The sequence below is a fragment of the Sus scrofa genome, chromosome 13 (genome assembly GCF_054392235.1).
Source record: "Sus scrofa isolate SSC_HxYL_T2T_F1_AM1 chromosome 13, Sscrofa_HxYL_maternal_Yorkshire_Landrace_v2.0, whole genome shotgun sequence".
NCBI classification, from domain to species: domain Eukaryota; kingdom Metazoa; phylum Chordata; class Mammalia; order Artiodactyla; family Suidae; genus Sus; species Sus scrofa.
The window spans coordinates 161,226,020-161,449,712 of NC_139395.1; the positions used below are offsets into that span (position 1 = coordinate 161,226,020).

Here is a 223,693-nt window from a genome sequence, read left to right on the forward strand (position 1 = left end):
CAAAATCATTTGGATTAGCAGAATTTAATAGTAGTTTACGATTTGCTACGTGCCAGGCACTGTTTTAGCCACATGACTTCATAAGCTTTTTTGAGGTAAGTGCTATTATTCTTGTTTTGCAGATGAGGAAATGAGGTGCAGGGAGGTAAGTACTCTCTCAAGTCACATGACCAGAGAGTGGTGGCACTAGGATGGGAACACAAGCAGTCTTTCTCTAAAGCCTGTGCTGTGCTGTGCTCTTACAGTGTGTGTGATATGAATGCATCAGAATGCTGATGGCTGTCCTTTACTGAGCCATGCCTGTGGCAGGTACTGTGCCAAGCTGCAGTGGTCCCTTATCTCACAGTTTAAATCTCATGGTACCTATGAGTTAGACGTGTTTAAATGCCACCTAACCTCCTTTACAGATAAGGAAATTGCCCTTTGAAAGTGGATTAAGTTACTTAATGTTAGAATGCTTGTAAAATGTAAAGCCAGGACTTGAAGCTCTTTTTTAAAACAATGATTGGGCTTCCACTAACTTAAATGGCTCATATAGCATAGTGGCCAGTCACCATTATGGTAGTGTTGCTATCAGAAAGCTTGGATTCATCTCTGTTACTTGGGCTGTATCCCTTGGGCAAATTAACCTCATTTTTCCCATTTGAAAGTTAGAAATGTTTTGATCCCTGGCCTCGCTCAGTGCATTAAGGATCTGGCGTTACTGTGAGCTGTGGTGTAGGCCAGCAGCTACAGCTCTAATTCGACCCCTAGCCTGGGAACCTCCATATGCCACGGGTACGGCCCTAAAAAGGAAAAAAAAAAAAAAAGATATGTCAGAGATTATATATATATATATATATATTTTTTTTTTTTTTTTTTAGGTTAGTGAAATGTTTCTACCATTGGCCAAGTCAATGATAGGCTGGCATTGTAGTTCCTATGTATGTGAAATGAGGAAATCACCAGAGCACACTTCAGTGGCATGATAGTAGGGAGTACAAAGGCAGACCTAGTTTTTTGGTTTTTTTTTTTTGTCTTTTTGCCATTTCTTGGGCCGCTCCTGTGGCATATGGGAGGTTCCCAGGCTAGGGGTCGAATTGGAGCTGTAGCCGCCAGCCTACACCGGAGCCACAGCAACTTGGGATCCGAGCCGAATCTTCGACCCATACCACAGTTCACGGCAATGCCAGATCCTCAACGCACTGAGCAAGGACAGGGATTGAACCCGCAACCTCATGGTTCCTAGTCGGATTCATTAACCACTGAGCCACGATGGGAACTCCCAGAAATAATATTTTTTATAGGGTTGTAAAGATTAATTGAGTTTAATATAAGTAAATGTGCTGAGAACAGGACCTGACTCACAAGCATTCAGTAATGATGACTGCCAATTTTTTGGTGTACAAATAAATACACTATTCCTTCTGTGTTTCCAGATTTTTTTTTTTTTTTCTCTTTTCCAGCCATATCCATGGCATATGGAAGTTCCCGAGCCAGGGGCTGAATCTGAGCTGGAGCTGTGAACTAGGCCACAGCTGCAGCAATGCTGGATCCTTAACCTGCTGCACTGGGCTAGGGCTCGAACCCGTGCTGCCACAGACATGAAACAGATCATTAACTTGGTGGGAAGTCCAAGATTTTTAAAGGCATTCTGTAGTGAATTTGTGTTTTTCTCAAATTAATAACTGGACCCAGTGCTTTAAATTTAGAGGTATTTCACCTGAAAAGATGTTTGGAGGTTGAAATAAAACATATTGAGCATATTATTTGAAAATATAACCAACATGCTGTTTAAAAATGAGTTTATCCTATGCTTTCTGACTTTTTGACATCCTGCACATAGTAACAGCAAGGATAATAGTCTTATTTTTTAATCCTGGAGAATACGTGACTAAAGAGAACATTTCAGTGTCATAAACAAATGTATGGTATAAAGTTTTGGAAAATCATTATGGAAACTAGTAGACAAAATGTAATATAGCCATTTTTTTCTTATCAACTTTATTGAGAAATAATTTATATACAGTAAACTACCTCCATTTAAAGAGAATAGTTTATTGACTTTTATATACACACAAGTATATACACACAAAAGTACCACCATCACAATTAAGTACCATTTCTTATCATCTCCAAAAGATTCCTCCTGTCTCTTTGCAGTGCATCTCTTCCTTTGCTCCAGGCCTAGGCAACCACTGATATTCTTTTGGTCATTGTAGATTTGTTTACATTTTATATTCAAGGAATCACACATACTATTGTATTTTGTTCCTGGCTTCTTTCACTCATCGTAGTTGAGATTCATCTGTGTTGTGTGTATCAGTTCACTCTTTTTTACTTCTGGGTAGTATTCCACTGTGTAGGTATTTATCCATTTATCTGTCAATGGCCATTTGGGTGGTTTCTAGTTTTCCACTATTGTGAATATGGCTGTTCACAAGGCTTTGTAGGGACAAGTTTTTGATTCTCTTGGGTAAATACCTTGAATATGGAACAGCGTGGTATATGTTTAACTTATAAAGAGAATGCCAAATGTTTTTCTGAAGTGGTCATACTACTTTACATTCTCAACAGCAGTATATGTGAGTTCCAGTTGCTCCACAACCTTCTCCATTTGGTGCGGTCAGTTTTGAAAATTTTACTTGTTCCAGTGTCTGTGTAATGTGTGTTGTGGTGTGGAACTCCCTGTGGCCTAGAGTTATGCATCTTTCCAAGTGTTTATTGACTGCTCATACAGCTGATGTGATGAAGTATGCAGTCTTTTGCCATTTAGAAACTTAGGTGATTAGTTTTTGTCTTATTAAATGATGAGTCCTTCACATATTCTAGGTACAAAGTCCTTTGACATATATTGTGAGGTTGTAGCCATTTAAAAACAATGTTTTGTAACCAGTAAGGTACTTAAAAATAAGTATGATGGTGGCTGTGCCACAGAGCAATTAGAGGGCAAACTGCTAAACCTAGAAATCCGTCAAGCTAGGCCTATTATTTCGTGCACCTAGAGTCCTGAGACCAAAAATCCCATATCATAAAATATTTATTGCTAAAGACCCAAAGAGATAACAGCAACAAATAAATAAATTAAACAAAAATAGCTCCGCAACGTTTATTTGCTGATGATAGTGTGCGATCAGGGCCCCTTTGAATTGTTTTAGATTATTGGGCATATCTTTGATAGTGTTCAAGTCATTTCATTTAAAACAGCCTTACAATAATAATAACGTAGACTAGACGTAAACATTAAACTGGTATAATAAATTGGTAGAATGCTGGACTTCGTATTTGGGTTTGAACCAGGGACCAGACAGCAAGTGAGTGAAGGTCTCACTGGCACCGCTCGAGGATTCTCTGAAAGCCGCCTTTGGGCTGCGCATGCGCCTCTCGTCTGCCCGTCTCCGCCCTCTGGGAGGCGGGGTGGTGTTGCGGTGGTAACCGCAGTAAACGGAGACCTTGGGCTGATGTGACCAGGGACGCTCCGCGAAGATCAGTGCCTTCGGTAAGTTTTGACCCCAGCAGCTTGACGGTTCCCATAACCTCCCCCTCAAATCTGTTAGCGAGCCAGGGAGCAGTGAAACCCACTTGGACCTTTCTTATGCTGAACCACTGTTCTCCAGACTTTGCTGAGACATTCCTCTCCTTTCTACGGATCAGTTCCACAAACGTTTGAAGTGATAGCATTCGCAGGCATGTAGCCACACTCTGCAGTTACAAAGTGGACAAGAGTGGTTCTGCCAGCAAGGAGCTTGTAATCTGCGGGGGAGCAAGACAGCCGACAGTGGGAGTCCGAATTGGACCTGGCTGCACCAGAAGCAGGGAGTCCGTGGGGGAAGTGTCTGAGTTCTGTGCTCTGTGGTCAAGCAAGCCGCACCATCCCACACTAATTGTGTGACACTAGGCAAGTTGACCTGAACTTTAGTTTCCTCATCTCTGAAAGGGAGGGTGGTGGTGCTTTCCTCAGGGGGTTCTTGTTACAATTAAATTGGGTAACGCAGGTAAAGTGCATAGCACATGCAAAACGTGACAGTCTACCTAATGAGTTGTTTAACAGAATTAGCCACAGGCTGGACCAATGAGCCTGAGTCAAATGAAAATAAATTTAAGATCGTTCTGCAAATAGACTCCCAAACCTAGCTAGCTCAGTTGTATAAACAGGACATGGTTAGGAACACACAAATAAGGTTTAGTCATTCTAGTTGGTTACGAAAGGATTATGATGAGTCAGTATATGATGAGCTTGCTGCCCCCCCCCCCCCGATAATGTAATATTAGGCTGCCTTGAAGGAATACAGTGTCCCCAACAGGTAAAGTTATCGTTCATATCTTCTGGAAAGTGTCCAGATCCTTCAAAGGACGTACAACATTGGGAGAGATGTATGATGCATTGGGAATTAATTTCTTGAGCTATCCAGATGTTAAAAGGAGTTGAAGACACGTTAGTGAGGAATAATTGAAAGAACTGAGATGCTTTAGCTGGGAAAAGAGAGAATTTGGGGAGGAAAGTAAACCAGCTACAATTATTTGAATGGCTATAGTAAACAGAGAATATATCTTCCCAGAAGAATTAAGGGCTGAATAGATCCAAGCTGCAGGGAGGAAGTCTTCATTTAATATAAAATGAATTTACTAAGAACTAGAGCTGAGAACATTAACAGCTCACCCTCTTACCTGAAATGTGTACATGGAAGCTGATTAATCATCTCTTGAAGCGTTCCTTCATCTGTCCATTTGTTCAGGAATTAATACATTCATTCCTTCAGCTATTTTATGTACCAAGTACCACACACTGTTCTTTGAAAGCTTTACTGTATTAACTCTTTGAGATCTCAGAACGACCTTGTGAAGTAGGTACTGCACTTTACAGATGACAAACAGAGAGAGGTTAAACACTCAACACCTCACAACTAGTAAGAGGGAAGAGCTGGGCGTTGAGCCCAGTCAGCGTGATTCTAGTTGTTATTCTCAGCCTGACCAACATACTAGACAGCTCTTCTAGTGGTGCTGGTGCTGGGCTCCAGTTGTAGATGTGGGATTGTATGCAGGTGGGAGGTTGGACCAGATTAAACTTCTTTCAACTCTGAAGTTTCCATGATCATATTTATTGAGCCCTAAATGTATTAAAGAGAGTGAGTGTTAATTATAGTAAAAACCACCATTATTTTCCAGTATCTATGAGGAGTTTTATATAAACCCCCAGTCCTTAACTCTAGTTCCTATCCCTGGCTGCACAAAAGAATTACACAGGAAGTGAGAGCCTGAGAAAAGTAGGTTGTAAAAAGTTTTCTAAGTGATTCTAAAGTGCAGCTGGAGTTGAAAAGTGTGGATAAAAGATTTCATTTAATACTTAAAATAACTCTGCCAGACAACCTTACATCCTCATTTTACATATTAAAGGACTAGCAGGTTAAGGGATGCTAGTGGCATGGCCCTTGGCCAAGTTTACCTTTTCCCTTGGCCAAACTTGGATGTTAACCCAAGTGTCTCTGGCATCAAAACTTTACCAGCTTATAATGCAATTTCTCAGTCCTTTCATCCTAAAAAACAGAAAGAAAAAAAAAAAAAACTAAAGGAAAATAAGGTTTGGAATAAAGCAAACCTCATCCCATCTCATCTGTTATACTGCTGGTCTCCAGGAGACCAGGAGCCCTCCTACCTGACCTGTTCACCCACTTTTCGCAGGTTCTTCAGTCACCTTTTGTGACCCCCAAAGCTAAGAAAGGATCTCAGTATTTTCTGTCCCGTATCACTAGTTCAAAAGAAAATAGGGCAAATTCCTTGGGTTCTACTTCCTTGCATTCTTCCATACCGTACACAACCCAGCATTACCTGGCCTGGTGACAGTAATGTTTATTGAATAGTAGTATTAACCACTTGAGGATTTTATTGTCTATGATAGCACAGAATAAAGTGGGATGCTTTTTTGTCTTGAAAACATTTTACTTTTTGCTGTGGTTCAAATCCTTTGTTTACAGAGTGCTTCAGTTACTATAATTGTTTCTTTCCCACTTGAGGATGAATTTATGAGTAAATTTATTAGGTCTTATGGGCTCTTCATTAGAAACTATACCCTGTTAAGGTTCGGGTATAGAGTGTTAAATGTATTCAGACAAGAAATGTTTCATGAAGCTTGTATTGGTGGGAAGCAGGAAAGAAACTATGAGATTGAAATTATTGAGAGATTAAAACTGAGATTAAATTTCTGACGTACTATTGCCAGTTTTGGAAGGGGGACAGGGCATGCAGGCAGCCTCTGTAAGCTTAGAACAACTGAACTAGAGCCGGAAAGAAAGCAGGGACTTCAGACCTACAGCCACATGGACCAGAATTCTGCCAGCAACCTAAGTGAGCCTTTGGATGTGAATAGAGCTCTGCCAACACTGATTTCCACCTTGTGAGACTCCAATTAGAGAACCAGCTGAGTCACAACTGTGCCTGGGTGTTTGACCCATAGAACCGGGAGATAATGAAAGAGTATTATTTTAAGCTACTAACTTTGTATATGTCAGCAATAGGAAACTGAAACCATACCTGTTTATAGACTAAAGTGTTACTCAAACTTGCAGATTAAAAATTTTCGTTTTTAGTTCTTAATTGATTAACAATAATAAAAATAACAGTTTGGTCTTGTTGGCAAACCACTGACTGCCTTTCCTTCACCGATGTGGGGCACACATCAAGGCAACTTAGATAGTAGTTTAGTTTCCTTCCAATACCTTAAATATTGACTTTTATCAAGAAAATCTTTGAGTCTCGCTTTAATCATGACTATCAGGCCATCTAGTTCTGGTCAGCCTCACACTGATCTGAATCAGTGATTTAAAAGAGAAGTTATTCGGAGACTATATTTTAAAGAACTGAAATTACTCTTCTTAGACTGTAAACTATTTGGAATAGGGGGCTCTGTAGTGATTACCTGTGCATCTGCTGCAGTGCCAGCCTAGTACCATCTGTGTATAAAGATGCTCAATTGAAGTTCTCGTTGTGGCTCAGCACTAAGGAACTTGACTAGTATTCATGAGGATTCAGGTTCGATCCCTGGCCTTGCTCAGTGGGTTAAAGGATCTGGCATTGCTGCAAGCTGTGGTGTAGGTTGCATACACGGAAACTGTGTTGCTGTGACTGTGGTATAGGCCAACAGCTGCAGCTCTGATTTGATCCCTAGTCTGGGAACTTCCATATGCTGCAGGTGCTGCCCTAAAAAGAGAAAAGACAAAAAATAAAAAAAGATGCTTAATAGTGTTAGGAATTGAACTGATTTAAATTATGAAGAACCTTGAAAGCAATGGAGAAAATGGCCTTTAGTTATGTTTGTGGCCATCTGAACATGTTTACCCACACTATGTGATAATCTGCAACCAACCTGCAACAACTGACATTGCCATATGATGTCAATTATATTTTTAATTTAATTACTGAAATTAATTATTTTAAACTGAGTCACTTGTATGAACATAGAAAGCAAGGCGATGTATCCAAATTGGAAGGAATAGGAAATGTGCTGGATGATAGAATTTTCATTTTAAAAAACACATATGCCCACAAACCCTGGTGTATTTTTCTGCAGTCAGGTGAGAGAAAGGAAGGAAGGAGGGAGGGGGAGAGGGAGAAAAAAAGGCAGGAGAGAACAACCCAAAAATAAAAAAGAAAAGAAAAAATACCACACACACACACACACACACACACAAAACACACAAATTTTAAAAGGTAAAACATCATCTTGGTAACCCGGAAAAATGGCTCCAAAGTACTAAACATGAAATTTAATGAGTATCGTCTTGGGACATATCTTTCTTCACAATCTTTTATAGGAGAAACATTTGGTCAACGTACTGTTGTCCCCAAAATCAAGAGACAGTATCATTATGATGTTACTGAAAGAAAACGAATGGAATAAACTAATGTCCAGATGAAGGCAGGTAGTAGATGTACTGCACTCTCCTGAACTGATGATGTTTTGTGTCTCATGTCTGCTTTTGGAATCCTCCTCTTTCTTGAGAGACCAGAAAGTTGTAATAATGCATTAACTGAATTAATTCTTACAGCAGTCTTATAAGTAGTTTTTTCTTCACTTCTATTTTACAACTGAGGAATTCATGTAATGTTTAATTAGCTGCTTTTGTGGCAAAACTGGGATTCAAACCTGAATCTAACCACAGATCTGATCCAGATAGAATCATTTTTCTATTCTGCCTGCCAGCCTTGCCACAGAAGAATGTTGAGAAATGTGTGATGTTTAGTGTAAAGAAATGCAGTCTTAGAAGGAAGACATAGCTGGTGTTCTCAAAGATAAGCTGCAATGGAGAGAGAGGACAGAGAAAACCTGCTGTGTCATCCCCCTCCTTAAAATACTTCAATGGCTTTTTGTTGTTGTTGTTGTTGTTTTGCTTTTTATTTGCTCACCCATGGCATATGGAGGTTCCCAGGCTAGGGGTCGAATTGGAGCTAAAGCTGCCGGGCTACATCATAGCCACAGCAATGCCAGATCCTTAACCCACTGGGCGAGGCCAGGGATCAAACCTGCACAACCTCATGGTTCCTAGTCAGTTTGTTTCCATTGTGCCATGATGGGAACTCCTTCAATTGCCATAGGAATAAGTTCTAAACTTCTTAGCAAAGCTTGGAGACAAGTTTATGATCTGCTACCTGCCTCCTCTTCCATATCCATTTCACTCTCCTGCTCTGGCCAAGAGACTGCCTTCAGCCCTTCAAGGACACAAGCCTCTCTCTGAAGCACCTTCTGCCTAATACATTCTTTCCCATTCCATGCCTGGATAACCTTACTCATCACCTGTGTCTCCCTCTCAATCTCTCTCTCTCTTTTTTTTTTTTTTTTTTTTGCATTTTAGGGCCACATCTGTGACATATGGAAGTTCCCAGGCCCTTGGTCATATTGGAGCTGTGTCTGCCAACTACATCACAGCTCAGAGCAATGCTGGATCCTTAACCCACTGAGTGAGGCTAGGCATTGAACCCTCGTCCTCATGGATACTAGTTGGGTTCGTTATTGCTGAGCCACAATGGGAACTCCCTCATCTGTGTCTCAAATGCCTCTTTTTGACCCCAGACATGGTTTCATCTTCTTGCTCTATGTGCCCACAGCATCCTATTTTTTTTTTTTTGTAGCACTCATTCGATTTCAATTGCTTGTTTAATACCTATCTTTCTAAACCACCTCCACAAAGTTAGAGACCATATTGTTCTGATACTGTAATTTAGTGCCTAGCATGAGATTTGAAGTGTAGAAAGTGTCCTCAACTAATATTTAAAACTTGAAATTGATTAGTAACACCAGAGAAGTTTGATGATGGGAAGGAGGGAGAGAAGGGGATGAACCAAAGGAAGGGTGTTGGAGGGTTCATCTTCATGGTGGAACATTTAGGGAAAAAACAAGCTTAAATGGTGTTTCATGGTGGACCCCTGGAAAACCAGAGGGCACCACAATGACAAGTTTGCCTGGAGGAAGGGAATAGCTGACTGCATTTTGTCATTCTACAGAGGTCTGATGGCAGCTGTATTCTCCTGCTGGTGAAGTCCTTTTGGATACTGTGCAAACATATGATTGTCAACACACGTGGTGTTTGGTACTTATGGAAATCGTTTAGGGGGAAAGAATCTGTTAATGATGTTTATTTTACAGCTCTATCCCTTTCTCTGTCTCAATTTTGTGCTTACAGAGAAAATGAGGGAACCAGATGATCAGGATTCTGGTGGGAGGAAATCAGATAGATTGAAGGGTGATGGAAGGCAGACTCATTCCTCTCGATCTACCTCAAGAGGTAAGTAAAGATTAGAATATATACTTAAGGTATTTATTATTAAATTTAGGTAAAATAATTTTTAAAGAGTACATATCTAAGTTTATACAATAGAATGATTTACTTGTTTAATTCCCTTACTCTAAGTTAAGAGCCATCTGTGTTTTAATCATTTATCTCTAGCTCCTGGAACATAGAAGTTACCATGATCTCAATGATGATAATGACCTATCTTCACATCTGGTCTGGTTCTCCCTGCAGGGTACATAGAGTCTTCCATGGACTCTAATACAGTGCAGTGGAAAGAGAGCTGAACTTAAGTATTGAGTCCTGGGTGGTAGACCCAATACTAAGACTAAATACTAAGTGGTAACTTAGAGATGCTCGATCTTGGATAAATTATTTCACATTTCTGAGCCTCAATTTGTTTCACCCATTAAGATGATAACTGTGAGCTGCTTGAGGAACAAATTGGATAACATACGTGGAAGGATATCATAGATAGCAGATAGAAGGGAAAGTGAAGAATTTTGTAACAGGATTTTTAAGAAGGCTGGCTCTTTCTGACTGGGCACCATGGTGTTAAGTAGCTTAGTGGAATCTTGACTTTTTAGTTCTAATCCTAAATATAGTTTCAGGAATATAATTTTCACTATTTACCTAGAAGAGATCAGGTCCTGGGGAAATCACTTCATTTACAAGATCTACGTTAGAGTCTTTCAGTCTATCTGAGGCATTCCTGGTTAATCCATGTTTTCTCCATATCATATTTTATGTTAGATGTGTCTCTTATCTTGCTTGGGCTCTTTCAATGAGGACTTCTACTCAGTTCTTTGTTTTTTTTCAGGGCCGCCCCCATGGCATATGGAGGTTCCCAGGCTAGGGGTTGAATTGGAGCTGTAGCTGCTGGCCTACACTACAGCCACAGCAATGCCAGATCCAAGCTGCATATGCGACCTACACCACAGCTCAGGGACTGAACCTATATCCTTAAGGATACTAGTCAGATTTGCTTCTGCTGAGTCATGACAGCAACTCCTTTACTCACTTTTTTCTATCCACACCACTACTAGAGTTATCTTTCTAAAAAAAATATGATTATATCACTCTTCTAAAGAGCTTTAGTTTGCTTCTCTTTAGTTTTTACATTTCCACTTTTCTACTTTCTATATTTCTGACACAGGATTGTCCATTTTTAGTTTTCAGTCCTTTGCAGCATTTTCCTGGGTGTCTGGGTTTAATGACAATGATCCTTTGTCTAGCACTGCCTGAGTCTCCCTTTCTTATGTTCGACCTACTTAGGGGTAGGTCTTACCAGGTGTAGCCTGGCCCTGTGCTCAGCTCATAAATTAATTCATACGTCATGGGTTTTAGGATCCTGAATGTTAATATGAAATAGTTTGCTGGCACCCTGAAACCTTCTATCTTGGTGCTGTGAGAAGTCTTTATCCTGGTTCAGCCGTATACCTGAGGCTTCTTTTTTCCCTCCCCCTGGAGATCTTACCTTGTTCTTAGTTTTGCCAAAGTATCTGCACAACATCTTACCCTTTAGAACTTTCAAGCAGAGGGAATCTATTTCCTGTTTTCTATGGAGGTAGAGAGATTAAGGTAGACACCTCCCCATACCCAACAAGGGATTTCTGCTATAACGGAATCCTATTAGGAAACTTAGGGAGTTCCCACTGTGGTGCAATGAGATCAACAGTGTCTCTGCAGTGGCAGGGACAGTTTCGATCCCCAGCCCAGCACAGGGGGTGGTGTAGATTGCAACTCCAGCTCAGATTCAGTCCCTGGCCTGGGAACTTCCATATGCAAAGAAACTTGGGCCCATAGTTCCGGCCAAACCATCCAGCATTTCTCACAAGAGTGAAGGACTGTTAGTTACTAAGACACTGACTTCTGATTCTTATCAAAGTATTAAATTATTGCTGGCCCCATACCATAAATTGGGAAATATTTTGGTCTTGTCTATTTTCAGAAATATTTTGTGTAGAATCAGTATTATTTCTTCCCTAAATGTATGGTAGAATGCACCAGCGAAGTATCCAGGCATATAATTTCCTTAGTGGGAAAAATTTTAACTGTGAATTCAATTTCTTTAATAAATAGAGGCTGTACTGTTTCTTCCTTGGGATGTTTCATAAATTCATATCTTTCATAGAATTTGTACATTTCTTCTAAATTGTAAAGTTTGTTGGCACAATTCTGTAGGATCTATTTTCATTCTTCATATTGGAGATTTCTGTTTTTTCTCTCTTCTTTCTTGGTTGGCCTAGCTAGGGGCTTATCTGTCTTGTTGATATTTTCAAAGAATAAGATTTTGGCTTTGCTAATTTTTTCTAGTCTTTGGTGGTTTTTAATTTCATTGATTCTTTCATTTTTATTATTTATATTATTCTATTTTTATTATTTTATTAATAGTTTTAATATTTTAATATTTCTATAATTTATTGTTTTATTTGTTAGTTTTATTATTTTCCTTCTACTTACTCTGGGTTTTTTTTCTTTTCTTTTTCTAGTTTCTTGAGGTGGAACTTTATGTCATTAATTTTTTTTTTTTTTTTTTTTTTTTTTGCTTTTTTAGGGCCATACCCATGGCATATGAAGGTTACCAGGCTAGGGGTCTAATCGGAGCTACAGCTGCCAGTCTGTGCCACAGCCACAGCAATGTGGGATCTGAGCCACGTCTGCAATCTACACCACAGCTCACGGCAACAGTGGATCCTTAACCCACTGAACAAGGACAGGGATCAAACCCGCAACCTCATGGTTCCTAGTTGGATTTGTTTTGCTGCACCACAGTGGGAACTCCTATATCATTAATTTTTAGCTTTTTTTCTTTTATGTGTGCTGAAAGCTATAAATCCCCCTCTAAGCATTTTCTTAGCTGCATTCCATAAATTTTGATATATTTTAATTATCACTTACTGTAAATGTTTTCTCATTTCCTTAATTTTAATTTAATTTTAACTTCTTGACCCATACATTATTTTTTTTTTTTTTTTGTCTTTTTAGGGCTGCACCCATGACACATGGAATTCCCCAGGCTAGGGATTGAATTGGAGCTGTAGTCATTGGCCTGCACCACAGCCACCGCAATGCCAGATCCATGTTGCGTCTGCAAACTACACCACAGCTCATGGCAAATGTCAGATCCTTAACCCACTGAGCAAGGCCAGGGATCAAACCTGCATCCTCATGGATACCAGTCAGATTCTTTTCTGCTGAGCCATGATGGGAACTCTGACCAATACATTATTTTTAAGTGTGTTTTTAATTTCCACATGTTTGTAGCTTTTCCAGATATATTACTGTAATTTATTTTTAATCTGCTTCTGTTATAATCAGAGAATATGCATACTCTGTATTATTTCAGTCTTTTAAAATCTATTATAACTTTTCTTATGTTCCAGCAAGTGATCTATCTTGGTATATACACTTGAGTGTGTATTTTATATTGGCAGCTATATTGCTTTATAAATATCAGGTTGGGATGTTTGGTAGTATTGTTTAGATGATCTATATCTTACTGAGTTTTTGACTAGGTGTCTAATAATTGATGAAAGATGTATATATATAGTATTAACCAAATAGACTGAAAAGTTAAGGATATGCATTATAATCTCTGAAGCAATTATTAAAAAAGAAAACAAAGAAAAATAGCTAAAAAGCCAATGGAAATTATAATGGAATTTTGAAGAATAACTAATCTAAAAGAATAAGGATAAACAATCTAACAGAAAATAGAAAAGGAGAAATAGAGGGGACATGGAAGAGTAGGAGGGGTTCAAACAAATAATGAAATGTTAGACAAAAATCTAACTATACAAATAATTATATTAAATGTTAATGGACTGATCATTTAGGTAAAAAGGCAGAGGTGATCAGAATGGCTAATAAAAGCAAGAACTCACTGTGATGTTTACGGGAGACACACTTTAAATATAATGGTACAAATAGATTGAAAGTAAATGAATGAAAAAAGATATGCAAACAGTAAGCATAAGAAAGTTGGAATGACTATATTAATACCAGATAAAATAGATTTCAAAAGAGTACTACCTATGGCAAAGAAGGATATTTCATAATGATAAAAGGAGCAATACATTAGGAAGACATAACTATCATAAAATATCATAAAATATTATGTGTATAAATAACATCATCAGAATGCATGAAGCAAAAATGGAATTAAAGGGAGAACTAAATAATTCCAAAATTGGGAGTTTCCCTTGTGGCTCAGCCAGTTAAGAATCTGACAAGTATCCATGAAAATGTGAGTTCAATCCCTGGCCTTGCTCAGTGGGTTAAGGATCCCACTTTGCTGCAAGTGCCATAGGTCATGGATGTGTTTGGATCCCTTGTTGCTGTGGCTATAGCTGTGGCTGTAGTGTAGGCCATCAGCTGCAACTATGATTCGACCCCTAGCTCAGAAACTTCCATATGCCACAGGTGCAGCCCTAAAAAGGGGGGAATAAAAGAAAAAAAAATTCCAAAATTGTAGTAGGAAAATAGTCGGGTACTCCATCTAGTTACTTCATCATAACCAAAATAAGAGTTCCAATGATTAAGTTTTGTGTATTGTTTTTGTAGGTACTAACCATGCATAACTCTTAAAATTTATAATAATTGTAGGTAGTTCTTATGGATGTTCTGTGTGTACAATCACACAATTTGCAGGCTTCCATATTGTGTTTCCAATCTCACAGAGAAGGTGAGGGTAAACAAGGACCAGAGAGGCAAGCTGTATTTGCAAGAGGCAGTCTGTTTCATCTGGAGAGGAGAGGTACCACAGCTTCCTACTTCCATTGGCAAGAAAGAAGAAAAAGCTGAGGAAACTCACATATAAAACCCTGGGTTGTCAAACAAAACTTTCAGCTGGCTCTTTTTGAGGTCTCCGGCTGGCATATCTCCTTGCTTGGTCACCTCCCCTTGCTTCCTCCTGCACTCATCCTTGTTCGATTTCTACTCATTTTGCCAGCCCTTCCACCAGCCAGCCCTGCCATTCATTTCTGTTTTGAGGTTTTAATGGCTTCTAACTCTACAAAAAATGGAGTTTGTAATTCTGGCTTTCATTTTCAATGTTGATTTTCAATCATTTACAGGAACAGCAAGGCAAATTCTGATCTATATGTCAAACCATAAGCCTTCCACCAGTCTATTTTTGGATTATAAAAATTACAGAAACCTTAGGTCATTGCCAAGTTGCTTAGATATGCTCCTTTGCCAGTCTTATTTAATGTGTCTACTTTCCACATAGTTTTTCTCCCCAAACTCCACTTTTTCTATCTGTGGTACAACCTTTCAACAAGGCTCAGAAAATTCATTAAAAAAATGATGTACTCTCCTTCATCTATAGTCACTTTAAGTTCCTTTATCAATGATTCCTTCATTCTAATGCTGGAAAACCTTAATTCATCTAATGGCAGCTTGAATTTTGTTCCCAGGGAGAGGCCAGCAGATAGAGTGTAAAGTTTTTAATATCCTAATTTTTGATTGTGGGGAATAATCTTTGGGGAAATAATCTTTGATTGTGACAGTTACAAGAAAGAGATAAATATCTGTTAAATAGTATTATTGGAGAGTAGTTACCCAGGGCTCGCTTTTGGGGGAATCCAAACAGTGGTGCCCATTGGTGTCCAGTATTATTTTCTTTCCATCCAAATGCATGAATCCTACAGAACCCTGTCCTGTTGGCCCACCTTTCTCATCTCATCCATATTAGTCTTGGGCTTTGTTCCTCATCTTTTAACCTTGTCTCAGATCTGCTAGGTGGTTCTACTCTGTTTCTGGCATAATTTCCCATTTCTACTTTTTTTTTTTTTTTTTTTTTTTTTTGCTATTTCTTGGGCCGCTCCCGCGGCATATGGAGGTTCCCAGGCTAGGGGTCCAATCGGAGCTGTAGCCACCGGCCTAAGCCAGAGCCACAGCAACGCGGGATCCGAGCCAAGTCTGCAACCTACACCACAGTTCACGGCAACCCCCGGATCGTCAACCCACTGAGCAAGGGCAGGGATCGAACCCGCAACCTCATGGTTCCTAGTCGGATTCGTTAACCACTGCGCCACGGCGGGAACTCCCCATTTCTACTTTTTATGCTGAAAGTTCACCCAGCCCTTTCACCTGCTGGACATGGTATATTGGAACCATATCCATGTTTGAACTTGATCTGACTGTTGGCTTATACCTAGGTCTATTCCACCCCCATTCCAATTCTTTTTCTCTTCAGCTTGTTCTGAAGCAAATAGTCTAACTCATTCCTGGGTTTATATCATCCAGGGATAAATAATTGACCCAGAGTTTACTCTTTTTTTTTTTTAATTTTTTTTTTCAATTTTTTTTTTTCTTTTTTTGTCTTTTTGCTATTTCTTGGGCCGTTCCCACGGCATATGGAGGTTCCCAGGCTAGGGGTCTAACCTACGCCAGAGGCACAGCAACGCGGGATCCGAGCCGCGTCTGCGACCTACACCACAGCTCAGGGCAATGCTGGATCGTTAACCCACTGAGCAAGGGCAGGGACCGAACCCACAGCCTCATGGTTCCTAGTCGGATTCGTTAACCACTGCGCCACGACGGGAACTCCCAGAGTTTACTCTTGAATTTACATTATTTATACTTGACATAAAAAGTCCTTAAAATAATAAGTGTTGATCAAATAAGAAATAATATCAGTGTACTAGCCAATCTTTTTTTTTCTTTATCTTTTACTTTTCCATAGATGTGCATTGATAGGAAATAGATTGGAAATGAAATTAAAATGGAGATTAACTCACAGGAAATCTTTTAAAAATTTTTTTGTAAAGTTAAAGGAGAGACCAAATAAAATGATTTTTCTAGTGACTACCTCTTGGGTTTAAAACTCATTCAATTTAGAGCACAAATTAACTGCAAGTATTAGCTACTTTGGAAATAAGAAAATATTTAATTCAAATTTAGAAATGATTAAATTATTTTTAACAGCTGCTATGAAAGAGGATAACAAATCTGTTGAAGATACCACTGGGGGAACATTTACTGAAGGGGAAGAGCCATATTTAGATGATGATGAATCCTATGTGGAACCTTTGGAAGGAAGTTCAAGTTCATTTCAAGATGATTATGCAGAAAGTATTGGAGGTAAGTATTATTCGTTTTCTATCAGTAATTATCCCTGTTTTAAAGACAAACTGCCCAAACCAAATGGTTGTAAATCCATAAAAGAAATATTTGCAGGATATGTGGGGGTGATAAAAGAAAGCATCAACCATATTCTGAGTTTAGCAATTCTGGAGTTGTGTGTTCTCTTTCTGAGGCTCACATACTCTGGGGAGTGAATTTTCTGGGGAGCCAGATGGCCTAAGGGGTGATATATCCCAGATTAGTGAGAATAACTCTCCCTTGGAACTGACTGGGAGCTGTTCTTTGAGACAATCAGAACCATGGCCAGGGCTCAGCCCTCACACCAATGCACGCCGTCTCCTCCCATGCTCCTTAGTGGGTGGCATCCTATGTTCGGGCCAGGAGTTGTGGTTACTGCCAGACTATAATAGGCCAGGTACATTCCTCCTATCTTTGCAAAATGTGATTTTAGGATTGACTAGATACTCTTCTTAGATGAAATATTTTAACATTTTTTAGAATCTCGGTATATGGAAACTCCTGTCCCAGCAGCAGAAGAGGCAGAAGAGAAAGTTAAGAAGAAGATATCAGAGAGCTTCTTCTACGATGAGATGGAGCTTGTTTCGATGCCTTTTGTGACTCCAGATTCAAACATACCACTGGATCTTCTCACACTTGTGTATCCACTCCAGCTACATATGTATAATCTTGGAATTTTGGCTTCTTAGGCCAGGGGTTGGCGAATTACATGAATCAAATCTGGCTCCTGGCCTTTGTTCCTAAATAAAGTTTTATTGGATCACAGCCACTCTTATTGATTTACATTTTGTCTGTGGCTGCCATCACACTACAAGGGCAGGTTCAAGTTGTTATAACAGAGACCATCTGGCCCAGCAAGGCCTAAAATATTTACTACCTGGCCCTTTAACAGAAAAAGTTTGTCAACCCCTGTCTTAAGTAATCCTTAGAAGCTGGGCCCTTAGAGAAGCTGATATAGAAATGCCAGATCTTAATTGAAACTAAGCTTTTGTTTGATGCTAAATAACCACAAAGAGAAATGATGCTTTTCTGGCTGTCCTTTCAGGAGATGTGGTGTGAAGGAGACCAGCAGGCTTTTTATCCCCAATTGCCCCTTCTATCAGCCTGGCACCCCTTTTTCAATGCCTGTCAAGTTAAATCATTCTTGAAACACTGACGTGGCCATTGTCAGACATTAGTGCTTTCACATTTTTATCCGATGGGTTACAGAGAAGACAACTCTAGGAAGTAGCATACAAAATAACATGTTTTAATTGGACAAGAAGTGTCTGTGAAAAAAATGTAAAGGTGGGATGATTAACAAGGAGATTAAGGGTTTGCCATGACTTTATGATATTAGGCTTTTTTTTTTTTTTTTGTGGTCTTTTCTAGGGCTGCCCGCATGGCAAATGGAGGTTCCCAGGCTAAGGGTCTAATTGACACTGTAGCCGCCGGCCTACACCAGAGCCACAGCAACGCAGGATCCGAGCCGCGTCTGCAGCCTAAACCACAGCTCACGGCAATGCCGGATCCTTAACCCACTGAGCAAGGCCAGGGATCGAACCTGAAACCTCCTGGCTCCTAGTCAGATTCGTTAACCACTGAGCTACGATGGGAACTCCTGATACTAGGTTTTTAAGGCACTCATTAGGAGACCATTTCTTTTAAGGCCCTGGGCTAGCAATTTAATTTGCCTACTTTCAGATGGGCAGTGGTTATGACTGCTCACATGGCCTAAACTCTGACTGGCCCCTTGCAAAATAGGTAAGGCAGTGTACTTCCTGACTCTGTTTTGCTTTTTATGTAAGAATAGAACATGTTTTTATTCTAGCTTCTAACTCTGTTTCCATTCCAGGTGTAACTAAAACTAGTTCACCCTGAGTCTTGTTATGCTGTTGGCCTTCTTCTAATCTATTTTTTTCAAATGAGGTGGTTTCTTAGTCACCCAGAAATGCACATGCTTTTCCTGAAATGCACATGCTCTGATAAGCTTCCCGAACCTGCTGCATTATTTCCATGTGGAGAGGGGCTTGGGCATAGTCCTCTGAAGATGCTTTGTGGCTAATTTTGATTTGGCTGCTTTCTGCTGGCCCCTGACCCTGGGCTTTTGCTGGTTCAGGATAAAGGTATCTCTATATTAGAGACTTATGCCTATTTTGTAAATAATAGAGGCAGGGGGACCTTGACTTCCGATTCAGTGCATGAATCCTTTCTACTCATGCTGGATGAGTAGCTGCATAAGCTGTAAACTTTTCTTGAACACTTTCAAAACCAGGGCAATCACAAAGTAGCTTATCCCACTTTTGAATAACTTACATTATTAGGGAGCTCATCCAAAATCTCCCTCTCTGGAATGTCCTGCATTAGAATCAGTCCTACTTTCTAGAGATGAAACAAATATAAACTCTATTTCTTGTGAGAAGCTCTAAGAAGTCAGCTGTCATATACCCTCCTGTGTACACTTTTACTATTTATCTAGTTCAGTTTTAACATTTTGTGTCTTTTTGATTTGTGTCTTCTAAATCAATCGAGAAAGGTGTAATTTATAAAATATTGCCTAAACCACAGCATAAGTTATAAAAGACACTAAACAGAACTTAAGACAGTGTTTAAACAGACTTTAAAAAAAAAAAAATTTATGCCCACACTGTGGCATATGGTATTTCCCAGGCCAGAAATTGAATATGAGCCACAGCTGTGCAACCCCAGTTCCTTTAACCCCCTGTGCCGGTGGGGTGGGGTTCAAACCTGCATCTCTGCATTGACCTGAGCCACTGGAGTTGGATTCTGTGGCTCAGTGGGAACTCCTTAAACACCTTTTTGTTTTGTTTTGTTTTTTTGTGTGTTGTTTTTTAGGGCCACACTCACACTATATGGAAGTTCCCAGGCTAGGGGTCCAATAGAAGCTACAGCTGCCGGCCTACACCACAGCCACAGCAACACCAGACCTACATCTTAGCTCATGACAACACCAAATCTTTAACCCACTGAGTGAGGTTAGGAATCGAACCCACATCCTCATGGATACTAGTTGGCTTTGTTTCTGCTGAGCCACGATGAGAATTCCCTTTAAACATCATTTTTAAATGGAGTTCCTAGATGGCCATGGACAAACAGCGAAGGCCCTGGGCCTCTGATAGGAAGTTAAGCGGCCTGCCAGAAGAAAGGGTAAGATAGAAGAGAAGACGACTGAAGATATAACAGAACACATTTTATCATTTTCAGAGCTCTGCTTAGAGATTGCCTTGTCCTCTGCAGTTAAAAGGGAAAGATCAACCTCTAGTTAGGCCTTCATTCATTTATTCATTCATGCAACCTAATAGGCTCGAGACACTGTGGTCTGTATTCCAGGAAAGGGTGTGAGAAACAGTCTGCCCTCAAGCAGGCTATGAATTAGATGGAGGGTGTTTGGAAGTTCAGTCTCACCCATTCTGCATTTGAAAGGGACATTAGTCAAACTAACAGCAAGTAAGAGGGAGCTTCTCTCCAGAAATTAGAGCTGATGAGATTAGATAAACCATCACATTTCCATTCACTCCTGTCCTCCAGGTTAGTAAAGAGATAGTAGCCTATGCCTCTTCTCATAGTTAAGACATACTTCTAGTGCACTAAAGTAGTTCGCTGGTGTCTGAGAAAAGGGAAGAAAGGAGAGAAGGAAGGAGGGACAGTGAGAGCAGTCGTTGAGGAGGAGGAAAGAGGGTAGGCAAAGCTTCCTGCCCCGTACAGCCTCTGGAAAGGTAGGGGGCTATAGATTCTATTCTACTCTTTATTTGTAAAGTGGCCCCAGATATTTTCCATGAGGCCAGAAGAGCTTCATCTAGATTTTGCATCATATATTCATTTGCATTTCTATAAAGTTTCAATTTTAGGCATTTATGTCTTTAAACTTTCAAAAATTCTTTTTTTTTTTTTTAGGGCCACCCTTGTGGCATATGGAAGTTTACGGGCTAGGCCATAGCCACAGCAATACCAGATCTGAGACGTGTCTGCGACCTACACTGCGTTGCTCAAGGCAATGCCAGATCCTTAACCCACTGAGTCACAACAGGAACTCCCTAAAATTCCTTTTTCTTGTACAGATTAAATGCCCTGAAATGTTCTCTTTTTTCAGTTTAACCATTAGGCAATGAAATAGGTATAGTCATTTGCAGTTAGTTATAATTTGTATATCGTTCATAATTCAAATCACATTAATTAAATTTTTCTCTTCTATTTTACAGTCTACATATCCTTCTTATTAAAAGTTCGATATGATTTCTTTCTCTGAAAATACTTACTTACAAATAAAGAAATTCTCTAAAATCAGATAAAAAGAAAAGTGCTGAAGAAATAAAGATTTCTCCAATCATTCTTCAGTTTTTGTGTTCAGCAAGAATTCTTAATCTATTAAGATACACTGTAATATATTTCTTTGGAAAACTATGATTTTTTAAGAGATTGCTCTCGTTTAATTATTACATTTATATCTTGAGTTATATTAATTTGAAGTTGTAATAACAATGTACATTTAAAAGATGTTTTATAATTCAGTTTTTTAAACCTCTATTTTGAATTAATCCAGTTTTAGTCTATGGCATACATTCACGCACACACACAATCATCTACATAACCATACAGAGCAATGATCTCAGAAAGGAAATGTTAGCATATTTATTTTATCTACTTATATACTATATATTATATAGTCACTTTATATAATTTGTCATATGATTACATTTCAGTTATATTTATGTGAATTTATTATGGTAATCACTTTATCACTGGTACATTTGAATTTCACAAACACGTCAGGATTTTAAACATCTTGTCTTTCAGCATTAAGGAAGAGGCCTGCACCATCCTTTCACTGTGTTCAGTCAACAAACTGAACAGGCTTTGGGACAAAGCCAGACAGACTTTCTCCTACCTTATAATGTGACTTAGTTTTAGCAGAAGAGAGGAAAATGAAATTATTTAGGGGACAACTCTGTTCTCTATAGCACCCAAATTGAAAGTTTAACTTTATTTTTTATTGCAAACAAAATTAATGTGCTTTGAAGATTTTCCTAGGAAAATTAAAATATTGATCAGGGAGTTCCCCTCGTGGCTCAGGGGAAACGAATCCAACTAGGAAACTCAAGTTTGTGGGTTCGATCCCTGGCCTCGCTTAGTGGGTTAAGGCTCTGGCGTTGCCGTGAGCTGTGGTGTAGGTCGCAGTTGTGGCTCAGTCTGATGTGGCTGTGGCTGTGGCGTAGTCTGGTGGCTACAGCTCCAATTTGACCCCTAACCTGGGAACATCCATATGCTGTGCGGGTGCAGCCCTAAAAATAAATAAATAAATTAATTAATTAAAAAATATATATATGTACTAAATCAGAGTATGAGAACTTTCATCCAATTTAAGAACAAGATGGCATTAGTAAAGCATTAAAAAACTATGTTTCAGCATAAAATTCAGTCACTTTAACCCTGAATCTTTTTTTTTTATTGAAAAATTATTTATTTCACTCTACACATTAAACTAAAACAACATTGTAAGGTACCTATATTTCTAATTAATTAATTATTATTATTATTATTATTTTTATTTTATTTTCCCACTGTACAGCAAGGGGGTCAGGTTATCCTTACATGTATACATTACAATTACAGTTTTTCCCCCACCATTTCTTCTGTTGCAACATGAGTATCTAGACATAGTTCTCAATGCTATTCAGCGGGATCTCTGAGAATGTGTTTTAAAAATACATTCATTTCATTGCTTTTCCTGTCTCTAGGTTGGTTACTTTGCATCACTTCTTTTCCTTAGCAACTTTCCCTCAGACATTCCTTTGGTTATGACTGTAGAAAGCGGGCCAACCTACAACTTCTGGACAGCAATACCATGATGTACATAGCTGGGAACCAGCTGATCCTTCTGGATTTGAAAACCAAGGAACAGATGTACCTGCGAAGTAGCAGTGGCGGAGGCATTGGTGTCATTGGGGTATGCCTTTACTAACTTAGAAAAAAATTCATCTTTTTAGTACTGTTTTGTTTTTTAATTTTTTTAGTTTTATTGCACTAGCGTTGATTTATAATGTTGTGATAATTTCTGCTATACAACAAAGTAATTCAGATATACATATATGCATCCAAAGAATTCATTTTTGTGTTTGGTCTGTGGACCAGCCAGGTTGTGAGGAGCCAAAAGTACACACAGTCTTGTGGGGTCTGCTTGAGATGCACAGCACTCTTTATTCTAAGGCATTTTCAATTCAGTGGTGACAACCACTCACTGACATTATCTCCATGCAGTGTTACAATATTAATAATATTGTCATCTCATTTTGCAGACAAGGAAATTGGGACTAATAGAGGTGAGGTAATGTCTCCATAGTCATGCAGGTTTTTCACATTGAAAGTTATGTTGCTATTCTGCAAATATACCAAGATGAATAACATTAAAGAGAATTCACATAATAATTAGAGCTAAATGCCAGATAAGATGTAAGTATTGGAGTTCCCTGGTGGCTCAGCAGATTAAGGATCTGGCATTGTTACTACTATGGCGTGGGTTCTAACCCTGGCCCAGGAACTTCTGTATGCCGTGGCCAAAAAAAATACATAAATATACAAATATAGAGTTGAACATTAGGTGTTGAAGTATGGCTTGTTGGTTCAGTAGTTTCAAGCTGTCAACAAAAGGATCTGTGTGTGGTTTGGAGTCTGTCACATCCTCCCTCCTCAGGTGTCTGTCTCCATCAATCATCCTTCCTTCTTGTATCTTCAGCCTCTACTTCCTTAGGCATCCTCTGCATGAAAGCATATAAAATCAACTTGTTCTCACTTTAAAAGGCCCTCTCTAGCTACACATTCTCTTTACCCACTGACTTTTTTCTGCAACCTACACCACAACTCATGGCAATGCCGGATCTTCGACCCCTAGAGCAAGGCCAGGGATTTAGACTGCATTCTCATGGATGCTAGTCAGATTCGTTTCCACTGAGCCACAACAAGAACTCCACACCCATTGACCTTTGATCTTGCCTTTAAAGCCAAACTTCTGCTGTTTTTTTTCCCCATCATCTCATTAAGTTGACCAATGGACCACTTAGTAGCCAAGTCAGAGGAGTGCCTTTCTAAGTGGATCCTACCTTATCTGCCTAGATCAATGGTCCCATGATTGAGCTTTTCCCTTGGCTGTCTTTCTACTCTGTGCTATTTAAAATAGGCATCCCCAGATCTGCTCTCACGGTAGCAGACAGCCTGAGGGATGCCCTTTGGTGTCATTGGCCGCATGAGAGGGGCATCAGATTATGCTGTGAGAGAGAGTGAGCAAAAGAAGGAGAAATATGCAGGATTTGGGGCTCACACAAGCTGCAGTTTCATATGAGATGCTCAAGAGGGTTTCTAGGGAGATCTCAATCCAAATAGACAATTCCTGCTCTTGCCCTTCCTGCAAAGTGTGAGCAGACCAGACAGAACTTGTGCAGTGCCCACTTCCTCCCATTGCCGAGGCCAGGACTTTGGGCAGAGAGGCTGATATGGCTCCAACAGAGAGAATGGGCCAAGCTGGCAGGGAGCAGTGGGAAATGCTTTGATCAGATCAGATGGGGCCTGATAGGGCATTTAGGTTAGAAGTAGAGGGTGAGAGAGGAGGTTTTGTAGACTTGATTTGAAGAGAGAACCAGGAACTTGGCAATGGGAATGGAGAAGGTGAGGAAAATCTGAGAACCCCAAGTAGAACTTGGATTGGCTAAGGGTAGGGTGAGATGGAAGAGGGAAAGATAATCACATGTTTGTTTCTTTCTTGATCATCAATCTATAGATGGCACATGTACACAACAAAGTCTCTGTCCTCAGGGAGTTTGTTATAAAAAGAATGATTTCAGCAAGAATTTATTATATAATATTGTGTGTCTAACACTACACAGAACATGCAGGGTTTTAGATGAAGAAGGGTTCATGATCTCTATGAATTCAAAGAGTTTAAAATCCATCTAAAGAGACAAGATCCATATTAAAATCAAAATGCATATATCCACATACACAAGTATGTGCTATTTTGGCACCAGCTGTTGCAAATGTTTATGGACCCAATGTCAGGGTCATAGGCTCTGTGGAGGGAAGTTAGTCTCAGGGTCATCTCGAGGTACCTTGAGCCCTGAGGTCCACACCTCGTGCAGAGGACTGAGAAACATCTAACTCACGTATTTTTCTATCACTTCGTGGCCAACAATGGTTTTGAAATGTTTATTCTGTTTTGTGGTACAATGATTTGGTTTGAGGTCAGTAGTTAGGGATGTGAATGGTCAAGAATGCTAACCCTAAGCCTCAACCCCCCTGGACCCTGAGCACTGGTATGTCCATGGGGTTTTTCTCTGTGTGTGCTGGGGCTGCTGGTGCCCAGATAGACACAGGAGCCTTCCTCCACTGCCCATGCCACTTCATTTTTTCTGGGACAGTTATCCATTTATGAATGAGAAATTCTTTTGTTAGGCTATGAGAAACCCATGAGAAATGTGTTTGGGGGCATATAATCTATGTTCCAGAAAAGATAGTGTGAATCTCTGTGTTGAGTGTAAAGTGAATGACTGGCTAGTTCCAGTTTTTCACTAAAAATAAAGCACAACACCAAACTCAACACCACAGCCAGCTTTCTGATCTGAAAGAGGAGAAATTATTTTACTTACTATAGATAAGACCTAGATGGATAAAAGATTCACCTGTATTCCCACTCAGGTTTTCATGACCACAAATCCTACAGCATATTCCTTTGTAAATGAGGATCCAAGAAGAGTCAGTGCATTTCTCCCTATGTACTTGGGATCTACTATTTTTTAAATTAAATTTTATTTTTTTACTTTTTAAATTAAAGCATAGTTGATTTACAGTGTTGTACCAGTTTCTCCTGTATAGCAGAGTGACAGTCATATATGTATTTTCTTTCTTAAATTATCTTCCATCATGGTCTATCCCAAGAGATTGGATATAGTTCCCTGTGCTGTACAGTAGGACCTCATTGTCTACTCATTCTAAATGTAATAGTTTGCATCTACTAACCCCAAACTCCCAGTCCATCCCACTCCCTTCCCCCTTCTCCTTGGAAACCACAAGTCTGTTCTGTATGTCTGTGAGTCATTTCTGTTTAGGGGATCTACTACTTTTTAGTTCCATTTTCTTCTCGGCTCCAACACCTGACTTGAATCCTCTCTCACACTTAGCAGCTGTGTAACTTCAAGCAAGGTACTTAACCTCTCTGTGCTTCAGTTTCCTTATCAATAAGATGGGAATGAAAACGATATCCAAGATCACAAAATTGATGTGACATTAAAGAATTAATTCATATAAAACTTAGTGTCTCGTACATAGCATTCAACAAAGGCTGTCTGTATTCAGCATTATCATTATCTCCCTACATTTCCATCCTGTAATCCAAGCTTTGTTTAAAGCTAAAGTGATGGGTATTTACTTGAATGGAAGAATAAAAAAGGCAACTTGCCAGTAGAAATACAGCTTATTATGGGTCTTAGGGCCCCACGTGTTGGGAAGAAAAAGAGCTACAGCATTACCTTGGATATCAGGATTTCCAGTGTAATCTCTATCCCAGAATACTCCCTTAGGTATATAACCAGGAGATGCAAAATAGGAACTGAAAATAGAATTTTATAAAGTACAATATATGTTTTAAATAGTTTATTCTTATAACAGCCTATCATTATTTTTTTTATTATTATTATTTTTTAATGGCCACACCTGAGGCATATGGAATTCCCAGGCCAGGGATTGTATCCAAGCCACAGCTGCGGCCACACCAGCTCTTTTAACCCACAGCACTGGGCTAGGGATTGAACTTGTACCTCCAAGGTGACCCAAGCCACTGTGGTCAGATTTTTAACCCTCTGCACCACAGCGGGAACTCCAGCCTATCTTTATTTTTAGTTTTTGGCTACCTATTTACTCTTCCTGCATTTCGGGTTACCAGTGAACAAAAATACCTGGAATGAACATATGATTCCATTCAATTTATATGGCTATAATTTGAAATACTGACATAAATAGTTTATTCAGGGCATGTTTACTGTATTTTTCTCTGCATCTGTGTGTGTCTTTTACACTTCTAGTAGTTCCTATGTTTCTGGTGGGTTTGTCCAAGGTGAAATTTTAAAAATTGTGATATACAACCTGCTCTGGAAACATGATGTTTTTCTCTTCAAAAATGTAGATTGATTTAGTTTATATGCAGGGCAAACAATTCATCTTACTTAGTTGCTTTTTTTATTTTTTTTTGTCTTTTTGCTACTTCTTTGGGCCGCTCCTGCGGCATATGGAGGTTCCCAGGCTAGGGGTCGAATCGGAGCTGTAGCCACCGGCTTATGCCAGAGCCACAGCAATGCGGGATCCGAGCCGAGTCTGCAACCTACACCACAGCTCACGGCAACGCCGGATCGTTAACCCACTGAGCAAGGTCAGGGACCGAACCCGAAACCTCATGGTTCCTAGTCGGATTCGTTAACCACTGCGCCACGACGGGAACTCCCCTTAGTTGTTTTTAAAGAGTGGTCCCCAGATTCAGCAGCATCAGCATCATTTGGGAAATTGTTAGAAATGTGAAGGCAGATTCTCAGGTCCCAGCCCCAAAGCAATGAATCAGAAACTCCAGGGTTAAGGCTTGAAGTCTGTGCTTTCATAAGCCCTCCCTGTGACTCTGATGCCTGTTAAGGATTGAGAACCCCTGTTCTAGTGCTTCTGATAGCAATTGTAAAAACTGTAGAGTCAGACATGTCTCCATTAATGAAAGGAAAACTTAAATGAGTATTCTACTAATTTTCAGTTTAAATTGTATCCATTTTCAAGTATTTATCTGATGCCCAATTTTGAGTTTCCATTGGAGTGGATCCTAGTAAACAGATTATAAAGTTAACAGATGCTAAATACTGTATTAGTAGAACTATTTATGTGAAAAATCTCCCTTTTAATGCTTTAGTGAGATTTTTATCTTTTATAGGTTCACCCCTATAAAACTTACTTCACAGTAGCAGAAAAAGGAGTTTTCCCAAAGATTATCATTTATGAATATCCTTCTTTGAGGCCCTACAGAATCCTTCAAGGTGAGTCCAGTGGAATCTTTAAAATAGCCCATGTTTAAGGTCAAAACATTCTGAAGAGGATGTAACATTATTGTAGCAGTACACGATCCTCCAGAAAAACAGAACTGTGGGAGACAGAAGAGAGATTTATTTAACGGAATTGGCTTATGAAATTGTGGGGGGCTGGCAAGTCTGAAGTTTGTAGGGCAAGTTAACACGCTGGAAATTCTTGGGCGGGAATTGATTTTATGTCTTTAGGCAGAATTTCTTTTTCCTCAGGGAAACCTTTGCTCTAAGTGCTTTCAACTGATGGGATGAGGCTCACTCAGGTTATCCAGATAATCTCCTTTACTTAAAGTCCACTGATTATAGATGTTGATCACATCCACACATTACCCTTGCAGCAACATTTAGATTAGTGTTGAATCAAATAACTGGGTACTATAGCCCAACTGAATTGACACATAAAGTTACCATCACAATCATCTTACAAATCATTTTTCCATATCATTAATTTCAGTAGTCAATTTTTAAAAAAGGTTTTATTTTTCAGAGCAGTTTTAGGTTTACAATAAAATTGAGAGGAAGGTTCAGAGATCTCCCATATACTTTCTCCCCTCAGCCATGCATAGCCTCCTCATTATCAACATCACTCATCAGAATGGCACATTTTTTACTAAGGATGAGCCGTCATTAAGAGATAATAATCACTCAAAGCCCATTGTTCTCCTTAGGGATCACTTTTGGTGTTCAGTATTCATTTGGACAAGTGTATAATCACATATATCCATTATTATAATATCACTCAGAGTGTTTTCACTGTCCTAAGTATTGTTTGTGCTCTGCTGATGCATAATTGCCCCACCCCCACGGGTAACTACTGATCTTTTCATTGTCTTCATTTGCCTTTTCCAAAATGTCATGTAGTTGGAATTATACAGTATGTAGCCTTTTCAGATTGATGTCTTTCACTTAGTAATATGCATTTAAGTTTCCTCCATGTCTTTTAATGGCTTGATAACTCATTTCTTTTTAGTGCTGAATAATAAATATTCCATTGTCTAGGTTACTACATTTTATGTATTCATTCATCTATTAAGGGGCATTTTAGTTGCTGTCATTCATTTCACTTACATATAGTTGCTGTCATTAATTTCATATATATAAACATATGTATACACACACATAAGTGTACATAATTAAATACATCATTGCTTTTATTTTGAACACTCTTATCTGTTACATCAATCAAGAATAAGGAAAATAAAAATTTTAATTTTACCTTCATTTACTCTTTTGATGCTCCTCCTTTCTTTATGTAGATCCAAGTTTCTGACCTATGTTAGTTTCCTTCTCTCTAAAGAACTTCTTTTAACATTTCCTACAAGGCAAGTCTCCTGGCAACAGATTCCCTCAGTGTTCATTGGTGTGAGAAAGCCTGTACCTATCACTTTTGAAGAATAATTTTGTAAGGTGGAGAATTCTAGGTTGGTGGGTTTTTTTTTTTTTTTTTTTCTTTCAACACTTTATTTCACTCTACACTTTGTTCTTGCATGGTGTCTGAGAAGTCAGATGTAATTCTTTGTCCTTTGATAAGGAAGATTTCCCATCCCCCGACTTTTTTTTCCCCAATATTTTCCCTTTATCTTTCATTTTCTTTAGTCTTTTTGAGCATTTATCCTGGTTTGTGGTTTCTGAGCTTGCTAAATCTGCAGTCTGGTGACTGATGTTAGTTTGGGGGAAATCTCAGTCATTATTTTAAATATTTATGTTCCTACCTCTCTTCTCTTTGCAGTATTCCCTGCACACATACATTACACCTTTTGTAGTTGTCCCACAGTCTTTGAATATTCTATTCTGTTTTTAATGTCTTTACTCTCTTGCTTTTTGGTTTTTGAAGATTCTATTGTGACTTCCTTTAGCCAAGAGATTTTTTCCTCAGCTGTGTCCAATCTACTAATAAGCCCATCAAAAATATTCATTCCTGTTACAGTGGTTTTTAGTTTTTAATCTCTAGCACTTCTTTTTGGTTCTTTCTTAGGATTTCCATCTCTCTGCTGACATTGCTCATATGTCCTTGCATCTTGTCTACTTTATCTGTTGGAGCCTTTAGTATGTTAATTATAGTCATTTTAAATTCTCAATCTGGAAATTCCAACATCTACGCCATGTCTGGTTGTGATGCATGCTTTATCTCTTCAAACAGTCTGTTTTGCTTTTTGAGATGCCTTGTAAATTTTTCTTGATAGCCAGACAGGAGTACTGGGTAAAAAGAACTGCTATAAATAAGCCTTTAGTAACCTGGTGGTGAGGTGGGGGGAATGGGCAGAAGAGGAAGCATTTTTCAGTCCTGTGATTAGGTCCCAATTTTCTAGTGAGCCTGTGCCTCTCCACTGTGAACTGCACAAATATTGCTCAGCATTTTCCTGCCCTTTAGGTGGGAGAGGATGGCTAGTGTGGGCTGGAGTTAGATGATCCTCCCCCCTCCCCCCGCCTGCCCCAGCTCGGATAACACCCCAGCTGGTCAGGCTGTGGTAAATTAGTTTCCCCTGAGGGCAGCCTTGTTAAAAAGAACCAAGTGCTCCTGGGTATTTCAAGATGGTTCCTTTTTCCCTCCCTCTACTGGAAGCCTGGGGGGATTTTTCTAGATATTTTTACTGTAGGAATCTGGCCAAGCTCCTTGTGAAGGAAAATCTCACAGTATTGTTGGGTCACTTTATGACTGGATCTCCCTGGAGTTTTTAATTCTCAGACTTGTCCACACTGAACCCCCAGCAGTTTGTCAAGAGTTCAGGTTTTACTGCCCCAGCAGTGGTTCCTTGAGCTTTAGCTGTTTCTACCTGGAAGTGTCTGCTCTGGTGAGTTGCAAATCCCTGTATTCACCCTTTGGTCTCTCTAGTCTTGGGCGGCAGCAGTTTGCCTTATATCCTCCCCTCTCTTAAAGATCCAAGAAGAACCGTTGATTTTTCAGTCTGTTCAGCTTTTTACTTATTTGAAATGGTGACTTGTAAGCTCTTCACATACGTAACTGGCAACCTGATGTTATCCATTTTTAGTTTGTGAAATTTTCAGTGGCAAATTTTCTTTTCTTTTTTTCTTTTTTGTCTTTTTATGGCCACTCCTGCAGCATATGGCAGTTCCCAGGCTAGGGGTCAAATTGGAGCTGTAGCTGCTGGCCTACACTACAGCTACTGCAATGCAGGATCTGAGCCACATCTACAACCTTCACCACAGTTCACAGCAAAGGCCGGATCCTTAACCAACTGAGCGAGGAGGCCAGAGGTCAAAACTGCATCCTGATGGATGCTAGTCAAGTTTCATGTCTGCTGAGCCACGATAGGAACTCCTCAGTGGCAAATTTTAAATTACTGATTTCTTTCTGCTCCCTAACATTTTTTATGTCCTTGCTTCCCTACTTCATGAAATGAATATGTTCTCAAAGTGTTTTTCTCATGCAAAATGTAAGATTTTTTCACCCTCTCCCCTCATATCCTAAAGCCAAGGGTGATGAATGATCTTGGAATTGTTTCTTTAGGTGATTCTTGGCATTCTTCCATCAAAGCACATCACCAAGGGTTCTCTCTCTCTCCCTCCCTTTTTTAAAAAATATACTTTTGAAAATTAAAGAAATGCTGCTCCTGTTCAATAACTCTGATTCAACCTTTCATCATTTCAGATGGGACTGAGTTGGCCTATGCTTACGTGGACTTTAACTACAATGGTACCTTGCTGGCCTCTGTTGGTAGCAGCCCTGATCACACACTGACCATCTGGAATTGGAAAGAAGAGCAGCCCCTCCTGAGGACAAAAGCTTTTTCCCAGGAAGTCTTTAAGGTTACTTTCAATCCTGAAGATGACGAGCAGCTTACTACATCAGGATCAGGCCACATCAAGTAGGTTGTGCGACTGATACAGGTGCTAGTCCTTTATCCTAAGATCTTTGCTAAGAGGATCAGCCAGCTGGAGACATTTTTGTGGCTGTGGTTAACATTAGGATGATAGTTATTTATTTTTTCATTTTTTTACTTTTTCTAAATAATGATTTTTATTTTTTTCCATTATAGCTAATTTATAGTGTTCTGTCAATTTTCTACTGCACAGCAAGGTGACCCAGTCACATGTACATGTATACATTCTTTTTTCTCACATTATCATGCTCCATCACAAGTGACCAGACATAGTTCCCAGTGCTATACAGCAGGATCCCATTGCTTATCCATTCCAAAGGCAATAGTTTACATCTATTAGCCCCAAATTCCCAGTCCCTCCCATTCCCTCCCCCTCCCTCTTGGCAACCACAAGTCTGTTCTCCATGTCCATGATTTTCTTTTCTGTGTAAAGGTTCATTTGTGCCATGTATTAGATTCCAGATATAAGTGAAATCATATGGTATTTGTCTTTTTTCTTTCTGACTTCACTTAGTATGAGAGTCTCTAGTTCCATCCATGTTGCTGCAAATGGCATTATTTTTTCGTTTTTATGGCTGAGTAGTATTCCATTGTGTATATATACCACATCTTCCTAATCCAGTCGTCTGTTGATGCACATTTGGGTTGTCTCCATGTCTTGGCTATTGTGGATATAGCTGCAATGAACATGTGGGTGCATATGTCATTTTCAAGGAAAGTTTTGTCTGGACATAAGCCCAAGAGTGTGATTGCTGGGTTATATGGTAGGTCTATATATGGTTTTCTAAGGTACCTCCATACTGTTCTCCATAGTGGTTGTACCAATTTACATTCCCACCAACAGTGTAGCAAGGTTCCCTTTTCTCCACACCCCCTCCAGCATTTGTTATTTGTGGACTTAAAATGATGGCCATCCTGACTGGTGTGAAGTGGTACCTCGTAGTAGTTTTGATTATTTCTCTAATAATCAGGGATGTTGAGCATTTTTTCATGTGCCTGTTGGCCATCAGTATATCTTCTTTGGAGAACCGTCTATTCAGGTCTTTGGCCCATTTTTCCATTGGGTTGTTGGCTTTTTGGCTGTTGAGTTGTATAAGTTGTTTGTATGAGTTGTATAAGTTGTTTGTGTATTTTAGAGATTAAACCCTTGTCAGTTGCATCAGTTGAAATGATTTTCTCCCATTATGTAGGCTGACATTTTGTTTTTTATGGTTTCCTTTGCTGTGCAAAAGCTTGTCAGTTTGTTTAGGTCCCATGGGTTTATTTTTGCTTTTATTTCTGTTGCTTTGGGAGACTGACCTGAGAAAACATTTGTAAGGTTGATGTCAGAGAATGTTTTGCCTATGTTCTCTTTTAGGAGTTTGATGGTGTCTTGTCTTACGTTTAAGTCTTTAAAGCCATTTTGAGTTTATTTTTGTGCGTGGTGTGAGGCTGTGTTCCAGTTTCACTGATTTACACGTGGCTGCCCAGGTTTCCCAGCACCATTTGCTGAAAAGACTGTCTTTTTCCCATTTTATATCCTTGCCTCCTTTGTTGAAGATTAATTGACCATAGGTGTCTGGGTTTATTTCTGGGTTCTCTATTCTGTCCCATTGGTCTGTCTGTCCGTTTTGGTACGAGAATCACACTGTCTTGATGACTGTGGCTTTGTAATATTGCCTGAAGTCTGGGAGAGTTCTGCCTCCTGCTTGGTTTTTGTTCCTCAGGATTGCTTTGGCAATTCTGGGTCTTCTGTGGTTCCATATAAATGTTTGGATGGTTTGTTCTAGTTCTGTGAAAAATGTCATGGGTAATTTGATAAGGATTGCATTGAATCTGTAGATTGCTTTGGGTAGTATGGCCATTTTTGCAGTATTAATTTTTCCAACCCAGGAGCATAGAGTATCTTTCCATTTCTGTACATCTTCTTTACTTTCCTTGATTAGTGTGTTATAGTTCTGAGCATGTAAGTCTTTCACCTCCTTGGTCAGGTGTATTCCCAGGTATTTGATTTTTGGGGGTGCAATTTTAAAAGGTGTTGTGTTTTTGTATTCCTTTTCTAATATTTCACTGTTGGCATACAGGAATGCGACTCATTTCTGTGTGTTAGTCTTATATCCCGCTATTTTGCTGAATTTGTTGATCAGTCCGAGGAGTTTTTGGGTTGTGTCCTTAGGGTTTTCTGTATGTAGTATCATCTGTATGTAGTATCATGTCATCTGCATACAGTGACAATGTCACCTCTTCTCTTCCAGTTAGGATACATTGTATTTCTTTTGTTTGTCAGACTGCTGTGGCTAGGACTTCCAATACCATGTTGAATAACAGTGGTGAGAGTGGGCATCCTTGTCTTGTTCCAGATTTTAGTGGAAAGGCTTTCGGCTTTTCTCTATTGAGTATCAAAACGTTGGCTGTAGGTTTGTCATAAATGGCTTTTATTATGAAGTTATGTTCCCTCTATACCTACTTCGGTAAGAGTTTTTATCATGAATGGATGTTGGACTTCGTCAAATGCTTTTTCTGCATCTATTGAGACGATCGTGTGGTTTTTGACTTTTCTTTTGGTAATGTGGTGTATGATGTTGATTGATTTTCATATGTTGAACCATGCTTGTGAACCTGGGATGAATCCCACCTGGTTGTGGTGTATGGTCTTTTTTATATGTTGTTGGATTCAGTTGGCTAAAATTTTGTTGAAAAGTTTTGGTACCTTTGTCTGATTTTGGTATTAGGGTGATGGTGACATCATAGAATGTCTTTGGGAGTGTTCCTTCTTCAACCTTTTGGAAAAGTTTAAGGAGGATGCGTATAAGTTCCTCTTTGTATATTTGGTAGAATTCAACATGTGAAGCCATCTGGTCCTGGACTTTTGTTTGTAGGGAGTATTTTTATTATATATTCAATTTCATTTCTAGTGATTGGTCTGTTCAGTTTATCTCTTTCTTCTTGATTTCTTCTTTGGCATGCTGTAAGTGTCTAGAAAGTTGTCCATTTCTTCTAGGTTGTCAGATTTGTTGGTATACAATTGTTCATGGTATTCTCTTATGGTTTTTGGTATTTCTTCTGTATCCATTGTGGGTTCTTCTTTTTCATTTCTTATTTTGTTTATTTGGGTTTTTTCTCTCCTCTTCTTGGTGAGTCTGGCCAGAGGTTTGCCAATTTTGTTTACCTTTTCAAAGAACCAGCTCTTGGTTTTATTGCTTTTTTTTCTATTGTTTTTTGGATATCTGTTTTATTGATTTCTTCTCTCATCTTTATGATTTCCTTCCTTCTGCTGACTTTAGGTTTTGTTTTTCTAATTCATTTAGGTGGTGGGTTAATTTGTCGATTTGAGATTTTTCTTCTTCTTTGAGGAAGGCCTATATTGCTATGAATTTCTCTCTGAGCACTGCTTTTGCAGCATTCTGTAGATTTTGAGGGGTTGTGTCTTCATTATTATTTGTCTCTAGGTTTTTTTTTTAATTTCCTTCATTATTTCCTCATTGACCCATTTGTTTTTTTAGTAGCATGTTGTTTAGTCTCCATGTAGTCATTTTTTTTCTCATTTCTTTTCCTGTGGTTGATTTCCACTTTCATGTCATTGTGGTCAGAGAAGATACTTGAAATAATTTCTATACTCTTAAATTTGTTGAGGTTAACTTTGTGCCCCAGTATGTGATTGATCCTTGAGAATGTTCCATGTGCCCTTGAGAAGAAGTATATATTGTGTATTCTGATTTTTTTTGGATGTAATGTCCTGAAAGTGTCAATTAAGTCTAATTTTTCTATTGTGTCATTTAGGATCTCTGTTTCCTTATTGATTTTCTGTGTAGAGGATCTGTCCATTGATGTGAGTGGGGTGTTAGTCTCCTACTATTATTGTATTCCCATCAATTTCTCATTAGGATGATTTTTAAATGTTTAATTTTCAAAACTAACTCTCGTGCAGCTTTTCTGATTAAATATGGGGATTTTATTACTGAAGAAAGCATAGATAAAAGCAAGGCTTATGCATTTAGTCTGCTGCCTCCTTTTAGACTTCACTTCCTAAGAGTTTGGATGTCTTACTAACACGGTGGGCTGTGTCCAAGTTCATAGTGAGCTTTCAGATCTGCTGTTAAATGTGTCATAGCAATATTGTATGATGGATGAGTCATCTCGATGTCTTTAAACTTAATTCTTCATTTGTAAAGTGAGAATTATAACAGAATCATTCCTGATGCAGAACCTGCAGTCCTAAATGGTAGCAGGGGCTACTCTTGATCCCAAGTTTTTGGGTCTTTTTCGCTGTATCCTGGTCTGTGTTCAGGAAGCAATGATCTTGTCCATTTATTTATTTATTTTTAGGGCTGTACCTGCGGCATATGGAAGTTTCCAGGCTAGGGGTCAAATTGGAGCTGTAGCTGCTGCCAACCACAGTCATAGCACTGTCAGATCTGAGCAACTTCTGCAGCCTACACCACAGCTCACAGCAATGCCAGAACCTAACCCACTGAGCAATGCCAAGGATTGAACCTGTGTCCTCATGGATACTAGTCAAATTCATTTCCACTGAGCTATGACGTGAACTCCTTGTCCTTTATTTAACAGCCTTCCAGCTCTCCTCTTGAACTGCCTATAACTTGATTCCTAGTGTCTCTTTATGAGAGAAAGACATTTTTATTTATCCTAAATTCCTTTTATACCAATTAAAACCTGGTCCTTTTGAAATATAGAATAATTGAATAGATTTTTAAATGAATCTTGGGGAAATTTTCAACTAATTCTGCTAGCTATAGTTTAAAAAAATTCTAATTCCTTATGTTTTCTCATTGTTTAGTAAAATGCCTATTTTCTATACACTATATCTTAGGGGAAAGATAGACCTTGAACAAGTTCATGTGTGATGTGCTATGAAAGAAACACAGGGGATGAAAACATATGCTCAGGGGAACCTACCATAACCTTGGAGAAGGGTGTTGGTTTTTTAGGCTCTTGGCTTCATATTATTGGTTTGTTGATACTGTTCATTATCTATTTTACATATAGTTAGTAGGCCAAATTCTTTTTCCTAGGTAGTTATCTTCATTCTGACTATTCATTTGTTTAGAGTATTAATAAGAATATATTGGTAGTTAATGTTTATTGATTGCTTTTATGTCCTAGGTGTTGTTTTAATTTTTAGCAATTTTACACATTTGGTCCTACAAATATTCTCATTCTATGCAGGGGGGAATATGATCAAGAAAATCACTCAAAGTTTCATAGCAAGTAAATTAGAACGGGGGGGAAAACTTTGATGTTCTCTAAAGTTGTACTATGCAGTAGAACCTTCTGCCAGGGTGGGAGTGTTCTGTGCTGGCCAGTCTAGTAGACACAAGTCACATGTAGCTGTTGAATACTTGACACTGGCTGGTCTGAATGAAACACTGATCTTTAAATTTTATTTTTATTAATTAAATCTAATTTAATATAAATTAAAATAGTCAAATGTGTGGCTATTGCATAGGACAACGCAACCATAAAATATAAGATCTAGGTGTTCCCTTTGTGGCTAAGAGGTAACAAACACAACTGCTATCCAGGAGAACTCAGGTTCAATCCCTGGCCTCGCTCAATAGGTTAACAATCTGGTGTTTCCATGAGCCATGGTGTAGGTTGCTGACATGGCTTCAATCCCACATTGCTGCTGTGGCATGGGCTAGCAGCTATAGCTCCAATTCGACCCCTAGCCTGGAAACTTCCATATTGCTGCAAGTTTGGTCCTAAAAAGCAAAAAATAAAAAATAAAAAAGATCTACGAAGACAGGGCATATTTTCTTTTTGGTCTGTTTTGCTCAATGCTAAATTCATATTGCCTAGAATGTTGCCTGACAGGTAGTTGATACTTAATATATATTAACTGAATGAATGAATCAAAGTAACATATGACTATGAAATATGTAAATGTTTGAGTGAAATTGAAATTAAAATAAAACTTCTTTGAGTTATATTCAGTCTGTTTTCTGTTTATAGGTTCTGGGAAATGGCTCTAACATTCACTGGTCTCAAGCTTCAAGGTTCTTTGGGTCGGTTTGGCAAAACAGCCACTACTGATATAGAAGGTTACATGGAGCTCCCAGATGGGAAGGTGAGTACAGCCACTATGCTTCAATAACGAGATTATGTTTTAAAGCGACATACATATATGAGAGCACATTATAGAGTCTAAAACGCAATTGCCAGTACTGGCAATAACAAATACAATAATTGTAAATGTAGTAAGCATTTAATTCTATCTTTCTGATTATCAATTTTAATTCTGTAAAACTGTCATAATCCACATATACATACATTTTTACTGAGTAGTGTACACACATATCAAGTAGGCAAGTATTTTCATATAATAACATAGTGGCATACTTATCACTTTTAATGATGTCATGGAATTGCATGTTTATCTTCCTCTCTTCTTTGCCATGATGTTCCAAAAGGTACTACTGGGTCAAAGGTTATGTACAGTCTTGCGGCTTTTGTTTTCGTCATATTGTTATTCAGGAAGATAGAGCCACTTTATAGTGACATCTGCAACACTGCAGTTTTATCTGTTGGTTTATTCTTTAATATTAATTTCTTCTCTTCTATATAAAATTTATAGACATATTGCCTATAGGATCAGTTCTCCATTAATATTGTATTTGGCTTCCTATTAGGAGGAGTTCCATAGTATTATTTGTGAGCATCTCAGTTGTAAGTAACTAAAGCCACCAAAAGTCCAAGTAAATGCTAGAAAATAAATATTTCTCTGAGGAACTAAATGGTCTAGTCATTGCCTAGTGGGATATTCTCAATTTGAAATCATGGTGTATGGGAGGAAATAAAAAGTCTTGGACGCTGGCTAAATTACGTATCCAGACAGAAAAGATGACCACAAATCATTCTAGCTTCAAATTTTGAATTCTTTGAGAATTAAGCCAAAATAAAGATAATTAAAAACACAGCATGAGACATATCCTTAAAATGTTAAATAGTTGAGTTTGTGGAGTTCCCATCGTGGCTCAGTGGTTAGTGAATCCAACTAGGAGCCATGAGGTTTGGGCTTTGATCCCTGGCCTTGCTCAATGGGTTAAGGATCTCGAGTTGCCGTGAGCTATGGTGTAGGTCACAGACGCGGCTCAGATCCCGCGTTGCTGTGGCTCTGGTGTAGCTGTGGCTACAGCTCTGATTAGACCCCTAGCCGGGGAACCTCCATATGCCATTTCTAGGGCGCGGCCCTAGAAATGGCAAAAAAAGACCAAAAAAAAAAAAAAAAAGTTTAGTTGAGTTTGTGTAGATGTAGGGGAGAAAGGAAGCCATTTTAAATGAGAGATCCAAAAAGCAAGTGTAAATAGCATATATTTTTAGAGAATTCATTGGAATTAAGCTTTCATGTTGGGAAAGAGTGAGAAATTAGATTGAGAAGTATGGTTGGGTCCCAGTGTAGCAGGACCTGAACAGCCAGGCGGAGCTACTAGGCATTGGAAGGGCAGAGCTGTGAGTGAAAGATGGTATAGATTAATTTAGTCATAGAATGCCAAACAAATTAGAATCAGGGAAATCTGGAGTCAAGGAAATGAACTCAGAAGGAAACTGTTGCTTTAATCTAAGGAGAAGTGATGAGGGCCTCAACTTTTCTCAGGACAAATGGAAAAGGAAAGCCAGACATGAGTGACAGAAAGGAATGCTTATAGGCTTTGGTGACTTTTGGTGGCTTTAGTTACTGGGCAGACAAAAAAAAAAAAAAAACAGTCTAAATAAAGAAAAGTGGTCTGAGGCTTAATAACAGGTAAAATTGGTGGAATAGATAACAATAGGTAGACTGAAGAAGCAGAAAAGATTGAGTAAGGTCATAAATTAATCTGGGTGGGAGGGAAATGGGGCTGAGAGTCCTAGAGAAGCAGGTAAAGAGTAGATCAGGAGTTCCTACTGTGGCTCAGCAGGTTAAGAACCTGACTAGTATCCAGGAGGATGCAGGTTTGATCCCTGGCCTCGAAGTTGGTTAAAGATCTGGTGTGGCCAAGAGCTGCGGCGTAGGTCGCAGATGTGGCTCAGATCCAGTGCGGCTGTGTCCATGGCGTAGGCCTGCAACTGCAGCTCCAATTCAACACTTAGCCTGGGAACTTCAATAAAGAGAAAAAAAAAAATGAATTAGATGAGAGTTCCCCAAAGGGCATTTCATGAAACATTTTTCTGCACAGAAGCTGAGAGAAAATGTCTTTCCTGGTCAGATTCCTTTGTGTCTAGGAGTTTCTCATGGTGATTCTCAGTGAACACTTCTGTATTTAATCTTCCAAGGGACTGTAGAGGGAATATATGTGTTTGACTTTGTTTATCCCAGCCTATGTCTTCTGAGGCAGTGCGAGTTGGAATGCGAGAATTGGAGCCACAATGCTTTGGTTAGAACCCTGACCCCTCTGGGTAATTTTGGGTAAGGTACTTAAGTGTTCTGTGCTTCAGTTTTTTTCTTTGTTAAGATGAGAATAATAATAGTCAAGGCTTCCATTGGCCCATATGGCTTCTTTGTGTGAATGAGAAAAACTATTTTCTTCTGGGAAAATAAAGTGCCCAACCTCACAACTGCACATAGTATCCTTGATAAATGTACCCAGTTCATATGGCTTTCAAGATTAAATAACTTTATGTAGGAAAGTGCTCAAGCAGTGCTTGGCAGGAGTCAATACTCAATTAGTATTACTAGTAATACTAGTTAAACATCTTTAAGAACTAGTGTCAGGTGGTAGTACTTTGGGAAGTGTTAGATTAAATGGATTAATGTGAGGTGATTCCAGATGATTATTCACATTTGAGGGTGGATCCTGTTCTGCTGTAATTTGCTAAGTTCAGTAATGGCCTCACAGCTTATCAAACATAACATTTGATGTTATCACTCTTAAAAAGTGGACTCTCATCTATGAAGATCTTTAAAGATGTCTTTAAAATTTGAGCCAACAATTTCACTCCTGGGTTATGTCCCTAAGGGATGTTACAAAGAAATCTCTTCCCATTATGGCTCAGTGGATTACGAACCTGACTAATATCCATGAGGATGCAGGTTTGATCCCAGGCCTTGCTCAGTGGGTTAAGGATCAGGTGTTGCCATGAGTTGTGTTGTAGATGTGGCTTGGATCTGTGGTGTAGGCCAGCAGCTGCAGCTCTGATTCGGTCCCTAACCTGGGAATTTCTATATGCTGTGAATGCAGCCCTAAAAAGAGAGAAAAAAGGGAGGTGTACAAAGAAATATAGATATAAATATATTTGAAAAATTAACCAGCAACATATGGCCTAATCACAATGATTTTAAAACTCTGCATAATATTTGGTGCAAGTACAATATGGTTAGTGGTTGTTTCTGGGATAGTAAGTGTTCATTGCTGTATTTTTCTTTTGCTGTATTTAAAATTCTTTTACTTTCATAATAAGGAAAAACTTTAATAATAATCCTCACCTGCTCTTTGAGGCATATATACACGTCCGTCTGTCTTAATGCACAGTCCTTCCTTTCTGCACACCTGCCAGGTGCTCTCAGGGTCAGAATGGGGCAACATGCTGCTTTGGGAAGGTGGCCACATCAAAGTTGAGCTGTGTCGAGCTGCAGCCAAGCCCTGTCATCAGGGTCCCATTAACCAGATCATGCTGGACGAGGGGGAAGTCATCACTGTCGGGTCAGATGGATGCGTTAGGGTAAGTTTTCTTTACACTTTAGCCCCACATCAAAACATTGCAGATAACTCTATGGGTTTCATCAGGTTTTTACTTCTCACAAAGGTCTCTTAACAAAGGAGATCAGTGGTCATTTACTCCCAGGGTCAACTTATTTTAAATCATGCTTCTCTTGTGGTCAGTATTTAAATTCTAGTCAAAATTCATTAACAGCATCTTAGCCCTGAAATTTTCTGAGGGGACATTTTGTTATTTGGAGTCTGTGATTGAACCAGTAGTTTCAGAAAATGGATACTCATGTTAACACAATATCGACAGCAGACGCCGAAGTCCTTCCAAAATGCCTGGTATGAATGGGTCGTTTTCTAGCAACAACAATGCTAACATCTGTTAGTTATTATTGTTATTATTATTACTTTTTACTGAGTTTATCAATTAAAAATACAAAGGTGAGCAATAGGGTTTTCCTGTGGAAGCTCCCTGCCCATGGCTCCATATACTAGTGGACTTGCTTGTCCTCACCTGTGGACACTGTCCTGCTCATAATGTGGGCTAAGCTGGGACATGGCTCTAGCACCTCCATCCTTCTGGCTGATGTCACACCTCTTCCCCACCCACCTGTGCATATGTATGCTGCTATTGATGTCAAACCTGGAGACTTTTGCTTTGTGTTGTGGTCACCTCCATACATATTTTTACTGGGGCCTTTCATAAGGAAGTATTCCTGGAGTTCCTGTCGTGGCTCAGTGGTTAACGAATCCGGCTAGGAACCATGAGGTTTTGGGTTTGATTCCTGGCCTTGCTCAGTGGGTTAAGGATCCAGTGTTGCTGTGAGTTGTGATGTAGGTCGCAGACGCAGCCTGGATCCTTCGTTGCTGTGGCTGTGGTGTAGGCCGGCAGCTACAGCTCTGATTTGACCCCTAGCCTGGGAACCTCCATGTGCCATGGGAGTGGCCCAAGAAATGGCAAAAAAGACCAAAAAAAAAAAAAAATCCAAAAAAAAAAAAAAAAAGAAAGTATTCCTAAGGTAAGATTCACTAGACATTTCTTAGGAAGTAAGACTGTATTTTTCTAATAGTTTAGTTTTTTCTGACACTTACTGAGCTTACTTATGGCTCAAACAATGTATTAGAGACATGTTACCCACAGTTTTGTCCTCTTACTATTGGCTTTTTGAACCATGTTAAATTTAATTTGTTATATTTTACCCATTGCTCTGAGAATCTTTTATGTCCTTTATTATGTCATACAATGTATTCTCTACCCTTCCGAAGTATATGTCACCCCCAAATAGACCAAAATACCAAGTAGAAGAAAACCTCAAGAGATGAGAAGTTAAGAAGTTCCCATTGTGGCTCAGCAGTAACGAACCCGACTAGTATCCCTGAGGATGCAGGTTTGATCCCTGGCCCCACTCAGTGGATTGGGGATCCTAAATTTCTGTGGCTGTGGCATAGGCCGGCAGCTGCAGCCCTGATTCAGCTTCTAGCCTGGGAACTTCCATATGCCATGGGTGCGTCCCTAAAAAAAGAGAGAGAGGTAAGTTAAATACTCAAGAGGATCCCTTCATGGACGTCGCTGATTTCTCAGGGTGCTTTCCTTTTCAAAGTCCACCCTCCTTTCTTCAGCCCTTTATGTCATAAATCTCTTCCCCTTACCCTTGAGGAAAAATCTGCTCCAACTCCCAGGAGTTAGTCTGATCCTACGATCTGGGACTGTCCTCCACGAGGCTGCTCTGTGGGATGACACCAGTCCTTCCAAAGTCTGAGATGTTGAGTCCAGGAGAATGTGGCTGGGTGTGACAACAGAGCCATCAGCTGGGCTTTGGCACTTGAAGGACAGTCCTTCTGAGCCTCTCCACCACACGAAGTGAAACTGCTCCCCCTCCTCCTTCCTGAGTACCCTTCTGGTCTCCTATCCCAAGAACTGCAATCCTTATCCAAATGGTAGAGTCTAAACCCATGGTAAGGAGCAGGAACATTTTCTCATGTCCCCATGCAGACATTGTCTGATCTGTATTCGTTTTCTCTGCTTATGATGAAGATAGTGCTTAAATCATTAAGCACAAAGTTCTGTGTTCCCTTTCCAGGGGCCCACAGGTCAGGTATATACAAAATAAATGACCAAACCATTTATTCCTTCTCTACTTTCTATGAAGAAAGACCTGACAGAAACCTTGAAATAAAATTTACTTTGGGTGAATTAGAATTCTTATTCAGGGCTGTATTTTTTCATTAATCTCCATAAATACAAAGGAAACTATAATAATTATTATCTCCATTTCAGAGCAAAATCTCAGGGGTCAGGTTTTGTCTGGTGTTTTAATTATACCTACTCATTATTAACTTTCATGACATAAGCAGAAATGACTATTGAAAAAAATTGGGACCCTTTCTGGATTAGAAAATATATATTCAGAAACTGCTGATTGATTAAAATCTTTTTCTATTAATTTTATAAGATATGGGATTTTGAGGCAATAGACACTGCTGATACTGCAGAGGAGGCCGGGTTGTTAGAGATCGAGCCCATTAATGAACTTCAAGTCGACAAGAATGTCAAACTCTTCTCTATGATAAAAATGAATGAAGTTGGAGCCAACTTTTGGTTGGCTCAGGTAAGTTGCATTCTTCTCTCTTGGCTCTTTAAAGTTATCTAGACATGAAATTAAAATAGTGGTATAATTTATTGTCACCATAAGTCCACTGTACTATTAGGGCTATCATTGATGCTACAATGAAGAGTTCCTGAATTTTGATATCTAATTGACTTATATTTTATAGACAGAAAATCGATTAGCATTTTTATTATGCTAGACTGTAAGTTTTATGAGTTTGCTTTGTTATAAGATATATGGAAGTTGCTATTGTTAAATTTCAATCACGCTGTAAAATATATGTAAGCTTTTGGTGTTGTTTGTCCTTTAAGTCATAAACAGAAAATTCTTTTAATTTGATAAAAGTTCAAAATGATCAAACAAAACATTATTAGGTATTTAATTTTTTAGGATGCCAATGGAGCCATTTGGAAGCTTGACCTTAGTTTTTCAAATATTGTAAGTTTGCCTGTTTTTTGTTTCTAATTCTCATGATAAAAACCATTGTCATCCTTCTTTAAAAGATACTTTATCTTTCTCCATACTTGATCATTATTCCTATCAAAAACTTACTCACCAAAGAATTCATATTTCTCTCTTTCTCTCATTATGATTTTACATAAAAAGGATCCATCTCAATAACAAGTTACAAGAAAAGTGTCAATGACAATGCCTAACATTATACAGTTCTTTACAGTTTTCATAAACATGGCACTTTAATTTCTATTATTTTGTATAATCCTCCCAACTACTCTGTTAGGCAGACAGTTGCCATCATCTCATTTTATTGAAATGGAAACTGGCATTTGAGGTGACTTGTGCCAGATCACACAGTCATTAAGTGCAAAGCCAGTACTCTGTTTCTCCAAACTTCAGAGATATTTCTATCTTACTATGCTTTTTTCTCAATTCTATTCAGATAAAGTCACACTTATTATAGGGTTCTATTTGCATTTCTTTAAACTTGACCTTAATTCAGTGCTAACCTATCTTTAAGACCTAATAGGATCTCTTTGTTGTCAGACCCAAGATCCTGAATGCCTCTTCTCCTTCCATTCTGGAGCCATTGAAGCCTTGGCCGTCTCTCCTCTCACTTACCTCATGGCCACTACTGGCTTGGACTGTAAGTAGGAACTCACATCTGGCCTTTTGGGTCTTGTTTTCAATACATTTTTTTTCTGTGTTTGATTAAAGCATTTGATAATTTTTCCAAAAGGTAAGTCTCTGGATGCAAGTGAGGTGAGTTTTTGCAGAGGAGAAAGGGCCCAAAATAAAGCAGTCATGGTTATTGTGAGAGATGAAAATAAAGATAGATTGGTAAGATACTCATGAAAATACTGTTCATCCTTGTATTATCCACATGTGCTTTCCTTTTTCTTTCCATCTCCTTTCTTCCTTCTTGACTTACTGCAAATCTATGTGGACTGTGCAAGGTCAATCATCAGTTGTTTCTTCACTATAGCTGTCCTTGGGTATCCCTGGGGGATGGGTTCTAGCACTTCTGCTAATACCAAAATCCACAGATGCTCAAGTCCCTTACATAAAATGGCATGTATGTTTTCATGTTTATAAATGAACTGACTGAGGGTATGACTGTAAATTTTTGACTAAAGAAAGGCTGTTAGATTATCAGGTGATTGATTGGTTGATCGATTTTGCTTTTTAGGGCCGCACCCATAGTGTATGGAAGTTCCCAGGCGAGGGGCCAAATCAGCCTACTGCTGGTGGGCCTACACCATAGCCACAGTAACTTGGAATCCAAGCTGCATCTGCAACCTACACCACAGCTTATGGCAACACCAGATCCCCTGCCTCAGCGAGGCCAGGGATTGAACCCGAATCTTCATGGATACTAGTCAGATTCGTTTCCATTGTGGCACAGTGGGAACTCCTTATTTAATTTTTAATGAAGTGTCTTATTACAGTGCTAAAATGTAAAGTAAATCAAGGTTATTAAAGATATTGTAAATATATATATTTACAACTTGTTTCTTTTACAACTGTCTTTCTATAGGTTCTGTTAGACTTTATGATTTTGCTAGCAAAACTCCTTTGGTTCAGATGAAATTCAAACAAGGAGGTACTGCCCTTGCTTGGGTACCACGACTGGTAAGCTTGTTATTACAATGAACTTCTACTAGAATCTAGTTGTAAATATGGCATATCAATGCTATTTCTTAGAAACACCAGATATTTTCTGACTCTGGATTTTAGAGAAGAATAAAAAATTTAACTTAGTTTCTTATCATGACTTCACTATTGTGGTTTTGGTTCTGTTTTAATGAATATCTGTTATTATGCTACCTAAAGTTTAAACATAGTTCTATTTTACAAAGTAATTATCCAACAGAAATTTGTGTATTTATCCCCTATATGTCTGATTGCTATTTCATTCATTCTATATATTTCCAGCATGTCTACAATGTGCTTGGCCTTTTACTAGAATCTGGGAATATAGCAATGAACAAAAAGACAAAAATCCTTGCCCTCATGAACCTTATGCTCTAGGGGCAAAGACAGACAATAAACAAAATAAGTGAAGTATGTTGGATAATGATAAGAGCTATGGGAAAAAAATTAGAGTGGTATTATAGTTGTTTATTGCTGTGTAACAAACTATCCTAATGTAGTGGCATAAAACATCAATCATTTTGTTTTTTTTGGCTTGAGAATTTGGACATGTGACAGCAAGGGTGGATTATCTCTGCTTTACAGTTATCTAGGGGCTCAGTTGGGAAGACTTGAATGGTTGGAGCCTAGAGTCATCTAAAGGTTTCTGGGTTGAGGGCTGGACTAAGCTGGGATGTCAAGAGGAGTGCTTACCTGAAGCCCATGCCACATAGAGTGGTCATTACCATAGCACGGGTGGCCTCAGGGAAGTCACACACTTCATCATGGCAGCTCGGGGCTCCAAGATCTATGCTTCCAACAAATAAGGCAGAAGCTTCTGTCCTTTTATGACAGCCTTGGAAGTCACATAATGTACCATACTTGATTGGGTGAAGCAGATACAAGCTTCACCTAGACTTAGGAGGGAGGAACTTAAACCCTGTCACTGCTGGAGAGGCATGTCAAAGAATTTGCAGCCATATTTTTAAAATATCATGGGAATATTTAGGACATATTTTTATCCTTACTGTTTTGGGTTGAAATCAAAGAAAATGTTCCAGCCTAAAGTGGTCATGAAGATGAATGGAGGAATTTCATGATGGGAGCAAGACCAGAAGGAGAACTCAGGCTGGGGGTAAAAGCAGAGCAATGATGAGGCTGGGTTAAGTAGAAACTACAGAGTGTTGAGATTACCAAACGTGGATCACTCTTTATCCTAATCTATTTACACTCTTACTTGAAGTCTTTAAAATACAATCCATGTAACTTAATCATTTATTCTGATGCTCGTGCAATATCCATAGAATGTTTTCTTTTTTAGCCTCACATCCAGGTGTAGATGATATGACTCTTATGCTAGAACTGCCCCTTCTCCATACCCGCTTGCCTTTCTGGAAAACTGCACATCATTCTTTACCAATTAACTCAGGTCAAATATCATCTCCTCTGCATAGCCCTCGGGGCTCCCACCTTCCACTAGAGCTAGGTACTCCTTTCTCTATGATTTCTGTTTAAGACGGTATGTATACCTCTCCTATAGCACTTATCAGTATACTAAGATGATTTACTTTATTAATTGCCTTTCCCACCAAATTGTTCTTTATGGTGACACTGTATCTTAGTCCTCTTTGGACTTCCAGTGCCTCCCAGTTACTGGCACATTTAGACACTTAGTAAATGTTTGAATAAACAGCATTGAATTGGAATTGAATGGAATATAGTTTTGTTATTCCAAAGATTTTCATAATTGCCTACCTCACTCTGCTCTAAAGATTACCTACGGCTCTTGCCCTTCTCCTGAATGCCTCCCAAGACAGCAGATTTTTACATTCAGACATTGCTAGATTTTTATCCCCAGCCCAGGCTTCTCTAAGCTGCAGAACACATATTATCTTCATTTTGTGAGATATCCAGGGGCTTTCAAACGCCACACATCAAAGACTAAATTCATGATCTTCTGCTGACCCCCAGCCAACTGTCCCTTCAAAACAATAATAGCAACAACAAACCACACACACACCCCTGGCTTCTTCAAGTGTTTCCTATCTCAGTAAATGTCTCAGTCATCCTTGACCTCTCCCTCTGCCTCATTCCCCATATCCAGTCAATACCAAAAAAGACCATTATACCTATCTCTAAAAATGTGTCCACATCTCTCATCTCCGCTACACCTCAGACCAAGTGACCACAGTCAGCCTTCAGGATTACAGCAGCCATCTCTTAAAATCTGTCTAAAGATCCCCCTGCATCCTATCGAGGCCATCTCAGGTTGATTTTCCATGCTATACCCAGGATGATTTTTCTGAAATAGCAGATCTGATTATGTCACCTCCCCAACCCACACCCCCACCTGAAAACTGTTCACCTCCTCACTGCTCTTCAGATGAAGACTATCCTTAATGTGACATGTAAGCTACTTTGTGACCTGCTGTATGCTTATGGATGCACTGTTCCCTCCCTCAGTCTTCTCTCATCAAAGTATAACTTTATCTGAGTTATGTAATTTTGTATCCTCTGCCAGAAGTGCTTCTGTACTTAGTTAATTCCTGGGCATCCCTCTAGTATCAGCCCCACCATTTCTTCCTTAAGAAAGCCCTCATTCCAAGTCAGCTTTCTTTGCTATATTCTCTCAGAGAATGTTTCTCTAATACTTAGTGCATAATTCTACCTTCCTTTGTGTGGTTGGTTAATGTATGTCCTCCCACTTGACCATGAATTCATGAAATCACAGGTCGAGACTATGCTCACACTTGTATTGCTCGTGATGGGTGCCCAGAACATGGGAGACAGTCCACCATTTGTTCAGTGACTGTTTGGATGGCCTTTGTTTACCTGTCTTGTGGTCAGCAGCGATAAGGAACTGTTCTAGAATGGATGGAGGTTACCAGAAAGTAGTACAATGAATTACTAATGGACATTTATTTTAGTTAATTATTTAGTTATCTAAATAAAATATAGAAGTTATCTAGGGGAGTTCCCATCGTGGCGCAGCGGTTAACGAATCCGACTAGGAACCATGAGGTTGCGTGTTCGATCTCTGGCCTTGCTCAGTGGGTTAAGGATCCGGCGTTGCTGTGAGCTGTGGTGTAGGTTGCAGACGCGGCTCGGATCCCGCGTTGCTGTGGCTCTGGCGTAGGCCAGTGGCTACAGCTCCGATTCGACCCCTAGCCTGGGAACCTCCATATGCCATGGGAGCAGCCCGAAGAAATAGCAAAAAGACAAAAAAAAAAAAAATTATCTAAAGAAAATACAGAAGTATCTGTTATGTAGTACAACTTTCTTAATCAACTAATTTCGGAAACCTTGCATTTCTTTTTTATCCAATGGGGCACAGGTGAACTTTAAGGGAGCACAATTTATCGTAGGATTCGAAGATGGCATTGTTCGAATTCTTGACCTTTTTGATCCAAAAGGGCTCACAGTTTTTGTGGGACGGAAGAGAATTTTGGATGCAGACATTCGCTTAAAACAGGTTTTCAAACCTCATACTGCTGCTGTCACTGCTTTAGCTTATGATCGTGATGGAGAAGTTCTAGCCACAGGGGTAAGTAATAGTAGATTTCTTTTGGTTTTTTATTGAACTTCTGTGGTTAACCTTGTCTTTAGTCTTTTTTTTTTATTTTTTATTTTCCCACTGTACAGCAAGGGGGTCAGGTTATCCTTACATGTATACATTACAATTACAGATTTTCCCCCCCTTTCTTCTGTTGCAACATGAGTATCTAGACATAGTTCTCAATGCTATTCAGCAGGATCTCCTTGTAAATCTATTCTAAGTTGTGTTTGATAAGCCCAAGCTCCCGATCCCTCCCACTCCCTCCCCCTCCCATCAGGCAGCCACAAGTCTCTTCTCCAAGTCCATGATTTTCTTTTCTGAGGAGATGTTCATTTGTGCTGGATATTAGATTCCAGTTATAAGTGATATCATATGGTATTTGTCTTTGTCTTTCTGCCTCATTTCACTCAGGATGAGATTCTCTAGTTCCATCCATGTTGCTGCAAATGGCATTATGTCATCCTTTTTTATGGCTGAGTAGTATTCCATTGTGTATATATACCAATCTTCTGAATCCAATCATCTGTCAATGACATTTGGATTATTTCCATGTCCTGGCTATTGTGAATAGTGCTGCAATGAACATGCGGGTGCATGTGTCTCTTTTAAGTAGAGTTTTGTCCGGATAGATGCCCAAGAGTGGATTGCAGGGTCATATGGAAGTTCTATGTATAGATTTCTAAGGAATCTCCAAACTGTTCTCCATAGTGGCTGTACCAGTTTACATTCCCACCAACAGTGCAGGAGGGTTCCCTTTTCTCCACAGCCCCTCTAGCACTTGTTATTTGTGGATTTATTAATGATGGCCATTCTGACTGGTGTGAGGTGGTATCTCATGGTAGTTTTGATTTGCATTTCTCTTATAATCAGTGATGTTGAGCATTTTTTCATGTGTTTGTTGGCCATCTGTATATCTTCTTTGGAGAAATGTCTATTCAGGTCTTTTGCCCTTTTTTCCATTGATTGATTGGTTTTTTTGCTGTTGAGTTGTATAAATTGCTTATGTATTCTAGAGATTAAGCCCTTGTCCGTTGCATCATTGGAAACTATTTTCTCCCATTCTGAAAGTTGTCTTTTTGTTTTCTTTTTGGTTTCCTTTGCTGTGCAAAAGCTTTTCAGTTTGATGAGGTCCCATGGGTTTATTTTTGCTCTAATTTCTATTGCTTTGGGAGACTGACCTGAGAAAATATTCATGATGTTGATGTCAGAGAGTGTTTTGCCTATGTTTTCTTCTAGGAGTTTGATGGTGTCCTGTCGTATATTTAAGTCTTTTAGCCATTTGGAGTTGATTTTTGTGCATGGTGTGAGGGTGTGTTCTAGTTTCATTGCTTTGCATGCAGCTGTCCAGGTTTCCCAGCAATGCTTGCTGAATAGACTTTCCTTTTCCCATTTTATGTTCTTGCCTCCCTTGTCAAAGATTAATTGACCATAGGTGTCAGGATTTATTTCCGGATTCTCTATTCTGTTCCATTGGTCTGTCTGTCTGTTTTGATACCAGTACCACACTGTTTTGATGACTGTGGCTTTGTAGTATTTCTTGAAGTCTGGGAGAGTTATGCCTCCTGCTTGGTTTTTGTTTCTCAGGATTGCTTTGGCGATTCTGGGTCTTTTGTGGTTCCATATAAATGTTTGGATTGTTTGTTCTAGTTCTGTGAAAAATGTCATGGGTAATCTGATAGGGATTGCATTGAATCTGTAGATTGCTTTGGGTAGTATGGCCATTTTTACAATATTGATTTTCCCAATCCAGGAACATGGAATATCTTTCCATTTCTTTACATCTTCTTTGATTTCTTTGATTAAAGTTTTATAGTTCTCGGCATATAGGTCCTTTACCTCCTTGGTCAGGTGTATTCCGAGGTATTTGATTTTGTGAGGTACAATTTTAAAAGGTATCGTATTTTTGTATTCCTTTTCTAATGTTTCATTGCTGGTATACAGAAATGCAACTGACTTCTGAATGTTAATCTTATATCCTGCTACTTTGCTGAATTTATGAATCAGTTCGAGTAGTTTTGGGGTTGAGTCCTTCGGGTTTTCTATGTATAGTATCATGTCGTCTGCATACAGTGACAGTTTGATCTCTTTTCTTCCTATATGGATGCCTTTGATTTCTTTTGTTTGTCTAATTGCTGTGGCTAGGACTTCCAAAACGATGTTGAAGAGCAGTGGTGAGAATGGGCATCCCCGTCTTGTTCCAGATTTGAGTGAGAAGGCTTTCAGTTTTTCCCCATTGAGTATTATATTTGCTGTGGGTTTCTCATAAATGGCTTTGATTATATTCAGGAATGTTCCCTCTATACCCACTTTGGCGAGGGTCTTGATCATGAATGGATGTTGAACTTTGTCAAATGCTTTTTCTGCGTCTATTGAGATGATCATATGATTTTTGACTTTTTTTTTGTTAATGTGGTGTATGATGCTGATTGATTTGCTTATGTCGAACCATCCTTGTGAACCTGGGATGAACCCAACCTGGTCATGGTGTATAGTTTTTTTGGTATGTTGTTGGATTCGGTTGGCTAAGATTTTGTTGAGAATTTTTGCATCTATATTCATCAATGATATTGGGCGATAGTTTTCTTTTTTGGTGGTATCTCTGTCTGGTTTTGGAATGAGGGTGATGGTGGCCTCATAGAATGTCCTTGGGAGTATTCCTTCTTCTTCAACCTTTTGAAAGAGTTTAAGGAGGATGGGTACCAATTCCTCTTTATATGTTTGATAAAATTCACCTGTGAAGCCATCTGGTCCTGGACTTTTATTTGTAGGGAGTGATTTTATGACCTCTTCAATTTCATTTCTAGTGATCGGTCTGTTCAGTTGGTCTGTTTCTGCTTGATTCAGTTTTGGCAGGCTGTAAGATTCTAGAAAATTGTCCATTTCTTCCAGATTGTCAAACTTGTTGCCATACAGTTGTTCATAGTATTCTCTTATGGTTTTTTGTATTTCTGCTGTATCCGTTGTGATTTCTCCTTTTTCATTTATAATTTTGGTTATTTGGGTTCTTTCTCTCTTCTTTTTAGTGAGTCTGGCCAGGGGTTTGTCAATTTTGTTCACCTTTTCAAAGAACCAGCTCTTGGTTTTATTAATTTTCTCTATTGTTTTTTGAGTCTCTATTTTATTGATTTCTTCTTTGATCTTTATAATTTCCTTCCTTCTTCTGACTTTAGGACTTTTTTGTTCTTCTTTTTCTAATTCGTTTAGGTGGAGGGTTAAATTGTCAATTTGGGATCTTTCTTCTTTTTTGAGAAAGGCCTGTATTGCTATAAATTTCCCTCTGAGCACTGCTTTCGCAGCATCCCATAGATTTTGAGAGGTTGTGTCTTCATTATCATTTGTTTCAAGGTAGTTTTTAATTTCCTTCTTGATTTCCTCATTGACCCATTGGTTTTTTAGTAGCATGTTGTTTAGTCTCCATGTAGTGGGTTTTTTCTCTTTGCTTTTCCCATGGTTGATTTCTAATTTCATGGCATTGTGGTCAGAGAAGATACTTGAGATAATTTCTATGCTCCTAAATTTATTGAGATTCGCTTTGTGTCCCAATATGTGGTCGATTCTTGAGAATGTTCCATGAGCATTTGAGAAGAATGTGTATTCTGATTTTTTTGGATGTAGTGTCCTGAAGATATCAATTAAGCCTAACTTTTCTATTGTTTCCTTTAGGATCTCTGTTGCTTTATTGGTTTTCTGTCTAGAGGATCTGTCCATTGATGTGAGGGGGGTATTTAGGTCTCCTACTATGATTGTATTCTCATCAATATCTCCCTTTATGTCTGTTAATATTTGTTGTATGTATCTGGGTGCTCCTATATTTGGGGCATATATGTTGATGATAGTAACATCCTCTCCTTGGATGGATCCCTTAATCATTAAATAGTGTCCTTCTTTGTCTTTCTTTATGTCTTTTGTTTTAAAGTCTATTTTGTCTGATATGAGCATTGCGACTCCTGCTTTTCTGTCATGTCTATTGGCGTGAAATATTTTTCCCCACCCTTTCACTTTCAATCTATATGTATCTTTTGTCCTAAGGTGAGTTTCTTGTAGGCAGCATATTGAAGGTTTTTGCCTTTTTATCCACTCAGCCACTCTGTGTCTTTTGATTGGGGCATTCAGTCCATTGACATTTAAGGTGATATTTGATAGATGATTATTTATTGCCATTTGAACCTCGTGTTCCAGTTGATTCTATGGTTCTCCATTCTTCCTTTCTTTTTTTTTTTTTTTTTTTTTTTTTTTTTTTTTTGTTGGCTGGTCTCCTGTTATTATCTGCTTGAGTGTATTTTTTTTTTCATTTTTTGCAAATGCAATATTTGGTTTTGGCTTGTGGTTGCCCTGTTTTTTAAGTATGCTAACCCCTTCCCATAATTGTGTGTTTTAGCCTGATGGTCCTGTAAGTTCAAACACTTCATTACTATATTAAAATTAAGAACAGAGACATATAAACAAACAAAAAGGGTTATTTACTTCCTAACATCCCTTGCCCACATTTTATGGTTTTGATGACTCTTTTTTATTTTTTTCTTTTTAATTTTATTTTGTTTGAAGCATGTTCATGATTAAATCTGTATTCCCCTTATTTGAGTGACTGCTCTCTGATTGCAGTTTCCTCAGTCCTAGTTCTTCCTCTTCTTCTTTTTTTGTTTCTTTTCTTTTTTCTTCTCTTTCCTTCCTTTCTTTTTGGTTTAGAGAAGCCCTTTCAATATTTCCTTTAACCTGGGTTTTGTGTTGCTGTATTCTTTAAGTTTTTGTTTGTTTGGGAAAAATTTTTATTTCCCCTTCTATTTTAAATGATATTCTTGCTGGATAGAGTATTCTAGGTTGCATATTTTTTCCTTTTAGCACTTTAAATATCTCTTGCCATTCCCTCCTGGCCTGTAGTGTTTCTGTAGAGAAATCAACTGATATTCTTATGGGGGTTCCCTTGTAGGTAACATTCTGTTTTTCTCTTGCTGCCTTTAGGATCCTCTTTATCATTAACTTTTGCCATTTTTATTATGATGTGTCTTGGTGTGGGTCTGTTTGGGTTCAGTTTGTTTGGGACCCTCTGTGCTTCTTGTATCTTGAATCCAGTATCCTTTAGATTTGGGAAGTTTCCATCGATAATTTCTTCAAATATATTTTCCATTCCCTTATCTTTTTCTACTCCTTCTGGAATTCCTATTATGCATAGATTGGCCCACTTTATATTATCTCATAGGTCTCTTATATTGCTTTCCAGGTTTTTGATTCGGTTTTCTGTCTGTTGACTGGATTGAGTGATTTCCATTATTCTATCTTCCATATCACTGATTCGTTCTTCTGCATTATTCACTCTGGTTTTTACTGCCCCTAGTTCAGTTTGCATCTCTGCAAATGAATGTTCTAGTTTTTCTTGGCTCCTCCTTATATTTTCTAGTTCCTTTCTGAGGGTATCTGCATTACTGTTCATATCTTCTCTTAATTCCTTCAGTATTTTCACTATTTCTCTTTTGAACTCCAGGTCTGTCTGACTGCAGAGATCTGTTTCATTGCTGACTGTTTGAGGTGAGTTCTCCTGTTGGTTTGACTGGGGGTGGTTTCTCAGCTTCTTCATCTTGCTTGTTGTTTTCTTTCTCCTGAGGGAGTTGTACTCTCCGTGATCGGGCAGTGTTTGCCTTGTCACTGCCGTGGAATATTTCCTGAGGGCTGGCGTTGTTGGTCAATCTTTTTTGAGGCAGTGTGGCTTTTCTGGAGTGTTGATGGGGCTAACAGTGTTTCTTTGAAGCAAAGGAGGACTTCCTGAGGGCAGACAGGACTGGGAGGTCCACACCACGATGGTAGCAGATTTCACTTGGTCATGCAGAGCTTGCTCTGGTGTTTTTAGGCTATGGGGTTCTTGCAGGGGGTTGATGGTGTTGGGCAGCTGCTCCTCAGGAGTGCAGTACCCCCTGGGGGCTGGAGCAGCTATCTGGGTCACTGAGAACCTAAGAGGCTCTTCCCTAGGGAAGCCCAACTCAGAAGGACAGCCTGAGAATGTAGGCGGATCTTTTCACAGTCTGGCCGAGCTTGTTGCAGCTTTTCTGGGCTGCAGGGGCTCTTCCAGGGGGCTGGTGGTGCTGAGCAGTTATTTCACGGGAGTGGGGCACCCCCTGGGGGCTTGGGCGGGTAGCAGGGCCATTGGAGACCCAAGAGGCTCCTCCCCAGGGCAGCCCGACTCAGAAAAACCATCTGAGATCTTTTCCCAATTTGGCCAGGCTTGTTGCAGCTTTTCTGGGCTGCCGGGGGTCCTGCCTGGAGCTGGCAGTCCTATGCAGCTGGTCCACTAGATCTCAGCACCTCCTGGGGGCTTGGGCGGGTAGCAGGGCCATTGGAGACCCTAGAGGCTCCTCCCCGGGGCAGCCCGACTCAGAAAAACCATCTGAGAATTATGCCGATCTATTCACAGCCTGGCTAAGCTTGTTCTAGCTTTTCTGGGCTGCAGGCCTTTTCTCGGGGGCTGGTGGTGTTTGGTGCTGCTCTGCGGAAGTGTAGCCCCTCCAAAGGGCAAGCAGGCCTGTGCAGGGACAGCCCCTGCAGTGGCAGGCTTCAGGCAATTGTTGAGGCCAGCCCTCCTGGATGGCAGGCAGCCCCAGGTCCGGTGAGAGCGTAGGGCATGGCGGGGGTGGGGGGAGGGGATGCACTGGGAAGCACAGTTTTCAGCTAGCTAGCGGGCCTGTAAGCTTGCTGTGGCTGGGGGGTATTCTATGGAGACCCACCCCTTCTTCTCTCCCCTCCCCAGCACGGGCGCAGACCAGGCTCTTCTCCCAGGTTCCCTCTGATGTGGCTTTCCACTTCCCCGCTCCTAGAGTATTGTTCCCTTCCTCTGCGACAGCTTTGTTTTCTAGTCTCCCAGGCAGTCTCTGCCCCGTCAAATGGTTTCTAGACCTCCCAAGCAGTTTCCGCTCTGCCCCGCCCCCCCAGCCCGGGGACTAACCTCTGGAGCCGAGGTCTCCGCGCCCAGCCCCCACCCAGGCGTCGCCCGGCCCTTTCTCGGGGATTAACCTTTGGAGGCGAGGTCTCGGTGCCCAGCCCCCACCCAGGCGTCTCAATTTTTGGTGACTGTGCCTGTAGTTCAGATGGTCAGTTGGGTTCTTGATCGGCTTTTCCGTACTCCAACTTACTGCTACTCTCTTCTCTGCATCTGGAGATTCCTCCGGTTCGTTTGATCTTTCCCCTGGTAGGTGACTTTCCAGGGTGCGGGATCCCTTTCTCCTCCGCAGTTCCCTTTCGAGAGCGCCCGTCCCGCTCGGATTCACCTTCTCTCACTCTCCTCTTTTCTCCCGTTCTGCCCAATAATGTCACGAACTTCTTGCCGTTATTGGAGTTTAGGTTCCTCTGCCAGCGATTGGTTGCTGTTCTGTGCGAGTCATTTATTCTGTAGATGTGCTTTTTTTGTTGTGTTTGTGGGAGAGGGCGAGCGTGTCCCCCTACTCCTCCGCCATCTTGTCCTCTCTGCTAGTCTTCCTACTTAATTATTCCTTATTTGCTTATATATCTTTCTGAGAATATATACATAGTTTGCTTTCTTTGTATTCATGTTCTTTCAGTATAGTCTGTACATAACATTTTAAAATATTCTTAGAGTTCCCGTCGTGGTGCAGCAGAAATGAATCCAACTAAAAACCATGAGGTTGAGGTTTTGATCCCTGGTCTCGCTCAGTGGGTTAAGGATCCGGCGTTGCTGTGAGCTATGGTGTGGGTTGCAGACTCGGCTCGGATCCTGCATTGCTGTGGCTCTGGCGTAGGCTGGCACCCTTAGCTCAGATTTGACCCTTGGCCTGGGAACTCTATATGCCACAGGTGCGGCCCCGAAAAGACAAAAAAAAAAAAAAAAAAAAAAAAAAGAAAAAAGAAAAAAATTCTTGGAGTTCCTGCTATGAGGCAGTGGGTTAAGAATTGGACTGCAGCTTCTTGGGTGGCTGTGGAGGTGCAGCTTCAATCCCCTGCCTGGCACATTGGATTAAAAAATCCAGCATTGCCACAGGTGCAGCATAGGTTTGGTCCCTAACCCAAGAACTTCCATATGCCACACTGTGGCCATAAAATAAAATAAAATAATATAATATAAATTTAAAAATTCTTACAAATTGAGTTATAATGTTTATTTAAATGAATTGAAATTTTCAATTGGGAATCATGTAACATGTTATGTGTATAATCGATATTTTATAACATAGGTATGTGCTTATATAAAATTGTTATAAGTGAAGATAACCATGTAAATTCTTTATGTGTAAATAGCTGAGCGTATGCATTATGGAATTTTTTGTCATTTAATCTTATATACAGGTATGGTGATCATTTTTTTCTTTAAAAAACCTGTATAAGAAAACATGTTTTGTCAAATATTCTTATGGGGAAAATGAAGCAAACATTGGAAATAAGGTTCACAGAATGTTCATGAATAATCTGGGGTATATGATGATTTTAAATATAAGTACACAGTGGGTGTATAGTTATTAAATGCTTCTTTGTGCTCTGGAATAAATTTCACAATAAAATATATTTGATGGGTTTCTCTTTTTTCTTAGAGTAAAGATAAAACTGTCTTCTTCTTCGAAGTGGAAAGGGATTATAAACCAATTGGTTATATCACTACTCCTGGGCCTGTTTGCCAGTTAATGTGGTCTGGAGTCTCTCATGTAAGTAGCTGTTTGTCTTCATGCTTAAACCTCAATTACTACATAGTGAAGTGAGAATAGTAGGTGAAAATGTTAGCCTCATTCCTTCATTCCTGGTCCTGCACTGAGGGGCCAGTGAGCTGTTTGGCTTGACCACTCCCCTACACCCCTCCCACTACCTCCTCTCTCATCCATAAGCTAATTAGTTGCCTATATAGTACCCTCTCCCAACACTGGGTTGTATCAGACTTTGCTTCAGCAATGGTGTTGTTAGCCCAATACACAACATGTCAGAATGTGTTGACTTGGATCTGTCAGTGTTCTGACATGAAGTTCAGTTCACTGGCATATGCACACTTTTGTATATGGAATGGATGGTCAATGGGGACCTGTTGTATAGCACAGGGAACTCTACTCAATATTCTGTGATATCCTATATGGGAATGGATGGTGTTAAGTATAACCGAATCACTTTGCTGAACAGCAGAAATTAACAGAATATTGTACATCAACTATGATGAAAATTTTTTTAAAAGCTCAGTTCTAAGGTCTGAGTGTTCTTGTCCTCATCTTTATTCCTTTCCTTCTCTTCTGCCCTTGTTCCACCTCCTTTTCTCATATAATTGTGCATTGCCTCTTTCCAAACAACAGTTGGTGATTCAATATTGCTTACTAATCTCATTTAATGCCTCTAATTTCCCTAATTTTGAGCATAGGATAATTCAGTCATCTGCACATTGAACACAGGATAATTCAGTCATCTGCATATTGGTTGAATGTCTACACCAGGTGCTAGAATTATTTAGATTCCAGCATAATAAACTGCTTAGAACTGCATAGAAGTACTGTCAGGATTCGAGGGGGGGGGAGGGAAACCATCTGTAATCTATTTTAAGCTCTTCTAGAAGAAAAGGCCTATAAAATATAGTGATATCTTTAAGAATGCTTTTATAATTAATCAACAAATACTCATTGTCTTCAGCTTTGCTAGGCACTGGTGATGGATTCACTAAGCAGGGCAAAACAGTATCTTCTGAGGGAGAAAAATGTACATATGTTTAAGAAGTTGTTCTGTGATGTAATCATTTTAAGGTTTCACAAGGGACTAAAATATCAGTGGTATAGACAATATGAGCTATGACTATAGAGCAGGGGAATATCAAGAAAGAGAGAAGTTAACATGTTATATTACTGTACTTTGTGGAATTGGCAGGATATGAGTCAGTAGAGAGGAGGTGGGTGCAAGTGGTATAGGTGAAGGGAATGAGAGCTGCAACGGATACTCTGTGGTAAAGCATGAACGATGCATCACAACATGTAATATTATGTGCCTCCTTCAATCATTTCCTTAGATAACAAAAGTTTAAAAAACATTTTTTCAGGGTTTAGGAATAATGATGGGTGGGGAAGGGGTGGGCGTTACTATAAAGGGGAGGCTTGAGGAAGATCTTGGAGTTTGTATTTTGATTGCTATGGATGGTTACATGAGTTTACACATGTGATAAAATGACATATAACTGTACACAATTCTATGTTAATGTTGATTCCTAGTTTGATATTGTTGCAGAAGAGGTAACCAATGAAAGAAACTGGGCAAAGGGTATATGATACTTCTTTGTACTGTCTTGCAACTTCCTACGAATCAATAATTATTTCAGAATATGGAATTTAAAAAGTTAAAAGTAGGAGTTCCTGCTGTGGCTCAGCAGAAATGAACCTGACTAGTATCCATGAGAACGCAGATTTGATCTCTGGCCTTGCTCAGTGGGTTAAGAATCCGGCATTGCTGTGAGCTGTGGTGTAGGTTGCAAATGTGGCTCAGATCTGGCATGGCTGTGGCTGGGCTGGCAGCTGAAGCTCTAATTTGACCCCTAGCCTGGAAACTTCCATATTCCTGAAGTGTGGCCCTGGGAAAAAAAAAAATTAAAAGTAGGCAGAAGAGATCTAAGCTGGTGGGGGTGGGGTAGGGAAGAAGTAAATTACCATGTGTAACTAACTGATATGCTGCCTACTTTAGTTATCCAAATAGGAATAGCTGGTAGCTCCCACCAGCTCAATGGTCAGACCTTCTATCTTCTTCTTTTTTTTTTTTCTATCTTCTTGAATGCATTAAGCTTCTGCTTATAATTTTGGTGTCCAATAAATGTGCATCACACACAGAACCGTTCTGCTTGCAGTGGTCACTACCATGATCACTTAGGCCATGATCACATAGGCAGCGGCATGAAGTTACAAAGGGAGCCAGATGAGAGGCAGGTAGATTTACTGGGCAGCTGCATTCCAGATCAGATGTGACCAAGGTGTGAAAGATTGTGTGGATACGTAGAAGGTATGATTAATAGACCTTGGTGATCTTTTGAATTTCTGGGGGGAATTTCGGAGTGTCTAAATGAAATTCATTAGAGTTTCTCTTAAGACATGTTTTTTCTCCTGAATTTTTTCTGGGAGCATTGTTCTCCTTGTTACCTAAACCAGAAAATCTTTAGACTCATTTCTTCCCTACTTCTAACCACCCTGGTTCACCAAGCCCCCCATTGGTTGTATATCCTAAATGTCTGTTAAATCTGTCCTTCCTCTTTGTTCCTCTCTGTTTCATGCATTAAGCTTAGTACTTGATCTCCACTGCCTGAAAACACTTCCCTCTTGTCATCTGGGCAAACATCAACTCGCTATTTTTTTTAACACACGCACAATTTGCTAACATTTTATTAAGGATTTTTGCATCTATGTTCACATCCCCCCCTTTTGTAATGTCTTTGCTAGCTTTGGAATCGAGGTGTTTCTGGCATTATTTTTAAAAACAAATATTTTGTAGTCTCTGGACCTGAGTTGTTTGTAGGAGGATTTTTAATAATGGATTGAATTTCTTCAATAAATAGAGAACTCTACACTGCTACAATAAATTGACTTCCAACCCACAACTTTATATCCAGTGGTAGTATTGCTCAAAACTGAATGTAAGTAGACAATGATGTGACCTTGGGGATGAAATTAGCAACTCTTGTTACCATGCAGCTTAGGACTGTGGAAATGTTTTAAAGGCAAAGGCCCAGTAGAATGTCAGGCTCACTTTTCTGTGTTTCCCTTTTCTCTGGTGTCATGTGCCCTCAAGTCCTAAATTTTTTTGTCACTTTGAACTTCAGCTTGTGTCTTTTCATCTCTGGGAGAGTGCCTAAAGCTCAAGAACAGTGCATTCTATTTGGCTTCTAGGTCCTGTGTAGTAAGTTGGCCAGTGCCCTTCGCGGAAAGGGGTGCAGAGAATACCCAGCTTGCCTCGCCTAGCTTCCCTTCTCCTGGCATCTTGGCCCTTAGAGTTGTGGCTGTACTGGTTTGTCTGTGATGTCTTGACCTAGCTTTTTCAGCAAACTTTTCATGTATTATTGAATTTATTTTGCTAAGATTAGAATTTTCATTTATGTTTATAAATAATATCCAGCTAGTATTTTCTGTCTTCATAGTTCATCATCAGGTTGGTTAGAGTTTGTTTTTTTTTTAATTTCCTAAGAGGAATTGTAAAATATTCCTTCTTTTTTCTATCTGTTGAAGAGTTTGCATTAGAATTTTGAATGTTTGGCAGATGTAGTGGAGCCATCAGAGCACATGAGTGGTTTTTTGTTTTGTTTTGTTGTTTTTTCAGGTGATTTAAAAAATGTTGATTCAAGGTCTTTAATGATTATAGTTCTTTAAAAAATTTTAAAGTGTAATTGATATAACATGAAATTAGTTATAGATGTGCAAATACTTCTGTGCATTGCAAACTGATCAACACGGTAAGTTTGGTTTAAATATTTATCACCATACATAAGATCTTTTGAGATCTACTCCTTGAACATCCAAATATGCAATACAGCATTATTAACTGTTCATCATGCTGAAAATTACATTCCCATGACTTATTTGTAACTGGGAATTTGTACCTTTGAGCTCCTTCACTTTACCCATCCCCAACCTCTATTGCTGGCAACTACCTGTCTAATTTCTGTATCAATGTTTCTTTCCTCCCCTTCCCTTCCATTCCCTTCCCTTCCCTTCCCTTCCCTTTCCTCCTTTCTTCCTTCCTTTCAGACTCTACATATAAGTAAGATCATAAAGTATTTGTCTTTCTTTTCCTGATTTATTTCACTTGGGACAATGCCCTCAAGTTCCATCCACATTGTTGCATTGATAAGATTTCACTCTTTTTTATGGCTTAATAATATTCCATTGACACACACACACACACACACACAATATGTATATATATATATATCTATATAATTTCTTTATCCAGTCATTCTTTTTTATTTTTTTATCTTTTTGCCTTTTCTAGGGCAACTCCCATGGCATATGGAGGTTCCCAGGCTAGGGGTCTAACCCACTGAGCGAGGCCAGGGATTGAACCTGCAACCTCATGGTTCCTAGTCAGATTCGTTAGCCACTGCACCATGACAGGAACTCCTATCCAGTCATTCTTAAACTTAGGTTGTTTCTATATTTTTGGGCTATTGTAAAGAATGTTGCAGTAAACATGAGGGTACATGTACCTTTTTTTTTTTTTTTTTTGAATCTTTTTAGGGCCACACCCATGGCATATGGAGACTCCCGGACTAGGGATCAAATCTGAGCTATAGATGCTGGTCTACACCAAGGGAGCAGCAATGCCAGATCCTAGCCACATCTGTGACCTACACTACAGCTCACAGCAATGCCAGATCCTAACCCACTGAGTGAGGCCAGGGATCAAACCTGAAGCCTCATAGATGCTAGTCAGGTTCGTTTCTGCTGAGCCACAATGGGAACTCCAAGGGTGCATGTATCTTTTTGAGTTAATGTTTTCATTTTCTTCGGTAAATACCCAGCAAATGTGGAATTGCTTGATCATATGGTAGTTCTACTTTTATTTTTTGAGGAATCTCCACACTGTTTTCCATAGTGACTATACTGATCTATGTTCTCACCAGTAGTGCACAAGGGTTCCCTTTTCTCCACATCCTAGCCAACATTTCCTATCTTTTTGGTATCAGCTATTTTAATAGGTGTGAGGTGATATCATTGTGGTTTTGATTTATGATTCCCTGATGATTAGTGATATTGAACATCCTTTCATGTTCCTGTTCTCTGTCTGTATATCTTCTTTCAGAAAATGTCTGTCTATTCAGATCTTTGGCCCACTTTTTAATTAAATTATTTGTACTTTCTATTTTTTGCCATTTTAGTTGTATGAATGTGTATTTTGGATATTAATCCCTTTCAGATAGATTATTTGCAAATAAATATTTTCTGTCATTCATAAAGTTTCCTTTCATGTTGTTGATCTTCTTCACTGTGCAAATCTTTTTAGTTTGATGTAGTCTCACTTGTTCATTTTTGCTTTTGTTTCCTTTGTTTTTGTGTCAGATCCAAAAAATCATCACCAAGATCAATGCCAAGGAACTTACTGCTTATGTTTTATGCAAGAAGTTTTATGTTTTCAGGTCTTACATTCAAGTCTTTAATTCATTTTTAGTTAAATTTTGTGCATGGTGTAAGACAGTATTTCAGTTTCATCCTTTTGCTTGTGGTGGTTCAGTTTTCCCAGCACCATTTATTAAAGAGATTGTCTTGACGCCATTGCATATTCTTGGCTCCTTAGTTATAAATTACTTTATCATATATATGTGGATTTATTTTTGTATTTTCTATTCTGTTCCTATGATCTTATGTGACTGTTGTTAGGCCAATACCATACTGTTTTGATTATTATAGCTTTGCAGTATATTTTGAAATAAGTAGTATGATGCCTCTAGCTTTGTCTCTTTTCTCAAGATTTCTTTGGCTATTCACAGTCTCTTGTGGTTTGAATTAGATGTGTTCTTCATTTTTCCCCCCTTTTTATGCCCACACCTGTGCCATATGAAAATTCCTGGGCTAGGGGCACAAATCAGAGCTGCAACTGCCAGCCTTCACCATAGCTGCAGCAACACCAGATCTGAGCTGTGTCTGCAACCTACACCACAGCTTGTGGCAATGCCATATTCGTAACCTGTATTGTCATGAACACTATGTTGGGTTCTTAACCCACTGAGCCACAATGGGAACTCCCAGATGTGTTCTTCTTGATTTAATTTTGGTAAACACATTTTTTTTCCTAGGGAACTTGTTTATTTCTTTTGAATTTTGAAATGTATTGTCTGTAATTTCCATAATATTCTTTTTTTTTTTTTTTAGGGCCACACTCATGGCATATGGAAGTTCCTGGACTAGGAGTTGAATCAGAGTGGCAGCTGCTGGCCTACACCACAGCCACAGCAATGCTGGATCCTTAGCCCCCTGAGTAAGGCCAGGGATCAAACCCATGTCTTTATGGATTCATTTCTGCTGAGCCACAGTGGGAACTCCATTTCATAATACTCTTAATGTCATGGGATTTGTAGTGATGTTTTCTTGTCTTTTTTTTTTTCATTTTTAAAGTTTTATTGAAATATAGTTGATTTACAATGTGGTGATATAATGTAGCTTTTTTTGTGGGGGAGCCATGCCAATGGCATGTAGAGGTTCTTGGACTAGGTCTGGTCTATTCATGTTTTTGCAAATGCAAAATATATTTTTAAAGGCTGAGTAATATTCCTTTGTGTATACACATACCACATCTTTATCCATTCATTTATTGATGTACACTTAGATCATTTCTATGTTTGGCTATTATAAATAATGCTGCTATGAACATTGGGGGTACATGTATCTTTTCAAATTAGTATTTTGGGTTATTTTTTAATATATATCCAGGAGTAGAATTGCTAGATCATATGGTAGTTCTAGTTTTAGTGTTTTGAGGGATCCTAATACTGTTTTCCATACTGATTTCACCAATTTACAACCCTACCAACAGTGTACCAGCATTCCCTTTTCATCGTATCCTCCTCAAAATTTGTTATTTGTGGGCTTTTGGGTTGATGGGCATTTTGGCGGTTGTGGGATGATATGTCATTGTGAGTTTTGATTTGCAATTCCCTAATGTTTAATGATATTGAGCATCTTTTTGGCCATATGTATGTCTTCATTTAAAAATGTCTGTTTAGGTTTTCTGCCCCATTTTAAAAACTGGGTTGTATTTTGCATATCAAGTTGTATTAGCTGTTTATATATTTTATTTTCTTTTTGTTATTTTTAAAATTATTTTCTTATTGCTCAATGAATTTGATTACATTTATAGTTGTACAATGATCATCACAACCCAATTTTATAGCATTTCCATCTCAAACCCCAAGCACATCCCCTACCCCTCAACCTGTCTCCTTTGGAAACCATAAGTTTTTCAAAGTCTGTGAATCAGTATCTGTTCTGCAGAGAAATTCATTGTGTCCTTTAAGATTCCACTTGTAAGTGATAGCATATGATGTTGGTATTTCACTGTCTAACTTCACTTATCATGATAATTTCTAGGTCCATCCACGTTTCTGCAAATGCCATTATTTCTTTCCTTAAATAGCTGAGTAATATTTCATTGTGTAAATGTACCACATCTTCTTTATCCACTCATCTGTCAATAGACATTTAGGTGGTTTCCATGTTTTGGCTATTGTATGGAGTGCTGCAAAGAACATTGGAGTACATGTATCTTTTTGAAACATGGTTTTCTCTGCATAGATGCCCAGGAGTGGGATTTCTGGATCAAATGGTTGAGTATATCATGCCACTCCCTTCTGGCCTGCACAGTTTCTGCTGAAAAATCTGCTGATAACCTTATTGGGGTTCTCTTGTATGTTATTTGTTTCTTTTCGCTAGCTGCTTTCAATATTTTCTCTTTGTCTTTAATTTTGGTCAGTTTGATTAATATGTGTCTCGGTGTATTCCTCCTTGGGTTTATTTTATATGGTACTCATTGTGCTTCCTGGATTTGAGTGAGTGGTTGCTTTCCCATGTTAGGGAAGGTTTCATCTATTATCTCTTCAAGTATTTTTGCTGTCCCTTTCTTTCTCTCTCCTCCTTCTGGCACCCCTATAATACAGATGTTGTTGCATTTAACGTTGTCCTAGAGTTCTCTGAGACTCTCTTCATTTCTTTTCAATATTTTTTCTTTTTTATGTTCTGCATCCATGATTTCCATTAGTCTGTCCTCCACCTTGCTTATTCATTCTTCTGCCTCCTGTATTCTGCTGTTGGTTGCTTCTAATGATTTTTTTATTTTAGTTATTGTATTTTGCATCTCTGCCTGCTGAAATCTTGTACTTCTTGTATTTCTTTCCTCAATGTTTGCTGTAAAATATCAATCTTTGCCTCCAGTTTATTTCCAATGTCTTGCATCATCTTCACTATCATCAGTGTAAGGGTTTTTTTTGGAGGTTTATAATCTCCAGATCACTTAGCTGCTTTTCTGGGTTTTTTTTTTTTTTCCTTGCTCTCTTATCTGAGGTATAGTTCTCAGCCTTTTCATTTTTATAGGTTTTTGGTGTGGTCTCCTTTTTGCAGACACTAGAGTTGTAGCCTCTCTTACTTCTGATGTCTGCCCCCCTTGTGTCTGAAGTTGGTATGGGGTTTGCTGTAGGCTTCCTAATGGGAGGGACTGGTGCCTGCTCACTGGTAGTTGGGGCTGATTCTTATCTCTCTGATGGTGGGGCTTTGTCTCTGGGTGAGATTAGAGGCAGCTGTGTGCGGGGGGGGGGGGGGCGGGGGGGCTTTAGGCAGCCTGTTTGCTGATGGGTGGGGCTGTGATCCCACCTGGATTATTGTTTGACTTGGGGCTTCTCAGTGCTGGTGGGTGGGGCCAGATTTTCCCAAAATGGCCACCTCTAGAGGAACACACACTGGTGAATATTCCTTAGACTTTTGCCTCCAATGTCCTTCCCCCACAACAAACCACAGTTATCCCCTGTTTTCCCAGGAGAACCTCTAAGAACTGCAGTCAGGTCCGACCCAGATTCCTGTGGAACTTCTGCTTTATCCTAGGACCCAGTGCACATGAAAGCCTATGTGCAGCTTTTAGGAATGTTGTCTTTTTACCCCAGTCCCATGGAGCTCTTGTGCAGAAGCCCCACTGGCCTTCAATGTCAGATGCTCTGGGGGATCTTTCTCCCAAAGCCAAATCCCCAGGCCTGGGGACCTGATATGGGTCTCAGAACTCTCACTCCTGTAAGTAAGTCTATGTGATACAGTGACTTTCCAGTCTGTGGGCTGCCCACCTGGTGGGTATGGGGTTGCTTATATCAGGTAATCACCCCTCCTACCATCTTGATCTGGACTCCTTTTTGTCTTCTGGAGTAGGATATCTTTTTGAAAGTTTCCAGTCCATTTGGTTGAAGGTTGTTCAGCATTTGGTTGTAATTTTGTTGTTTTTATGAGAGAAGCAGAACTCCAGTCCTTCTATTCCACCATGTTAATCCTATCTCCTGTTTATTTATTTTAGATGTGTGTAAGGATACACATCAAATTCTTAGCATTCATTACATATGTTTGGGGTCAAGGAGAGAAGTATAACAGTTAACTTTAATTTCACTTGTGGCAATATTCATGTATTACTTTTATAACTTAACTCATAAAAGAAAAATGTAACCCCCTCTCTCTTTATATTGATGTTGTATTCTGACCATTTAATAAAGCCTGCCTCCTTATTAAATCTTTGAGAATATGTTTATCTTTCTCTTTATCCAAAGTATAAGCAATTATTGTGAACAATATTAACACCATGTGCCTAATTGATAGAACCGAACCACATGGGCCTCTGAGCTTCTTGTTCTCTTCATTTTACATGACTTTTGCCCTTCTTCCTACACACTTTCACAGCCACCCTCCAGGCACTATTACCACCTAACAAAATATCACAGTCTGAGTGGCTTAAATGTCAGAAATTTATTTTCTGCAGTTTTTTAGGCCAGAAGTTTAACAGCAAGGAGCTGCAAGTTTGATTTCTCCTGAGGTATCTCTTCTTGGCTTGCAGGTACTATCTTCTCACTGTGTCTTCTCTTAGTTGTTCCTCTGTGTGCAATCTCCTCTTCTTACAAGGACACCAGTCCTATTGGATTAGGGCCCACTCTAATGACACTACTGTACCATAGTTACCTGTTTGAAGGCCCTCTTCTCCAAATAGTTACATTCTGAGATATCAGAGGTGAGGGCTTCTCTGTAGGAATTTGAGAGCTACAATTCAGACCAAAACTTTTCTCCCATTCTGTGGGTTGTCTTTTCATTTTTTTAATGGTTTCCTTTGCTGTGCAGAAGCTTTTGAGTTTAATTAGGTCTCAATAGCTTATTTTTGTCTTTATCATCTTTATTCTAGGAGGTGGGTCAAAAGAGATGTTGCTGTGATTTATGTCAAAGAGCATTCTGCCTATGTTTTCCTCTAGGAGTTTTGTAGTATCTGGCCTTACATTTAGGTCTTTAATCAATTTTGAGTTTATTTTTGTGTATAGTGTTAGTCAAAGTTCTAATTTCACTCTCTTATGTGCAGTTGTCCAGTTTTCCCAGCACCATTTATTGAAGACACTATCATTCCTCCACTGTATGTTCTTGCCTCCTTTGTCATAGATTAATTGACCATAGCTGCTTGGGTTTATTTCTTCACTTTCTATCCTGTTCCATTGATCTATATTTCTGTTTTTGTGCCAGTACAATACTCTTTTGATGACTGTAGCTTTGTATTAGAGCCTGAAATCAGGGAGCCTGATTCCTCCAGTTCTGCTCTTTTCTTTCTTTTTTTTTTTTTTTCAATATTGCTTTGGCTATTTGAGGTCTTTTGTGTTTCCTTACAAATTTTAAAATATTTTGTTATAATTCTGTAAAGAATGTAGTTTGTAATTTGATAGGATTTCATTGAATCTGTAGATTGCCTTAGGTAGTATTGACCATATTGATTCTTCCAATCCAAGAGCATAGTATTTCTTTCCATGTGTTTGTATCTTCTTTGATTTTTTTTCATCAGCATCTTATAGTTTTCAGGGTAGAAGTGCTTTGTCTCTTTAGGTAGGTTTATTCCTGGGTATTTTACTTTATTTATTTTTTTATTTATTTAAAAATTTTAATTTTTTATTTATTTTATTTTTTATTTTATTTATTTTTTATTTACTTTTTAATTTTTTTATTTATTTTTTAATTTTCTATTTACTTTTTTATTTAATTTATTTTTTATTGCTTTTTAGGGCCTCCTTGTGGCATATGGAGGTTCCTGGGCTAGGGGTTATATTTGAGCTGTAGCTGCCAGCCTACGCCACAGCCAGAGCAAGGCCAGATCTGAGTTGTGTTGGCAACCAACACCACAGCTCAGGGCAATGCTGGATCCCTGGCCCACTGAACTAGGCCAGTGATTGAACCCACATCCTCATGGATACTAGCCAGATTCACTTCCACTGAGCCATGATGGGAACTCCGGTATTTTATTCTTTTTGATGCAATTTCTCTTTCTGATCTTTCATTGTTTACAGAAATGCAATTGATTTCCATGTATTAATTTTGTATCCTGTGACTTTACCAAATTCGCTGATGAGCTCTAATAGTTTTCTGATAGTGTCTTTAGGATTTTCTAGGTATAGAATCCTGTCATCTGCAAACAGCGATAGTTTTACTTCTTTTCCAATTTGGATTTCTTTTGTTTCTTCTTCTTCTTCTATGATTGCCATGGCTAGGACTTCCAAGAGTATGTAATAACATTGGTGAAAGAGGATTTCCTTGTCTTATCCCTGATCTTAGTGGAAATGCTTTCAGTTTTTCACCTTGAGAATGTTAGCTGTGGGTTTGTCATAAATGGATTTTATGTTGAGGTAGTTCCCCTCTATGCCTACTCTCTGGAGAGTTTTTATCAGGAGTGGGTGTTGAATTTTGCCAAAAGCTTTTTCTGCATCTATTGAGATGATCATATGGTTTTTATTTTTCAGTTTGTTGATGTGGTGTATCACATTGATAGATTTGCAGATATTGAAGAATCCTTTCATCCCTGGGATAAATCCTACTTGACCACGGCATCTGATCTTTTTAATCTATATTTGTATGCAGTTTGCTACTATTTTGTTGAGGATTTTTGCATCTATGTTCATCAGTGATATTGGCCTGTAATATTCTTTTTTTGTGGTATCTTTGATTTTGGTATCAGGATAATGGTTTCATAGAATGAGCTTGACAGTGTTCCTTCCTCTGCAGCTTTCTGGAAAAGTTTCAGAAGAAGAGGTGTTAACTCTTTTCTGAATGTTTGGTAGAACTCAGCTGTGAAGCCATCAGGTCCTGGGCTTTTGCTTTTTGGCAGTTTTAAATTACATTTTCAAATTCAGCACTTGTGATTGGTCTATGCATATTTTCTGTTTCTTCCTGATTCAGTCTTTCTACATTATACTTTTGTAAGAATCTGTCCATTTCTTCTAGGTTGTACATTTTATTGGCATACAGTTTGCTCATAGCAGTTTATCATTATCTTTGTATTTCTGTAGTGTCAGTTGTAACTTCTTTTTCATTTCTAATTTTATTGATTTGAACCCTCTCCTTTTTTTTTTCTTGATAAATCTGGCTAACAGCTTATCAATTTTGTTGCTCTTTTCAGAGAACCAACTTTTGGTTTCATTGATCTTCTCAATTGTTTTCTTTGTCTCTGCTATTAATTTCTGTATTAATCTTTATGATTGTTTTCCTTCTACTAATTTTGGTCTTTGTCAGTTCTTCCTTCTCTAGATGTTTTAAGTGTAAGTTTAGGTTGTTTGAATTTTTTCATCTTTCCTGAGATGATAATGTATTGCTATAGACTTCTCTCTCAGAACTGCTTTTGCTGTGTCCCATAGATTTTGTATTGTTGTATCTTCATTGTAATTTTGATTTCCTCTTTGATTTCTTCAATGATCCATTGGATATTTAGTAGCATATTGTTTAACTTCCAAGGGTTTGTGTTTTTTGCTGTTTTTTTTTTCTTGTAGTTTATTTCTAGTCTCATAGCATTGTGATCAGAGAAAATGTTTGAAGTAATTTCAATTTTTTAAATTTACCAGGGCTTGATCTGTGGCCTAAGATGTGATCTATCCTGAAGAATGTTCCATGTGCACTTGAGAAGAAAATATATTCTGCTGTGTTGGTGTGAAAAGTTCTATAGCTATCACTCAAGTCTATTTGGTCTAGTGTATCATTTAAGGCCTGTGTTTCCTTGTTGATTTTCTGTCTGGATGATTCGTCTGTTGCTGTAAGTCAGGTGTTAAAGTCCGCCACTATTATTGTGCTATTGTTAATTCCCCCTTTTATGGCTGTTAGTAATTGCCTTATATATTGTGCTGTTCCTATGTTGGGTGCATATATATTTAAAAGTGTTATCTCTTCTTCTTGTATTGATCCTGTGATCATTATGTAATGCCCTTCTTTGATTCTTGTGACCTTCTTTATTTTAAAATGTATTTTGTCTGATATGTGTATTACTACTCCTGCTTTTCTATAATTTCCTTTTGCACATAATAATTTCTTCTATCCCCTCATTTTAAGTCTGTATGTGTCCTTAGATCTGAAGCGGGTCTCCTGTAGACAGAGTATATATGGGTCTTGCTTTTGAATCCTATCAGCTCGTTTTTTTTTTCTTTTAATTGGAGTGGTTAATCTGTTTATATTCAATGTATCATGCTTATGGATAAGTATGTGCTTATTGTCATTTACTTAAAATTTTTATTAGGGATTATTTGGGATCTTCTTCTCTCCTCTTTTTATTGTCTTCTCTTGTGATTTGCTGACCATGTTTAGTGTTATGTTTGGCTCATTTTTTCTTTTTTATGGGTGTGACCATTATAGTTATTTGATTTGTGGTTCCCCTTATTTTTTGATATATTCATCTATATGTGTGTAGAATTGTTTCTGCTTGCTGGTATCTTAATTTCAAATGCATTTTCAATGTTCTGCATGTGTCCTCTCCTCTTCTCACACTTGCTAGTTTAGATATCGTATTTGTCAATGGGTGATTTCCTACTTTTAAATTATTTTTGCCTTTACCAGTGAGCTTTTTCATTTTTAATATTCTTGTTTCTAATCGTGGCTTTTCTTTTACAGAGGTTTCTATAGTAATTAATGTAGAGCTGGTTTGGAAGTGCTGAATTCTCTTAGCTTTTGCTTGTCTGTGAAGCTTTTGATCTGTCCATCAAATCTGAATGAGAGCTTTGCTGGGTAGAGTATTCTTGGTTCTAGTTTCCTCCTCTTAGCTCAAATATATTTTGCCACTCCCTCTGGCTTGTAGAGTTTCTTCTGAAAGATCAGCTGTTACCTTTGTGGGGATTACCTTACCTGTGATTTGCTGCTTCTCCCTTGTGGCTCTTAATATTTTTTCTTTGAACTTAATTTTTGTCAGTTTGATTAGTATATATATTGCTGTATTTCTTCTGGGGTTTATTTTGTATGGAATTCTCTGTGCTTCTTCCACTTGAGTGAATGTTTCCTTTCCCATATTTGGGAAATTTTTGGTTATAATCTCTTCAAATATTTTCTCTTACCCTTTTTCTCTCTCTTCCCATTCTGGAACCCCTATGATGCAAATATTGGTATATTTAATATTGTCCCAGGTGTCTCTTAGACTCTCCTCAGTTTTTTTCATTCTTTTTTCTTTATTCTTTTCTGTTGCAGTGATTTCCACCACCCTGTTTTCCACCTCACTTATTTGTTCTTCCACCTCTGTTAATCTGCTATTCGTTCCTTCTAGACTATTTTTCATTTCAGCTATTGCGCTATTCATTTTGCTCTTCAAATCCTCTAGCTCTTTGTTAAACATTTCCTTTAAGTTCTCAATCTTTGTCTCCATTCTTTTTCCAAGATCACTCTGAATTCTTTTTCAGGTAAATTTCCTATCTCATCATTTGGTAGTTTTTGTGTTTTCGTCTTGTTCCTTTGTCTGAAAGCTGCTTCTTTGTCATCTCATAGTGTCTACCTTTCTGTTTATCATCCGTTTGACAGCTGGTATGTAGATATTGATGTTGAAACAGGTGCCCAGTCCTGGAGTTCTCAGGGGTGGTAGTGGTTCATGTGTATCCAGAGCATGTGTTGGGAATAATGGTATCACACTTTTGTAGCTGACTGGCTGCTAGGGATAGGGATATGGTGTGTGAGTCAGGTGGCAGTATTTCACTGTTCACAGGATTGCTTTTGTAGCTCACTGGCATAGCAGTGTCTCTTACAGGCCCTCCTGATAGCAGGTAGATTTGAGGGCTATTTTTATGTAGCTTGCAATATCAGCAGTTTATCCTGCTAACTCTCTCTTTGCCAGGTAGGCTTAGGGGTGGCTCTCTGTAGCTATAGGAGCAGGTGCCACTGTTCTGCTGGCACTCCCCTTACTTGGCCACTCTAGGGATCTCTCTCTCTAAAGCCTCAGGGGTGGGGAGCTTTTCCCTAATTGTTACTCACAGGCTCTCTCTGTAGCTGCAGTATGTGTTTCTAGTGTTCCCTCTCCCTGCCTTGCTGCTGGTAGGAGTGCTCTCTGTAGCCCTGAAGGTCAGAATGTGGGTTAATGTGTCTCCCCTGGCTCCCTTGGTATGGAACAAGTGCCACTCACATGAGCCTTCAAAGGGCCACTGGCTGGGGCCCTGTAGCTTTTGCTTTTCTCTGGTTAGGCAGCCCACAGCTCCATCAAGGAGCGGACACCAGTGGCCCTCTGGCGGGAATGGGTACTGCCATCAGCAGCTCTTTGGGCATTGATCAAGCACAGCTGGCATGAGCCTCTGTAGATTCTCTGGGTGGAGCCAAGATGCCTGTGTTTTCCCTGATTGACAGGGAGCAGGCACCAGTGGCCCTCTTGTGGGAGTGGATGCTACCACTGGCAGCTCTTCTGGCACTACCCCATTGGTGGGAGCCTTTGCAGATTCTCTGGGTGGAGCTGAGATGCCTGTGTTTTCCCTGCTCAAGCAGGTCACTCCTTCTGCAAGGAGTGAGCGCTGCCACCAGCAACTTTTTTGGTGCTGCCCCGCTGGCCTGGCTGGAGTCCCTGCAGATTCTCTGGGTGACACTAAGGCCCTGGTGTTTTCCCTGATCTCTCAGGGGATGGGCTCCACCACTGGCAGCTCTTCTGGCACTAGTGCAGGGCTCCCACTGGCAGGAACCAGGAATGTGTGTTATTGCCCCAGGTGGTTACTCCACCTGCTCCAAGAAATCTTTTGACCTACAGATGGGGCTGCTTCCCAGCCATTACTAAGCAGTGGCTACAGCCAAGTAGTTCCCCGAGCTGAGGCAGGCAGTGTTCTGCAGCTTGAGAAAGTGGGTGTAGGCTGTAGTTGTGGATCTTGCCCCTTCCTTCCAGCACCCCCAAACAATGGCATCTAGTCTCTAAGCCTGACTGGGTTGTCTCCACTTAGATACTCTCCATTGAGTCACCCTATACGCTAGTCCCTCCAGGCTGTTTCTGCATGGCCAACCCTGGTTTTTTTCCCCATATAGCTGGCCCCAGCTTCCTCTTTGGGTCTGATCTCTAAGGCCAAAGTTCCAGTTCCCAACACCTGCTGATACCCACCTATGGTTGCCTGTTGCCCTGCAGCACTGACTCCATATTGTCTCGTTTTTAACTGCTTCACACCATTTGTCTAGAGTTCTTCCTCTGTTTGTCAGTGATCTTGTCACTGGTGAGGGGACTTCCCAGGTGCAGGAACTAGTCCTCTTCCCAGCTCCCTTCTGGGAGAGCAGGTCCCCTCTCATTTCAGTTTGCTTCTTTTTCTCTTGTTCTTTTTCTTTCTTATATCCTATCTGGTTTTATAATCTTTTCTTCTTCTATCATAATCTGGAGGTCTTTTTTCAGTTTTTCACATTTTCTGTGTGAACAGTTACACATGTAGTTGTATTTTCAGTGTATTTGTGGGAGTAGGTGAGCCTTACGTCCTGCCACTCCGCCATCTTAGACTTCCTCCTCTCACAGAAATTTAACCTCACTTCCATCAGTATTTAAATATATTCAAGTCTCTTCCACTTATAAAAAATAAATTTCTTGATTTCATGTTCTCCAGTTACTGTCCCATGTCTCTCTTCCCAGTTTTCTCAAAGGGATTGATTATTCCCATCAACTCCATTTCTTTACATTCCACCCCTTCCTTTACACACTCTTACTAGGTTCTTGTCTCATAGTTGTGCCAGATCAGCTCTTCTAAAGACACCAATGGTATTCATTTAGAATTTTTTTTTTTTCTTTTCTAGGGCTGCACCCACGGCATATGGAGCTTCCCAGGCTAGGGGTTGAATCAGAGCTGTAGCTGCTGGCCTATGCCAGAGCCACAGCAACGCCAGATCTGAGCTGTGTCTGTGACCTACACCACAGCTCATGGCAATGCCGGATCCTTAACCCAATGAGCAAGGCCAGGGATTGAACCTGCAACCTCATGGTTCCTAGTCAGATTCTTTAACCACCGCACCATGAGGGGAACTCCACATTCAGCTTTTTTAGCTCTTATCTTTCTTGCTCTCTGAGCCTCAGTTAACCTTGTTGACCTCAGCTCCTCTCTGAAATACCATCTCACTTTGACTTTGGGTACGTTTTTCTGTCATGGTTCATTTTCCTACATCTTGTCTCCCTGTGGTCTCCCTTACATAGCCATTGAGTGTTGTTTCCCCAAGGCTTTGTCCCAGTCTTTCTCTCACTATGTTCTCTAAACCTAGATGATACCACCAAGGCCACAACTTTCCTATGAGTCCAAATGTGCCACAGGATATCTGCACATGGTATTTCCTTTCCACAGCATGTTCCCTCAAGCCCTCTCCTAAGTTATTATGGAATTAGCTACTACTATCATCACCTTGAAGCTTAGGTACCACCTCAGGAAGCCTTGTACAACCTCCTTACTCTGGTGGTACCTCTGCAACACTTGTTGCAGTTATAATTTACGTCTATTTATATGATTTGTTAAGTGACAGGCTCTCCCATTGGAGGTAAGCTCCATAATGGCAGAGACTATACCTATTTTTATTCCTATAATTGTACCTCTAGCACTTTGTAAAATTCTGAGTACAAAGTAGGCACACAATAAGCATAGAATAAAATAACCGAGTGAATAAAAATTTCAATTAATGTATCTATGGAATATCAAGGTGAGGGTTTCCAACACATGGTTAAATGATTTGGGAGCTCAAGAGAGAGGTCTGGATTAGAAAGATTAATTTGGAATCTTTGTGAATGATAATGAAGACTTGGTTGGCTATAAGATTTCCCAGGGAATGTTTATGCAAAGAAGAGGGAAGAGAACAAAAATCTTGGGAACATCCACATTAAATGAACTCAGAGAAAGGATGATCCATCAAACGAAGCTGAGGCTGTATATGCCATCCATGCCATCCACACACCCGCAGATTTACCTTGGCATTCCTAATGTTAATATTCTGCCCTTGGGCTAACATATTTCACAACCACATATTTTGACATCTATAAAGGAAACAAATCTAATTTTAACATTTAGCTTATTAATTAATAATATAATTGTATTAATAATTGTGTATAGTGATTGATAAGATTGACTCTGTTCCTCACTGCAGTTATTACCGGTAAAAAAATATCTTTAAAAAATTTTTTTCTTTTGAGGGCCACACCCACAGAATATGGAAGTTCCCAGGCTGGGGGTCAAATTGGAGTTGCAGCTGCCAGCCTAAACCTCAGCCACAGCAATACCAGATCTGAGCTGCATCTGTGACCTACACCACAGCTCATGGCAACACTGGATCCTAAACCCACTAAATGAGGCCAGGGATGGAACCCACATCCTCATGGATCCTAGTTGTGTTTGATACCACTGAGCCACAGTGGGAATTCCTTAAAAAAGGTTACTATACATAGCAGCCATAGTTTCCCTGGTTTAAAATCTTTTTGAAATGCGGTTCTAAAAATGTGTCTAAATATAAATATATTTAATCTTTTTAGCCAGAAAATACTTTACTGATTATCTGCGAGAATGGCTATGTTCTTGAAGCTCCACTTCCAACTCAAAAGGAGGAAGAAGAGGATCATGATGTAGTTTCCTATGAAATCAAAGACATGTGCATAAAATGTTTCCATTTCTCAAGTGTCAAATCTAAGATTCTGGTATGGGGATATTCTTGAAGTATTTCTTCCTTCCTTTCTTTTCCTTCCTTCCATCCTTCTTGCCTTCCTCCCTTCTTTATCTCTCTTTCTTTGACCCTGCTCATGGCACGTGGAGGTTCCTGAGCCAGCTATCAAGTCCGGGCTAGGGATCAAACTTGAGCCACAGCAGCAACCCAAGCCACTGTAATAACAATGCCATATCCTTAACCAACTGCATCACAAAGAGATTCCTTTTATTCTTTCCTAGGCTATAAAATATCCTGTGTTAAGTGCTAGGGAAATACAAAGAATAAGAAGATACAGACCTTGGCTTTAAGGACCTTGTCTGGTAGGAATCAGCTAGCTATATTAGAAGGCAGTAATGAATAGGTACTAAAGTGCAGTGGAAAGAATTGTAGGGGTGTACAGAGAAAAGATTATATGATTCTGATGAAGGAGTGAGAGGAGGTCAAGAATGGCTTCATGGAGGGGTATTTAGTATTGAAAGAGGGGAAGGATTTTGAAAGGAAAAAAATGGGAGGGAAGGAAGGCAATAAACTCTGGAAGAACATCTTGAGGGAAGGCAGAGTTGCAAGAGTTTTTGGTGTTTTTAGGAAATGAAGAATGGACTGTGAAACAGAGGGATGCGATTTGTGGAGGGATGTGGCAGAAGTCTGTGATCACCTCATGGGGCTTCTTAAATACCAGCCAAGATGTTTTAATTTAATTCTTAGGCCACTGGAATCTATTGCAAGTGTTTGAGGAGAGGATCGATGTGATGAAATCATATAAATTCGGAAGTTAATTCTAAGGGGTAGAGGGAATAAAGAGGTAAAATGTGGGAAGTAGGGATGCCAGTGTTATGTGGCTTTAGCAATAGCTTGTTGATAGAGGTTGAGGGCCTAAAAATAGAAACTACTTCCTTTGTGGACCATTACAGTCCACCTAACTGATGGACTGACAGTGATTGAGAGAAATGTATTTCGCTTCTCTATTAGGGAAAAGAAAGGGCAAAATCATATCTGTAAAACTAGGATCAGTGGGGGGTAATACAGAAAGTCTTTCAAAATGATTTGAAAATTTTAGCAATAAAAATATACACTCAAATTGATTTTTTAAAATTTTCAGTGACATTATTTATTACATTAGAGCTGTGAATTTTTCTAGGACTCTTATCTTCCTTATACTTTCTTTAATAATATTGTGAATGAATGAATGAATGACAGTTGTTTTTATGTCTCAATATCTCCTTTGCAAAAGAGATTAATAGAAATTGAAAAGAGAAAGAAACGAAAGGAGTTGAAGGAGAAAGAAAAGGAAGAAAGGAGGAAGCTGGCCAAAGAGATGGGAGAAGATGGAGAAAAGGAATTCCAGAAGCAAGAAGAGGAGGAGGAAGAGGAAGAGGAACCATTACCTGAAATCTTTATTCCTTTAACACCCTGTCACATCCTCTGTGGATTTTACTCTGAGCCGGGGAAGTTCTGGGTTTCTTTGGTAAGTAATAATGTACTATATTTTATCTCAGCTATAACCCAATATAGTTATAATTTTCTACCACATTCTTACTTCCTTACTTTACAGTAAGGCTTCATTTAGTAACTGTTGTTGAAGGTGTGAATTTTGATGAGTGAATTTGAGTTAGTTTTTATATAATCTTTTTCTTGCTGTTGTTGTTTTGATTTTTTTTTTTTTTTTTTTTTTTTTTTTTTTGCTTTTTAGTTTCATGACATATGGAAGTTCCCAGGCTAGGGGTTGAATGGGAGCTGTAGCTGCCGGCCTACACCACAGCCACAGCAACTTGGGATCTGAGCTGTGTCTGTGACCTACATCACAGCTCATGGCAACACTGGATCCCCAACCCAGTGAGTGAGGCCAGGGATCAAACCTTCATCCTCATGGATACTAGTCAGATCTGCTTCTGCTGCACCACAACAGGAAATCCCAGTTTTTATATCATCTTAATATCTCTTTTATGTGTCCACTTGTTAAATCTGTTATCTGTGACAATCATATACACTTCAGGAGGTCAAAGGAGGAGAAGAATCAAAGGTAGAAGGGCAGAGGGCTAAGGGGTTTTCCAGTTGAGTCTGTTGGTTTACGATTTTGAATGTAACTGCAGCATAATGCAGTAGACTTTAGCTATGCTGTGTGGCCATATGGAAGTCTGAGAAAAGGACTGTTTTTAGATCATCACATTGCCACCTTGAACAAAATTGGCACTTGGCTAATAAGAAAGACAGAAAAATGGATCCTGGGGAGACAAGAACCTGGGACTGTTACAATAATGTGACAACTACATCCCCTAATTATGTATTTTCCACTCTTATGAAATATTTTATTGATCTATTGCAAAGCGAGACTTCCCTCATGATAAATTTGTCACAAATTTCAATTCAATTTATCAAAAAAGTAATAATTTACATAAAAGCATATATGAAAGGTAATCACTAGTTCATTGCTTGTCTCAGATATTTGGCCAAGACAGGGGACTGCCTAGCTAAGAAGTGTTGCTAGAAGGAGTGATTGAGAGTTAACTCTTCAACTTTTCTTAGAAATATATCTTTGATAAAAAAAATAATAAAAAAATATATCTTGGATTATAACTTCTAAGGAGGCAATCAGCAAGAAAGAAAGTAGCAATGGAGGCACCTCAGAATGATTTACAGTGTTCTGTCAGTTTTCTACTGTATAGCAAAGTGACCCAGTCATATATATATATATATATATATATATACACACACACACACACACACATATATATATATACATGCATATATATGTATATATTCTCTTTTTCGTATTATCCTCCATCATATTCCATCACAAGTGACTAGATATAGTTCCCTGTGCTATACAGCAGTATCTCATTGCTTATCTACTCCAAATGCAATAGTTTGCATCTATCAACCCCAAGCTCCCAGTCCATCCCACTCCCCCCGCTCCTCCTTGGCAACCACAAGTCTGTTCTCCAAGTCCATTCTTTTCTATTCTGTCGAAAGTTTCATTTGTAACGTATGTTAGATTCCACATAGAAGTGATATATGATATTTGTCTTTCTCTTTCTGACTTACTTCGCTTAGTATGAGAGTCTCTAGTTCCATCCATGTTGCTGAAAATGGCGTTGTTTTGTTCTTTTTATGGCTGAGTAGTATTCCATTGTGTATATGTACCATATCTTCTTAATCCATTCATCTGTCGATGGACATTTAGGTTGTTTCCGTGTCTTGGCTGTTGTAAGTAGTGCTGCAATGAACATGAGAGTGCATGTGTATTTTTCAAGGAAAGTTTTGTCCAGATATATGTGGGATTTCTGGGTCATACGGTAGTTTTATATTTAATTTTATATTTAATTAAAACCTCCATACTGTTCTCCATAGTGGTTGTACCAATTTACATTCCCACCAACAGTGTAGCAAGGTTCCCTTTTCTCCACACCCCCTCCAGCATTTGTTATTTGTGGTCTTGTTAATGATGACCATTCTCACAGGTATGAGGTGGCACCTCATAGTAGTTTTGGTTTGCATTTCTCTAATAATCAGGGATGTTGAGCATTTTTTCATGTGCCTGTTGGCCGTTAGTATATCTTCTTTGGAGAACCGTCTATTCAGGTCTTTGGCCCATTTTTCCATTGGGTTGTTGGCTTTTTGGCTGTTGAGCTGTATAAGTTGTTTGTATGAGTTGTATAAGTTGTTTGTATATTTTAGAGATTAAACCCCAGTCAGTTGCATCAATTGAAATGATTTTCTCCCATTATGTAGGTTGACATTTTGTTTTTTATGGTTTCCTTTGCTGTGCAAAAGCTTGTCAGTTTGTTTAGGTCCCATGGGTTTATTTTTGCTTTTATTTCTGTTGCTTTGGGAGAGTGACCTGAGAAAACATTTGTAAGGTTGATGTCAGAGAATGTTTTGCCTATGTTCTCTTTTAGGAGTTTGATGGTGTCTCGTCTTACGTTTAAGTCTTTAAAGCCATTTTGAGTTTGTTTTTGTGCGTGGTGTGAGGCTGTGTTCCAGTTTCACTGATTTACACGTGGCTGCCCAGGTTTCCCAGCACCATTTGCTGAAAAGACTGTCTTTTTCCCATTTTATATCCTTGCCTCCTTTGTTGAAGATTAATTGACCATAGGTGTCTGGGTTTATTTCTGGGTTCTCTCTTCTGTCCCATTGGTCTGTCTGTCCGTTTTGGTACAAGAATCACACTGTCTTGATGACTGTGGCTTTGTAATATTGCCTGAAGTCTGGGAGAGTTCTGCCTCCTGCTTGGTTTTTGTTCCTCAGGATTGCTTTGGCAATTCTGGGTCTTCTGTGGTTCCATATAAATGTTTGGATGGTTTGTTCTAGTTCTGTGAAAAATGTCATGGGTAATTTGATAAGGATTGCATTGAATCTGTAGATTGCTTTGGGTAGTATGGCCATTTTTGCAGTATTAATTTTCCCAACCCAGGAGCATAGAGTATCTTTCCATTTCTTTACATCTTCTTTACTTTCCTTGATTAGTGTGTTATAGTTCTGAGCATGTAAGTCTTTCACCTCCTTGGTCAGGTGTATTCCCAGGTATTTGATTTTTGGGGGTGCAGTTTTAAAAGGTGTTGTGTTTTTGTATTCCTTTTCTAATATTTCACTGTTGGCATACAGGAATGCGACTCATTTCTGAGTGTTAGTCTTATATCCTGCTATTTTGCTGAATTTGTTGATCAGTCCGAGTAGTTTTTGGGTTGTGTCCTTAGGGTTTTCTGTATGTAGTATCATCTGTATGTAGTATCATGTCATCTGCATACAGTGACAATGTCACCTCTTCTCTTCCAGTTAGGATACATTGTATTTCTTTTGTTTGTCAGACTGCTGTGGCTAGGACTTCCAATACCATGTTGAATAACAGTGGTGAGAGTGGGCATCCTTGTCTTGTTCCAGATTTTATTGGAAAGGCTTTCGGCTTTTCTCTATTGAGTATCAAAACGTTGGCTGTAGGTTTGTCATAAATGGCTTTTATTATGAAGTTATGTTCCCTCTATACCTACTTCGGTAAGAGTTTTTATCATGAATGGATGTTGGACTTCGTCAAATGCTTTTTCTGCATCTATTGAGACGATCGTGTGGTTTTTGAGTTTTCTTTTGTTAATGTGGTATATGATGTTGATTGATTTTCATATGTTGAACCATGCTTGTGAACCTGGGATGAATCCCACCTGGTTGTGGTGTATGATCTTTTTTATATGTTGTTGGATTCAGTTGGCTAAGATTTTGTTGAGAATTTTTGCGACTATATTCATCAGATATGTTGGCCTATAGTTTTCTTTTCTTTTTTGATTGTATCTTTGTCTGATTTTGGTATTAGGGTGATGGTGACATCATAGAATGTCTTTGGGAGTGTTCCTTCTTCAACCTTTTGGAAAAGTTTAAAGAGTAAGCGTATAAGTTCCTTTTTGTATATTTGGTAGAATTCAACATGTGAAGCCATCTGGTCCTGGACTTTTGTTTGTAGGGAGTATTTTTATTATGTATTCAATTTCATTTCTAGTGATTGGTCTGTTCAGTTTATCTCTTTCTTCTTGATTTCTTCTTTGGCATGCTGTAAGTGTCTAGAAAGTTGTCCATTTCTTCTAGGTTGTCAAATTTGTTGGTATACAATTGTTCATGGTATTCTCTTACGGTTTTTGGTATTTCTTCTGTATCCATTGTGGGTTCTTCTTTTTCATTTCTTATTTTGTTTATTTGGGTTTTTTCTCTCCTCTTCTTGGTGAGTCTGGCCAGAGGTTTGTCAATTTTATTTGTCTTATTAGAGAACCAGCTCTTGGTTTTATTGCTTTTTTTTCTATTGTTTTTTGAGGATTCCATTTCTTTGTGCCTTTCTGCTTTGTCTTCTTTGCTTTATGAGACAATTACTGATGGCTACTATTGTGTGTGGTTCAAGGGGTAAATGGGTAAATAACACATGTTCCTGCCCTCTGGAAGCTTCCTCATATCAAGAGGAACGGAGGAAGGAGTTCCCTGGTTGTTCAGTGGGTTAAGGACCTGGTGTTGTCGCTGTGGCAGCTCAGTTGCTGCTGTGGTGTGGTTTCAGTCCCTGGCCTGGGAACTTCCACATGCTGCAGGTGTGACAAAAAAAAAAAAAGAAAGGAAAAAAAATGGGAGAGAGGCACAGAAACAATTGTAATGTAATAGAGTTGAAATGCATGTACAAAAATTAATTATGTAACAAACGTACTTAGTGCCTATCCTTAGGATGGCCAGATGAATATTTCATGGGATATACTTATACTTAAAACTGTATTTGTTATCTGAAATTCAAACTTAACTGTACGTCCTGCATTTAAAAACTTTTTTTAAAAAAATTGAGATATAATTCACATGCAGGAATTCCCACTGTGGGGCAGTGGAAATGAATCCAATGAGTATCCATGAGGATGTGGGTTTGATGCCTGACCTTGTTCAGTGGGTTGGGGATCCCAGCATTGGTGTGAGCTGTGATTACAGGCTGACAGCTGTAACTTCAATCTGACTCCTAGCCTGGGAAGTTCCATATGCCACTGGTGCCACTCTAATAGGCATAAAATAAAGAAATAAATAAAAATAAAATCCTAAAAAATTGACTTGCAGCTCTATATAAGTTATATAGCATAATGATTTGACTTGCCTGTATTATAATTACCATATTAAGTTTAGTTTATTCTGTACTTTTATTTGCTAAATATGGAAACCTGCTTATTCTATATGAGGCAGCATTCTAAGTGACCACCCTAAAAATAAGGCTCTTAAAATTTGCATTTTACATAAGAAGAAACCAAGATATGGAGAGGCTAATTAAGTTATCCAAGGTCACATAATTGAGAGGTGGAACAAAGACTGGGCTGGGGCAGTTTGGGTCTAGAGGCCATGTTCTTAACCATTAAATGACATCAGGTTGTGATGCTAGCCCTGCTTGACTCAACTTTTTGTGAACTCTGTGCCTGTACCCAAGAAGATGCTGTAGAAAAAACAGTCTCATTTTGAAGCCATGACTACAATTCTCAAATCAGTACTCACATGGCAGGCTGGTTCTACTGCCCAGTGTGTTCACTCTCCCACTTTCCAAATTATCACTTTAATTCTTCTCCCACGTCAATCATTTTGTACCTTCCCTCAGTTTCTAATTATAACTTAATCCCACAGTTCACTGAGAAAATAAAATCAAAACAGTCGGATGGAATTTCCTTATCTTGTCTCAGTCAGATCTAATGTCCTGTGGGAATCCATACAAGTTTGTTTGCTATTAGTACAATTGGTGAATGGGCCCCTGCAACTTTTCAAGAGAGCTGTCCTCTTAATGGCCTCTTAATCCCATCCCCTCTCACTTTCTCAAAGATTTTACATCTGAAATTAACTAGCTGGTCTCCTATACCATCAGCCTCTCTTTTTACTCAGTTCTTATCATCAGCACATACATGCTCCTAGTATTTATCAACTTAAAATTTTTTTTCTTGAACATCTCTTTCCTTCTCATTCACTGCTCCTTTACAGGAAAACTTCTTCAAAGAGTTGTCTGCAGTCATTGGCTTCATTTCTTCACTTCCTGTTTGGTCTGTAGCCCATTCCAGTTGGGTTTCTATCTCCACCACTTCACATCATCAAAGATTTCCATGCTTTTGCCAAGCTCAGTGGTTACTCCTCTGGCCATTTGATCTTTCAGAAACGTTTGATAGAGTTGACCCTCCATCCTGTTTAAAACTTTTTCTTTTCCTGGCTTCTAAGACACCACAGTCTGCTGGCCACCCTATCAGCCTCTTTTGCTGCCTTCTTAATTTGTTGAACAAACTCTGAAATGTGAAGTACTCCAGAATGTGATTTTGGGTGCCCTCTTTCTTGCTAGATAATTTCATCTAGTCACATGGCTTTAAATATCAATTATATGCCAAATCTAATTGTAAACCTCAAATTTTTATGTATGATCGTGACCTCTCCTCTCATATTCAGACTTGTATGCCCAACTTGACATCTCTACTTGGTACCTCAAAATGAACAAGTCCAAAATATAACTTTTCTTTTTCTTTCTTTCTTTTTTTTTTGGGGGGGGGTCTTTTGTCTTTATAGGGCCTCACACACAGCATATGGATGTTCCCAGGCTAGGGGTCGAATCGGAGCTGTTGCTGCCAGCCTACACCACAGCCACAGCAATGCTGGATCCTCAACCTACTGAGTGAGGTCAGGGATTGAACCTGCAACCTCATGGTTCCTAGTCGGATTCGTTTTTGCTGTGCCACGATGGGAACTCCCAAAATATAACTTTTCAACCACTCTTACCCCATGAAACCTGTTCCATCTCCATCTCAGGAAATGGAACAGCCATCCATCCAGTTACTAAGCCAAGACTTTGTAAGAGTTATTAATGATTCTTCCCTTTCCTTTACCTTTGATATTCTTATTTCAAAGTATGTCTCTTGTAAGCAGCACATGGTTAGGCTTTTTAAAACTTTTTAATCCTATAGTATAATCTTTATTTTAATAGAATTCTATGTGCATTTACATTTAATGTAATTACTAATATATTTTAGATTCACCATCTTATTATTTCTAATTATCATACCAATTCTATTTTCCCTTTTTCATCTTCTATCAGGTGATTAGGTAGATTTTCCTTCTCTGTTAGGTTATTAGTTACATTTTTTTTTTTTTACACTGCCTACAGAGAAAAAAGATCATTGAGTATGTTAATGCTATATATCCTCCCCCACAGCTCATATATACAGTTTTTTTTTTTTTTTTGGACTTATAGTGCCTATTTTTCCTTTTTAAAAAATTTTATTTCTGCTATATATTTTCTTTCCAAATCTTTTTCTTTTTATCATCTTTTGTCTTCCGTTCTATCATCTACACATTTTTATTTATTTATTTATTTTTTGTAAACTGGTTCATCTTTTTTCTCTTGTTGCTTTTAATATTTTGTGTTAAAAGGTGTAATTTCTTCATATATCTTATTGTGGTTCATTGCATTTCTTGTACTTCAACACATTTATATTCAGTTTTAGAAAATCCTTCAGGAGTTATTGACCACAATATCGCTTCTGGCCCATCTTTTTAGTCTCTGCTTGTGCGATTCCAGTTTTGTGTGCAGTAATAATATCACTGTGTCCCATATAGATCTTGCACTTCTGTTTTAAAAAGTTTTACATCTTTATTTTCTCCTATCTCCTGCCTTAGTCTTTTTTTTTCTGATTCTGTTCTAGCTTTAGCTATGTCTGATTGCTTTTAAACTAATCTATTGAATTTCTAATTTCTGTCATTTTATTTCTCCTTTATTTTTCAGTTCTAGAATTTTCATTTTTTCCATTATCCCCTTTTTTATAGATCTCTTTGACTTCTAAAATTTTCTATATTCCCCTCAAAGACCTTAAAAATATTAAGCATAGTTATTTCAAGGTCCATTATGAAAACACCTCTATCACTATTTCTTGTAATTTTGTTTCTTTCATCTGTTTTTTAAATTTTAAGTCAACACTTGTTTTTATCTAGTTGTTTTTCTTTTCAATTAAATGCTAAACCTTGTCTGTGAAAAAAAAATTAGTATTAGCTTGAGTCTCTGTATATTGCTATTGTCTCCTGGAGATTTATTTTTGGTTCTGGAAAGCAGCTAGAAATCCTAGATCAGTTTTATCCAATCAGTGTTTGCGATTACCTGAAATTAGGCTTTACTTCCTATGAGGTCCAGTCTGTTTCTAGTTTACCTGTGCATGTGGGGTGTAGTGCTCCAGGGTTGCAGTGGCAGCTGTGTTTACCTTGGCTCCTTCTTGGAGCACCCTGGGAATTCTTTGCCCTTCCCAAAGCCCATGAGACCAAAGAGCGCTCTATTCAGCTTTTTAACCTCTCAGCTGCCACTTTCAGAACTGGCAGTTGTCTCAGGTAGAAAAACTATGTCCTAGAATGAAAATCAGTGTAACTATAATCTACAAAACTCTATTGTTAAATACAGCTTATGCAGAATAATAGTTTAATTCCATTTGAAATAAAATGGAATTCAGTATGTAGATAGAAGCAATTGGGGTTAATAGATGCAGACTGTTGCCTTCTTTATTGTATTTTAAGTGGTAACAAATCATTTTACGGTGTTTTATTTTTATAATTGCATAGTTGCATTTGAATGAATAATGGAGATGCTTATGAATCTGTTATCATATAAATCATATAAAATAGATATTTTAAGGTACTATTTTATGTGTTAAAATTTGAAATAATCATTGGAGTTTCCATTGTGGCTCAGTGCTAATGAACCCGACCAGTATCCATGAGGATGCATGTTAGATCCCTGGTCTCACTCAGTGGGTTAAGTATCCAGCATTGCCATGAGCTGTGGTATAGCATGCAGATGCAGCTCTGATCTGGTGTTGCTGTGACTGTGGCATAGGCTGGCAGCTTCAGCTCTGATTCAACCCCTAGCCTGGGAATTTCCATATGCCACACCTGCAGCCTTAAAAAGCAAAAATAAAATAAAATAAAATTTGAAATAATTAGAAACTCCTCACATGATCATATGTGTCCTCTATTCAAGTATTACCCTCTATGTTATTTATCTATTTTCCAGGGTGGCTATGATTCTGGTTTTCTATATCACTGTGAGTTCCCTCCATATGACAAAAACAGTGATATCACAGAAAAGAAAGATGAGCCTTTTGATTTCCGTCTTCTGGAAGATACAGAGGATAATCCCATCACAACTATCACTTTCAGGTGACCAAAATTTCAGAATGCTTTAAAAAACAATGTCCCCAATTGTCTGCTTTTGTCCATGAATATTGTCAATTTTGAAGAGCTGTCCAAATTGGGAGAGGGGTACTCAAACAGTATTTAGTTAAATACATCATATGAATAAAGTAGAAGCCAAGCTAATCTTGAAACTGTTTCAATCCTTTCTATTAAATCTTTTGTCAGAATTTATCACACAATTGAATTGTATGGATTTTCTTTTTGTTACTTAGAGGGATGCTACTGAATGGTCAGATATCAAAGGTTTGGGATTCCAATGATTCTGGAGAAATCACAAATCGAATCATTAATCCTTTAATAATTTAGAATTAAGCATATATGAAGACCAAATAAAATAGCTCTAAATTTCAAATCGGCTTTTTCTCCTTCTATCCTTTTGTTTGCTAGACCTACCATAATTTGTTAGTGCTTCAGCATGTGAAATTTTGTGGGGACACAATTTAGTCCATAACACCTTTGTTATTAAAAATTTAGTCATTTGTCAATTAAAGTTAAATATTTTCAGATTAATATGAGGAACAATTTACTTTCTTTTTGTTTTGTAGCATTAACAAAAATATGATGTTTTGTGGAATGCAAAATGGAGCAATTCGAGTCTATGTTCTAAATCAGAATGATCCTTCATTGGCCAGTATGGAGGACTACTGGCACTTCAACATGCATGACAATAATTATGGCTGTATTAAAGCCATCTCCACTAGCTTTGATGACCGTTTCTTGCTGTCTGCTGGAGCAGATAGTAATATCTTTGTTTTCAGCTTTTTTTCTGAATTTGAGTTAAAGAAAGACATGAAAGCCAAAGTGCCATCTCCCAGGGTATGTAACTGACAAATAACAACAACATTAATACAGTGATGTTAAAATTCTCATATTCCTTAAAAATGGAACTATTTAGACACAAATACCTTATAGTCAAATGTTCCTACCAATATTACAATTTTGCCATTCAGATACCTCTGTTATAAAATATTAAATATGTTGAACTCATCTTATTACTAAAGGTATTGAAATCCCTCAATTGAAAAGACTCAATTTTTTTTTCTCAATCACTTTCTCAAAGTTTTTTGTTTTTAAATTTTCAGTTGTTTTTGCATAATATTTTTTCAGATATATAGTTTGCTTTTTATTCATCTGCTTATTAAAGAGGCATATGCAGAATATGTACCATAATTTGGTGCCTTTGAAGGGGATTGTAAAAATATTATTGTCTTTAGTATTAGAATATGAAAATGTCATCAAAGATTCAGTTAAATTATTCCATTCTTAGGCAGAATACATACTTAGCTTTGTAGTAAAGATTGAGTGTTTGTATCCCCAAATTATATCCCTTTGCCCTATGATAGGACCTGAATTTTCTATTACCAAAATGGTTCCTTTGGATAAAACCACTAATAACCATTAGAATTGCTCCCAAAGAATAAAATTATATTGGAAAGACCAAAGGTAAAAATGCTGTGAACACACTGGCTTCCTATTTAACAGGTATCCCACTTCAAAAGAACATGCAAAGAATATAGGGAAGATTTGAGCAGGTATTTTCATTTCTATAAATAGCAGCAAAATTTGGAAAATGAATTATTGTCGAAAGAAGTCCAGCTCAGAAGGAGGAATTAGAGAAGGGAAAGTGTATGAACAAGAAGAATATCTTTCTACTTAGTGCCAACTCTCTATATGGAAACCCATATCAGATAGAAAAAATCCATTCCACTCTATATGGAAACCCATATTGGATAGAAAAAATCCATTCCACATTTGTATAATGGTCTTCTTTCATTTACGACTAAAATCAGTATTTCTTAAGTCACTGAAGCAGACTCTGCTTTTTATACAAAGTCAGACAGAATTGAATAAACCAAATAAACTAAGCTCTGAATGGGTCTGAGGTTCTTACCATATTTTAGAATCACTGGGAAACCCTTAAAGCAATAAAATCAGAATCTCTGAAGCTGAGGCCTAGATACTTAAGATATAATGGGGTTGCATGTTGATAAGCCCATCATAAGTTGAAAATAAGTTGAAAATGCATTTAACACACCTACCCTGCCAAACATCACAGCTGAACCTAGCCCACCTTAAATGTGCTCAGAACACTTAAAATAGCCTGAAGTTAGCAGAACCATCTACCAAAAAGCCTACTTTATGATAAAGTCTTAATTGTCTCATATAATTTGTTGGATACTAAACTGAAAGTGAAAAGCAGAATGGTTGTAAGGGTACCAGTTGTTTACCCTCGTGGTAGTGTGGCTGCCTAGGAGATGGGGCTGCAACAGCTGCCCACATCCCCAGCCAGGAAAAGGTCAACGTTCAAAACTTGAAGTATGGTTTCTCTGAAGTGCATATTGCTTTTGCACCATCATAAAGTCAAAAAGTGGTTGAGTTGGCCATCCTAAGTCAGGGACTATCTGTATTTTGTAAAATCTCTCACACACACACCCCAGCCCCCCATGATTCTAGAGTATAGCCAGGATTGAGAACAATTGTGGGGTATTTTGGAACTGTCTGGAAGCATCTTTAACTCAAATTTATTATAAACATCTGAGATCAGGAGATAGCTAGCTGATATCAGTATCAAATCCTGGAAATAGCTACTGATATTAGAGAACCAAAGGGCTTAGCTCTGAGCAATAAAAGAAGTGAAATTCAGTCAAGTTCTGTCCTACATGATTAACAGTAGCTAAAATGTATTAGCCAGCACTGTCTCTTACATTGGTCATGTTTTATGACTTCACTTTATGAAAGTCATAAACCTTATCTCACATAAATATTGATTTACATTTTTATGTGAATAAAGAATAGCACTGTAATGAAACAACTTGATCAAAAGAGATTCTTTATTTCTTTACTTCATATGAACAGACCTATCTGCTATGAATAGAAAATAAGTTCAGTTTTACTTAAGAACTAGTTAGCTAGCAAACTAGGACTTTTTGTTTCATTCACTGGGCTATAATTCCTCTTCTACAATAGCCTAAGACACTTTTCAGCACAACCTCTGACTAAACAAAACGTTTTTAAGTGACTTACTTCATAATATTCCTTACTTTGATTTCCTTTCTAAAGGTTGATTTGTATTTCTGATCTCATCTTTTTATCAAGGAAAGGGATTATACTATTCTGTGTATTTCCCACTGAATGTCTTTGATAAAGTCAAATGAAACACTTAAAATTTTAAAAATGTACATATTTAAAGTTTTTCATAGTATACACATGAGGTATTTTGGGGGAAATCAAAGCATGTTTGAAAGGGTTGTTTTTTTTAAGTATTTTAAAATAAATGACCTAGAAGATTTTTGTGTGTATTTTTTGTTACTAACATATAGATATTAGCAGTTCACATTTTGGAGGAGAATATAGTGATATTAATATTTTTCATACATGTGATTGAGCTTCAAGTCTTTTTCTACCTACCCCTTTAAGTGAAGTAGAAACAAGTAAGTTTTTTCCCTAGTTTATTTTTTGTGAAAATACCTTTTAAGCTTACAATTGCTAGAAATGAGTAGGGAAAACCCTTCAAATGACTACTTATTTGATATTTTAAGGCAAATATGCAGTTTAAAAAGGATGACTTTTTAACTCTCTTTCCCATAGTTTGGAATAGAAACGGAGCCAATTCCAGAAGATATTGAAGATCCTAAAGCTTACAGGTATGGGAAATTTTGATAAATACCCACTAAGCCTAGGCTTTTGCAAAACGGACCAACATTTTACCAAATTTGACCAAGCTAAACAAATTTCCAATTTATTGAGTACTTTCTCTTTGTTGTTTCTGTATCTTTAACCTATTATCCTTTTAAATTTCTGTTTTCAGTATTGAGAATGCCAGAAGAAAAAGAGAACATGACAAGTTAGTGAAGGAAGTGGAAGAAATCAAGGCTGGGAAGAGAGAACGAATCAAAGCTTTGAGAAATGAATTACAGAAACTATTACAGATGAATGAAGCATTACCAAAACATATGCAGTTTAAACGGACAGTAAGCCTAAAATAAATTCAATTTTAATTTTAACATATGCTATTTCTTTTTTTTTTTTTTTTTTTTTTTTTTTGTCTTTTTGTCTTTTAGTTGTTGTTGTTCTTGTTGTTGCTATTTCTTGGGCCGCTCCCACGGCATATGGAGGTTCCCAGGCTAGGGGTCGAATCGGAGCTGTAGCCACCGGCCTACGCCAGAGGCACAGCAACGCAGGATCCGAGCCGCGTCTGCAACCTATACCACAGCTCACGGCAACGCCGGATCGTTAACCCACTGAGCAAGGGCAGGGACCGAACCCGCAACCTCTTGGTTCCTAGTCGGATTCGTTAACCACTGCGCCACGACGGGAACTCCAACATATGCTATTTCTGAATCAACACTGCTATTTTGCCAACATTTAGGAACACTTAAAATCATCTTAAGATTTCCCTTTATCTGGCCGCTCAATGTGTTGGCAGCAATTAAACTACTGTGGAACTTATCACACAACTTGATTTGAATGTAGATAAGTCTATACAAAGTTTATTTCTGGATTTAGCTACTTCCCATTTATTGGGTTAAGTTTGAATCTAGTTATCAGTCCTTATCATACCTAGCTAAGATATCTATTAGGTAGGTACATACTGTATAATTTGATTCTCTGTGGTTCCTTTTCTATAATTCATCAGCTCTATTGAAAAGATGGTACCCACTTCATCAAAGTTTCTAAAAGATGACTCAGCAGAGTTGGAGCTATGGGGCCAATCACCAAATTGTGTAAGCTAATTTTGTATTAAATTTTTTTCTTTTGTGACTTGCTGCACAGCCCCATCTACCTGCTAGTAATGATCCCCTCCCCCATTTTTAACGTTATCTTACATGGAATTACTACCAAGAACTTAATCAAATAAAAGCTCAGAATTTATTATCCTGACTATGCCCATGGTTTACCCAGTCCTATAATTCTAGAAGCACTTAGCCAATTTCATGTATATATTAACAAACTTTGGTGAGATCATAATGATTAACTCCTTATGTCAGATAAAAGTCCAACTTGTAATAGTTAAAAGATGTTTGTTATTTTACCATGAAAAGGGTTGACACTTGCAGAATATGGGAGACATAAATCAAAATAAAGAACACCTGAGGTAAGTTCTATGCCTAAGCATTTTACACATCATTACTTAAAACACCAACACATCTGGAGAGAATAATTGCTTACAATTTAATGTGAATAAAGGCACTGTTATTTTTACAAGAGTGAAGGAAAGATATGTGAGGACCCTAAGTCTCCTCATGGGGGAAACAGCTCCTTTGGTGAAGGACATTCGGCAAGAACCTTGTTATATCATGAGGACACCAAAGACATCACTGTCTTTCCTTAGCTCGCACATGAGCTAAGTTTCCAGCTAAAACTGGCCATTGTGGGTATATTGTTTATTTAGTTGTTAATACGAATGAAATAATATATAGGACCAAATAAGAATATAAACTTTGGGGTGACCGAAATAATCAGAACAGGTGCTGATATAGAATTAGGTCTCCTCCTGTGGGGTCAAAAAAGGTTGTATTTAGGTTTTGGTCTGTTAGTAGTGTGGTAATCTTGGCTGCTAATGATAACAATAACAATAGAGCTGTCGTCAGGACAGATCAAACAAACAGTGGTGTTTGGTGTTGGGATGAAGTAGGTGGTTTTATATTAATAATTGTAATAAACTAGAATTAGGAAACACCTAGAATTGAGGGAACGCCTGCTAAATGAAAGAATGATGAGGTCAACTGAAGTTTCTGCATGAGCTCAGTTTTTAACTAAACCTGAGTATATTTCCTAATGGTCAGCTCCTTCCCTGTGCCCAGCTGGTTATGTAATAGTAGTTGCTTTGGGGTGGGGAGAGTTGCTTTTTTTTCTTTTCTTTTTAACTTTATACAATCTTCAAATATTCTGTTAGCATTCATCATTTTGTTTTTTTCCTACTGTTACTTTTCTTTCCACATTTATTAGCTGGGCTAGCTTGTAAAGAACTTTCTCTCATTAACTAGGTCTGTTAGTTTATCCTGAAACACAGTTGTTTAAATTAAGGCAGGATAAATGTGTATTTTTTTTTCTTCAATGCCAGTTTTTAGAGTAATGAGTTAGAACCTTTGATATATCCGATCTATATTTTTAAAACTTTTTTTTTAAAAGGATGGACAGCTTGTGGTTGAATTTTGAGATGACCCAGTTTGAATATTTGGCTTCTAATAGGGGTCTTGACTGATTCATAATCATCCTATGTTTGTTTCTGTATTTATGTTACATCTGTTTTTGCTGATTTCTATCTTTAGTGTTTGCCGTATATGATTCTCTTTCTAGTGATTTGAAAAGCATATCTTATTTTTCTAATGATTTTTTTGGCCACGCCCAGTGGCATGCAGAAGATCACACCACAGCAGTGACCCAAGCTGCTGTAGTGACAGTTGGATTCTTAACCTGCTACACTGCAAGAGAACTAGCATTCACTGTTTTTATTGTGGGGAAAATCTTTCAATATATAACTTTAATTTCATCATTGTTAATTATTCCCTGAACTCTTCCCATATTGTGTGACAGTAAAATCAAAAGTATGTTATTTCTAGAATGATAAAGTTTATGATATTTAGGAGAGGGATGATGTGGCATGAAATTGAAGACAAATCTTAAAAATATGTATTTATGTATGAAACAGGATTAATAAAGTGTATTGATAAAAGTACTCATTTTGATGAGCAAATCTACTTATCTGCAGGATTTTGATCTAGATTCCAAAATTCGTGCTGAGATTGACAGGAAAACAGCTCATAAAATTCAACGAGTGGAAAAGGAATTAGCGTGGGAAAAAGAGAAACATCAGCTTGCTCTAATGAAGCTAAAGAATAGGTATGATCCACATTTCCTGCAAATTAAGATGCTTCAGAGCATATAATTAACATATATTTGAATAGATTATGGTGGCTTAATTGAAGTGGTCAGATAAGGAGTCTCCTGAAGTACCTACTAACTCCTAAAATCTCAAAGAATCCTCTTGACACTATTAGTATCTTCCTGAGCACACTCCTTCCTACTTTAAATTTGCAAAAATTTTTACAAATTACATCATACATATTTACTTTCTATTTTTGGTAAGTTACCTATTTTTGTATCTAACCCATGAGCATATATATATATTTTTTTAAAAAGGAGATAAAATAGAGCCAAAGGACTTGTAATGAAAGATGATAACTTCCTGTCAGATTCCTCTCATGCATCAGTGTGACTTTCCAGAGGAAACTCTGGGAAAGGCTCTTTGTTTTTGCCTTTTTGAGATATAATTTACATGTAATAAAGTGCATAAATCTTAACTGAATAGCTTGATAACTTTTTATAGATGTATAAGCACATGTATCTACTACCTAGATTAAGAACATTTATAGCACTCCAGAAAGTTCCATTGTGGCCTCCTCCCAGTAAATATTTACTTTCCAAAGATGAATGTTTATCGCTATAGATTAGTTTTGACTATGAATTTCATTTAAATGGAATGCTGCAGTGTGAACTCTTTTGTTTCTGGATTCTCAGTATCATGTGTAAGATTTTCCATGTTGATGCAGGTAGCAGTAGTTCTTCTTTTTCATTGCTTTGTAATATTCTGTGTGGTTAGACCACACTCTTATTAATCCATTTAATTGCTGATGGATATTTGAGTTGTTCCTGTTTTTTGGGTACTACAAATAATGCTGCTATGAACATTCTTGTGCATGTCTTTTGGTGGACATAAGCACTTACTTTTGTTTACTGTATAAGCAGGAGTGGGAGTTGCTAGGCCATAGGTTCTACAAATGTTTAGTTTTATTAGACACTGACAGTTTCCAAAATGGCTCAGTCAATTTATATTCTGATCACCAATGTATGAGTATTCCAACTGACCCCATTTTATTCTTTTCCTAGGGCTTTCTTAGCGAAGTACTACAGACCAGCTGGCTCATAAAAAAGACATTTATTTTTTTTATAATTCTGGAGATTGGAAGTCCAAAATCAGTGTTGGCTAAATTAATTTCTACTGAAAGCTGGGAAGAAGAATCTGTTCCATACCTTTCTCTGAGTTTCTGGTGGTTTTGCCGGCAATCTTTGGTGTTTTTTAGCTCCTAAAGGCATCACTCTTAAGTCTTCTATCTTCACATGGTGTTCTCTCTGTGTCTTTTCATATAAGATTCCCTCTGAGCTTGTACAAATTCCCTCTTTTTTATCAGGACTCCAGTCATGTTGGATTAGGATGTAACCTAAGGATCTCATTTTAACTTGACTACCTCTGTCAAGATCTTATTTCCAGATAAGGTCATATTCTAAGGTACCGAGGGGTTAGGACTTCAATATATCCTTTTGGGGGGACATAATTCAACCTATAAAACTCATACTTGCCATCATTGGCATTGTCAGATCTTTAAAATTCATCTATTCTGACTCAGTGTGATTTAAATGGATATTTCCCTGATAGGTGATGATTTTTGGTACCCTTTTCTATACTTATTGGTTATTTGTATATTCTCTGTTGTTAGGTGGTTGGTCCAAGTATGTTGTTCATTTTAAAAATTGGCTTGTGGGAGTTATATATTCTGGATGAGTCTTCTGTTATATACATGTATATATGACCTAGCTAGTGTGTGCATGTATATAAAGTATCTTTTCTCTACTCTGGCTTGTTGTTTTATTCTCATAGTGTCTTTTTGAGCCAGAGTTTTTAATTTTAATAAAGTTCAACTTATCAACATTTTCTTTTCCATTTATCAGTATTTTCACTAACTTTTATGGTTAATGATTTTATGTTGCGGTTAAGAAATCTTTGCCTATTCACAATTCATGAAATTATTCTATTTTTTTTTTCCTAGAAGCTCTAATTTTTTGGCATTTTCTATTTTGGATAATTTTTTTCTAATTTTTTTGGCATTTTCTATTTTCTATTTTGGATAATTTTTGTGTATAGTTGTAAGATAGAGATCAAGTATCTATTTTTTCTGTATGGATATCCAATTGACCTGCTGTCATTTGCTGAAAAGACCATCCTTTCTTCACTAGATTGCAGTGATGTTTTTGTAAAAAATCAGGCAACCATATATATGTGGGTCTGTTTCTGAACTCTCCATTCTATTCCATTGGCCATCTATTTTTGCACTGGTGTTACACTATCTTAATTATTCTTGACATCTGATACTGTAAATCCTCTGGCTTTGTTCTTCATCTTCAATATTGCTTATGTCCTCTGCACAGAATCAGTTTGTCAATTTTCACAACAAAACCTGCTAAGAGTTTGATTAGAATTACATTGAAGCTATAAATCAATTTAGATATAACAGACATTTTAAAAGAATAATTGTTATATACATAAATTAAATTCTAAAGTTAAAAGATGAAATAATAAAAGATGGGGAAATAACCAGTGCCCAAAATAGTAATTTAATTGATGAAAAACTTTTTAAAAGATAAATCTTTGTGGGTTATAAGAGAAAGGTGAACTGGAGAGTAGTGTGGATTCCTGAGCTTAATGTTTTTTATAGAGGCAAACAGCATAATATGAAATATATCTCAATCCCTTATTATCTATCCTATATATAATATATGTAATATATATTATATATAATATATAGGAAGATGAATTATATTTCCCCAGAGTTTAATATGATCTATTTACCATTAAACTGCAGTCTGCCTGAAGAAAATTTGACGCTTCTATGTATAGGCAAAACAATGATATTATTCTGTTGTTAATGAGATGTTTTGTATTTTCATCAGAAAGAAAATTCTCCTTGCTCTTAACCACGTCCTATTCAACTTCTACTACATCCTTGTTGGTATATGCATGGCTAAATTTTGCACAATATAATGATATTATTTATCAGCATAGTACATTGTCTTACTAATAATCATGCAGAATGATTAAAATGTAACTATTGCAAGTGCTTTTTTTTTTTTCAGATTTCGTGATTCATTGGAAAATGATACTATTGTAGTTCATGCCATACAAAGTGATCACAAGATATCCTCCTACAGGCTTGTGAAGCCTTCTAAATACTCCAAATCCAAACGCCCAAGTCAATCAGAAAGAAGACCAAGCAAACTCGAGAGGTTTGAAAAAGATGGAACCGGAAAAAAGCATAGCCAGAGAGATACAGGTAAACCTAAATGACAAGGAGGCTTTTAAGATTTCAAAACTGAATTATCTTTTTTGTGAGCAGAACTTTTGGATCCTGGTTATATGACTGAGCATGGATGAGAACCCTTGGGGCTGCTGGTTTCTTACTTCCCACATCCAACTCTTCTTAAATCTAGGATTTCCCCAGATGCCAGTTTTCTTAGGCAGTGTTTGTCTCCAGATTCCTGGACCTCACCCCACAGTGTAGGGCTAGAATGCAACATTTCATACTCTTTTCCAAGAGCTTATGCTTTAAACAGACTGATGAGCTGAGAATACAGATGTGAAAATAGTACCTTTGATCCCTGCGCCCTGCCTCTTGTGACTGCCCGCAGTGTGACTGCAGATGAATAGGGAAGACAGGAATTTTGGGAATGGTTTGGAGAGCCCCATCAAGGATAAAGGGCACTGCAGCCTGGTCAGACTTGGGCTAGTGCCATACAGTGCTGACACTAATACTGGTTCACTCTCTTCATTGAGAAACCGTTAATGACTGCTTTCTGCACCTAGGATCAATTCGAGATAATGGTTTTATCCTCATATTTAATCCTTCCACAATATATCCCTATTCTGTTTCCAATAGTGCACTCTCAAACTACTTGACTTGCTTAAGCTTATTATCCTGCTTGCCGCTTCCTAATTATGTCCGAAACTTCTACATCCAGGTTCCTGATGGAGTGACCAATTCACTCTTCTCCTCTCTGAATTCTGCCATTCTTGAAGATCCGGATGGAATTACCCTTTTTTTAAATTGAAGTGTAGTTTATTTACAATATTGCATTTGTTTCATGTATACATCACTGTGATTCAGTTATGCATATATACATCACAATATGTACATATATACATATATCAATATATATGTATACTTTTCAGATTCTTTTATAGATTATTAAAAACTGTTGAGTATAGTTCCCTGTATAGGAGGTCCTTGTTCATTAGCTATTTTATATATATGAATTATGCTTTTATTATAAAGATTTTCTGTGGCCACCAGGCCACATTAAACTCTTTTTTTCCCCCCATGGTACCATATATTTGAAATAGGAAATGAAATGGTGGCTTATAACTATATGATCACCCATATTTTTTCATGTAAACCTAAAGTATATCTCTATGGGAGTTCCTGCTGTGGCACAGTGGGTGAAGAATCCAACTGCCACAGCTCAGGTCGCTGCAGAGGTACTGGGCGTGTGTGTGTGTGTGTGTGTGTGTGTGTGTGTGAGAGAGACAAATGGCAAGATTTCATTCTTTTTATGGCTGAGTAGTATTCTATTGTCTGTATGTGCATATACACACGTGCATATATATATATAGGAGTACATATATCTTTTTCAATTACTGGGTTTTTTTCCCTTTGGAAAAATATCCAAAAGTGGAATTCCTGAATCATATGGTAGTTCTATTTTTACTTGTTGAGGAATCTCCATACTGTTTTCTGTAATGACTGCACCAATTTATACTCCTACCAATAGTACACAAAGCTTTCTTTTTCTCCATATCCTCACCAACACTTGTTATTTGTAATCTTTTTAAATAACAGCCCCATTTTGAGGGGTGTGACGTGATACCTTATTGTGGTTTTGATTTGCATTTCCCTGATGACTAGTGTTGTTGAACATCATTTCATGTGTCTTGATCAAGTCAATAATTTCTAAATTCTAGATTTGCATGTTTCTGACCAGTTTTTTAATTGGCCATAGACCACCGTAGCTTGTATAGTGACCTCAAATTACACATGTCAAATAAGACTCACTTGCTTTTCCCTTTCCCCACCATCATGTTACACTCTTTCCCAGCTTCCCAATATCTGTCAGTGGTCTGTTATTTATTATCTTTTTCTCTAATTGTTTAATATATGTCTTATCTCACCAACCTTTTAATATGGTTCTGAGGAGCAAAAATTGTGATTCAGATCTCTTAATTTTGATATTCTAAAATACTTATTATGGCATTTAATTCATGCTAGTTGCTTAATACATACTGTGATTTACAGATTAATTACATTCTTGGATTTTTAAAACTAGCAGGTTAAAAACAATACTTGGGAGTTTTATTTTGATGTTTCAAAAAGATTTTTAAAAATGTTGACTCTTTGTACAGGTGGGAGTATTAGTGTGCCAGAAGAATCAATTATAGAAAAAGGGAAGAAATTTCGGCCTAAAACCCTAAGTGAAATTATGGTGGAAAATCAAATTGAGAAAACAAGGAAACTTATATTAAAAGCTGAAAGGGCCCAATTTAAGATTCAGCAGCGAAAAAAGGAATGGGAGGAACTGTAAGTTTTTTTTATATATACCTAAAGTCTTTTGTTTTAATCTCTCAGAATCTTTTAAAATCTTTATATTTATTGACATTGTTATTTACATAAAGTACTAAAGGAAATAGATAGAGATATTAAAGATAGGTTAGTTTGATCTTTCAAGGTGGTGATTCTATGGTGGACCATTAATGACCTTTTGAGTTTCAGGTCTAGGAATTTCATTTTACTAACATACCCAGTGATTTTTAAGGATTAAGAAATTATTTTCTGGAGTTCCCGTCGTGGCGCAGTGGTTAACGAGTCCGACTAGGAACCATGAGGTTGCGGGTTCGATTCCTAGCCTCACTCAGTGGGTTAAGGATCTGGTGTTGCCGTGAGCTGTGGTGTAGGTTGCAGATGCGGCTTGGATCCCACATTGCTGTGCCTGTGGTGTAGGCTGGTGGCTACAGCTCCAATTAGACCCGTAGCCTGGGAACCTCCATATGCTGCCGGAAGTGGCCCTAGAAAAGGCAAAAAAAAAAAAAGACAAAAAAAAAAATTATTTTCTATGCCAGCATTAAGTAGGTATTTTTCCTGTATGTCCTTCTAGCGTCTTATTGCTTTGGGCCTTTAGGTCTCTAAATGTACTTTCATTTAGCAAGCACGTCTTTTCAATTATTTATGTTTCAACTTTATATCTTTGGTTAAATATCTCTTCATGTCTTTTGCCCATGTTCAAATAACATTTTTGACTTTTGTACTGTTGACCTTTGAGAGTCCTTTTTTTTTTTTTTGTCTTTTTAGGGCTGCACCCACAGCATACGGAGTTTCCCAAGCTCGGGGTTGAATTGGAGCTGTAGCCAGTGGCCTACACCACAGCCACAGCAATGAGGGATCCAAATCTACATCACAGTTCATGGCAATGCCAGATCCTTAACCCACTGAGCAAGGCCAGAGATTGAACCTGAGTCCTCATGGACGCTATTCAGATTCATTTCTGCTGAGCCACAATGGGAACTCCTGAGAGTTCTTTATATATTTTAGATATCAGTATTGTGTTGGATATGTTGTTGGCAGATATTTTCTCCCAGTCTATATAGATTGTATCTTTATTTCCTTAACAGGATATTTTTCAGAATAGCAGTTTTTAATTATGTTGAAGCCAATTTATTTTATTTTATTTTATTTTTTTTTGCTTTCTGTGAATCTTGTTTTTTGATGTTGTCTAAGAACTCTGACTAACGCTAGGTCCTATTTTTCTTCTAAAGGTGTTATAGTTTTACAGTTTACATTGAAGCCTGTGATCTATTTTATAGTTCATTTTTGTATAAGGTGTGGGATTTATATTTAGGTTTTTGTTTGTTTTTTGCCTATGGATATCTAATTGCTCTAGTACTATTTGTTGAAATGACTCTTTCCTCTCTTGAATTTTTTTGCACCTTTGTCAAAACTTACTTAGGCATATTCATGTGGGTTCACTTTCTGGGTTCACTTTCTGTTCCATTAATCTATGTGTCTCCTCCTTTGCCAGTTTCATACTGTCTTGATTATTATAGCTATGTAATAGGTGTTGAAATTGGGTAAATTGATTCCTCTAATTTTATTCTTTTTCAAAATTGTTTTAGCCGTTCTAGTTACTTTGCCTTTCCATATAAATTGTATATTTACCAAAAAAAAAAAAATCTTGCTGAAATTCCGATAGGAGTTATGTTCAACCTGTGTATCAGTTTGGGGAGAATTGACATATTTTTTGTCTTCTGGTCCATGGGTCTGGTATGATTCTACATTTATTTAGATCTCCTCTTATTTCTTTTATCAGTGTTTTGTTGTTTTCAATGTAAAAGTCCTGTACACATTTTGTTAGATTTATACACTAGTATTTCACTTTGGGGAGCAATTATAAATGGTACTATTTTAAATTTTTTTATATGTTTGTGATCATTGAAGGTATAGAAATAAAATTGCATTTTCTATGTTTACCTGGTATTCTATGACCTTGCTAAACTGTTGCGTTCGTTCTGAGAGTATTTGGTAGGTTCCTTGGGATTTTTTTGTATAGACAGTCATGTAATCTGAAAATAAACATAGTTTTATTTCTTCTTATCAAAACCATTTTCCTCTTATTTCCTTTTCTTTTTGTATTGCACGGGCTAGGATTTCCAGTACTATGTTGAAATAGAATAGGGAGAGCTGGCATCCACAACTTGTTTCTTGATCTTAAAGAGAAATCATTCAATATTGATGGTGTAAAATTTCATTCTTTTATTTCAGTCTACTTATATCACTACATATGAAGTTAGTGTCTTTTTGACATATAGTTGGATTATGTTTTTTAACCCACTCTGTCAATCTCAGTTCTTCAAATGGGTATATTTAACCATTTACACTTAATGTAATGATTGTTGTTTAGAGTTTATATCTGCTATTTTATATTTTGTTTTCTGTTCTCTGTTTTTCATTTTTCTGTTTTCCCCCTGCTTTCCTGTGGATACTTGAATATATTGGAATTCCAATATGATTATAACTTTTTTTTTTTCTTTAATGGCCACACCTGAGGTATATGAAAGTTCCTCAGTTGGGGTCAGATCAGAGCTACAGCTGCAGGCCTACACCACAGCCATGACAACAGTGGATCTAAGACACATCTGTGACCTACACCATAGCTTGCAGCAATGCCAGATCCTTAACCTACTGAGTGAAGCCAGGGATCATACCTGCATCCTCATAGACACTCTCTTGGGTTCTTAGCCCACTGAGCCACAACAGGAGCTCCATCTATAATGTTTTTGAGTGTATCACTTTGTATAGCTTTTTGGTGTTTAGGTATTATATAATGTATACAGTCTACTGGTGTTGACATTTTATCAGCTCAAATGAATAAGAAACCTTACCTACCTCTGTGTCCCTTTACCCACCCTCCTCATTTCCCCTGTCTAATTGTATAAATATTTCTTCTACAGACATTTTAGAACCATATCATATCAGACAGTGTTACAAGTTTGTGTGTGTGTGTGTGTGTGTGTGTGTCTTTTTTGTCTTTTTTGCCATTTCTAGGGCTGCTCCTGCGGCATATGGAGGTTCCCAGGCTAGGGGTCGAATTGGAGCTGTAGCTGCTGGCCTACACCAGAGCCACAGCAATGCGGGATCTGAGCCACATCTGCAACCTACACCACAGCTCACAGCAATGCCAGATCCTTAACCCACTGAGCAAGGCCAGGGATCAAACCTGAGTCCTCACAGAGACAATACTGGGTCCTTAACTTGTTGAGCCACAATGGGAACTCCACACTATTTCTTATAGCTATTTTGAAGTCCTATCCTTTTTATCCTCTTCTTCTGGGACTCTATTGATGCAAATTTTAGATCCTCGAGGCTCTGGTTTTTGTTGTTTGTTTGTTTGTTCGTAGTGTCTTTTATTTCTGTTGTTTAGATTTAGTAATTTCTGTTGTTTTATTTTTTAGTTGATTGCTTGCTTTGTCTCTTCCATTCTGATTTTGAGCCCATCCATTGGGTTTTATTTTGGTTATTATATATTTCAGTTCTAAAATTTCCATTTGGTTCTAATTTTCCATTTATTTCTGAGGCTTCTTATTTTTTAATTTGTTTCAAACATCTTTCTAATGATGTGCTGAAGAACCTTATGACAGTTGCTTTAAATCCTCGTCAGATTATCCAAATATCTCTCTCTTATCTTGGATTTGGTATCTGGTAGTTGTCTTTTCTTGTTCAAATTGATGTCATCCTGATTTCTGGTATGTCAAATTATTTTTATTGAAACCTGGACATTTTAGGTATTATGTTATGAGACAGTGAATGTTATTTATACATTCTGTTTTAGCTGTCTTTAATTTCAGCAGGATAAGGAGAATGTCATCTTATTATGAGTGTAGAAGTCCAGGTTACTCATTCTTCTCCAGTTGACACCTGAGCAAGGAAGGGGTTACTTTCACTAGCATCCCATTAATTTCCTTTTATACTTTGTTGAAAGGATTTTCTAAGTTTATTTTTTATCAGAGATGAGTGTTGAATTTTATCAAATGATTTTATATGTATATTGAGAAGCTTTTTAAAAATTCTTTAATATTGTGGGTCAGTGATTGATTTCAAATATTAAATCATTATTCCTAGGATAAACTTCACTCAATCATGGTGTATTATCCTTTTAAAATATTGTTAAAATTTTCTTTTATCTGTAGTATCCTTGTCTGGTTTTGGTATCAGGATAATGCTGATGAATTTGGAAGTATTTCCTCTTTTTTTGGAAGAGTTTGAGCAGGATTGGTATTAATTATTTTTAAAATTTTTATAAGGAGTTCCTGTCATGGCACAGCAGAAATGAGTATGACTAGGAACCATGAGGTTGCAGGTTTGATCCCTGGCCTCGCTCAGTGGGTTAAGGATCGGGTGATGCTATGAGCTCTGGTGTGGTCACAGATGTGGCTTAGATCTGTCATTGCTGTGGCTCTGGAGTAGGCTGTCAGCTATAGCTCCAATTAGACTCCTAGCCTGGGAACCTCCATATGCTGCAGGTGTGGCCCTAAAAAGACAAAAGACAAAAAAAAAAAAATGATAAAAATTTATCAGTGAAACTGTCTGGTCCTATAATTTTTTGTTGTTGTTGTTGGGAGGTTTTTGAGTACTGATTCAGTGTCCTTACTAGTAATTTGTCTGTTCAGATTTTCTGTGTTTTCATGATTCAGTCTTGGTAATGGTGTGTTTCTAGGAACTTATCCATTCCTTCAAGGTTGTCTACTTTGTTGGTGTACAATTGTTCATAGTACTCTCTTAATGATCCTTTATAGTTCTGCTGATTTTATTTGAGTCTTCTCTTTTTGGTGAGTCTAAAGGTTTGCCAATTTTGTTTATCTTAAAAAAAGAAAAAAACCAGCTCTTACTTTTATCCTTTCTATTATCTTTTTAGTCTCTATTTCATATAGTTCTGATCCGGTCTTTGCTATTTCTTTCCTTTCACTAACTTTGGGCTTTGTTCTTTTTATGGTTCTTTGAAGATGTGAAATTAGTTCATTTGAGAATTTTCCTGATTTTTGATATAGGCATTTATTGCTGTGAACTTATCTCTTAGAACTGCTTTTGTTGCATCCCATAAGTTTTGTGGAATATTACATTTCTATTTTCATTTGTCTCAAGATATTTTTAAATTTCTCTTGATTTCTTCTTTGGTTAGTTGTTCAGTAACATGTTATTTAATCTCCGTATATTGATGCATTTTCCAGTCTTCTTCTTGTAATTGATTTCAAATATCATACTGTTGTGACTGGGAGGATGCTTAATAGGATTTCAGTGTTCTTAAGTTTATTAACTTGTTTTGTGGCCTATCCTGGAGAATATTCCATATGCATCAGAGAAGAATGTGTATTCTGCTGCTATTGAATAGAATGTCTATAAATATCTGTTAAGCCCATCTGGTCTAATATGCCATTTAAGTCCAGTGTTTTCTTACTGATTTTTCTGATGCTCTCTCCATTGTTGGCAGTGGAATATTGAAGTTCTGTACAATTATTGTATTGCTGCCTATTTCTTCCTTTAGGTCTGTTAATTTTATTTTATATTTAAGTTTTTCCACATTGGGTGCATAAATATTTACAAATATTAATATTTATATTCTTGTTAGCTTGACCCCTTTGTCATTATATCATGATTTTTTTGTCTTTCATTACAATCTTTTGCTTAAGGTCTATTTTGTCTAATGTAGGTATAGCTACCCTGTATACTTCAGTTTCTATGTGCATGGAATATCTTTTTCCATCCCTTTATTTTCAGTATGTATGTGTCCTTATAGTTGAAGTGAATCTCTCGTAGGCAGCATACAAGTGGATCTGTCTTCCTTTCTTTTCATTCATTGATCATTTATACATTCATTTTTTATTTATTGTCACTCTGTATCTTTCAATTGAATAATTTAGTCCATTTACATTTAAAGTAGTTAGTGATCAGTATGGACTTACTATTGCATTTTGTTGATTGTTTTCTGGTGGTAATTCCTATTTTTCTTTTTTTGTTCTTTTTTATTTTTAAACAGTTCTCCCTTCATTCCTTCATTCCTTCCTTCCTTCCTTCCTTTCTTCCTTCCTTCCTTCCTTCCTTTCTTTCTTTCCTTCTTTCTTTCTTTCCCTTTTCTAGGGCCGCTCCCGAAGAATATGGAGGTTCCCAGACTACGCCACACAGCCACAGCAACGGAGAATCTGAGCCATGTCTGCAACCTACATCACAGGTCACAGCAACACCAAATCCTTAACCCACTGAGCAAGGCCAGGGATCAAACCTGCAACCTCATGGTTCCTAGTCAGATTCGTTAAGCACTGTGCCACGATGGGAACTCCCATGTTCTCTTATTTTCTGATTTGATGATTTTCTATAGTAGTGTCCTTGGATTCCTTCTCTTTATGTATTTTGTATTTATTATAGATTCTTGTAGTTAATATGGGACTTAACAGTCTATTTTGAGCTGATAACAACTTAACCTTGAACACACCATAAAGCTCAACATTTTTAATCCTCCACACTTTATTTTTAATGTCACAATTTACACCTTTTTACATTGTGTATCCTTTAACAAATCATTGTGTTTGTAGTTATTTTTAAATACATTTGTCTTCTAAGCTTCATGCTAGATGTGTAAGTGATTTACAACATTAGGATATTCTGAATTTGCCTATATATTTGCCCTGAAACCATAGAACTCCAGAAGAAAATATAGGTTGTAAGCTCCTCATTAACATCAGTCTTGGCAATGATTTTTTTTTTTTTTTTGGATTTGAAATCAAAAGCAAAGGCAGTAAAAACAAATAAATGTATTACATCAAACTAAAAAGCTTCTGTACAGCAAAGGAAACCATAAAAAAATGAAAAGGTAAGTTATGGAATCAAAGAAAATATTTGAAATCATGTATCTGATAAAGGGTTAATATCCAAAATTTATAACTAACTCATACAACTCAATAGCAAAAAAATATATAAATTAAAATTAAAAATGAGCAGAAAAACTGAATAGATATTTTTTCCAAAGATGGCATACAGATGCCCAACTGGTATATGAGTGTTCAACATCATCACTCAACAAGGCAATGCAAATCAAATCCACAACAAGATATTGCCTCACCCCGTTAGACTCTCTATCATCAAAAGGACAAGAGGTAACAAGTATTGGTGAGGATGTGGCGAAAAGGGAACCTTTGTGCCCTGTTGGTGGGAACATAAATTTGTGCAGGCACTGTGGAAAACACTGGAGAATTTCCTAAAAAAATTGAAAATATAACTACCATATGACCCAGGAATTTCACTCCTGGTTATATATACAAGGGAAATAAAATTATTATATCAAAGAGATATCTGTACCTCCATGTTCATTGTAGTATTATTTATAATAACCAAGACATGAAAACAACCTAAGTCTCCATTTATGGATGAATGGATAAAAAAAGCTGTGGCACATATATACAACAGATTATTAGCCATTAAAAAAGAAATCCTGCTGTTTATGATAACATGGATAGAACTTAAGGACATTATACTAAGTGAAATAAGTCTGACAGAGAAAGACAAATACTATATGATTTCACTTAAATGTGGAATCTTAAAAGTATGAACTCACTGAAACAGATTAGTAGTAGTTAGAGGCAGGGGGTGTGGAGTGAAAGGATAGGAGAAAATGGTAAATGTGATCGAAAAAACAAACTTCCAGTTATAAGATAAATAAGTTCTAGAAATGTAATATACAGCATGGTGACATTAACAGTATTCTCTTGTTTTTTGAAAGTTGCTAAGAGAGTAAATGTTAAAAGTTCTCATCATAAGGGAAGAAAAATTGTAACTGTGGTGATGGATGTTAACTAAATGTATTATAAACATTTGGCAATATATACACATTAAATCATTATATTGTATACCTTAAACTAATACAATGTTGTGCGTCAATTATCTTTTTTTTTTTTTTTTGTCTTTTTGCCATTGCTTGGGCCACTCCCACGGCATATGGAGGTTCCCAGGCTAGGGGTCGAATTGGAGCTGTAACCACTGGCCTACGCCAGAGCCACAGCAACATGGGATCTGAGCTGTGTCTGCCACCTACACCACAGCTCACGGCAATGCTGGATCCTTAACCCACTGAGCAAGGCCAGGGATCGAACCCACAATCTCATGGTTCCTAGTCAGATTCATTAACCCATGAGCCACGACAGGAACTCCATCAATTATATATTAATAAGACAAAAATAAATGGGCCTTTGATATTTTCAAAAAACATATTGCTGAATTTGATTTGCTAGTATTTATTATTTTTTTTAGAGATTTTTGTGTCTTATTAATGAAGTGAAGAATATTGGTCTTTAGTTTTACTTTTATGTATGTCATGTTTTTTCTAGGTTGTTATCAGGATAATACTCATCTCAAAAAGAGTTGAAGTTTTTCTTCTTCTATTTTCTGGAAGATTTGGAATTGGCTTGGTATTATTTCTTCCGTATATGTTTGATAGAATTGATCAGTGAAGCCATCTGGACTTGAGTATTTTTTGAAGGAAGGTTATAAATTACAAAGTCAATTTTTTTGGGTCTTTCTGTCTCTTTAGGGCCATACCTGTAGCACATGGAGGTTCCCAGGCTAGGGATCGAATTGGAGCTATAGCCACTGGTCTATGCCAGAGCCACAGCAATGCATCATCCAAGCCGTGTCTGCGACCTACACCACAGCTCATGGCAATGCCAGATTCTTAACCCACAGAGCGAGGCCAGGGGTTGAAGCTGCATCCTCATGGATGCTAGTTGGGTTCATTAACTGCTGAGTCATGACAGGAACTCATAAAAACTCTTTAATTATTATAGTGCTCTTCAGATTTTCTATTATCTATTTCTTCTTGGGTTAGTTTTGGTAGCTTGTGTCTTTCAAGGAATTTGTGCATTTCATCAAGGTTATTACATTTATTGGCATAACACAGTTCATACTATTCCCTAATGTATTATTTTAATTTCTGTGGTATCTGTTGTGCTGTCCTCTCTCTCTGTTTTGGCTACACCCATGGCACTTGGAAGTTCCCAGGCCAGGGAATGAACCTGTGCCATCAGTGACAATGCTAGATTCTTAACCCGCTGAGCCATGAAGGATAGACAGCCAATAACTCTCTTATTTTTGGTATTGTTCATGTGTATCTTCTCTATTTATTGATCATTCCAATAAGAGGTTTATCAGTTTTATTACTTTTTTGAAGAAACTAGCTTTTGGTTATATGTTTTAGAAAAAGTATTGTCTGAGTTCTGTGTAATTAATTTCTGTTCTATATTATTTCCATCATTTTAGTTTTTGGGGTTTTAACTCTTTTATTTCATCTTAAAGTTTATGTTTAAGGTATAAACTTTGATTTTCCACTTTTATTCTTTTCTAATATACTACTTAAAGTATAAGTTTCCCTTTAAGCACTCAATGCATTCCATTAGTTTTGATGTATTTGCATTATTACTCAGTCCAAAATATTTTCCAATATCTCTGATTTCTTCCTTGACTTGTGGTTTATTTTAAAGTGTGCTGTCTGTTTTCCAAATATTTTGAGGTTTTAAAAATATCTTTGTTTGATTTCTAATTTAGCTATTTTGTGGTGATGGAATAGTCTGTGATTTAAATTCTGAATTTATTGGAAATTGCATAGGCCTGCATATAGTCTTAAAGTTCAATGCATGCTTGAAAAAGAGTGTATGTTCTTACATTCTTGAGTATAGTGTTTTACACATGTCAGTGAGGACACGGTTATTGATAGTATTGTCTAAGTTGTCTGTTTCTCCTACTTTGAAGGAATGACTCTTTTGGGGTCTCTACTGAATGTCTTCTGCATCTAATACAGTCTCTCTAGCTGGTGGGATTATGAATGAGTCCCAGCCATGTGTAAACTATGAGAATTATTTGTCTTAACAGCTTCCCAGGATTTGACTTTCCCCAGATGTTATTCTCTGTCCAGCTTCATGGTGTTTCACATTACAAGTGTACAGATTAATAATCAGCTAAAAACTCAAGAGAGCCCTATGTAGATTTCTTGGTATAGTCCTGGGTATTCCTCTCCACAAAATTCTGAACATGTTGGCCTCTCTGAGCTCTGATTTCTGTCTCTTCAAGTAGTGAGATCACTTAGCATTTGGGATTCCAGCCCTGCTCCATAGTCTGGTAATTTCCTCCATGCAGAAAGCAGGGGATAGTAAGGACCACTTTTTTGGGGCAGGAGGGTAGATTTCCACAGCGTATGAAAGTTCCCAGGCAAGGGATCGAACTGGCACCACAGCAGTGACCCAAGCCACTGCAGTGACAATGCCAGAACCTTAATCCACTGTGCCGCAAGAGAATTCCAAGGAAAACTTATTTGTTTCACAAGTCCCATACTGCTTATCATTCAATGTCTGAACATAGTTGTTTCATTTATTGTTGTTCAGTTCTAGTTATTTATAGCATAAGGATAATCATGGGCTTTTTTTCTCTCACATGGCCAAAGCAGAAGTATTTTCTATCTTATTTTTCTTTCTTTCCACTTAAACACTGATCTTTCCTTTCAGTGCTGTTATACACAAATGAACAATTGTCTGTTACTACATGCAATGGCATGTGTTTCCTCTGTTATATATATATATATATGTTCGTTTTCTTCTAAAGGACTGACTGAAGCTATGTGCTCATATTGACTGACGGACTTCACTTTAAAGAACTTGATCCCTGCACTGAAGTGCCAACCCATATCCTAGATACATTAGTATTTTCCAAGCAGAGAGATCAGTTTCTGTAGAAATTTATTTTTCAGTTTTAGTTTAGATATAAGGTTGCTACAACCTTGTATGTGTGGAAATGGAAAAGTTGATAGGGCTTAAATGGTTCAGCATTCCTTTTCTATTTAAAAAATTTATTTATTTATTTATTTGTCTTTTTAGGGCTGTACCCATGGCATATGGAGGTTCCCAGGTCTAATCAGAGCTGTAGCTGCTAGCCTATGCCAGAGCCACAGCAATGCCAGATCCAAGTCATGTCTGTGACCTACACCACAGCTCATGGCAAGGCTGGATCCTCAACCCACTGAGCGAGGCCAGGGATCAAACCTGTAACCTCATGGTTCCTAGTCGGATTCATTTCCACTATGCCACAACAGGAATTCCTCAGCATTCCTTTCCAATCCTCTAATGAATTTTGCCAAATAATGTGTAGCATTCAGTTCTCTTCTCCATACCTGCTCACTCTTTGCTTGGAGCCTCCTAGGATCTCTACCAAGAAGACTACATCCAATTCTTTTTATAACCTTCTCCATGGGGGTATTCTGGACTAGAGTTTTCATTTGTCTAGTTTATTCATTAATATGATTTCACCCGCTTTCTGTCTTCTAGAACTATATCATCAGTTTGCTTATGGCTTTCTATCTCATTCTCAGCTTTCCTAATGATTTACTCCCTTTAATATCTCCAAAATGCCATTCCATGGAATTTGGGGGGAGAAGGGAAGGCAAATGTGTTTGTGCTCGTGCTGTCATTTTGAACTGTATGCCCTTTTTGAAAATGTTATGACAGATTTTATGACAGTCAAATGTTTAAAAAAAGGTTCAATTAACTTTTAAGGATTTTAAAAAAACATATCCAACCAACTATAATGGAAAAAAATAAAAATCATTGAAAAAAATTTTTAAAAATTAAAAAAAATAAAAAATCATATACAAGACTTAATTTCTCTTGAAGGAATAAATAATGATGTTGATCTAAATTACTTAGAAGTTAACAGGCTAAGAATGATTCGGATTATTTCAACACCACCTAGTGATTGGTTTTTATTTATTTAATTACTTAGTATTTTGCTTGAGTTGATTTAAAAATAGTTGTTCATATAATATAACACTTATATGCATAATCTAAAATCTGATACAGGAATTCCTGTTGTGATTCAGTGAGTTAAGAATTCAACATAGGCTCCATGAGGGTGTGGGTTCGATTCCTGGCATCACTCAGTGGGTTAATAAAAAAAAGAAAAAAGATAAAAAGAATAAAATCTGATACAAACAAATTTATTTACAAAATAGAAACAGATTCACAGACTTAGAAAAAAAAATTATGGCTACCAAAGGGGAAAAGGGGGAAAGAGGGATTAATTAGGAGACTGAGATTAGCAGATACAAACTTCTATATATAAATAGATAAACAACAGTGTCCTGCTGTATAGCACAGAGAACTATATTCAATATCTTATAATAACCTATAATGGAAAGAATATGAAAAATATATATATATCATATATATGTATAATTGAATCACTTTTCTATACACCAGAAACCAGCACAACATTGTAAATCAACTAAAATTAAAAAAATAAAGAGTACAAATAGTCAATAATAATAAAAATAGCCAATTAAAAATAACAAAAATAAAAATCAAAATTCTTAGATTCTACAGACAAAAGCAGAGACTCAGACTCAGAATTATGCTGTGTTGTTTTTTTTTTTTTCAATTGCCACAACTGTGGCATATGGCAGTTTAAGGTGTAGGGGTCAAATCAGAGCTACAGCTGCAAGTCTGCCCCACAGCCATGGCAGCACCTGATCCAAGCCACATCTGTGATCTACGCTGCAGCTTGTGGCAATGCTGGATCCTTAACACACTGAGCAAGACCGGGGATTAAAGTTGCATCTTCACAGAGACAACACCAGGTGCTTAACTCATGGAGCCACAGTGGGAACTCCTACGCTTTTGCTTCATGATTGAATTGGATTTCATACCTGTAGTAGACAAATTAGTTTATTGTTCTATTTATGGCTGGGCTTTCTGCTTTTCTGATAGGTACAAGAGTAAACCTGGTGATGACTATGAAGATCCCAAAGATGTTCAAGCCATCAAAGAGGCCCAGTTGTATATGGGAGACTTTAATTTGAAGACAGCCCCAGACTATAAGATACCTGAACACATGAGAATAAATGCTGCCAAGAAGGAAGAGGAACTAGGACACTTAGACTCCATGGTACTTACCCAGAGCTTTCATGGTGATGGGAGACAACCTGGGCTTTTTTTTTTTTTTTTTTAATTGAATTCTGCTAAAACAACCCATTTTGCTATCTGGCCCTTAAGGATATATAATCATAGAAATTTAGAATTGGAAAAGGCCTTCATGATTATCTAGAATACCGCCCCCTTTTACAAATGAGGAAACTGAGTCCCAAGGATAAGAGATTTATCTATGATTATTTATTTAATATGACAGAAATAGCCCTCATATTAATTACTTGGTTTGATAGCAGTTTCATGGGTGAAGGCATTATGTTTTACAGACTTTGAACCTCTGAAATTCAAACACATCCTTGTTGGATATTGTCTTTGGCTGCTTTGGACCACCAAAAACTAAGGAAAAGAGGCCACTGTATTTAGCCTTTGTTTGAAGGACTTTCAAACTTTTGTAGGTGCACTACACCTATTCCTTTTTGGATATATTAATTCTCTCTGCATTCTTCCAAACTGCTTCCAAGCATCCTGATTTCTCACACTTGCTTTCTTACTATAGTTTTCTCTCCCTGTCATAGTAATTCCTTACTTCGAATTGATAAGTGACTTTTCACACTTTGGCGATCAGAAGAAGGCATCTGAGCTACCATATGGAGGAGAAACTTTTATGTGGCCACCTTGCATGGCTGTACAGTTTCCACAATTCAAAACCTCACATTGGACAGAGGGTCAGTCATACCACAGAGGCGGTATGCTTGAACATTTTATAATTTTCTGGCAAATGGAAGTTAAGTGTCTTGAGCAGGGACTGTCTTTTTCTATTATCAAAGAAGCTGTCCATGCCAACACTACGAAGATTCTGGTATGGCAATTCATAGCCATAAGTAAATTCCCATAGCTCATAACTATACCTTTCTGATCAAATGGCTATTTTGACAATTTACTAGTCACCATCTGGATTGTTTTTCTAGCTGTTTGTCTCAGGCAATTCTTGATTCGTCTGTCATGTTCCATCCATTGTTGTAGAGATATGTTCTTTTGACCATAATTTGCCAGTCGTCCAACCTGAAATTTCACAGTCCAGCTAGAGATGATGATGGCCAGGTGTGATGTCTTGAACTGAATTGCATTACACTTAAATCTGTTTTATTAAAATACCTGCATTGGAGTCCCCGCTGTGGTGTAATAGGTTAAAATTCAACTGTGGTGTCACCAGTCACTGGAGGCATGGGTTCAATCCTAGGCCCAATATAGTGGGTTTGATCTATGGCCCAGAATGCCACAGCTGCAGCTTGGGTTTGATCTGTGGCCCAGAATGCCACAGATGTGGCCATTAAAACAAACAAACAAACAAAAACTTTGGAGTTCCCACTGTGGCTCAGTGGGTTAAGAACCCAACTATTATCTGTGAGGACGTGGGTTCAAGACCTGGCCTTGCTCAATGGGTTAAGGATCCAGTGTTGCCGTGAGCTGTGATGTAGGTCTCAGATGTGGCTCAGATTTGGTGTTGCTCTGGCTGTGGTATGGGAGCTGTAGCTCCAATTTGACCTCTAGCCTGAGAACTTCCATGTGCCACTGGTGCAGCCCCTTAAAAAAAAATTGCATCAAATAATTTAGAACACACTATTCTACAAGTCAGAAGGTCAGAGTTCCATTCCAATCTCTACCACTTAATATGTGAACTTTACTAGTCATACAAATCTCCCTAAGCCTCAGTTATATAGTCTGTTAAAAAAAAAAAAAGTATTAATACCAATGAACAACAATAAGACATGTCTAGGTTACTACTTATGGTTAAGGTAATGGCCAGAGTCAATAAAGAGTCATTCTTATCATGGTTAAATTCAAAATTATTGAAGAGTATCAAGCATTTTAGAAATAGTATATTATATATCTGCCCTGCCTGTGGCCAGTGTTAATGTGTGTGGTATTTGGAAAATGAGAAGAAGAGGCTTGGTGTATAAATAGCGCTTCTCAAAGAGGCAGGTCTTAACAGCCATCAAGTGGGTTTCCATTTGTTCTTCTCAGCTTAATTCTCAACCTTCTAGGTACTTCAGAAGTGGTCCTGGATTCACCTAAGTACTTACTGAATTTTGGGTTTAAACCTTAATGCTTTAGTCTTCTTCTGAAGCACCTAAAACAGCTCTATTTTGTTGTAGTAGATAGTATACAGTAAGTTTTGTAAGACTACTTGAAGATGTGCTCTTTAATATTTTACTTTTCTTAACCTGCATGTGTATGAAAAGTTACTCTTAATAGCCTTTGGGCTAATTGTCTAACTGCACAGAGGAGCAGGGTTACATGCGACTACAGGCTCCGGTAAGGGCAACTGGGAAACAGAGACTGTGAAAAGAGCTGGCAGTGAGGGAGCAGGGAGCTTGTATGATACCTGTGGCTGGAGGCCAGGGCCTAGCTTGGCTTAGATAAGTGGATAAGAAAACAAGGAAGAGTGCAGGAATCTCTTGGAATGACATGACACAGAAATTCTGGATCATGACCCTGTCTGGCCAAGAAGGAATGGGAATAATGCGGCCAAAATAATGCGGATGAAAACAGGCTACACTGTAGTTTGGCCCTAGCTGGGCAACCCTAGGTTTCTAATCCAATGGGATCTGAATCTCCATCAGAGAAGGATAGCTATTTGTGTGTTCCTGACCAAAGAATGACCTTTCCCTCCCTAGAGCAGGGCTGAGTACAAGGCTCAGGAGGGACTTCCATTAAGAGGTAGGAGGAGAACAGGGGAACTCAGCCCGAACAAGCCAGCTGAGGGACTTCAGAGGTCACATCCAGATTCTCTCCCCACTTGTGGAGAGGCTAAATGGAGAAAAGCCTAAAAGCCAGAGAATATAACTTAGTAGTGAACAAAAATGACCAGATACATTTTTATCTTGAATTTTTGCTAGACCAACCAGTCAGGGGACAGAAGCAAATCCTATTTCCAGCTACTCTTTGTGAGTGGGTTGTCATTTTGCTTCCTTGCTATTCTTTTTATCAGGTTCATTCCAAGAAAATGCACATGAACAAGTGCATCATCTCTCTTCGAGACCTTAAAGTGGCAGTCGTCGAGGAAATACAGTGCCTAGTGCAAGAGCTGAAGAACATCCAGTCAGCTCTGCATGAATCCAAGCACATCCCCATTCCCCAAATCCCTCAGATACGCCCGGAAGAAGTTCCAGAAAAGAGATTTCAGTACGATGAAGAAACCCTCCTAGCTTTTAAACAACAGCAGATGAAAAAGCTGTCTGATCACATCCCCCAGGTGGAACAAGCAGCATCTGGGGGCTCAGCTGGAAGATTTCTCAAGCTCTCTTCTGGAAAAGACAGGGATTTGACGACGCGTGATTCATTGTCTAGATCTTCAAGAGCTTCAGCATTCAATTTTGATGTTCCAAAGTTCATGGAATTTGCAAAAGCAGATCCAACTGAAGTGGAGCTAGAGATTATGAAGCGGGATGAGATTAAACACTTGTACATGCAACAGTATTTGATCAACAGGGTAAGAGATGAGACTGTTTATTTAAAGCTGAAAGAGAGGAGAGCAAGGAAGAACCAGATCTAGTTGTTCATTTATTTTTAATTTCTCTACATTAACCTTCTCCCCAAACTCTAACCAGCCCACAACTCACTGATGGCTTCCTCCCCATCCCTGGTCTTCTGAAAATCCTTGTTCCTGCCCAAAACTTTGGAACTTTAAAATTTTTTCTCTCTGGAAACTAAGAATGAAGGGCAAATCCATGTTAATTGGTATCTAACTGAAGTCATGGCTAAAGGGGAAGTGTTGGAGCAGCTTTCAGATGATAGAGCATAACTAAACGACCTCTGGTGAAAATGGCGCATCCTCTGCTTTTTACTCCCTGCTCTTTCTCTACGGTGTGATTTGCTCAACTAGTGCAAATGTTCATGGTAATGACTGGCTTCAGAATTGTCCCTGGAGCTGGTTTGGCAAAATTTTTATTACTAGTAAATCAGGACCAGGCTGGGACCAGTTGTATGCAGGAAGTCCTCTGAATGTGGAAGGAAAGGACCTTTCCTGAATGGAAAGCTCCCTCCTGCCAGCCCTACAGAGTCCCCTTCCTCAGTGTCTTTCCAGCCCCACTCTGAAGGCAGCCCCTATGCTTCCCAACATCATTCTTCACCCATTATCTCTGCTTTATCTAGCCCTGTTCTCTCACTCTCCCTCGTTCTCCCCACTCACCACCCTCCTTCTGAGTTTTCTGTCTGTGGTTTTTCCTTTGCTATTTCCTTCTACCTGCAGTGACTTCCTTCCCAAGTTGTTATCATTCAGGACTCATCTCACTTCCAAATCCTCTCCAGAATCTTCTGCCCAAATTACATACTCTTTGTTTTTTCTAAACTCCATCTGCATTTATAATCCATGCCTTATGTTTTGCACTTATTTTTCTTTTTGTATGTGAGTTTTGTGTTACAAATTATACAAATTTTAAATTTAAGTGTAGTGGATGTACAATATAAGGTATAGGTATACATTAAAGTGATTCACATTTTTCAAGGTTATACTCCATTTGTAGTTATTATAAAATATGGGCTCTATTCCTGTGTTGTACAGTATATCCTTACAGCTTATTTTATACTTAATGGTTTTTAATCTCTTAATCTCCTCCCCCATATTGTCCCTCCCCACTTCCTTCTCCCTACTAGTAACCACTAGTTTGTTCTCTATATCTGCTAGTCTATTTTTTGTCATATTCCCCAGCTTGTTTTATTTTTTAGATTCCCTGTATTAGTGCTAACAAATAGTATTTGTCTTTCTTTGGCTGACTTATTTCACAAACCACAATATCCCCCAGGTCCATTTGTGTTGTTGCAAATGGTAAAATTTCATTCCTTTTTATAGCTGAGTAGTATTCCATTGTATATATGTACCACATCTTCTTTATCCATTCATCTGTTGATGGACACTTAGGTTGTTTCCATGTCTTGGTAATTGTAAATACTGCTACAATGAACATGGGGGTACATGTATCTTTTGAAATTAGAATTTTTATTTTTTATTTTTTTGAGGAGTGGAATTGCTGGATCATATGGTAGTTTTATTTATTTATTTATTTTGAGAAATCTCTGTACTGTTTTCCACAGTGGCTACACCAACTTAAATACCCACCAACAGTGTATGAGGGTTCCCTTTTCTCCACATCTTCACCAACATTTGTTATTTGTGTTCTTTTTGTTCATAGCCATTCTGCCAGGTGTGAGGTAATACCTTGAGGTTTTGATTTGTATTTCCCTGATGATTAGCAATGTTGAACATCTTTTCATGTTCCTGTTGGCCATTGGCATTTCCTCTTTAGAAAAATGCCTATTCATCAAGTCATTTGTTTTTTGATGTTGAGTCGTGTGAGCTGTTTAATGTATTTGGATATTAACTCCTTATGGATCATATCACTTGCAAATTTTTCTCTCATTCAATAGATTGTCTTTTCATTTTGTTGATGGTTTCCTTTGACATGCAGAAGCATTTAAATTTAGTTTCTATTTGTTTATTTTTGCTTTTGTTTCCTTTGCTCTAGGAAACAGATTTTAAAAATATTGCTTTAATTTATGTCAAAGAGAGCTCTGCTTATGTTTTCCTCTAGGAGTTTTATGGTTTTCAGTCTTACATTTAATTTTTAATCCATTTTGAATTTATTTTTATATATGGTGCTAGAGAATGGTCTAATTTCATTCTTGTACATATAGCTGTCCAATTTTCCCAGTATCACTTATTGAAGTGGCTGTCTTTTCTCTATTGTATATTCTTGCTTTCTTTGTTGTAGATTAATAGATCATAAATGTGCGGGTTTATTTCTGGTCTCTAATTCTGTTCCACACCATCTAAGTGTCTGTTTTTGTGTCAGTACCATACTGATTACTGTAGCTTTGTAGAATAGTCTAAAGTCAGAGATCTTGATTCCTCCAGCTCTGTTCTTTTTCAAGATTGTTTTGGTATTCAGGGTCTTTTTTGTTTCCATACAAATTTTAAAAAATTGTTTTAGTTTTGTGAAAAATGCTATTGGTATTTTGATAGTGATTGCATTGAATCTATAGATTACCTTGGGTAGTATGGTCACTATAATAACATTGATTCTTCCAGTCCAAGAACATGGTATGTCTTTCCATCTGTTGGTGTCATCTTCAATTTCTTTCATCAATTTCTTATAGTTTTCTGAGTACAGGTCTTTTACCTCCTTAAGTAGGTTTATTTCTAGGTATTTTATTCTTTTTGATACAGTGGTCAATGAAGTTGTTTCCTTAATATCTCTTTCTGATAGTTTGCTGTTAGTATATAGAAATATAGCAGATTTCTGAATATTAATTTTAAATCCTGCAACTTTTCCAAATTCATTTCTGAACTCCAGTAGTTTTCTGGTGGTGTCTTTAGGATTTTCTATGTATGGTAATTGTCATGTAATCTGCAAACAGTGACAGTTTTACTTCTTTCTTTTCAATTTGGATTCCTTTTATTTCTTTTTCTTGTTCGATCTCTGTGATTAGGACTTCCAGTACTATCTTGAACAAAAGTGGCAAGAGTGGTATCTTTGTCATTTCTAAGAATTTGTCCATTTATTACTAGGCTGTCCATTTTGTTGGTATATAGTTGTTAGTAGTAGTCTCCTATATCTTTTGTATTTCTTTGGTGTCAGTTGTAACTTCTTTTTCATTCCTGATTTTATTTGATTTGAGCACTCTCCCTTTTTTCCTTGATGAGTCTGGCTAAAGGTTTATCAGTTTTGTTTAACTTTACAAAGAACCAGCTTTTAGTTTCATTGATCTTTTCTTCTCCTCCTCCTCCTTCTCCATCTTCATCTTCTTCAGTCTCTATTTCATTAGATTATATTGTTCTTTGTGGCATTCCCCTGAAGTGTCTAGGACAATGTCAGCCATAGAGTAGATATTCAGTTAAAAATTTTTTTTCTTAAAATATAGTTGATTTACAATGTTACGCCAATTTTTACTATAAAATTTTGATTGAATTTTTACTATTTTATAAATTTAAGAAATGTTCATTGGACATGCTATGCCTAAGGACAGGGCTTACTAGGTAATAGGAATGCAATAATGCTCAAGTCAGACATGTTCTCTATCCTTATAAAATTTATAGGCTATGAGGGGTGGTGAGAATAAAATGAGTGTAACCCTTACAAACTTGGACATCTCTGTGGTACAGCTTCAGAATGGTGTTGCACTGAAAAAAAACATAGTCCTGCCTCCAAAGAAATTTAAAAATAATTCCGATTTGTTGAAATAAGCATTGAAGGGGAGCCCACTTAGTCTCTAGTCATACATAGTTAAAAGTTTAGGAGTTCCCATCGTGGCGCAGTGGTTAACGAATCTGACTAGGAACCATGAGGTTGCGGGTTCGGTCCTTGCCCTTGCTCAGTGGGTTGATGATCCAGCATTGCCACGAGCTGTGGTGTAGGTTGCAGATGTGCTCGGATCCCACGTTGCTGTGGCTCTGGCTTAGGCCGGCAGCTATAGCTCCGATTGGACCCCTAGCCTGGGAACCTCCATATGCCGCGGGAGCGGCCCAAGAAACAGCAAAAAGACAAAAACAAAACAAAACAAAAGTTTAGTTTTTTCTTCTTGGATTGTTAGTTTTTTTGTCAGTTTTGGGGTTTTTTTTTTTAGCTCTCTGAAATTCTCCAGCAGTTTCCTGCCCCAAACCCACAGATATCTTCCTCTTTCTCAGCCCCACGCTGAGCCCTCACTCATGACAGGCACTTGATATTGAGGTTCCCCCTCATATACAGCCTAATGAAAAGTATGGAAGAGTTTGTGTTCCTGTTGTACTCATTTCCTTGGGATAATCCACCTTTGGGCGCTTTAGCTTGATCTCTTCATCCCCTTTGGGATGGGGTGAGGGAGAAGTTGTATCAAAATCAAAGCAAAACTGAGAATTTAAAGTCATTTGGAATGACAGTAGAATAAAGTCTAGACCAAGACTTGAGATATTTAGGTTCTTATCCTAGCTCTGAAACAAATTAGTTTTGATCTCAGTAATCACTTTTAGGCTCAGTTTCTTCATCTGTAAACAAACTAAGAAGATTGAACAAGTTTCTTGTAATTCCATGATTATACTGATCTATTTAAAAATACTTACTGTTCTGTTTAAAAGATTTAAAATTTTTCCAAATAAGAAGGTGAGGAAAAAATTTCTTTTTAGTGCTTACTGCATGAAGGACAATGGAGAGATACTATGGGGATAGAGTGGAGACAGATATAAATACTACCCACAAAGAGCTGATAGTTTCTGATTTAAACCAGCAAGAAGAACATTCTTGATCAATGATTTAATAATTACTGGTAAAGAAATAGCTGGAAGAAATGCAGTTACAGAATTCCTACCACTTAAATTTATATATATTTAGTACCACTGATGAACTGATTTATGTGACTACATATATGCAGATGTACCCACCCACCCTTATAATTCTCCATCCATAATCAGGGCATAATAGCATAATAAAATGTTTGTCCCAGTGAAATTAGTATTTTTGGATAGTTTTTAAAATGCGTGTACCTGTTTTTAACTTCTAACATGTCTTCAAATCTTTTTCCACCTCAGATCAAAGAACTGATTGTCACTTTTGATGCAGAACTCCGTCTCCTGAGACATCAGAAACTGAAACTAGATACTCAGATGAAGTTATCCGACCTGCACCATGTCACATTATTTCAAGAAATGCTTCTCCTGAAGAATTTTGAAAAACAAGAGAACATACTTCAAGAACGTGTTAATTCATTAGACAAAGAGGAACAGGACATGCAGGTATGAGTGGGAAGGGGAATGCTAGCTGGCTACAGTCTTAGTTATGGAGGGAACTTGATCCTTCTTTTTTTCTTCTCAACTTCATTTACCCCCCTCATTCTAGTCCACATCTCTTTCTTGTCTTCTCTTCCTCCTCCTTTTCCCAGTTATTCCTGCTTGTTCTCTGTTTTTGGGATCCTTGGCCAGGGAGAAGTGAATCACATTTTTTAGTGAATTTGTTCTGATATTTTGTAACAAGGAGGATAAATTTTTCAAAATTGACCCTTAGGTTTAGTTTACCTATAGATTTCAAAATTAAAAGACTATATTTTTGTTAGCAGCTATTGTGTGAAGTTGAATTTTATTATATATAATCCTTATGAATAAACATACTTGGAAAAGAAGTTGGTGAATTTCTTAAGTATCATATCTAGTTTCAGAGTAATAAATAATTGAGTAGCACAGGAAATTAAGCTTCTTTATTTGTTATATATATGTGTGTGTATATATGTGTGTGTATATATATGTGTGCATATATATTTAATATATATTAAATTTAATATGCATATATTTAATATATTAATGTATACATTAATACATTAAATTTAATGTATATTAAATTTAATGTATATATTTAATATATTAAATGTGTATATTAAATTTAATGTGTATATTAAATTTAATGTGCATATATTAATCTATATATTAAATTTAGAGACTATCTTTTTGTCTTAAGGGAAGAGGATTCTATTAAATAGATAATACATACTCATTAGTGACATTAGTTTTTAGGTACGTCAGCTCCGCTAAGAGCTAACGTGCCTTTTTGGTTTAGTTATATTAATATTAAAAAAATCTTTTTTGAGACTACACATGGGAAAATATTAGCTGATCTCCACATATCAGAAAAAAATTTAATTTAGTTTCTTGAGGAAGTTAAACATAAAAAAATCAAACTTATCTGATTCTGAACTTAATTGATTTTTACAAAAGAATTATAAAATTTTAACCAAATACATGGCTTTACAAACATCAGAAATGTAAACTTCTATTAAGAAGCTTGTAAAAAATGTTTGTAGACTGTAACCTTCCATTGTAATGTACGTTGTTCTCTGAACCTAGTTTATCAGAAAAATTTTTTGTATTTTTTCAAATTACAGTTGATTTGCAATGTTGTACCAATTTCTTCTGTACAGCAAAGTGACCCAAGCATACATATATATGCATTCTTTTTCTCATACTATCTTCCATCATGTTCTTTTTTTTTTCATTTTTTTTTTATTACTCAAATGAATTTATCACATCTGTAGTTGTATAATGATCATAACAATCTGATTTCACAGGATTTCCATCCCACAGCCCAAGCACATCCCCCCACCCCCCAAACTGTCTCCTCCGGAGACCATAAGTTTTTCAATGTCTGTGAGTCAGCATCTGTTCTGCAAAGAAGTTCAGTCTGTCCTTTTTTCAGATTCCACATGTCGGTGAAAGCATTTGATGTTGGTGTCTCATTGTATGACTGACTTCACTTAGCATGATAGTTTCTAGGTCCATCCATGTTGCTAAAAATGCTGGTATTTCGTTCTTTTTGATGGCTGAGTAATATTCCACTGTGTATTTGTACCACATCTTCTGGATCCACTCATCTGTCAATGGACATTTAGGTTGTTTCCATGTCTTGGCTATTGTAAATAGTGCTGCAATGAACATTGGAATACATGTGTCTTTTTGAGTTGTGGTTTTCTCTGGATAGATGCCCAAGAGTGGGATTGCTGGATCAAATGGTAGTTCTATGTTTAGTTTTCTGAGGAATCTCCATACTGTTTTCCACAGTGGTTGCACCAATTTACAATCCCACCAACAGTGTAATAGGGTATCTTTTTCTCCACACCCTCTCCAGCCCTTATTGTTTGTAGACTTTTGGATGATGGCCATTCTGGCTTGTGTAAGGTGGTACCTCAGAGTGGTTTTGATTTGCATTTCTCTAATAAGAGTGATGCTGAACATCTTTTCATGTGTTTCTCGGCCGTCTGTATGTCTTTTTTGGAGAACTGTCTGTTTAGATCTTCCACCCATTTTTTGATGGGATTGTTTGTTTTTTTGGTATGGAGCTGCAGAAGTTGTTTATAAATTTTGGAGATGAATCCCTTGTCAGTTGATTCATTTGCAAAGATTTTCTCCCATTCTGTGGGTTGTCTTTTTGTGTTGTTTAGGGTTTTCTTTTCTGTGCAGAAACTTTGAAGTTTGATTAGGTCCCATTTGTTTATTTTTCTTTTTATTGTCAGTACTCTGATAGGTGGATCTGAGAAGATGTTGCTGTTGTTTATGTGAGAGAGTAGGAGTAAACCTACCTAAAGAAACAAAAGACCTGTACTCTGAAAACTACAAGCCACTGATGAAAGAAATCAAAGATGACACAAATAGATGGAAAGATATACCACGCTCATAGATTGGAAGAGTTAATATTATCAAAATGACTATACTACCCAAGGCAATCTACAGATTCAATGCAATCCCTATCAAATTACCAAGGACATTTTTCACAGAACTTGAACAAAATATTTTAAAGTTTGTTTGGAAGTACAAAAGACCCAGAATAGCCAAAGACATCCTGAAAAAGAAAAATGGAGCTGGAGGAATCAGGCTCCCAGACTTCAGACTATACTACAAAGCAACAGTCATCAAAACTGCATGGTACTGGCACAAAGACAGACATATAGATCAGTGGAACAGGATAGAAAGCCCAGAATTAAACCCATGCACTTACAGCCAACTAATCTATGACAAAGGAAGCAAGACTATACAATGGAGAAAGGACAGCTTGTTCAATAAGTGGTGCTGGGAAAACTGGACAGCCATATGGAAAAGAATGAAATTAGAACACTCCCTAACACCATACACAAAAATAAACTCCAAATGGATTAAAGACCTAGATATAAGACCAGACACTATCAAACTCCTAGAGGTAAACATAGGCCAAACACTCTCTCACATAAACATCTTCCATCATGTTCTGTCCCAGAAGACTGGATATAGGTCCCCATGCTAAAGAGTAGGAACTCATTGCTTATCCATTCTAAATGTAATAGTTTAGAACTCCCCATCCCCCCCAAACTCCCCATCCATCCCACTCCCTCTCCTCTCCCCCTTGGCAACCAAAAGTCTCTTCTCTATTGCTGTGAGTCTGTTTCTGTTAGTAATATTTTATTTATTATTTGTTATTATTGTTGTTCATTTAGTGGAAAATAAATGAAACACTTAAAGAGATGGAAGAGAAGAAGAATGAAGTCGCCAAACTCCAGGACCAAGAAAAAGCACTCTATGCTGGTTTCCAAGCAGCTCTTGGAGAAAACAACAAATTTGCTAACTTCCTCATGAAGGTACTAAAGAAGAGGATTAAGAGGGTGAAGAAAAAGGAGGTTGAAGGAAATGCTGGTTTGTATTTCTTTCTTATATATGATCCTGTTTTCTCTCATTAGCATAAAGTAGGGAAGTAACCAAGGGACATATTACATACCTATTTTTCACTCCATCGTAAACAATGTAGAGGCACTCTGGAGTTAAAGAGGAGAGGATATAACCTTTAGGTCTCTGGAGAGAGAGAGAGGGCAAGAAAGAAAGTCTGGTAGGAGATAGCATAGGGTAGTTTCATTTAACAAGCATATCTTTTCATCTGTTTATTTGCCACTTGTATATCTTTGGTAAATTGTCTTTTCAAGTTTTTTTGCCCACATTTCAATAGGATTGTTTACTTCTGTACTATTGAGTTTTGAGAGTTCTTTACATGTTATACATACTAGTCCTTTGTCTGGTATGTGATTGGCAGATATTTTCTCCTGGTTCTGCAGCTTGTTCTTTCATTTCCTTAACAGAATCACTTTCAGAGCAATAGTTTTGAATTTTGTCAATGTCCAAATTGTCAGTTTTTCCTTTTTTTTGGATCTTGTTTTCTTGTCAAGTCTAAGAATTCTTTGCCTAGCCCTAGGTCCCAAAGATTTTCTCCTTTTTTTTTTTTTTTCCTAAATGTTTTATAGTTTTACATTTTACGTTTAAGTCCATGATCCATTTGGAGTTAAATTTTGTATAAGGTGTGGGACTTAAGTCAAAAATTTTTTTTTCTCCTAGGAATGTTAAGTGAGTATGAAAACTGTGTTCATTCTTTGTAACCATGTCTCCTGTATTGCTGTTTTTCTCCATACTTATGTAGAAAAGAAATTCCCAGTAGATGCATAAATCATATGCATCCTTAGAAATGTACATATAATGCTTAAAAATAAAATCATTCTAAATTTAAAAAAATTGTCATAGCACCATTTGTTGAAAAGACTATCTTTCTTCTATTGAATTGCTTTTGATCTTTGTCAAAAATCACTTGGGCCTATCTGTATGGATCTATTTCTGGGTTTTCTCCTCTGTTGTATTTATCTTTGTGCCTATCTCTCCACCAATACTACTGTCTCGATGATAGGAGCTATTGAGTTCTGAAATTGGGAAGACTCATTCCTCCCACTTTATTCTTTTTTTTTAAATTCTTCTATCTATTCTAGTTCCTTTATATCTCCATATTTTAGAATTTTTTCTATCTCCAAATGATCTTGTTGGAATTTTGGTAGCAGTGTGTTTAAGCCTCTGTATCAATCTGGGGAGAATTAGCATCTTTACTATGCTAAGTCTTCCAAGCATAAACCCAGTATGTATTTATTTAAAGTTTTGATTTGTCAACAGCATTGTGTAGTTTTCAATATACATGTCATGTTCATGTTTTGTTAGATTTACACCAAGTATTTTTTTTTTTTTGTGAGTGCTTCTGAAAGGTATTTTATTTTTAATTCTGGTGTCCGCATATTCATACTAGTTCTATAGAGAAGATACAATTTGCTTTTTAGATGTTTATCTTATATTTTATAACCTCACTTATTAGTTCTAGGAATCTTTGATAGATTCTTTGGGAATTTCTATCTGTAAAAAGTGGTGTTCTAGCTCCCCACAGAGTTTCTACTGACAATTGGGAAAGGCCTGGGCCCCTCTGGGCAACAATTAAATTTCTGACTGTCCACCAGTGATCTTCTGACACCAGGTCTGCAGCAAGGAGGAAGAGAGCCTTGTTACTGCCATCCGAGAGTGGAAGGCCAGGATACCTGTGTGCTCTCCACAGACATCTTGGTGGAGAGCACACAGGACTGGTTCACGATCAACAGGAGTAAATGTCCTGGTTCCTTACTTGGCCTTTTCTGACACCATCCTAGTGGGAACATGGGTGCCTCACTGCAGTGAGGCCAGGGTGGATGTCTAGTCTCCCACTTGGCCTTTGCTGATGTGGGTGTGAATGGGACCAGAGGTTTTTTTCCTGTTTCCCCCCACCCCAAGTGTTCTGCCTTGCTAGGCTGCCTCTTTTCTGATTTTTTGGTGAGAGAGCGCAGGTTCTAGCCGGCCCTTTCTCTGTCTGCACCTGCTGGTGTTTCAGGTTGCTGACATAGTCTGCTCCCCCTCTGAGACAGACGGCACAAAAAGAAGCCCCAAGAAACCTACCACAGTTTTGTTTCTCAGGGTCTCAGGTGCACAGAGGGTCTGTTTCTTCTTTCCACTTCTCAGTCTTCTTGTGTTTGCTTTACATATGATGACCAGGGGTGTTCAGTGGGAGGGATAGGAAAAAGCAGATCTACTACATCTTCCTGAAAGCAGAAGTCTATGTAAGAACTTTAAGGCTTAATTTTTAACTTTGATGATTTATTTCCTAAGGTGGTACAGATCACTTCATTTTGAGACACATCTTAAATTTAAGAAATCTTCTAGAGAGTATGAGGTCCACTTCTTATCTCTAATTTGATAGTCCATAATAGAAATTTGCAATTGGTAATCTAGTTCCTAGATTGGATTAAGGCGTTGTAATAGAAAATGTACAGAGTTGAGTAGGGGAGATCTACAATTCCTTACCCAAACTCTTGGGAGAAAACATATTTTAATATTCAAAAATGTTTAGGAGTTCTCTGTGGCTCAGTGGGGATCCAGCATTGTTACTGCAGTGGCTCAGGTTGCTGCTGTGGTATGCTTTTGATCCCTGGCCTCAGAACCTCTGCATGCCATGGGTGTAGCCAAAAAAAATTTTTTTTTAATTTACGTTTTATAAAAGATAACATATTTGTCATTGTTTTGTTTTGGGGGTTTTTTTTGTTTTTTGTTTTTTTTTTTCTGCTCCACAAGCATGTAGAAGTTCCCAGGCCAGGGATGAAATCTGCACCATAACAGCGACCCAGCTGCAGCAGTGACAATATTGGATCCTTAACCCACTGTGCCACAGAATGCCTGTGTGTCATTGTTAAAGAGAAAAATTATTCATGACCCTTGTTAAAAAATGATAAAGCAGACTTTATTCTGGGGAGCAATAAAATGGGGTTTTGTGGTAGGGGAGAGAAATCAGTTTAACTCTGACTACAACATGACAAGTGGAGATTTATAGCCAAGGAACAAAATGGGAGTTAGTTGATAGAAAATTACTAAGCAGTAGGGTAATTCTTTGCTAAACTGACCTAAAAAGATTTTTGCTGACAGCAGGCCAGAGGGATAAGCTATTGAGGGTGGGGAATAAGGAATTTGATCAGGTATCTAGGGTGGGGAATTTTACTAAACTGGCTCAACAGGATTCTTCCTAAAACTGGACTAAATGGGCCCTGGACAGAGCTCAAGGTCAAGGACTAGTCAGAGGAGTGAGAAGACTCAAGTTTGGTCAAAGGAGAGTCTTTGTCAACTAACATCCCATCAGGATTAATCAAACAAATGAAACATCTTAAATAGTTCCACAGCAAGATATGAATATTCACACTAGGTAAAATAAATATGATAAATAGCATTATTTCAGTTCAGAGACGTTATGCAAATCTTCTCGGTTTTCAGAGCACTGTGATTTAGGAATTGTGGACTACATAACCAAATGTGTGGCAGGTGGGTCGCAACATAAGCATCCTGACAGCTTAGTCTCAACCTTCTCTGACTCAATGAATTATTAATTGCACAACCTTCTGCAGGCATTTGAGATATGGTCTCTGCGTCCTTGACCATTTTATTTATTTATTTATTTTTTTGTCTTTTTGCTATTTCTTGGGCTGCTCCCGCAGCATATGGAGGTTCCCAGGCTAGGGGTCGAATCGGAGCTGTAGCCACCAGCCTACGCCAGAGCCACAGCAACGCAGGATCAGAGCCGTGTCTGCAACCTACACCACAGCTCACGGCAACGCCGGATCGTTAACCCACTGAGCAAGGTCAGGGACCGAACCCGCAGCCTCATGGTTCCTAGTCGGATTCGTTAACCACTGCGCCACGACGGGAACTCCACGTCCTTGACCATTTTAAGTCCTTCTCAAAGTACTGAGTAATTTCCTGCTTTATTGTTTCCCTCATGATTAACTCATTGAAACATGATTTATTTTTCAAATCTGGGATTTAGCTTAACATAGGACCTTCTCTGCTTATTAAAAATGTTTCCCTCTCTCCTTAGAAGAAGATGAGGAAAGTGACGAATCAAGTGAAGAGGAATCCAGCTTGGAGAGTGATGAGGAGGAGTCTGGATCTGAAGATGATGTTTTTGATGATTCCATCTGCCCCACAAGTAAGTTGGATAAAACCATGTTCCCTGGAAAGTGAGAATATGGATTGATGAGACCAAAAAGGCCATTTTTGTTTTCTCAATGGTCTTGTAATAAAAGTTAGGGGAAGGATGGTTTGATATGTATGAAGTATAGTCTAATGAATACTTTTTGGGGCTATCTGGATGATTTATTTTCTGTTTGAGGCAGTTATTCCTGAGTAACAGATTAAATAATCAGCAGGCAATCTGTAGTTTATTCAGAGTTATAAATTATGCAGCAAATTTTTTAGAGAAATATAAGATTTATATATATATGCATATGTGTGTATGTATACATGTATTATGTATATGTGGTGTATGTGTATTATATATATTTTTTTAATAAAATTGTCTTTCGCCAAACCATTTGGTTTTCATATTTCAAGCTTATTTTGTAGGGCATTTTTTTACCACTTTCCTGGAGATGCTTGGCAATTTCTAGTCACTGTTTTACTGATGAAACCAGTCTGGAATATTCTGACAGTCCAGACCAATATTCTTACTGTCTCCATTGATGAGTGATTTAGTAGGAAAAATTCTTTTTGATCCGAAATTTTTTCCCTAGATATGTCATACAAATTATGAATCAAATTTTAATGTTTCATTTCAAATAAAGTTTAAATCTTGATTTTGAAAACAAGAGTCTCTTTAAAATCATGTTTATGAGCTAGAAGAGAGATTAAAAAAAAATCTCATAATGCAACTTGTTATTTTTATCGCAGGGTTACATGGTTTGAACAAAGGATCACAGCTAGTTTAGTGGTAGAACCAGGCTGGAACTAAGGTTCCTAAATTCCATTGTAATCTGCTGTTCTATTTTCACATTCTTTTATCAGTTATTCAGTGGATAAATGCAGCTGTTAGTGTGACATAGTGGAAATTAACATAGAGATACTGTACTTGAGTCCCATTCTGACACGAATCAGTTGCACTTAGATTTGTCACCTGTAAAATGGAAACAATGGTCTCTACCTCACAAGAGCTGTGAGCCTCGAAGGAGATAATGTACATAATGGGCCTAACACCACGCCCTGCTCAGAGTACTGCTCGGAACATCAATACTGGTGTCCTAACTACTATCGTGATTATGAATACCATTAGGAATTCCTACCTGGAATAATTTCTACCTGGGCCCTAATAAGTGTAGTGAAACCTTGCTAGGGTAGATCCACAAATGGGCATTAATAATTCCAAAGTCCCAAAGTCCACACTTACTATATTACTACATTCCTAACAAACAGGGCTGCTTTTTTTTTATCATACACACACACACACACACACACACACACACACACACACACATATATATATCTACTGTACAGCATGGTGACCCAGTTACACTTACATGTATACATTCTTTTTTCTCACATTACATGTTCCATCATAAATGACTAGACAGAGTTCCCAGTGCTACACAGCAGGATTCCATTGCTAATCCATCCCGAAGGCAACATTCTGCATCTATTTATCCCAAGCCCCCAGTCCCTCCCACTCCCTCCCCTTCCCCCTTGGCAACCACAAGTCTATTCTCCAAGTCCGTGATTTTCTTTTGTGTGGAAAGTCCTTTGTGCTGTATATTATATTCCAGATACAAGTGATACCATATGGTATTTGTCTTTCTCTTTCTGACTTAACTTCACTCAGTATGAGAGTCTCTAGTTCCATCCATGTTGCTGCAAATGGCATTATTTTATTCTTTGTTATGGCTGAGTAGTATTCCATTGTGTATATATACCACATCTTCCTAATCCAATCATCTATCACTGGACATTTGGGTTGATTCCATGTCTTGGCTATTGTGAATAGTGCTGCAATGAACATGCAGGTGCATGTGTCTTTTTTAAGGAAAGTTTTGTCTGGATATATGCCTAAGAGTGGGATTGCTGGGTCATATGGTAGATCTATGCATAGTTTTCTAAGATACCTCCATACTATTCTCCATAGTGGTTGTACCAATTTACATTCCCACCAACAGTGCAGGAGGGTTCCCTTTTCTCCACACCCCCTCCAGCATTTGTTATTTGTGGACTTATTAATGATGGCCATTGTGACAGCCATTCTGACTGGTATGAGGTGGTATCTCATGGTAGTTTTTTGTTTGTTTGTTTGTTTGTTTTTTGTCTTTTTTTGCTATTTCTTGGGCCACTCCCGAGGTTCCCAGGCTAGGGGTCTAATCAGAGCTGTAGCCACCAGCCTACGCCAGAGCCACAGCAATGCGGGATCCGAGCCACCTCTGCAACCTACACCACAGCTCATGGCAACTTGGGATCGTTAACCCACTGAGCAAGGGCAGGGATCGAACCTGCAACCTCATGGTTCCTAGTTGGATTCGTTAACCACTACGCCACGACGGGAACTCCACTCATGGTAGTTTTGATTTGCATTTCTCTAACAATCAGTTATGTTGAGCATTGTTTCAAATGTTTGTTGGCCATCTGTATATCTTCCTTGGAGAAATGTCTATTCAGGTCCTTTGCCCATTTTTCAATTGGGTTGTTGGCTAAGACTGCTTTTTTAATTTAATTTTTTATTTCTATCTTTTCAGATTGTGATATTGGTCTCTTTGAATTGGCCCTTCAACTCCGGGAGAAAAGGCTGGACATTGAAGAGGCCTTAGTTGAAGAAAAGAAAGTTATTGATAACCTCAAAAAGGAATATGATGCATTGTCCAAAAAAGTATGTTGATCTACCTTTTTCAGATCTGTTTATTCTCTCCACACATGTACACCTCTTCCCAGCTGTAATATTCCTATTTCATAGCAACAGCATGAGTTAGGATTTATCCTAAGAAAAGGAACACTTCAAATATTACATCCAGCTTTTTTTTTTCCTTAAAGCACAGTCTTGGTGGGGGTGCAGTTGCGCTTTTGATGATTGAAACATTCTTTATCTAAATCACTGCCCCCAAACGTTTTTGATTACATACGTCCATAAGTAAAACAAAATTGTGGTGCACATATTTCCACAATAAATGTATATTTATTTATGTTATACTCATGAACTACTCTACTAATATATTTTGAATATTATGAAACATTTGCAAAAACAGAAACTAAAAATAAAAGTAAACAGAGATAGAAACTCTATTTTCATTTACTTATTTATTTATCATCTTTTTTTTAGGGCTGCACCCACGGCATATGGAGGTTCCCAAGCTAGGGGTCCAATTGGAGCTGTAGCCTCTGGCCTACACCACAGCCACAGCAATGTGGGATCTGAGTTGCGGCTGCATCTTCGAACTATACCACAGATCACAGCAATGCCGGATCCTTAATACCAGGGATTGAACCTACATCCTCATGGATGCTAGTTAGGTTGGTTAACCACCGAGCCACGACGGGAACTCCTAAACTCCATTTTCTTTCCATACCCCAGTAGATCACTTTGAAACTCTGGGAAGTGTGCACCTTATGTGGGAGACCGATAAGCTAACTTCTGGTACAATTGTATTGATTGATTGATTTTCAGTCTTATCTGCTCATTTCCCTCTTCGGTACTCTTTCCCTGAGCAACATGACTTGACTTGACTTTTCTTATATTCAGGAATATTTTTGATAGATTGCTTCTCCTCTTGAGAAAAGGGAATGAACTGGGTAACTTTCAACTTTTTTAGGAGATGAAGCGTGTACTTTAGAAATATTTCAGTTAGGGGTATCCATCGTGGCTCAGCAGTTTTAGTAACAAACCCCTGACTAGTATCCATGAGGATGCAAGTTTAGTCCCTGGCCCCATTCTGTGGGTTAAGCATCCTGTGTTGCTGTGGCTGTGGCATAGGCTGACAGCTGCAGCTCTGATTTGACCCCTAGTCTGGAAACTTCCATGTGCTGTGAGTGTGGCCTTAAAAAAAAAAAAAAAAAGACATAAAAAGAGATACTTCAGTTAGTACTTTCATCACTTTAAAGGGCTTTCTTTTCTAATTTATTGAGATCATTATGACCAAATGAGATTTGAACCATCCTGACAAAGATGTTACAGGCTGAGAGATGCAGAAACTTAAAGGGAGAGGGGGATGTGTCTTCTGAGCTCTCATTCACAAAACCTCTACAACTCTAGGGTCACAGGAACAACTGAAAAAGTAGTGTAGATTGTGACTTAGAAGGAAGAGAATTATATATGTTCCTGGGCTGCAGACTGGGGTCATCCATTGAATCACACCCCAACAAAGCAGATCCTGTTCATGCATTAGCTTCCTCCCAAAGTGGTGTCATTTACTACCATGGGTACATATTCATTGAATTGTGTCAACATCTCACATACGGGGCTTTCCACAGGTAAAAATTGTGGCAACTAATCTGAACGCAGCAGAGGAGGCCCTGGAGGCTTATCAACGGGAGAAACAGCAGCAGCTGAATGAACTGCTGGTTGTGATTCCACTCAAGCTCCACCAGGTGAGAAGTGGCCCACCTTGTCTGAGCCGAAGAGCCACCACACCCAGGCTCTTCCAGAGAAAGATCCCTGGGCCACTAGTTGGGGGGAAAGTGCAGTCCTTGGCTGAGAAATCTGCCTGTAGAATGACACCCCAACCTTTCTTACCCCGGGGCTGAGATTGTTATAAATGGGTAATATTGGAGTTTCCTGGTGGCCTAGTGGGTAAGGATCCAGCATTGTCACTGCAGTGGCCCTGGTCACTCCTGTGATGTGGATTTGATCCCTGGCCTGGGAATTCCCACATGCCACAGGTGTGGTCAAAGAAAAGGCAGGGGCTGTGGGGGAGGTTAACATCAAAACATTTCCCCATGGCCCATTATCACTGTGAAAGTTGACTCATTTCAAATTTAAAGAAATGAGGTGGCTATAACTTAAAGAAATGGCTCCGAGGTTGAAACCTTGGCCCTTGGACACATGTCACTTTTCACACCTTTTTTTTTTTTTTTTTTTTTTGGTCATTTTGTCTTTTTAGGACTACACCAGCGACATATGGAGGTTCCCAGGCCTAGGCCTAGGGATGTAATTGGAGCTGTAGCCGAGGGCCTGCACCACAGCCACAGCATTGTGGGATCCAAGCCATGTCTGCAACCTACACCACAGCTCATGGCAATGCTGGATCCTTAACCCACTAAGCAAGGCCAGGGATCGAACCCATGTCCTCATGGATGCTAGTCAGGTTTGCTAACAGGGAACGTCTTATACCATCTTTAAATAATGAACTAATGACGTAAAAATGATCTTCACTTAATATATGAAGGGAGATTAAGATAAAAGGAAAATACTCTTTCTCCTTTTTCCCTTCTCTTTATTCATTTCTATGTCCCACTTGCAACTTATATTAAAATGCAGGACACAAATCAGGGAAGGCCCATCGTACTGTAGTTTGTCAGGTAAAGAGAGAAAGCTATATTTTCAAAGAAAATCCTAGGCTCAGCCTTACATATATTTCATATAACCTGACTCAAACTGGATTAGCTATCTTTAGCAATTTGCCTAATATGCCATTGCTGAAATGCCCATTGCCTCCTTATGCAGTAGATATCAGGCGTGGTCAAGGTGGGAAGATCTGCTGTCCCCAGAGGGACATAACATGGCTTCTCTTTGAAAACAGCTTCCTCCTTTTGCCTGGCTCAGTGGTGGGAGTTAGAAGCCCAAAGGCCGAGACCTAAACAAGGGATGAAAAAAGAAGGGCTTCTCTTCTGCTTTCTGTGACCTTGCATTTAGTTTGCTCTGTCTATTTTGATTTTGATTTGGTTTTCTCTTGTAGATAGAGCATGTGGTATATGGAGAAATACCCAGTGATCTTTCTGGAACTTTGGTGTTTTCTAACCACTCCTTGGGGCGACTGCAAGAACGGATCATACAGCTGCAGGAGGAAAATTCCAAGCAGCAGAAACTTAACAAAGAATACCGGGAGAGGCGTAAACAGCTCATCCGAGAAAAGAGAGAGATGGCAAAGACTATACAGAGTGAGTAACTAAGCCTGTGGATTATCTGGTAATATGTACTGATTAGTGAGGTCACTGCCATGTGCCCATCTCCAACTCTGAAAACAGTAAGACATCACAGACTCAGAACTACTGAGAGGAAAGAATACCTTCTTATCTTCTTATTTGCTATCTCTCCTGATTCTATCAAAAGGTTACCCTCCTATTATTTAGTTAGTTACTTAGTTTTTAGGGCTGCGCCTACTGCATATGTAAATTCCCAGGCCAGCAGTCGAATCGAAGCTGCAGCTGCTGGTCTACAGCACAGCCACAGCCATACCGGAATCCAAGCTGTGTCTGACTGTGACCTACACTGCAGCTTGGGGAAATGCCGGATCCTTAATCCACTGAGTGAGGTCAGGGATTGAATTTTTATCCTCATGGATACTAGTCTGGTTTGTAACCTGCTGAACCACAAGGGGAATTCCCACTTTCCTATTTCAAAAGGATAAATCTTTTGTCATAGAAACAACTTAGAATTTTTAAAAGGTTTTATGTGTAACAAAATACAGAATAAGATAGCAATAACCCATGTATCCACTACCAAGCTTAAGAAATAAAGCATTGAAGATACTATTGAAACCCCCTCTCTTTCTAATACTATTCTGTCATCTCCTTCCCCAGGGTCAACCACCAGGTACGTACATGTATATGGAAGCATCCATACATGGTATATGAAATGCCTTTGCATGTTTTTAACTGTAGTATAATATCATTCATAATTTTTGCAGTTTACTTTATTAAACCTGTTTTTGAGAGTAATCCAAATTGCTACAGATAATCATTTTAACTGCTACTACAGTATTCCATTGTCAGTCTCCTGTTGATGGACATTTAGGATGTTTCTACTTTTTCTTGATTATGTTACAATGGACCTTCTTGTGCAGGTGTGGGAAGAGGTGGGTCCCCAGGACTGGGGGCCCTGGGTGAGAGGGGCATGTGCATTTCCCCCTCTCCTGGGTATTGTCAATGAGAGGTTGTACTGTTTTATTTCCCCCAGCAGTGTGTGAAAATTGCCCAGGACCCATAGTGTCATCAACGCTTGTTTTTTGTTTTTGTTGTTTTTTTGCTTTGTAGGGCCACACCTGTGGCATATGGAGGTTCCCAGACTAAGGGTCAAGTCAGAGCTATGGCTGCTGGCCTATGTTACAGCCACAGCAATGCAACGTGGGATCCAAGCTGCATCTGTGACCTACACCACAGCTCACGGCAATGCCAGATCCTCAACCCACTGAGTGAGGCCAGGGATCAAACCCACGTCCTCATGGATTCTAATTGGGTTCATTTCTGCTGAGCCACAGTGGGGATGCCTGAGGTGTTCTGACTTTAATAACAATGACATTACCAATACTGTAGCATCTACAATACCACAGAAGTGTACACTTTAAAACGATTGAAGAGTTCCTGTTGTGGCACAGTGGAAATGAATCTGACTAGTATTCATGGGGTGGGTTCGATCCTTGGTTTCACTCAGTGGATTGGGGATCCAGCATTGCCATCAGCTGTGGTGTAGGTGACATATGAGTAGGATCCTATGTTGCTGTGGCTGTGCTGTAGGCTGGCAGCTGTAGCTCTGATTCGGCCCCTAGCCTGAGAACTTCCATATGCTGTATGTGTACCCCTAAAAAAAAGGGAAAAAAAAGTTGAAATACTTCATCACTTACACGTCTCATATTTCAAACATTCAGAAAGTATTCGTCTTTATACCATACATCTTATACTATATACCTCAGTTCCAAAGAATTTTCCCTAAAAAGCAAATAAATAAAGATTAAAATGATGTATTTTATTATGTGTATTTTACCACAATTTAAAAAGAATTTTCTTGGGGGTGCCACACCCACAGCTCACGGAAGGTCTGAGGTCAGGGATCGAATCCAAGCTGTAGCTGTGACTTATGCCACAGCTGTGGCAATGCCAGATTCTTAACTCATTGTGCCACAGCAGAAACTCCAAAAAAGAATATTTTTAAAAAGAAAGCTTGAAAGAAAAAAATGGGAAAAGATAATGGTTGGTCTAAGATGTGTGGATTCGCAGAGTCCAGTTTCTAATGAATGCTGATGATTCTGCCTCAGGGGTAGCTGGATTATAAAGTTAAAAAATACATGTTAGAGACAAAAAAAAAACCCTCTTTATGCCGCTGGTGTAGCCCTAAAAGGACAAAAGACCAAAAAAAAAAAAAAAAATACATGTTAGGACTCTCTTTGAATAGCACTTATTTGAAACACAGACTTTTCTCAGGTATAAGCCCTGAGGCTCCAGTGTTTCTCACGTACTTTACATTCCTTTGGCTTCCGTAGCCTGTGAACATTGTTTATATTTGGAAATATTATTCTTCAAACCAAGGAACACACTAGTAAGAAAATGAGGAAAGAAACTTGTTTTCATTTGAGTAAATTCTCTGGGGAAATGTGTGAAGGAGATGAAATGAAGTATTCACACTTTTGGAATGTTAGTTGAAATTAAAAAAAAATAGTTCCATGTGGTGCAAGTTTTATTCAGTGACTTTCAGTCCTTTTCCCACCTCTAGTTTGTTTTCTGAAAGCAAGTTGTGAGTCTGGTTAAAGACTGATCTCCTAATTCTGAAGGTACAACTAGGAGTGGGTTCCCTTCCAGTAACTCGGAGAACAAAGACTCACCAGTGATGAGAAACAGCAGAGTCACTCACTGTTGCCTTCCTCCATCCCTAGACCCAATGGGGAAGAAGAGGGGAGTCTAAAATCTAGGGGTGGGCAAGGAGGGCACACCTTATAGCCACGGGGACAGAGGATGAGGAGTGTTCCAGAAGCTTCATGTCCCCAGCGAACACTAGCTGGCCTAATGGAGTCAGGAGGAGAGTATTAGAGGGAAGGGCAGGGAGCAGAGCACCTGTCCTAGTACATGAGATGCCACCAGAGAGGGCACCCACTTATGTGCGGCTGGCTGGCGGAAGTCAAGATTCTTTTTGTTTGTTTGTTTTTTAGGGCCATATCTGCAGCATATGGAGGTTCCCAGGCTAGGGGTTTAAATCAGCGCTGTAGCTGCCAGCATACACCACAGCCACAGAAATGTGGGATCCAAGCTGAGCCATGTCTGTGACCTACACCACAGCACACGGCACCACCAGATCCTTAACCCACGGAGCGAAGCCGGGGATCAAACCCTCATTTTCATGGATACTAGTCGGTTTCGTTACTGCTGAGCCAAGATGGGAACTCCGGGAAGTCAAGTTTCTTACTGAGGGAGGCTAAGCAGGCAGCTGTAGGCTGGCCATACATGTGCACATAATCCAGTCGTCATTTCATTTGCCTCACTGATTATCATGGCCACCGCATTACACATATCCATGAGGGTACCACCCACATAGAATAGAAATGAATAGCCCTCCCTAGATTGTGCAAGACGACAGCCATGCCAGTTATACCATTATCATTCAGCCGTAACCGTTATACCTGAATACAAAGTTCTGCACTGTTACAGAATTGCATCATCTTGTTATACCTGAGGGCCTTCAGACTTCACTAAGGGGGCTCTGGGGACAGAGAAAATCTTGTTACAAGATGACATGTTCTTGGAGAGCTCAGACTTCACAAATGGAAATTAATCCAAAAGGTCCAGTGTTCACCAGTAAAATATATCTCATGTTAAATGGAGATAACTGTTAAGAATTAAAAATTAAAAAGGGACTGGGAAAGAGTGGTGCAGTCTGCAAGGGGCCTGGGAAGAACTCCCTAGAAACGTGAGGAACCTGCTGAGACGTGGTTCTCCCTGGTTAGAGGACGAGGACCTTGGTTACACCTTCAGAAATGAATGTTTTGCAAATGGGTTTTTCACCAGGCTCACAACTCATTTTCAGAAAACAGGCTGTGTGGAGAGAGCCAAGTGGCTATTTGGGGAAGAGAATGCCAGACGGTGGAATTCCAGAAAATTCCAGACCAGAGTGCTGGAGTGAGCCTGGAATGTTTGAGAAGAAAAAGGTGTCTGGAGTAAATGAGGAGAGATAATTGGGGCAGGCAGGGAGGGCCAGGTAGGACCTTGTGAACCCCTGCAAGGATTTTAATATTTTTGCTTGGAATAAGATGGAAACTTCTGTCACGTGCTTATTCTATTCCTAACACTTGATGTCATAAAGATCAATAATTAAGTTAAAAAAAAACACCCTGAAGAGTTCATAATCCAGTTGGGGTAATGAATAGTCTGAGGAGGAGGAGATCAGAGTGTGTGAGTCATTTGGGAAATATGAGTCCGCTTTACACAGGATTTTGAAGGAGATGAAAAGACAATATAGCAGTGTGCGTTCTAAGAGAGGCAAGTAGTAGGCGAGAGGTCACAGAGGAAAACTCAGCTGGTAACAGAAAATCTTTCACCATCTTTTTGCAAAAGCTATTCCTTTATGTTCCTCTGTGGCATATGGAAGGTCCCAGGCTAGGCGTCAAATTGGAGCTGGAGCTGCAGCTGCAAGTGTGTACCACAGCAACACCAGATCCTAACCCACTGAGTGAGGCCAGGGATCAAACCCTCATCTTCACAATGGGAACTCCTGGTATTGGTATTCTTTTTTTTTTTTTTTTTTTTGGCTTTTGTCTTTTAAGGGCCACACCCATGGCATATGGAGGTTCCTAGGCTAGGGGTCCAATCAGAGCCTAAACCACCAGCCTACCCCACAGCCACAGCAAGACGGGATCTGAGCTGTGTCTGTGACCTACCCCATAGCTCACAGTAATGCTGGATCCCCAACCCACTGAGCAAGGCCAGGGATCAAACCCACATCCTCATGGATGCTAGTCAGGTTCACTAACTGTTGAGCCACAACGGGAACTCCGATATTGGTACTTTTCATTTAACCACAGTGGGAGCTGTTGTCCAACCTAACAGTGACTGTCTTCTTTCAGAAATGGAAGAAACAGTCAGTCAACTCATGATCAGCAAGTTTGGCCGTGTGATAAACCTGGAAGCCCTTCAGACACTTTCTGTGAATACAACACTTGAAGAACTGAAGATCAGAAAACTGCGAAAGGAGCTGTCGAACGCCAAGGAAATGAAGATGTGGGAGGTAAGGATGAAAGGGCAGGTGACCTACTTTGCTTCTGTCTGGGTGGAGGCAAGAATGCCTGGTGAGCTGTAGGCAGCTCCCTAGAAGCATCTGTATAGCTGGAGATGCGTCCATGAGCCTCCTTTGTTCCCTCATGATTGTAAGCCTGTCTCAGCTTCCTTACTGTTCGCTTAGTAGGAGGGACTGGTCTGTCTTGGGATAAAAGCACTGGCAGAGGGGTCTGGGACCCAGGATTCATGTAAATATGATGGCAAAATAGCATGAAGCGTGACACAGGGATTTCCACATTCATGTATGAACACTCCCAAGGTGTTAGAAATGAACCACTATACTGTGAGGATCCCAGAGTATAGCTCTGTATTATTCCATATAGCTTTTGCATGCTGTTTCCACCACAAATTAGAAAACATCTCTAAGTAATAAAGTTTCTAACAGGTTATATACTCTTTAGCTAGTAGGATCTTAGACTGTTAAACGGCCCCAAATCATTATGGCTACTTCAGTTTTCTGTCTTAGCAGTAGATAGGGAAGAAGAAGTTCCTAGTGCTAAATCGTCTCAAGATCTTTTCTAAGATTTGCCACTTTACTGTAAAGGAACAAATTACTTCAGTGTTCATATCAGTGGGCCTGGTCCCTGTCTGGGGAGTGCTGGAGATAATTCATCGGAGCAATAAGAAAACAAAGGAAAGCCACTGGCAGATGTGTGGCCATTCAGGCTGGTCATGTAGAGGGTCCTGGGCCAAGACTGGGGAAAGAGTCATATAGGACAGTGTCCTGCTTTAGGATGATGCTCCCTTGTAGGTAATGAATAACAGCACTCAGTTGTACACTAATTTCCTTCCTCCACAATGGAGGGATATCTATGTCTATCTTATTTTTACCTACTGTCATCCTACTTACATTCTTCTTCTCCCTAATCGAACCAGACCCAATGCAGTTGCTTCTGATTTTATTATTGGCTTATTATGTTTTCCTATGTGCCTGTCACTCCATTTGCCTGATGGTTTTGATCAAATCTGGACATTCATTTTTATTTCCTCTCTCATTCACTTAACCTGTTTTGCATCTTCCTGCTCTGGTAGGAAAAGATTGCTCAAGTGCGATGGGAATTGATGATGAAGACCAAAGAACACACCAAAAAGCTTCATCAGATGAATGATTTATGTATGGAAAAGAAGCAACTCGACTCCCAGTTGAATATGCTACAGAACCAGCAGGTACGCGTTCCTTTTCTTCAGACCCTTCGTCAGAACCAGGACATTCTATAAAGGTAGTCTTTCATGACAATATCAAACAAACCTTGATCTTGGTCTATTTCTAGCCCACCTGGGTCTCCAAGGACACTGAGTTGATACTGGCTACATTACAGTGAGCCTGGAGGACTAGCTTTACTATATGTTTCTTGGGCACTATGAGCAGTTCATTAACCTCTGTTTCCATATCTTTAAAATTGGAATAACCATACCTTGCTCTGAGTTGTGAGGGTTACGTGAGGTCACATATGTAAAGCACCTGGCACAGCACAGACACTAGGTGTCCTGTCCCTTCCTTTAATGTGCATTCATATTTATTGAGCATCTACTCATGTAACAAGCTCTAGGGCAGGTGCTGGGTCAAGTGGTGAGACCCAGGCATACTGGCCTCTGTCTCTAAAGCACAGGATCTGGCAAGAAGGACATATCAAACAAGCATTTAAGGTGAACCACAGGAGATGGCTACTTTTTAGGTTAAAAAAAAAAAATGGTCAAATATCCCTAATTTCAAATGGTTCAGTCTAAGAACTGCAATGATGTGTGATGTATGATTTGATAGAACATAGAGCAGGGATCCTAACCCAATCCGTGTGGTGCAGGAGGCCTCCCTAAAAGGAACATCCGAAGTGTGGCAGGAATCGGCTGGGCAGGGGAAGAAATCAGATGAGGAAATAAGGATGCCTTTTTTAGAAAACAAGATATGGGCTGTTTAGGTAAAGGAGGTATCTTGCCTTTGGTAATTCCAGTGAATTTTAGCCCTGCAGCTGCTGAATGACTGAGGGCTAGCTTAATGAGTTTCCTCTAAAGGGGATTTGCATTTTAAGGGCTATTGGCTCACAGTGACACATTTCCAATGGTAGGATTTTAGTGGAGAAACTGAAGGCTTCTGAAGATAAGGAGAAAGGACTGTTTAAATTGACTGTAAGGCAGGCGCACCTAGCAGACAAATGAAGACAGGGAAGTTCCCATCTTCCAAATGATGCTTAAAGCAGGGAGGTGTTTTCTTTCAACAGGGCAATGCCTTCCAGGGCCCTCGGAAAGCAGATACTGTGGCAAGAGAGAAGGTCACTGAATTGATCCAAGTCCAGGCCCAAAGGATTTTGGCCTTAAAGGAAGAGATTGCTCTTTTGCGTAAGAAAGGTGGCCTTATTCTCCCACCCATCCATCCTCCACAAGAGAATGAATGAAGTCCATGGGTCTTTAAATTTACTTTTTTCTTCTCAAATCCATCCAAGATTTCTGACAACACAATTCAACAGAAGTTCTGTTTCCTTATTGCCTACAACAATCCTACTCTTTTAAAGGGAACTTATCTAAAAGTCTAAAAGCAGATCCAGTTCATGTAGTTTTAATAATTCCCCCCCCCCCAACTGGTTATCTTAGAACTGACTTCACCAACCAGCATCTACTTATTGTTGAATTGAACCCTTTTAGATGTGTTTGGAACCAAATGGATTGAGTATGAGGTCTTGGGAGGCTGTATCTCAAATCACCAGGAAGCATCTGTAATATATCCTGTTTAGGAAATGTGGTTTTTGGTCATTTGAATTTTTAGCCTGGCAATGTCAGGTCCCTCTGCATTATGTCTCTTGATTCTTGCCCACATGCAACAAAGATTTGGAGGTGCAGGCAGTCTGTTCCCAGGATCTGGCTGACGGTTGTCCCAGCTAGGAAGTACAGCTGCAGTGCCCAGACGGAGCCGGTGATCTTGCAGTGCAAGGACGGAGGCAGGTGGTCTCTTTGGGCAGGATTGTTCCATTCAGGATGGGAGCTGCTCTGGGTCAAAGGGAATTTCTTTTGTCAGCAACAGCACCTTAGTTTGAAAGTTACAGCATGATAGGGCACTCTAATGGGCCGTTCCCTGTCTGTCTCCCTGAGTGAAACACTCCCACTGGTTGCCTCAGAGCTAGCAGTCTTGATTGCAATCAAGACTCAAGTTCATAGCAATGTACAGTAAATTTTATTCACACCCTCAGAGAGAGCCGGCCGTTCTGGGGTAGGGGACTGGGTCTGGCTGCAGCTGGGTCCTTCCTTATATACCCATACAGCAGACATGTTTGAGGACTCCAATTCTCCCTCCCCAGGCCCACTAATTTTTCTTGCCCAGCCCCCCTGCACCGTGTGTAAGGGCTGAGTGTTGTTTGATCTCTGTATGGGGGCACGTTTTGATCCTCCAGTTGGTTTCAGGCAGGATGCCTTATCTGCCTGGGGAATAGGCTATAGGGAGGTGCTCCAATGAGCAATGCCTCTGGTATCTGCACGTGTCCTCATTATTTGATCACCGGCCTCCTGTTTTCGGTAACGAGAAATGGCCTGTTTTGAATTACCTGGGTCCAAGTCCCTATCCTATCCTACCTAAAAGCAGGAAAATCTATCATTCAGCAAACCATGAGGAAACTTCCTTTTCTTGATCATTGGATCCTTGGAAAATGAGCTTTGAGATAGTCAGGGATTCTCTGAAAAAATGCAAGAGAAAAAAAATTACCAACCCAAATCTGAGAAAAAGAAATGTAATTTAGAATTTTAACATTAACTTCACAAAGCAGTTATTTGAGGGCTCAGGATTCAGGGACAGGTAGACAGAGCAGAGCAGTTTTGCTTTAGATTAGCAGGAAGCCAAAAAAGAATCAGCTTCCTGGATCACCTCTGGGTGAAGCAGAGAAGTGAGTCTGCGAAATGATTAAGAAGGAGGCTTTTCTCTGTAGATGTTTGCAACACTACCTGCATTCTAAGTATTTCCTATGGTTTCTCATGTCCTGTGCCATTTTCTCTCAGGTTCTACTTGAGTCACTTGCTGGTCTTGATATGAATCAGGGAGTCATGAAATAGATTCCATCCCTCTGGGAGATCATCTCTAACAATCATTTTTGATTGGACAGAACATTTTGAACTAATTTGAGAGTGTCCTTTCAGGTTTGGGGTAAGTGGTCACTGGGATTCATTAAGTGGTCACAGGCAATGCGACTCCTAACCTGGGAAACTTCCATATGCCAAGGGTGAGGCCCTAAAATCCACTGCAAGTTGGATTCCTTTTAGTAATAGAACATAGCATTAAATTCCATGCTCTGTGGGTCCATTTTAAGGAGCTACTTACTCCCTTGAGGCTGTCCCAGAAAATGAGTTGGTTACTGAAAGAGAAAGAAGGCAGTGTCACACCAGTGTGGAAAGTGCCTCAGCAAAGTCAAGTCTTCTCAGCCTGCTCATCTGCCCCCCAGATTATAGGCAGGACTTGGATTCTTTGTATGTTGGGATGTATGTTAGGGTGGCCGCTTGGTCTATTGTGTTTCTAAGGTCCTTTCCTACTCCTCTTTAAGAGCTTCTAGTAGCTTCTCACTGGAGATCTCTGATGTAGCAACCTCTCTACTGGAAAGCACTCATCTTCTCTGCCCTAGGCCCCAACCTATGTGTACTCTTCAAGAATTTTTTTTTTTTTAAACATGCAAGTCATATCTCTGTTTTACTTATTTATTCCTGCATAAAAAATTACCTCCAAACATAGCTTAAAACGAGAAGTACTAAATATCCCGTTTTCTGAAGGTCAGATCAGAAACTGTGGGCTGGGGCTGCGGCCATCTGAAGCTCGGTTGGGGCTGGAGGGGCTACTTCCAGACTCACTTGACTGACTGGCAACCGTCTAGATAGAGCAGGGCCTCAAGGAGACACTATTCTCTTGGTTTTGGTGAGACCTAGGGGAATTTATGTTATTTTCCTGGGCCTCATGTTGTTATCAGATAAATGAGGGATTTGGATAAGCTCTGAGGCCTCTACCCATTCTGAAGTCCTGTGATTCTCATTGCAGCAAGAATGAACTTAGAATCTATGGAAGAGCTAGGTCTTCCATAGATTCGGTGTGTGTATCAACTTAACTGTAAAAGCAGTCAGGAGTGGGGTTCCTGTTGTGGCTCAGTGGAAACGAATCTGACTAGCATCCATGAGGATGCAGGTTCAATCCCTGGCCTTGGTCAGTGGGTTAAGGATCCTGGCCTCACTGTGGCTGTGGTGTAGGTTGATGGCTACAGTTCTGATTAGACCCAGAGCCTGTGAACCTCCATATGCAGAGGGTGTGGCCCTAGAAGGACAACAACAACAAACCAATCAGAAGTATTGCTTTTTTCCCAAATTGAACTAGATGAAACCACTCAAGTTTACAATATTAAGATCTTTATGCAGCATGTTTGGGATCTGACAATATAGTTCATTTTTATTTTGTATTAGACAAGATATATAGACAGCTTTAGTTTCATTTCTACTTGATTCCAGCCTTAGTCTTGAACCTACAATTAAATATAGCATCTGCATCTTTGGGAGGTTTAGCTTCAAACAGGAGGAGTACCAGGGGGTGCAGCCTCAGCTGAGGGTAGGTAGAAAGTCCTGGTCTCCAATCAAGCTGTTCTCTGCCTCCTGCTGTGCCCTTAAAAAGGCAGCGTCACCTATGAGAAAGCCCCAGAGCAGTCTAAATTGAGTTCCTTGTGGATTAGGTGTTAATCTCCCTTGGCTATTTTGAACCCACATCCATACTGCCATCAAATCTCAACACTGAAAGAAAAACTGTCGAGTCCAAAGCCTCCGTCAGAATGTCAAAGGAAAAGGAGTTACTCAGTTCTGCTGAGTCGGCTTTACTCTTCCTTCTGATTAATTTATACAGCTGTTGCTGACGGAGTCAGGCTTTTGAAGGGCATTATAATAATTAACCTGAGTCTAAAGAATACAAAATGCTGTTTCATTTTCTAGGCTAAAATTTAAAGGCCTGATGCCCTAAGCTGTTCCCCGTTTCCTGCAATTGGCTAAGGTAAATATGCACAAGTGTCTCACTTAACATGCCTTAGACGTGCTGTGTCTTTCCCAGAACTTTTTTTGAGCACTAAAAGCATTCAGTGTTGTTATGTAAAACCGATTTCTGCACAGCACTGGAACCATTATCACTCCCATAAAGTTCACCAAAGTTTTCTGAACCACTGGGATCATCAAGGATCAAAAAAGCAGGACATTTTTAAAAAGTCATGGGCTAGAAGTTGTGTTACATTCCAGATCTGAGAGTCCTGTTCCCCTCCTGGAAGTGACCTTTAGGCCCTCGATGCTGGATTGTGTCTGAAGTCGCAATCTCTTATTCTTCTCTTCCCTGCTCTACTTCTCTTTTCCTATCATTTCCATATTCCTTACAACCCTTCATTTCATTTCTTAAAATATTTTTAAAATACTGCTTTTCTGAAAACCATGTTCCAATTTAGCTGTTGGATGGGAAAAGGACGCAGGAATGTCTTCTGACCAGCAGAGGGTGTACTTGTCCTTGGCCATCAGAGTCACTCTAGGTGCTTTCCTAGGACTTGGTTTATCAAATTCATGAGTGGAGTGTAAATCTAGTAAGTAGCTAGCTAGGGTCAGTCTGCCCTTGATGACTCTTAAGTCCCTCAAGTGGTATTTCATCTGCAACTCAACTTTACCAAAATCTAGAAAATACATTTCCCTACTGAAAACAGTTAAAAGTGTGTTAGGGGCATTCCTGTAGTGGCTCAGAAGTTAACAAACCTGACTGGTATCCATGAGGAAGCAGGTTCAACCCCTGGCCTCGATCAGTGGGTTAAGGATCCAGCGTTGCTGTGAGCTGTGGTGTAGGTCGCAGACACAGCTTGGATCCTGTGTTGCTGTGGCTCTGGCATAGGCTGGTGGCTACAGCTCTGATTCGATCCCTGGGAGCCACCATATGCCACAGGTGTGGCCCTAAAAAGACCAAAAAAAAAAAAAAAAAAAAAAAGTGTGTTAGGAGTTTCAGTGCAAGCTTCAGCCTCCTTCTAGTTCCACGTTCAAGTGCAATGCTTGATCCTGTGGTTGGATGGCAGTGAGTCAACGTTGATTTTATCCAACCAGTGAGTCAACTCCTCTGGCCATGTTGGTGTGTCTTTGGAAAGAAGGGAAGTGAATTTTATCAGGCACCATATGTTCATGTGTAATATGGCACTTAAACTAGTATTTTAGAGAAAATATTTAGTCTTCAACACATACCTGTATAGAAAAGGTACGTTTCATTCCCTGGGTCTGAACAAAGCGTGACCTCAAGTCCAGTTAGAGAATGGTGAGGTACTTCTCGCCTGCTGTACACTGACTCCCTCTTGGACTAAACAGCCATCAACACATCTGCCTTAATAAAAACACAACTGACATTCAATATTTAAAAGACAAAAATTAGAAACATCTGCTACCTTTTTCCAGCTCTCCCCTCCAGGGCTCTGCAAACGTCCCACAGAGCCCAAGTGGGTGTTTCTTCAAATACTCAGACTGAACCCTAACGTGGAAGGAGAATGCTGACTCATACATGACTAAGCTGAAGGTTACAGGGAAGACTAAACATTTATTTAGACGTTACAGTGTTTATTTTTACAGAGATATGTTGCCACAGATTATTGATTCTGGAAGCTTTGTTAATGCTTATGGTCCTATACACATCTTAGTCTATTCTCATGGGCATCTTCTGAAAACGTTTCCTGTAGCACCAGATCCAGCCACTGTCACACGGGCATCTCCAATCTCTGAGTCCGTGGCCCTGGCTTTTCCCCTTAGGGTCCCTCTGGACAGCGTGCCTAGGAGCCTTCCTTCCTTCTGCAGCCTCCCAGGCAGGGGCAGGCGTTCTCAGGGAAGGGCTGCCTCCTCAGTCCTGTTGCTCGGTCCTGGTTGATTCCTGTTATGTCGCGGCTTCTTTGTTTCCCCTCTCAGACCCTTGGTGGGTAGGCTTCCCTATGTCTCTTCGGCATTATAAAAACACACATATACATTTATTTACAAGTGCATAAATATATAAATATGGCTATTATAGAAAAATAAATACCAATTTCCATTTTTTTTTTAAACAACAATATATAGTCTTTCTGGGATATCAGCTTCTGCCTAAATTGTAGGAGGTGGTGTTTCAAAAGACACGTGCACTGGTGGGCTGGGGCAGAGCTGTGTCCCTAGTTCCTGGCCTCTGTAGGCCCCCGGGGGGTGCTGGGGACACCAGGCTCCTCTACCCGCTTGGCAGGAGTCAGGACTGTCCACCTCTTCGACCGGTGCAAGGCCCAGGCAGCACGGGGGCCCTGGGGGGAGAGCAGAGTGGGCAACGTCAGAATCCAGACTGATTGGGAACCAGCACTCCCTAGTGCTGGGTCAGTCTCTACCCAGGACCAGAGCCAGTTATCCTGGAAGGAGGGACAGAGACCTACAACCACATCAAGGATGATGATGCTCCCTCCAAGATCTCGCACAGACATGGCATGGCCCTGGCTCTAGAAGGTGCTTGTCCTAGAATTTCATCATCCAGAGACAGCTAGGATTGGCATGGGACCTGGCCTCCATACTATGGAGGCAAAGAAACCTCAGCTAATTCTCTGAACCAGTCTGTGCCCAACCAGATATCCAACGACTTCTAGGAGCTTGGCACAAAGACAGAGAGTGGGCTGGGAGCACCATGCATTGAGTGCCCTGCACAGAGTTCTGATGATGTGAGAACCTGGCTTCATGATGGAGGCAACCTCATTCCTTAATTAAGAGACAAGATCCAACAAAGCAGGCTGTTTTCAAATGATTAGAGAACGCCTCTTAGTGTGATGAGAGGCAGCAGGAATTCATGAAAGACCTTGAAATGCCGAGACCAAAAGGGCTTCTTTCTCTGAAATGAAGACGTGCCCTTTCTGCCTTTGAGGACACAGTTTGCCATGCTGGAGTGGGGCCCACCTGACAGCGCCTCCCCCCCCCCGGCCCCAGATTTGCTGGGCTTTCAGCAGGGAAGGAGGCAGCCCCATCTCAGATATATAAGCTGTGGATGGCTCCTTACCACCAGGCCTGGCCTCCATGTCCCTCCTGGGTCTCAGATGCCTCCCTCACATCACCCCAGCCTGTAATGTTTCCCCGTCGTGCCCTTGGCACTGACCTGGGTGGAACAGAGGGTCCCACACGGCTTCCAGCCCAGGACTCCGAGGTCCATTATTCATGCCCCGCTGGCCTGTGGCTGCAGACTGCTCCTGGAGGTGGTGGCAGTCCTGTGAGGGCTGGGGCAGCTGGTGGGTCGAGTCGTCAGGCAGTGTGTATAAGAAAGAGCCTTCCTCCGGGTTAGACTTGGGAGCCCTGCATGCACAAGACCGGGTGGAGGGGTGAGGTGGAGCAGAGGAGGTCTGTATCCCCGCTGCCCTGGCTGCTTCCCTATCTGGGAGAGGCAGAGCTGGGCAGAGCTCAGACAGGGCAGCAACTGCCCCCCTTTGCACATCAAGAGGTGCCACAGCATCACTTCCACAGGTAACTCTAATCTGTCTTCATGTGATTCTGGAGATGTCCAGTGGGCAAAGCCAGCCCTGTGTGCGCTGCTCTGGCCTGACCAGCAAGGGAAAAACAGGCATTGGACTTGCAAACACAACAACTCCGCCTCAGGCTGAGAGTCCAGTGGGGCAGGCTGTCCGCTGAGGGGAGCCCTGCAGGAAGCAGTGACTGCCACTGGGTGTGAGGAGCTGGTGAGAGAGTGAGCCCCGGGGGCTCAGGAGTGCAAGGCAGGGGTGAGGTGGGGTGGGGCCTGGGTACCTGGGAATCTGGTGACGGTGGGGGTCATATCCACTGCCAAGGACGGTCTGCCTCAGCACGTTGCTGGTGTCATCCTGCTGCTTGAGAGAGTAATGAGAAGGTCACGTCAGAGAGACCAAGTAACTTTCCCATTCATTGTTCCCCAGGCCGGGCAGCCCAGGATTAGAGGCTGGGAGGGAGGGAGCCCCAGGAAGCAGCCAAACCGTAACCCCTGCCACGGTGGCCTGTACCCACGTGCCCACACCCTCAGAATTCCCTTACCTGCTGGAGCTCCCCTGGGCAGTGCTGCTGAGGCTTCATGCCGGGGTAGCCCACGGTGGCTGCAGGGCAGGCCCTGTTCACGTGTAGCCCATTGGCACAAGCCCGTCCACTGGTGCCACTGAGGTAGGGGTGCCCACTGGCTCGGTGGCCTGGGAGCCCTCCCAGTGGGACCATAGTATACTGGCAGGAGGGGGACAGAAGGGCACTTCGAGGAAAACCCAGGTCTGTTGTATGTTCTGGAAGGACAGAAGGACAGAGGTATGCTTAGGCCAAGGAGGGCTGAAGCAGCTTGAAAAAGTCCCATGTGAATTTCAGAAAACTCCTGAAGACTTAAGGTCAAGTGAGGTAAGCAGGGAGTTGACACTGCCCCAGAGGTGAGAATATTCTCTCTCAGAAAATTCTTCCTAACATCTAGCTGTTTTTTTTGTTTTTTTTTTTTTTTTTTTTTTGCTGTGGGGAGCAGGGTTAGGAGATAATACAGGGCCAGGGTTTGGAGAAGGAAGTGGTAAGTGAACAGAAGGATCAATATTTAAATGAGGCAAGTTAACCAGATGTGTTGACATCTGAAACAGAAATTAGTGAATAAATTCTATTAACCCGGAATAAGGGAAAGCTCAAGGCAGCCACAGACCTGAAGAGATGGGAAGAGGCAGGGTCAACTGAAAGTATGAAGCATGAGCCTGTGGTCAGAGCAGGAGCTTCACACAGACAGAAGTTGGAGCCAGGTGAGTACTGAGCTCCAGGGATGCAGAAAGGACAGACCACCTCCATCCTCTGCACCTGCCAAGGTCTGTGAGCTGAAGGAAGGCCCCATCCGAGAGTGTTGTCTGACCCTCCCCAAGCGCCCCCGGGTGGGGGCCGCTGGGAACGTGAGCTCCCGTGACTGTGCGCCCTGCGCCGGGCGGAGGCCCCTCCCCCCCTTCCCTCCCTCGTGGTGCTGAGGAGGGTCACTCACTCACTTTGCTTAGACCAGGCCCTCCACAAGCAGAAGGGGATGAAGGCAACGATGATGAGGACGATGGAGCCCAGGACAACACCAACGATCAGGTAGGGCAGATCACTGGAGCGAGCCACGATGGCTCCCGGGCCCACTGGCCGCTCTATGGTTTCGGGGGGTGGTGGCTGAGGCGGGGCCAGAGTTGGGGGTGGGAGTCGACCAGGCTGACCGGAAGACTTCCGAGCTGTAATTGAGACAAAACTCACTTCAGCATCAATTTCTTTGTCATTTCTTGCCCCCCAAAATAGGGAAACAATACCCTGGGGTTCCATGGGTGTGAGTAATGGGGTCCAACTTACAAGACAGGGACTTTATTAGATGAATGTGATATCCAAGCTCAGCATGAAATGGACATTTAATGTGAAACTGAGTACTGCTGAAGAGACTTGAATTTTACATTGCAAAATGCAGCCTAAGATACTTATGGGCCAAGGGTTAGGGTCAGATTGGGCCTTTGGGGGCAGAAGTGGTGTAGGGGTTTTCCAAAGGAATAGCCAGTGAGCTTTTGGAAGAAAATTATTACAAAATGCTTGAAGCCAGAGTTCCCATTGTGGTGTAGCGGAAACGATGCCAACTACTATCCATGAGAATGTGGGTTTGATCCCTGGCCTCAATCAATGGGTTAAGGATCTGGTGTTGCCGTGAGCTGTGGTGTTGGTGGAAGATGTGGCTCAGATCCTGCACTGCTATGGCTGTAGGGTAGGCCCGCAGCTGTAGCTCGGATTCGACCCCTGGCCTGGGAACTTCCACATGCCTCAGGTGTGGCCCTAAGAAAAAAAAAAAGAAAAAAAGGAAAAAAAAAGCATGAAACCAGAAAAACACAGAAATGGAAGAACTTCCCTGTGAATTTGCTATTCCTGGGCACATCGAGGGGTGTGAGGAGCTTGGGGGGCAGAGCTGGGAGGTGGTGTTGGGTCTCGCTGGTACCGACAGTGCTCAGGAAACCCAATCCTTAGGTTTACTAGATGGCAAACTCATCCGGCGTTTGCCATCATCAGGAAGTATCCAACAGCAACTCCTTTTCACAGCTGCCTCCCCCTTGACTTTCGGCCTTCTGGGTTTCCCACACCCTCTTAGACTGCTGTTCCCTACTTTTTTCTTGCCCTTTTTTTCTGTCCTCACCTCAGACTCTGGGACGTCCTCCTGGTCCATCTCGGTTTACGTGCTCTCTATTCTGTCCCTGTGAGTTCAGCCTACATCCCAATGACCACCAAATACCCACTCTCCAGGCAGGACACCTGCTTCCCTGGGGGGACATCTGCATTTCAATGTCTCAGAAGAACGAGATCCAGTTCCTCTCTTGTAGAAGCTGCTTCTCTTCGGGCCTTCCCTCTTTCCACAAAGGCAAAACCACCTCAAGGTTTACTCTGAACTCCTTTCACTCTCTCCCCAGCTCAGTGCACTGTCGGTCCTCCCTTTGCTTACTCAGAAAGGAGACTCCAACCCACCCCTTCTCCTTATATTTACTTCAGGGCCCTGTCCTCTCCCCTCGGCTTATTCCTGTGCAGTCACCACTGACCCTTCCTGATAAACCTGGCAATGGCCTTTTTCCACCTCACACCCAAGGTCCTAATGGCCCCCAGCCCCTCCCTCTCCTCCTCACAGCGCCACACCCTCCAACCCTGCGGAGCTGCTTGCAGGCTTGTCCTGTCCCTGCTCCCACCCAAGCCACTCCCTCCATCCACAGCTGAAGGTTCAGTCCCTCCAGAAGACCTGTGTGAGTCTCTGTTCCTTGCCCCGGGCACTCTGTGTGTCACCTGATACAGGACTCCTGACTGTGTGCACATCTGACCCTGACCTCACTGGGCATGACAGAAGTGCACACAGCAGGGGCAGCGTGGCCAGTGATAGGAAAAGGGGTTGTCTGCATCCTGTTCCTTTGGGATCTTCTCCTGATTATGTTCTTTGCAATACACCCTTCAAAATGGAAATGATATCTATCCACTTGACCAGTGTGCTAATACTAACTAACAAGTTGTTATATGAATATGTTTGTGTTTGGGGGCAGGGAAAGAGCCTGGGCTTGTAGTTAGATGAACCTGGCCCAAAGCGTGCTCTGTCACTAACTGGCTGGGGGACGCTGGTCAAGGTGTTTCATTTCCCATTGCTCTCAGTTTCTTCCTTTCTCATGGGGTAACCAATGCAAGTACCAAATGTTATCACAGGAGTAAAGTCTTCATAGAAAGCTCCTGGCTTAACAAGGGGGTCTAGTCCATGAGTTCATATGTGAGTTAATTCCCAAGTTCCTAGAAGCTGTTATGATGGCAACCCATTTGAACTTGATATATGAGGCCCAGGCCAAGGAACAGAAGGGTTAAAAATCACAAGGTTTGAGGATCCTTGGAAAATAAGGAGTCATCCTGAGGAAGAGACACCCAGCACAGCACATGGAGCAGCCACTCTGCCCTGGTCTGCTGGGACTAGCAGGAGGACAGCAGCGAACCCAAGAGAATCACCTTTGGTTTCACAGATCATCACATTGCTGAACTCGCTCTCCCCTCCTTCGTTGAAGCACTGCATCTTGATGTCGTAGGAGGTCTCTGGCTGCAAGTGGCTGATGGAGTGCCAGTACCTATCCCCTGGGAAGGAGAGCAAGAGAGTCATATGAGGTGATCATGCATGCGGTTTGCTTGGCCCCTGGCTGCAGTCACACTCAGGCAGCACTGGAAGCAATGTTCTAGGTGCCCATCCAGTTCCGGTTGTCCCATCACCATGAACTTGACACTCCCAAGTATGTCATGAAAGAGACAATGACGTGAGGCACACCTGGACAACAGAGGAAACCATCACACACACACGTGTTTCTCACCTTCCACCATATCCTTCTTGTAGTCACTGTCATTGTCACTGTCTGTGGGCCGGTAATAGATATAAAAGCCATGGATTGGGGTGTTGTTGTTACTTGCTGGGATATACTATAGGGAATAAAAGAAGAAACAAGTTGACAACAGAGCAGAGAAGTCCTCATGGGAGCAGAACCACTTGGTGGAGGGAAATTTTATCCCAGCCTAGAGTTAAAAATTCACTGGGGACCCTGACAGACATTTCTGATGATCTCCCCGAGGATCTCTGGACAATGCTCTAGAGATCACTCGTTATTTTATTTAGCCTAGGAGTTCCTGACTTTTTAAGACAAGAAACAAATGGCTATTTCTTCAAAGACTTAAGTCCCCTCCTGGGAATCGTGAGGGTGGGTATGTATCTCTGGCTCGACTCTCAGGTACACAGGTGGATGAACACTTAAGGGGACGGAGCTCAGGATGAGGCAGGGGAGAAAGGTGATTCCTTCCTGCCAGAGCTGCGGTGGCCAGCTCCCGCCCAAGGCGGCGTTCAGCCCGTCTTCCCACTGCGGTCTGTGCCAGGCCACTCACCATCCACTTGAGCATGATGGTGGTCTCATTGACAGCATCGGTGAAGGTGATGTAAGGGCCGGCCACGGGCCTCTCGTACACGCGGCCGCTGTAGCCTGACACCACGTATGGCCGGGAGGGGGCGCTGGGCTCACTTTCCCCCAGCATGTTCAGAGCCCGGACTCGGAACTTGTAGGAGGTGCCTGGGGAGAGATACTCACTGAACTGGGGCCGGGAGACACCATCGGCCTCTCCATAGGTCTGTGCAGGTTCAGGATGTGGAGAGCTCTTCTGGGCGGCCCTTCCCCACCAGCATGCCCCAAAGGACTCCAGAACTCCCTCTCATCAGAAGGGAGCCACATGGGAGGAGCATGGGGAGTGGGGGGGTTGTGGGACTGAGGTAACATGACCAAGAGGGTCCATAGGAGCCTGGTGGCGGGTAGAGGATGAGCAGAGAGAGGAACCCCCCCAAAGCCCCCTTTCTCCTCCAGGTGGGCAGGGGGCAGCCGGAGGACTAGGGAGGACAGTGACCAGGGCCCTACCTTTCTCCAGGCCTGTGATCTCCACTGAGAGCCGGGAGGGAGGGATGGAGCTGGTGGCCAGGATCCAGTCCCCCACTTTCTTTAGCTTCTTATACTCCACACGGAAGGACTGGATTGGGAAGCCACCATTCCCCCGGGGAATCCAGGTCACGTACACCGAAGTCTCAGAGGCCATGGAGATAGTGGGCCTGTCTGGAGCTTCTGGGGCTGCAGGAGAGGGCACACGGGGGAGGAAGGAAGCAGGGGGAAGGGGGTGTGATGAGAAGATGGTTGTAACCAGACTAGACAAGGCCTGTCCAGATGGGGGCCAGCTCCACCCCGCAGCCCTCCACCTGCTGGGGCTGTGTCAGATTTTCCCAGGGGCCCCTGGGTCACTCTGTCCTGGAAAGAGCCCCTGCAAAGCTTCAATCAATATCTTTTCATTGTGATTAACTGGGGAGAGGCCAGGAAAATGTCACAAGGACTCCTGGACCCCATTCACCCTGCAGTGGTAAGCTTTCTGAGGCTGCAGGGCCGGGTCCAGTTCTGACTGCACGTCACCCCTCCCCATGGGGCTGCTGAGGGCTTACGGGACAGGCGGCCATGGTCGGGCTGGCTGCTGCTCTGGGGGCTGGCTCCAGGGTCATCCCTCTGGATCTGCTGCTCCTTGCTGGCTATGATTTCAGGTTTGGGCCGCCGTCCTGGGTAGAAATAGTTGAGATCAGCATGGGGAGTGTGCATTAGGTCTCTTTTCCACAGAGTCCTTTCTGCCTGAAGCTCTGCCAGGGACTCGAGAAGGCGATGCAAATAATCTAGGACATTGGAAGTGTGTCTGATTTTCAGCTCTGCCTGGTGGTCATGGCATTGCACCCGGGCTGAGTGTGAAAGGCACAAAGAGATGCCAGAGGGGCCACCTGGTGACTCTGCTAATGGGAGGTGGGACCTCAGCCTAGGCACGCAGACCACAGGGAGGCAGGAACTGAAAGGAAGATAAAGTCCATGGTGAAGAGCTGGGGCAAGGTGAGTAGGGCTTTGCATCTGGCCTGGTAGGACAGCTCAGGTCCACGGAAACCCCAAGCTGGGGGCAACGCTGGGCACTCACCAGTTCGGAAGGTGACCATGGCTGTCTGGCCTTCGCCTGCACAGTTGTAAGCTGCCATCTCCACTTCGTACAAGCTCCCAGGATCGAGTCTGGTGAGAGTCAGGTGGTGCTGGCCGGCCGGAATGCCAGAGATAGTCCACTCGTCAGAGGAGTTTGTGACCTGCTGGAGAAAGTGGCTGGTATGAGGCACCCTGGCCTGGAGCTATAGGGGGCTGTGCTATGCAAGGAAAGCAGAACTGAGTCCAAGGGGGCAGGAGAAAAGGAGGGAGACTGGCCAGGTTGGGAGAGGGGTGGCCCTAGAGCCCGAAAACTGGTCCTGCTGGCTCGGGGACACCCATCCTCACAGGGACAATAAAGCCAGGTTCCCTAATCCCTCATCTAATGATCTCATCAAAGAAAACTCAGTGGGGAGGGTCAGATGGCCCAACTGATACTGGCGAGAGAGTTTCTCCAAAGACTCTGTCTTTCTGAAAAACTCTCTATTTAACTCTGTTTCTCCTTGACCTATTTAACCAAACACAGTATCTTCAGTTTATAATGAGATGATGATGAGAATGATAAAGGCAGCAGTACCAGTAGAAATGGCCACATTTGCTGAGTGCTTACTATGTGCTAGGCATGCCGCGAAGTACTTGCCAGCTCCATAAAGCCCTTCCAGGACAACAGCCCAAGAGATGGCTGTTAATACTGTTTCCACCTCACAAATGGGGAGACTAAGGCTTAGAGAGATGGGTGATTTGTCTAAAACCACCTCGCCAGTGAGTGCAAAAACCCTGACTTGACTCCGGAGAGCAAACTCATAGTCATAACCTACCGTAGAAAGCAAGCCCGGGAGCCAGAAAACGCCAGGCTCAAATCTGGGTTGTGTCTCTTACCACACACACAGGTTGCCAGCTGTGTAACCCTGCGCAAATTCCCAAATCTTTCTGATCCCTAAAGTTTTCATTTCTAAAATGAAGCCAAGAAAACCTCTCAGGTTATTCTGAAGATTAAATTGCTGATTTACGCAACGGCTCAAGCACTGAAGCTGGCACACAGTAGGCTCCCAACAAGTGCCTGTCCCTCCCCCTGCCCCACACCCTCCATCCTCTGCTCAGTGAGGATTTCAATCTTCCTTTTTCTGCTCTTGCCCTTAGGCCTTGCTTAGAACTTAAAAACTGTGGATGAACTGTAACTGCTACAGATTAATCCTTAATGGCTTCAAATTCCTCGCTCTTTAAAGAAAAAAGATAAGGAGGCTCCAGGCTCCTGGACAGGGCATGCTGAGAGGCTGCTTCACCTCCCCCACGTATCCCCACCCCTCAATCCCCCTACCCCCCAACTCCACTCAGGACACAGACTTAACTGCCAGCTGTGCACATCTCAGAGAGCCTGAGGTTGTGGTTTGCTGAAGGAATTAAACAGCTGGCAGGAAAAGCTTTTATCCCCCAGCAGAATATTCCAAAGTAGAACAAAACCTACTATTCAAGGGACAGGAATGGTCTGGGCTCATTCATGTCAGGCTTCCAGGATTTGTTCCAAGGGGAGACGTTTTTACAAACTGAGACTCCCCAGTGGTGCTGGAAACCCAAACACAGTAGCTCAGGGTCTGCAGATGCACCAGGAAATGAAAACTGGCTTCACGTATGTGAAAAAGTGAAAATGAATGATTCCCAGTCTCCAGTGAGAGAGGGGAGCAGAAAAAATGCAACACAAATGCTGATTTTTGCTTACAAAATCCTTTCTTGTGGGATGATCTTTTAAGACACGTCAGTTCCTTAAGAAAGGAACTGCTTTCAGGACATAATCTGCACCTTGGCCAGGTCCACCTAACAGCTCCACCGCCCCACAGGCCAGAGCCTAACAGAAGCCAGGCCCAGTGGGGGCACTGGCCCCTCACTTTTCCCTGTGCCCTTTCTCCCTTGGCCTCCCTGCACTGGCCTCTCTTCCACTGGGCTTAGAAATGAAAATAAGAAATGGAATGGTAATTAGTCACTGTCACACACACGGAGCTGGGGAAGGCGGCCTCAACCTGGCGTTTCTGGATCACCTCATGTGGCCTTTGCCAGCCTGCCTCCTGAGGAGATGGTTTCATGGCCACCTATTGGCCCGAAAAATATTATTCTTGCTCTCATGCTGGTTCTTGTCTCCCGGGGTCCATGAGCATTTGGCCTGCTCTGATCTCTGTCTACAACTCTGCAATGGAAGTGTCCAGTTACACGGGGAAATGAGGATGAGGGGGCAGCCCTGCCCCATAACCTGGGCTGAACAATGCTGCCTTTTGTTAAAACCTCATCATCCCCCCTCTTTGCCGGCTGCCTAGGAAGAGGCCAGCAGACTGAGGGTTAATGAGAAACTGCCCCCTCTCGACCCCCACCTAGGAGGCAGCTTTGCCACAGGGCCTCTGTGGGCTTGTCCTGACCAGAGATGCTCTAGGAGAGCACGGAAAGGGGAGAACAGCGGGGTCCAGAGCAGGGGCACAGCTTCAACACAGCCAGCACTTTCCACTGGACAGGGCTGGTTTTATTTGTTTTTGGAGGTGGGAAGAAACTTGATAAATACTTTTAGTTCCACATTCTTATATTACCAAGTGCACAGAGCACCTTTACAAGCAACAAATAAATGCATAATAAAGTCTAGCATTTATGATACATTATTACTTATGAAATAAGATTTTTTTTAAATCCATTTAAGAACAGTAATTTTTGGGAGTTCCCATTGTGGCACAGTGGAAATGAACCCAACTAGTCTCCATGAGGATGCAGGTTTGATCCCTGGCCTCTCTCAGTGAGTTGGAGATCCGGCATTGCCATGAGCTGTGGTGTAGGTTGCAGAAGCGGCTTGGATCTGGCGTTGCTGTGGCTGTGGCATAGGCTGGCAGCTGTAACTCCAATTCGACCCCTAGCTGGGAATTTCCATATGCTGCTAGTGTGGCCCCAAAAGCAAAAAAAGCAAAGAAAAAAAAATTTTCTCCTATCTAATGGCTTCAGGAAGAAAACAGCATGCTCCTGAAACAGACATGTTTTCCAGAATATTTTCTTTTTTTCAGCTGCATCCATGGCATGCAGAAGTTCCAGAGCCAGGGATCGAACCCATACCACAGCAGCAAACCCAGCCACAGCAGTGACAGTGCTTGATCCTTAACCCACTGAGCCACCAGGGAACTCCCAGGATATTTTCTTAAAGGGAATTTCGTGTTCTTCCCTCCTGAGGAGTAACAGCAGTGACAGCATAGCCTTAAATGAGGGTGGCAGCCTGAGGGCCCCATCCTGCCTTTGAGGGCACAGTATCCAAGAGGATGGGCTGGCCCAGCTCTGTCCCTGGATCCCCTCAGAGCCAGATTCCCTCCTGGACAGCTCCCAAAACATCCACCTGGACAGACTTCCTTCTGTCAAGAAGAAATAGCTGAGGTCTAAACAACATGATGTGCTTTGAGCTCAAATGCCTGCTTGGCAGACCTGAGCCATGAGGAATCCTGAGAACTAACTGAAGGGATATTTTGTAGCCCTCAGAGAAAACACTTGTCCACAAATATTGGTTTTTCTGGCTTTGGAGCTAGCCTGCCATGCCAGAGTTCCTGCAGGTATGTACCCAGCAAGCTTACTCAGGTTAAAAAAAAAAAGAAAACAACAACAACAAATGGCAAAGGGAAAGGGGAGGATGGGCAATGGTTAACAGGGAGCCTATGACATCTCCTGGGGGCCAGAATCTGGTACACGAGGCTCAGACATGTAGGCACACCCAGAGCTTTTTCCTGGGCCTCCTGGGATCCCAAATGCCCAACTCACAACCAGCTAGCTGGGAGGTAGTGGGAAAGTACGCCGGAGGGAAAAGGTCATGTCGGCAGTAGGGATTACTCTTCCAGGCTTCAGGAGCTCAAGGGGAGATGGCCAGCAGGCAGAGACCCCTGCCCAGCCTCACCAAGAGGTGGCGCAGGGCCAGGTACCATACCTTGCGGTGTTTCACCACATAGTAGAGGATCGGGGCCCGGCTGCCACCCTCATGCCGAGGCCGCCACACCAGCTCATAGGAATCAGTCTTGGAGGTGCGGGGCGAGCTGAGGATGACAGGCGCCTCGGCAGGAGTCCCCTGCCCCTGCTCTCCAGGACACTGTGGAGAAGCTGGCTGCACAGATGCTGGCGGCCTCAGGAGTCCTGGGTGGCCCTTCAGCATCTGCTCAGGGGTTCTGGCTCTGGAGGGTGGCGTGGGAGGTGTGGCAGTGTCCGGCCTGGCATCCGGCCATGGCTGCAGGGTGGTGCCTGGAGGACCAAGCAGGAACGAGAAGGTAAGGAAGAGCAGTTAGTCTTTTGGCATCTGCCATGCTGTTCCGTCCGAGGAGAAAACAGAGAAGTCAGAGGGAAGGGCTGTTGGGGCAGGAAGAGCCCTCAGCTCATCACCTGAGGTGACCATAGGCCCTCTTGAAATATAACCAGGCTCCATGGGAAGAGAGAGGGCTGTACCCCAGCCTGGGCAGGAGGGAAAGGCAGCCTGATGCCCCCTGCCCGGGCTTCATGCTGCCTGCTAGTTTTCCGGCATCCGACCAGGTGTGTCTTTTTTTTTCTTTTTTTCTTTTTTTTTGGTCTTATTTGGGGTCACATCTGTGGCATATGGAGATTCCCAGGCTAGGGGTCAAATCAGAGCTGTAGCCGCCAGCCTATGCCACACCCACAGCCACGCCAGATCCAAGCCGCATCTGCGATCTACACCACAACTCACAGCAATGCTGGATCCTGAACCCAAAGAACGAGGCCAGGGATGGAACCCGCATCCTCATGGATACTAGTCAGATTCATTACTGCTGAGCCACAGTGGAACTCCCACAAACCAGGTGTGTCTTGAGTGAATTATCTCAATTTGCTCCTTAGGTGCCGGAACCTGGGCCTTCTTTCTCATGTCTATGCAGAGTGGAGACGTGCCCCCTTCACTTGGGATCCAACCCTGGCACAATGTGGGCTTCTTCCTGCTCCCCGAGGCACAAATTAAAACTAATTTGAAAGGGGTTTTGTTTGTTTTCTTTTTTTAAATATAACAGTTAAATGAGTCATTTTCACTGCTGAAAATTTGCATTTCTGACTTCATAAATTCATGTAAATTGTAACTGACAACTAAAAGCCACTTTATTTCATACACTGGGGTTTTAAGTTGGATTTCATTTGGAAAAAAAACGTTCTGCAAATATTTTGCTGGAACTTCAGCCCTGTGGGCTGCACTCACCGGGCCGGGCAGTCCTCAGCTGGACCACGGCGTGGGCACTCCCAACTTCATTCTCGGCCATGCACTGGTAGACGCCTTCATCCTCGGGCCCCACGCTGACCACCCGCAGGGCCCGACGGGACAGCCGGAGGCGCTGGCTGGAGGTCAGGGGCACGGCATTCCTCAGCCACAGCACCGAGGGTGGGGGGTTCCCGCGCACCTCACAGGTCAGCTTGGCGCTCTGGCCCCATGGGATGACCAGCTGGGACAGCTCCATGGTGACCTCGGGGGGTTCTGCCAGGAAACCAGAACGGGGGTATGAAAGGTTGAGTCCTTCCGTCCAGGTCCCGACAGGCTGCGCAGGGGACCACGGTCAGGAAGGCTCCTTCCTGCCCTGTGGCTGCTGGGAGAGGAGAGGAAAGGTCCCACGTCACCTCCATCAGAGTCACGACAGGTAAGGGCATAAAGGGGGGTGCCAGGTCCTACACCCCAGGTCCCTGGGCTCCAAGGCCGCCCGCCCTCTCAGTTCTTCTCCATCACTCAGGGCACGTGATCTCTCACAAGGCACTCGACCCTGTCTGGGCCTCGGCTTATGAGCTTCTAGAAAGGCCTGCAGATGAGAAGGCCGAGGAGAAGAAGGTTTGCAGGAGACACTCACCAAACACCTGGACATTGTAAAGGATGACCGCAGCCCCAGGCTCCCCGACCCCGTTGTCAGCCATGCAGCGGTAGGTCCCCGAGTCTTCCTCACTGGTGGTGTCGATGAGGAGGTTGCTTAGCAGGAAGCGCGTCTTGTTGTAGCTGGCGACGCTGGACCCATCCTTGGCCCAGGTGACCCTCGGGGGTGGGATCCCACTGGCCACACACTCCAGAATGAGACTCTGGCCTTTGGTGACAACGATGGTCTGGGCCTCTGGGGGGTAGATGATGCGGGCAGCCTCGGCAGTGGAGCCTGGAGGGACAGTGAGCGGTAGGATGGCATGTGGGATCAGGACTGGGTGCAGAGGACCCCTCCGCCCTGCTTCTGATGGCCTAGCCCCAGGCGGCAGCCAGGAGAATGGAGGTTTGAATCTAACAGCCCTTCAGGGGCTTAGACCTATGTGAAATGGGACAAATTACCAGTTCCCTTGGGCCTTGACTTCCTTATTGGAAACAAAGTCCTTCTGCAGAGAGCTGTCTGGAGACAGCAGTGAAGCAGCATCAACATGACATATACAAGGTTAACTGAGTGTTTTGACAAAGAGAGAAAGATAAGGGGTAGACAGAGACTTCAAATGGTGCAGGTGGCTTTTCTCACTGCACTCAGTAAGCGCACTCTGAGACCAAGGAAGAGAGGGGAGACAGGATCCGTCGTGTCCTGCGAGCCCCACCCACGGGTCTCAGTTCCTGAGGATCTCCCAGGGAGACACTGTGTTCAGCAGGCAATGCGTGTCCTGCTGAGCTGAACCGGATGTATTGTTTAAAGATGAGCATTTCTCATGTCCAAAAGCGAATCAAACATTTCATCAGGTGCTCAGCTGAAGAAGCAGAGAGCTTTTTTCAAAGCTGGGGGAGAAACTGCATAAGCTGACGGAAAGGCATGCCATTCTCCCTACATGGGGCCTCCCTCAGGAACCCAAGGAGCATGTGTGATTTTGCCTTATGTGCCAACCAGGGGCCTATCCAGTGTTTAGAAGACTGAAGTTTACACAGCCTGGGAGGCTTTCTTGAAGAAAAAGAATACAAAATTACAGATACAAAGTCAGAAGGAGAAAGACAAATACCATACACTATCACTTATTTGTGGAATCTAAAAGATGGCACAAATGAACCTACTTACAGAACAGAAACAGATTCATAAACATAGAGAACAGACTTGTGGTTGCCAAGGGGGTGGGGGAGGAAGTGGGGTGGATGGGAAGTTTGGGGTTAATAGATGCAAACTATTACAATTAGAATGGATAAGCAATGAGATTTTACTGTACAGCCCAGGGAACTATAACCAGTCTCTTGGGATAGACCTTGATGGAAGATAATGTGCAAAAAAAAATGTATATGTATGACTGGGTCACTTTGCTGTACAGCAGAAATTGACACAACATTGTAAACTATAATAAAAAAATGTTAAAAAAAATTACAGATACAAAATTAGCTGAAGGCCCACTTAAGTTCTGTTTCATTAGCTTCAGGGTAGGTCAGCCTCTGCTGCCAACTCTAAGAACTGGTTCCACTAAGATGTCACTCCACTAAGCATGCAGGAGCCTAGAAAAGTGCCTGATACATAGGAGGTGCTCCCCCAAGGTAACTGTGGTTTTCACATAAATGGGGGGCCTCTGGGGACTTTCTCCAGAGGGAGGTGCTGGGCACCTCTGCAGTGTATAGACAGCACAGGCACAGCCTGGCCTTGTGCAAGGCAGGCCTAGTGACCTCATACAGGCACAAAGGCCTGGTCATCTTTTCTATCTGTACACTATGGCCAGCCTGTCCCACTACCTCCCTCTCGCCCCAACCCCCGCTCATGTATACATGTATCCCAACCTGCCCTGTAACTGAAAGGAACACGGGGCAGGAAAGCTTTCAACGGGCAGGAGTTAGGGCTGAGATGTGCCTAGCAGGCTCACCCATCCCTGAGCCAAGCCCAGGGCCATGTGCAGTGACAGGCTGGCATTTGAGATGGCCAGTGGGGAGAGGACCCCCACCCTGGCTGAGTCCTGTATATTTCACCGGCCCCCGCCTCCACCCCCTACCCCCACTTTGGAGAACACAGAGCAGAAGCATGGACAGCAGCAACCCCAGGTCCCCCATCGGCCAGACCCTGGCCCCTCCATCAGCCAGATCCAGGCCCTTACGGCGCACGCGCAGTCTGTCACTGGAGCCGGAGGTTTTCACTTCCTGCGTCACTGGGTTGTAGGCGGCGCACTTGTACATCCCCTCGTCCTCCTGGCTGGCGTTCACAATCTGGAGGTTCCCCGACGGCATGATCAGGTAATTGTCTGAGGACAAGGGGAACATGGGATGAGTCTGGGCCCAGAGCACTGCACTCACCAGCTCCCAAAAAGGCTGGGGTGGGGGGGGGGGAGGGTTAGGGCAGGAATCAGGAGGTGTGCACCAGAGTCCTAACGGCCCACACTGAAAATACTATTCTCCCCATAAAAACTTGCATCAAGTGCAATGGAAGTGCCAGGAATGAAACTAACCAACCAGCCAACAAACGGGTTGGCTGACACCCCACCACCGCCCAAAGTTCGTACATAGGCCTGTGGAAGAGCATTTTATACTTTTAAGGGAGCTTGGGTAGCATGGAAAGGAAGCAGGATTGGGGGTCTACCAGACCTGGACTCAGGCTCTGGATCTGCTGTATACTGTGTGATTTGGGCAAGTTAATTAGCCTCTCAGATCCTGTTTCCTCACTTGTGAAATGGTATGATGTGTGCTGTCTCAGAGCCATTTATAGGGACTGAGGAGCCCATACTGCCTACTGGGAGATGAGATGACCATTCCTGCAAGCTACCAGGAAGGAGGGAACTGACTCTCCCATCCGTCTCTGTCATGGTTGCAGCTCCGAGCCACCTCACTATTGAGCCAGGGAGGACTATTCTATCCTCATCCCCTACCCTTCCATGAATACCACTGAAGCCCTTCTCTTAAGCAACACTGGCCCATGAGGCTCTGTCTGCTTCTGGGCCAGGGATGCCATGGAGGTGGGAGTCCCAGAGCTAAGTTCAGCTTCTTTCCACAGAGGATTCACAGCTTCTGGACACCCTAGCCCCTAGGATGGTGTTCAGCTTGCTGGACAATGGACAGGCTGTCCACTCTAAGCCTTCTGGTGGCCTGCCCTTGGCAGTCTGGATGTTCCCGCAATCTGGACTCACAGAGCCTGGCGCCTGCCTACCTGTCCCTGGGCCATCCCAGGCATGAGCTATTTAGGCAAATGCCAGATGGAACAGCAAACGCCCTTGACTCTTGTGGGATAGGCAGGCCAGCTTGAGGGGCTACCACCAGGCTTCTGCTAGGGACAGGAGACATTCATACTCCTCTCAGTCTCCAGTTATTTCTCAGTGGCAGGATTAGGCTTTTTACCCTTTTTAAAAAATAACTTTTTTGGGAGTTCCCATTGTGGTGCAGCAGAAACAAATCCAACTAGAATCCATGAGGATGTGGGTTCAATCCCTGGCCTCACTCAGTGGGTCGGGGATCCCACATTGCCATGAGGTGTGGTGTAGGTCTCAGATGCAGCTCAGATCCTGAGTTGCTGTGGCTGTGGCGTAGGTCAGCAGCTGTTCCCCTAGCCTGAGAACTTCCATATGGTGCAGGTACAGACATAAAAAGCAAAATTCTATGGTAGACATATACTCCTTTCATAAACAAAAAGTCAACAAAAATATTTAAAAATCTCTAGGGCATTTTAAAAGGTAGACAGTTTGAGGAGTTCCCGTCGTGGCTCCGCAGAAATGAATCTGACTAGCATCCATGAGGACACAGGTTCAATCCCTGACCTCACTCAGTGGGTTAAGGATCCGTGAGCTGTGGTCTATGTCTCAGATGCCGCTTGGATCCCACGTTGCTGTTGCTGTGGTGCTGTGGCCAGCAGCTACAGCTCCGATTCAACCCCTAGCCTGGGAACCTCCATGTGCCTTGGGTGCGGCCCTAAAAAGACAAAAATAAATAAATAAATGGCAGACAGTTTGAGATGTGGCATCTGGCCACAGGGTCTACTTGGCCTTGAGTTCAGGTCAATTGTGGGAAGAAGCTGATCTGGTCTTGAGCCATAGCTTCCCTCCCCACTGGCACTGTGTGGACCAAAGTTGGTCTCCCTGGACCAGCTGTCATGTCCACTGTGATGGCTGAGATGGGCGCATTGGCAGGAAGACAGGGAGCGGGAGAATCTCAAGTGCCACCATATAGACTGCTCTGCTGTGTGGGGAAGAGCCCCACCTCCCACGGGAACCACACGGCTCCAGGAATCTCTGGTTCATCAGGCAGCCTTCCTGCATGTGCCTGGTGGCAGGGAGCTTGCACAGGGAAAATTTAGAATCCTGTGCTGAGAGCTCGGATCAAATGGCAGCAGCTCAGCAACATCTGCCAAGGCAGGAAGAGAGCCCTCGTGACAGGGCAGGGGACCTCCACAACAGAGGTTGTGGCCAAGCCCTTTAGGATCCTGCAGAGCTAAAGTAGAAGGCAGCTGACAAGCATGTGGAGAGGGCTGTTGGCGTGTTGACGGGAATCTGGGAGGCACTGCAGAGGTGGCCAGCTTCCCTTCCAGCCTGGGCCTCTGGGATCCTGCTTGTTCACTTACCTCTGGAGGCCTCCAGCCACTCCTGTTTGACACTGTATCGGACCTGGGCCTTTGGGTGGCTCTCAGGAAGGTGGCAGGCAATGACTGCAGTGTTCCCTTCATCGACTTCGATCACGTGCTGCACGTCTAACTTGAAGTCCTGGAGATCTGTGGAGAGAAGAGGCCGGTTGGGCCTTGACGAAGGAGAGAGGCAGACAGTGCAGCATTTCAGGGTGGGCTTCAGTCTCTGCCTTTGGTCACAAGCAACAGCTGTAAGAATCTCACACACTGGGGACCCCCTGGGGGGTGCTCCGAGTCTTTCCTCCAATCTTCTGTCATCTAGAGGAGATTACAGGAAGTAATGTGCGGTCTGCATCGCCCCACGTATAACTGGGTGTATATACAATTGGGTGTAAATAAGCTGAGGGTGGGGGTGTAGCGAATTCCATCAAGTGATGCCTGTGACACCCACCCGCCTCTTTTGTTACATTGACAGGGATGGGGGCAGGTTGGCTAGGCCCACTGGCCCCACTGAACCTAGCTGGAAATGGGTCATAGTCAAGGCACAAATGTCCTGGCACAGATCAGCTCATGGAGATTGAAAGGAACAAGGAAAGAATACCTATGTGTTTTCTCCAGTTCAATCAAGAATAGCCTGCCCCAGTTCTTCTCAGACATCCGCTGAAAACTGACAGACCCAAATCTGTTCAATTGCCAACCATGATTCCAACCAGAAGGCTGATTCCTGCTACCCAGGAGCATGTAGTCCTCCCCATGTCCTTTGGGATTGGTTCCAGGTGCTCCAGTGGATACCAAAAATCCGCAGATGCTCAAGTCCCTTATATACATACAATCGTGCTGTGCTGTTACAGTCGGCCCTCCGTATCCATAGGCACATCAGCATATACGGAGAACCGACTATACTCTATGTCACATCATGGCTAATTCTTTCTCAGGGCTGGGGGTGGGGATTTGTGGATGCCCAAAGGGGTTTCTAAGGCAAGTTCCCACTGTGGCTTAATGGCAGTGGAATTCAGGGGAGCTTAGGGTCCAGACACCAGGCTGCAGTCTCTCCTAACTTGGCTCCGTGGCAGGAAGACTGGGATTTAAACTGGAGAGGATGGAGATCCATCTGGAACAAAAGCTGGATGTTTCCCAAACAACCCAACAGTCCGAACAACAAAACTCTCTTTGTTTGAGTCAAATCACTGATGTTGCTGAACAAAATGGGCCATTTGTGTAACAAAACCACATTCCAAATTTGGTTTTCAGGATCGTAGCTGAATTTAATTTCAGAGAGGAAATATAACTAATAGAGAATAAGATAAGAGAGATGAAAATATTTACTCAAGACACTCTCTCCATGAAGGTACTTAGAAAGCCCTGGAGGCACCCTCTCTGAATGCTGACCACACCACATTCTGCTCAGCTCTGGAGAACTGATACCATCACGGTGTGACTGTGATTCACAATTCACAGCAAGACTCCACCTGCCTGCGTGGTTGGTTCCCAGACAAGGCAGCAGGAGTAGAGGGATCAGTTTTCTCACAGAAGACATGAGGTAATTACCAAAAACAAACTACTGTCACCATAGAGCCCTGTCCTGAAGGCGCTCAGGGAGGGCAGGAGGTTTCCCATTGAATGGAACTTTCCAGAAGTTCTCATCCAAGCCAGGGCAGGGAAGCCCTTTTGTTTCTAAAAGGATTGTTGCCCTTCTGTGTTCATCTGTGTATCATCTGAACCCCACCTGGGGCCTGGTCCAAGCAGATGCTCAGTGAATACTGAATGACCAAATAGATGGTGATCTTGGAGCTGCGACTCTCAAGTCAGGTACAAGATGCCCATTTATATAGTTTGTGAACCCAAATTTCATAGTTGAGGTGGGCAACATTATAAGCACCAAGGCCTAGCACAACAAAATTTCTATGGCCCTTTTATCCAAGTGTGGCCAAACTTTAAGTGTGGCTATTTTGAAAGTAGACTGTATCTTGAGAGGTTACTTCTGCAGTCACAGGACAGAGGTAAAATAGGTCTAATACATGTGGAATAAGAAGTACATGGTAATTAAACTATTATATACAGAATGGATGAACATCAAGGTCCTACTTCTAGCACAAGGAATTATATTCAATATCCTGTGATAAACCATAGTGGAAGAGAATATGAAAAAGAATATGTATAAAAATAACTGAATCACAGTGCTATACAGTAGAAATTAACACAGCATTTAAATCAACAACACTTCAATAAAGTAAATTTAAAAAAAATACATGCTGTTCTTGGAGTAGTGTGGCAAAAACGATGATAAAATGCCTGATTTCTATGGCACCATTTCACTTTCTACGCTGAACGCGTAATTCCTGTGGGTCGAGGTGAGATCTCTCATATATTCCTTCCTTTGCGGGGGGTGAGGGGGGGTGGGGGAGTTGGTAGGGCCTTCTGGGCTTTTAAAGAATTATTTCATCATGGAGTTCCCGTCATGGCACAGCAGAAACGAATCCCACTAGGAACCATGAGCTTGCTGGTTCGATTGCTGGCCTCATTTAGTGGGTTAAGGATCTGGCGTTGCCATGAGCTGTGGTGTAGGTCGCAGACACGGCTTGGATCCTGTGTTGCTGTGGCTCTGGTGTACGCCATCAGCAACAGCTCCAACTGGACCCCTAACCTGGGAACTTCCATAGGCCGCAGGTGCCGCCCTAAAAAGCAAAAAAAAAAAAGAGAATTATTTCATCATTATTTCATTCTTTAATTTTGTGTTTGTGATATCTGACCCTAACTACATTGCAAATTCCTAGTGGGCAAACTATTAATTTTGTACTCCACCAAGCCCCACTGCACAGTATTTGGGATACACCAAATGCTCATGAAGTCCTTGCTGAATGAATAGTTTGGAAGACTGTGTCCAAGACCAGGCTCATGGGTGTGCAACTTGTGCAGCTGCACCAGACCTCGTGCCTAAAAGAGGCCAACCCTTGGCTTAATGCTCTGCTGTCACCCACATGAAATTCTGAATAACGTTGGATCAAGGGACCTCACATTTTCATTTTGTATTGGGCCCTACAAAATATGTAGCCCAGTCCTGGCTGAACCTCTCAGCCAAGAAAGTGTGTATGCACTTTCTCTCTGGGAGAAAGAAGATATGGACTCTGGGAAACGGCGGACTGCCTGTGCTCAGAGTGTTCTAGCTGAATATTTCTGTTTTTCAAAAGCAAGGCGCTTCAACACCGCAAAGGCCTTAATCCTCCTCAGCACAGTGTATGCTATACCTGCCAAGTCAAGAGACTTCCTGTAAGGCAAGCTATGAGCAACCGTGAGCTCAGGGGCATCTGGAAAATTCCTCAGTCACTGAGAGGTGCTCTCTTGCATGGTCTAATAAATCTAAAATTACTCCACCAAGAGTTTTTGTTTCATCCTCCTCCTTTTCTTTACCTCGTTCCAAGAAAATCTGCCTCAAGCAAGAACATACTTAAATCTAACAGATCATTTTGCAGGAAAGATGTGAGCAGCTGAAAGGAGTCTGGCATCAGAATGCCATCTCCATCTTCAGAGCCCCCAGGCTCCTGCCCCATTGTAACTGAGGGCTTATCCGTGCATGGGGTATGCTCCATGGACCCACCTCACTGACCCAATACTGGAAAACTCTATGCACCCCTTGGGCCCCTCTTGGCTCCTTCTGCATGCTCTGACAATGAACTGCCGCTTGGAGACAGCAGGCTGTGCAGTGGGGGAGGCATAAAGCTGGGTGCCGGTCAGCCATGTGGCCAGACAGCCCCTCTGTTCTGATGCCAACATGTGCACAACAGCCCTTGCACGCAGGACCCAGGACACCCCAGCTGGGCTTCTAGCTCCCCACAAGGGCAGACTGGCAGGCGAGCCTCCAGGCTTCAAAACAAATAAGCAGCAATTTGGTCCTTGGCCCTGTCCCCCCTAAGCTTAAGCTTTAGCTGTTGCTTCAGCAAACACTCCCAATTTGGCTGCTGGAGCCAAAGTTGAGTTTCACTAGGGGATCAAAGGCAAGTAATGAAGTGATGAACGATCTGAAAATCAGAGCGCCCCTTTTCTAGTATTTTGGGGCAGGAAGGAGGCCAAGGAAGGGTAGAGACTTCATGATCAATAACAGCCTAATCAAGCCACCAGATGAGGGGCAGATGCAGAGAGATCTAGTTGGCTGCATATGAAGGAAACCAGCCTGTTCCCAGGCCCCTTTGTCTGCAAAGCCTGTTTCCTGGCAAGTCCCTGGGCTGCTCAGAGTGCCTTCCTGGGAAAATAAGGGGAGGCCCGTCAGTTACAAATGAGGTTAGCAGGCCTGGCTTCAGAATGATGGATTGAGTTTCACGGGGGAAATGGTTTGACAGGACACCTGCCCTTGCCTGTTGGCTGGTGTGTCTGAGAAATCCATTAGACGAATGTTTTTGCAGCTTTAATCCTCTTACCTTCCCTCAGACTCCTCTTTTGCATCCTCTCTTTGTCTCTTCTTCCAGCTATTTTATTAACTTGTTTGCACGAATCAAATGCCAAGAGGCCCACTCTTGTTTCTCTGCTCTCAACAGGTTAGAAGCCCCGGTCTTTGGGGCTATCTCTGAGTTGATGGACCTTCCTTATTAGTCACAGGACTCTGTTCTTTCTGAGAAAGCTCATAACACCTGAGACTCTGTACAGAACAGTTCCTTGCCTTCTAATCCCGGGCTATGGGTCGAACTGGAGCTGTAGCCTCTGGCCTACACCACAGCCATGGCAATGTAGGATCTGAGCAGCATCTGCGACCTACACCACAACTCATGGCAATGCTTAACCCACTGAGCAAGGCCAGGGATCGAACCCAAATCCTTATGGATGCTAGTTGGGTTCATTAACTGCTGAGCCATGATGGGAACTCCTAATCATTCAAACTCTTAATGGAACGTGTATCTTCTGATGTATCATTTTTGTCGGAGCCTTGGACACACAGATTACAAGAATTTCTTCAGACACAAACCATATAATGTGCTCTGAGTTTCCTCTTCACATCTATGGGGGTACATCAGGCTCCTACCTTCTTGGCCTCCGGGAAAAAAGAAGGAATGTGGGCACGTGGGTGTGGCTGCCACCACCAGGGTCACATGTAAAATGACAAGTCGACAAGTTTTATCTTGAGCCCCTCTGAATTTCTCACCACCTTCTAACCTTGATCCTTCCTTGACAAATAAAAGGCTCAGTAGTACCGTGAATTCATTTGTAATATTTAGTGTATGCATGTGTATGGTCATAACACAAAATTGTCCAATCTTAATTGTTGGCTCATTCTCCAATTTTTATAGACTTCACGTGTCCCGTTACAGGGGGCACTGTGCCTCAGCAAAGCACCCCCAGTGTAATCAATAAACCTAATATTGACTTTTTTTTTTTTTTTTTTTTTTTTGTCTTTTTGCCTTTTCTAGGGCCGCTTCTGTGGCATATGGAGATTCCCAGGCTAGGGGTCTAATCGGAGCCGTAGCCACCAGCCTACGCCAGAGCCACAGCAATGCGGAATCCGAGCCGCGTCTGCAACCTACACCATAGCTCACAGCAACGCCGGATCCTTAACCCACTGAGCAACAAGGCCAGGGATTGAACCCGCAACCTCATGGTTCCTAGTCGGATTCGTTAACCACTGCGCCACGATGGGAATTCCATCAAACCTAACATTGACTTTTAAAGTGTTTCCTCATGTGAGCCTCTTCTCCCCTGTCCTCCCCTAGGCAAATTAATGTTCCAATCTGTTTAAGAAAGAATTCAGTTAAGATGGGGCCTTCAGATGGAGGTGGTATGGAGTTACCAAAATCCCTATCTCCAAGAGTGCAGCTGAATGGTTAAAAAACATTTTGGCTTTTAGGAGTTCCCATGTGGCTCAGCAGGAATGAATCTGACTAGTATCCACAAGGATGAGGGTTCGATCCCTGGCCTCGCTCAGTGGGTTAAGGATCTGGCATTGCTGTGAGTTGTGGTGTAGGCTGCAGACATGGCTCAGATCCTGTGCTCCTGTGGCAGTGGTGTAGGCAGGCTGCTGCAGCTCCAATTCGACCCCTAGTCTGGGAGCTTCCACATACCGCAGTTGCAGCCCTAAAAACAAACAAACAAAAAACCCCAAAACAAAACCATTTTGGCTTTCACTCTATTTGGGCATTTCTCATGTCTAGCCAGCCCTGTCTCACCGTCCTGCCTATTCTCAGGGATCACAGGACAAGCCTGCACCCATGTGCCCAGATTGTAGGGGCACCACATTGGGCTCACTTGGCAAAGCTGTCAGCCGGCTCAGTAGCACCATGGCCTTGGGCAAGTTTCTGGGCTGACTGATAACTCTACTCCCTAATACTCCTGGCCGCCAGGCCTCAACTTGTCCCTGTGCTGGCCTGCTGTGTCTTCAGCCAACATTATAAGACAGAGAAAGATTCTGCCCTAATGGAGTACTCCTCAGTGACGTGCCGACCCTGTGGCCCTTTCCTGCACCTTTTGAAAGATGGCTAAGGTGCAAGGGAAGATAAATGAAGAGCCCATGGCTCTCTGTTCTACAGATGGACTTGGAGTTGGCGTCTGTACAGGCGAAGGGTCCTGGGCATTGCCTCCCTGTGTGGCTTCTGGCAATCCAGGGGCTCCTGTGCCCTGAACTGCTTTGCTGATGGGCAAAGAATCACATCACGACTCTTGATCTCCAAGTCACCTGAGGAGCCATGGCTTGGCACGACTCCAGGATCAGCCTTCGGAAATAAAGGGCTCTATCAACGGAAAACCATGATCGACTACAGAGGCAGAATGGAGGCTGGAGCCTGATGGTGCTTCTGGTAGAGGTGGGAATGCCTGGCTCCTGATGGTGGAAGGAGTTTACTGCAAGATGGGCAGTTCCTCTCAGAAGCCACACATCCTGGGTAGTGACTAAGCCTCTTACTGGTCCATAGCCCTGGCACACAAACCACTGAAGGCAAACCCAACTGGAAGCCCACAAGGCTGGGCAGAATCAGCATATTCTGGAGTCAGCACCTGGCACAGCACCATCCCTCCAGGTGTCATTGATGCATTCACTCAGCCAGCCAGAAGTTGCAGAAGATACCAAGAAGACAAAGACAGAGTTCCTAACCACAGGGAGCTTTACTCTAACAGAAAAGACAGTTAAAAACAGCACACAAGGCTGAGTACAACAATTTGCAAACTGGTGTCCCCACGCGCGGTCCTCGCTGCCCTCACCAGTATTCCAGCCTAGTTAGGTTACCTCCATCTCTAGAGCAACTTCGAAAGGGGGTTGGTGGCATGAGTACTCTTCCTCCCTCTGCAGGCAGGAAGAGTGGGTTAAATAGATTTGCTCTCTGTAGGATTTTTTTCTGCCCGTTCGATTGCACAAATAATTTTGGCTCTAAAGCTTGCTCCTGACAGCCATGGAAACATGACATGAAATTTCTCAAACACACTTTCTGATGAGAGCAAGGCATGCTCTATTTAAATAAAAAGTTTCTAGGGGGGAAAAAAAAAAAAAAAACCTTTGCAGATGCCAAACACATTAGTTGTTAAATCTTGTGTTTCTTTCTTTTCCTTTGAGTTAAGGTGGGGTGTGCACCCAGCTTTGAGCAGTGGGAGAAAGCAGAGGATGAGGAAGAGATGAAAGAGCCCAGGGGCAGGGTGCAGGGGGGGAGAAGGGCAGAAGATCAAAGTCAAGACTGGAGGTGGGCAGGAGAGGGCATAAAAGGAGTGAGAGGAAGAAGGAGGGAAATAAAAAGAACGTAGTTTGCAGTGTCATTAAATGATTTGCAATAAACTGGCCTAATGCTTCAGGAATTTCTTGGCTTGAACCAATTAAAAATAATTAAAAAAAAAAGACATACAAGAACGAGGAATGTTATTAATCCTTAAAGACAAGTCAAGGATGGGAACCATTTCTTCACTGAGTCTGGCAGCCAGATGAACAGAGAAGATGGCTGAGACCATCCCCTTTATCTGACTTCAGTGCTGCTCTGAGGTAGGGCTGGCTAGCAAAACTGGGGCGTTTCTTTTTGGACTAGATGAAGGACTAAAATGGTTTGAAAAATTACACCGAGGAAGGAGAGAGGGGAAGGAAAAAAAGATTTACTTGCCAGCAACCCACATCACACATATTTCTCTGATCAACCAAATATAAACTAGAAACTCAGCAATGGGAAAATTAATGTGAGTCCTGGTGGTCTGGACTCATCAGAGCCAGAGCTGGATCCTGGCACAGTCTTTGGCAGGCTGGCGGCCTGTACAGGAAGGGAGAGAGATGGAGGCCAAGGCATTCAGAGGAACAATGGAAGTGGGCCCTCCAGCATGGCCCTTTAAAAAAAAGATTCTAGGTGGGAGAGGCAGGGGCGCTGTCTTAAGGCCAGTGGGGCCCACTGTGGTTATGATTTTTCCACCCACACACCTGGGAACTCCCTACGCCGGCCACCACTGTCCCCCCAGTGTCCCGTGGGGTGCCTGGTAGGACGAGGAGCCTCATGCACTGGCACCATTTCCCTTCAAGGGTTCCAGAATCTCCTCTAAATAAACATATTTTTAATAGCCCTTACGCTCTGACACCCATCAATTTTTCTTAACCCTCGCTAAATCTATTTGTTATCTTCAACCTGTTTGTATCCCGAGTTGTTGCTTCATCCTTTTTTTTTTAATTTTTATTATTTTATTTTTTATTTTTGACTTTTTTGTCCTTTTAGGGCCACACCTACGGCATTTGGAGGTTCCCAGGCTAGGGGTCTAACAGCAGCTGCTGGCCTACACCACAATCACAACAATGCTGGATCTGAGCCATGTCTGCAACCTACACCACAGCTCATGGCAACTCTGGATCCTTAACCCACTGAGCAAGGCCAAGGATTGAACCCGAGCCCTCATGGATGCTAGACAGGTTGTTAACCACTGAGCCACGACAGGAATTCCGCTTAATCCTTTCTTACTCACTTCCTTAAAACTTTTAATATAATGGAATTTGGTAAAGAAATCTTTGTTCACCTTCTGCACACCCTTTTTGATCTTGTAGACTTCAAACATATCTTATGCGGCTCAGTAAGCCATTCTCTGAAGGCTGAGTGCCAGGCCCTGTGTGCAGCAGTGTGGCAGACACAGAGGTGAAGGGCAAAAAGATGGTGGCAGGAGAGGGCTAGAGGAGTAAACATGGGGTGGAGAGGAAGCTGGGAAGAGGGGACCCCACACTCCAGAACTGAGGAATGGAGGGGGTCAAGAAAAGATTCCTAGAGAAGAAACTCGAATCTTGAAAAGTGAGAAGGAATTCATTAATCCAAGGGAGGTGGGAACTTCCTGGGGAAGGGAACGGAAAGGAAGTTGTTCCAGGAAGATGGGGCACCAGTCCCAAAATGACAGCGCAAGACGAACTGAGGAAATGGCAGAGTTTGCTGGGGCCAGAGTGGGAGGCAGAGCTAAGAGGTGGGTTTACGTGTCACGCTGCAGCCCGAGTCTTACTCTGTGATTCCTGAAGTCTTCAGATATTTTTACGTAGAAAAGGAACAGAGTCATTTAAAATTAAGCGCAATTTTTTCTACCCCCCAAAATGCTGTTTTGTCTCCACAAGTTTTTTTTGTTTTTTGTTTTTTTTTTCCTTTTGCTTACCTTTTTTTTTCTCATTATTAAGTGATAGTCCTTTATTTAGGTTTGAACACTTTGTCCCATTTGCAGGACAGACTCATTCTTTCATAGTTTCTGGGGCTATTACTAGATTCCAAAAATGGTTGAAAGTCTAAAAACAAGATCAGAGTAGAACTCCCTAAACTTTTCTACACACAACAAAAAAGGGAGCCAAGGAACTCATTTGCTCTTTTGATCCTTTCTTATTTTAAAGGAACCATCTAGAGCCATGTTCCTTAAAGGGTTCCAATAATTTCAAGCAAGCTAATCAATCCTTCCTCTCAGCTTCCTGTGCAAAAGGCTTATCCAGATCTGTTCTGGCTCATTGAATCTAGAGTTGAACCTGCTTTACACTCTGTGTGCTCCTTCTCTTCTCTCTTAGCTTATGATATGGACCTCGGGCTCTATTTAAGCATGTAGCTGTGTGTGCAAAGAACAGACTGAGGAGAGGGGTGGGGTAGCTGAAGGGGTCTAAGCATGTCCTCGGTAGAAGATGGCACCATGAACTTGCATCTTCTTTTGGTAATTACTGACTCTGGCTAAATAGAGAATTGGAACCTTGGCTCTTTGGGGCAGACATTTGCTGCTGTGATGCCCTGAGTTACACCACACATTTATCTGAGCACTTGTGCCAGGCCTAATGGGATTAGTATTGCCAATGCCAGTTGAAAATTTCACCGGGAACTTCTTGTGAAATTCTTGTGGGGGAAATTCTTGTGAAGTATGAATTTCTGCCTGGATCCAGTAGAAAGCAGAAGGGGTTAATATGACTTTGGCCTAAAGCTATAAGGTATTCCTTAGTCATTTCCTATTTAGATATTCAAGTTGCTTAGTATCCTTTGGGATTAGGCTGTCTTTCAGTAATTTTCTTGTCCAACTGGCCAAGTAAAACACATAAAACTTATGGCATAGAGTGGCTATAATTCAAGTTCAAGCTAGTCCTCCTTTTCTAACTCTACACTGCCATGTGGAGCTGCCTCTCTGTCTCCTAGGAAAGGCAGACTCATACCCATCCTGGCAGGTGCCTTTGGTCCCAGCTTTCAGCCATGGGGTCCTTTCCCCTCCCAGGGGAATACAACCACTATGTGACCGTCTCTCCTGCTACCCCATCCTAATTCAGGGTTTGATTAATTCACCATGGGAGTATCTGCACCATCCCAGAAACCACACTGGGCTTAGGTCCATGTACACCAATGTAAAGAGCTGAACTTAGCGGTTGAAGGTCTGAGAAAGGTATGTGGGGACTCAAAAATTTAAAGACTGTCTCACACACATTCCTCAAGGCTCAACCCCGAGTCTTCCTCAATCCCCTGAAATCAAAATGAATCACTGTCCCCTGAGCTCCCATTAAAATCTGTTTACATCTCTATTAGGCAACTCATGGGTTGGATGACTGGCTTTATGGCCAACATGTAATTGCTGTCTGTCTTCTCCATCAGACTGAGATCCTCAACAGCAGGGAGCAGGCCTTCCTGTGCTGCTGGTGGAAATTCTAAACACTCCCAATTCTCAGGACACAAATCTCCAAAACATCCCGATATTGAACTCAGGGCTGGAGAATGGCTGGCTTGCTGGTTCCCCAGTGGAACTCGTGAATCTCTAGCCTGCTGCCTGGCCCTATGGATCATGGACTTACCAGCCTCCACAATCATGAGCCAATTCTTTAAATCTTTCTCTCCTCCCTTTTTTTTTCCCTTTCTCTACTCCTCTATTTCTCTCTCTCCCCATGTGTGTGTATATTTGTACATGCAATTTTATATATGTTTGTGTATACTCCATAAGATTATATATGTGTGTATATACAATTGTATATGTGTGTGTGTATACGTACATATGTATCTGTGTGTGTATATGCATATAATGATGAGTTCTACTTCTCTGGAGAACTCTTGACTAAAACAGGGACCAAGGGAGCTAGAAATATTTTAAGAAAATGTGAGCAGCTGTTCTTAATGGCCTGTTCTAATTTGGGGTCATAGCACAGAAGAGCTTAAAGAAGTGTCTGATGGGAGTTAGAATTGGGGAGCTGAGTGAGAGAGAGACAGCTGAGTAAGAAGATGTCTTCTGTTTGTGGAACCCACCACGTCAAGGACCAGGATCCGGCCAGCCTGCCAGCACAAACCAACACTGTCCAGTTGGAAGAAAAAGCAGCAGTGACCCAAAGCATAAATAGGCAGCTGTGTGGACTATGGTGACAACACACAGTGTAGTGACACGACGGGCTCCCCTGAAAGGCAGCTCGGAGGTGGAAATCTGGGTGGAAGAATACGTGGACAGAGGGAGCTGAGAAATTCACAGGAAATGGGTTCATTCTCTCTTCCCGAGAAGCCAGTCCTCTCTCTTGGCTCTGGCTGTGACTGGAAGCTTTGCCTCCCCTGGACTCTGTCTTCCTAAGGGCTGCTCCCACAACAGTATTGGGTAGCACAGGGCCGGGCGCAGGGCCCCAAGTCTCCCGTGAGAGGGCACTCCACAGATGTGTGTTGACCAAAGGGGTGAATGAATATAGCCTGAAATTTATAAAACACTTCAAAATATTACTATCATATATTCTACCATTTGATTCTCAAGAAAACCCAAAACAGCCCCTCCCCCCAATAAAACTGAGGATGTGATCATACTGTGCTCATTTCACAGCTGTGACAACCTGAGATATTAACTGACTTGCCCAATGTCACATTAACGCTTAAGTGGCAGAGTTAAAACGAAAAAAAGATCCTGGGTTTAAGTTTCTTGTTTTTTCCATTATACCAGTTTGGCTCTTCATTTCACTCATGGGTTAAATTATGCTAACAAAGGGCCCCTGTCACCTCTGACCTTTCCTCAAAGTCACAGAGTCATGGAGACAGCTGCCTAAGGGAACTCTTTCCTTTCCTGTCAGCTGCCTTGCCTCTGATCTTGGATGCCAGAGAGAGGATAATTCAGGAGTACGTGACTGGTCCCAGCGCTTAAAGACCTTACAGAAGGGTTACAGATTCGCTCTCAATTAAACCAGCACTTGCTTAAGGCTTCACAGCAGCTGGAAGACAAAAATTCCCAGATATAGTATCACTACGCAGTTACTGCCTACTTTATTTCCGGCTAAGACTAGAACCTAGAGATCATAGGACAACTGAGAAAATTAATTTAAAAAACAGAAAAAAGTGAAGATGAAGAATTATTTGGACTATATCTGAATGGTAGATGACCAGCAGTAAGTAAAGAAAGAAAGGAGCTTTCACGCTGCCTGAAATCTCTGTTGGATAGGCTGTGACTACTTGCTGCACTGTGTGGAGAACAATTCTAAGCATTGACTCAGGGTCTAAGAATGAGGAATGCTTCTGGGGCTCCAGGTGCACAGAGGGGGAACCTTTGAGCCATGTACAGTGGCTGGCTTCTGGGTGTGAAGCTTGTGAAAAGAGAGGTAATCGGAAGAAAGATCAAAGTCAAAGCCTTTCACAAAGCAAGACATAGACAAGATGATCTAAAGGGAGGCATTAGCAGCAAGAGAGACTCACCCCAAAGAAAGCTTAAGTAAAACAGGGAAAAATAAAAACTTCTTTTTGGAGGAGAGTGGGAAGGGCACCTCCACCCAGAGTGAAGGGAGCCATTCTCCACATGGCCAGAACTGCCTGGAGGAGAGGGGTGCAGGGCCTAGAGGGGACATCATGCAGTTCCATTTCACCTGAAGACCAGAAGCTGTCACCAGGCAGAGGTAAGCTCAAGTGCACCCCCATGCCCAGCGTCAGCATAAAAGCGGTCTGGACCAGGAAAGTTCCGCTAGAGGCCTTCTCCACACCTTTGAATCCTTAGGCCAGGTCCTGGCACCCATCATTGAAAGCCCCCAGTGATCTCTAGGGGGTTCACTTATGTGCAGGAGGCAGCGTTTTGCCAGGGACCCACAGCAAATGCTTTGTCTGAGGATGAACATCTGAATGCATGTGGGAGAGGCTGGAGAAAGAAGCCTGAAATGGTGAGGGTGCATGTGTGCGTGCATGTGTGTGTGTGCATGTGTGCGTGCTGCACACCGCTGCCCAGCCTCGCCTCCGAATGCAGACCATGCCTTCGGTAATCCCTTCTACTGCTCAGCCTCCCTCGCACATCAGCCAAGCAGCAAAACACAGCCCCCATTCTGCTCAGGAATGCGCTTTCGGAAACTTAATCTAGCTGCTGAGTCTGGGCCAAATCCCCCATGGCATTAACCCAAAGACAGCACCCGTTTCTCCCGCCCCTTGCGCCTTCCCGCCACCCCGGCACGGCCTCCTCCAAGTCTGGGGGGCTGTAGTTCCACTCCACCGACTCCCTCTTCTTCAGCCCCCTCCGAGCCCGCTCTCTCCATTTCCAGCACTTCTCCATCCTTTTTCTGGTCAGGCCCAAACATTTCCCTTCTGATTCATGTCTAAATGACACGCCAATAGTTCTTGGCTTTCAAACAAGACTCGCCTCTGCTTCTGCACAAGCCCCTCTTCTCTCACTCTGGCTTCTTGGGTTGCAACCAAACCCTTGCCTTTGTCCTCAGTGCCAACTGCAGATCCCTTCAAGCACCAGAGGAAGAAGTGGCCAGGAATTTTTTTAAAAATAAAGGCTATAAATTGCCTCTCCTCACACAGATACACCTTGAAATAGAAGCAGGGTTGCAAAGTAAATCTCCTCTCCAGCTCTCCCTTCCTCCAAACAATGAAAGTTTCAGCCTGGCTCCTGATCAGGCCAAGTTATGGAGTTTCCCTGAGTCTTCACAGATGAGGGCTGATCGTTTGCAGGTGAGCAAGCGTCCTAAAGGAGCAGCGTCACCCTTTAAAGGCACGACAGTTGCTAAAGGCACCTCTTCTTTGTAATAATGAACTAGCAAGGACCTGATTGCCCAGCACTAGGAGAAGGGTCCACTCAGGGATGCTCCAGGGCCATGAGTAATTGTGCTCCTGCCCTGGTTGGGGCTATGGGACAGATTAACGAGGAGCCTGCTGGAGTGGGGGTTGCACATTTAGTACATGTAAAAAAATGCATCAGGTTATCCACTTAAGATTAGTGCACTTTACTGGATGCAGTTTATACTCAATAAAAAAGAAAAACTAACTATGGTCATATGGCCAGTGGAAAATGCTTGTCATACACTGTCAAAGGGAAGAGAATAAGGATGGAAACTATGTTCAGTAGTGTAAAAATAATGGGTATGGATGAAGACCAGAAGGGTATACTCCAAAATGATAATGGTGGTTGTCCAAGGATGGTGGGAAGATGTTATTTTCTATATATTCTGAACTTTCTACTGTGTAATTTTAATTTAAAAATATACAAGGGAGTAAGGAGTGTAGCTCTGACCTCAGCCCTTCTTGTTATGATAAGGTGACCCCTCCCCATCCTCATCTCCAGGTACCCTCCCCCAGCTCCTAGCACAGCTGGAGGGGAGGGCCCAGCTGGGGGTCTAGGCTGCCTCCCTCACTGGGCACTCACAGGCTGCTCCCCAGAAGCCTGGCTCTCAGATTCAGTGAGTGCTCCTTGCAGACACAAAGGAAAAGTGGTTCCTACTATATGTGTGTGCGGGGGGGTTGGGAGTGGGGGAGCAGTGGCAAGATGCAGCCCAGGCTCACCTCATTCCCTGCAGAGGTAGCTGGGGACCCACCCTGCCTTCCTCCCTCCTCTGAGAAGAGGGCAGGGCAGCTTGACTGTTTCCCAAGAAAAAGGAATATGGTGGCAGCCTCGGTTCTATTCTCTATTCCTCCATGGAGTGAAGTCTTTCTAGGGATCTGGAAACCAGAGGGTGAGGGGGTCTCTTCTCCCCTGCTTTTATACTTCCCCATCTCTCACCACTTGCCTTCCAGGACTCATGTCTCATACTCCAGGGATCCCAGCTGACTTTTAAGGAACATTTTAGAAGTTGGCTGCCTTAGGTATGACATATAACATAAAGAACCACATCATCCAGGAGGGTGATGATGACAGTGACGGATGATGACATGGAAGGAGGGCTGTTCACGAGGAGGGGCCCTGCTAGATCATGAAGGAACAAGCTCTGGAGACTTTCTCAAAGGTTAAATCCAAATACCACTAAACTCTCAACAAGCTCCCCTGTTTCCTATGCTTCAGCCATCAGGAAAGGGGAGGTGATTCTTAATACTGTTGACCTTTGAACAATATGGATTTGACCTGCACGGGTCCACCTGGGGACACATTTTTTTCCACTGTAAATACTATAGTACTACAGGACCCACAGTTGGTTGGACCCACGGATGCAAAAAAATCCCTTATGAGTTATATGAGGATCTTTAACCAACCAGAGGGCCTGAGACTATAACCCTGTGTTGTTCAAGGGTCAACCGAATTTCCTGGCTAAAGACTCAGCCTATTAGAACAGGTGCTGGGGCTGCTATGTAGCCTTCGGAAGTTGAATCAATCCAGTCGCGTCTCCCATATGTACCATAGAGAGAAAATCAGGTAATGCCTGTACTGATTTTGGGCACAACCCATGTGATAATTATACATAGAGTAGTATGAGGTCTTCTCCTGGCATCCTCTTTGGACCAAACTGTCACCTCATCTCTTCCTCTTTACCCCTTTGTCTTTACCCCTTTTTACTGTATTCTGCTGTCTATATTCCAGGCACTGGGAATACACCTGCCCCTCAGAAGGGCAGGAGGCCAAGGAGGTATGGGCAGGCTCCGTTCCGACCACACATATCCCTGTACATGCTCTGACTGCACCTGCTGTGAGGATGGAGTTGGGGGGTGGGAATGCAGTGAAGAATTGACACAACCACATCTAAGACCATAGGGTGATCAAGCAGAAAGGCCTGGCATGGCCCAGCTCTGGGGCCTGCAGGATCAGTTCCGCCATGGCAAGGTCCCTTCTTCCTAGACCCTCACTCCAGATATTTCTCCTACTCAGAGAGCACAAAGGCCTCCAGCCTTTGGAAATTACTGGGCACCCACTGCTCTCCGATTGGAAATGTCAGCTTGTAAAGCCCCCTTTATGGTAAGATAATGACAGGGGGGTTGAACAGTGGGGGATGGAGAGAGAATGGGAGAGGGGCAGAGGAGCAGCACTCACTGGCTAGGGTCACGGTGGCTGGCACACTGGCCACGGCCCCCGCAGGCATCCGGGCCACACATTGGTACCGTCCCACGGTGTGGTTGTTGAGGGCGGTGATGACGAGGGTCCCTCGGGTGATGAGGATGCCTGGGGCGTCATCTGAGCCATTCAGCTCCCTCCCGTTGAGCCGCCAGGTGGTATTCATCCAGGGCGGCTCCACCACGCAGCCCAGGATCACGGTTCCTCCGAGCTTCTGGACTGTGGAAGAAGGCTGGACGGTGACCTGAGGGACCTGGTCTGGAGAAAGAACAGGGATGCGGCAATGAATGACACCCCTAGGAAACCTATAACATGACCTTTCCAGAAGCATGACACCCAGGCAGCCTTTCAGAGCTGGACCACTCAGAGGAGTTGCTCTTCCTCTGAAGAACTCTGCTGTCCTTGGGTCCATTCCCTACCCTGGCCTTGTCCCCAGGAAGCCAGATTGGAGTGGCAGCATGGCGTGAGGGTAAGAGCTCAGGCTATGGACTTGGACAGACCTGGGCCTGAATCCCAGGGGACTTTAACCATTTTGAGTCTCAGTTTCTTGTCTGTAAAATGGGGCTCATAACATTTGTCTCACAGAGCTGTTGAGGAGCTTACAAACAACACATGTAGACCGGCTGCGGGAACGCCAATATAGTAAGTGCTCAATAAAAGGCAGTTAGAAAACTGACAGAACACTGTAAACCAGCCATAATGGAAAAAAATAAAAATCATTATCAAATTTTAAAAAAAGGCAGTTCAGTTATTAACATTACTCCTCCTCTAGTGTATGTTTGAAATGATTAAAATACCAAACACCACCAATATGCTGTTATGGAGACCATTTCTCATCTTGTATCTTGAGCGTGTCCCTGAAGGCCAGTGGGGAAGAAATGCTCTTTGGAACCCCAAAAAGGACGCCTTTTCAGAGGGTCCTTGCAGAATGCTTGTTGCCGAGAAAGGAGCAAAACACTCACCCAGGTCTGCGAAGCAGCCCACCGTGGCCAAGAGGAGGCAAGCCAGTGTGGCCTTGGGCCGCTTTCCTCTCTGTGTCACCATCATCCCTTGTGGCATGGTGTGTCACAAAAGGTCCAATGTCCCATAAGCCACCAGAGTCTCTCAAAAAGGTACCGCAATCCCCTGCCACACGCTGCTGTGAGGAAGAGAGAGAAACGGCCATGGTGAGAATGCCTGGGATGCGCCTGTGGTGGCCACAGGGCCGGACTGTTTCTGTTCCCCCTGCTTCCATCACATAGGTGGTGACATTCAAAGTAATGACCTGGCCATGCTGCTCTCGTGCCATTTCTCATCTAAAATAAGTGGCTGCAGGAGTTCTCTGGGGGCGCAGCAGGTTAAAGATCTAGCATTGTCACTGCAGTGGCTTGGGTTGCTACTGTGGTGCAGGTTCGATTCCTTAGGCCTGGGAACTTCCACATGCTGCAGATGTGGTCAGTAAAACAAAATAAAGTGAAACAAGTTGCTTATAAGTTGTCCCTTGAGTGAGAAGGTGATGTTATGGTAAGAATGCCAGAGCCTTGCCCAGTGCATCCATAGCAACAAGGACAGAAGAGCCCAGGACATTGGGAGGCTGAGACTTGTGGCCATGTCCCAAGCTCAGGGCACTGCATATCTAGCACAGATGCTGCAAAGGATGCAGTTATCTTTACCATTTGCTTGCAGGAGGTCAGGTGTCCAGGGCTGGTGGCCTGTGGCTAGGATAGACTACTGCACACTGTGCTGTCACACGGATGCTGACGGCATGCTAATCCCTCATTTAGGGAATGGTACCCATTAATGATCCTAAAGTCTTGGGAGCTCATGAAAGATCTCCTGCTGTGACTCACCCCCACTCTTCACCTACATTCCTGTCAACATTCTTTGATTCCTGGAGCCAGGCAACCTCCGTCAGCTGCTCTGTAACCTCCACTCCCCAAACACAAATGAAGGTCACACTTCAGCCAAGAACCCTCTTCTCTCTGCCCTGGTGCTGAAATTCTGGTGTTTTCCATCTCTACAAAATCTATACTCTTCTTTTTGTTCTTTTTATAGACATACCTGTGGAATATGGACATTCCTGGGCTAGGGGTTGAGTCCGAGCTGCAGCTGCTGGCCTACACCACAGCCACAGCAACAATAGATCCGAGCTGCATCTGCGACCTATGCCACAACTTGCAGCAACATTGGACCCTTAACCCACTGAGCCAGGCCAGGGATTGAACCTGCATCCTCAAGGAGACAATATCAGAGGCTTAACATGCTGAGCCACACGGGAACTCCTAGACTCCTGATGATGGCCCACAGTGCATCTCCACCCAGAGCGTTTCCTAGAGGCTGCACCTCCAGCCGCACTGCACCTCCAGCTGATGGCTGACGTATCGCAGCTATCAGCCACCCTCTTACTGCCTGCCTAGAACTAGAATTTGTCCCCTTCCACAGTATTAATTCTTTATGCCTTGTTTAAGTTAAGGTGTTTAAAAGATTCATCAAAGTCCCATAGAGGCAAAGTACACACATTGGTCATGGCCCGAACCAAGATCTGGCTTCTGTGCTTTTCACTGCTGTACTTATAGGACATTAGACCAGTGAGGAAGGTGTGTCAACATCCTTACTAGGCAGGGAGACATTAGACTGAATTTCAGATAACTGAAGCCAACACGACAACAATGTAGACAGTGACGCATGTTCCGGAATCATGCACATGTAGCAACATGAAAGGAGATTTCTGGGGGGTGATATATATTCAAAATGTTTTGTTTTTTTTTTTTTTTTTTTTTTTTTTGCTTTTGAGGGCTGCACCCATAGCATATGTAAGTTCCCAGACTAGGGGTCAAATCAGAGCCACAGCAACTCACGATCGGAACCGAGACTGTGACCTACACCACAGGTCATGGCAACACTGGATCCTTAGCCCACTGAGCGAGGCCAGGGATCAAACTTTCATCCTTATGGATACTAGTTGGGTTCATCACCACTGAGCCACAACAGGAGTTCCAAAATGTTCATTCTTTTGGACCAGTTTATCTAACCAACGGCTCTTGCAAGCACAGTCACCACTGGAAAATCAGAGGAGGTGGTTTAAGCTGCCTAACCGAGAGATGTGCTTGCCCAACAGTCTCTGGAGTTGTGGCTTCCCTCGAAGTCTGTTGTAAGAGCCCTCTTCAGCCTCTCGACATCCATCGATCCTTATACAGGAGACTGGAGGCTGGGCTTTGAGGCTCTTGTTCTTTGCTAGGAAATACCTGAGACCCGCCTAGACCTTTCCCTTTTCTAAGCTCCTGTGGCCCTTTGGCATTTCTCATGGCTGCTGCGTTGGGAAGGCCATGCTGCTTTCTGCCCAACAAGCGCCCTCCCAACCAGGCCTGAGACCCAGCCCCACTCTGATGTTCGGAATGTCTTCCAGGAAAGAGTTTCTTTCCCCTTGATTTTTAATCCTTCCCTTTGCCTCCTGTATTTGACATCAGACAACCTCCAAGACTCCTCCACTGTCCTGGGAGAGAACAAGCGGACATTTTCTAAAAGAGAGTCGAAAGAAAACTTTTAAGCTTTTCCCGTTAAGTTAAAATAATTTCCTCTTGGTGAAGAGAGCTTTTGCTCTTTTTCAGATAATCCAGTAAATCAAAGGGTTATGTTATTAGCAAAGGGGAATTAATGAAAACTCTGAAGGATGCGAGTCTGGCTGGGAAGGGCTCACCCCCGCCCATCACCACTATGAGCACCTCACTAAGCTCTTAGCCAGAGGTATTCTTTTAACCTTCAGAAAGACTCTGCAAAATGGGGACTATTATCCTCATTTTACAGGTGAGGAAATTGAGTTCCAGAGGGTAAGTAAGTAGCCCAGGGTCATATAACTGTAGGCCTGGAATGAAACCCAGGTTGGGCTCACTCCAAAGCTCTGTGCTTTTAACCACAACAGTAGCCTTTTCACATATTTTTTTTTTCTTTCTTTCTTTCCCCATCAGCCCTCAGCACCCAGTGGGTGCTTAACAGAGTTGGAACTGGGTGAAGCAGAACAATGAGGGATTTTAACAGTGATTTCTGAATCACTGTTCATCAAGGAAAAGTTTATTAACATATTCACAAGCCAGTACCAAAAAGCAAGCTTTCGTATCCTCTCAGTCATCATTCTCTACTTTTCTCCAATGAAATAACCCATTTATCTAGAGCACTGCGTGAATGACCAGTTCTAGTCAGGGCACTGGCTTGCTCCTGGCTTGCTCCAGTTTCCCCAGCTCCTTAAGGAGGCTGCCAACACCTGTCCCTTCGCTGCCCCAAGAAAGGGCAGGGGAAGGAGGCATCAGGGAGACAGAGACTGAATGCAAAGTAATAAAAGGCAGAAAGAAAACAAGCAGACAAAGAGGGACAAGGAGGCCTGTTTCTTATCCCAGCACATGGTGGCTATGGAGGTGTTTGGGTTGTAAAGGCCACAAAGGTTTTACTGAGGAAATTCAGCCCAGACCCCCTCCTGCTTAACGAGGACCAGCCCAACAATTCCTGTTACTTCTGCACCCTGGGTGATTTATAAGGTTCAAAATGGAAACAGACCCCGCGACTGCTGCCAGCCACCACCCTGCTTTTAAGAGCAACAAGGAAAAAAGGATGTAGCCAAGGAGGGAGAGGGAGTGAGAGGAAGCAGGTGTCCAGAGGGAGAAAGGAGTTAACTCATTGAGCCCCATGACGGAGTTGTAGGCAGGTACCACTCAAACCCAAAGCAGAACCCGGGGTGGGTGGGGGATCTTTTTGGAATAAAAGCAGAACTGAAAAAAGATGCAGAGGTGGGGGGAATCACTGTAGCTATGATGCATCTTAGCAGTTGGGGAAACTGAGTCACTTCTTGGGCCAAGTTATCTAGTGATCTTGGACTAGAAAGATAGTTCCAGAAATACAGGTTTTTGAGAACTTTTTATAATGAGTTAAAAAAAAAAAAAAGGCAAGTAAGGCTTAATTGGAGTATCTAATTGCAGTGTAACTTTGTCCCACTGTAAAGGAACAAGGTACAATTTCAAAGTTGGGTGAAGGCAACAATAAAGCTTGTTATTTTTCTTGGCAATTTTGTCTAGATCATTCTTATTTTCTCTGCATTTTCTCAGAAAAAGGGATCAAGGAAAAAAGAATCAAAAGCAGAGAGAAGGGAAAATGACTTCTTGACATGAATTCCTCACTGGGGCCCAGGTACTTGCTATTTTTAAGGGTTATTTGGACACGTAAAATAAAAGAAAATGCGTCTGAGAAGTTTAACTGCTGACATACGTGTTCCCACTGAAATAATCTCCAAGCAGACATTTTTGAAACTTTCCAAAAACAACAACAGCAGAATATATGTCTAAGGTTGAGACCAAGCACGAGAAATTACAGCCTTGGAGTATTTATTTTGCGAGAAAATTACAAACAACGGAGAGTCGATCAGTAGCAAGAGGAAGCCAGCTCCACCTTCTCCCAAGAGGGCTGGCGGGCTGGCAGGAGCACAAGCGAGGCAAGGGCACTCAAGGTCACCTCTCATCCCCAATCGCCCAGGCCACCGCAGCTCTCTCTGAAAGACAAGCCTCCATGGTCTAAAATGCAAAACACGCCCTGTGGACGGCCCACAACCAATAACCAAGATGAGCTACGCCAGGAGAACATGTGATGTAGCAGATAGCACAGGGTCTTCAAAACATTCTCTTCGTCGAAACAATGAGACCTGACAAAGTTCTTGCTCCTTTGGTTGAGGGGGTGTAGCTTGCTCCATTGGTTCTTGCTCCATTGGTTGAGCGAGTGAAAGAAGAAATATTTCTGACCCCGAGCTACAGTTGTTTTGCATGCTCTCAATTCTGTGCAGTCAGATTCGTTTTTCCAACTGCCTTTGAAGGCAGAAAGAGGGTCTGCCTCCTCAGGAGGTGATGCCAAGTGGCCAGGGGTTGGGTGCTGGCAGCCCTCTGGCCTCAAAAGAGGATGTTATTCCTGCTCAGAAGAGTGACTCTGGGGGAAATCTTGGGCAAATAAATTTAATTCTCAGACAGCTGAATATGTGAATTTAGACAGACCAAGAAGAAAGATTTCAGAAGTGGCATTTTTTTATTTAAAAATTTTTCCCACAGACCTAATTAAAGGGGAACATTTTAAATTAGGAGGGAACTCAGAAAAAAATAACAGCTTAGAATAACACCTAACAGGTGTCCAGTGGTACAAATGAGGAAGGCAAGGTGTGGAGAGGCTAAGTGATGTGCAGAGGTCCCCTAGTTAAGAAGAAAGACCCTGGGCTCCAAGTCTGATCTCCTGATTCCTAGTCCAGCGCTCTTGCCACTCCCCTGACGCTGCCTCCCAGGAAACTGTTTCCGGGTCATATTAACCAACTGCTTAAAACTGCTTTTAGAAGTAAATTTAGAAGGTTTTGAACTTACTTCCCTGTGCATAAAAACGGTATCTAGATCATTACGTATAACAGCAACTTTCTGTGGGGTCATTTTCATTCTTTTAACATTTAAGATCTACCCTAGAACAACCTCTTACTGTGCTTCCTACAAACCCTTTCAAGAATTTTCTGCAGTGATGGAAATGTTCTCTATTTGCACTGTCCAAAATGCTAGGAAGCCACTAGGCACTGGTGACAATCAAATACCTGAAGTGTGGCTAAGATGACCAAGGAATTTTTAATTTTAAGTTAGCCATGAGGGCTGGTGGTTACATTAGGCAAAACAGTTCAAGACTAATGCCAGATGTCATACAGGGGAGAATAACAATGGTTTGATGGTCTTATGTATCAACCCTGCTCTAGCCAACCTCTAAACATATTTCTAGCTTATTACTTATCCAAAGGTTGTGTATGTGTTTTCTATTAGAAAACTAGGTGCACTGTGATTTTATTATTACTATTGGGAAGAAAAAAATATCACTGATCTACCTCACAGAAGACACCTTATACTGTAAGATGGATTCTGTCCTGAGAAGCTTAAAACAAAGCTTGGAACCTAAGTCAGCCAGTGCTTGGCAAATATCCATAGACGCCTCGTTTCCCAGTCTCCTCTGCAGTTGGCCTAGGATCACATGACAAGCACCGGCCAATGACATACAAGTGAACACGTTCTGTGTCACTTCCCAGCCTAGGCAGTTGAGAGCTGGAGAATGAGGGGGTTACTTCTCCCTCCTCCCAGAGTGGTGGGCCACAGCACACATTTCAGAAGGCATAGCTACAAGATGCAAGAAGATAGCCCAGCCTAAGGCAGGAGAAGAAATAAATCTTTGTTACATAAAACCACCAAAGTCTGGGGGTTACTCCTGTGCAACAACAACTTTAGCACTCTTGACTCTAAAACCTTAACGGATCACCAGTCACCAAGGGGAAGTGGCAAACAAGAGCAGAGGGAGGAGAGCATTTTCAATGTCAGGGCTTTAGGAAAGGCTTTCTGGATTCATGGCTTTGAAACTGGGCCTTTTGGAATAGGAGTACATAGTGAGAGGGAGGGCACTGTAGGAAGGTGACACTGACCTGGTGGGAAAGGTCTGTTTGGAGGGTGGTACATCAAGCAGTTTGTCTCTCACAGGGCAGTGATCTTGAATAGCGATCTCCTAACCTTACTGATTTTGCTCTATGAGAAAAACATTCTGGACAAATATTCTTAACACATGAATATTTTATTTATAAAGTAAATGCATACATTGCCAAACTCAAATTTAAGGCTAGGTAAAAATGAAACCGTATTTTAATGACTTGTTAATCATGATTGTTTTATAATATCATTAAGTTAATACCTTAAGGCAGAAAGCCTATTTAGCATTAGATTCATCGCTAATGATATGCATATAATCTCTTTCAAATACACTGTTTGAATGTTAATGATTTTGTTGACTTCTCATCAGATGTGACTCCATTATTACTGTTTTTACTTCCTAATGTGACTGGAAAAGGATCAACGCTGCTGTTTTCATGCTGTTTTCACCCTGTTTGCGTGTGCTTAGATTATCAACACACTCTTCAACCCAGTTTCTTTGCAGCAATCTCTTTAAGCCACTTGTCCTTTTGTGAGAGTTAATTTAGTTAAAACGAAATAATATAATCTGTAAATCCACTTAACAGAGAACAGGAAAACTGGAGAGTGAATGAACAAGCAAGTACGGTCCCCCCGTCAATCCTCCGAGTGACACACATCTCTCAGTGCTGCTGTGACACGTCACTGCCCAACATACAGGCTGAAGGGATGACTGCCAACCCCGATATTAGATATTAGGAAAGCTGAATTTCTTTCCTGTTCCTCCTATAGATAGAAATAAACCTTAAGAAAAGCTCTAATATTTTCTTCCAGGGCCCCAATGGAATTGCTTATATTTCCCCTTCTGGAGTTCGCACCCCACTTTGGAGACCATTCTAGAAGAACGAAGAGAGGCAAGGGAGGAAATTGAGGTTGGGTCATGCTGTGGAAGACTAGGAAAAAGAGTTTGAAGTTAACACTATACACAGACTGATGGTTTTGAGGAGGGGATATATCATCAAAGTGGCACTTGGGGGAAAATTAGTACAACCCAGGCACCTGATGCACACTGAACCCAAAACGTACAACAAGCTGCTAACCAGCATGGACAGAGCTTACTTATTCTCAGGCAGGTGGACCCCTTTACCATCCAGCCAAGGGGAAAGGAAGAGTCTGGACACAGCATCTTAGCTCTGGGATACCTGGGAAGGGGGGCGGGGAGCTACCTCTGCCTTCCCAGTAAGAAAGAAGGTCTGGTCTCTTAATCTGCCCCCTGGACAAACCTAATTCCTCTCCCACTTCACCACTTGAGGAAAAATTACTGGCAAGTCTCATTTCTTGGTCACACATACCTCTTCCTGAAAATGGCCTCATTTCTTTAGAGTCTTAGGAAAAAAATCTACTCTTAGAAAGATGGGGGGGGAAAATCTTATTGCTAAACTGGAAAAAGAGAGAGAGAAAACGAAAACCACTTCCTTTCTTTGACACTCGCTTCTCAATTCCCCCACCCCAATTCCATATAAATTCAATTTGACAACCCTGCTAATTGGATAAACGAAGCTCCTACACTCCTAGAAGGCCATTCCCTTTTCTTTTTTTTGTTTCTGGAGGGCTCAAAACAGGGTGATTGTGCTGTTCTTTAACACGAATTCCATCTGCTTTATTTCTCTCTCTCCATTCACCGCTCCTCTTGAATATTTATGAGGCCTCCCCTCTCCCTACCGCCTTCCCCCCCACCTCTACCTCCCCTTCCCTACCCGCCTCCCGCCTCCTCCCCCCTCTCTCAGAGCAGGACAAAACCCTTCCAAATGGCCCCCCCTCCTTGCTTTAGATAAACACAGGCAGTGTCAAGTGTGAGGAGAAGGGGGAGGTGGGGAGGGGGTTCAACTGCCAGTCAAGCCCCCGGGCCTTCAATGAGGTCCAGGGGCCTCCCCTAATCTGCTGCATGCTTGCCATATGGGGGCTGTGTTGCCCGGGGAGACACTAACAGGCAGAACGGAGCTTAATAGAGTCCATATTCATTGTAATGCAGTGAGATAGCTCGAGGCACCACTGCCCCTTCGGTCCAGTTTCATTCTTCTGTTTCCTCCTTTCTTTCTGTTTTTCCTCCCTTTCTCTTGCTTTCTTCTTTTTAAAAGGACCGGGCCCCCAGAGAGCTCTAATCTGGAGAGGTCTGGGTTGCCAGAAAGGCAGGACAGTGGGGTTAGGAGTGAGGGAGGTGAGGTGATGCTGAGGTGGGGGTTGGAGTTGGAGGGAGAGGTGAGGGGGTGGGAGCTCAGAGCAGCGTGGTGCCTGAGCATGTGGTATAGCCTGCGTGCAGGTGTGCGCAGGCTCAGGGCTGTGCACACGTGGTGAGACTGCGTGGTGGGCATGGGCGGGTATGGTCCTTCACAGCCTGGGGGCACATAAGTCTGCATATTTACTCAGCTTTCTCTGCCCGGGCATTCTCCACCCCCACCCCCCGAGCGCCTCCACACCCCTGTCAATCTGTATGGCATTAAAACTAGAACACCTACCTCCCCAAGATGTCAGAGCTGTGGCCAATTCCCAGCCCTCCACAGCCTCCTTGAAAAAAAATCACAGGTTTTGCCATGGGATGAAACTGCTTTAGAAATAAGTCCCTGTAGGACTGTAGGGGCAAAGGACCCATCAGCCTGCTGAACTGGGGCCCACTTTCTCCTCTGGCTAGTCTGGCACTAAGAGGTGACAGCTGTGGTCTGCCACTGCCAAACTCAGGGCATAAGGCGCCTCTCTGCTCCATGGAGCAGGTTGACCAGCAGATGAAGCCTTGTCATAAGTGTACCTGCAGGAAGTGAGCCTTGGGGCTCCCTGAGGTCAGAGATGATCTTTCCCCAGGGGAATGAGGGCAGAGAATGTGGCGGCTGGGGTTGGGGGGGTGGGGGGACAGAGTACATTTCTCCCAATTTCTCAGGAAAAATAAAATTGGTCACAGAGCTATGATAGAATTCCCTCAAAGATGGAGTTCCCATTGTGGCTCAGCGGAAATGAACCTGACTAGTATCCACGAAGACAAAGGTTCAGTCCCTGGCCTTGCTCAGTGGGTTAAGGCTCTGGTGCTGCTGTGAGCTGTAGTGTAGGTCACAGACCTGGCTTGGATCCTGTGTTGCTGTGGTGTAGGCCAGCAGTTGTAGCTCCGATTGGACCTCTTGTCTGGGAATCTCCATATGCTGCATGTGATGCCCTTAAAAAAAAAAAAAAAAAAAAAAATCCTCAAAGAGGAATTGGTTTTGTAAGTTATGAAGTTATTTGCTCTGTGACCAAGAATCACAAATTTAAAATCAAGATAGAAACGACAGCAAAAAACACAATACAAACTTTAACATATTCTCCTACAACTGAAACTTTAATCCCAAGTCTGGCACACAGGAAGAGCTCACTACATGGTTGCTGAAGAAATGAACTGTGTCCAAGCTCCTACAGTTGCATTATTGCTAAGAATTTGAAAGTCTTTACCCAACTACAGCTACAATCAGGGTTCAGGTAGGTGACAGATACGTTAGCAGAAGCAAAATGCTGCTGTACCTTTGCTAGGAAGGCTCCTGTCATGGTGATATTGTCTGTTACAGAGGCCTTGTGTTACTTGCTTTGCCCAATGCTAAAGGCAGACAGGTCAGGTCAGATAAAACTGCTCAAACTAAGGGAGAGTCCAGTGCCTTGTTGTGGTTTGTTATTTTGTCCTTCAAGCTTGCCCTAATCTATTTCCCTTGCTCTTATGCTACTGCAATGCACAGTGAATCTGTGGTTTCCTAAACCAAACCCCGGGGTGCGGGTGGAGGGCAGGGGAAGAGAGGAGGAGGGAAGATTGTACGAGGGTTTATAAAAGTTCCTACAAGTTTTCTCTTGATTTTAAGGTCCTATGTCCCAACAACCCTGCAGGAAATTGTATAGTGGATATTTTGAGAGCCAGGTGCAATTTCAATTTCTAGTCCTAAAACCTAAATAGCACTTGTTTTCTGAAATGCTACCCAGAAACCAATCTCAGCATCATATGTAATTACTCCTATTAGGGACCCATAAAGGCAATGATACCCTTTCCCTGAAGACCCCAAACGATAGTAAGTGAAGACAAAGGACTGACCAGGGCCTTATAGGGCTCAGCACTTAACACCCCCGCCTCCCTACACACAAGCAGCCTTGCCCTCCAACTTCTGTTTTTGTATGGGGTCCTCTTCCCAGTTGTTCTGATCCCACATACTGCATGTGTTACAGAGGACTACCCGGGGACTCCTGGGCGACACCACAAAGGAGCAAGTGAGGATACCTGGGGCTCCACTGCAGGCCAGTCCTGAGGCCTCTGGGAGCTCAGCAGAGCAGCCAAGCTCTCCCCAGCCCTCCCTGCAGTGAGCACTTTGGTCAGTAATCTCACCGCGGATGTGTGTGATGTGGTGAGCGCCAGGATGGCCAGCTCTTAAGGAAAGCCGGGACAGCTTCTCCGGCCCAGACCAAATACCTGCTTTTCGTTTCACTGCTCAGAAGACACCCACTAATGACCTGCTGCTGCAGTCTCAAACCCAAGGACTCTTCCACTGTCTTCCCTAAAACTATGTAAAGGTTCACCATCCACTCAGCTGCCCAACCTGGCACTCACCCCTGTCTTTTGACTCCCTCCCCTTTCTCCACCTCAGCATCTGATGGATGGATCCATCGTGTGGCTTCTAACTCTGGCAAGAGCCACTGAAGACACAGTGCAAGCCACATAGGGCATTTCAAATTTTCTAGTAGCCACACTGAAATATCAAGTGAAAATAATTTTAATGATATCTTTCATAACACATTATGTCCAAAATACTATCATTTCAACATATAATATAAAAATGATTAATGAAGCAGTTTATATTTTGTGTTATATTACGTCTCCTAAATCTCATATGCATTTTCTATTTGCTACACATCCCCAGGGCAGACTAGCCACAATTCTGGTGCTCAGTCGCCTCATGTGTTAGTGGCTACTGCATGAAAGAGTGCACACTGAGGGCCCTCAAATTGGCTCCAATTCTCCTCTCCCCACCTGATAAGCTTCCACAGTGTCATTTACCTTCTATCTAGAATTTCAAGCTCAACCAAACAATAAAGATGATAAATGAGCACCCACCCTTCACCAAGCAATGCCTCCTAAGGGCCATAATCCATAATTTGCCTGATTTGATATAATTCTCACAATGGCTGTAAGATAGGTGTTTGATCAACCTGTCTTATAAGTGAGAAAATTAAAGCTCAGAGTGACTAAATACTCTGTCCAAGATCACACAGACGGTAGGTACATCACAGAGTGAGGATTTGAACCAGGTCTGACCGACTCTGAAACCCTTGGTTCTTTTCCCTCTGCCGTAGTACTTTAGGTAAGCTGGGGCACAATAGTTGGTGGACCATTATGCGGCCATTAAAAGGGATAATTAGGGAGATCCAGGAGCAACACGACAAATGTTTAAAAGATAATAAGGGAAAAACCAGATCTCATTTTGGAAAAAGCATGAGTAATTGGGTGAGGCCAGAAAGGGAATATGAAACAAATAAAAGCAGCCGATTTGAACCATGAAGGAATTATGAGTGATTTTTCTCCTCCCTTTTGATGTTAACAACAGACAAATGAACTAACAGATTCAGCTTTGAGAGCTCCCCAAATGAAGATGATTAAATAAAGTTCAAACTCCTTCACGCAACCTTCCAGGCTCTTTATAACTGGGGTGCTGTCCACCTCCCCCTTGTCTTACCTCCCACAAGCCCTAAAATCTGGGCAAGCTGCTTTTTCACCCTTTCCTTCTACCAGAGCCATCTCCTCCTCTTCCCTTCATTATCCTTCAAAACTTAGTGCAGAGTCACTGTATGACAAGTGACTACTCCTCCTGCCAGCTTCCACAGTGCTTTGCACCCCTGCTGTGACGTTTCCATGATGATTTATGGATTTGCCTGTCTATAATGTGCCTCTTTCCCCAGACTCTACACTTTCTAAAGGCAAGGACATGTCCAATTCATCTCAGTAGCTCTAGCACCTAGAAAAGCCTCGGCGCATCACAGGGGCTCAGGCAATGTTTGCTGCACTGGAGGGCTTATTCAGATTAGCTCTTTGGGATTGAGAAGGAGTGTTAATCTGACTCGCGGACTCATAGAAGGAATACATAGAGATGTACTTGTCAGTGGCGGAACCAAGGAGTGTGTCTAGGGGGGGATTGAACTCTAACTGTGGCCTTAATTTTCAAAGCCAAATGGCCCTCAGATGAGTATGCAGCCCTGGGGGAGGGCCACGTTGCCTGACAGAGGCAGTGCCCCTGCAGATGCTCCTAAGGCTTGAGGTTTCATTCAAAAGCCTTCTTTGTCTTCCTTCTTATCTCTTCTCCCAAAACAAACACCCAACTAAGCTTGAGACAGACTTCCTGTAGCCACTGAACTGCAAGGAACCTCATCTGGGAGGATGCGACTGGGTACCACCCAGCCAGTGTCAACACGGTCCTATGCTTGCGGCCAGGGTGGAAGCGGGCAGGGTGGGAGAAGGAGAAAGAAGAGAGCTGCTGAGTGAGAATGAGAAAGAGGACAAGTTCAGGCCTGAAGAGAGAGCATGAAGAAGGAGAAAGCATGAAAGCAGAGATGTGGGCAAGGCCACTAAACGCCTATTATGTGCCACGCCCAGTGCTGGGGGCACACATACATGATCACTTTTCTTCTTCACGGCCCGGGGAGTGTCAGTGTCCCCTTTGCAGATGGGGAGAGGGGTTATTAAAACCATTCTGAATGCTTTACCACATAAGGATTTTAGGGTTCATTTCGAATGCGTATTTATAGGCACAGCTTCTCTACTAAGTGACAACATTAAAACTCTGCAGGATCAGGTTCTGAAAACCCTGGGTTCAGATAGGAGTTCTCCCTCTTCCACCTCCTTGACAGAAGGTGACTTTGGGTAAATTACTCAGTCTCCAACCCTCAGTTTGCTCTCTGTGAAAATGAGAATGATACCCCCCCACCCCCTTGGCTGAGCTGCCAATAAGAGTTAATGTGATTATGTGGGAAAGCAGCCTGGCACATAGCAACCTGGCGTGGGGGTGGGGAGACAGGTGTCATGGAACTCCTGCTGAAAGCAATTCATTGGAGGCTGATTTCATACAGTGGCATTGCCACCTGGTGGGCTCTGAGATGAATGTCCTTTAAGACTTAAAGGCACATTGGCCTTTCAACAACCCCAGACCCTTGCGTGGTCTTCTCTTTGCTCACTGTTCCTTACAAGCTGTACAAAATTAAGCACTGGCCTGATTCTGCTGCGCTACAAAGCCTGCATCAGAAGTTCAAGAAATACTCTTTGTTGAAAAAAGTCGTAACACCTACATTCGACAGTGTTTTTACAGAATCTTGCGATAGCCCTGTGGGACAGGAGATCCTGGGACACTGCTATGGTGTGTCCAAGTTTGCGGCAAGACAACCTTGCCTCTCAGTCTCCAATGGACAGGAGTCAACATTTATATCAGTCATGCTAATAACCTCTCCCGCCATCCCCCCTCCCCTCCCAGTTTATGCCCTCTCTCTGCACCCTCCTGATGATGATAATGATGATAATGATCATAATTTCTCTGCAGTGTCTGTACTTGTTTGGAAAGAAAGGGGAAAGATCCCTGTCAGACAGTAGGTCATTTGGGAAAAGAAGTTACAGAGAAGTGTTCATAGAAAGGAAAACGTAGCCCCAACCCCTCTCTGACCCTCCACTCCCTGCCCTAGAGTGGAGCCCATCTCCGACCTCATCAGTGGATGCACTGAGCCATAGCAAACCACCTGTTTTTTGTGCACCTACCTGTTTTTAATAACAGCCCATGGCCAGGGCCCCAGCCACACAAGTAAACATAAAGTAAAATGCTAACAGAGTGACCGGAGAGGAATCAGGATCGTCCACTTCCAAGGCTTCTGGTGCTCACAGTTGACAAGAGATCCAGGGTAAAAGGAATTAATTAGAGCTGGGGCAGACGGCCCACACATAGTATATAAACAAACCAGTCCCAGGATCTGAACAGCACTTACGGCAGATCCTATCTTAAGAGAGAACCTTTAAATCCTATCTCTTAGGACAAAGGATTGTTGACAAGCCAGCCGTGTATGAACACAAACCTGGCTGTATCATAAGCAGGCTCAGGGAACACTGATTCCCTCTGAAGCTGCCCTCTGGGAGCAATGCAGCCCTGAGAACAGGATGTATTAACGTAGGAGATACACCAGGGAGCCAGCCACATTTACAGAACTGCAGAAAAGGCATTTTCCCCAAACCATCCAGAAAAATAACAGGATTCGGCTCAGAGTAGAGTAGGGCAAACCAGGGTGTTCTGCTTTGGTCATGGTGAGCAGAGTAGATAAAACAGCTGGTGACCCCAAAGTCACTCCTGATGAGAGGTACAAGTCCCTGGGGCGGGTTCAGGGTAGAATTCAGGTCAGCTCAACAAAACCACGCCGAGCATCCACTAGGTGCCACATGTTGCAAGGAGGGCGGAGGGGATGTAAAGAAAACCAGGCAGTTTCCCATCCTTAAAGAACCTGGAACCTGGTCAACGTTCACTTTGACAACATCTTTCTGTTACACCCAAATGAAAAAGCAACATGGCCTCAAGGAAAGATCAGCGTCAAAGATAGTCTGGATTTTTACAAAGCACAGGCGAAGAGGCAAAACCACTAGCAAAGGCATCAGAGGCATGACAAAAGAAACATGGCACACATAAGCACGCACATGCACACACTCACACGGGCACACTTGGGCCCAGCTCAGCACAGAAGGTCAATCCTCCAACACAGTCCTTTTCACAGTCCTAAAAGAATTCCCCTTTCCATCATTCACATTCATCCCTGATACAGTCCTGACAGATTCGTCAAAGCACCACTTATGGTAGGAAAAAGCCTAGACCTAATGGAAGCCTGTAAGGACCACTGAAGCCTTAATTTTGTCACTGTCACTTCTTACACTATGTTGTACCTGATCTGTATAAAGCTCTCTCTCTTAGGTACATAATAGATATTCCATAAATGTTTGCTAAGCTGTAAAGACCCACCTCCAAGGTCTCTTCCAGTCCTGACTCTGTTTGGTCCTTGGAGTTGGGATCTGTGACCTGCCCCCGCCGCAACCCCCACTCAGGGCTGCTTCTGCTGCAAAGCAGAGCTTGAGCTGGGGAAGAGGGTGCCTGGGTGTCTGAGATTGCCATTCCTATCTTCCTCCCTCTGGGAGCCCACTGGGGTCATACTCAAGGGGAGAAGGCAGGCAAGAAGCAGGTGTCCTAGGAAATATGCATGCCTTCATTAGCACCCACTCTGTGTCAGGCAGCTACTGGGCCACCAGCTCTTGTCCCCAAGAGTCCTGCACTCCTCCTGCGGAAGCACCTGACTGCCTGACTGCTGGACCGAAAGCTTTAGGAATGGAAGTGATCTTATTCACAGGGGCATTGTCCATGTCTAACAGGGGTCTAGGCATTCAGCAAACACTATTTGTGAACCAATAACAACCTGAGACACAAAGGTGAAAGGTCATGGCAGAGAGGAGAGAGAACTGTAGTCATAGACAAGAGGGGGCATTTTCTTAGGAGGGGAAGCTGGGCATTTAGGAAGTTTGGGGGGAGGGTTGAAAAGACTGTTTTACTGTTTGGCAACATAATTACCATCCATTTCAATTAAGGTGTCCCCTGCAGTCCCATTTTCTATACCCCTTCCTCACAATGATTAACCAACCAACAGCACCACATGAATCAAAACCTGTCTCTGATGCTGCAAACCAGCATGAATGAGGATCAGGCTGCACCTTCTTGACATGCCCACCTCTGAGGCTGATTCAAGCAAATGCTGGGCAAACCCAGCCCCAACTCCAACACATCAACACACACACACCAACACACACACACACACACACACACACACACCCAGCCCTTAAGAGGCTTGTGCTTGTTGGCAGGAAATCCAAAGCATTCAAATGAAAAGCTAAGCCATGGGGTAAAATGACTCAACTGCTGGAAGTCAGGGCCAAGATGGGATCAGAAGCTGCCTCTCTTCAGCTGGCATCTGACCTGACTGCACTGTGACACAGGGACAATGTCTCTCCCAGACTTTGGTGCAGGCAAGAAACCCTTACCCTGATGTTTTGGAGAAGCCTCTTTGGAGCAGGACAACAAAATCCCTCACACAGGTGTGTTGAAGGAAAAAACAGATCACATTAGCAAGTTATGTAGAATAATGACTGGCACGAAGTAATTGCTCAATAAAGGGCAGTAACTTAATTTCAATAACTTCCTTTAGAGTTGCTAGTGGGAGTATTTTCATTAGTCTGATCCTTGCTGCAGATTTATCCCTAGTATTTTAACACAAGAGGTTTAGGGATAGGTAAATATCTCAGGGGCCAAGCATCTGCACCCAGGCTTTCCAGGCCATCAAGCTCTGAGCATGCATACTCACTACCTCTAAGACAGAGACACACACACTCACAAGCTGGCGTGCACGTGCACGTGGGTGCATACGCACTCACACAGTAAACAACTCCAGCCCCAGCTGGTAAGTATGCTTTAGAATCATGACAGTTTACTTTCTTTCCCATCTGACCTCATACAAACCCACTTTCTTCACCTCTCTGACCCCCAAATATACACAGTTCCCCATCCACTCCCAATCATCCTCAATTAGAAATCCCTTTTAAACCACCTAAAACTTAAAATAAATAGCAATTTGGAAACCTGAAGCATGCTCCAGTCCGTCCGTCCATCCTGCCTTCTGCTGGAGTCTCCCGACCCCAACTCCTGTCAGCTCCCCGTAACTTGTGAAGCCCAGTGGCCTCGGTGCAGGGCTGGCACCCACAGAGAAAACAAACACATGGAATCCTGCCAGCTGGGTCAGGCAGCACTATTTATAGCAGAGCAAAGTGTGGGGAATTGAAGCCGTGGTGAAGGGTTGGGAGCAGAGGGGGTGGGGATAACTCGGGCTACTCCCAGGCTCCACAGCTGCAGAGAGGATCCCTGCGGACCGTCTGCCTCCCAGGTGCAACCCATCCTATGTGACTAAAACCATCACTGTGCTGGAGGGAGCAAGCAGTCTTCTGGTCTCTGAGGGTGTAGAGACTGCTATCCTGCTCACTACTACAGCCCCAGCATCTATCATGGTGTTTGGCACATAGTAGGAGCACAATAAGTATTTGTTGATAAAATGAGCAGATGAACTTTCCTCCTCCTGCCTACCCCACAAGGTTGCAGATGGAGGAGAGGTAGGAAGTGGAGGGGAGGTTAGGGAGGAATGTCTAATATAGCGCTTGCTCCTAAAAATTATCGGTTGTTAAAATGTGCTAGCAAAAGAATTTAGGGCTATGCTCTGTTAAGAAAAGCTAATTAGGAGTTCCCTGGTAGCCTAGTGGGTTAAGGACCTGATGTCACTGCTGTGGTGCAGGTTTGATCCCTGGCCAGGAAATTCCACATGCAGCAGGGGTTGCAAACAAACAAACAAACAAAAAACATAAAATAAATGCAGCTGGTTCAAATTGAGATGTGCTATAAATTCAACCTGCACTCTGGATTTTAAATAGTATCAAAAAACTTATTAAAAAAAACAGAAAAGAAAGAAAAGCTAATTAGATTTCTTTACTGCAGGCGTTCTCAGAGCCTCTCATGTGCTATTACACATTGTGAATCACCAAGAGGGAGAGAGAATATGCACTGAAGGCTGAACTCACTTAACCACAGGCCTGGGCTGACTTGACCGCACTACCCTTTTGGTTTTTTTTTTTTTCTCAGAGTACCATTAGTGAGGAGAATTTCATCAAATACGCTTTGGGGAATGTATGAGAGGTTAAGCCTAAGAGATTCCTGGAGAATATCCCCCAAACAACTTGTAAAACAGCATCCTATGTTTGTAATTTTTAAAAACTACATGTGAATATGTGGTGTACAGTTATTTGGGTTATCATGGGATAAGGTCAAGAGACATTTAATGTTAATGTCAGTTATCTCTGAAGAGTAGGAGATTTGCATTTTATATTAAACACTTAAAAAATATTCAAAGTAGGTTATGTAGTTACCACTTTAGTAATTAAAAAGGTACACTTGAAAAAAAAAAAACAACTATCCCTATGTATTATCATGTCTTCACTGAAATTTTATCTTCCCATAAGCCCAGAGGCCTTATTTCCTAACAGCTCCTGGGCTATAAAATGCTGTTCTTTGCTCCATTATCACATCTAAAGAATTTCCTATGTCCACCTCCAACAGTGACTCCTTTGGCTCCTAAAGAACTCCTCCCCTAATTTCAGGATTCTGGTGCTTCCACACAATGTGGACAAGTGTTTGGGGAAAAATGAGAACACATTTAACATCCTTTTAACAACCTTTACACATCTGAAATTACTTTGCTTAGTAAGTTGTACAAAATACTCATCAAGTACTTAGTTTGCTGAAATGATGATGTTGGGCATATTAACATTCCAAGATTGCCCTTTTCCCCCTGCTAAATTACTAATTTCCTCATCTAACTGATTTGCAAAATGTAATTAAAAGTCATTTGGATTTAGTAAGTGTTAACACACCAGATTTTGCCACACTATGAGATTAAGGCAAATATTTAGAATTGGAAGAAATAATCTATCTTCACATAAGAGAGTATTTGACCATGTGATGAGTTACCATGCATGGGATGATGTATAAGTATTATCCTGTCTCTTCTCTAAAACAACTCTGTGAAGGAGATGAACTGTCATCCCATTTTACAGATGCAGCAATTGAGGTTCAGAGAGGGTAAGCATCTGGCTCAAGTACAGCAGTGAAAGCCAAGGCTATCTGCTTTCCCTTCCTGTGGGTTTTAGTGCCCTTGACAGATTCAAGCAGACACACCAAAAAAGGATAAAGGCTGAAAAAAACCAAAATCGGTCTGGGTTGGAGTCATGCACTAGCCATCCAGCATGTTTCTGGAGGGATTGGTCCTGCAGGTCCCACAGAGCACTGCATTCAACTCCTAAAGATGCCTTGTCCCAACTTCCCCCCACCCTCACCCCATGGGGAGTGAGGCCTGAGGGCTGAGCACCTCAATCCTGTCCAAAAGTTGGCAGCAGCCCTCTGAGTCTGGATCCAAGTAATATGCACCAGCATGTCGTGAGAGACAATAAAATTCTTCCGTTTCTTAATCTGGCCTCTCTCATCTTCCTCTGTTCTTACATAAGCCTAAGATCAGAGGTTCCCAATGCTGGCTGCGGAGAAGAATAATCCTTGGACACTAAAACACATCACTGCCTGGGCCACACCTCAGGCAAATTCGGTTAGAGCCTGTGGAGGTGGGGCCCAGGCACCAGCATTTCCAAAACTCTTTCCTGGAAACTGTAAGGTGCAGCCAGGCTTGGGAACCACTGGGAGTCTCTGCCAGGGATTTGCGGGTCATTTTGACAAAGAAGGTCTACACTGGATGCCATGATTGGAATTGCAAGTTCTGCATAAAGATGTTCCCTACTATGTTATTTTTAGAGAAATTCTTGTCATTTTTAAAATTAAAAATTTTTATTCCACAAATTGAATATCTGGAATACATTTTAATGAATAAAATATTTTCTCAAAAGTTTCTCTCAGATTTCCCCAAATATTTCCCGGACTTTGATTCAATTTGCTCCTCTTCACACAAAAATCAAAAACAGAGGCCACCACTGCAAAGAACACCTCCCTTGGGAGCCAAGTCAGCTTCCATAGCAGCAAAGGAGATCTGGCACAGGTCCCTGGGCCACAGTCACCCTGGCTGGGGCCATGACCACTTACTTCTAGGGGGCAGGGAGGTTGGGGGAGTTTTTCAAGCATATGCACATTTTAGCCTTTGCACATCAAAACCTGAAAATGCCATCAGTGATTCCCTTAACAAATTCAGAACAGTCTCTAGGGGCTCACAGACAACCAGGAAGTAGAACAAGTATTGGCCATCCAGGGGTCCCCACAACTACTTAACAGGGATCCTGCCGGTGGGCTTTGGTTCCCCTTGAACTGGCTTTTTGACATCCCAAAGGGTTAAGGGCTCAGTCTCCAGCTTCTGGCCTCCCCTTCTCCAGGAGTGGATGTTCAGTTTGGTCCTTGCAGGGGACAAGACCACTCCCCACCCCCACCTTAGAGACTTGGGTCCCACCCAGCCCCTCCCCATCCTCAGCCCTCCCACTCCAGGAATGAAGCTGCCGCTGCCCAGCATATACCCAGACTGGTTTCATCTCCTTCCAAATCCATTTTGCGTCTCAACTTCTGCCAAGAATAAAAATTAAAACACTCACACACACATCATGCGTGTATGGGAGGGGAGGACAGGGCTGGAAGTTTAAACTGAAAAAGACCAGGCAGGGAGGGGGAGGGGCAGGTCGCTGATGAAAGTCAGGGCTTGGAGACTCCTCAGGGGACTGTGAGGGCACTGGCACACTCTGCCTGAGGCCCCTGTTGGCTACACTCAGGGTCAGGCCTGAGGGGAAGTGTTTGCAGCAGCCCCCCATCTGTTCCTCCAAAGCCGGCACCCACTTCATACCAACCCACCCCTGCCCAGGGGGCCCCAGGGCTGCTGAGCTACTCAGCGCTCCATGGGCTGGAAGCGGACTCTATTCCCCGAACTTGGAGGAGACCATTCCTTGCAGATCATGCATTGCGAACTCCAAAATGAAGAAACAGTGCTTGGAATGACACTCAGGCCCTTGTGGTGCAGGCGGCTTTCAGGCTGCTTGTGGCCACCCAGAAAATCGAGTCTGGAGCTGGAGCTACCTTTCTTAGACTCCAGTCCCCACCATACCTGGGCCTGCAGACACCAGAATCTGGGGGCCAGGCACAGAGAAGCTCTGATTCAGCTCTCTCCTGCCACCTCTTGCTGCTGGCTTTATCCTTCTTGGTAAAATCTGGAGTCCCCTGCACTGCAGAATGATCATGCCTAACCCTTCACCCACTCAGGATACCCCAGGATCCAGATAATGTCCCCTTACTCAACTCTAAACCCCATCAGCTGCCTCTTTTCTTCCCCAAGTAGTGAACTAAATATTCACATCACTTACACCTGTCCAGATGGAACCCATCCTGACTCATACAACCCCGTGCCTTGCAAATTGGTAAACACTTACTGAATTCAATATTAGGCTCTGTGGATCCACAGATAAAGTTCAAGCTTTCTTTAAGTGCTCAGCATCTAGAAAGGAGACCCACAGAAAGCTCTCAGGGCCCCTTTAGAGCAACTGAGAATCAAACCCGAGTGTCCTGGGCTGTCCTTTCCTTTCCACACCCCTGGTTAGGAGTGGGCAGGGAGACTGGATATGGCACACCTCTTTTGGAAAGGGCAACTTTGGGGCATCCATCCTTGTCCCATCTGGCCACACAGCATAGTAATGAGAACAATGCAGTATTTTTTAAAAAACACTCTTTCTTTTGTCTTGATAATTGCAGAATCTGGGAGAAGGGTTCACAGGGTTCCTGATACTCTTCTTTCTGCTTTGGGGCATTTGAACTTTTAAATAAATGAGTAATAATGAAACCTGCTTTTTTAATAAAATGACTACAACAAGATCCTCTCAGACCTTCTCAATCCTGCACTAACTTCCACAACATTCCCCCCCACCCCCCATATCATCTCTCACATAAGCCAAATAGCACTATTAGGCAGGTTTCCATGAGGGTCCAGGTTCTGGAAATAGAGGGGCAGTATATCCCTTCTTTAACTTTCAAAAGGCCCCAGTGCTGGGCCAAAGAGGCGGCCCCACCTCTGAAAGGGTCCTGCTGGCTCTCTGGCTCAGGAACCCAGAGGTAGCTGGGTGGCTCTTATGCCCTCTGCTTCCTTTCTGGATCTGCCCTGTCCAGGATGGGCCTTTCCCACAACCCTGAGCGTATCTCAGCAATGACAGCTGCCTAACTTCGGCTGGCTCTTCCCTGATGGCAGAATCAACCAAGTGCACATACCTCAAGACCATCACTTTTCTCTGGACCTCCATTCCCCCACCTATAAAATTCTCAAACACATCATAATTGACAAAACTCTGTCAACAGCCAAATTCTCTGGGAACATGGGCTCTTAGGAAAGAATTATAAATCTGCAGCTTATCTCATCGAAAGCCAAAGTAATAATAATCACGATGATAACAGTGGTGGCATCTAGCACTCCCTCGGAGCCAAGAGCTCTTCCAATGAGAGAAGGCAGATAACACAGTTTAATGTGAAATGACCTCTTGCTTAGATTTGGGAAACACTCAGAAACTATGCTATGAACATGTTAAGGGCAGCAGACACAGTGATCGATTATCTGTTGAAGGCTGATCAATGGAAAGGTCCCTCTTTAATGGTTATGAACATGTATTTGGCCATCTCAAAAATGTCTAAAGAGGCAGGAACAGCACTGCTTTCAGCAAGGTTTATTGCTGGGTGTTGGGATAACCAGAAACAGCTCAGTGTGAAACCTCAAGTGACTAAAGAGAAGTAGGATGCAGTGGGCATCACGAGTTTCAGAGGGTGGGAGACAGGCCAGAAGCCCCTTGCCTGGGAAGGGCACCTCGTCGTGGCTGAGATTTAAAGAAACCAGGTCTCTGCCTTTCCCCCATCTAGACCACCGGCGTTAGCACTGGTGTTTTGGTTAGTCTCCTTGCGTGGGGAAAATTAGTTCTGCCTGCCCAACATTCCATCACAATGGGCCAGGCTGGTTCTCCTTACTCCCTGACTTGGAAAGCTGGAGAATTTAGTTGTTAAGGAGCCTCTCTGTTCCATGGGAAGCTGGCTTTTTCTAGACAGGAGAGTAGGATGGTAGTGGGTAAAACTGGGTCCCTGTCCTGATTTCTACTGAAAGCTCCTGAAAGAAAGTACTAGAGAAGACCCAGATGGCACTGGAGACTTCCTTCTACCAACACTCACTGGAGCTTTGCACTGGGGAGGCCCACACTGTGCCTCCCTGCACAACTTGCTCGAATGGGCATCCACACCATGGGGAGGTGCTGGCACGGCCCTGCTGTACAGAATGCCATTTCTTACACTAAAGGGTTTGAAACAAAATATATGACAAGATATTTATAAACTCAGTGTTTCTGAAATTCCCCCTCATCCAGACCAGGAAAACCCCAAATGCTCTGTCAGATCACATATTTATCTTTTGGTTGAGCAAACATGGCCCCTGATCTGAGATGCACTCTGCCTGGCCGCACCTACAGAAGCGGGTCTGGTATTCTCCCTTAGGACTCTCACTCCACCTCCTGGGGGAACAGCACGTGAGGAGGGTTGAGTCTGGAGAGAAGGCTGGATTGGGCAAGGAACACAGACCCACCCTCACACCGTCAGCGCCCCCAGGCTGACTGAAGTGACGGCTAACACTTCCAGTGTGTGGTTGGTCAGTGATCAGTCAGAGCCTTCCTGTCCCTGGAGCTACACCCAGGAAGATGGTGGGGGGAACTCCACCCTGATTCCATAATTAACAATAGCAAGGACCACCTGTCTGTACAGAGTACTTGTCTAAAGACTAAACACTCCACTGTGTTAGTGCTCACAGCCTTGGGGACAACTTTGGGACAAGTACTATCAGTCTCCACACACACAGGGTACAATAGGAAAAACCACGGAATGATAGCCTGGAACTCTCGAGTCCCTGGTCGGGCTGCAGAGGGGAGGGTGGGTTGGGCAAAGTGCAAACCACAGGGGGAGGTGGTAAGGGTTTGGACTGGCAGCATGGAATTTCTACAGTCTGAAGGCTGACCAAGGAGACTGAGCCTTCTTCCTCCTTCCTACTGAACTCCAAGGCATCTGCTGGGTGTCCTTCAGAGTGAAAAGGTACCAGCAGGTTTATTCCAAATAGGAAGCAATGGAAGCTGGAATCTACTTTTTTTTTTTTTTTTTTGCTTTTAGGGCTGTACCCTTGGCATATGGAGGTTCCCAGGCTAGGGGTCCAATCAGAGCTATAGCCACCCGCCTACACCACAGCCACAGCCACTTGCGATCTGAGCCATGTCTGTGACCTACACCATACACACGGCAATGCCAGATCCTTAACTCACTGAGTGAGGCCAGGGATCAAAGCCACAACCTCATGGTTCCTAGTTGGATTTGTTTCTGCTGTGCCACAACAGGAACTCTAGAAGCTGGAATCTAAATCTCATTCCCCTGCTCCTCGGAGTTGGGGCTCCAGGCACCCAGTCCACCCCCTTTCCTCTCAGCCCTGGACCTCTTCAGCGGTTCAACCAAATGACCTGCAAGACCCCCATTCACAGGCACTTTCCTTTCCCCAGCTGTGGTCCAAGGTTGGAGGAGCTCCTCCTTCAAAATCCATCATCCTCCCTTCCCCCTGAGAGCCTCACTGTTTAGTGACTGGTGAGGCCACTGAATACTGGGGTTCCTGCCATCACAGTCCAAGGAAGCCTCATTTCCAAGAATGGCTGGAGAAAGAAGCACCTTTTGGCAGGGAAAAGAGCACTTTCTCTGCACCTGATCAGTTTTCCTCCTTTCTGAGCACAAAACAAGCCCCAATGCTTAGTTACTCCAAGAGTTTGGCACAGACCCGACTGGAACCCGGGTGGGGCTGAGATAGCAACTTCAGAGGCTGTCCTCAGTGGCAGATGTGGTGTGAAGGAGTGCTCCCTGCCCGGGAGGCTCAATTCCCCACCTCGGGTCCCCAGCTCTGGAGCAAGTAAAACAAACTATGGAGGAGGAAGACAAACAGCACGCTGCTCCTCCTGTCTCTCTACTTAGGAACGGGACTGGAAGGTCTGCACAGCTGATACTTCCAGATGTGGAACCAAAACACAGGCAGCAACTGACAGTTTACCAGCCTGGGCTCAACTCCAGTAGCACCAGAGCCAGGCGTGTTCAGTGGACGACAACAGAGGAGCAGCACAGCAGACTCCTGGGCTCTGGGCAGGTGGGTCTCGGCACTAGCTGTGGGCTCCTCCTTTGCCAGTGCCTTGCACCCCAGCTGGGTGTTTGTATGTTGGGGGGGTGGGGGTGGCGGAGGCCAAGTTTAAAACTGGAGGAGACTGCTATGTGAAAGAAGCCAATGTGGAAAGACTACATACAGTGGGATTCCAACTATACGACATTCTGGAAAAGACAAAGCTACAAAAGCCATAAAATGACCAGTGGTTGCCAGGGATTAGGGGAAGGAAAGAAGGACGGCCAAATAGGTAGAGCACAGGGGATTTTTAAGTAGTGAAACTACTATTGTGACACTGTAATAATGGTGGATGTGTCATTACGCTTTTATCAAAACTGCCTAATGCAAAAAAAAGTGAGTCTTAATGTAAACTATGGACTTTAATTAACATTGTGTCAACATTGACTCATCAATTGTAACAAATGTACTACACCAGCCTAAGATGTTCCTAATAGGGGAAATGGGTGGGGGTTGAGAGGCATGGGACAACTCCCTGTAATTTTCATTTAATTTTTTTCTGTAAACCTAAAATTGCTTTTTGAAAGAAGCCTATTAATTTTTTTAAGCTTAAAAAAAATAAAAGTAAAAATAACAAAACCCTGGATGAGGAGGCTTGGGCTATTCCCCAGCTCCCTGAGATGCTGCCGAGGTTGGGTCTAGGGACGTGGCAATGTCATTTCTCAGGCACGATTTTTGTCAGCACAAGATCTCTTGGGACATTTGTCTCTATTTTTACTCTTTCTTACCTTTTCAATCTAGACCCAAGTCAGAAATGACTGAGATGCAAATTTCAAGTCAGATTACCCAGCTGGGCAGACATCCAAATCTGCTATTCCTTGTACTTCCAGGCTGTCAGCTGTTCTAGAGCAGAGGCTTTTCTAGCTCTGTCTAGTTTGTCTGGCACGAGGCTCACCAACTAGGTGCCCGTGCGTATGGGGAACTGAACTCTTCTCAAGTTTGCCCTGTGTTTCTCATGCTCCATATTCAACAGAACTCTACTTCAACTGCGTAAACTGAAGGGAGCAGGACAGTGGACGGTCCAGCCACACTCAGAAAATTCCAGATGAACAACTAGACTATCAACTCCTGATGGGGGAGGAAGCACTGGGCTTCTCTGCAGCTCCCAGCCAGGCACAGTCCAGGCATAATGTCCATGTTCAGTGACTTCTTCCTGATCGATACAGAAAGGCCAGAGGGGTGGCCATTCTCACCCTTCCCTCACAAATGGAACGAGGGGCACATTCCCAGACAATCCTGACATCCGTCACCCTGAGGAAGACAGAGGCACTGGGCTCCTTCTGCTGAGGCCTACCACACTGCTTCCCAGCTTTTCTGAAACAGACACCCTAATAGAATTCTCGGCTCCTCTCCGCCTCATTCCCCTGTAGTCAAATGCAGTTTTCTTATATAAATTTGGAGGTAATTCTTTCATTTTCCTTGAATCACCCCATTTGAGATTCAGGAGAGGTCTGAAGACTCGTAAAAAAGAAACAAAAAAACAAAACTGAGCATCGGCGTTCCATCATGGCTCAGTGGTAATGAGCCTGACTAGTATCCATGAGGACACGGGTTCCATCCCTGCTCTTACTCAGTGGGTTGAGGATCCAGAGTTGTCGTGAACTGTGGTGTAGGTCACAGAGGTGGCTCAGATCCTGTGTTGCTGTGGCTGTGGCATAGGCCGGCAGCTGTAGCTCTGATGAAACTCCTAGCCTGGGAACTTCCATATGCCGTGGGTATGGTCCTAAAAAGCAAACAAACAAACAAAAAAAAAAAACCTGAGCACCAATTACATACCTGGTTCTACTCCAGGCACTGGGAAGGCAGCGAGGTGCAGCATGAAATCCCTGATCTTGTGACTCTTTCCTTCTGGAGGGAAAGCAGGCAATAAGCAGATGAACAAGCAGAGATACGTCAGGAGGTCACAATGTTGGGGAAAAATAGATTATGTTGAAGGGACAGAGAATGATGGTGGGAGTGATTTAATAAAGGGTTAGGGTGGCTGTGAAGCAGACACCTAAATGAAGTGAGGGAGGGGCTGTGCAGCTATCAGGGAAAAGCCTTCCAGATAGAGGGCAAAGCCCCTGAGAGAGCTTGTTCTGGTAGGTGGAGTGGCAGCAAGGAGACCACTGTGGCTGTGGGAGTGAGCAGGGGGAGGTGAGTGCAAAGGGAGGTAAGGGTAGGGGAGGTGAGGGCAGGGGAAGGTAAAGACAGGGGAGGTGAGGGCACCGGAGATGAGGGCAGAGCTGTGAGGATGGGGCAAGGGTACAGATGTTGTGTGGCATTTCCTCTGCATGAAATGGGCACCATGGAGAGTTTTGAGCAGAGACATGACCTCGCCTGACTTCTCTATGAAAAAGAGGCTCTGGGAAGCAAGGTCAGGGATGGGTAGAGGCAGGGAGAACACTTAGGAAGATATTGCAACAGACCAGGTAAGAAATACTGATGGAAGATGGGGAATTCTGCATACATCTCAAAAGTAAAGCCAATATCATTTGCCAACTTTAAGTGGAGAATGAGAGAAAAAGCAGAGCCAAAAGTGACTCCTATGTTTGGGGCCTAATGGCAGAATCAGGGAAGAAGCAGAGGAGAAGGCTTGGGTGGAGTTGTCTTCCCAGTGACCAGGCCCGAGGGCTGGTACCTAAGGTGCCCTGTGGGTACAGCCTTCCCCATTGGGGGCTCCTCACTCCCCATGCCCTCTCACTGCCTCCTCTCTAGAGAGCCTTGAGCCAGTGGGATTTCCATCAACACAGCCTTCCATCTGCCTATCTTCCCAGCTGCTCAATCCATTGCTAACTCTCCTTTCAGTCTGTTCTTTCCTTTCCTACTAACAGCTACCTTCTACTAATGTTCACAATGCATTTTGTGCACTTTATATGCCACATTTTGCTTCCTTTTCCCAACAACTTCAAGAAACTAGGTCTTGGAGTTTAGATGACTACCCCAGGGTCATACGCCTAGCAACTGGCAAAGCCACCTTCAAACCCAGGTTTCCTGGTTCCAAAGCCCACCCTTTACCAGGATGCCACACAACCTCCAACCTGGGGGTGGCCCCAGCAACACCACTCCCCCCCTGCAACAACCGCCTTTCCCTAGCACTTCACCCATTTTCTAATTAGAGTCACTCTAAACTTCTGTTCTCTCAGATAGGGTCCCCACCACACTCCTTAGGTTCCTCTCCTCCTTCCTCTCTTGGGAAGAGCGTTAACCAGGATTCTCTTGTCATGAAATCTTCTCCTCTCTCAACTCCTGCCAGACCCCGAGAACTTCCCTGTTTTTTCCCACAAGAGAGGGAAAAGCAGCTTGCCTGGAGAGGTCCAGAAGACTTTCTGGAATAGGACCTACCTGCCCTTAGTTCAGGCCCCTGCTCCTAGAAAACAAACACAACCACAGAAACAGATGCAACCTGTGTGCCCGGACTCTGACCTCTGGTCAGTTCCCTTCAATGTCTTAGCTCCTAACACATCCTGGAGGAACACAAACACCAGAGTCTGCTGAGCAGGAATGCTCTGAATCAAAAGTCTTCCATTGTGCCATTCTTCGGCATCCTCATTGTGCCCTGAGAGGGCAGCTTGCAAGGATGGGGAGATAAGGGCTCAGAGAGTGTTCATGATTTCCCCTTGGTTACCCAACTAGGTGGTCACATAATGGCACCTTTTTCTTTTTTCTTTTTTCTTTTTTAGGGCTGCATCCTCAGCACATGGAAGTTCCCAGGCTAAGGGTCGAATTGGAGCTACAGCTGCCAGCCTACACCACAGCCACGACAATGAGGGATCCTAGCCGTGTCTGTGACCTACACCACAGCTCACGGCAACACCAGATCCCTGATCCACTGAGGAGACTAGGGATCAAACCTTTGTCCTCATGGATACTAGTTGGGCTCGTTACCGCTGAGCCACAACGGGAACTCCTCATAATGCCAACTTAAACCCAGGTGTCCTGTGCACGCCCCACCCCTTCTGAAGCCAGAACATCCTGGCTTGGGCTTTCCACGTTTGTTAAAGAAACACAAGGAATTGAGGGCAACCGCACGCTCATCGCAGCCAAATCTCTCCCCTCTCTGAAGCCAGCAGGGAGAGGTCGGTTTTGCTGTGCAGGTGACGGCCTGCAGAATTCTTTCTGCTGGCTGCTCTCTGAGTATTTGCCTGGAAGGTACCATCTCCTGTCAGTTACCTGTCTGTCAAAGCTGCTATTTTTCTGCACAAGCTGCCACTTCTCCTGACCAGGAAAATATCTGCTGGGCAAAACGCCTTCTCCCCCTCACCTCACCAAGGGCCCAGAGGACCTGCTTGATCAGACTTGCAGTGGCCTGAGGAGCAAATGGATTGAGCTGGCATTGAGGTGGGAAGCAAAGATTCAGACGGCCAATTCACATGATGTCCTGGGGGAGAAAAGGCCAGGGCACACATTCCAGGGGGAGACCCAATTAGCTGTGCCTTAGAAGCCGCTTCCCTCATGCTGCTGCTGTGCAGCCCGTCAAAACCTTCCAGTTGTGGCCCCAGTTTTCCATTCTCTTAAGGCAGGTCTCATAAAAGCTTCCACCTGTCCCTTCCACTTTGTTAGCTGCAAAAGAAACAGTTCTCCCAAGCTAAGGGGGCACTGCTTTGGGGGAGGGGGGAGATTGTCTGGATACCTTTTTTTTTTTTTTCTCTCAAAGCCTGACTTTTGGAGTCAGCAGCCCTACCATGAAATCTTGGCTCTGCCACTTATCAGCTGGAATGAGTCCCTATAATTATTTCGGCTTCAACTCTCTCATCTGCAGAGTAGGATCAGAGTAGGATCAAGCTGCCCATCTTCACAGGCCTTCTAGGGTGGGGAGGAGAGGGGCATTTGCAGGGACAGTGCTCATAGTGCTTAGCACAGGGCCTAGCACACAGTAGGTCTCACAAAATGGCAACTCTCACTTTCCATGTCACCGGAAGGATGGTGGAGGCAGGAGGGACTGCCTCTTGGGGACTAGGATTTGCCAGTCTCTCCCTGCCCTCCGTGTCCATGGCTGATTCCAGGAGTGGGGACAGCAACTCTCCCCTTCCGTGATGAAGGGCCCCTGCTGCTCGTGTGTGCTCACCCTCTTTGGCGGGACTTGCCACATATGTGCAAGGCTTCATTTGTAAAATCAGGGAAACAAAAATGAACTCCATCACAATACTGCCTTCAGCAACCTGTTCTGTTCTTTTCACCCACACTCGGAACCTTTGTGGTGTTTCAGTGACAGGGGATTGGTTGCCAACCTTCTGGTCCCCCTTTGGGCAGGAGAGCTGAGCTCCCCACCCCTCCTCTCTCCCATTGTCCAAGACCACCCAGTGAAACTTGCTGGCAAGCTGCCACCGTCCAGGCAGGCGAAAGCCGGGCCTGACTCTCCATCCCTGCAACAGAAGGCTATAGAACGAGAGGCACCTGACTGTGGCACCTTCACCTGGAGCTGACTTGGCCTTCACCATGGCAAGACCACCAACGCTGTCCAGGGAGGGTTACAGGTGATTGCTCGGAAGGCCCATACATTGGAAGGGCCATTATACTCTAACTCTTGGCTCGAACACAGCAGATTTTTATGTAACTTGTTCACTACAAAACATCCATTCATAATGACAGAAGTAAACAGCTATGAATTTCCATCACTTTATGTGGTCTCACTTGCAAGAGTGGGCACTGTGCTGACTGACTGCTTTATGAAATCCCCCTCACGTGGGCACAGGTACATCAAAGAGGGCGAGCTACCCATAACACCTCCGTGGGATGACAGTCATTTGACAGAAAAGCAGAGAGAGAGCCAAGTGGAGGAGACGATTTGTGAAATAATTAAGAGCAGCCTCTGCTTTCACAGAAAAGTAATAAACCCAGAACCTCCCAATTTTCCTCTCCAATTAACTGTGACCCATACCTAATAAACCTGCTGGGATTGTAATGTTAGGTAAGTTCAGACTAGTAAAGGCACTTGGCTGGGATGACTCTGGAAAAACTTTGTCAGGGCCAGGATTTAGTGGGGTGGGTCTGCAGGAGTCTAATTCCAGCCCCGCCAGCTGGTTCCACACACCCTCTTCCTCCTACCTGCAGCTCCCACCTTGTGTGATAGCTACCTCGAGGAAGCCAAGGAGGTTCCTGGGCAACCGGAGAGCCCAGTAACTTTTATTTGTCCCCAAAATAAATGTCTCCTCTCTTGCTACTCTTGGAATGATTTTGGAGCCTAGCAAACCTGCTCCAGAGAGCAGAACAAAGGGCAAATGGAACTAACAAGTAAAAAGCTGAATTCAGGTGTGTTTCTAGCCTTCCTGGCTAAAATCTGGATGAGAAAGAAAAGATTACACATTTCTTCTTTTTCCCTTGAAAGCTACTCAGTAACTGCTTTTAACTGTGGTCCAAGACTCACAGTTCCAAGACTCTGAACTCAATGCAGAGATTCCAGTTTTTATTTTTATAACATTAAAAAAAAAATTGGCCACCCCACGGCATTTGGAGTCCCTGGCCAGGGATCAGATCTGAGCCACAGTTGGGACCTATGCTGCAGCTGCAGCAATGCCAGGGATGGAATGCTGCAGAGGTACCACCCACCCTGTTGCATCACAGTGGGAACTCCAAGAATCCAGTTTTTAACTTTAATACAATTTTTAAAACATACTCTGAACTTGGGAGTTCCCACTGTGGCTCAGTGGTAATGAACCCAACTAGTATCCATAAGGACACAGGTTCGATCCTTGGACTCGCTCAGTGGGCTAAGGATCTCGTGTTGCCATGAGCTATGGTGTAGGCAGCAGATGCAGCTTGGATCCCACGTTGCTATGGTTGTGGTGTAGGTTGGTGGCTGCAGCTCTGATTAAACCCCTAGCCTGGGGACCTCCATATGCCGTGGGTACAGCCCTAAATAAACAAACATACAAACAAACAAACAAATACTCTGAACTTGAAATCTCCTGTCTTAAGAGAGATTTAGAAGAAACTCAGAAGTTTCCCGATGACTCAGTGGGTTAAGGATCTGGCATTGTCACTGCTGTGGCTGTCACTGCTATGGAACTGGTTCGATCCCTGGCCTGGAGGAACTTCTGCATGCCACAGGTGGTGATTAAAAAACAAAAGAAAGAAAATGCTTCAGCCTATTATCATCTGAGGAAAAGCAAGTTTTTAGCCAGAAAATGAACAACACCTGTGGGCAGAGGTAATCGAACCTTGGTCCTGCCAGCCCCACTTCTGACTCTAGGACTTAGCCTGAGATACTGGGCCCTGTCCTCTAGGAGCCCTTCTTCAAGACCCAGTTCAAGCACTTTACACAGGAGTTTGCATTGCTGGGCCCTATATGTCCCCTCGCTCAGTCATAGAATTCTAGAAGGCAGGCATGGGCTCTGGTATTGACCCCAAGCACACAGTGAGCTTTCAATAAAAGCTTGTTGAAAGGATGAAGGCTTCAATCTACACACACATCATCACCCTCGTCTTGTGCAGTGCTGTCAAAACTCACTTTGGAGATGAATAAATATTTCTTTGCCATATTTTCTGCTGCTCAGCTCCTTTTGGATGATTTCTTTATTCAACCCATATTATGGACTTTCCTGTTAATAAGCAGTAGAACTACTTGAGTCTTTCCTCAACGTTTTCTCTGGCAACCAAGTTACGTTGACTGTGTGTCATTGGCTCTGATCTTTCTCCTCTGATTTCCTCTTACCGCCCAACAATCCTGTCCCAAACATCAGAGGCCTTCTTTGAAGATAAGGCCAAATTCACCATTAGGAAAAGAGAATTATTTCTTAACTTTATTTCAAAAGATGGAATGATGTAGAATCCCTCTGGGTTTTGTGAGATAAACACTGCCCGGTACATCAGTTCAGAAGGCATTTGCTCTAATACCGTTGATAGACACATAAACACAGGACGTTTCTCACCCAAAGCTAAGCAGGACTTTTCCACAGCAGTCTCAGACTCCAAATCCATAGGAAATGGCCTGTATCCAACATGTCAAATGGAATTTGCCTCAGGGAATGGGGAGGGTTCATGAGGCCACCCCAGGGGAAAGAGGCTACCATGAGTTCTGACTAAAAGAGCATCTGAGCTAAACTAAAACCAACCTGCTTAGCCAAGGTTTCACTCAAAGCTGGACCCTTCCAATATTGAAAGAAGAGAAGTACTTTACCTTCAAGGGGCAACACAAAACATGAAAACATGACTGACCCAATAGGCCAGAGATATTACACTGTAGGCAGAAAGCCTCACCTGCTTCTTCTAGTTCATTGCTGATAGCCTTCGATGGTGTGAATGTTGACAAGACTTCATGGGTCATGGGTTCTGGGCCTAAGGAAAAAGAAAGTGTCTCAAACAAAATAAACACTTCTAGAGTATTTGCTTTTTATAAGGTACACTGCTATAAACCATAGTAATTCCTTATTAATCCATTTTATAAATAAGAAAAGAGAGAAAAAGCAGTTTTTCCAAATCATAGGCCTCCTTAAATCTCCAGTTACCTGGCTCCTTGCTAGAAATGAAATGAACAATGGATTAAGGACAATGATTACACTGAAAACAGCCTGTTGATCTTACAAAACCACTACCTTTGCAGCCAGCAGTCCATTTTCATCAGTATTCACCAAATACCTTTTAAGAACACATGATAGGCAGGCCTCATACAAAATAAGGTGGGCAAACTGGGAAGGAGTTGGGGATGGTAAGGCAGCAAGCAAGAAATGAGCCGCCCCCGCCACCCATCAAGGGTCAGCAAATAGATGGGTACTCTGGAGCAGAAAGCTTCTTTCAAGGTAATACCATGATAAGGTGAGCCAGAGCCACGTGAGAGGCCTAGGGCTCTTAGACTGTAAACTTAGACTGGGTGATGGCTTGTTTATGGGACTGATGGAGGATGGGTGGGTGAGATGGCAATAGGTGGACAGTGGGGAGTCCAGCCATGTCAGCACAACTGTCCAGGGCATGAAGAAGCATGGTGGGAGCCCCGAATGGAAAAGGCGGTGGGATGGTGGCCTAACAAAAGGAAAGGCGGGAAAGACTGGGTGGGCTTGAGGAAGGAGCTAATTCAGTGGAGATGCAGGAATCGATTAGTTCTGTGGATTGAGTCAGTGTGAATGGAGTCCACAGGAAGAGCCAGGGCTCCAACCCAAGTTTCCTAACCCTCAGGGCAGTTCCACTTGAGATGGATCCTTTAAGCCCTATTTCCTGATTCCACCTCCCCTTCCCACCCAGTTCCCACCCTGAGGGTTCCAAGGAGGCAACAGTCCTATTTAGGAAGGCTTTTTGTAAACATGGACTTCTAGATTAAAAACAGACACCCTCGGAGTTCCCGTCATGGAGCAGTGGTTAACAAATTCGACTAGGAACCATGAGGTTGAGGGTTCGATCCCTTCCCTTGCTCAGTGGGTTAACGATCCGGCATTGCCGTGAGCTGTGGTGTAGCTTGCAGACGCAACTCGGATCCCTTGTTGCTGTGGCTCTGGTGTAGGCCGGTGGCTACAGCTCCAATTAAACCCCTAGCCTGGGAACCTCCATATGCCGCGGGAGTGGCCCAAGAAATGGCAAAAAGACAAAAAATAAATAAATAAATAAATAAAAATAAAAAATCAAAACAGACACCCTCTTCTATCCCACCCCCAGCACCAAATATTTGATTTGGCCTCATGAATGATGAAAATACTACATGAGGAGTCTCCATATGGGTGCACTCTCAGGAATAAGGTTGTTCCCAACAAAAGCAAAGTTGCTGGACATACCTGTTCTCTGAGTCTTTGATCAAGAGTGTAGAGATGCTTCTGAGCTGTTTGACTACAAGAGTCTATACTTTTATCACAACTATGTGAAAAGCATGTGGATGAACAAAACAAGTTGTGCCATGGTATGGGAATGTGCAAAATTTTATAACACATTTTCTTTATTATTAATAGATGCTTGTACAATAAAAATTGGGAGGGAAGTAGATTGGAGAACTACCCTTTGATTAAGAAACTTAGTCTTGGGATAAAAAAAGCTCCTAGTATGGGATCTGATGTACTAAAAATGCTTGCTGAATTGAAGTATGGAGATGACAAGAAGTTTCATATGTTAAACTGATTTTTTTTTAAATGTTAACAAATCACTTTCTTTCCTCTCCGTTGCCAATTTCCATTCCCGCCTTCCTCACTTTCCCAGATAGCAAGGAGGCTTGGAGTTTGGAGGAAAGAACGCAAACTGCCAATGCATATCTTCTGATGCCAGATTAATACTTTCTTGAATATTCAGAGGCCAGAAAGTACTGGAAGCAATTATTTGGGGCACTTGGGTCTTCTTCAACTTCTTTTCACTTGTGTAAAAGAGAGAGAGAGAGAGAGAGAGAAGTTCCTGTTGTGGCTCAGCAGTAAGGAAACTGACTAGTATCCATGAGGATGTGGACACGAGTTCAATCCCTGGCCCCGCTCAGTAGGTTAAGGATCCAGCATTGCTGTGGCTGTGGTGTAAGCTAGCAGCTGCAGTTCTGATTCAGCCCCTAGCCTGGAACTCTGATGTCATGGGTGTGGCTCTAAAAAGGAAAAAAAAAAAAAAAAAAAGATACAGAGAGCAAAACCCTTATTCATTACCCACAGTGACTTTGTCGAAATCTGAACCTGGACCACTAGGAATATTGTGACCATCGGATTCACTTCTCACCATCCTTGTTTATAGCCTGGGCATCCCTGGGGAAGTTAACTGAATTATTTCATGAGTAAAATCCCCCACTCCTTCTCAGGGTATGGAAACCATAGATAAGTTGCTGAAGAGAGCTAGGAGCCCAAACATTTCAAAGAGGATTTCAAAGAAAGGAAAGTCACTGGACCCTTTTGGAGGATAGAAAAGAACATAAACCACCCTTTTATCACAAGGTAGCCAAACATTCAATGCAAAGCAGGGTTCTCTCGCTGCCGCCCCTCCCCCACTCCCTCCCCATACCCAGTTGTGGTCAAGGAACCAACCATCCTGACCTCTATCAACCTCCTCTCCCCAGTAAAGTCAAAGCTGTGGCTTGGGTAATTTCTCCTGAGAAAATGTCTCTTGCACTGTTACTCTTGTGAGATCTCTTGACAGAGGATGAAAAGGAGCATGTCAGACATCTCAGTCCTCAGATTTCATAGGTGTAGACAGCCTCTGGCCTCCTGAAGGGCCACACTTGGAACAATAATCAGCAGAGGCAGGCAATGTCAGCAAAGCAATAACTCTTTATTCTTTCATTTTTTATACACTTGCTTCAAAAACTCATCCTGCAGGAAAAATCATAACTCCACTGCTGTTTCCACCCTGCCTCTGTCCCACTGACCCCAAGGTGCTTCAAGATTACCACGGGAAACCTCTGGGTTTCAATTATGAAACCATTAAAAAGTACCAATTATAAGACCTCAGAAACCTTCCTGGGAAACCTGTTACACACTTCAAAATGGCCAAACTCTTGCCTCAGATTCACTGTAAACTGAAAACAGGTCCCTCAGCCCCCACCTCAGTTTGAAGAGACTGTTTTCATACTGTCATGCTGCCCTTGAGAAAATGGAGACTGAGTTACTGGCTGTAACCAAAGGGATAAAAAATCAGCACAGGGCTGGGCTGGCTGCTTAGGGCCCAATTGTGGAATAAGTTTGAAATGTTTGTGTTCAAGAATTTTGAAAATTTCATTCATTCAATGGCCAAAGTTTGCAAAGTTCTAGGTAACAAAGGTCTAGGTGGCACATGTGAGCTGGGTACAGGGCACTTGAGGGTGGCACAAGGACCTGAAACCCAAATACACTTTTCACTCAGTCTACTCAAAGAGGTAACTCTGGGTCAGAAACTTATTCGAACCCACTTGAATTTGCTGAGAAGGGATGGGGGAGTGGCAGAACACCCCACCACACCCAGAAAGTGCCTGTTTAGGATCCCTGGTGTGCGGTTTGGGTATTCTTAGCTTTCCTGCCACATCTCTGGAAACACACAATGACCTTTCAAGTAATCCTGCCACTGCAACCCCATCCCCAAAACAAAACTAAGCAAACAGACCCCCAGGGCTCCTTAAACTCCTCCAGGTCAGCCTGCTCCCCTACTCCTCAAAATTTTCTTATCATCTGCAAGAGCAGACTAACAAGAGGCAACCTGAAAGTTAAGCAGGATCTTCAAAAATCCAGCAGAAAATTCTTCCTGGGTTCCTTGCTCTCCCCCCCTCCCCCCGCACTTGTTCCAAATGATCATTCCCACTTCACAGTTACAAACAACACCCCCCCTCCAAAGCACAACAAAAGCAAGACGTTGGCACGCGAAGGCGAACACACACACACACACTCTTCCTCTCACAGCTGCCCCAAACCCACAGACACCTCTGGACATCACCACTTCAGCCTAGCCTCTTCCACCCCTGGGGCGGAGGGATGATCTGGTGTAGTTTCACTTCCAGCCCGTTAAGTCCCTCATATTAGTCTGTGTTTGTTTTTAACGCCAAGACGATAAACCCTCACATCTTTGGAAGCCAAATGGGGGTGCGGTGGTTCTGTGTATTTGCCCATGTGGGCTTCTCCCCACCGCCCTGCGCTCACAGCCGGAGACCAGTGTCAACCTTTAGGGACGTTTGGGAGGCTGTCCCGGCCCTTCTTCCACCCAGGAAGCTTCCGGGAAAGACCGGCCGGACCGCACCCGCAGGGAAAGGGATGCGGCGCCCCCGCGCCGGGTGGCGGTAGCCCGGCATCTCACCGCCCGCCTGGCGCAGGGTCCCCCACGGGAGCCTGCGGGCCGAGCGCTCGGACCCGCTCCCGCAACCGGCGCTCGGACCCGCTTCAGCCACTCTTCAGCACTTCCTCGGCATCGCCCGGCCTGCGGCAGCCTCCCGCCCCCTCTCCTCCCCAAACCAACAAATAAACACAACTTTTTATGAAAAGAAAACAAACTTCAGCGACGTGACTCACCTCTGGTGCAGCCGGCTCCTGGGAAGGACGAGCCAGGCCCCGGGGCTAGCGGGGTGGGCGCAGAAGAGCGCCACTGAGCCCCGCGCCCACGGACACACAACCCGCACAGTGACACCCAGGGACACACAAAACGGGAGTGGCCGCAGCGGGAACAACAAAGGAGCCCCAGAACCAGAAGTTGCCGGCCGGGAGGGCGGACGCTTGCGGGCGCGTGTAGCTGCGGCGGGAGTGTGTGTGTATGTAAGTGTGTGTGTGCGTGTGCGTGTGTGGGTGTGCGCGCGCGGCAGCTGACACCGGCCGGCCAGGGCTCAGGGTCCCCGCGGCAGGAAGCGGGGGCCGCAGAGGCGGCAGCAGGAGGACAAGGCAGGGGACGCAGCGCCCTGCGCACCCGGTCCCTCCATATGGAAGAAGCTTTTTTGGATGACTGAACTCGCAAACAATTCCTTCTTTTGCTTCTCCTGCCTAGGAGCCTCCCATTACCGCGCGCCCGGGGCGGGGGGGGCGCAGAGGAGGCGGGGAGGAGGGGGAGGAGCAAAGTGCAGCAAAGAAAAAGTCTTGGAAAGGAAGCTGGAAAAAAAAAGTCCCCCCAAACTCAGTTTTTCCCCTAACACTCATTTTCTTTCTGTTGCGCCTTAGTACCACGGTGTCCCCCCACTTCGCTTTCTTTCCCATTCCAAAAGCAAAGTCTTCTGCCTTTCTCTCACACCCAGGAGCTCCCCCGAACCCCCATTTTCTCTTTAGCTTCACCTCGGACCCTTATTCTCCTACAGTAGCCTTCCCTCCTCTCGTTCAGTCTATTTCTCCAAGTATTTTCCTGACATCCCCTCTTCTTGTCTCCATTCTGCAAACAAACTAAATCATTAAAAGTAAACTTACTAAACGCG

General features: G+C 42.0%; 2 protein-coding genes and 1 long non-coding RNA gene across 33 annotated transcripts; 1 reads left to right on the plus strand and 2 right to left on the minus strand.

Annotated features, from left to right (window-relative positions):
• The first annotated feature begins 3,425 nt into the window (after positions 1-3,425).
• On the plus strand, positions 3,426-143,424 carry CFAP44 (cilia and flagella associated protein 44). Of its 7 annotated transcripts, XR_014824806.1 has the most exons (36): positions 3,426-3,478; positions 9,654-9,755; positions 16,695-16,850; positions 17,352-17,511; positions 22,653-22,815; positions 27,820-27,922; positions 31,578-31,794; positions 37,762-37,876; positions 41,281-41,445; positions 43,886-44,041; positions 44,432-44,479; positions 45,044-45,143; positions 46,035-46,129; positions 49,464-49,673; positions 58,214-58,324; positions 77,082-77,243; positions 78,483-78,716; positions 87,771-87,916; positions 88,498-88,768; positions 91,541-91,596; positions 91,761-91,923; positions 94,665-94,795; positions 95,843-96,242; positions 97,865-98,061; positions 100,185-100,359; positions 113,124-113,301; positions 116,275-116,775; positions 121,843-122,046; positions 125,265-125,460; positions 129,518-129,628; positions 132,192-132,322; positions 133,918-134,034; positions 135,342-135,543; positions 140,433-140,593; positions 141,676-141,810; positions 142,860-143,424. XR_014824806.1 is itself a non-coding variant. In XM_021070360.2 (35 exons), exons 2-35 carry the CDS (start codon positions 9,659-9,661, stop codon positions 143,031-143,033), a joined length of 5,541 nt encoding a protein of 1,846 aa, XP_020926019.2. In that variant the 5' UTR covers positions 3,426-3,478; positions 9,654-9,658; the 3' UTR covers positions 143,034-143,424. The 7 variants fall into 7 exon arrangements, 4 of the variants coding, with proteins under 4 accessions (XP_020926019.2, XP_020926021.2, XP_020926022.2 ...); XM_021070360.2 differs by lacking the exon at positions 95,843-96,242; XM_021070362.2 differs by lacking the exons at positions 77,082-77,243; positions 95,843-96,242.
• A 2,566-nt stretch (positions 143,425-145,990) lies between these two features.
• Positions 145,991-147,983, minus strand: LOC146397735 (uncharacterized). Its single transcript, XR_014824838.1, has 3 exons — positions 147,847-147,983; positions 147,373-147,742; positions 145,991-146,276 (listed from the first exon to the last, which is right to left on the minus strand). It is a non-coding gene; the product is annotated as an uncharacterized LOC146397735 (long non-coding RNA).
• Positions 147,984-148,172: 189 nt separating this feature from the next.
• On the minus strand, positions 148,173-223,260 carry BOC (BOC cell adhesion associated, oncogene regulated). Of its 25 annotated transcripts, none has more exons than XM_084991188.1 (21): positions 222,810-223,260; positions 218,149-218,226; positions 211,747-211,818; positions 184,648-184,820; positions 183,665-183,943; positions 167,066-167,212; positions 164,619-164,762; positions 162,449-162,742; positions 161,812-162,084; positions 160,549-160,856; positions 156,619-156,778; positions 156,107-156,217; positions 155,538-155,744; positions 155,017-155,198; positions 154,455-154,560; positions 154,102-154,224; positions 151,608-151,829; positions 150,649-150,884; positions 150,388-150,464; positions 149,747-149,940; positions 148,173-148,913 (listed from the first exon to the last, which is right to left on the minus strand). In XM_084991188.1, exons 4-21 carry the CDS (start codon positions 184,742-184,744, stop codon positions 148,726-148,728), a joined length of 3,348 nt encoding a protein of 1,115 aa, XP_084847314.1. In that variant the 5' UTR covers positions 184,745-184,820; positions 211,747-211,818; positions 218,149-218,226; positions 222,810-223,260; the 3' UTR covers positions 148,173-148,725. The 25 variants fall into 25 exon arrangements, with proteins under 25 accessions (XP_084847314.1, XP_084847306.1, XP_084847310.1 ...); XM_084991180.1 differs by having other exon boundaries at positions 150,388-150,467; XM_084991184.1 differs by having other exon boundaries at positions 156,619-156,781.
• Between the last annotated feature and the right edge of the window lie 433 nt (positions 223,261-223,693).

Coding starts and splice junctions, on each gene's coding strand:
- CFAP44 (XM_021070360.2), top strand. CDS start 9,659: ATGAGGGAACCAGATGATCAGGATTCTGGTGGGAGGAAATCAGATAGA. Junction 78,717..87,770: donor GGAAGTTCTGGGTTTCTTTG/GTAAGTAATAAT, acceptor TCTATTTTCCAG/GGTGGCTATGATTCTGGTTT. Junction 87,917..88,497: donor ATCACAACTATCACTTTCAG/GTGACCAAAATT, acceptor TTTGTTTTGTAG/CATTAACAAAAATATGATGT.
- BOC (XM_021070368.2), bottom strand. CDS start 184,744: ATGCCACAAGGGATGATGGTGACACAGAGAGGAAAGCGGCCCAAGGCC. Junction 167,213..183,664: donor AGCCACCGTGACCCTAGCCA/GTGAGTGCTGCT, acceptor TTCTCTCCACAG/ATCTCCAGGACTTCAAGTTA. Junction 148,914..149,746: donor GGACCCTCTGTTCCACCCAG/GTCAGTGCCAAG, acceptor CTCTCCCCCCAG/GGCCCCCGTGCTGCCTGGGC.